Source organism: Phoenix dactylifera, chromosome 2 (genome assembly GCF_051530095.1).
Source record: "Phoenix dactylifera cultivar Ajwa chromosome 2, Ajwa_hap1_PhDact_Kaust_v1.1, whole genome shotgun sequence".
Taxonomy (NCBI): Eukaryota; Viridiplantae; Streptophyta; class Magnoliopsida; order Arecales; family Arecaceae; genus Phoenix; species Phoenix dactylifera.
The window spans coordinates 41,305,263-41,577,374 of NC_143191.1; the positions used below are offsets into that span (position 1 = coordinate 41,305,263).

General features: G+C 39.9%; 12 protein-coding genes, 1 long non-coding RNA gene and 2 pseudogenes across 44 annotated transcripts; 8 read left to right on the top strand and 7 right to left on the bottom strand.

The window, feature by feature from the left end:
* Positions 1-3,070: 3,070 nt before the first annotated feature.
* On the bottom strand, positions 3,071-5,537 carry LOC148699585 (uncharacterized). 6 transcript variants are annotated; one of them, XR_015974432.2, is made up of 6 exons: positions 5,270-5,533; positions 4,722-4,822; positions 4,447-4,567; positions 3,774-3,923; positions 3,351-3,632; positions 3,071-3,248 (listed from the first exon to the last, which is right to left on the bottom strand). XR_015974432.2 is itself a non-coding variant. In XM_088713635.2 (6 exons), exons 3-6 carry the CDS (start codon positions 4,594-4,596, stop codon positions 3,192-3,194), a joined length of 492 nt encoding a protein of 163 aa, XP_088569761.2. In that variant the 5' UTR covers positions 4,597-4,623; positions 4,722-4,804; positions 5,270-5,537; the 3' UTR covers positions 3,071-3,191. The 6 variants fall into 6 exon arrangements, 4 of the variants coding, with proteins under 4 accessions (XP_088569761.2, XP_088569760.2, XP_088569758.2 ...); XM_088713635.2 differs by having other exon boundaries at positions 3,498-3,632; positions 4,447-4,623; positions 4,722-4,804; positions 5,270-5,537; XM_088713634.2 differs by having other exon boundaries at positions 3,498-3,632; positions 4,447-4,623; positions 5,270-5,537.
* Positions 5,538-19,478: 13,941 nt separating this feature from the next.
* Positions 19,479-36,684, top strand: LOC103722485 (long chain acyl-CoA synthetase 8-like). Of its 6 annotated transcripts, none has more exons than XM_088716457.2 (12): positions 19,479-19,559; positions 20,241-20,831; positions 20,928-21,008; positions 21,826-22,095; positions 24,634-24,765; positions 24,859-25,032; positions 25,124-25,353; positions 25,525-25,642; positions 35,297-35,428; positions 35,502-35,636; positions 35,716-35,939; positions 36,211-36,684. In XM_088716457.2, the coding sequence occupies exons 2-12, from the start codon at positions 20,286-20,288 to the stop codon at positions 36,299-36,301; spliced, it is 2,133 nt and encodes a 710-aa protein (XP_088572583.2). In that variant the 5' UTR covers positions 19,479-19,559; positions 20,241-20,285; the 3' UTR covers positions 36,302-36,684. The 6 variants fall into 6 exon arrangements, with proteins under 6 accessions (XP_088572583.2, XP_038972896.3, XP_038972894.3 ...); XM_039116968.3 differs by having other exon boundaries at positions 35,716-35,922; XM_039116966.3 differs by having other exon boundaries at positions 19,495-19,578; positions 35,716-35,922.
* A 24,017-nt stretch (positions 36,685-60,701) lies between these two features.
* LOC103722473 (indole-3-glycerol phosphate synthase, chloroplastic-like) lies at positions 60,702-69,380 on the top strand. The gene is made up of 10 exons (XM_088716458.2): positions 60,702-61,130; positions 62,280-62,516; positions 62,607-62,783; positions 64,435-64,509; positions 64,633-64,677; positions 64,791-64,955; positions 65,443-65,521; positions 66,616-66,698; positions 68,951-69,019; positions 69,201-69,380. Exons 1-10 carry the CDS (start codon positions 60,966-60,968, stop codon positions 69,282-69,284), a joined length of 1,179 nt encoding a protein of 392 aa, XP_088572584.2. The 5' UTR covers positions 60,702-60,965; the 3' UTR covers positions 69,285-69,380.
* Positions 69,381-91,499: 22,119 nt separating this feature from the next.
* Positions 91,500-104,091, top strand: LOC120111150 (SAWADEE protein). 4 transcript variants are annotated; one of them, XM_039127711.3, is made up of 7 exons: positions 91,500-92,106; positions 96,271-96,672; positions 97,029-97,077; positions 97,156-97,456; positions 100,194-100,254; positions 101,951-102,173; positions 102,916-104,088. In XM_039127711.3, the coding sequence occupies exons 1-6, from the start codon at positions 91,756-91,758 to the stop codon at positions 102,134-102,136; spliced, it is 1,350 nt and encodes a 449-aa protein (XP_038983639.2). In that variant the 5' UTR covers positions 91,500-91,755; the 3' UTR covers positions 102,137-102,173; positions 102,916-104,088. The 4 variants fall into 4 exon arrangements, with proteins under 4 accessions (XP_038983639.2, XP_038983642.2, XP_088572586.2 ...); XM_039127714.3 differs by lacking the exon at positions 96,271-96,672 and having other exon boundaries at positions 102,916-104,091; XM_088716460.2 differs by lacking the exon at positions 102,916-104,088 and having other exon boundaries at positions 101,951-102,304.
* Positions 104,092-106,840: 2,749 nt separating this feature from the next.
* Positions 106,841-109,068, top strand: LOC120111148 (lycopene beta cyclase, chloroplastic). Its single transcript, XM_039127705.3, has one exon. The coding sequence runs from the start codon at positions 107,453-107,455 to the stop codon at positions 108,965-108,967; it is 1,515 nt and encodes a 504-aa protein (XP_038983633.1). The 5' UTR covers positions 106,841-107,452; the 3' UTR covers positions 108,968-109,068.
* A 7,202-nt stretch (positions 109,069-116,270) lies between these two features.
* Positions 116,271-118,863, top strand: LOC103722486 (putative UDP-rhamnose:rhamnosyltransferase 1 pseudogene; annotated as a pseudogene).
* Positions 118,864-122,034: 3,171 nt separating this feature from the next.
* Positions 122,035-123,097, top strand: LOC103722479 (putative mediator of RNA polymerase II transcription subunit 26c). Its single transcript, XM_089928213.1, has 4 exons — positions 122,035-122,448; positions 122,551-122,619; positions 122,716-122,788; positions 122,892-123,097. Exons 1-4 carry the CDS (start codon positions 122,035-122,037, stop codon positions 123,095-123,097), a joined length of 762 nt encoding a protein of 253 aa, XP_089784339.1.
* Positions 122,806-138,898, top strand: LOC149768328 (cellulose synthase-like protein E6; annotated as a pseudogene). The gene is made up of 12 exons (XR_016398899.1): positions 122,806-123,964; positions 126,539-126,860; positions 126,972-127,112; positions 127,310-127,441; positions 127,942-128,154; positions 128,438-128,656; positions 128,775-129,122; positions 129,196-129,765; positions 134,248-134,457; positions 137,740-137,926; positions 138,005-138,112; positions 138,554-138,898. The product of XR_016398899.1 is annotated as a cellulose synthase-like protein E6 (transcript).
* Positions 138,899-139,762: 864 nt separating this feature from the next.
* Positions 139,763-145,916, bottom strand: LOC120103984 (protein NOI4-like). 2 transcript variants are annotated; one of them, XM_039127703.3, is made up of 3 exons: positions 145,806-145,916; positions 140,294-140,494; positions 139,763-140,127 (listed from the first exon to the last, which is right to left on the bottom strand). In XM_039127703.3, exons 1-3 carry the CDS (start codon positions 145,809-145,811, stop codon positions 140,083-140,085), a joined length of 252 nt encoding a protein of 83 aa, XP_038983631.2. In that variant the 5' UTR covers positions 145,812-145,916; the 3' UTR covers positions 139,763-140,082. The 2 variants fall into 2 exon arrangements, with proteins under 2 accessions (XP_038983631.2, XP_088572594.2); XM_088716468.2 differs by having other exon boundaries at positions 140,294-140,491; positions 145,806-145,914.
* On the bottom strand, positions 140,294-155,269 carry LOC120111144 (PPR superfamily protein). 8 transcript variants are annotated; one of them, XM_088716466.2, is made up of 8 exons: positions 154,978-155,269; positions 150,981-154,328; positions 150,590-150,723; positions 148,990-150,503; positions 148,668-148,824; positions 145,806-148,573; positions 143,458-143,578; positions 140,294-140,494 (listed from the first exon to the last, which is right to left on the bottom strand). In XM_088716466.2, the coding sequence occupies exons 1-2, from the start codon at positions 155,141-155,143 to the stop codon at positions 151,078-151,080; spliced, it is 3,417 nt and encodes a 1,138-aa protein (XP_088572592.2). In that variant the 5' UTR covers positions 155,144-155,269; the 3' UTR covers positions 140,294-140,494; positions 143,458-143,578; positions 145,806-148,573; positions 148,668-148,824; positions 148,990-150,503; positions 150,590-150,723; positions 150,981-151,077. The 8 variants fall into 8 exon arrangements, with proteins under 8 accessions (XP_088572592.2, XP_038983616.2, XP_088572590.2 ...); XM_039127688.3 differs by lacking the exon at positions 148,668-148,824 and having other exon boundaries at positions 150,443-150,503; XM_088716464.2 differs by having other exon boundaries at positions 145,806-148,824.
* A 2,060-nt stretch (positions 155,270-157,329) lies between these two features.
* Positions 157,330-188,264, bottom strand: LOC103722483 (E3 ubiquitin-protein ligase UPL1-like). 3 transcript variants are annotated; one of them, XM_026810550.4, is made up of 16 exons: positions 187,883-188,264; positions 181,950-182,045; positions 181,645-181,851; positions 173,382-181,406; positions 173,004-173,306; positions 169,600-169,798; positions 169,202-169,491; positions 168,845-169,116; positions 161,260-162,364; positions 161,011-161,157; positions 160,857-160,937; positions 160,419-160,644; positions 160,195-160,334; positions 158,512-158,618; positions 158,258-158,422; positions 157,330-157,710 (listed from the first exon to the last, which is right to left on the bottom strand). In XM_026810550.4, exons 1-15 carry the CDS (start codon positions 187,913-187,915, stop codon positions 158,320-158,322), a joined length of 11,334 nt encoding a protein of 3,777 aa, XP_026666351.3. In that variant the 5' UTR covers positions 187,916-188,264; the 3' UTR covers positions 157,330-157,710; positions 158,258-158,319. The 3 variants fall into 3 exon arrangements, with proteins under 3 accessions (XP_026666351.3, XP_026666352.3, XP_038983602.2); XM_026810551.4 differs by having other exon boundaries at positions 157,330-157,724; XM_039127674.3 differs by having other exon boundaries at positions 173,382-181,403; positions 187,883-188,251.
* A 7,717-nt stretch (positions 188,265-195,981) lies between these two features.
* Positions 195,982-198,285, bottom strand: LOC149768329 (uncharacterized). Of its 2 annotated transcripts, none has more exons than XR_016399412.1 (3): positions 197,909-198,285; positions 197,697-197,780; positions 195,982-196,424 (listed from the first exon to the last, which is right to left on the bottom strand). It is a non-coding gene; the product is annotated as an uncharacterized LOC149768329 (long non-coding RNA). The 2 variants fall into 2 exon arrangements; XR_016399411.1 differs by having other exon boundaries at positions 197,697-197,813.
* A 10,082-nt stretch (positions 198,286-208,367) lies between these two features.
* LOC103722484 (acetyl-CoA acetyltransferase 2-like) lies at positions 208,368-219,782 on the bottom strand. 2 transcript variants are annotated; one of them, XM_008813054.6, is made up of 15 exons: positions 219,671-219,782; positions 218,903-218,965; positions 217,019-217,117; positions 216,751-216,924; positions 216,556-216,661; positions 215,735-215,873; positions 214,970-215,047; positions 214,810-214,875; positions 213,459-213,544; positions 211,116-211,215; positions 210,820-210,930; positions 210,689-210,730; positions 209,779-209,865; positions 209,314-209,417; positions 208,368-208,514 (listed from the first exon to the last, which is right to left on the bottom strand). In XM_008813054.6, exons 2-14 carry the CDS (start codon positions 218,928-218,930, stop codon positions 209,328-209,330), a joined length of 1,206 nt encoding a protein of 401 aa, XP_008811276.3. In that variant the 5' UTR covers positions 218,931-218,965; positions 219,671-219,782; the 3' UTR covers positions 208,368-208,514; positions 209,314-209,327. The 2 variants fall into 2 exon arrangements, with proteins under 2 accessions (XP_008811276.3, XP_088572595.2); XM_088716469.2 differs by having other exon boundaries at positions 218,903-218,968; positions 219,671-219,708.
* Positions 219,783-244,878: 25,096 nt separating this feature from the next.
* Positions 244,879-249,477, top strand: LOC113461427 (uncharacterized). Of its 2 annotated transcripts, none has more exons than XM_026801476.4 (3): positions 244,879-245,156; positions 247,717-247,784; positions 247,922-249,477. In XM_026801476.4, exons 1-3 carry the CDS (start codon positions 245,057-245,059, stop codon positions 249,446-249,448), a joined length of 1,695 nt encoding a protein of 564 aa, XP_026657277.2. In that variant the 5' UTR covers positions 244,879-245,056; the 3' UTR covers positions 249,449-249,477. The 2 variants fall into 2 exon arrangements, with proteins under 2 accessions (XP_026657277.2, XP_026657278.2); XM_026801477.4 differs by having other exon boundaries at positions 245,077-245,156; positions 247,717-247,794.
* A 4,379-nt stretch (positions 249,478-253,856) lies between these two features.
* On the bottom strand, positions 253,857-258,700 carry LOC103698074 (protein C2-DOMAIN ABA-RELATED 11-like). 5 transcript variants are annotated; one of them, XM_017840804.5, is made up of 4 exons: positions 258,319-258,700; positions 257,622-257,779; positions 255,972-256,067; positions 253,857-254,648 (listed from the first exon to the last, which is right to left on the bottom strand). In XM_017840804.5, exons 1-4 carry the CDS (start codon positions 258,494-258,496, stop codon positions 254,340-254,342), a joined length of 741 nt encoding a protein of 246 aa, XP_017696293.1. In that variant the 5' UTR covers positions 258,497-258,700; the 3' UTR covers positions 253,857-254,339. The 5 variants fall into 5 exon arrangements, with proteins under 5 accessions (XP_017696293.1, XP_008778260.1, XP_008778262.1 ...); XM_008780038.6 differs by having other exon boundaries at positions 257,622-257,742; positions 258,414-258,698; XM_008780040.6 differs by having other exon boundaries at positions 257,622-257,742; positions 258,401-258,698.
* Positions 258,701-272,112: the final 13,412 nt, after the last annotated feature.

Consider the following 272,112-nt stretch of genomic DNA (forward strand, 5'->3'; position numbering starts at 1 on the left):
TGGATTTACACTTATAAATTTTTTAAGGTTGATACATACTGGTGTGTTATTGAAAGATGATCCATTTGTTTTTTCATCTCAAGCTCGACAAGTATTTTTGTGCAAGACTCAAAAGATAAAAATTGGTTTCTTGTTATTAAGACGAAACCTAAGAACTTGTATGATATGGGAAAAAGGTTGGAAGAGGAGGACGATGATACTTATACTCAATGTATGCCTTATAATATTGTGCCAACTGATGAAGTAAATGCGCCAACGAGTTTGATTAGGGTAGATGTTGAATGAAAATGTAGTTTCATAATGGTAAGTAAAATTTATCAAGTATACGTTGAATGAGTTATTATATTCTCTTTTATTAGCACTTTATTTAGTATAAATTTATCATTTAACCGAATATTGATTCTTTTTTGTGTATACCAGGTAACAATATGCCCCGAGGGAGACGATTTAGAGATGTGGAGTTCCAGCATTCTCAGGTGAGATCTACCTCTGATCAGTCCCTGCAGTCCCAGCAGCCATGTGAGCACCAGCAGCACGAGTCAGGATCTCAGTGCGAGCCTCCTGCTGATTGCCCGGAGGATGAGCTCCGGATCCAGGATAATTTGATTTAAAGTTCATATTTTATGTTCATATTTGTCTTCAACTTTTTAAGACATATTTTATTTAATTTTAATTAATGGACAAGGGACGGTGAGGACGAGACGGGGACCCACTCAAGCAAAGGATGTGTGGAAGCTTCCTCCGGGTGAGAAGATTATCATCCGATGCAACGAATTGGGGCAGCCCATCAATAGAGCTGGAAGTCTTCTATCAAGCTTTTTAGGATCGGTTGCACGCAAGGGTCAACTGTGTCCGCTCAATCATACGAAGTGGAATGACATGCTTCCTTCGTATAAGGTTGAGCTTCTTAGACTCATACAGGTAATGAATTGAATTTGTTCTTTTTAATTTGACACCTCCTTTATGTTAATTTGCTTACTACCATAATTTTACTTTTGAGGTTTAATATTATTATAACATTCTGTATCTTATTATAGGGTAAGTTTGTACTCCCTTCAGAGAGCCATGATTGGGTGCTAAAGTTCCTCAACCACAAATGAAAAGAATATAAAGCAAAATTGAAGACAGACTTTAAGCGCGAGGGTATGACAGAGGAGGAGGTTGCTCGTGTGACTCCTCCTGATGTATACCCTCAGCAGTGGAGGGAGCTTGTTCACTACTGGTTTTCTGAAAGAGAACAGGTCACGTATATTGTTTCAATATTTTATATTATCTTTATTATTAATATAGATTGCAAATATATACATTGAATCATATAATACTGTGTGCTTTTATTTTGGCAGACATATTCTAATATTGATAGAGCTGCACGAGCATCTCAAGCAGTTCCTCACACTTCAAGCTCGAAGAGTTATACAAGACGTAGAAATAAATTCGTAAGTTCTTTTGAAACTATTTGAAATTCTACTAACATATAGTACGTATCATGATACATAGTTTGCCAATATACTTTCCGTATGTATAGATAGTAGAGCATGGAAGGGAGCCTGGTGAGGTAGAGTTTTATAAGATGACCCACACTCATCGAGATGGCAGCTTTGTCCGGGATGAGTCGAGAGATATAGTTGTATGTATTCATTTTTTATTTGTTCACAATTTTTTATTAATTTTACTTCTTTTAAAAATATTAATGTGACTATTTTTTTTTGAGAGTGATATAGGAAAGAGCTACAACTCTTATTTCAGAGCGCGTCGGCGAGTCATCATCATCCGACGCGACCAGTCGCGTCAAGGCTCAGGTCTTTGCCAAATTGATGGGCTCAGAACGTTATGGTCGCGTGAGGGGTTACGGTGTCGGAGTTACCCCCACTCAACTGTCTACAGTGAGCCGATATACCCAAGATGCCAGACAAAGTACTAGCACTTCAGAGGTTTGTAGTTTGAGGGCAGAGATGGCACAGATAAAGCAGTCATATGAGACAAGGATCGATGAGATGAAGCAGAGTCATATGATGATATGGCGGAGTTGAAGCAGAGCCAAGAGTTGAAGATATAATCTTTGCATGATCAGCTTGACCATATTTTATCTTTTTTGCAGAGATTTGCTCCTCCGGTACATAAATAAATCTATATAAATATTTTACATAATTATAATGTATTCTTGTATGAGTGTGATGACTTTCATATTCTTAGTTTCGAAAGTATTTTTTTTTCTTGTAGGTTGTTGATACTTCATCTAATCATAGAGATGATGATGTCGTCGACCCTTGATACATCGTATATTGTTTACTTAGAAATTTGAGATGTATGTTTTTAGTATGTTTTTGAAGTACAATGTAATCAAATATGATAATATGAATATTTTGAATGAAAAGTTCTTGTTTGTGACGTGTATTTTGTTATCTATGTGATTTAGTGTATTTCTTTTATTGGAATTTAATGTATACAGTATTAAAAATTGCTTTTACGAAAAAAATTTAAAAAAAAAATTTCTATTGCCGACAATTTTAAGCGTCGGCAATAGCAAGTGGCACGGAATCTGGCACGCCTTTAACGATGCTTTCACTACAAGAAATCTCATCTTTCCCGACGCTTTTTATAATCTTTACCGACGCTTATAAGCGTCGGCTAAAGTTTCCGCAACGCAAACAGAAGCGTCGTAAAAGCGTTGGCGATACCGGAGTGGCAAATATTTTTGCCAACGCCAATAGAAAGCGTCGGCAAAAACAGGGCTTTTCCGACGCTAATGAAAGCGTCGGCAAATTGAGATTCGCCGACGCTTTAAAGCGTCAGGAAAGTCCAAAGAAAGCCTAGGTTTTCGCCGACGCTTTAAAGCGTCGGTAAAACCATGCTATAACGACGCTTATATAGCGTCGCCTAAAGATATTTTTACCGACGCTTTTTAAGCGTCGGCGATGGCGTGCCAGCCCGTGCCAAAGATGGTTTTTAACGACGCTTTAAAGCGTCGGGAGTAGATTTTTTTTTAAAAAAAAAGAAACAAAAGCATATTAAAAAACATATTATAGCAATATGAACCTGCATTACATTTACATCAAGACAAACATACAGATCATTCGAAACATTCATATTGTCATATAAGATTAAATTTACATAAGTTTAGAATTACAATGTATTTTGAAAAATATAAGAAAGATACATATAAAACTCATTAAATAACAGTCTAAAAAATATCAGGGACCGCATTCAGCCCCATCATCATCTCTGCGAGCTGTTGAAGTATCAGGAACCTAAAAAAAAAAAAAGAAACTTTAGAAGTTAGGAATATGAAAATCATTAACTCATGCAAAATAATAATTATGTATAGTCATCAAATACATATAGTTATTTACCTGAGGAGGGAGAAATCGCTGAATATATTTAAACCCTCAATATGGAAAATGATTGAAGAAAACTATTTCCCTTTCCCACTTGATCTACACTTTTTTTGGGGGAAAACCCTTCTCACTCTTCTAACATACCTAATAAAGGTTTTATACCTTCATAGACCTCATTTCTTCTAGTGCTGCAAGTATGTCCATATCTCTCTTTGAATCCACTGCTCTGTTTTCCAGTGACTTCATCGCATCCCCCATCTCTTCAGCAGCTCTCTTCTTCTTCTCTTTTTCTACTGCCTGGTGAAAGCACAACATAAGATATTGGAATTGAAACCACAATTCTATTGCGAAAATATCAAATATCAAGAATACCCCAGAACATGTACTAGTCAAACCCAGCAATATAACATGCTACGGAGCATTATGTAAATCACTCACTTCGTCCTCTTCCCGCCAAGGCTCAAAATTTCGGGATGCTCCCGATTCAACAACATAGTCCGAATTCTGAGGATCTATTTTGAATGCAATTTCAGCCGAGCATCTGGTGCATTTGAAGTAGAACCGAAAAATCTGAATTCCCAGATAAGTCTGCAGGATGCCAATCAAAATTCCAAACATCAATCTCAGTTCCTCATCAAATGCGCAATAAAATTGAACTTTTCAACCAAACATTAACCAAATAAAGAATTCCTGAAATTTAACACCATCGATAATGTTAATCTGAAGATAATTTATATTTCAGGTTACCTTGTTCCTCAAAATCTATGAAATTACAGTATCAGAGTATAGGCATTTCGACCCAGCTAAGATAAATCTATGCCCTCTTTCTTGCTTATCAGTGAAACTAAAATGCTCACTTTCTGGAAATTAATTTCCGACCCTAAGTTGTAGCAGGAAGAGGAGAATAAATGTAAAGAAAGCATGCTGTATAGATCCCAACTTTCCAAACCACTGATCTACATTACCATGAAATAAAAGATTCTCCAACCCTCTCAAAGATGGTCAGCGCAGCAACTAAGATCCTAGAAAAATGAATAAGAATTCAAAACTCTCTTTTTAGTCACAAGTAACTACTAGAAGCAAGATAGAATTGAAAAATGAAATCCTTTACCCGACAAGTAGCAAGAACGTACCAATACTGACACCAGAATCTCAGCTGCTCAATCTCCGGCTTGTTCAACTCCACAGTTTTGAAGCATTCATACGCCGGATAAGCATAGCCAAGAACCAACCTATAGACAGAAACGCTCTGAGTTCTCATCTAAATTCACTTTCTTGAAAAGGATTTCTGAAGACAAGAAACATAACAGATAAAACGAAGATCTACTGTCCGGATGTAATGTTACAGCCAGAAAACTAAAACTAATTCAAGACAGGATTACTTACGCCAAGGATCTTGTAACAAAATTTGCCATCATTTTGATCCGACAAACATGTACAAAGTTAGGACCACTCTCTCAGCCAGCCCCCTGTAGCAACCCCAAAGACTAGAAATCAAGGAAAAAGAAAACTGACATCATAATTATATCAACAGATGCAGATCAACGTTCTGCGTTCCTCAGATCATTTGAAGTATATACATACCAGAAAATCGAACAAAAAGTTTATAGGAAAACAAGAAAACAGAGTGCAACAAAATCAGACCAACAAAACCCCAGAAAACAAGGAAGATCCGTACAGAAAAACCTAGATTTAAAGATCCGACTGAAATCAACACCAGATACTTCCACATTACATAATCCGAGCCGAAAGCCACCTATTTCCATCGGCAAAGAGAAAGAAAACCCTTAAAACTGATCAAGAAAATGGGAAATCCAAAATCAGCATAACAACCAGAAAAGAACCCTTATTTGGTTCGAAAATCCGAGAAGAAACGCAAGATTACGCCGATTTAATTCCAAGAAGACCAAAGGAATGGGGGTAAAGATCCATACCTTTCCGAGATCACCCGCTCGCTCGAGGGGAAGAGGAAGACAAAATCCTTCTAATGAAGCGACAACGATAAAAGAAGCCCGAGCTTTCAAGGGTACGAAATAGAGCCAGCGAGAGCTTTTTTTACCGTCCGCCTTCTCTTCTTTAAAAGCCAGAGAACGGCGAGCCAGCGAGAGAGCGAGAGAGAGAGAGAGAGAGAGCTCGTTGCCTCGCCCCCACCCGGCCGTCTCGATATGACCAAGCTGGGACTGGCTGGTGCTTGGTTCCTTATTAGTTGGGATCTATACAGCATGCTAAGAATTTCCGACGCTAAATGAAAGCGTCAGCAAATATATGAGCGGTGAAATTTTTCCCGACGCTTCCTCCTAGCGTCGGTAAAAATGCGTCGGGAAAGGCCCATTTTTCTGTAGTGTTTGTAGCGTCGGGCAAGAACCCATAAGCCGATGCTTCTAAGCGTCGGCCTAGTCCAACAGAAACCCACCGTTTGAAGTGTCGGTGCAAGTTACCCGACGCTTTTAAGCGTCGGTTACCTCGAAGATGAACGACGCTTAAAAGCGTTAGCATACATGGCCGACGCTTTCTTCAAGCGTCGGTGTAAACTGAGCCCACGCCCACCTGCCCGACGTCTTACCTACGTTTTGAGGGGCGTTGGCAGGAAATCTATCGACGCTTAAAAGCGTCGGTAAAGACCAAATAAAGCGCCGGGACATATCCTTTTTTTTGTAGTGTGTCTCTCCCCTGGATTTCAGGGATCCTCCCTCCATCGGGGGAGATGAAGTACTTTTCATCTTCTTTTGATGTAATAAGTGTGGTGGTAGTTACTTGTGAAATTCTCCCCCTTAATGTAAATTAAGCTTGCAAGTGGAATTTATTAAACCGTGTACCTAACTACTTAATAGTTTTTTCTGTTGTAACTGATGCTGGAACTAATGATGCATGCAGTATTTAACCTTGTTTCTGTAAGATATTATTGCATGAAAATAATATGGTTATTAATTGTTCGCTATTACTGGCTAATCGCATTCGGAATAATTGGCACGTTCTCTCGGGAGGGTCCGGGCGCGACCCCACCGATCTCCTCGGATGCACACAGATGGAGAGTGTGCAGGACGGCAATCGGTAAATCCGTCCATTGTTGGCGGGCAAATTCACCATGGTGATGTGACGCTTTGTACTGGCTGAAGCTCGGGCGCTCCCCACCTCCCCCCAGCCCATGTGCACTGTCGAGTCCCGAGCCCCCCCGTTAGGTAATGTTCCGCCAGTTTTAACTTGTTTGCCCCGTGGCTTGGAGAGGAGGAGAGAGAGAGAGACAGCGAGCGAGAGATTTCCCGAGCCCTGTCCTCATCTCACAACAACTAATGGTCCTCTAAGCACCGTTTCACTTAGTTAGCCCACTAGCATAATTTACAACAAATCAATATTATTATATTATGCTAATTTTTTATGCCAGCATCATAAGTATATGACCATTGATGGAGAAAATATGGGACACCTTGATTTTAGTTCAGACCAACTCCCCTAACCTCGGACATGAACAGTAGTAAATGACTTTAGTTCCAACCAAGAAGTCGCCAGCCGAAAAGAACCATCAGCACGTGTCAAGCAGGGCTGATAACCCTAAGAACCAGCAGTCCTGGTAGTTCGCAGTCATGGCAGCCCCACATCCCACGTTAGACCTACGTCGCACTCTGCCCATGCGTATGGCCGTACCAACGCCGCTGTCTGAGATCATTGTATGTCATATCGGCCCAGGTAACGACAAGGTTGGCTCCTCTATATAAAGAAGGCAACCCGAGAAACTTGAGGTTCGTGCAAAATAAGCACTTACTATCACTCACAAAGACTACTCTCTGCTGAGATCTCTCCCTTCCATGCTATTGTCTCGTTATTCTAACTTAGGCATCGGAGGATCCCTGCCGGAAACTCTCCAACAAGTGGACTTTTTGCAAGCCACCCTGCGAAGGAGACTAGTGTTCGACGCCTTAATTAAATATGTGTTGATCTTCTATCATAGCAGATTGATTAACATTCTCTTCATCGCCAAATCATCAGATCGGATTTTAGCGGCACAATATATATTCAGTGATCAGATGACTTATTTTTTAATTAAAATAAATATGATTTTTATTAATGGTGTTAAAAAAACTATTATATTAGAGGCATTTGTGTAAAAACAGTATTCTATAAGGATATAGAAATAAATATAAATTTTAAGAGGATATTCACGTAAATTTAAATTTTTAGAAGGTATTCATAAAAAAAACTTTTTTTTTTAGCATGCGTGGGGTGGGTGGGGAAGGGCGGGTCGAGGCGCAGTGTTGGAATTTCTGTATGGTACGGTGAAGGATGGGGACCAGAAATTAAAGCAATACTTGCCCCCTGGACTGACAATTTAGACCCCATTTGGGGTGTAGAACTTTTGAAAGCAGAGCTTTCTTAAGTAGAGTTTTTATAGAAAGCTATTTACTGTTTGGTAACTACATTTCTAAAGTGCCGTGGTATTTTAATATGTGTTTGATAAATAAACTAAAAAAGTATATTTGGTATAACAAAATGAACATAAAGGACATTGCATAGTATTATACAATAGAGCATAATAAAATATAATATGTATTAATATATAAATATATAATACAGTATAATATTACCGTAATATAATATAATATTATTATAATATATTAATATAATATTGTATACTATAGCATAATAATTTAATATAATATTAAATTATTTAACATAGCATATCAATATATTATGATATAATGCAATATAATATTATATCTATAGTATAATACAATAACAAAGATATAAAATATTATAATTATTAGCGTAAATTAATTTTTTATAATATAACATAATATTAAATTGTTTAACATAACATATTACTGTATTATGATATAATGTAATATAATATTATATTTATAGTATAACACAATAATAAAGGTATAAAATATTATAATTATAAGTATAAATTAATTTTTTACCCTTCTGATGACTATTTATCTCTGTAACAAATTTTCTATTAGATTTTTAGGATTATAAAGGGATATTTTGTGTAATTGTTATATTTTATCACAGATATTTTGGTCAAAAAAATAGCTTTCCGACCAGGCCTAAACGTGCTTTTCCGAAAAGCTCCAAAATGGAGTTTCTTCCAAAAAGTTACTTTTAGTTTTATGGAAAAGCTAAAATAGCTTTCCGAAATTTTTACTAAACACCTCTATTTCATCTAAAAGTGCTTTTAGAGGGCCATAAAATAATTTTTGGCCCTTCAAAAGCTCCCTCAAACGGAGCTTAATAGCTGGTGACTTTTCATCAGAGCAGAGTATACAGAGAGACCGGCGATTACATTGCTGAAAAATACAAGGACCCTCCAACAAGATTTATTGCCATGTCTGCTCTCTCTTTGGTCTTTATTTTTGTAACGTTATTCATATGTACTCAGTGCTCTGATTGTTGGGTTTTGACCCACATGACCACAACGTGGTCAGTTACAGAATGAATACCGTAACTGACTCCTAAAAAAGTGAAAACTCCCTTATCCTTGATGGAAGGATAAAGCTTATGGGTCTCACCCTCTGCCGATTGATCGACACAGAACCAGCCATCGTGGGTGTCATTAACGTAGGGCCAAGAGGGAGAAACAAACGAAGCTTGATCATTCATCAGATTACTCATGGATCCAGGTATGCTTCCCTTTTCATGATTGGTTCTATTATGATCCTATTTATAGATGGTTTTAACATATGGTATCAGAGCCTGGTTCATCCTAGAACCAGATCACAGTAAAGGGTAGAACCAGATCATGGTAAAAGGCCTATTTTGACAGTCCCATGGACAGTCCTCCACGGCCGCAGGGACGGATCATCCCAATGTTGGATCTAGCCGGCCATGGCACCGAGAGCCGACACGAGATCCAGCGTCGACTCTCGGCCATGGCTTCCATCCCATCCCAATGCCGGATCGGGCCGGCATATGGCGCCGAGAGCCATCAAAGGATCCGGCGCAACCGCCGGCCATGGCCTCCATTACACACCTTTAAAAAAAAAGGGATGACAAACTTACCGGATGATCACTGTCGGGCGGCGGATTCCTGCGGGCGACTCGATCGCTCGGGTAGTCGCCGTCGGGCGGCGTTGCATCCGGCGGCAGGCGGCATGAATGCCGATCGCCGCTCCTCGCCGCTCCTAAGGGCCGACGAGTTGGGTTCGGCGGAACCGCAACCCGTCGGCGTGCCCCTGCTGGCGTGCGACCGATGGTGGGCTCGCCATCGGGCGGCGAGTCCACCGGAGGCAGGCGGTGCGCTCGTCCCCCAGCGACCGGAGTCAGGCGGGCTGGGTTCGACGGAACCCTAGCCCGCCACTAAAAGAGGAGGAAGACGGGTCGGGACCCGTCTTCAGTTCTTTTAAAAAAAACATTATTTTATGCAATAACGGGTGTCGGGTTTGGGTTTCGACCCGAACCCGGAATTGGTAACCCGTCTGCATTTAAAAGGGCATAACGGGCATAACAGGCATAACGGGTTTGGGTTTTTGGGTTTTGATCCGAAATCCAAATCCGTTTGGCCAATAAAAGAGGAATTTTCAGTTAAGCCCCTATGAAACATTTTATTTATGCATACAGCCCTTCCGGGATGTTAAAAAGATGTAATTGTTTCTGTTAAGCCCCTGTAAAATATTTTATTTATGCTGACATCCTTCCAGGGCTATAAGAAACGAAATATTTTGATGTAGTCCCTGTAAAGCATATCATTTATGCAGAGGTCCTCAAAATATGTTAATTTAGTCTCTGTAAAACATATTATTTATGCAAAGGTCCTTGTAGGGTAATGTGATAAAATTTTTTGTCATTTATTTTACATTTTAGTATACTTGATAGCATGATATGACATATGTACTGATTGTGTAGATTAGTAAAATATTAAATACATGTTTTATTTTAATTTGTCATATTATGAATTGTCAATTATGTGCGATGTCATTATTTTAATTTGATGTCTATATTATGAAATAGTTTGGTAGTTGCCAAAGTAACCCAACTAGAATGTTTAATAGACATCAAGTCATCAAATACTCTAATCCTAGGTATTAAGATAATGACTTTGCAAATTATGACTTACAGTTTTTCAATCATGAGATATTATGGATTGGCCCAAAGGTGCACCACTTTCAAATGATTGATTTGCTGAGTTAGGATAATTAATGAGTATCCTTGATTTAATAGGTATTGGATGCTCAAAGGCAACAGCCCTATTTGAATTTTGGACCTATATCATTAATTATTCCTAGGTAAATTGGGAATCACCATAATAGTAATTTAGTGTTTCATAATTACTACCCAAAGGTGTATTATGGTAATATTGTTTATGTTATTCATCATTATTGCTAACTCAAAGTGTTAATGTTGTAAGCATTTTCTTATTGTTAATTTTCTTATTGCAGTATCTATTCCTGTTTCCCTTCATTCGCAAGCTTCATCTATTACGATCTTTAATGGAACTAATTTCTCGGAGTGGAATGAACAAGTCCAGTTTCACCTAGGTATTCTGGATCTTGATTTAGCACTCCGATCTGAGAAACCGGCTGACATTACTGATTTGAGCAGCTCGGAAGAAAGGTCTTTTTATAAGACTTGGAAAAGATCGAACAGATTGAGCATTATGTTTATGCGGATGAGTATAGCAAACAATATCAAGTCAACGCTTCCTGAATGTGACCGTGCTCAAGCATTATTGAAAACTGTGGAAGAACATTTCCGATCTGATGATAAGTCTCTGGCTGGGACATTAATGGCTAAACTTACCACCATGAAATTTGATGGTACTTGTGGGATGCATGAGCATATCCTTGAAATGACAAATATAGCTGCTAAGCTGAAGGCTCTTGGGATGGATGTGAATGAATCCTTTTTAGTTCAATTTATTTTGAACTCCTTGCCTCCTCAATTTGGATCATTTCAAATTCACTATAACACTATTAAGGATAAGTGGAATGTGAATGAATTGACCAGTATGCTTGTTCAAGAGGAGACAAGACTTAAGCAACAAGGATATCATTCTGTCAATCTTGTAAGTCATGGAGCCAAGAGAAATGGAAGAAGCCAAGAAAGGGCATGAAGAGTGGACCATCCAAGGGTAAAGAGCCTCATCATGATACCGAGGTTCATAAGAAGAAACAAAACAAAGATAGATGCCATTTTTGCAAGAAATTGGGACACTATCAGAAGGACTGCCATAAACGCAAGGCATGGCTTGAAAAGAAAGGTGAGCCTTTGGCTTATGTATGTTTTGAATCAAACCTTACTGAAGTTCCTTCTAATACTTGGTGGTTTGACTCAGGTTCTAATGTTCATGTTTCAAATACGATGCAGGGATTCCTTACAACCCAGATGCAAGATCCAAATGAGAGTTTTATCATTTTGGGGAATGGGGTTAGAGTTCCTGTAACAGTTGTTGGAACCTATCGTTTGTTTTTAAATACTGGTTGTCATTTAGATTTGCTTCAGACTCTTTATGTTCCTTCTATTTCTAGAAATTTAATTTCTGTTTCTAAACTTGATGTTGAAGGATATTTCTTTAAAATTAGGAATGGTAGTTTGCGTCTTTTCAAAGACAATGTCTTCCTTGGTTCTGGTGTTTTGTGTGATGGCTTATATAAAGTAAATCTTGATAATCATTTTGCTGAAACTCTTATGACCTTGCATCATAATATTGGAATTAAACGAAACCCGATAAATGAAAGATCTTCCAACTTGTGGCATAAAAGATTGGGTCATATATCCAATGAAAGATTTGAGAGATTAGTAAAGGATGGGATTTTGTCAAACATCGACTTTACTGATCTCGGTATGTGTCTAGACTGCATTAAGGGAAAGCAAACCAAACACACAAAGAAAGTTGCCACAAGAAGTGAAGAACTTCTTGAAATTATCCATACAGACATTTGTGGGTCTTTTGACTCCCCATCATTTGGTGGAGAGAAGTATTTTATCATCTTTATTGATGATTTTTCACGTTATGGTTATGTCTATTTGTTGCATGAAAAATCTCAGGCAATGGATGTCCTAGAGGTATACATTACTGAGGTTGAAAGACAATTAGATAGAAAGATAAAAATTGTCAGGTCTGATAGAGGTGGTGAATATTATGGTAGGTATGATGAAACAGGACAACACCCTGGCCCATTTGCTAAACTCTTAGAAAAGCATGGCATACGTGCTCAATACACTATGCTGGGAATGCCACAGCAGAATGGAGTAGCTGAAAGGTGTAATCGTACACTTATGGATATGGTTAGGAGTATGTTAACTAATTTTCCGTTACCTATATCGTTGTCGATAGAAGCCCTTAAGACCGCTGTATACATATTAAACCGGGTTCCTAGTAAGGCAGTTCCAAAAACTCCTTTTGAGTTATGGACAGGAAGGAAACCGAGTTTAAGACACCTGCATGTTTGGAGTTGTCCAGCGGAGGCCAGAATTTATAATCCACATGAAAAGAAATTGGATTTTAGAACAATTAGTGGATACTTCATAGGTTATCCCGAAAAATCCAAAGAGTATAGGATTTACTGTCCTAACCATAGTACAAGAATTATATAGACAGATAATGTCAAATTCATTGAGAATAGTGAAACCAGTGGGAGTAATAAACCACAAAATGTGAAAATTCAAGAAGTTAGGGTGCAAGTCCCTTTACCCATGACTTCTAAGAAAATTGTTGTTCCTACAGTTGTCACACAGTTTAATAACAATAAACAACAAATTAATGATCAAACACTCCATAATGAAGTTATCACCACTGAACAAGTTGTAGAAGAACCACAAGGGATGACATTACGGAGATCTCAAAGAGAAAGAAGATCTGCCATTCCAAATGATTATATGGTTTATCTACAAGAATTTGATTTTGATATAGGGACAAGAAAAGATCCGGTTTCTTTTAAACAAGCCATAGAAAGTATTGATTCTATTAAATGGATTGATGCCATGAAAAATGAGTTGAAATCAATGGATCAGAATGAAGTCTGGGATGTCGTTGATTTGCCCGAAGGTTGTAAGACAGTTGGGTGTAAGTGGGTCTTTAAGACCAAGCTCGACTCAAAGGGTAATGTTGAACGACATAAAGCCAGACTGGTGGCCAAAGGTTTCACTCAGAAAGGAGGCATTGATTATAAAGAGACCTTTTCTCCTGTATCTAAAAAGGACTCATTTAGAATCATTATGGCTTTGGTTGTACATTATGATTTAGAGTTGCACCAAAGGTTTAGATGAAGAAGTCTATATGGACCAGCCCGAAGGTTTCCCATTAAAGGGAAAAGAACACATGGTTTGCAAATTAAAGAAGTCAATATATGGTCTTAAACAAGCTTTCCGACAATGGTATCGCAAGTTCAATGATACCATCACTTCCTTCGGTTTTAAGGAAAACACTATTGATCGGTGTATATACCTGAAGGTCAGTGGGAGTAAGTTTATCTTTGTAGTCCTATATGTTGATGATATATTGCTTGCCAGTAGTGATCTTGGCTTATTGTATGAAACTAAGGTTTTTCTCTCAAGGAACTTTGAAATGAAAGATATGAATGAAGCAACCTACGTGATAGGCATTGAAATATTTCGTGATCGATCACGTGGATTGTTAGGGTTGTCTCAAAAGGCATATATAGACAGAATTCTAGAGAGATTTGGTATGGAGAACTGTTCAACCAGTGTTGTTCCAATTCAGAAAGGGGATAAATTTAGTCTCATGCAATGCCCACAGAATGAATTGGAACATAAGCAGATGAAAAAATATACCTTATGCTTCTGCAGTTGGTAGCTTGATGTACGCTCAGACCTGTACCAGACCGGACATCAGTTTTATAGTTGGAATGCTAGGAAGATACCAAAGTAATCCAGGGATGGATCACTGGAAAGCTGCAAAGAAGGTGATGAGATACTTGCAAGGAACAAAGAATTACATGCTTACATATAGAAAGTCAGATAGCCTTGAGGTGATTGGCTATTCGGATTCAGACTTTGCTGGATGTGTGGATAGTAGAAAGTCAACGTTTGGTTTTTTGTTCCTATTAGCTGGAGGAGCAATCTCATGGAAAAGTGCCAAACAGATAAGCACTGCTTCGTCCACCATGGAAGCAGAATTTGTGGCATGCTTTGAGGCCACGGTTCATAGTTTGTGGCTGCGTAACTTCATCTCGGGACTTGGGATTTTTGACTCTATTGCCAGGCCGCTGAGAATCTTTTGTGACAATACTACAGCCGTCCATTTCTCCAAAAACGACAAATATTCTAATGGTGCCAAGCACATTGAACTTAAATATTTTGTTGTCAAGGAGGAAGTTCAGAAACAAAATGTGTATATAGAAAATATGAGGACAGAGCTCATGATTGCCGATCCTTTTGACAAAAGGTTTACAACCAAAGACTTTTAAAGAGCATGTTGAAAGAATGGGTCTTAGTTGTAATCCATGATATTAAGTGAGGATTGTATTATGTTTATTTCTTTGATATTTAGATATAATTGATTATGTTTCTGATTTTTCTGTTCTTCAAATATATGTACATGTATGGCTTTGAATGTATGATTACAGGAATTGTCTCTGACAAAGACATAATGTTTGACCATTAAAGATACTTCTCATTTATGGACTGTGGTTAAATAATTTGCTAGTGTTGTAGTACTTGGAAGGAACTATGTCATTATGTTGATGTGGAACCGCCTTGACTCGCATTAGTAAGTTGTTTAATTATGGTATTATGATGACCCAACTGACTGTAGATTAGAATGATGCGCGCCTAATGTTTATATCATTCTAACCAAAGCATGGTCATATGGGCCAAGTGGGAGAATGTTGGGTTTTGACCCACATGACCACAACGTGGTCAGTTACAGAATGAATACCGTAACTGACTCCTAAAGAAGTGAAAACTCTTTTATCCTTGATGGAAGGATAAAACTTATGTGTCTCACCCTCTGCCGATTGATCGACACAGAACCAGCCATCGTGGTTGTCATTAACGTAGGGCTAAGAGGGAGAAACAAACGAAGCTTGATCATTCATCAGATTACTCATGGATCCAGGTATGCTTCCTTTTTCATGATTGGTTCTATTATGATCCTATTTACAGATGGTTTTAACACTGATGCCTTATATTGCCATGTATGCTTGCTTGCATACTATCTGTCCCCCTTCATATGCTATCTGTCCCAACCAGCTAATATGTGCGTCTCTGGCCCTTCATCTATTATTTTCCCAGCTAGAGCTAATAGCATCTCTAACCTTCTTACAGCATAGGCGCGATGGATGGGGGATGATGGGAGCCAAAATGGATCGTCCTATCTTTGGCATGAAGTCACCTAATTTTGGCCGAACAGACCTCAGAAGGACGACCTCAGAAGGCCGACCCCAGAAGGTCGAGCCGATCTTAGAAGGCCGATCTCGTCGTCCACATACTGCGGTCATGTCCTGCAATTGCCTCACCGTACCATGCTTTGCTTGTTGGCTATGCTACGATGTATTAATCAAGGACCATGCCCTACTGCCCCAGCCATGCCCTGCCACAGTTACTAACGCTTTACCGTTCATAAGAACGGCCTACGCCGTGTGCCTCAAGTAAGCTCTAGCTGCGCGCCATCTAGCTAAAAGCTATCTTCTCCCATAATGAGGATGGATCATACCTCCGCCACCTGGGCGCCTCTACGGGGACTATAAATAGCCCCATCAGGTAACGCCTAAGAAATTTTTTGGATCAACTAAGATCTACTCTAACTTGAGCATCGGAGGGCCCTCACTGGAACCACCGGTGAGGTTTTGTGCAGGTACGCTGGCGCGCGAAAGGTAGCTCTTCTTTCTTCGCTCTGGCCGGCAGCTTCCTCGACTCCTCTAGCGTGGTTATCCTCGGGCCAAATTTGAACCACAATAGGGGATATGGTGCACCTTTTTCCTCCGAGGAGGCCAAAGGAAAGGAGAAGGTAGAGACCATGGAAGCGAGCAAAACAATCAGAAAATCTCTTTCTTCATCCTTGGGGATGATTTCAAGACGAAAAATGATATTTACCCAAAAGAAAATATGCAAAATGGAGGCAATGAAGGCGACGGCTCAATCAGAAGAGTTGCTCTCATGTTTTTTGATACTCTCGGTCTAGGAAGGAACAGCTCCAAAAAGAGAGAGAGAGAGAGAGAGAGAGAGAGAGAGAGAGAGAGAGAGAGAAAAACGGTAGGTGTGCCATAGAGCGTACTTGTCGTATCCTCATCTTGCACAAAGCTGAACGGCACCGCTGCTGGCAGCCAGGAACAGCGTCTGATATTATTCTGAATAAATCGTGGATGTAATCGATCCGATTCGAGTTGCATCTTTCGCATGACAGAATGATCGATCATTTTTCATCCGTTGGATTGTATATTGCACAGATTTCAAAGCACTCCAAGCACTTTAGGGTCACCCACTACCCGTTTGGACACTCAAAACGGCTATTATGCAATCCAATGGCTGACGTCGCTGCTACTTATAGCTTTTTCATTGTAACTGATGCCGGAACTAATGGCTTCAGCATTCAACTTTGTTTCTCTAAGATATTATTGATTGCAAATGGTATTTGTTTGCTCTCACTGGCCAAATGCATTCGCAATAACTCGCACGTTCTCAAGGGAGGATCCGGGTGCGAACCCACCGATCTCTTCGGACGCATCCAAAAGAGGACTGTGCAAGGACGGCACTCGTTTAATCCATTTACTCTCGGAATTTGTACTTATCAGGTACGAACCTACCTGCTCTAGCACAAAAAAAAAAAAAAAAAAACACGCTTTGTACTGGCTGAAGCGCAGGTGAGCCGTGCCGGGCCACCCCTGCCCGGGCCCAGCCTAGATTTTTTTTAAAATTTTTTTATAAATAATTAGAATGTTTTCTTATTTTGCTCTGTACAATTGTAATTGCTTGCGAATATTTTTGCTGTTTGATGATATGCTATTAAAATTTTCTGAACAGAGCAGAGAATGTCTCTTTTTTTTTTCAACACAAGTTATTGGTATAGAATTAGACATCTAATGCGACCTAAACAATGGAATTTAACCTTAATATTAATTAAAGGGATTCTAAATTGAGTTCAATCACACTAGGCGGATCAAGTTAGAAAATTTGTAAACTGATTTTATACTTGGTTAGCGCATGGTTTGGATTAGGATGGTAAAATTAGCAAAATTTATGACTCGAATCTAGTTCAATTCTCCAAACAAGTCATATTTTGGATCTCGATCCATCGGTCTAAATAATTGGGTCAAGCCAAACCTAATCAAATCACATCATCGATTAACCCAGTAGCCTCCCATCGAAACTACGCCAATCTAATAATTATAATAATCATTATTTATCTAAAAAAATACTTTTAATTTTTTTATTTAATACACTAATATATTTCTTGTAATCATGTGATCAAATGAAGGGAAGTAAATTTTTAAAATAAATATTATTTTATTAAAGAAGAAAGTAGAAGTAAAATTAATGGTCCTTGTTGCAGCAGTCCATTAACGGAAAATAATGGGATATAATGGAAAATAATTGTTATTATATTTTTTATATTATATAATTTAATAGTGTAATTGGAGAGTGGTTATAACGCCGTTATAAGACCGTGGATGAGATCGGGCTCACCTCGTCACCGTCTAGTTCTGGCCGACGAGGAGATGAGGATACGTCATGTGGACGGTCCTGATCGTCTGACCTCGAACGGTGTGCCGCCGCTTGGGGGCGTTGGGCGTATTATTCCTGCGCCTCTTTCTTTTTGCTCAGCCGTTGGGCCCACCGGATCCCCACCTTGAACCGGTGAGCCCATAAAAACTTCTTAACAAAATACCCTTGTCTTTCCAATTGAATAACGATCGCTCCCACAAATTTTAGGAAGTGAGATGAATATGTATAATCTATATAAACTAAAATATAGGAGAAAATAAGAGCTTAAGAGGTAATAGAAAGAGCTCTTTTCTCTCTCACTGCCCACCATCGTCCACCACTTACCATCTAATTGCCGCCTCCAATTGTTGATGATCCTCACGTCATCCATATTTGTTGGCGCTCCCCAATTTGTCCACTACTATTATTGATATCCACCACTGCTTGACATCATTCTAATCTTCATCACAGCTCATTATTATTGAGGATCTTTATTACTATGCATCGTGGTTAGCAATTATTGACGATCTCTTATCATCCTTCATCATTAATAATCTCCACTATCATCCAACGTCATCGATGATCTCTAGCGATAGCTACTACTACTACTACTAATGATGTCCACTATTGCTCACCATCGATGATACACTATGCCACCATTAGCCATGATGATAATTGTTACTATGACCCACCACTATCAACTTCTTCAACATCACCTATCATCGACAATAATCTCCACCACCCTCCACGACCATTGTCAAACTCCACGATCTATAACAATGATGACAATGGGATGGCAGGTGGTGGTGGGTGGCCAAAGAGATGGGAAACGTCGTGCAGGGTCTCATTTCTTCATATATTTTGAGATGACATGATGAAAGGCATCTTGGTCATGGAAAAGTAAAAATGGTCATTCCTCCCATACCAAAAATAAAATATGCTTGGTGGCCATTTTTTCAAATTGCTACCGGCACTACAAATCTTTCGGATTATTTATATTAATGTAACGTAATTTAAATCAATACATCCATATTTTAGTTTGTTCTTTAGATCTAGACAAGTATATTGGCATGTGTGATGCATTTATGGGAGAGCAAATTCCTTCACAAAAATAGAATAAGAAATTACAAAAAGAAATACTTCTGTATGCAAGAACATATTTTATTATTTTAATTAAAAAAACAGAGATTTCATATGCACCCTGTCCCTAGTTCTTTTTCCCATTATGTATGATAGACAAAAATGTAACAAGATTTATCAAGAGGTAGCTCAAGATCGTTGCCGATATATTAGTAAAGATATAGCGTTACCGCGTACCCAAAAAAAAAAAAAAAACGATGCCATATCCTGTGCGCCACCGCTGAGAGAGTTTAATTAGGCCGTTGGATTTGGGTTTAAGAATTTTTAAATCAAGTTTCCAACGGTCGGATGAAAAAGACGGAAAAGAAGAAAAAAAAAGCGGGGTATTTATGATGACCTGCGGGGTATTTACGCAATAATCGACTGAAGGAGGGCTAATATACCGAGCCTTTTTCTTTAAAGAGCTCACTTTACGTATTCCCCGCCCTACCCTCCACCGCCTCTAACATTGTTCGTGGGACGCTGCTCTGCTTCTGTAGCAAGAGGGTAAAAGAAGCTCCTTTTGGTACTTTCTTCAGAGTTCTGAAGCTGAAAATTCCAATCATGTCTCTTTTTTTCCCCTTCTTTGAAATATATGAGTTTTTCTTTCATATATTTATATATATGTTGTAAATTTCGTTCTTCATGGATCAAGAACAGCAAGAATTTCTTGTATTTCTTCTTTTCCTTCTTTATACGTTAGGATTTCGATTTTCTCTTCAAGTGGTGTACTGTGATCAATTTTGAGCTAATTTTTTAAATTAGTTTCTCACTCGAGCATCCTCTTGTTCTGTTCTCCTTTTACGAGTTAGGGGTATTATAGAAATTGTGAGCCGATTTGGGATGAATTTTCTTTCGTTTAAGCAGGATGTTGTGTCAAAAAGATTTCCAGCTTCGTTACTCTTTCTTGATGCTTATCTTTGTTGAATAATTGGTGCCTTGTTTAATTGTGGATTACCTGTTGTTTCTTTATTCGGATATACGCTTGTTGTCGCTCACTATGTATTATTTTGAATCGTATCACCACACACACACACACACAACAAGAGAACAAAAAAATAAATTTGTGAAAAATAATTCTTGTGATGATTTATCAATGAACGCATTGCATAATTTAGCTTGATTGTTTAACTCTATTTTGTTTAAAGAAATTAATGCTAAGCTACTCTGTTCTGATTTTATCTACAGAACCTGTGAAAGGAAACGCTGATTGGAAATTTATAAGCAAGAGTTATGGGAGATACAGATAGAGGCCATTTACACTTTGCTTTTCTAGAAAGTATTTCTAGAAGCTATATATCGGTTGTAAACAAATATAGGTTGCATGGCATTGTGGGTGCAGCTATCCTTGGGCTTATTCTGCCTTTAGTAGTTTCATCGCTATATGTGCTCAAGAAGAAGAATAAGCAAAGAGCAGTGCAAATAAATGTGGGTGGTGAGCCAGGTATTACAATGCGACATATTAAGTTCTCCTCTTTAGTTGAAGTTCCTTGGGAAGGGGCCACAACAGTGGCAGCTCTTTTTGAGCAATCTTGCAAGAAGCATACTCAACGTCGGTTTCTTGGAGCGCGGAAGCTAATCTCCAGAGAAGTAGTAGACTCTGCTGATGGGAGGAAGTTCGAAAAGTTTCATCTTGGGGAATACTTGTGGCAAACTTATGGGGTAATATTTGATCGTGCTTGTAATTTTGCCTCTGATCTTATCAAAATGGGCCACAGTGCAGAGAGTCGTGCCGCAATTTTCTCTGATACTAGGGCAGAGTGGTTCATTGCCTTGCAGGTAGACATGTAGTTGTTTATATCAGATATATGCATATCATTTTCCTCTACATGCATAATAAGTATGCGTAATAACAGTTGCTCTTATTTTAATCAGGGATGCTTTCGCCAAAATATAACAGTCGCAACAATATATGCATCTCTTGGTGTGGATGCGCTTATCCACTCACTTAATGAGGTGAGAATAGCCTGCCATGGATTATGTGTTACATGCTTCGGCTACTATAGTTTTTAGACAAACTGGACTGCATCCTTTCTTTCCCTTTTTTCTTTTGAGTAGAAGTATATTTTTGTTTTGTTCGTGTATCCTAGCGGACATTTTAGGACCGATCTATGCTATTTCTGTACCTGTTCTTAATTTTCTATTGAGTGAGGCTGCAACCATTCACTCGTTTATTCAGCTGAGAAACAATAATTCCATGATTGCTGCATTGGTGCTGTGAGCTACTATAATTTTTGATGGAGACAGTTTCATCTTTATTTCTTTTTCTTTCTCTTATATTGATAGCAAATTTTAATTTGTTTACTATCTTAGCAGACATTTCTTGACTTGTCTAAGGCTGTGACTATATTTTTTTTTTCTATGGTATTCTATGTAAAATTTTCAATTTATATGTCATTGATATTATGATACACTAGTAACAGTGATTCCATATTCTGATGCTTCAAAATTTTTTCTCCTCATCCCGCAACTACTTCTTGCTTCTTTTTTTCTTTTGTTTTCGGCGGCGGCGCCCCGGGGGCGGGGGGGGTTCTTTGTGCAAAAAGATTAATTAGTAGCTTTTCTTGCGTCTTAGTAATAAATGCTACAAAGTATCATGGTATGACTATTTCTGCTGTGTATCACAGAGTGTCGCAAATGCCATAAATTTGATAGTTGATTGCATGTAAAATGTTGGCAATTCATTTAAGTACCACGCCTGTGCTTGTTTTTTGAACAGAATTTATCCAAGTTGTTTCAGAAGCCATAGTTATGTTCTTTTTTGTTGTTACAGACGCAAGCATCAACCCTGATCTGCGATTCAAAGCAACTGAAGAAGTTACCTGCAATAAGCTCAAGGTTATTAAGTATTAAGTATGTTGTTTACTTTGAAGATGAAGGAGCAGATTGCTCTGATTTTTCAGATTATGTCAACCATTGGACAGTGTTATCTTTTAATGAAGTTGAGAGGCTTGGGAAAGAGAACCCTGCTCATCCAAGATTACCTTCAAATATTGATGTTGCAGTCATTATGTACACAAGTGGAAGTACTGGCCTGCCTAAGGTTAGTTCCTCTTTCCATGTATATGGCCAGAGAAATACGATTTAAGGAAGGATAGGAACAAAGGGGATTTGACCATCGTTATCAAATGAAATTTGCATGAGGCTACACAAAGGCAAGTCAGGAGTAAGACCTTTTGTTACATGCATCATGAATAATTAGAAATAAAAGACATTTTTGGTTATTCTTTTCAAAATCGCCAATTAAGGAATGCATGAAATTCAACTTTTTAGGTTGTTTTTTTCCAAAACTTATTATTTTCTAGGAAAAAGCTTTTGAAGACCTAACCACTGAAGGATTAAACACACGCCCCATCCCCAGTGGTTTACCCATAAGACTGCCATGTATACATTGAAAAAAATCTAGGCTTCAATAAAGCACAATTATATTTAGTATATTTTTATTTAGGTTTTTTGCATGAATACCCTTCTAAAAATTTAAATTTGCATGAATACCTTCTTAAAATTTATATTTATTTTTGTACCCTCATAAAACACTGTTTTTGCACAAATGCCCCTAATATAACGGTTCTTCTAACATCGTTAATAAAAACCATATTTATTTTAATTAAAAGTAAATTAAAATTTTGAAATTACTTTTTTATCTCCTACTGCGATCGCCTTATAAATGTTTCTTTTTGCGTATCTACCTATTAAGAGTATTTAAGTCATTTTAATTTGAAATCGTTAGTTTTTTAACAGTGTTAGATGGCGTGGGTACATATGCAAAAACAAGGATCAAAAAGGGTAGAATAGCAAAACAAGTGTTTTACGAGGGTATACATGCAAATATCAATATTTAGATTGATATTTATGAGGGTATTCATGCAAAAAAAAACCATTTTTTTTTAATGTATGCATTTAAAAATGCATATGAAATTAATGAATAGAAATATGATTTCCTAGTTATCTGTTCTGAATGATATAACTGGGTTGCCTAAATTAATGTCTGCACTTTTTATTTCTTTCTAGCATTGCTATATATTTAGATGTTTGGATTGATTATTCTGTACTTTATTAAGATGACTCTCGTTGTGTTGGTCTTTAACTGGTTCTCTTAATTATTGCTTTTGTTTTCAGACTCCTCATGTTGTTTTTCATTTTTATTTGGGACATTCATATAAATTGACCTGGACTATTTCCCTTAAAACAAATAACATACCTTTGAACCAATCTACAGAAATTTAGGATCATAATTCATAACTTCCTAGACATTGATGCTCATTGTTGCTTAACATGTGCATTCCTAATTGCAATTAATCTGCTACACAAACTAATGTCATACAACTATGTTTATGCGCAACACAATTAAACCCACTTTTTGGGTAAAAGCTACAGGTTTCCACAGTAGCAACAAACTGTATTTTCATACAAATAAGCTCATAAAGTGATGTACTATAGAAGCTTATATATCATGGATAATATTAGTTTATAACCTTTGATCTGATTCTTTGTCTAATCCATCTATTAGGCCTTTATATTTTTTAAAATTTAAAACAAAAAAAAGAAGATCGTAATTTTGTCCCGGGCAGAAATGGGGTTGTCATGTATTAGTCTGCAAAAATGTGTCACAATTTGGTTCCCTCCAGCATTAGTAATATGGCCTGGCACATATAGCACAGAGGTCTGCAATTCATACTATGTTAATAACCTGTAGATATGGTATATGCACTGTAAGTATAATACAGTATAGATGCACAGTGTTATGCATGTCCATGCTTCTGTTTTATGTAAACATATAGTGTGATTTTTCTTATGGCTTGAGTGTATTTGGCTTTATTCCTTCATGAGAATCACATACCTCTTCAACACTTGCTCCATAAGTAGTGACACAACCATAAAGAAAGTTCTTCATTAACTTATTGAAGTTTAGGATTTTCCATTGAAAAAAAATGCAGTGCCATTTAAAAATTCTCATATTAGTCATACACTCCATTGAAGCATGATAACTTGAGGATTTAACAAGGACAAGTTGAGGTCATTCTAGAAGGATTACATGCAGTATGTTGACTGTTAAGCATTTTGAAAAGTGAGAAAGACTAGAAATTGACCATTCATAAAACTTGTTGAATGATGATCATTGCAGAGGTCGTGAATGTGTTTTTAAGGCCACTCTAGGCTGCTGCAACTTGGGGCGGAGAGCAAAGTGCATATTTATGGGAGGATTTGTTATTACATGTATTTGTAATATATTCAGGGGTCTGTTATTTACCTTCATAATTTGCATGGCCTTTGCTGTTATAGTTTACTTGAGAAACTTGTCAGCATTGCAACTTTTTTTAGGATGGTGAGAACATTGTCCTCATTATGACCAGTTTGTGAAGAAAACTTCTGGTAGTACTGTCCACCTTCCTTCAAACAGGAAAAGAAGAAAAAGTTTTGCAGATGTGATGCTATATAGATATATTGTAGATGGATATATGTGGTAGCAGAACTCATTATATTCTTCATTTTTAAGCAATGTGAATTGAATAGGTTAACTTTTCCTCCTTATTTTTGCTTTATCTTACCCTCTTATCTGATATTTTCTTTTGCAATGTAGGGAGTTATGATTAGTCATGGGAATATTGTGGCCACCGCAGCAGCTGTTAAGACTTTCTTTCCCAAAATAGACAATAGTGATATTTACTTGGGATACCTGCCCCTTGCTCATGTTTTTGAACTAGTAGCTGAGGTCTCCATATCTGAGCACATCTTCTTTTCTCTGTAAAACTCTGTACAATATGCATGGAAAATAACTATCAAAAATTTTGGTTTTCTGGTCCAGGTTGTGATGTTATCGGTAGGTTGTGCAATAGGTTATGGTTCAGCTTTGACCTTAACTGATACATCAAATAAGGTTAAAAGAGGGACCAGGGGAGATGCTTCTATGTTAAAGCCCACTCTCTTGGCTGCAGTCCCTGCAATTCTAGATCGTGTTCGAGATGGAGTGCTGAAAAAGGTCTGAATGTTAAATCTATAAACAGGCAAAGATCATATTCAAGAACCAGCATTAATTTTCTTTTTGAAAATATTTATATATTGTTTACCAGGTTGCGGAGAAGGGTGGCAAATCCAAGAAAATTTTTGTTATTGGATATAAACGGAGATGTACAGCAGTAGAAGGAAGCTGGCTTGGAGCATGGGGACTAGAAAAGCTTTTGTGGGATGCTTTCATTTTTAAACCAATACGTATTATTCTTGGGGGACGTATACGTTTTGTACTTTGCGGTGGAGCTCCTTTGTCCAGTGATACACAAAGATTCATCAATATATGCCTGGGGTAATTGTTTTTGTTGATATCAGCTTACGATTCCATTTTTGGTTTGTTGAATCTTAATTTGTTTCATTTTTTGGGTGCTGAATACATTCTGAACTGAGTATGGCCATGAATTCCATTTTGTTTCCATTTGCTTTTTTGCAATTTTATGACATTTGTTTTAACATTCTACAGAGTTCCAGTAGGTCAAGGGTATGGGTTAACTGAGACATGTGCAGGGGGGACTTTTTCTGAATGGGATGACTCAAGTGTAGGCCGTGTTGGTCCACCTCTTCCTTGTTGCTACATTAAGGTACGTTGTCTTTTTGCCTCAAAGTCATGTAAATGTTTGTTTTGAATTAAATTTTAAGGAGAATAACAAACATTTTTTGAGCTGCACCAAGTAACAATAAGGCTTTCAGGTGAGCTTATCTTGTTCATCTATGCAATGAAAATATGTCAAAAAATTAACTTTGTTTCCAATTTTTATTGGCTCGAGGAAATCATACACTTGCAAGAGCAGATGAACTGAAAATCTGAATAGCTCCTGTTCATGTGTACTTTCCTCCTGGGTCGAATGCAGTTAAGAACAAGGGTTCTGATTGAATACTTTAACTTATTGAAGATGAAGTGTTCTACGTACATTAATGGGTGATTCAATATATATAGATGGCTACGTCTGGATTTTGCATTATGGGTATCAAATATTTGGATTTTATTGGTTTGGATCTTCAGGACTAACCTAACTTGGGTCAGGACGGGACTATAATTTTGATATTGCTGGAAGGCTTGAATTAATGTTTCAGTTCATATTCTGAATGATTGATGGCTCTGGTTTGATATATTTGACCCATCAACAACTTATACATAGCTTGTGATTCTACATACACTAAATATCAAGTATATGTGCTATAAATCCTTCCAGATATGAATTTGTGTGATTTAGGAAGCATCATCGGTGGAAGTGACCTATTATAAAAAATTTTAAATTATAAAGAAAAGCATATGTTACATAAGGATTTTATTTCGAAACTACCTAATAGTAATTATATAAATATGTAGTGCTACACTTTGTAGTGCAGCACGGTTACAAGTCAATATCAGTATCATAGTATAATGTGAGCCAATATTAATATGCATGGATGCATGATTGTTTCTGATATGCAGTAAGATATTTTCTTAAGTTCTCAGTGATGCTTAGTTGAATATGAATTATTCTATCAATATCGTGTGTTATGATATTAAGCTATTCATGCATGACATTATGTCTATCATAACCATTCATGCATGACATTATGTCTTATTTAGACACAAGTCTATTATTTTTCTTTTGGACTCTGGAATTATGTTTAACACCTTTTTTAAATTTGGAAAGATTAAAGGACTATTTCTTTTTAACCATGGATATCTGTAATTTGAATTCTACTGTATTTTCTATTTGTATATATTGTTTGTTAGACATGGTTACTGTAAATTCCTTTTATTGGTACGGTGTAAACTCTCTAATCAACATGTTTCCACAAATCTGTAATAATTATATGCCCTCCTGATGCAACTTTGTTCCTGCTTGATGATCATGTGATTGGAGTGGAAAACCTGTGGTTATGCAGAAATGAGATGGCTTGGAGAAAAAAAGTTGTAATAATTATAGATGTAGTGCATTGGATGTCAGCAAAAATTAGAGTTAAGAGTCTTCCATAAGGTTTAATTCAGAACATGAGTTGTTTCCCTTTTTCTATTTCCACTCCAAAAAATTTTAGCTAAGGGGAAGTGAGATATCTGAAGTTCAAAACAAAAAAAAAAAGGGTTACTGAAATATCAGGTCTGGGTTCCTATAGTTTCTGTAGTTATAATTGTTTTGGTTGTGTAGTGAAAAAATATTTAATTATGCCAAAATGTTGCAGTAACTGAAGGATAGAGAATTTTGAGTATTCCTTTGTTTGTTGGAGTACTTTAAAATCTTTGACAATTGTATAGTCCAATAAATAAAACAAGTTTGAAAGGTTCTGACGTGTCCCTAGTCCATCAGATCCATTATCCACTGTAGAATTGCAAAGGTAAAAGGCAATTGTTATATTTATTAATTTAATGTGCTTTATATTCTGATATAAATTTCCAAAAATGTATGTAAAGTGGGCCTTTTATCAGCTGTATCTTTTTTCTTGTTGGTTTTCTCTGTGCAGCAGTTCCCTGGTCTTGTAATAATGCAATAATAAGAGTGCCTTTAGGTCATTTTCTCTAGGACATAGTATCAATTAAGCTGATAAATCTATATATAACCAAATTTATTTTTTATACCTTTTCATATCATAAACTTGATGCGCCACTCGTCACCACTCCTACCTAACGCAACTAAAGAGATTACAGAATCAAGAGGAACTGCCAGCGGTATGTTTATTTCATGGTTAAAGAATGAAGCTGAAAAGGTTGAGAAGAAGGAGTTGAAATGGAAGAAAGCTATGTTTGAAGTGGAAAGTTAGTTGGAAGATGAAAAACGAGGGTGGAAAGTTCATAATGCTTGTAGTTTATAATTGATGAAGAGGACAAGGTTACAACCAAGCTTTGTTGAGTGTGAGGTGAGTAGGAGTTAAAGAGGCTGTGAATTTTGTTAACCTGTAGAGTAATTGGTGTTAGATGCAAAACATGGAAAGCGATGCCCTACAAATATTCGGGATTTCAGAGTTCGTAAAAACATAATATGAAATAATGCAATAAGAAGGAATACTTAGTAGGCTGATAAAAGAGTTCAATGTTTACGGAGGAAGCTAAAATCAACATGTGCCAGTTTTCTTATGTTGCTTTTGTTAATTAGGATATTATGACCATTGTTGTTTCAAAATCTCTGTGCTTTTGAGATCTTTACTAATGCATCAAGGTTTTAAAACCTGGTTTCAGTTTCAGTCCCTTGGGTAGAGCTTTGGTTTTGGCTTGCTCCAAGTTCTGGAGATTTGACCAAGAAAAACAAGGAAAATCAAAAGTTATTTGTCATCATTTGATTATGTTTTAAGTTATCTAGGTTTGTAACTTATATAGTTTGGGTAGTTTCCTGCTGAAGTTAAACTATAGGCAAGTCATTTCTCATCATTTGATTGTGTTTTAGGTTATTTAGGATCATAATTTATATAACTTGGATAGTTTTAATCTGAAATTAAACTATGTTGAACTTGCATTAAATATATTACATGAATGTACCAATCTCCTAAGTAAAATACCAAACATCAATCAATTAAACATAAATAAACAAGACAAATAGACTGCATAAAAAATAAAGTTGGTGTAACTATACAATCCACATACTACTTTTAGGTGAGTCGTGCAAATAATAGTTGTCATCTTATCGCTGTATGGGTGGGAATATTGATAGAGATGTGGATAAACATTAGATGCCTTCTCTCGAATCCAGTAAGTTATGAAATATTCTATTTTTTGTATATAAAGGTACTACTTTTGTAAAATATATTGTATTTAGTTGTCTCGAATAATCTTGTAAAGTACTAACATAAGGGTCGTTAGAATCCTAGGCTATCAAGAATTATATTTATTACGATCACTTTATCAATCATGAATCGAGACATGTTAAAACATGTGTAGATTGAAAATCAATAGATTTGATGCTTAGATCACGACAAAACATGGTCTCATATCATCAAAATTGCTCGTTTTTGCACTCAATGCATAGCTTAGAGACCTGCAAAATATGTAATTTTGGTTTCTAGGCTTTTTTATTGGTGCAAAGCATCATCAATAGTGTGGATCTCCAATTTGGATGCTCCTTATGAATTGTTAAATCTTTTACCAAAGATCTAGCATTTAAGAGTGGGAAAAAACTGACAAACTTAAATCTCTCTATTCCATTTCCATCACTTGGTAGACTTCATATGACAAAGACTAACTCATCAAGCCAACCCCATATAGTTCTGGCCAGACTTGTAGACTAGACCGAACCTTTTCTATTTTGTACTTGTTGGGATTTATGTTTACAAGAAATATGAATTCATGTCTACTCATTTTAGTTCCATGTATCCAACATTAAACTCCAATTAAGATATCATCACCATGCTTATATGTTTGTAAACAGTTTTTGTTGCTACAGTTTTTTTTTTTAAAAAAAAAAATATCTTTGCACCTGTCGTTTTTTTCGTCTGATTTTGTATATGGATCTGTATTTTCACTGTTTTTGCATCTAATCCAATCCCTTAGTGGGAAAGTGGTGCGGTGAGCGTGGGAGAGAAGAGTCTTGTTATCCTGCGGCTGAATTAACAACCAAAACAGAGGGAAAAACAGGGGGTTTTGGGCTCCAAAACAGAGCTTTCAGAGTTTTTTTTTTTTTATTCATGGGAAACCAACTAAGGAAGGAGGACGGCGGCTCCTTTCCCCTCTTTTATATGACTCACGACACACCCTAAATCCCTAATCAAATCCTAATCAAAATAGACTCAAAGAAAGCTAAACCCAAACCAACAAGACTCCTAATCCCAACTTAATCCAAACCCAAAACAAACTTAATTAAGCAATACACAAAGACTCCACACTTGATTCAACCAAATCATAATTCTAAAACAAAAAGAACTCCTAATCATGGCTCCACGGCTGGGTTTCATTATGGTCCTGCATCAGTCCCCTCCACTTGAACACAACTCGTCCTCGAGTTCGCATCTGGATATAACCGCTCTTCCGGGTTATGGTATTCATAGATATCAGCGACATTAAAAGTCTTTGAAATTTTCATATCATCTGGCAGGTCCACAACGTAAGCATTGTTATTGATCTTTTTCAAGATTCTGTATGGGCCATACTTTCTTGGCTTCCATTTGCTGTAAGTTCCCACGGGAAACCGTTCTTTGCGTAGGAAAACCATCACCATGTCACCTTCTTGAAATTCTTTGTGCCTTCGATGTCTATCTGCTGTTGACTTGTACTTAGCATTTGTGTCCTCTAGGCGCTTCTTCACCTCCAACTGTATAGTTTGAACCTCCTCTGCCAAATGTTCCGCTGCCACGCTCTTCCCAAAGGTTTTCGGTAGGCGTGCCAGATCCACTGCATGCTTAGGTGCCTTTGAATAAACAACGGAGAAAGGTGATCTTCCGGTTCCGCTATGGACAGCATTGTTGTAAGCAAACTCTGCTTGAGCTAAGGCATAATCCCAATGTTTCGGGGTGCTCCCACAAATACAACGGATCAAATTACCCAGTGTCCTGTTAACCACTTCCGTCTGTCCATCAGTCTGAGGATGCGCAGTGCTGCTGAAATTTAATGAAGTATCAAACATCCTCCATAGAGTAAGCCAGAAGTGACTCAAAAATTTGGAATCCCGATCTGACGTTATAGATTGTGGTACCCCATGCAAACGAACAATCTCCCGAAAGAACAGCCTTGCAATGTGGGATGCATCTGATGTCTTCTTGCAAGGAATGAAATGTGCCATCTTGGAGAACCTATCTACCACCACGAAGACTGAGTCGGCTCCTCTTTGTGTTCGGGGAAGTCCCAACACAAAATCCATCGATAGATCCTCCCAAATAGCATTTGGCACAGGTAGAGGCATATATAGTCCAGTGTTTTGCGACTGCCCCTTCGCTGTTTGGCAAGTATAGCACCTTTGAATAAATTTCCCAACATCTCTTCTCAGCTGCGGCCAATGATACCTCTCCGTGAGACTGGCAATGGTCTTGTCCCGACCCATATGTCCACAAAGACCGCCACTATGAAGGTCTCTAATCAGCTTCTCTCGCAATGAGGATCTGGGTATACATAAGGAATTGCCCCGAAATAGATAGCCATCTTGAATGTTGAAGTCTCCAGTTGCTTGATGACTTGTACACTTTGCCCATACATCCTTGAAATCCTCATCCTCTGCATACAACTCTTTCAAATACTCAAACCCCACAACCTCAGCCTGCATGGTAGTCAGTAAAGCACTGCGTCGACTCAGAGCATCTGCCACCCGATTCTGTTGCCCGGACCGATGCTTCAACACAAAGAAAAATTTCTGCAAGAAGCTTACCCACCGAATATGCATTCGATTCAAATTGTTCGGATTATTGATGTACTTCAAGGCTTGATGGTCGCGGTAAAGAACAAATTCTTTTTGAATAAGGTAATGCTCCCAATGCTTCAACGCCCGGATGATGGCATAGAACTCTAGCTCGTAGGTTGTCCATTTTTGCCGTGCTTCACTAAGTTTTTCACTAAAGTACTCCACGGGCCGTCCTTCTTGGGTCAAAACGGCCCCTATGCCGACCACAGAAGCATCACACTCCACTTCAAATAACTTCTCAAAACTCGGCAATGCTAGTACTGGTGCAGAAGTTAGCTTTTTTTTTATCAATTCAAAACTTGCTTGTTGCTGCTCCCTCCATTGAAATTGGCCCTTCTTCATGCATTCGGTGATGGGGCGACGATGGTACTGAAGTTCCGGATGAAACGCCGATAGAACGTCGCTAACCCATGAAAGCTGCGGACTTGGCTAACATTTGTAGGAATCGGCCACTCCCGTATTGCCTTTACCTTCTCTTCATCAACATGTATGCCATCAGCCCCAACTACAAATCCCAGGAACACCAAATGTTTTGTAACAAAATGACACTTCTTAAGATTAACAAACAACTGATTCTCCCGCAAGGCAAGCAAAACTGCTCTCAAGTGCTCCTTATGCTCAATTTCATTGCGACTATAGATCAAAATATCATCAAAGTAGACGACGACGAACTTTCCAATAAATGATTTTAGTACCTGATTCATTATTCTCATGAAGGTGCTCGGTGCATTGGATAGGCCAAAAGGCATGACCATCCACTCATATAACCCATCCTTCGTCTTGAATGTCGTCTTCCACTCATCACCAGGGCGAATCCGGATTTGATGGTGGCCGCTTCGTAAGTCAATTTTGGAGAAGACCTTGGCTCTTTCTAACATGTCGAGCATATCATTCAAACGGGGTATGGGAAACCGGTATTTTACCGTTATCCTGTTGATTGCACGGCTGTCCACACACATACGCCAACTCCCATCCTTCTTCGGCGTCAAAAGTGCAGGCACCGCACACGGACTCATGCTTTCCCGGATCAGCCCCTTCTTGATCAAGTCTTCAACTTGTTGCTGCAGAATTTTGCTCTCCTTGGGACTCATGCGGTAATGAGGCAGATTGGGGAGACTTGCACCGGGCACCAAATCAATATGATGCTGAATATCTCGCATGGGAGGCAGTCCATTTGGTAATTCTGCAGGAGTGATGTCTTTGAACTCTGTCAACAATTCTTTGAACTCCTTGGGCACCTGCTGCAGGATAGGCATCTCCGTCCCCTTAACAATCAACACCATAACCTCTTCAGCCCCCTTGAGTTCCGCCATGAACTGCGCACCAGAAACTGCAAGGAAAGACTTCCCCTCCACTTGAGAAGTTTTGGGGGTAAGCTTCTCTTTCATAGGCACCAACAAAATTTTCCTACCCTGCCATCGGAACAAGTATGTGTTGTCTCGGCCCCTGAATGTGACATCTGTGTCATGCTGCCATGGACGCCCGAGTAGAACATGACATGCATCCATATCCACCACATCGCACACCACTTCATCCTTGTAGTACCTTCCGATGGACAATGGCACTCGGCATACATCCTCTACTCTCGTTTCAGCTCCCTTTTTAATCCATCCAATCTTATAAGGAGACGGGTGCTTTTCTGTCTTCAATCCCATCGCACGAACCAACGCGGAGGAAACAATGTTTTTGCTGCTGCCGCTGTCAATAATCACGTTGCACACAGTTTTGTTGATAGTGCAGTAAGTTTTGAAGATGCTGTGGCGTTGTGATTCTTCTTCATTCTTCGGGGCAAATAAAATTTGCTGAACTACAAAGGAGGCCGGAACTCCCTGATCCGGCGCCGTCACCTCGACGTCTTCATCGTCGGTCTGCCCCTCTTCATGATCCTCCTCCTCATGCGGCATTTCTTCTTCATCCTCAGCTTCGACTACATGGACTGGCCGTCGCCTCGGACACTCGTTAGACCGATGCCCAACCTCCTGACATCTGTAACATTTTATAGGCATGGGTCTCTCGTAGGGGTTGCCACTACCTTTTGGGGCCGCCTGCTGCCTGCTGAAATTTCCGGCTCCTCTCGATGTGGATATCGGTGGTGGTTGACTCGAGGTGGCCGCCCCTTCAACAGTCTTCTGCTTTGCTATGGTGGAGCGCGAGGATGATGCTCTATTCATGGGCTGAAATTGGTGTGCCTTTCGTGTCGCCTGCGCCTCTAGTTTTAAGGCCAAACTTGTAGCTTCCGACAGGCTCCACACCGGATATAAATCCACCTGATCTCGGATGGCCGGCTTCAACCCACCAATGTACCTTGCCACTTGCTGATTTTCTGTTTCTGACAAGTTGTTGCGGGCATTGAGGCGGTTGAATTCATCAGTGTATTCGGTCACCGTCCGGGGGCCCTGTCGGCAGTTCTGGTACTGATGGTAGAGCGCCTGCTCGTAGTCAGGCGGGAGAAAACGGCCACGCAAATGTTGCTTCATCTTGCGCCAGGTGGTGATCTGCATCTTTCCTTGCCGTAGACGGTTATGTTGCAGTTGATCCCACCATGCAGATGCTCCTCCCTTCAATTTATACGCGACCAGCTTCACCTTCTTCTGATCTGGGATCTCCATATAATCGAAAAATTTTTCTACCTCGGCCAACCAATCCAAAAATCCCTCAATGTGAAGATTACCGTTAAATGCAGGGAGATCCACCTTTAATCTGAAATCAGGGGAGCCCCTATCACGAACGCCCCAAGGGAGCCTGTTCCTCACGGGTTCCGCATTCCTACCTCCTGCAGGGACCCTGTTCACCCGTGGACGCGGCTCCTGTGCTTCGTCGAATACTCCATCGTCATCAGGGGGCCAGCCGTCAAGAGCCATATCCCCAGGGGGTCTTCGGTCGAGTCCACGGAGCCTGTGGCCCGCACGGTCTTGATTCCTCCATGGACGCCGCCCACCAAGCTCTTCCTCAGGCGGCCCTTCATCCGGAAAGCGGTGGTAGAAGGGCCTTCGGTCCTGTTCGCCCCCAATGAAGTCGTACTCACCTGGGTGCAGATGCGGTCCACCGACCGTCCCATAGACCGCGGCTCCCTCCTCTTCATCGGAAGACTCCGGAGGAACTCGCTGGCGCCGCTGATGGGGTGGATCTCGCACCGGTGCCGGTGGACCGTGAGGGAGATCCTTGCGAGTCTGCACACGCTCCCGGTTGGGATCCACAGTATTTTCGATCCGCATGGCTTGGAGATTTTGCTGGATTTCACGCACGGCTCCCTCCAACCCGCGGATCGCTGCCCAGAGGGCTCGTTCCCCGTGATCGCCGTCGACGGGGTGGACACCTACGCCGTTGTCATCCGCCATCGAAGCAGGAGACGCCTGCTCTGATACCAAATGGTGCGGTGAGCGTGGGAGAGAAGAGTCCTGTTATCCTGCGGCTGAATTAACAACCAAAACAGAGGGAAAAACAGGGGGTTTTGGGCTCCAAAACAGAGCTTTCAGAGTTTTTTTTTTTTTATTCATGGGAAACCAACTAAGGAAGGAGGACGGCGGCTCCTTTCCCCTCTTTTATATGACTCACGACACACCCTAAATCCCTAATCAAATCCTAATCAAAATAGACTCAAAGAAAGCTAAACCCAAACCAACAAGACTCCTAATCCCAACTTAATCCAAACCCAAAACAAACTTAATTAAGCAATACACAAAGACTCCACACTTGATTCAACCAAATCATAATTCTAAAACAAAAAGAACTCCTAATCATGGCTCCACGGCTGGGTTTCATTATGGTCCTGCATCAGAAAGAACCGCAACTGTGGATTCATAGAGCTGGCTACAGATAGTTGTCCCAATGTTTATGGAATCTTTGGGTTTGTTGTGTTTATGTTTTCTAAATTGTTGTTCTTGCATCTCTCATTTATATCCATATTAAATGGTTTGCCAATCCACACAGCTCGTGTCTTGGGAAGAAGGTGGCTATACAACTTCCGACATCCCAATGCCCCGAGGAGAGGTGGTAATTGGTGGATTTTGTGTGACTAAAGGTTACTTCAGTAATGAGGAAAAAACTAAGGAGGTCTATAAAGTAAGGTTCTCTGCTTCACCATTCCATTTGATCATTTGACAAGCTGACACTCAAGTTACTGCAAATGCTGCAGCTGGATGACAGGGGAACACTATGGTTTTATACAGGCGATATAGGACAATTTCATCCTGATGGTTGCCTCGAAATCATTGATAGGAAAAAGGATATTGTTAAACTACAACATGGAGAGTATGTATCTCTTGGAAAGGTATCTGAATCTTTCTTACTTGACCCTTGATGCAATATGATTGGTTTGTAGATCATCTGTCCATCGAGTCTATTAACAGGTTGAGGCAGCGCTGGCAGCAAGCAGTTATGTGGACAACATTATGGTGGATGCCGATCCATTCCACAACTACTGTGTCGCCTTGGTTGTACCCTCTCATCAGAGTGTAGAAAAATGGGCTCAGACTGCTGGCATTCAATACAAAAACTTTTGCGAGCTGTGCCAGAACAATCAAGTTATCCATGAAGTCCAGCAATCTCTTTTGAAGGTTAGAATGCGATTAAGGTTAAGCTTCCTGTTACTTCGATTCTTATAATTTTCTGAGTGCATTATCACTACTAGAATATAGGACCCAAGAGATGGATTAAGCCTTTCAATGGATGGAAAAAAGAGGCTAGAACTTCATCTCGAACTTGAAATTAAAAACAAAATTATGCTATCGATATCATGATATTATATGTACATACCTACGGTTGTTGCTACATGTATTGAAATTAAATTTCATACTTAAATGTGCGAAACCTCAAGTGATTGTTGTTTCCATTCGAATGTGCAGGCAGCAAAAGCTGCAAACCTCGACAATTTTGAAGTCCCTGCGAAGACCGCTCTGCTGCCTGATCCATGGACTCCAGAATCAGGACTGGTGACAGCTGCTTTAAAGTTGAAGAGGGAGCAACTGAAGAACAAATTCAGAGACGAGATCCAAAAGCTTTATGAATGAGCCAAGTCTTTTCCCACGTGTTTTCCAACATTGCATCGGTTTTATGCTAGAGTTCTACATGTTGCAAGCTTGGAGCATCTTCTTCCCCATCCATGCGGTAGTACTTGGAGGCATCTGATCCATGCATTACTAGGACAGCAGTATCTTGTTTATCAGTGCAATCTTTTCTTCATCCAACGCGCTATTAGGATACTGTTTTCTTTTCCATCGCCGCATGCTGGTTCCACTTCTGGAAGCCTAATATTGTATCCATCCACGCACCAGTGAGGGAGGATATAAAAATGAAATGAAATGAAATGAGAACAAAAATCCTGTAGGCACTAAAAACTCCACTTATCCATTGACTATGTCCAACAGATCAACGATATTATTCTTGTTTTAAAACGATTTGTTGGCTCACCAAAAATAAATATAAGAATATTTAAATAAGAAACTGTGTGAAGAAGATATGAAAAGCATCTAGGAGACATGGATGACGTCTTCTCACCAATATTTAGCTTATAAGAAAGTTGTATTTTCATGGGAATATGATTCTCACCAATATTTAAATAAGAAAGTCTTTCTCATGAAAAATATGCCAGAAATACTTTTTTAGGCATCATCTTTCTAGAAATTTGTTTTTCAGGAATCATATTCTTCGGAGGGAAAATGCTTCCCGCAAACCAAACGAGCCTTAGTATACTAGGCAACTTTCTTTTTCCGATCTACAGATTATCCTCAAAATGGTCAGCCACATGCGAGGCCACCTAATCCGCAGCTCTATTGCTTCTTTGTAAACATGCCTATCCGAAAATTCAACATCACCTCTCATCATGACTTGGATATCTCGGAGTAGGGGGTGACACCCATCCGCGCTACTAGATTTCTCTGGATTCAGCTGATCACTATGGCCGAGTCGCCATTCAGAAAGGCTCGCAGCACATGCCATGTATACCCTAGGCTAGCCTACGCTGCTCTTAGCTCCACCTCTAGAGCAAAGGTGTCAACGATTTGACACTTGCCAGCAGCAATCATCATGGAATCTGGCCCCTGATGACGAAGCTTGCACTACCTCTCCTACCACCTTCAAGCACGCATCCATTAAATTGATCTTGAGAAAATTCAGAGGTGGGGGCTCTAGGTAAAAATACCATTTCAGGCGCTAACAAGAGTAGAAGTAGAGACCTAGGTGGCCTGAGCTATCAAAGGCCTAACTAATGGACTAGTACGTATGACCTCAGCCGCTTGAACCCAGACATGCTCTACGACAAGCTTGGGTGAAGGACTACTCTCTCCAAATATTCAAGCATTCCTGGCCAGTCAGATGTAGTAGGCCATATAAACCGCCACAACGGCTACCTATTGAGTATGAGAGGTGATGGCCCACCGTCTAAGCACCTATAGGAACGAGCCTGAATGGCTCCGCACATCCGACGGAATGTTAACGAGTCCCCATACCCTCCTGGCATGCACACATTGGAATAAGGTGCGGTCCACTGTCTCCTCCAATTGGCACTCTGGACATTGAGGATGAATGCCCAGTCCCCGCCTACACAACGCCACCTTCCAGAGAAATAGGGCCGCCCGTAGGTGGAGCTTGTGTTAGATGTATGCCCTAGAAGCCAATCTGGCTGACACATTATTAATTCTAGGGACATAATTTTGTACTTGACTATTTATTATTAAATAAATAAAAGGCATCTTTTCATTCATATTGTTTATGTGTCTATGAATCGTCCAAGAAATTAATAAGATGATGATACATATTCTCAAGAGTTGAGAATTTGAGCCATGTATCATTGGTGATTAGTTTCTAAATGCTTCTGATCAATGGATCATCACGAGGACGGTGATCGATCTGATCAGTGCACAGATCACTTTCCTTCTGGATGGACGAGACTTGAGTCCACAGTGTAGGGACACTGAAGTGATAGTGCAGGTGCTTGTTAGAGAACAAGGGTACTGAGCGTGACCAAGACAAAGTCACTTGGATGTCTATCCACTCGTCAGTGACTTGCTTGATGTTGCAGTAGTGTGACTGGTCCTTTGACCTGCGGTGCTTCGGCTACTCACAGTGAGGTTATTGTAGTTTGACTGCACACATACATGGTCTCTAGCCATATGGGTCCATGCAGTGTAGATTGGCTGCAGTAAGTTCACTGTAGGAGTAGGGTATGCACCTATATGGAATCTATCGACCTTGATAGATAAGGAGAGATCCTATGTGATTTATAAGACTGAGTTCGTAAGACCTCGGCCGGGGCAGTATGCACAGTGGAGAAAGAGTTTTCCACTCTCGAACTTAAGTCGAATAAATTTTGACATATGACAGACGAAGGGGTTTGACGAGTTATCCATGACCTCCGTCTTGTAGGGATCCACGATAGAAGGACTGTAACACATGACAACTGCACCTAGAGATTCATCATTCTATTCTGCTGGGTAGCCACTACATGCTGCTAGGTGTCACTGGTGGATGGTGGGACTCATAGGGATTATCTTGATGATCGATAAACCCTAATGAGTTGAGTTGTAATCGTTCCAACCCATTGAAAGGAGTTTTCAATGATACTGAGATGGAGATCTCAATATGTCTCATTACCAGTCAGATTAGAACCTATGAGGTCACACACATTAGAGGTTCTGATTATTAGAATTGTCGATTTGTGATTTGGAATCACAATGTCAATTGTCAATAAGATTGATGTACAAAATAACCCACTAAGAGTTAGTGAGTTAAATGGAAGAATTAAATAATTATAATTAGATTATAATTAAGTTTTTTATTGCTGATTAATTAAGTCAAATTATGATGGGTCTGATCCAAAAGAAATTTGACTCAAATCCTAGTCAAGAGTTGGCTAGATCGAGTCCCAAAAATCCTACCTAAATTTAGCCTTTTTCTTTATATGGAGCCTCCCTTTTAATGCCCTATTTTGAGGAGTCAAGGGGCAGCCAAGAGGGCAAGAAGGAGCGTGGACCCCTCTCCTTCTTTGCTGGGAGCCAGCGCCCCTTGATTCAAGGAATCAAGGGGCCCGCCAATGCCAAAAAAAAGAGGAGGCGCCAAGGAATCCTAGTGGGACTAGGACCCTTGGCGCCTAGGGTTTTGAACCCTATAAATGGGAGCCCCACGTCCCATGCTTTGATGAGAAGAGCTTCTCCCAGCCGTGGGGCAGCAAGAAGGATTTTTGGGGATTTTTAAATCAGCAAATAGGGAGAGAAAAGAATAAAAAAGGTGAAGGGTTTTCTTCTTCCTTTTGAAGGCTGCACAAGGTGGGATCCTTGTGATTTCTTCTTCTTTCTTCTTCGACATCCAAGAGAGGCTTTTGCAAGGAGCTAGCACCCCGGTGAAGCCCCATCTCTGATCTTCAGCAACCTCGTGTGGATACTTGTAGAGGCCGGACGTTTGTGCGGCTACAAGGAACCAAACCACGATCATCGGTTGCGGTGTTCTTCTACCCGCACAAAGGTGAAGATGAGATCTTCATTTGAAATTTTATATTTCTGATTTTCTAGTAGTTTAACAATTCATAATTAATTATTAGATCTTAGTTTAGTCCCCATCTTAATTCAAAAGGGTTCTGAATCGTTTTGATTCAGAAAAATTTTGAAATCTACCCGATCCTGTTCCGGCGTATGCGATGCACCGGGCCCGGCATGCGGATTCCGCCGCGAACGTCGCGCCGCTGTGGGGCAATCCAACAGTGGTATCAGAGCCATGGTTTTGGGGATCCAATTAAGATAATAGTTAATTAATTATGAATTAGTTCTGATTTTTTAATTATTATGCATGCTGAAAAATTCTGCGTGCTGAAATTTCGTGTTGCTGAAAATTTTCAGCATGCTGATTTTGTTAGATCGATCATGCGATGTTAGTTTTAAAATTATGATATGATTATGATGTTTAAAATTAAGGTATTGCATGATCTGGATCTCAGATGGTTGCATAATAAAATTAAAATCAGATTAGATAAAATCATGCATGAGATGCATGTGGTGATGATCATAGGATTCAAACCCTTTTGGTATCGAATGTAATGACCTGCGATGTGATCTGTAATGTCATGTAATTTTGCAGATGCTTGCATGCATCTTATTTAATATTTTAAGAGGCCTGCATGCCTCCTAAAAGGGAGATGTAATTTATTTTTATTTTTATTTTATATCTGGTTGTATTTCTGTGATGTGATGTACGTCAACGATCAAATCAAAGATGATGCATGAGATGAGCAGGGGTCTAAGCGGCTGATGGCGATTGGATCAAGAGTTGGTCAAGGATCGAATCAAGGAGGCTTGGAACCAATTCAAGAGTTGAAGACAAGTTGATCGATTGACGTGCATGTGCTTGTAATACGACCTAACTAGAATCCATGATCATCACCTATTTAAATTTTAGCTTTAATTATTGCTGCGATCATAACTGCCTGCAATGTGCCGTTTGCATGTGATGTGAATGAGAGTCGGGTAGATAGGTTTACATGTGATGTAGCAAATCCAATTGAGACCTAAATTAAAACCTCCTCAATCAAGTCGAAAGTGAACCGACATGAGCAAGTCATATTAGATTAATTGATCTAATTGGTGTCTAGGAAAGCATTAAAGGTGGTTACTTAATTAGGACCTTACTCTCTGAGTAAGGGGAGCCTCCCACCTGCTTACCTGACCAATTGTTCGATTACCTCTTATGAAGAGCTCAAGTTGGAAACACTAAGACCTGATTAACCAATATTAAGTCAATAGGTCTTCCACTGCAGTAGAGCTGCTAAGGCCTTTCTGATGTTGATTTGTCTCGGCTGGACACAGTGGTCAAGTTGCATCGGGGGGCTGGACCTCTCTATAGACATGAGATGTTGTAGGGTAAAGGTGGGGTTGGGCACCAATAACTGTTAGGTGAGGACCCAATGACGACTTTATTCCTACGGTTATACGGTGGGTCTGACTTAACTAAGAAATGGGACCAATAACTGTTAGGTGAGGTTTTCATAGCTTAGAGACCAAGTTACACTGCAACATGCTTCAGAAGCATTGTACAAGAGTTGTACATTCATCAATCTATGTGTCACCAATAACTGTTAGGTGAGGTGGCATGTAAATTGATGGGACCGCAGTACCCACTAGAAACCCTAGTCGTGTGGGATTTCCGTTTCCCTACCAGGGGAGTGTGAGGGATTCAAGAAAATAGTGGGAGTTACATTTGTTCTAAAAGACCTTAGAACAGATTAGGATCAAGTACAAAAGTCTAACTAGAATCTTTACTCTCTGCAGATACAATGTCAGCTTCAAACCCTTTGACCCGTATTCTTTGTTGGCGTCCGACCGCAACGGAACCCACTCACACCGGCACTGCCCACCAACGTCGGAAAACAAAGAGAGAATAACTCTCTCGCTCCCTCGACACCGGACTCAAGGATCACCGCTTCGCTTATCCCAACGAAGGGCAAAAGATTACCCCGTGGTATTAATAGGGTAAAACACTTGAGCACCGCAGCGGATTATCAAACCAAAGGAAGAAGAAATAGGAAGAAGATAGCAAAGCAAACACAAAGATGTAACGAGGTTCGGCTACAAATAGCCTACGTCCTCCACCGCTCCAAATCTCAACTAGGATGAATAGATTACAGAGATGGCACACACCCGAACGATCACACGAGATCGCTCTACAAGAGATTCACACAGAATTCCCTTTGCACAAGAAGTAGGATCCCAATCCTCTTCTTCTCTAGAACCCTAGCCTCACAAACAAGAGTCTCTCTCAAATATACGGCCAATCGCTATACCCTAGGGCTCTCATGAGTCCTATATATAGTCTCAAGACCTTCAGATGATCATAGCCGTCGAAACGCCAACAAAACACCAAAAGAAAACTCATCCGTATGATTTCCGCGAGCTCGAGTTGACTCGGCTTTAGTTCGAGTCGACTCGGGCACGTCTGGACAACTTCCAGTATGACTGGCACGATCTCGAGTCGACTCGACTGTGGCTCGAGTCGACTCAACGATGCTTCGAGTCGACTCGACTGTAGCTCGAGTCGACTCTGACAGTCCAGACAGAAACATGGTTTTTCGGCCTTTCTTCTCCCGGGTCGACTCGATGGACCTCGAGTCGACTCGACTGTTCCCGAGTCGACTCGACTGAAGCTCGAGTCGACTCCGACAGTCCGCCAGACAGAAAACTATGCAGAATTGATTTTTCTTCAATTCTCTTCATTACCAAAGGTCTCCACATACCCCAACAATCTCCCACTTGGAGACCTTGGGTATATCCTCTTGTTACTTGGCTCTCCTCTGTGCTCCCACTGAAACTGAATCATCCTAGTGAAATAGGTACGATGCCTCCTCAACGTCTTCAAGCATGAAGACCAGCAGAAGCTGAACAACTCCTCAGCTTCTCCACCGTGACGACCTTCGTCAGCATATCTGCAGGATTCTGACTTGTATGAATCTTCTCCAACTTGACGAGTCCCTGCTCGAGCAATGACCTCACGAAGTGGTACCATATGTCAATATGCTTCGTCCTCGAATGGAAAGCTGAATTCTTCGCCAGATGAATTGCACTTTGACTATCTGAATATAACATGCAATCCTTCTGCTCCTTCCCAAGCTCCTTCATCAAGCCTTGAAGCCATATTAGTTCCTTGCACGCCTCTGTGGCTGCCACATACTCCGCCTCCGTAGTCGACAATGCAACAACTGGTTGCAACCTGGAAATCCAACTGACGGCTCCACTGCCCAAGGTGAACAAGTACCCTGTCGTGCTTCTCCTGCCGTCCAAGTCCCCTGCCATGTCTGAGTCCACAAAGCCCTGTAACTGGATCTCAGAACCTCCATAGCACAATGACATGTGCTCCGTGCCCTTCAGATACCTCAGTATCCATTTGACCGCGCGCCAATGCTCCAAGCCTGGGCAGCTCATAAAGCGACTCACAACTCCCACTGCTTGAGCAATGTCTGGTCTTGTACACACCATAGCGTACATCAAGCTCCCCACCACCGATGCATACGGGATTTTTGACATATTGAGCTCCTCCACCCGCGTCTTCGGACTTTGCCCTTTGGAAAGCTTTAAGTGGGCACCCAGCGGTGTGCCAACAGGTTTGGCACCCTCCATGCAGAATCTCCTGAGTACTCGGCTGATGTACTCCGCCTGAGATAGTCTGAGGATATGTTTAGACCTATCTCTGCTGATCCGCATTCCAACGATCTGTTTCGCTGCTCCTAGATCCTTCATTGCAAATTTTCTTGACAGCTTCAGCTTCAATTTTGCAATCTCATGCATGCTAGCTCCTGCAACTAACATGTCATCAACATACAATAGCAAGATAATGTAAGATGTACCGAAGTCCCGGAAGTAGCAACAGTGATCCTCCTGACATCTCCTGTATCCTATCTTAAGCATGTAGCTATCGAACTTGAGATACCATTGCCTGGGCGCTTGTTTCAAACCATAGAGGCTTTTCTTTAATTTGCAAACCAAGTCACCCGTGCCAGCTGCAATGTATCCCTCCGGCTGCTGCATATATATCTCCTCATCGAGATCTCCGTGGAGAAAAGCCGTCTTCACATCAAGCTGCTCTAAGTGAAGATCCTCTTCTGCCACCATGCTCAGCACCGCCCGAATAGAACTCATCTTGACTACAGGAGAAAAGATCTCCGTGAAGTCGATACCTGCTCTCTGCTGAAACCCTTCTACAACCAGCCTGGCCTTGTATCGCTTCTTCCCATTCTGCTCTTCCTTCAGCCTGTAAACCCATTTGTTTGACAGTGCTTTCTTCCCCTTGGGCAGATCCACCAAATCCCACGTTTGATTCTGCTCCAATGACTTCATCTCATCATCCATGGCCAACTCCCACTCCTTCCTGGTATCAACCTCCAATGCCTCCGTGAAGCATTCAGGTTCGCCATTATCTGTGAGCAGCAAATAACTAAGAGTCCCATCATACCTTTGAGGAGGCTTCCCATGAGTACTACGAGTGGACCTTCTTAGTTGTGGAGGGGGTGCCAATACTTCAGGTTCTTGCTCTGACTGAGTCTTCTGACCAGAATTTGTAGACTCCTCTTCAGGATCCACAAAACACGGCTCAACAGGTTTTGTTTCTGATTCAGTGCTCTGCTGCATTTTCTCATTGAATACCACATCATTACTACGAATGATCTTCCTGTGTTCGGGATCCCAAAACCGATACCCAAACTGTTGACCTCCGTATCCAACGAAAATGCACTTCTTTGATTTGGCGTCTAGTTTGCTTCTTTGACTGGAATCAACATGGACATAACTGGTACAACCGAATACTCGTAAGTGCGCCAAATCAATCTTCTTTGCTGTCCATGCTTCCTCAGGAATCCCAAATTCAAGTTTCTTTGATGGCCCTCTGTTGATCAAATAGGCAGCAGTGTTAACTGCTTCCGCCCAAAACTGCTGTGGCAATCCAGCATGTATCCTCATACTCCTGGCACGCTCATTAATTGTTCTGTTCATCCTTTCAGCAACTCTATTTTGTTGTGGTGTCCCTGGAACTGTCCTCTGCCTGACGATCCCAGCCTCTGCACAGTAGTCCTCAAACTCCCTGCTACAATACTCACCACCGTTATCTGATCTCAGGCATTTTAACCTCCTTCCTGTCTCGAGTTCTACCATTGTCTGCCATCTCCTGAAGACCCCAAATACCTCTGACTTGTGCTTCAAGAAGAACACCCAAAGCTTCCTGGTAGCATCATCAATAAAAGTAACATAGTACTGAGATCCACCAATGGAAGAAACCAGTGCAGGCCCCCACACGTCCGTGTGCACGAGATCTAGCTTTTCTTGCTTCCGAGGTTTACCTTCTTTGTTGAATGAAACACGCTTCTGCTTTCCGAGAATACAATCCTCACAGAAGTCCATCTCAACACTCCTGAGATCCTGCAGCTTTTCCAACTGGTGCATCACCTCCAGTCCCTGATAACTCATGTGCCCAAGTCTGCAATGCCATAACTTGGCGTCCACATCTGCTGCAGCAACTCCAATAGAGTTTTCTGTGCCATTGGCGACATAAAGTGTCCCAATCTTCTTGCCACTAGCCACCGTCAACGAACCTCTGGATACCTTCCACTGATCAGCTGTGAAAGTAGTCTTGTACCCTTTGCTCACCAACTGTCCAACAGAGATCAGATTCCTCTGCAGTTGAGGCACGTGCCGTACGTCCTCAAGCTCAAGTGAAGATCCAGAAATCAACTTCACTTCCGCGCTTCCCCTTCCTTGTATAGTGCAAGGCTCTCCATCCCCTAGGTAGACTTTGCCGAAGTCTCCCTTCTCATATCCTCCAAGAAGCTTCCGTTGGGATGTAGCATGGAAGGACGCGCCCGAGTCTATCACCCAAGACTCGTCACCGGTAGATAAAGATAGAACGAGGGCATCCATGTCACCGTCTTCAGCAAGATTTGCCAGATCCTTGCTGACTCCTTCGGTGTGGTCGCCTTGCTTCCCTTTAGGAGATTTGCAGTCCCTCCTAAAGTGCCCCATCTTCCCGCAGTTCCAGCACTTCGCTCCCTTGTTCTGAGGTGCTCGAGACCTGCTGGATCTCGACTTCGAGTCGCTTCGAAATCGACCGTCCTTCTTTTGTCTTCCCCGGTCAGAGGTGTTTAGTGCACTTCCAGACGACTCCGCAGCTCCAGAAGATTTTCTTTTTGCTTCTTCACTCAGAAGCACTCCCACAACGTCATCAAAGATCAACTTCCCCGTTGCCGAAGAGTTGCTCACCGCCATCACCAGGCCCTCCCAGTTATCAGGTAATCCGGAGAGAATTAGCAATGCCCGAATCTCATCGTCAAAACTAATCTCCACTGATTCCAACTGGGCCGTGAGTCCATTGAACTCGTTGAGGTATTCTGCTACGCTGCCGCCATTTTTCATACGAAGATTAAACAACCTCTTCATGAGAAATACCTTGTTTGATGCTGAGGGTTTCTCGTACATCCGCGACAATGTTGCCATCAACTCCATCGTCGTCTTCTCGTTTTTGATGTTGAATGCCACTTGGGATGCAAGTGACAATCTTATGGTGCCGAGCGTCTTCCGATCGAGGACCTCCCAGTCTTCATCGGACATCTTCTCTGGTTTCTTCGCTCTACCTCCAAGAGGTAAATAGAGATCCTTCTGGTAAAGGTAATCCTCTATTTGCATCTTCCAAAACCCGAAGTTCGTTCCATTGAACTTCTCAATTCGCAACTTTCCTTCATCCGCCATTGCAGAAAACCAATAGCTCTGATACCAATTGTTGGCGTCCGACCGCACCGGAACCCACTCACACCGGCACTGCCCACCAACGTCGGAAAACAAAGAGAGAATAACTCTCTCGCTCCCTCGACACCGGACTCAAGGATCACCGCTTCGCTTATCCCAACGAAGGGCAAAAGATTACCCCGTGGTATTAATAGGGTAAAACACTTGAGCACCGCAGCGGATTATCAAACCAAAGGAAGAAGAAATAGGAAGAAGATAGCAAAGCAAACACAAAGATGTAACGAGGTTCGGCTACAAATAGCCTACGTCCTCCACCGCTCCAAATCTCAATTAGGATGAATAGATTACAGAGATGGCACACACCCGAACGATCACACGAGATCGCTCTACAAGAGATTCACACAGAATTCCCTTTGCACAAGAAGTAGGATCCCAATCCTCTTCTTCTCTAGAACCCTAGCCTCACAAACAAGAGTCTCTCTCAAATATACGGCCAATCGCTATACCCTAGGGCTCTCATGAGTCCTATATATAGTCTCAAGACCTTCAGATGATCATAGACGTCGAAACGCCAACAAAACACCAAAAGAAAACTCATCCGTATGATTTCCGCGAGCTCGAGTCGACTCGGCTTTAGTTCGAGTCGACTCGGGCACGTCTGGACAACTTCCAGTATGACTGGCACGATCTCGAGTCGACTCGACTGTGGCTCGAGTCGACTCGACGATGCTTCGAGTCGACTCGACTGTAGCTCGAGTCGACTCTGACAGTCCAGACAGAAACATGGTTTTTCGGCCTTTCTTCTCCCGGGTCGACTCGATGGACCTCGAGTCGACTCGACTGTTCCCGAGTCGACTCGACTGAAGCTCGAGTCGACTCCGACAGTCCGCCAGACAGAAAACTATGCAGAATTGATTTTTCTTCAATTCTCTTCATCACCAAAGGTCTCCACATACCCCAACATTCTTGAGACCAACCGACTGACCGGAACCAATTACAAAGACTGGCTTAGAAATCTCAAAATTGTTTTGGACTGTGAGAAAATAGGCTACATACTCGATTCAGATATCCCCACACTACCAACACGTCCTACTGATGTTCAGCGTGAGATGCATAAAAAGTGGTTGGATGATGACATTAGAGTAAAATGCTATATGATGGCATCCATGTCAAATGAACTCCAATGCCAGCATGAAAATATGAAGACTGCTAGGGACATACTGACACACCTGCAAGAGTTGTATGGTGAGCAGAGTCGCACAGCTCGTTTTGAAGTGTCCAAGAGGCTTTTCAAAGCGAAGATGCGCGAGGGGCAGTCTGTCCATGATCACGGTCTGACTATGATCAAGGACCTAGAGGAGCTTGAGAAGCTCGGAATGAACATGCACAAGGAATTGCAAGTGGATTTGATCCTACAGTCACTTCCTGATTCATTTGGTCAGTTTATAGTAAACTACCGCATGAATAAGATTGAATGCACTAAGACTGAACTGATAAATATGTTGGTAACTGCTGAGGGAGCCTTGAAAGGTTCAAGAGGCAATGTTCTTGCTGCTGAGTTGACTTCTGGTTCCAAGAGAAAGTCTACTTGGAAGAAAAAGAAGCCTGCTAAGAAGCAGAAGAAAGACAAGAAGCCAAAGAAGGAAGTTCAAAAGAAAAAGGCTAATGACAAAGGAAAATGTTTCCACTGCAATGTCGACGGCCACTGGAAAAGGAACTGTCCTTCATACCTCGAGAGCCTGAAGAACAAGAAGGCTGACACACCTTCAGAAGGTATAGACTTGCTCATAATTGAAACTAATCTAACGGTTTCTTCTACTTCCAGTTGGGTTATAGATTCTGGTTCTAGTGCTCATTTGTGCACTACCATGCAGGGTCTAAAGGAAAGTAGAAGGCTGGCGGAAGTTGCGGTAACCCTTCGGGTTGGCAACGGGGCAAAAGTTGCTGCTGTGGCTGTGGGCACCTACCATCTGCGACTACCGTCTGGTTTTAGTTTATTGCTTAGAGACTGCTATTATGTACCTGTTGCTAGCAGAAATTTGATTTCTGTTTCATGTCTAGCACAGGAAGGTCATGTTTTTACTTTTGACAAAGACTGCTGTTCTATTTATTTCAGAAATAAAATAGTTGCACGTGGTTTTATGATTGACAGTCTCTATCATTTACATATGGATGTATCTATAAATGTGTCAGAGCAAGAAGTGAGTGCCAAAGGATCCAAGAGATCCAGGGATGAGATAAACCAAAGATATTTGTGGCACCTCAGGCTTGGCCATATTGGAGAGGACAGAATGAACAAAATGGATAAAGATGGGCTTCTCGGCTCATTGACTTCCGAGTCATATCCAGTTTACGAATTCTGTCTTCAAGGAAAAATGGCTAGATTACCCTTTGTAGGACAAGGGGAGAGGACCACTGAAATACTTACCCTAGTACATACAGATGTATGTGGCCCATTCGATGTGCTAGCCAGGGGACGTTATTCATACTTCATTACCTTTACCGATGATTATTCACGGTATGGGTATGTGTATCTTATGAGACATAAGTCTGAATCTTTTGAAAAGTTCAAAGAGTTCAAGAATGAAGTAGAAAAACAAACTGGAAAACCTCTTAAGGCTCTTCGATCAGATCGAGGAGGAGAATACCTTAGTGGGGAATTCCGGGACTATCTCAAGGAAAACGGCATAGTCTCACAATGGACACCTCCGGGTACACCTCAACTCAACGGGGTGTCAGAGAGGAGGAATCGGACCCTATTGGATATGGTCAGGTCCATGATGAGCTTCACTGATTTACCTATGTTTCTTTGGGGAGATGCCTTACTTACCGCAGTATATCTACTGAATAGAGTTCCCTCTAAATCCGTTCCTACCACACCATATGAGATATGGCATGGTAAGAAACCAAGTCTTGGTCATCTCAAGATTTGGGGATGTCCGGCCCACGTCAAAAGACTACAGGCGGATAAGCTAGAGGCTAGGACCATAAGTGCTCGTTTTATAGGATATCCTAAAGAGTCATTAGGATACAATTTTTACGTCTCAGAGGATCACAATGTGATTGTGAGCCGTCATGCCATCTTCTTGGAAAACCAGTTTATCCTTGATAGAGGCAGTGGGAGGAAAATTGAGCTTGAAGAGAAAGTCTCTGAAAAGCAACGAGTCATGAATCCTATTGAACCCATTCATACAGAGCCAGTACACGATGTCCCTTGACCACCTCGTAGATCTAGTAGGGTCTCCCATCCTCCCGATAGATACTTAGGTATACTAGAAGAGGATACCGAGAAAATGTTCCTAGTGGGAGATAGGGATCACATACAGGATCCCAAAACCTACAACGAGGCGATATCTGATGTCGATTCTGAGAAATGGTTGGAAGCTATGAAGTCAGAGTTAGACTCCATGCATTCCAACCAAGTCTGGACCTTAGTAGACCCACCAGAAGGTATTGTACCTATTGGATGCAAATGGATCTACAAAAGGAAGATAGGTTCGGATGGAGAGGTAGAGACCTATAAGGCAAGGCTTGTGGCGAAAGGGTATAGTCAGCGCGAAGGCATTGACTATCAGGAGACCTTTTCACCTGTAGCCATGTTGAAATCCATCCGAACATTGCTTGCCATTGCAGCATTTCATGATTATGAAATCTGGCAGATGGATGTGAAAACTGCTTTCCTGAATGGATATCTTGATGAAGATATCTATATGGAACAGCCTTTGGGTTTCACTTCCAGTGATGGAGATCACAAGGTCTGCAAGCTGCAAAGGTCCATCTATGGACTAAAGCAAGCATCTCGGAGTTGGAACACTCGTTTCGATGACGCAATCAAAACGTTTGATTTCATCAAAAATGAAGAGAAACCGTGTGTTTACAAAAAGGTTAGTGGAAGCGCTGTCGTATTTCTCGTACTGTACGTGGACGACATCCTACTGATAGGAAATGATATTTCCATGCTAACCTCGGTCAAGGTCTGGTTGTCAAAAGAATTCTCCATAAAAGACCTTGGGGAAGCATCCTATATTTTAGGAATAAAGGTCTATAGAGATAGATCTAAAAGGATGCTTGGCCTTTCACAGAAGATGTACATTGAGGAGGTGCTGAAGAGGTTCAGCATGGAAAACTCCAAGAGGGGTCTCTTACCCCTAAGGCATGGAATTCATCTCTCCAAGAAGATGTGCCCCAACACATCTGAAGAGATTCAACGCATGAGCAAGATACCCTATGCATCGGTAATAGGGAGCCTCATGTATGCCATGCTATGTACACGACCTGATATAGCCCTTGCTGTGAGTGTCACAAGCAGATATCAGTCGAATTCAGGTGAAGAACACTGGACAGCTGTAAAGAATATTCTTAAGTACTTGAGAAGAACTAAAGATTTATTCTTGGTTTTTGGAGGATCAACTGAGTTAAAGGTAGAAGGGTACACAGATTCAGACTTCATGACTGATGTCGATGATAGGAAGTCAACATCTGGATATGTGTTCTTGTGCAATGGTGGTACGGTTAATTGGAAGAGTTCTAAACAACCGATCATTGCTGACTCTACTATGGAAGCTGAATACATCGCCGCCTCTGAAACTGCTAAGGAAGGCTTCTGGTTCAAGAAATTCATTGCAGAATTAGATGTAATGACATCAGATGCCATAACACTCTACTGCGATAATAATGGCGCCATAGCTCTTGCTAAGGAACCAAGGTCTCATCAGAAGTCCAAGCATATAGAGCGGCGCTTCCATCTCATACGTGACTATGTTGAGAAGAAGTATGTCGAGGTGCAGAGAGTAGACTCCGCGGATAACGTGGCAGACCCGTTCACTAAGCAGCTAAGTCAGCAAAAGACTGAAGCCCACCTTGAGAAAATGGGGCTTAGATATATGACTGATTGGCTTTAGTGCAAGTGGGAGATTGTTAGATGTATGCCCTAGAAGCCAATCTGGCTGACACATTATTAATTCTAGGGACATAATTTTGTACTTGACTATTTATTATTAAATAAATAAAAGGTATCTTTTCATTCATATTGTTTATGTGTCTATGAATCGTCCAAGAAATTAATAAGATGATGATACATATTCTCAAGAGTTGAGAATTTGAGCCATGTATCATTGGTGATCAGTTTCTAAATGCTTCTGATCAATGGATCATCACGAGGACGGTGATCGATCCGATCAGTGCACAGATCACTTTTCTTCTGGATGGACGAGACTTGAGTCCACAGTGTAGGGACACTGAAGTGATAGTGCAGGTGCTTGTTAGAGAACAAGGGTACTGAGCGTGACCAAGACAAAAAGTCACTTGGATGTCTATCCACTCGTCAGTGACTTGCTTGATGTTGCAGTAGTGTGACTGGTCCTTTGACCTGCGGTGCTTCGGCTACTCACAGTGAGGTTATTGTAGTTTGACTGCACACATACATGGTCTCTAGCCATATGGGTCCATGCAGTGTAGATTGGCTCCAGTAAGTTCACTGTAGGAGTAGGGTATGCACCTATATGGAATCTATCGACCTTGATAGATAAGGAGAGATCCTATGTGATTTATAAGACTGAGTTCGTAAGACCTCGGCCGGGGCAGTATGCACAGTGGAGAAAGAGTTTTCCACTCTCGAACTTAAGTCGAATAAATTTTGACATATGACAGACGAAGGGGTTTGACGAGTTATCCATGACCTCCGTCTTGTAGGGATCCACGATAGAAGGACTGTAACACATGACAACTGCACCTAGAGATTCATCATTCTATTCTGCTGGGTAGCCACTACATGCTGCTAGGTGTCACTGGTGGATGGTGGGACTCATAGGGATTATCTTGATGATCGATAAACCCTAATGAGTTGAGTTGGAATCGTTCCAACCCATTGAAAGGAGTTTTCAATGATACTGAGATGGAGATCTCAATATGTCTCATTACCAGTCAGATTAGAACCTATGAGGTCACACACATTAGAGGTTCTGATTATTAGAATTGTCGATTTGTGATTTGGAATCACAATGTCAATTGTCAATAAGATTGATGTACAAAATAACCCACTAAGAGTTAGTGAGTTAAATGGAAGAATTAAATAATTATAATTAGATTATAATTAAGTTTTTTATTGCTGATTAATTAAGTCAAATTATGATGGGTCTGATCCAAAAGAAATTTGACTCAAATCCTAGTCAAGAGTTGGCTAGATCGAGTCCCAAAAATCCTACCTAAATTTAGCCTTTTTCTTTATATGGAGCCTCCCTTTTAATGCCCTATTTTGAGGAGTCAAGGGGCAGCCAAGAGGGCAAGAAGGAGCGTGGACCCCTCTCCTTCTTTGCTGGGAGCCAGCGCCCCTTGATTCTGATGGTGTGCATGCAGAGGGCTAAGCATGAATTTCAGAAAATTTTTATGCGGAAAGAACGGGTTAAACATTTTAACCCAAAACATGCTTGATATTTTAGATATTTTAACTCTGGTACCAGTCGAAGACAGTCTTCAACTGCACATCGCATGTGGCGCGGGCTCAGTCCCAATACATAGGGTGACACCCGCGCGTGCCTATCAAAGCACTCATCATATGAGCCCCCGGGTGGAGAGCCACGCTTCGTCACACGATCACGCGTGATAGTTCCCGGGAATCGGATAGTCTTCACTAATCCTTTGCTTTGACACCAAATATCACAAAGCCCTCAGATCCCGAGGATTGTGTGATTCAAATAAATATGCATAAATCACAACTTCTTGTGATTTGAAGATTGAGATCATATCTCAACCATAAAAGAGATCAGATCTCTTACCTTTAGAAGGGGGTTCCTTCAAGGATGCTTCGCAGCCGCACAAGCGTCCGGCCTCGATGACTCATCCACGCGAAGCTCCGGAATGATCAGCTTCCCGGGGAGTGCTAGCTCGCAGGGAGGCAGAAGGTTGGCTGAAAGGGAGAAGGAAGAAGATGGACCTTCACAGCTCAAGAACTCCTTCTTGGGCTTTCACCTTCAGAACTACTCTCTCCTCTCACTCTCTTTCTCTGGTGCTCTCCATGTGTTAGGAAGAAGGAAGAGGGGTGGCCTATTTATAGGCCAAGAAGAAGGTGAGGTGTCCCTATGAGGTGTCCTGTGAGGTGTCCTGCCAGGACACATGTCACACATGCAAGGAAGAGAGATGTCCTGCTCAGCCACGTGTCACGCATGCAAAGGGGTGAGGTGGCCTGGAGGGCGATGTCATGGATGACCTCATGAGGCAGATGAGGTCATGGATGACATCAGGAGGAGTGTGAGGTGTCCAGGCCCGCCACATGTCACACATGCAAGCAAAAGAGGTGTCCTGCTCCACCACGTGTCACGCATGCAAGCAAAAGAGGTGTCCTGCTCCGCCACGTGTCACGCATGCAAAGGGGTGAGGTGGCCGGGATGTGGGTCCCACATACAGTATGTGGGTCCCACCTAAGCAGGACATGGGTCCCACATACAGTATGTGGGTCCCACCTAGGCAGGACGTGGGTCCCACATACAGTATGTGGGTCCCACATAGGGAAGGAAGTCCTAGTCATACTAGGATCATAATTGATTTTAATCCAAATTGACTCAAGCCAAATCTGATTTGGTTGGGGCAAATTAGACATTTTCACCAAACCAATTTTGGTGTCAATTACGGTTTTACCAACTTCAAATCATATTTGAATTTGGTCAAGCCCAATCTCTATTACTCAATCAAATTGAGTCTAATCAGTGATCTAATCACCAATTAACTTCTCCAAGCAACAATTGCTTAGGGCAATCAGTCAATCACATTGACTATTTTACCTCTAGACGATTCTCAATCGTCAATCAGCCATTTGATCAATCCAGAAACTTCTAAGCGTGTGACCTCACAGGTTCGAACCTAAGCCGGTAGTACAAGAACACTTTCTGCACTAATCGAAGTAACCATCTAGCAATGGGACCCGACGACCGGATAGGCCGAATAGATGCAAAGCAACATTCTAGAACCTATGGACTATGGTTACTGCATAATTCATCCTCTTGACCAGAAAATGCCCAGGATGGGTTTAGAGTCTGTCTACCCTGAAACGATCCATCCGGAAATATGTTTCAATTCAATAAGTCAAGTGATAGTGATTTGACTTTCCCTGGCCAGGGTACTACTTAATTGAAAACACAAGGCATTCACCCTTATTTCTAAGGGAGGTCAATCCCATCTTGATCTGCAACTGACTACCACAAGTACTTGACTGGACCCAGAAACCTTTCGTCGCTGGATTAGAAATTCAGGTAGTCCGGCACCAAAGTACAGTGAGTTGCTTGCAAGCCACCGGTTGCAATCTCAGGTCTAAAGGATACATATACCCATATCCACTCGGAACAACTCTTGACAAGAGAGAGTCCGTCAATTGGTCACGTTCAGTGAACGTACACTACCATTCACCTGTATACCATACTAGTATCTCTATACTCTTTGGTTTGGAAGACAACCAACAAATATGATACACAATGACCTACGCCCGATAATACTATCGTCCTATTAATAGTATATCATACGGTCATGAACATTTAAGGACCTGTGTGACAAAATCATATTTCATTACACAAAGCAGTCCTAAGGACTTCATCACATCGGAGTTTGTGAAGATGTTCTGGTGATGAATAAATACCATGTTATTTATAATTGATTCAAATACATTTACAATCAACAATTGATTGGATTTAGGACATAATTTCCAACAGATTCAAGGAATCAAGGGGCCCGCCAATGCCAAAAAAAAGAGGAGGCGCCAAGGAATCCTAGTGGGACTAGGACCCTTGGCGCCTAGGGTTTTGAACCCTATAAATGGGAGCCCCACGTCCCATGCTTTGATGAGAAGAGCTTCTCCCAGCCGTGGGGCAGCAAGAAGGATTTTTGGGGATTTTTAAATCAGCAAATAGGGAGAGAAAAGAATAAAAAAGGTGAAGGGTTTTCTTCTTCCTTTTGAAGGCTGCACAAGGTGGGATCCTTGTGATTTCTTCTTCTTTCTTCTTCGACATCCAAGAGAGGCTTTTGCAAGGAGCTAGCACCCCGGTGAAGCCCCATCTCTGATCTTCAGCAACCTCGTGTGGATACTTGTAGAGGCCGGACGTTTGTGCGGCTACAAGGAACCAAACCACGATCATCGGTTGCGGTGTTCTTCTACCCGCACAAAGGTGAAGATGAGATCTTCATTTGAAATTTTATATTTCTGATTTTCTAGTAGTTTAACAATTCATAATTAATTATTAGATCTTAGTTTAGTCCCCATCTTAATTCAAAAGGGTTCTGAATCGTTTTGATTCAGAAAAATTTTGAAATCTACCTGATCCTGTTCCGGCGTATGCGATGCACCGGGCCCGGCATGCGGATTCCGCCGCGAACGTCGCGCCGCTGTGGGGCAATCCAACAGCTTGAACCTCCAGATCCAACTGCAATACTGCCTCATGTGTTGCACACTCTGAAGGGTGTGGTAGATGTCTCTCACACGGACTCTAGGATTGCTGGAAGAACTCCACACCCTCACATCTAGGCATGTACTTTTTGGAACTGGCAGCGACCTGACTCTCTCTGTGAGGTGCTCCCCATACAAGTCGCCAATTTGTCCGGGATCCCACCCTGCCCCCTTTGGGCAGAGAAGGTTGCAAAGGAGACGCATGCCCGCAGCCTCAACATGACTATGGTCGGCTAGAGTCTCACCGGAAGAGCGTCCGCCCAAGGGTCCTCCAACACGTCAACACTGCACCCATCGCCGATTAGCCACCTAGTGTTAACCAAGATAGTGGGCACATGGCTACAGATCTCCCGCCAGAGGAAGGAGCACCTCCGGCCTCTTTGAGTTGTCCCACCCGCCCCAACCGGATCGTAGCGGACTGTCATCAACTGACTCTAGAAACACTGCGGCTCAAGCACCAGACTTGTCGCGTCTCCTCAGCAAAAGTGATTGGACCCCAACCCTCTCTCGCGGGTCAGCTAGCAGACCATCTCCCAAGCTAGCAAGTGCACTCCATGGTCGTCGTCGTGTGAACCCCAAAGAAAGTCCTGGAGGAGCCTCTTTATCTTTATCAGCACTGTCTTTGGAATTACTGTGTTGGACATGAGATAAACCGACAATGAACTCAGCACCGACCCGACCACCGTCAGCCTAACCATCATGAAAAGTGAGGCCGCCCTCCAACCCTCCAATCGATCCTGGACACGTTGTACCTGCAGCACTTCTCCGTGATCGGGACGTCCAAATAGCTCCACGGCCCCTCCTGCTCCTTTATGCCCAGGAGCCCCCTGATCCCCTGCCGCACCCAAATCTCAGTCTTCAGGTTGAAGCAAATGGTTGACTTGTGAATGTTCACCCTCTACCCTGATGCCCCACAGTAGTCCTCCAGGACCCATCTGAGGGCCAGTGCATCTTTCATCCTTGCCCTAGCCAGGAGAAGACAGTCATCTGCAAACAAAAGATGGGAGATCGGTCGAGCACCGGGGGTTGGCTCGTGAGCATCCAACTCCCGCTCCCAACATATGACCCACAGGGCGCGAGATAGCATATCAACATAAATGATAAATAAGTAAGGAGACAGGGGGAAATCTTGGTGAAGCCCAATGGTTGCCATTGATTAGGATTGAAAAGGATGGCCTTCGAATACATCCGAGCACCCAGGTTATCCAGGTCTCAAGGAAACCAAAACTCTCTAACGCCAACCTAAGAAAGCCCCAGCGGACCTTGTCGTAGGCCCTCTCTATATCCAGCTTCATAGCCAAGTTCACAAGTTACAAATATTTTCTCTTTACAAAAAGTTTGATGATTCGGTTGAAATGTGAACTTGTTAGGTTGTTAGGTTGATACTACTAATACCGAATTTCAAATTACTAAAAGCCTCACCCAAGTGATTTTTCATGCCACTTGATTGCAAACATGATGTGCACAAGTTCAATGTTCATCAAGTGTAACAATAATCTCAACTAAATATGGAAAGAGAGAAAACGCCGCAGAAATTTTAAAATGCATTAACATATCATTTTCAGAATGATATCTATAAACCATGACATTTTTTTGACGGCCTTTATGAAAGCTTAATGCGTGATCCAAGATTAACTCCCTCAAGAGTTAAGCTGAGGCAAGGTGGCAGGGGAAAGAAATAGGAAAATCAGGGAGGTCAATAAACTTCTCAACCTCAAGACTTTAGACACCAAAATCAAGCTATACATGCGGATTTTGGTATCCTAAAAGATATTGGAGGGTGACCCCAAACCTGGCAACTTGTCCTCTGGCCCCATTTCTCTTCGCCACATATCAAGAATCCATGATTTTAGAAATTTTGATATAGGGTTGAGATGAAGATATTGGCAACACTGCCAACTTGTCCCATGACCCACCATGTCTCCTCGCCCGAGTCTTCTCTGGAAGCCTAACGACAAGGTATCAGAAGAGGAATTGCATCATTTAGTTGGTTCAACCCTATGAAGGAAAATACGAAGTTTTTCTTTTTGCTAATTCTAACAAATTGTAATCAACCACCTTCTAGTTGCCCTAAATAGACCAGTTGAGTTTTGCATAATTTTGGTGGTACTAATCATTAGTGAATGACTTCCTACATGATTCTATATGAATTCTCTCCATCTGGTTGTGAACCAAATAAATAGTTGTCATGTTAGATCATCATGTATGCATGTATATATGAATGCATGTATATGCATGTGCGTGTATTCTATATGTATACCCATCAGTAATATCAGAACAACAATAAATCATAAAACCAGAAAAGTAGAAAACTCCATGAAATTGTAGCAGAAGTAAAGCCATGATATATGCATCAAGAAATTTGAAAAAAATCTTCTTCAACAAGCACAAAAAAAAAGGATGCAAGGAAGGATATCAACCCTGAAGGTGAAAACATCATGAGAATTACGTAAACCAACACCCGTTAGTATGCAACTGAAAGATGCTAATTAACCGAAGAAGATTGGTACAGCATAAAACTAGAAAAGGAATGCATGATGGGATCAGAATTTTCATTTAGCTCTTGATCTATAATATCTCCTTGTCTAGTTTAGGGGTTGCAATTAATTCGGTCGGCTGAGCCTAAATTTGTGACTAATGATGTTAGTACAGGACTCCCAGCCAAAAACAAAATGTGAGGTGCTAGCAGCAAAGTTAGCATGCAGAAGTAATCAGAGAATAGAGAAATTAGCAGCAAAAGTTGATGACATAATAACAAGAAAATGCGAGCTGCTACCCATTCATTCTTTGTTGCTGCGGAGGTTGATATTTCGAACAATATCATATATATGACCATAATAAGTTTTTCCTCCATCCTTTATTGTAGTTTTTCTTTAAAACAAGTCAAGTTATCTGCTTTTCTAACAGGATATAATGGGTTAGAACCTATTTCCGATGTGCAAGGACTAGTTCTAACCGAGCAAATTTTTCAGCATGTGGCCTTTTTTACAAATAAAATGTTAAAATGATAATATAAAAGTGGTTGCTCATCATTGATGAGGCTGGAGTTAGATGTCACTTACAATAGATCAAATAATATTAGAGAGAATATGCTATCTTGTCATAATAGATACAACCTTGGCTTGACCTAGACTAGAGTAGTATAGACCGAATTAGTAAAAACATGTGATTAAGAGATCACATCTAACATTTTTTTAGACAATATCGATCACTGAAATAACTATCAAAATCATGGAAGATTGCTATATTAAGACCAAGGTTTTAAACTAACGTATCTCAATTTCTCTATGGAACAGGATATACCATTATCCCATCTCATTCTGGTAGCAGTTTCAGTTGAAAGCCTTATAGGTAAGGGTGTAAATGGGTAGGATTAACTTGTGACCTGATCCGACCCAACCTGCTTAGACCCGACCTGACTCGTTTTAGAGGATCCGTAGGGCTGGGTCGGGTCCTAACATTGGACCTGTTCCATTTTCTAGATAGGGTCTGGGTTTACTAAATTCAGATCCGACCTGATCTATTTAAAATTTGGATAATTTTGGGTTTTCAATTCTACAATTTGATTCGACCCGAATCTGTAAAATTATTTGGGCCCGAAGGTTGTAGCCTACGGAGGTGCAAACAAGTTTTGAAGCCATGGATGGGTTGACCCAAACCAGACCTGAATTTTTGGATTGGGTTCGAGTTATACATAGATCTGATCTGACCCAAATGATCTGTTGAGTCAAAAATTGTAGCGGTGGACCCGACTCGACCCGACTCGATCTTCTATTGGGTTGGATTTGGATCCAAAATTAGGATCCGAATAAAAAATCGAATTGGGTCGGAGTCACTCACGACCCGACCTTACCTATAGGTATCCTTCGTCTCTCTCCTCTTCTCCTTTCTTTTCCTTCTTTCTTTCTTTTTTTCCTTTCTTTCCTCCTTTTTTTTCCTTGCCTTTATTTCTTTCCTTTTATTCTTCCTTTTTTTTTTTTTATCCCTTGTTTTGCTTCTTTCTTTCCTTTCTTCTGAGGGCGAATCGAGTCTCAAATGGGCATCTGATACATGGGGGGGTTCCACCACTCTTCCTTCTAGGTAACTGACAAATGTTCCCTCATTCGACTCACCATCTCTTTCATCTTTGGTCTTCTTTTTTCCTTATCCCATCATTTGCTTCTTTCTTTTCTTTCCCTTTCTTCTTCTTTTTTTTTTTTTTATTTCTCTTTTTTCTTATCTCTTCATCTGCTTCTTTCTTTCCTTCCCCTCCCTTCTTCTTTCTTTTTTTTCTTCTTTTTTTGCCTTATCCATTCATTTGTTTCTTTTTCTTCTTCTTTCCCTTTTATTTCTTTCTTTTTTTCCTTCTTATCCTTTACTCTCTTTTTTTTCTCATTTTCTTCATTTTCTCTTTCACTTATCTGTTTTTTCATCCTTCTTTCGTTCCTTTTTTTTTTTATTTTTTTGCTAAAACGGATATTTCATACATCACAGATACGAATATATCCGATAGAATCGGAATACACTTTTTTTCTTCTTTCCCCATATCGATAAGTTTTTGAGTTCCGACCCTATTTCATTCGGCTTTCTCATAAAAATGAAATGGAATAGCTGAGATCTGTGCAGTGGGTGATCCAACGGTGGATTGAAGGTGAATCCTTTTCTTTGCGCGAGATGCAGCCCGTAGCCAATACAAGCGATTCCTTGCCCGCCTTCCAAATTTACATCCGACCACTCAAGCAGAATCATTAGCAAATAATTAGCAGTGAAAAACCTTATTAGGCAGCGTTAGCGGCACCACCCGGTCGCGAACTCGGGAGTAACACCATCGCCTCCCCCTCCGTCCCGCGGACATTAGGAGCAGACGGCACCGTTATACCGGACCGAGGCTTTTAAAAACCCCGAGAGGAGGCGGCGAGCGAGCGAGAGTGCGGCTTTCTTCATCGTCGCTATCTTTACTGCTACTTTTGCATCGTCGGAAGAAGTAATGGAGGGGATCTTTGCCGGAGCTTCGGCTAAGGTCGGGATTCCGGTTCCGAGCTTCTCAGTGATGAGATGCCGGGGGGATTTCCCGTCGATGGATAGGCTTCCGAGGATTCTTGTGGGCGGGGCGCGGAAATCAACTCGTCTTCGTTGCATGAAAGCTGACAAGGTCTGTAATCTCTCTCAGGGTTCTTCGAATCTGGGTTTGTTCTATTTTAAAAATTTCCTGAGGGAATCTGTTTTAGATTTTGCTGTGGTCCCTTTTTTTTTTATGATAAATCTTCATTAAAAAGTTGGGATCTTTATAGTTATGTTGTATTGTTGCTACAGTAGTATGCAGAGGTTTAAAAAATCTGGTTCTTGGTAGGAAATTGTTGTAATGTTTTTGGAATCGAGATTTTGATTTCTCGGCTTAGTAGTATTTGGTGAAAAATTGGGTGATTGAAGAGACTGTAAGATGTTTATTAGAATGTTTCAACAAAACAGTGTAAACGTAAACTGGAATGGAAGCTATTTATTTTTGCTTTTATATCTTTATTCACTGTCGAGATCATTGCTTCTGGGAAGAAGTGACGTTAGGTTAAGTCTCGAAGAAGTGATTTGGAACTGTGGAAAATAATATACTTATAGATCAGCAAAGCTATGGGTCTCATTCTAAGTCGCAAAATTCTAATGTATTCGTGTAATAAATTGAATTTCCATAGCATAATCTTCCAGAAAAACAAGTATCGCTTGGTTGGGAAAAAAATTGGATATGGTTACATGGTAGACTCATGAATAACTGTCATGATTAGAGGTTTTCAAGATGGGACATGCAATATTGCAGCATATGCATTCATGGCTGTTTATTGAGCAATTAGAGTTACATTCTCTTTTATCCTTCTATTTCTTTATTTTTAAGTGAAAAATGCAGTAAAATGTGAATGCTTCTCTTTCTCCCAAATGGACCAGGCGAGTTTGTATCAATTTGGGTATGTATCGCTCTAATACTTGTTGGTGGATATAATTTGAGTGTTTTGGGTCCATATTGTCACACCGTTTCCTCTGCCACTCCAGACATCCCATATGTGATAAGCACGTTGTAGTGAGCCTACAGAACAATAAGCAATTAAGTTGTGCATGTGTTAGCATGCATTCCTAATCTCATCACAAGCATTACTTTTTCACTAGCTTAGCTTTGAACTCTTCACCAAATTAGGCACAGATGCTTAGATTCTGATGTACAGAAAAGTTTCACCATTATCTTGAAAAATCTATATTCATTATAATAAGGGATTCTGTTTAATCATCTCTAAATTTTTTGCGTTGGTTCTTGCAGGAGATTAAGGATGGAGATGTTATGATAACTTTTAAACATGATGATCTTGTAAACTCTGTTGAAGTAAGAGAATGGGAGAGTGGAAAGTCATTAAATGAGATAGCTGCAAAGCAGGGCATTAGAATTAGAAGAAGATATCGAACTGGACACCCCTCTGAGAGCTCGCAGGACGATGAAGAACCTCCCCGTAATATTCTGGAAAAAATAATATGGGACAAGGAAGTGGAAGTTTCTCAGGTACTCACAAATTCCTTCCTAGTTAATCATTGAAAACTTTTTTTCCTTGAATGAAGGGATCAATAATATACCATTTTCTTTCTTTTCTAGTGGAAATGGAGAATACCTTGTGATGCGTTGAAGGAAGCTATTGACAGTGCTCCTCCAGTGAGAGATTTTGTTGGGGCTCTGAAAGCATCGTATCAGCGAACTGGTCTTCCTGCTCTGATAGCCGAGGTGAAAAAGGCTTCACCTAGCCGAGGTGTACTACGTGAAGATTTTGATCCTGTAAGTTTTGCTACTTCTTTTATATATATGTTCCATTTTTTTTCAAGGTAGAGTCAATTTTTTTTAATGTGGAGTCGATGATGAACCGCCAAAGAAAACTGAATCTAGAGATACTTTTAATAACCTTAAGTTAAAAATGTGAAGTGATTATCTCCATTCCAGTATTAACATGCATATGTTAGCCTGGAAGTAAGTATTCTGGAGATTTCAGTAGCTCTATATATTGGTTTTGTTTGCTTTGACAAACTAGGAACATATTGCTGCTTAATTAGAACATTGGTGCTACATGAAAAGTGGCGGAAGCTTGTAAAGTCTAGTTAGCTGCAGGTGTTGTCAATTTTTCTGATAATCTGAGCAACACATTCAATTTAATTTGCATTTTAGATTTTTAGTACAAGACAGCACCTGTCGGTAGGGAGTAGCATTAATCCCTTTCTTTGAAATGCTAAGTAACAGACGACAACCAGTTGGTGCATGCTTTGTAGTATCAAAATAGAAAATTGTGCTTTATAGATTCATGTTGTAATTGTAGATTTTTGGAGATGTTCTTTGCACTATGTTATGGGCAGCACAAAATCATACATACTTCCTTGACTTCTCTGCATCTTTTTATTTTATATAACCTAGCACTTCTTCCAGTAATAATGTACGGCCTGTAGCTTACATAGTTAAATGAGTATATGTCACATCGACACCAAGCACTTCTTCTACTAATAAAATTGCAAACATGTGCTATGCTTTTGAATCTGTAATTCTTTTTTTCTCCCAAAAGATTTAATCTGCTAAGATTCATAAACATCTTCTTAAATTACAGCACTTGAGTTGTAGCATGTTCAAGATCCTGCGAAGGAATAGATATTTTTATTTTAAGACTATGCAAATATCTTTCCCCAAAGATAATTGACAAACTTCTGATCTACATTTCAAATGCATTTCCTAGGCTACAACTTTGGTGATTGGGATGGCGAAACATTTCTTATCATAAGTCCCTGTCTCAAATAATTCTCTTTTAATTCTTTAGAAAAGTAGCTCTCTTATAAAATTTTCTGGAATTTTAATTCTTATCAGTGTGGTATGTCCTCCTCCTGCTCAAACCAGATCTACTAGCATATACTGCAGAATCTTTGTCATTTAGCTTAGGAAATTCCGGCAATTTCTGAATGACTCGGTGTTCTTCATTATTTCTCTCTTCACTGTCAAAGCAACGGTTTTAGCAAACTCCAGCAGCATAGCTTCCACAGCCATTTGCTTTCACTTAACTTTTTTTGCTTTAATCCCATTCTCAAATTGTTGTCATGTCTTAAATTCTTTGTTGTCACTGCATAATGCTGCTGCCGAGAAATTTAAATCTTTTGACCTTCCTCAACATAGAAGGTTGGACAAAATTTTATTTTTAACTGCTTTGTATGTGGAACTTATGGAAAGGCATGTGCTAATGAACGTTGATGGACTTTCAGACAGAGCTTTTTCATGCAAGAAGATTCAACTGCAAATTGATATTTAAGAATTATACCAGCTGTTCTTTCTTGCCAAGTTTCCTGAGAAAAACTTGGCTCCAGAATCTGATGTGCTGATGAACAAATTCCATGTTTTCATGCCCCTCCTCCTACGATGCAGAACTAAGTTTGACTACGAATTTGGTTTATAACAGGTTCAAATAGCTAAAGCTTATGAGGAAAATGGAGCAGCATGCTTAAGCATATTGACTGACGAAAAGTATTTTCAGGTGAACATTCTCTAAGTGAGCTACTGTGATTTTATCAGACTTGTGTGTTGAAAAATTTAATCAGAAATTGAATATTAAGCATATAGACTTAATTGACTGCTACTGTCATTGTTAATATTTTAGGGAGGCTTTGAAAATCTAGAGGCTGTACGCAGAGCTGGAGTCATGGTTTGTATCAATACACACATTGTCAATTTAATTCGTAGCTTTACCATTACCATTCAATTCATTTATATAACTCAATTATCTTTGGACTTCTAAAATGCTTTGCAAAATTGCAGTGTCCTCTTCTCTGTAAAGAGTTTGTTATTGATTCCTGGCAAATTTACTATGCTCGTTCAAAAGGTGCGGATGCAATTCTTTTAATTGCTGCGGTGTTGCCTGATCTTGACATCAAATGCATGATTAAACTTTGCAAGGAGCTTGGCTTAGCAGCACTGGTTGAGGTGGGTGAGCAGGTTTTTTTTTTTAGATTATGCATCAAATGTTTTATGGTGTATTTTAACTCATCAAATGGAACCCGTTTATCAATATTGCAGAACTGATACGGACTACTAAAATTAAAAAAAAAATCTTATGACAAATTGCTTTGGAGCTGCATTTGCAGAGTTTCTACAGAGACTAATAAATCAAACAATAAATCTCCACAGACCTAGTCTAACAGTCTTGCTAACAATGCTTTCTCTGTTGGCAATGTGATCTCTAAGTATCTGGTTCTCCTAAATGTACCTTTTCCTATTTGCAAACATATAATCAACCTTCTATTGAAGAAAATGTCATGTTCAGTTTCAAAATAGTTGCTGTGTTTGGTCTTGGTACCATTTTTAAGTCCTTTGTTTTTCTTTGTTATAATTTAAGTCTATCTGGCATTGTGATTGCTTCGACCGATATTTAGGTGCATTATTAAAGAAAGGTTTTTTTTTTGATATTTAGGTGCACGATGAAAGGGAACTGGATCGGGTTTTGAGTATAGATGGGATTCAGCTCATTGGTATCAATAATCGTAACCTTGGTATGCTGATATAACTTCAATGCTGCAAGGAACTTTTGTGTAGACATTAATATCTCCTTTTCTGGAAAATTACTAATCACAAGTTATCTTTATTTTGTATTTGCCTGAACTCCATATTTTTCCAAAATTTTAGTTTCTTATTGTTGAGTATCCCTAATATGGCTAGTGATTTGCTGATTTTGTAAGATTGGATTTTCTTTTTAGATTTACAAGAACCTGTATTGTGGAAATTAAAATTCTAACAAGCTAGCCATGATATCTGGAAAGTTGCCTCTGAGAGAAATTTTATCCTGATCAGTGTGTGTCTCATGTTTTAGTATCTCTTTTGAACATGACCCTGGTTTTTTAGTTGGACATGTTTTATTTCCACCAGTATAAAGAGGAAATTGCTATATTATCCTTTGTAAAACCAAATGCTGGACTTTGTTGAGCCTAAATAACAGAAAGAGTTTGCCTAATGAAGTTTATTTTATCGATATAACGAATTTATGTCGCAAAGTTGGGGGAAGCAAAGTTGCAAATATATACAGGCATGGAGGCCTTTGGAGACTGATAGAGACATGAACTATATAAATAATCATCACAACAGATACAGAGATGGACTTCAGAATGATAAGGTCAAAAGTTTCAAGTGTAGGTAATTGGTCAAAACCAATGCATAAAAGTTCCACAAATGCTTTTGAAAATAAATGTCATATTATTGTGTCTATTTTGAGGAAAAATATTGATTCATAAAACTAATGTTAAATGGCTGGGAGTCTTTTCCTGTTAGTTTCATCTGATAGTCCTCAATAGAAAATCAATAATTTACTTATATTTCCCTAAATTTATGAACCAATATGTTACTGTGAATATTTCTGCAGTATCACCTGTTTTCTAGTATAAGCAAACCATGCACTATTTAACCTTTTCATGAAGAATGGTACTTATGAATTTCATGTTCTCTATAATATTACTGCAAGGCAAGTTTTGCAATACCTATGTCAATCTTTTTACCTTTTGCTAATGAGTATGCCCATCTTGAAAGTTTTGGCATGGACTAGTTGCTTTTCTATGGATCTTGCTTTGTGCACTAAAACTTATATTCATTTCAGGGACATTTGAAGTTGATATTTCAAACACAAAAAGGCTTTTGGAAGGGGAGCGCGGGGAGATCATCCGCCAAAGAGGCATAACTGTAAGTAGAATTTTTCCATCTTTCTTTGATGAAGCCTTTTAAGCTGATGTCCTGGAATTAGCATTTGTAGTTGAGGTCGTTGACCATACCTCTTCATTTAGTTCACATTGATTTGGCATCATCTTGCTTTTTCCTTTTACTGATCTCTCTCTGTCAATACAAAGTCTGGTAGGAGTTTTATTGCACTATGTCATCTCAAATGATGAGAAACAGAAAATGTGGATATGTTCTGAGGTAGCTCCAATTTATTTGTAAAGAGTGCACATTAAATTGGGTAGGGTTTTTAGTATGGAATGCCAGGGAAACCATCCATTTTATCTTCAAGTAACCTGATAAATTTGATACATGGTATCATAATTGTTGTCATCAGTAAAGAGCCCAGAGTAAGTGCCCAAGATCTAAATAAATGCCTAGGTTGGTGCCTGTTTATTTGCATCAATGCCCCGAGCTGCCCAATCTGATGGGTACACATGGTTGTGGGTGCTTTTGCCTCACCTTTACTTGTTATTAGATTTGTATTGTATATTAATGTCTATAGTTACAGGAATATTTGTAGCATTTTTTGCTTATGTATTATTTTTGTGTTGTGATATTCTTTTGAAATTCCCATGTTAATATTAGCATTCGTCAATTGGTTAGTTGAGTTTGTTCATAAATTAGGTATCCTTGCAATCGTCTAAGCACTATTATTGGCTATCAAGATAACCATCAATTAGAATAGCTTGATAAACAATATAGTTATAATAACAATAATTATAATTGCTTATTGTCCATAATAATTCTTGAATTATGGAAATATAATCCGGACATTTCAAGTGAGAGAAACAAGAGAAGCCAAATTTGTGGAAGTGTGCAATACTAATTAAGATATGGTTCAAGGTAAATATAAAAGTATGAGGAATATGGTCACCATCATGGTGTATGTGTGTGTGTGTGTTTATATATCTATTTATATAGTACATATTAAGGTTCGCCGAACCGGTACCGGACCGAACCGGTAGGGCAGTGGCAGGTGGCCCATACCCAACCCGGTTTAAAACTGGATTGACTTGATGCAAACTGGCCAGTTCGCACCGAGTCGGCACCAAATCGGCCGGTTTCAGCCAGTTCCGGACGGTAAAGAACCGGTTCTGGCTGGTTGGGACCAGAACCAAATATGAATGACGAACCAACCCAATTTCGCACCGGGTTGATTTGGTATTGCCAGAACTGGGCAGTTTGGTTTGGTTCGGTAAACTTTGGTACATAGACTAGTTATGTACACTCTAAAACCCCCATCAAATTCACGGTGAATCATACATTAAGAGTTTGTGAAGAAAGGAAAATCTCTGCATAGTATGGTACTTTGTGAAGAAGTTGGTAGTTTGCTGTGAGAGGAGATATATGGTAAAGAGAGTGTTCGAGCAATTTAATGATGTCGAGTGAAATGACAGTCAATCTCAATATGCTTGGTACGCTCGTGAAACATCAGATTGCTAGGTGCTGAACAACACTCTGGTTGTCACAATAATCAGGGGTTAGTGTGTCAGAATAACTGTTATGTTAGCAAGCAAGCTTCACAGCCAAACAACCTCTGCATGGTATCAACCATAGCCTGATACTTTGTCTTAGTGCCTGTGCGAGTGACTATATCCTATTCTTAAATTTCTAAGATATAAGAGTCTACAAGGAAGGCAAAAATAGCTAGTGATGGAGCGACAATCAATAGCATTACCAACCCAATCAGCATCAGAATATGCTCGAAGTTGAAGAAAAAAAGAAAAGGGAAGAAATAAGCTCTAAGTAATGGTGCCATGCGAATAGAGAATAATGCAAAGTTCTGCAGAATAGCAAGTTGTCCATGGAGTAGCCATAAATTGACTGAGCATATGAACAATATAGGCAATATCTGGTCATGAAATAGTTAGACCAAATTTCCGACAGACAAATGGGAGTGAGTAGGATCAAGCAAGGGCTTACCATCATCTAGACGAAGCTTCAGATGAAGCTTAATAGGGCAGGAGAGGTTCGAGTGTCTCTATCAAGTGAGCACGACCAATAATATCTTCAATTTGCTTTCTCTGAGAGAGCAAAAAACTTTGAGGAGTTTATACAACATATATAGACTACATATGTGGACTCTAACCCATTCAGGTTCAGCTTTTGTTAAATTTAAGCAGTTTTATATATTAAATATATTCTTTTAAATGTTATCCCATACCTGTGATTGTTATTGTGTTTAAAGCCTTGAGTGCACTTGTCTGACATTTCAGATGGTGGGAGAATCTGGGTTGTTTACTCCTGAAGATATTTCATATGTACAAGATTCTGGAGTTAGAGCGGTAAGTCCTACTAAATTTCATATTCATGCGTGCCTACACTCCTCTTTGCTTGAAGGTCATGCAAGCAACCAATTGCTTCAAACCTAGAATTTAATAAGTGGAATTCCTGGATCTTATTTTTATGATTTGAATCACTTGAATATGATTGCATGGTGGGGTTCCTTACTATATTTTATTTCAGGTTTTGGTTGGGGAGTCTCTCATCAAACAGAGTGATCCTGGGAAGGCAATAGCAGGACTTTTTGGTAGAGATGTATCAATATGAGTCCATATGTGAAATTAAACTTCCAGCTGCTTTTCATGTATGAGACAGTGTACTCATTCATATAATGTGCAATAAGAGCTCCGGAATTCGCAATCATCATGATGTTATTTGCCCTAACAATATCTTCAGTGCAGTATTCTGTTTTTTTTTTTTTTCCTGGAAAGCCTGGGTTACATGTTTTTACCAAAGCTGAATGACATAATAACCTCCATCGATGCGGAAATCTTGACCATTGATCCGAGGCAGGTGGATTTTTTAGGGTCTCAAATGGTATTGCTCATGTAGTTTGAGATGGTCAAGGGGCCTGATTTGATTCATTAAGTCCGCGAAATAGTTAAGGAATACTACAAATTACGAACCCAAACCACAAGGTTCAAAACTGACAAACTGGACTTCAGTTTGGATAGCCAAAGCTTTTTCTCACGTAGACCGAGACGTGCTCCCTATTTACCTCTATAACTACGTAAGAACGTAAACATGAGCCACGTTGCAGAACCTTAGCACGGAAAGCGCCCTCGGTCACCGTGTAAAAAAAACGCTGGCTCTTATCTATGATCAGGATTTTATGGCCTTCTTGTCTTTGCTCTTTGTGCTTTTTCCCGTTGTAGGTTTTGTAGGGAGTGGTGCATGGTGCAAGATTTGTAGGGAGTGATGTATGCTGTAGGTTTTGTAGGGAGTTTATGGCCATGTTTCCAATAGCTTGTTCGGTTGTTCCTCGTCATAACAGATGTTGCAATGATGAAAAGGATAAGCTGCTACACTTTGGCCATGGCAACTCTTCTCCCAAGGTAGCCTGCAAGCAGTGCCGGCCCGAGCGTTAGGCGACCGAGGCGGTCGCCTAAGGCCTCAGGCCAATGGAGGGCCTCCGGGAGGCGTGACCAAAAGGAAGCAAAGGCTCCATGTGAAAACAGGAACAGGAGCTTCCCCCTTGATGGAAGGCTACGAGTCTTCCCCCTTGACGGAAGGGAGGTGGAGAGTTTCCTGGCCTGCAGAGAGGCAATTTGGGAAGTTGGGGATAGTAGTTTTGTTTTGGGTGGAGAGAGAGAGAGGAGGAGGAGGGATTTGGTTGGCTTGATACACGCCTGAAGCCACTCTTATCTATCATCCCTTCTCTTTTTTGGTTTTAGTCTTGGTTTTCCTTCCCTCACATTACTCCTGATCCAGCTGGGCCATCGGGAAGAAAGATAGAGGGATTGGAGATGGACTTCTTGAGTTCTTGGAGGGTGGAGATTCTTTTAATTTTCTCCTCTGGGTTTCTTCTCCCCTCTTGGGTGGTAGAGAGAGAAAAGGAGGGAGGGGGTTGAATGGCTGTTGTGCTGTGATGTTGCAGTTGCTGCTTGGGTACTCACTTGAAGGGGAGATGGTGGGACGGGACTTTTATTAATTAGATGGAGTGAATTTCCCATAATGCCCCTACTTTCTCTTATAGAGAGGCTTCTTTCCAGACAAATTCTTTTTTTTACCTTGACCATGAAGTGCCACGGGATGACCTTTTCTTATCCTGCTCTTGCTTGACATGGTAAACAGTATTGCCCAGCATTATCTCAATTATTTAATCAGTTTTATGGCCCGGCAATTACATTTCTGTGTTTCCATTCAAAAATTATATTAAACTGAAAAAACTTTTTGTCTACTTTTGTTAGATTCATGTATCTTTGTTGAAATAGTGTACTTGATAGCTATCTATTTTCATATTATTTTTTAAATATATTATATTTATTAAAAAAATTTATTATTAAAAAAAAAGGCCTCATTCATTGGATTCGCCTTAGGCCCCCAAATGTATCGGGCCGCCCCTGCCTGCAAGTTGGTTGTCAGGCACACAAGACACGCAAATAGACTGCTGCAATTTAGACCACTGTCATGCTTAGTTAGTTATTATAGGTGTTCTAAGACAATTTCTAAGATAAATGAGAGAGTCAGATGAGGTCCCAATTTGACCAAGGTTGGCTGACCAGTGCATTTTTCTATTCAATTCCTTGAAGGTGGTTGCGCTCAATTTTCCCTCTAGACCGGCTAGATTTAAGCCATTAGAGTAAGCTCGAGTCTTCAATGAAACTCTTGATCAGGAGCCGGTTTCTAGTTAACAACTTAACCACTTCAAATTGCAGTTTAGAAGAGGATTATATATGAAGGTAACAAAATAGCATTGTTGTGAGGATTTGTACGGGCGTGTGTTTAATCCTATATTGATTATTTGTTGGAAATATTTTAGGTACTCGTATTGGATCACGGAACTCAAAAAATACCTTCTAACTAGTCTTTTGGGTGAGGTCTCAAATTGTGACAAATGATATCAAAGTTGACGTGGCCTATGGCTTATATGGACTCAAGGACATTGCCGCTTGGGCTCGTTGAAACTGATCACAAACCGATCATGGTGTTCGTTCTTCATATTGTACATAGCTGCTATGTTCGGGTATATGTTTCATGCACATAAAATCTTCTAAAGGCATGGTGTTCCAATGCGTACCAAAGGTGCTCCCCGTCATGTGGGATGGGGTTTGGTGGGATACGCTGGGGTTATGGTTCGACAAAGAGGTGCATGGCCTGCTTTACGTGGACTTGAGGAGCGTTTTGTGTGCAAATAAGTGCGATGAAATGTTTTCCATTTGCAATTACATGTCTTTAGCTTATCTCAAATTGGGTGTCCAATTACTTTCACATGTTAAAAGGACTTCATCTATAACGCCCTCATATTTTCCTTCAGGATCTGGACCCCAGGGCAGGCAATCAGTCCTTGTTGAGCTGCATATGTGTTTGATCCTTCTCGCTATAGGCTTTTAGAAAGTATATAACAAGAGGATTTAAGCAAAAAGATAAATCCAGCAAACATACATATATACATATCTACATACATACATACACACACGCACATATAACAACTGATCATTATTTCTTTTAAATGTTCGGAAGATTAATAATTTTGGACATGTGGTTTGTTATCGATGTCTTTGGCTTGCTTGGTCGGACAAGTTTTTCCCCTATAATTTATATCTAGGTAAATCATTTCATATTTCAATTGATCTTGTAATAAATTCAAGAATTCTTTGATATTAAGATTTTAGATATGGTGACTAAACACCTAGACAGAGACTAGCAAATCTAACAACTTAATCAGCCCTCTTTCCTATATGCGAGCTGTAGTCAAAATTAATAGTTTATTTTTTAAATATTGTTGGGGAGAAAAATGGACCACCCCACAAATACAATTAAAGCACCCAAATCCGACAGCAAGGCCGAGCTCCGAAAGGTGCCGAGCTCATGCAGGCTGCCGAGCTCAGAAAGCTGCCGAGCTCATGCAGGCTGCCGAGCTCAGAAGGCCGAGACCAGAAGGCCGAGCACAGAAGGCTGCCGAGCTCATTCAGGCCGAGCTCATGCAGGCTGCCGAGCTCAGAAGGCTGCCGAACTCAGAAGGCCGAGCACCGCAGGCCGAGCCCAGAAGGCCGAGCACAGCAGGCCGAGAACAGAAGGCCGAGCTCGTCGTCCACATGTTGCGGCCATGCCCTGCAGTAGCCTCACCGCACCATGCTTTACTTGCCGGCCACGCCACGACATATCAACCATGGACCATACCCTGTTACGACTGTCAACGCCTCACCATTCCCAAGAATGGACTACACTGCGCGCCACAAGCAAGCTCTGGCTGCACGCCATCTCCTCCCATGATGGGAACGGGCCATCCACAGCAACTCATTACTTCACACGCCCACGTCCAATCATGTCGGTAACCCATTAATTCGCCCAGTCACATCACAGGTAACCCTGCCACTCTCCATATAAAAGGGGAGCTTCTCTCTCTAAAAAAGGGCTTCTTCCTCCCAAGGGAAGCTTCGGACTTCTACATACAGTCCCTCTTCTTCTCCAAAATTAAGTCCCCCTCTGACTTAAGCATCGGAGGGCCGGCGTCGGAAACCCCGGCCACCGGCATTTTGCAGGTCTCCTGGAGGACGCCGCCCGCCGATGGACCGCCACCCGCCATTCTCGCGCCGGAGCTCCTCCTCCTCAGCCGACGGCCGCCTCCGGGTCTAATTTCCAGCAACAGTTGGCGCTAGAGGAAGGGCCCGAGTTGCGGCCATGAAACTAAGGAGCAGAGGAGTCTTTAACGCCTTTCGGCATCATGCTCCAAGTCCCGAACGCTCAGTCCAGAATTCACCACCAAGATCTCTGGTAGATCAAGTTCCACAAGTCCAACCCGAGCACTTCGACGCCCTAGTGCAGCAAGTCCAAGCGCTAGCCATTGCAGCCCAAAGCCTGCAACAAGTGGAGGCCCCTCCTGTGCCGCCTCCACGGGTTCATGTTAAGCAGAGGAAGAAACTTTATCCCGAGCCATCTCGAATCAGGCATGGCTCCCGCTGCAACGACATATGTGGGGGCAACCAGTGAGAAGTAGTAGTCCAAATCTCACGTCAACGAGTTGGAGGGAAAGAGAAATAAAAGCTGAGGTCTGGAGAAGGAGAGTTATGGAGCTTTAAAATGGGATTGTAAGCCTCTGTGGCAAAGGGTACAGCCCCATTAAATCCCATTGTCCTTCCAAATCTTCTGTCTTCCGGCAGCAAGTAAGAAACCAGCATGTACTCCCTCCTCACGGGCGTAAGTCCTCAGGACGGCGCTCGCGACGTTGCTCTCCTTCAGAGCGTCGCCATCACAGAAGCCCCCGCCGAGCTCATGCAGGCCGAGCCGAGCTCAGAAGGCCGAGCTCATGCAGGCCGAGCCGAGCTCAGAAGGCTGAGCTCGTCATCCACATGCTGCAGCCACGACCTGCAGCAGTCTCATGCAGGCCGAGCTCATGCAGGCCGAGTCGAGCTCAGAAGGCCGAGCTCATACAGGCCGAGCTCATGCAGATCGAGCTCAGAAGACCGAGCTCATGCAGGCTGCTGAGCTCAGAAGGCTGCCGAGCTCATCCAGGCCGAGCTCATGCAGGCTGCCGAGCTCAAAAGGCTGCCGAGGTCAGAATGCCGAGCTCCGCAGGCTGCCGAGCTCAGAAGGCCGAGCTCCGCAGGCTGCCGATTTTAGAAGGCCGAGCTCCGCAGGCTACCGAGCTCAGAAGCCCGAGCGCAGAACACCTCCCAGAAAATCGAGCCAAAAAAAGCCGGTGCTGAGCCAAGTCGTGAGGGACTTCGAAGCTCGAGAGCCATCAAAATATCTCCAAAAGGTACAGGACACCACTTTTGGCTTCAAATAATTTCAATATTTTATCTATTTCCAAGTCGAAGAATCCAAAAAATGACCTACAGATATCTACATCTCCAACATCGCCCCGATCTGAGTGGGGGCGCACGGTCGCCAACGGACAAGGTTCGTCATCTCCGGATATGTCTACATCTCCAGTTAAGCCTGAAGCACCTCGTTGCGCTGATATCGAGCTCGGTCTCGATCTTCCTCAAACACCTCAACAAAGGTCGGGATGCCCCGTGAGTCGACAGTAGAGTCCCAAACTTCCTCGACTTCGGAAAGCGTCGCAGGTCGATAGTGCGTTCCCAGACCCCTCGACCTTGCGCACGATCCCTCGACTAAGGTCGAGATGCCCCGCTGAGTCGACAATGAGCCCAAGCTCCCTCGGCCTCGGGAAGATGGGGTAGTACCTTCGCGGCCCTCCGTGGCGCTCGACATCGACAACGGGGTAGTACCTTCGCGGCCCCCCGTAGCACCTCCTCGACTAAGGTCGAGATGCTCCGTGTGTCGACAGTGCGTTCTCAGACCCCTCGACCTCGAGAAGCGTCGCAGGTCGACAGTGCGTTCCCAGACCTCTCGACCTTGCGCACGATTCCTTGACTAAGGTCGAGATGCCCTGATAAGTCGATAGCGAGCCCAGGCTCCCTCGATCTCGGGAAGACGGGGTAGTACCTTCGCGGCCCTCTGTGGCGCTCGACATCGATAACGGGATAGTACCTTCGCGGCCCCCCGTAGCGCCTCCTCGACTAAGGTCGTGATGCCTCGATAAGTCGACAGCGAGCCCAAGCTCCCTCGACCTCGGAAAGACGGGATAGTACCTTCGCGGCCCTCAGTGGCGCCCAACAACGACAACGGGGTAGTACCTACGCGGACCTCCGAGGCATTCAACGACATTCGATGACATTTCGACGACATTCAACGCCATTCGACGCCTCCTACGACAACACGCCCCGATCTGAGTAGGGGCACCCTGCTGAGTCGACCACAAGCCAAAGAAGGCTACTGAGTCGACCTGAAGCACTTAAACTCCAACTGCATGAGAGGTACACCCTACTTGGCACGCACATCTCCATATATATTTGGCTATATTACAGGATGATCGACGACTGGACTACTTCCTTCGCCCGAGCCAAAAAGCGGCTCGAACTCGGAAGTCGAGGGTAGTGTTGGGGAGAAAAATGGACCACCCCACAAATACAATTAAAGCACCCAAATCCGACAGCAAGGCCGAGCTCATCCAGGCCGAGCTCATGCAGGCTGCCGAGCTCAGAAAGGCTGCCGAGCTCAGAAAGCTGCCAAACTCATGCAGGCTGCCGAGCTCAGCAGGCCGGCCCAGAAGGCCGAGCTCGTCGTCCACATGCTGTGGCTATGCCCTGCAGTAGCCTCACCGCACCATGCTTTACTTGCCGGCCATACCACGACATATCAACCAGGGACCATACCCTGCTACGACTGTCAACGCCTCACCATTCCCAAGAATGGACTACATTGCGCGCCACAAGCAAGCTCTAGCTGCACGCCATCTCCTTCCATGATGGGAACGGGCCATCCACGGCAACTCATTACTTCACACGCCCACGTCCAATCATGACGGTAACCCATTAATTCGCCCAGTCACATCACAGGTAACCCTACCACTCTTCCTATAAAAGGGGAGCTTCTCCCTTTAAAAAAGGGCTTCTTCCTCCCAAGGGAGGCTTCGGACTTCTACATACAGTCCCTCTCCTTCTCCAAAATTAAGGCCCCTCTGACTTAAGCATTGGAGGGCCGGCGCCGGAAACCCCTGCCACCGGCATTTTGCAGGTCTTCCGGAGGACGCCGCCCGCCGACGGACCGCCACCCGCCATTCCCGCGACGGAGCTCCTCCTCCTCAGCCGACGGCCGCCCCCGGATCTAATTTCCAGCAACAAATATATTGACCTCAACTTAAACACATCAAGTGCATGCACACATGTTGGACAAAATGTATGAATATAACCAAATATAAAAGAATCATTTGTAGTTACTATAGACTTCGCTAATGTTGTAGATCATCATGGGGGTGGGGTGTGGAGAGGGTTTGATATCAAATGCACAAATCTACAGGATATAAATGCATGGATACAGAAAATAATAGCAAGAAACCATTCATAAGCATCTTGGGATTAGCTTGTGAAATTTTTGGTCATGATATGCAACGTTTGATTGTGGTAAAGCCGGGGGAAGATAGCAGAGTGTGTACATACATACATACATACATGTGTATATATATGTATATATGTATGTAGGACCAAATACATGAATATAATAAAAATGGAAGTTAGTTTTACTATATCACTGTTAAGCTTAGATGGTTTTGTGAGGGATTTAGCCATTGCTTTCATCCTAATATATATTAACATGTTTTTAACATACTAGTGACTGAAACACCAATAAAGGGATGAAAATATTTTTGGATTCTAAACCTGATAACAGAAAAGAGTACCTTAAAATCTCATGAGCCACACAAATTCACTCTGCAAATGACATGCTAGTGGTGAAAGGGCTTTCCATAGTATTGGATTTGGTCCTCCTAGCACTCAAAACAAAAATTTTATTGTTCTTGCATCAATAAATTTTCATCCTTTCTCGAGACTCCAAATATACAGGCTTCCAATATCAAATATGCATACATGTGTCAGTTTCAATGCATGAACATAATATATTTAACAGAGAATATAATGGCCATGACCTTGGACCGGTTTGGCTAGATAAGTTTGTTGACCATAATCAACATTGAGCTGGCTATCAGAAGAGTTAATTCGGGTGATATCATCTTGGTTCAAAGTGGACAAGTAGACACAATAAGCCCAAGCAACTTAAACAATTTTTCATAAGACCGAACTAAACACATTACACACATAATATGCAATATTTGAACCAAATAATTTTGTGATCATTAAAACATTATAACACACATGCATAGTCTTATTTTTCTCAATATGCACGGCCTTAGACACTTCTTAAAATTGAATGTTTTCTAGGTAAATAATGAATTCCATTTCAATTTTTTTAAAATCTATATTTTAGAGAGATTTTAAGTGCTTTGAATTGAATGATTTGACTGCTATTTTTAAGCTGAATTTTTATGATGGTTAACACATTCTCATGCAAATTTAAAATTTCAACACTCTCCATTATATTTTGAAGCCTATAAACTTAAATAGAATTGAGAAGGATAGTTTAAACCTCTATCAATTAAAACCAAATTTACTACCTTTTTAAAATTTTACACATCAAAAACAAGCAAATTAACCTTTAAAACTATGTATTAATTACCATTAACAGAAATAATAGCTAAGGTCAAACACCTACATCTCCTTTCATAAGGGATTCAGATTAAAATCTCTTGAAAACTATGCCAAGAAACTCATACAAAGACGCCTACATATTTTGCACCGGTTTTGCACGATTTGGTACAATACACCCTAAATTGGACAATTTAGGAGGGTCTGGGGAATCTTGCTCCTAGCCATTCCTTTAAAAAGCAGACTTTTTTCTTGTTCTAAGTACCGAAGTTTTTATAGGTTCTAAAAGTTGGCAGCCAATTGTCCAACAAAAAGGGGCAAAAAAATATTGTGATCACCAAAAAAAATCAAAGAGTTCGGAGAACAGAAGAAGCAACAATTAAATTAAATAACAGCTATTGACCGCTCATCTATGATATTTGGGCAAGAAAAGAAGTTAGGGAATATTCTATGATGTTGGTAAATTTGTTCCCCACAACTGCAACAGCACTGCACTGAACATGATTGCAAACAAATTCTATGACTAGAGAATGGCATGATATGATGCACAACATGCACCATCTTAATATACTTGGGTTTTGTGTCTGTCTTGCAGTCATACAAACAAGGTATGCGCCCATTTGCCTGCAACGATGCACCAATCTCAAATCATTATCAGCAAATATTTCATAGAAGCTCCAAATATTCTCCTCTGCTTTCTATCAGAACTTTCAACCAATATTCATGTTTCTTGCACACCAGGTACAAGAGAAATTCATCCTTCTCTACCTAAGCTTGTCCACATTTCAAAGACATTATGTACTTATGCTAAATATGTGAGACGTCTCCAATTTAAACACATTCTGGAAGAACTATGTAAGCCTGACCAGTGACCACTATAAAAAGCCTGTTCATTTGGTAAGTTTGATACAAGACTAGGTGAACGTGCCAAAATCCACTGTATTCTTTATTTTTTGTAGAAGCAATGCTAAAGAGGCTTGCTATGTGTGCTCAGGCATAACATGTCATGCAAATAAACAATTTCATCGATACAATAATAAAAACAAAATTACCCATTCTATCGGTTCTCCAATTGTTCATGTAAACAAAAAGATCACAAATTTGGACGGAGACTTCTAGCAGTCATTTTCTATTTTTGATCCTCTTCAGGCTCATTTGTAAAGGTTTCCTGCTAATCTATTGAGTTCCTTAATTATACATCCATGCTGCAAATTTTCCTTGGATTTTCATCCTTTTTTGGATTCTTGTCCTTGAACTCTAGAATTTAGACCAATTAAATCAATTGTACATCTGAAATAAGATTTATTTGATGAGGCATACTTATTCCAACATCTTTTTTTAATTTTCCTTGAATCATGACTTGTAGAAGTGTCAATATCTATTGTAAATATATGAAGAACGATGCATAACCGAAAACCTTGAAGAAGCCCCAAGTTACTGTACATTAAAGCTATCTAAGGAACAAGAATAGAGCCATAATTTTTTAATAAAGTGCTACAAATATATCCCTTCAACAACCAAGGTTATCTTTTCCACCTCAGAGTAACAGGAGTATGAGTTCGGTTTTGGCAAGAACCTAACTATGTTAGATTACAATGTTATATGAATAAGGAAAATAGAATGTATGCATTTGGTCAGAGCACAGAAATAGATAACAGAACAAATATAGGCACATTTTAAAGGAATATATCATCTTGTTTCTTGTTAGTCAGCCTCAAAATACTCTTTCACTAACTGCTAATTTCTCTCTATCGGTGCCTCTATTTTTTTTTCTTTTTTTGACAAACCTTGATAAGAGGGAAAGAAAAATGAAGCCCTAATTTGATCAGATGGTTTTGCCGCATGACTGCAGATGGCATTAATTGAAATGGACAACATAAAACATTTTTAGGTCTTTTGATATGTCTGGAGAACGTAGATACAACCACCAACGAGAATCATAAAACCTAAGATGAATCCCTACCACCCTAATTCTCATAATCTCATGAGGAGAATTGGTAATGCCTCACCATTTCTAGTCTCAGCTTTAGGAGCAGGTCGACCCTTCCAGATGAACAAGTAGGGCATCGGCCTCTGATACAACCTATCCTTGCACCAAAGGCTGGGGGCCAACCACCATAGCAGCATGTTGCACTAAACTTATATGCTGGAGGGAAACATCCTCAGTATATGTTGCCGCCTCCACCTCAACAACTGGTGGAAAAAAAATTTCTATGCCAGAGGGCAACCCCAATACGATCAAGATGCCTTCCATTTACATAATAATCTTATTTACCAACCAGTACTGAGACCAGGTTTTTCCTCTCAGCCTACTAAGTAAGGAGTTAAGAGAGGAAACTTTGTAAATATAGTTCAATTGATCAAAATGGCACCAGATTAGCCGGGATGCATGTATCGAAATGACTTAAGGCAAGTGTATTAGAAGCCGAATCTTGATTGGTATGATCAAGTGTATGAATTCCCACAAGGCTATAAAGTTCTAGAATTCTTAAAGTTTTTGAGGGATGATAATTTATCTACTGTGGAGCGCATTGGCTGATTTTTGGTGCCCTGCAATGAAGCTAGTGGCAATGTCTTCCACATCCTTCATCTGTTCACCAATTCCTTGACAGGAACAACCTTCACTTGGTAGGTTAATTTGCCTCTAGATTCTATTCAAACATGGAAAGATCTAGAGTCTCAATTCTATGTATAGTTCTACTAAACCAAGCTTGAAGTTTTGGTAGCTAACCATACTGTATAAACCGGCAAGGTACTAGTACAATACCCAGTACTGAGATTATGGACATTGAGGGCGACCAGTACTCGGTACCGAGATTATGAACATTGAGGGCGACTTTCTAAAATCATCTGCAATATTAGAATCACTAGTACTGAATTTCTTCTGGAAGCTTGACGACACTTCTTGTTTATGATCCATCACTTTCACTTGTGAAGATAAGATTTTCGGCTTTGACTGCTTTACGAAATTTTGTACAATTTTTAAGGCTACATGTAGATTTCTTCTGTTCCAATGCAGATATTTGACAAATTACACTACATGGATTCTGTCTTATGAATTCCTTAGAGTGAAAATGTAGATTAAAGATTGATTTACGTTGAGTTTTTGCAGAGAAGATATTCGTATCAGACTATCAGTGATGATGCCAGCAGTTTGGTCCCCCAGAATACTTGGTACATCAGTCTGCCTGCTTGTTCTTTGACTACCCTTTGCATTTCTCTTGTGCTCGGCAACTATGATTCCATGACAATAAGAACCTAAGGAACCAACACCCAGCGAATTACTTCCCTGTAGAATAGAAGAGGAGAAATCCATAGCTGGTCCCTCCTCCAATTCATCTCGCCTTCTCTTCAATGTAAATTCTATTGAATACTGAAACATTTCAAACAAATAATGAGGAGAACAGTGTTCCGTTTTGATGTCTTAAACAATATCTTGGTGATCTTGGAAGCAATGAATCTACTGTAATGGAATATGATCGAAAACAGAAACAAATATAGAACAGATGATAATAAAAAATCTTGAATTTTTTTCCTTTCGTTATTCACATCTACATCTAGCATTCAAATCATTTTCATGGAGCATAACATTGTGATAAATGTTCTGAGGGATGCCAGAGGGAAAAGATATGATAGAGGCACAACTAATGGAGTATTTGCATGCAGCAAATAATGCTCTCTTGGCTCCAAAAACTGCACCTACTTTCTCTAAATACATCAATTGAAAATGACTTCAAATCTCAGAAACACAAAGCTGATGTCTTTACTGTAAGCATGTCACAACATATTAAACCACTAAATGCTGAGATTCCCATTCTTATTACAACATTGATGGCAGCAGAACAGCCAACCATTATGCCCACCCTTATATTTGGTCGTAGACATTTTATAAATCGATGTTATCAAAAAGCATTTATGAACAGCCACAGTTCATCATGCTGAACTATAAGCAGGCAACATAGACTCTTATCTCCAATATGTGCAAATCCAAAAGAAACACTGCATTCCAATTCAAAAGTCACACTTTTAGTTGATTCTCTCTCTAAAGAAAGACAGGTAGGATCTACTCAAGAAACTTGCTTTATGATATATATGATCACATCAAGATGGATATGGGTACCAATGGAATCCAGCAGTCCCAACTTCTTCATAAAATCAATCGCTCCAATGAGAACAGCGAGGGGCGATCAAGAGCACCAATTCAGAAGTCGGCAAGATAATAAGGGAACAATGCCGAGAACCCGACACGCCACGCCAAGACTGGCACGCTCATTCAGAAGTCGGCAAAAGGGTAAGAGAAAAAAGCCGAGAAACCGGCAAGGCAGGCCAAGAACGACGCGACCTGTTTCATAAGTGCAACGGTCTTTGTTTACGTAATTTCCTGAGTTTCCAACTCGTATTCAGATTAGTTACTTCTTGCCCTGATTTCTTGAAATTTTTCTGCGTTAGCTGATGGATCTCTTTTCTTGATCAGCACTGTACGAGCCTGCTGAGCATGGTGGTCCATGGTACTTCTTCATGCAAGTGACTCCAATCAGCTCTAGCAAGAAGAGGTTGAAAACGTTCCAATGAAATAGGACAGTGGAAGATGAGCCGAAGCCAAGTCATAAAGAATAAAAAAAAGAAGAAGATTGGTGTCAAGACCATGCTCAACTACTATGAGTTTCATGGAAAAAATAAGAAGAAGACCGGCTGGATGCTGTATGAATACAGAATCGAGGGATACGAAAAAGCAATCCGAGTTGGTGACTGGGCTTTATGCAAAATATATTTGCACCATTACAATAAGAAGCCCAATGATGCTGATCGTATAATAGCTCCCACGGAACAACAACCCCCAATGGTATGTATTTGAGCACATGAAGAACTAATCTATGTTTCTTATTTTTCAGGACATTAATATCTTCCTTAGTATTCAGATAGATCAATAAGGTCAGCTGTTGCTATTTTTTTCATACTTTTGCTTAGTTCTCCTCGTATTGTAGGCAATGAGCAGTTTTTCAAGTGGTTTCGCAGCACTTCCACCATATAAGATAGGAGGAGGACATGAAGTGCAGCAAGGGAGTGTTGGGTTAAGCACTCTTGATTCTGACCGTGACGTGTGTTGAAGATTGGCACCGGTATGTAATGTTCGACACGTGTAATTTATTCGAATTAATTCCTGGATTGATAGATCGAGTAGTTCTGTTAATATGTATATGTTCTATTTGCAGCCATCTTGTTTTGCTCCAAGCTTCTCCTTTCCATCTATACTCGAAACAGGAACAAAAGCTCATACTCGAGAGGTTGGTGCTGTTGGAGGAGAACAATGTAGTGGTTCAAGTACTCAGCTACTAGACCTCCAAGTAGAAGATGTAGCTGGACCACTATGCCATGAGGATGACTATAATCTTAGCATCACTTTGGATTAACTGGAGGAATTTCTCAGGGAAGATAACCAGTAATAGTTGTTATGTATTTTCTCTATATATTTTTCTTTTTCTTTCTTGGGTTGGGAGGGGGAGGGGAGGAGAGATGGTTTGGCTTCCATTTATACTCATGGAATGGTTGCCAGGAAAATTTTGGAAGCAAAATCAAGAACGGCTGTATTCCATTTTTCAAATTAATTGATATTTCACCAATGTAATGCGATACTTCTGTTTTATTTCTCCAGGGCCATGCTACTAAAGCTTGAAAATGGTGCATATTATATGATTGGAGGAAATTATACTTCAGCACTTCACTAAAGATGATTGCAAGCAATTTGTTGATAGATTGGCTATCTAGTCCATTTCGCAACTATGTCATGCTTGTTGTATGTTCCCATTTGTTTGAGGAGATCAAAAGGAAGCAGTTAGTGTAAAACTGGTATAGAATGAATAAGTGAAAATCAAGCCTCATTTCTAATGCGTTTATGTTAAGAAATAAGCATCATTTTAACATTTTCGGGAAAGATCTCATTTAGAAAAACCACAAACAACTATTTTTCTAGCTCATATTTTTTTCAATCTTTTCAAAAGAAAACAAAAAAGGATGACCCATTCTATAGGTTCTCCAAATGTTCATGTAAACAAAAAGATCACAAATTTGGAAAGAGACTCCTATCATTCATTTCCTGCTTTTGATCCCCTTCAGGCTCATTTGGAAATCATAAAGACTTCGTGCTAACCTATTGGGCTTGCCTAAAGTATATACATCAATGCTGCAATTTGCCTTGGATTTCATCTCTTTCTGGATTGTTGTCCTTGAACTCTAGAAGTTAGACCAATTAAATCAATTGTACATGTGAAATAAGATTTATTTGATGAGGCATACTAATTCGAGCATCTATTTCTCTATTTTCCTTGAGTCATGACTTGTAGGAGTGTCAACTTCTACTGTAAATATAAGTATACAATCCAATCTGAAGAACGATTCTGCCATGCCTCGAGCCCGAAGCGTGATAGATGCTGCATGCCCGTACGGTGGACTATATAGGAATGCAAGGGAACAAATCATATCAAAGTAATGACAAATCCTTAAAAATTATTTAAGCATTAATTTATTCAAATGGTTTTTACAAAAGTTTCAAAGAACATATGCAAATATAAATCTAATAATCTAGCTAATTTAACTAAAATGTCAATAACTGAAGAAATCATCAAAAAATCTAGCGCACTCTCAAAGCCCTAAGCGATCATGCGCTTGTGCATTTAAATATGAAAAATAGAGAATACAGAATGATGAGCTACACTAGCCTAGTAAACAACATAATACCCCAGAATGGGGTCAAAACATGCCATATATTCAATTAAAACATAAAATAATGACTGAAAAATAAATCATCAACAAACGTATTTTTCTTTTAAAATTTATTATCATTTTCACAATAACTCTGATACCAAAATTCAAATATCAATAGGCTATGGCCACATAACCTAGTGGCATGAGTCGCACAAAGTGCCAAATACTACTATTCTAATCACCGATAGTACAGTGTCAAAATCAGTTCCTCACAGATTTCAAGTCGATAGGGCCAACGAATAATCTCTATTAGTAGGGCAAGATCATAATCATCCTGAGAATACATACATATATGCAAAATAGATTTTTTATAATTTGCCCAGTCACATTTTCTAGATTTTATAGCATATAACATAATTTTAACATGATTATTAACATGCCCGACCCGTTTAACTACGTACAAAATATATATCAAAATTTAATAAACTAATAATTACCTTTATCAAATAATTTGGAAAACACACTTTGAAGCATTAGATTACTTACCTCTTTTCGCTTTAAATTCCACTTCATGCCAACATGTCAGATACACATGTTTAATATCATTAAAATATTATTAATTTTAATATAATTACAGAAGTCAAAATTAAATACTATGGTCTCATGCCTCCAAATTAGTTTAGTCTGACCAAGGAGGATTCAATGAGTTAGGGGTGAATATCAAAAGTGGCAGAATTTAGCTAGGGCTGAAGTAATGGCCGGTCTATTGGGGCAGTTCAGGGTGTCTAAACTGGATCAATATAAATTCGAGCAACAAGAAGAACAAGGCTTATACTAGGATCCCCGAGCATGTCTAGAGAGAGAAAAGAGAGAGAGAGAATCTCAGCTCGAGTCTGGATTTGGTCTGATCCTAGTCTTGGGCTTGGTCCTAATGGTTCGGATCGATCATCAGAAAAAAGATTTTAATCTAGTTAAAACATGGGCTTGCTTAGAGAGAGAAAGAGATACACAATCAGAGGCTTGGCCTATTCAGTTCGATTTGAGCAAATTTGGAAAAGAGATATTTGGCCTGGGTTGACCTAGATCAATCAATGTATCTGGTCCATAATGAATGGACTCGGCCCATATTGGATGAACAGGGCCCAAAAGGGATGAACAAGGCCCAACATGGGTACAGCCCAAAAGGGATGAACAAGGCCCAACAAGGCCAAAAGGATTATGGCCAATAATGGACATGGCCCAATAGAGTGAACAGGGCCTGAGCTCGGCCCACAATAATGGACACTACCTGACAGGGTGAACAGAGCCCAAACTTGGCCCATAATGAGTACGATCCAACAGAGCCGAAAATGACTAAATTGGGCCCAAATTTGGCCCACAATGGGCACGACCCAACAGGGGGCCAAATTTGGCCCACAATGGGTACGGCCCAACAGGGCCCAAAATGATTAAACTAGGCCCAAATTGATGAACACGGCCTAACACGGCCCAAATGGATGAAGTCGGCCTAAGCAGATGAACACGGCCCAAAAAGATGAAGTTGGCCCAAGTACATGAACAAGGCCCAACATATATTTCTTCATCTCGTGAACAGAGAAACAGGGAGGGAAAAGGAAAGAGAAAGAAGAGAGGAAGGAGAGGGAAGAGAGGAGAGGAGAGGATCTGGCAGCGGCCAGCCTAGGTGGTCGATAGGCAACCATCGACGATAGTAGCGGCTAGTGGCTGCTGCGGCAGCCGGCTAGAAGAGGAAAACCGAGGGAGACCTCGATTTGGATCCAGAACTAAGAGAAGGGTGGCTCACTGACATGTTGACGGAGGGGAGGATCTCCGCCGGGGGTGGCTCGGTCCAGCGGTCAAGCAACGGCGGTGGCGGCGATTCCGGCGGCTGTTCAAGCGGCCGCGAAGCTACCGCGGAGTTGCTGGCCATAACTCCTCAAGGAAGATGAAGAGAGGATCGCAATCACAATCCTTTGTTCTAGGTTTTTCTTCATTGGGGCCATAGGCTGAAGTTGACTGGGCCTGCCGTCTTCAGCCCATTCAGGGCCTATTTCACATTCTCCTCCTCTTAAAAAAAATTCGTCCTCTAAATTTAAGAGATCTAGGCCTTCCAAATTTATAAATGCTCAGCCCATTAAGTAACATAAGTCCAAGATTTCATTTTTCTTGATCAAAATTAGTATGATAGATAAATTTGGATCAATTATTAAAAAAATTATATAAAAAAGCAAGATTAGCACTAGATAAGTGACTAACTAAATTCTAAGATGGAAATTATCGTCTTGATGCAAGTTCACTCCAGATCGGATTGGGATCAATTCACAACAAGATGGATTAAAATTAATTATATTTGGGATAGAACTTGAAATAAAATGGATTCGATAGACTTATCATGGTAGGGTGCTGATCCACAAAAGAGAATGACTAATCTTAATTAGAGTCAAATTATCATATTGCTAGGAATGTGATTTACCAATTGAACATGTAATGATGATCATTAGGCAACAACGATCTACCTCAAAAATGATTGGCATCAAATCACAAGAGCAAGTCCGAGAAAGAGAAATATTGATTCCGTGATTCGATATGTCACAAAGCTTAAAATTTAGTGTAAACTTATAGATCATAAAGAGGAAACAATTACAAACTACTTATTTGAATACTTACAAATTTTATATCATGATCTACTCACCTTAGTCATGTAATGCTCAAAAATTTCTTTAGCATACCAATAACAGAAGAATCTATCAGAGAGATAACAAAGTCTTAACATGATCAACCTGAGAATCAACAATATTCACCTTTCCTTATTAACAAGGCCTTCTTTATTGAAAAATCTAATCTTTCATCATAACATGTTAACAAAACACAGTCAATATTTTTTACCAATTTAAAATAACTTAATCCACCACATTTTCACTGTGCAATTCTGATCAATATTCTCCAAAATTTCTTAATGATCCCAAATCATCATCATTCATTTTTTTTATAATATCCAAGCAAAATTTTTATCCTTACTTCCCATGCATACTAGATCAAGATTAACCCTCGAGATAATTGTCATATTTGTAACATTGTATGATCAAGTAATCATATTCTAGATCCAATTTGAACTGAGCCAACTCTAGATTCTTTTGACAATACAATTTACTATTGACCTTTCTTTTAAGAATATCAATTCTATGCTCCGATGAATTAAAAGATTCCAGATTAGCTAACTCATGAGCATATTCAACCACCTCGAATCTTTTCTTTTAAACTTATTTAGGCCTCTCATGGACTTCCACTGGCATTTCTCCTATGGTGATACAAAATCCATAATCAACTCATGGCTTTAATTTATAAATATTTAACTCATAAAAATATAATAATATGGTTCAAAGATTTACAAAAATTTTCACCAAGCTATAACCTCTATGATTTTACATTGAGATCCATTTCACTAATAAGGAAAATATTTGTATTTGCAATATTGCAAATGTACATGATCTCTTAAATCTACTAGACTATCTAAAATAAAGAGACTAGTTTACCTTAACTTAGAGGATCTACTCAAAGCATCATCAATTTATTAACTATTTTATCCTTTTATCAATGGTTTCCCTTTTTCTCATTTATCTATCTTCTTTATTAACTAATTCTAAATCACATCCATAATTTGCAACATGATTTTTTTTTTTTGTCAAAACATCAACTAATGTTGATCTATCACAAGATCATAAACTACTCCAATTTATCCATAGTAGAACATTTGAGCGTAAAATATTCTTCAAGATTGATAATTATTTATGAATTCTTTCAAAAGCATAAGCTACAAATCTAAGAGAAAAGATTTATACTAAAAACATTCTAAATCCAAGATCAGCTAATGCAGAAACTAACATTCTATTAATCTGAGACTTGAGATGCTAGATTTTTTTTTTTTTTTTTTTTTTGCACAGTAGATAGAAGAGCCTACTAATAATACAATGATATCATCTCAAACCAAGATACAATGTTTGCATCACATTCAAATTTGATGTGTCCAGCCTTATTGCATCCATAACAAACAATTTTTTGTTTGTTTTGATCACCTTTTTGAGAGTGATAGTTATACCTTTTGTTTGAGTTCTTGTCTCCATACTTTTTGATGAAGATTCTTCTTAACTTTCGAGTGAGTAGTACTATCTCCTCATCCGCATCCTCTTCATCATTTGATGTGTATTCTTCTTGTGATTTCAGGGCAATCAAAAGATTGTATATATTTAGTCATGCTATTCTTCTAATAACCATAGTTAGAACCATTGAAGAAAGGAGACTTATTAATAGATAAACTACAACTAGCCATTGTAATAGGATCTTTACTCTAAGCAATTAAGCACACAATATAGACCAAGCTCTGATACCAGTTGAAATCAACACATAAAAGAGGGGGGATGAATTAGGTGTCTATAAAAACAATGGAAAATTCAAACAAATACTAAACAATCACAATAATAGTAAATCTCCGCAATTAAGACAACCAAATAAGATATATAAACACAACTAAAGAGAGAGAGGGATAGAGAGATGAAGCCAATATTATAAGGTGGTTCGGCCAAATCCTTGCCTACACCCATCTTTTTCCAAAGACAATCCCATCTTGAGGTTTCACTAGTTGTAATACTCCTTACAGCATCCAAGTGGACCACTAACTTGCAACAACACCACAACTTGAAAACCACCAAGTTGCACTCTCCAATCTAGTACTCTACTAGATTGAATACAAAATCCACAAGCTTGATACCTCACAAACTTGTTCTCACAATTACAAACTTTGATTCTCACAAATCTAATACACAAATAAACTCACTACACAAATCTCTCATAATAGTAAAATAAGAGCACAATAGGAGTAATATGAGAGTACTATGAGAGGATATGAGAACTCGGTTGAGAGAGGGATGCTGTGGTCGAGTGGTGTGCTTTGAAACTTCACCAAAGATTTCTATTTATAGGCTTGAGAGGGCAAGAAACGTTAGAGGGCATTTAATGCTTGATTTCCATCAATCTTCAACCATATGACATGATTGGCTTGATTTCTTCAATCAACATAAGCTTAAATTAATCTTGTTTCCCATAAGTTGACATGATTTAAATTTTACACATGTCTGAGTGTGGTTGACATGCTTCAGTATGTGGCTTGGGTGTCCCCTTCTTGTGGCAAGATGACTTTTCAACATAACTAGGATGACACATGGCATCATCTAGACCATTCAAGCTTGATTTAGTTGATTTGCTTGTATTATTCATGCTCTTGATAGAATGGACGAAATTTTTTTCTTTTCAACCATTTAGAAAGGTTTGACAAATAAAATAAAAATCACTTAGATTTTGTACATATGGCAAAATCGGGTGTAACTAGTGGACCATTTGGAATATTAATCCCAAATTACCTTTAGGTGGGGCCGTAAATGGGAGATCACATACACCCTTGACAAATAAACATTAGTTAACACAATTTATAATAATATGATGACATAAAAATGAGATATGATAGCACAATTTCAAAATTTACAAAAATCAAATTTAAAACTGGCAGTATACAGATATCATATTATTTTATATTTGATTTTTATTCAAACTCTATCAGTATTAGTACCATTGAAAAGCTTATTTCAAGAGCTTTCCAATGATATAATATTTGTAATTTTTTGAAATCATTTGATCGGTCAAATATCTAAAATACAAAGAGTAGTCTTTAAGAAACTTACCAAAAATAGAATTGTACATGTGTCTCATATATGCTCAAGTGTGTGCATGATTTGTTGCAATATTTCATGTTGGATGAAAATTATTAGAGACAATCCTAATTTAATCACAATCATTGATCTTTTGATTAATCTCTTGAATCTAAGAGCATATATTAGATCAAATATAAGTACACTTTTTAGCAAACACATTATAACATAGTGGCATAGCATATTGGAGCATACTTACCTTAATGGGCTGGCCGAATCTCATTAGTGGGCAGATTGACTAACACTATGGATTATGCCCTGTTTGGGGGAGCTATTGGCAGTAGAGCTTTTGGAAGTAGAGCTTTCTGAAGTAGAGCTTTTATAAAAAACTGCTTGTTGTTCGGTAATTACATTCTTAAAGTGTTGTGGCACTTTAACATATGTTTGGTAAACAAACTGGGAAAGTACTTTTATATGACAAAATTACCATAAAAGACATAGCATAGTATTAGACAATAGAGCATAATAAAATATAACATATATTAATACATAAATATATGATATAGGATAATATTACTGTAATGTAATATAATATTATTATAATATAGTAATATAACATTGTATAATATAGCATAATAATTTAATATAATATTAAATTATTTAACATAACATATCAATGTATTATGATATAATATTATATTATATTATATTTATAGTATAATATAATAATAAAAGTACAAAATATTATAATTATTAGCGTACATTAATTTTTCATAATATAACATAATATTAAATTATTTAACATAACATATTAAAGTATTATGATATAATGTAATATAATATTATATTTATAGTATAATACAATAATAAAGGTATAAATATTATAATTATTAGCATAAATTATTTTTTCATAATATAACATAATATTAAATTATTTAATCCATGACTAGGGTTCTTCGTTAGGGCTCCAGCAGATTTTTAGGTTTATAAAGGGACAAAGTATGTAATTGGTATATTTTATTATGTATATTTTGGTAAAAAAAATAGTTTTCTGACAAATCTCAAAATAACTTTTTCGGAAAGCTCCAAAATGGAGCTTCTCCCAAAAAGCTATTTTTAGCTTTGTAGAAAACTAAAACAACTTCCCAAAATTTTTACTAAACACTCTTTTTCATCCAAAAGTACTTTTGGAGGGGAAGAAAGCTCCAAAATGGAGCTTCTCCCAAAAAGCTGTTTTTAGCTTCCTGAAAAAGCTAAAACAATTTTCCGAAATTTTTATCAAACATCCTTTTTTATCTAAAAGTGTTTTTGGAGGGCTAGAAAGTACTTTTTGGCCGTCCAAAAACTTCCAGAGAAAGTGCTCTTCAACTCCTTTGAGTCATTTATTGGTTAAACCCAATGTCCAAGTCCGGTCCAGGGTTGGGTTTGGTCCCTGCATCCACAACTCGAACCGGTCCAGTGAGACCGGACCCAAGTCCAAGTGAACCCGACATAATTGGGTATTATAACAAACAAAAGGCAAGGGGCAACATTGTAATTTAGTTCCGTAAGGACCGATCACATCACAACGTCGCATCGTGTCATTGCCTGCGGCACCAACCGTCGCCAGGAATCACCACGAGAGGGAGAGGTATGGCTCCGAAATGGGCGGCAGCGCCGCCGGCGCTCGGCGAGGATCCGGAGACGCAATGCCTGGACTTCCGCGCCCCCTTGGACGACGCCTGGTATGCGGTGCGGCTTCGCGTGGAGCAGGGGGCCCTCCGCGTCATGTACTGCAATTTCTCGGACGACTATGACGAGCTCTACCGGGCGGATGGGTTTCGGACGGCGGAGGAGCTGGAGGAGTTTCGAGGACGGTTTCGGCCGACGACTATCCAGCTTCAGGACGACGAGTGCCGGAAGGTGATCGAGGGCATGGAGGTTTGCGCCTCCTACGCCTTCGGGGATAACGACATCCGGTTCTACGACGCCGTAATTGACGCGGTGAGTGGTTCTTTCTAGATTTTGGGTACGATTAAGGGTTTCTTGGTGATTTGTTTTCGTTTTTTTTTTTTGTGGGGGGAGATGTGGGACTTTTACGTGAATCTTGAGGCGGGTTCTCTGTTATCGGATGAGTTTAGAGTTTTGGCCTCTGAGATTGGTTCTTGAATTTTAAAATTATCTAGTTTTCCATAGAACCTCTGTTCTGTTCTTTAAGCGTTATGGTTCTTGAATCTCAAAATTATCTAGTTTTCCATAAAACCTCTGTTCTGTTCTTTAAGCGTTATTAATTGTTTTATTAACTTGGCATGATTTGTTCTGGAGTGGGGATTTTTGATGTTCGTTGACGCATTTTTCTTTTTAGTGTAAAGATGGTAAATTATTATGATTACGCTTGTTTTCGTTGTTATTAGGTTTGTTGTTTTTGTTAAATGGATGGTAGGGTCCCACTTCGATGATCCAAGCCTGGCCTACTACATCTAAATTATCTAAAGATCCGATTTACACATCCTTAGCCTTTGAATCAAATGGTTAAAAATTAGACAGTTTAAATAATATGAGATGATATATTTTTTTGACCACTTGATGCATATGCTAGGGATCTCATGTCGCATAATTTTTGGTGTGCATGTAGTTTCAAGATAGTAGATGATATTATCCAATTCAAAAAAGATGTAACAAGTGTAACTTGAAAACATGCATGCATATATACATACATATATACATATGGATTTTACTTCTCTCGACATGAGAGCAGGTATCTATTCCTCTCGAGTCTAAATTTAATAATACGCCAACTTAATTAAAGATCTATACCATTAGTCATGATCTATACTGCTAAAAATACTTGAAACTAAAAATCATGTGGTGGTCTCTAATCTATGTATCGAATTGTTGCAAAAAAATAAATGAATGGTTAAAATGATTTGATACCATATTTTACTATAATCTAAGCATTAAAATCTGTTGCTTTTTAACCTATATATATATATATATATTACAATATGTAAATTATGATCTATAAGATGAATTCTCAATTTAAATACTGTATCATGTATTTTAGTACACTAGAATAATGAAAACCATCCATTTTTATGTCCACATAATGTATAGGTTAGAGACCACTAAAATATATGATTCTTGGTTTCTAGATATTTTCGGTCATAATTAACTGCATGGGTTCTTTAATTTCAATGTCCCGTTGCATCTTATATATCCATATGCATGCATAGATTTTGTTTTTCTAATCTTATTTTCTTGGAAAAGTTGATATGTTGTATCTACATTTATTTAATTATTTTTTTCTTGATTGGGATTGAAACTTTGTGGGATTTTTGTTTTTTTAATCTGGTTTTTGGTTTTCATGTCTGGATTCTTTTTTAAATCTATAAAAATTTGGGTCAGAGCATTCTTTTTCTTGCATGGTATCAAAGTTTTGGGTTTTAAGATCACTGTTTGCCTCTCGAAGTTTACTGTGCAATTTTTTAGCAAGAGTTATATTTTTAAGAGTTATTTTTTTATTTTTTTTAAGTTGTTGTGCATGCGTGTCTTGTTTTGGAGTGGAAATTTTATGTTGGTCGATATTTCAAATTCCATGTTTTCTGGTCCTTTTATGATATTCTATGTTTAGATTTTGTGTCTCTAGCTCTCTTAGTGAAAATTTCTTTTATTCTGTAGTTTGTTATCCTGAGGTTTTTATTTGCATTTTCTTTTCTTTTTTGGAAGTTTTTTTTCTTAACATGTTTGAGGCATGTGAGAGGATGGATGGTTTTGGGCCTATACTCCTATTAACTTTGAGCTTAACCATATTTATATATACAATTGTATTTCTGCTTCATGCAATTCTCGTCTCTCTTAAAGGGATAGAACCCAGTGAGGTGTTTTTTCCAAAAAGAACAAAATATGTATGATAGGGATCATGGACAACTTGCCTTTTGATTGCTCAAGAAGTTTATGCTATAATGGCAGTGCTTTAATAAACAATATTAATGTTTTCCATGTATAATATCTTTTAGTGGTGCTCTGTTCTTCGGAATTCATTTGTTGTGAAAATGGATCATTTACTTCTATTTCTTACTGAAATTTTAACTGTTTGGTATGTTATTGTCTGGAATTGGAATTCATATTGTTGATTGACTTCGTTCTATGTCCAAATATATTGAATTGTTGTTTTACATGTGCTGTTACATGCTCAATATTTTAAGCTTTATCTCTGGTCTGTGATATCAACTGAACAATTGGTTACTTTATGGATCTTCCTGGTGTTATTTTGTTTTCTATCAGGAAATTATGCTTTCATTTAATTAAATTCTGACAAATATTCAATGTTAAATGTGTTGGTTTTATCTTCTAACTAGTTCCTTCTGTTGGTTTCTTTCAGTTTTTTGTTTCTTTAGTCACATTTAAGCAGTTCTTTTTCCCCACAAAGTCAGCTAGCAGCAGATGTAACATATCAATTGTTGGCGCTATTTGCTTTTATGTCAATGCTGGATTCTGATTTTTTTTTTGAATTTTAGTTTTGTTTTTTTGCCTTTTCTGTTATCTACTTTGATGGGGTTTCTATCCTTGGGTGGCACTCTGTTTTGGTAGTTAATCCTTGAATTTTGCTCTCTTTTTTTTTATTTATTTTTTATGTGTAGAGTGTAAAGTACATTGGAAAATGCTTTGGGGCCAAAACCTGGTAAAAGGAAAAAGCTTCAGGGCAAAATGTCATAAGGAGATTGATGCTTTATACTAGGGATCCACTGTGCGTTGTGCTGACATCCCGAATGCCAATCCTTTTTGGTCATATGGTATCCCGGTTGTGGAGGCCTTTTTCTTGGTATTGGGTTTGGGTCCGATAGCAGTACGCATGTACATTTAGATAGCGTTTGGTATGGGTTGATCATCCCAAGATCAAAGATAATGTGGATGGAGGTGATGAGATCACCATGTTTGGTTGCATTACAGTGATCTTACATGGCAGTGATCCCAAATCGCCCCCACGTCTCAAATCACCGTCCAACTCAATGGTGGGATACCTATCCTTGAGGTCGGATATCCAAGATCACCCTTGGGCAGTGATCTTGGGCTGAAATTTGAGAACAAAAATGCCCCTCAATCTAGCTAAAAAAATTGGTATATCAATATACCATTAATATATTATATTTTATTATATTATAATTGATATTATATATTGCATTTATGATATATATTATATTATAATATATTATTGTCATATTATTATTCAATGATAATTTTAAGTTATAGTAGAAATATATTATTATACTTTTTATTTATATGATAAAATTATTTAATATATTACTTCTATTTGTCTTGTTTTTCTTATCAAAATAAACATTACTATTAAAAATAATATATTATAATTATAAATAAAAATACTAATTCTATAATAACAATTAATATATATTTATAGGATTAATAAACTATAGGACTAATAACTATATTTTTATGAAATACAAAAATAATTAATAAATTAATAAATATATTAATATTTTATTATAATATATTTTATATGATTAATAAATATATTCTTATGGAATATATTAAGGGTAGTTTTGGTATTATATGGTAAGTGATCTTGGATTCATATGGAATACCAAACAGGTTACTCCTAGATATCCGGAAATCTTTGATCACTAGAACATAGCATACCAAATACAGTGATTTTAGATCATCAGGGATCATATTATCTCAGGATAAGGATCACCGGTGATCTAAGATTATCTTGGTGATCCCATTTGGGTCACCAAATGCCACCTTAATATGCTAATTTTGTATCAAAATCTCCAATCCTACAAAGTAAAAAGTTGCTATGCAACACTTTAATTATGATAATGAATTTCGACATCGTGCTTATCGAATATCTATGCATGCATGAACATATGTTAATGTACTTTAATATGTAGGTGCCTATGTATATATATATGTATGCATGTATATATATGTATATTTATCTATGTGTGTGTACGTAGATACGTATGTATGTACGTGCATACGTATGTATGTACTATATCATGCAGGCTTGCATGAAGATGCAGACAAGTAATGGGAGGTGACTAGAACTGTTATAATGTCTGTTAAGACCCATCTTAAAACTCTGATCTATATCGAGTCATCACATTGATCTATTTTTCTGGATATTGAACTGTGGTGTTCAAATGGTAGGCATCCTTTTCCAAACACAAATTCTGTGAAGGAGAATCTATATGCACCTGCACTTTTAGTGTTCTTTGGCAACATGGTCCTATGGCAGGGGAGAGATCAATAACTGGTGTAGAAAATATATGCCTTCTTCAGTCTAAAAATGTAGAAGACCAAACATTAAACCATTTTCTGGATATTGCAAGGAGGAAACTGAAAGAAACAAGCATGCAAGTGGACCCAGCAATTATCCCTTTCCGAGCAACACCTAGGCCTCTGCGACCTGCACCAAGCCATGAAACTGAATCAGTTGGATTTGGATATGAGTTTTCTAATATAACAGTTGTTGCACGCCCTGGTGGGATGCATAGGTCAACAGTTGACCGCCGTTCAGAGAAGCCACAAAAATCTTTTCTCCACTGCAAGGTATGAGTGTGCATGTGGGTATGTATGGTTATCATACACCTGATATAAACTGAGAATTTTTGTCTTTATCAATTAGAGGGATTGTTTACCTTTTTCGGCACTTATGCTTAATTTTTGATAATTTGCCATATAGTAAGAAGGGAAAAATAATGTTTCCGCTGGTATCTAGTTTTGCACCCATTTTTCAAATCAGGTTACATAAGATAATTACATAGTTGTAGTATAACACTACAACTCATGTATAAATGGTATATGAAAAAAATTGTAGAGATCAAGTCAAAATTTTCTGTAACCCTCTTCATATGTTGGAAGAATCATATTCTTGAGTTTTCTGATGAATCTTCTGGTTGTTGTAGGAAATAAGGATTCCTGATTCAAGTAATGTTTTGGAGCAGACATCTAGAGGTAGACCTCATTGCTCTTATTAAATGATAGATAGCATGCAGGTGAAAACATGATTCATGTCTGACCTTTTATTGGCAGGGAAGAGTTGCATAAAAAGTAATTCCAAACTAGATGAAGATTTATCGCAAATTAATATTTTCCATGAAGAAAGCTATCACCTTTTCCATATTGAGAATTTGGACAAAGATTTGTCATCGGTCACCATCATGGATTTCATACATGAACAAACTTCCATATATTGTCAAGCAGCTGTCTTTCCTTGTTATTGGTCAACATCATATCATACGGGAACCATCTTTGTGAAGTTCAAGGAACATGCTGATAAGTTACTCAAATTTTTATGTGATCCTTCACACATCATCGTGTCTTCAAGTGGGAGGTGAAGTGGCCATTTTTGTTTGTCTTGAATTTTCATTGCTGAATAAAAATTCCTTTTCATTGAAATACATGCAATGCCAAGTTGAAGAATTAAAAATCATATGCTGGTTTTAAGAATAAAAAAAAATGTGTAGTAAGTCTCTTGGTTGTATGTGGTGTCTGCTGCTAGTATGGTAGCATTGATCTCATATCTATTTTCTTGGAATTAAAAAAATTACAATAAGATTACCTAGTGTAGTTGCATCCTCTACAATTTAGTGTCAGGTAGGCTTCAAGATATGGTGATAAATGAAGAATGCTGCAGTTTTTTTAGCCAAAGGTTCTAAGGTTCAATGTTTTGAATGGAAGTTGGGGCATACTATTGTTGCTTAATGAAGATAGCTAAAGGTGTCCCTCTTCAGCAGAGGCTTTGTAGCGAAAAGCCAAAGTGGTGACTTTCTTGATTTGTAAAAGTGTTAGTAAGCAGCCATCAAGATTCGTCGTCTCGGCACCGAATTTCGTACCAGTGCCACACTAGCGCAGTGTCGGTACGGTACGGTACGGAATTTATTTGGCGTACCGAATGTTGGTACGCCATCCGTACTGGATACCGGTACCGAACTGGTACGGTATGGTATACTCTGTACCGCACGGTTCGGGCTAGTATGGCATACCATGGCAGATAGATATATGTATTTTTGGCTGCCACCTAGTTGCAGCAATCTCAGGGTGCAGTAAATCAAAATATTCAGGAAAAGTTCATATGCGTCCCTCTCTTATGGTTATTCAAAATCCTCCCACTTGCTTAGTGCATATTGGGTTGCCTCCATGTCAGCCTCATCCAAAAATATTTCCTTGCTAATGATTAGTTCTTTTTTTGCTAATAAATAATGATTATCCCGGTCCTGTCTGATGCATAATCTGTTAGTTTATAATTCCTTTCATTACTTAGCAGCCCTCAATTTCTATAGGGTTATTTGGGTCCATCCAGATCTTCATACATGATGGGTTTATTTCAGTTGAAGTCATCTCAAATTCCCAAAAATACTTATAACCTCACACATTGCCATCTATGTGTGCTCTGTTCCTATTAACAAGTCATAAGGCTTTTTTCCTTTATTAGTTGTGTTTACTACCATGAGATCCATTTTGATTCAAGATGAATTTTGATTGATGTACAACTCCAACCTATTATGCCTTAGTTTCTGGACATGGCTAATCAACTGGAAAAACTCTGAGAAACTCAATGACCATTACTCGCATAGTGGCTTATCTGAATCCACGTTAATGCTTCCATATATTTGATATCATTATCTTGTAACTTTTCTGTGCCAGTCTGAATCTTGGTTGCCATCAACCTTGCAGCCATTGAATGTATGTATGAATGTTCACCGTATAAGTCAAACCCACTTTATGTGGTCGACCTTATTTTTTCCTAAATAAAAAGAAGGTAGTCGACTTTATTGCGAGTCTACTTTTTTTTTGTTGCAAGTTGACCTTCTTTATTAGTTTATCTCATTGTGGGTTTTCGTTGCTACTGATTTAACCTTGGCATAATGCATTCTTGGGGTATGAACTATGAATCCCACAAAGCTATGGTGCCCGAAGGACAAACATGTGGAAGCAGTATATATAATCACATTAAGACCACTACATTTCTACTTAAATAACAGAGCAAGGGATCCAAAAGATTTTGAATTCTTTAATTTAAGGCAAGGAAGGGGAATCATACTAAAATGAATCTAAACTAAGGCCAGAAAAAATGCATAGGTTTGAAAAACAATTGCACAATATAACCTTGTCTTCCTTTAGATCTTGCCCCCAAACTTTCATCTTGAATGATGTTAGAAACATAGAATTGGGGTGAAATCAACATCATAAAATAATAAGCACTCAGAAAAGACTTCAAATTACCAATACTCCATTCAATTATGATGTAAAGGTATATGGAAGTAAATAGTGATTAAGGCCTAAGCTAATCTGACACATTATGTGACAAAACTACTGAAAGAATCTAGGAGGTCTATGAAAATCTGCCAATAAATCAATTTGATTATGAAACTAGTAGGAAGATACTGAGTAAAATGTTGAATATATTCTACCGTTACTACAGTATGCTTCAGATTCAATTGCTTCACTGATTTCTATGGCCGGATTCTTGACTCCACTGACATGGATCTCACAATATGACTGAACAGATTGTGTTAGCCCAATCACATGCCTGTAGTGTAATGCATCTTAGAAATACTCTCTTAAATAGCTGACACTAGTCAATACATACCACAATGGTCATTTGTTGATGTATACTCTATATTACACCAGTGATCATGCTACTCTTTATTTATCATTTGGTATAATTTGATATGGACCAACATATAGATATTTGCTTTAGATTGAAAGTGCTATCTTAGCCTGATTGCGCACTTTGTTTTATCACGTCACCGTCGTACAAGGTAAGAAAATATTGTTTTTCTTTTTCATACATGATTAACCATAAGATTGAGTTCAAAATTTTCAATTTATTTCTTTACAAAAACATTCCAGGTATAAATTTTTTTAACGAGCCATTTAACTTTTAGGCTTGTAGTGTAAAGTTAGCGGTCATTTTTTTTCTTTTCATTATTATCACTAGCGGCAGAATGTCACTTTCATTTACTTATTGTTTGTTGATTATCATATATTACATGTATTATCATTTGAAGAAGCTCATTTCATACGTTCAGTATTCTTTGTTTTGTTTCCTTTCTTATTCTTTTCAGGCCTTGGGTGACAAGTGAAAAATGGTGTGGAGTAAATAAAGGTGTGATGCCAAAATTTGAGGTTAGTTATATACCCTTTTTGGTAGTTTGTCGAGGCAAAACAGTATCTTGCTGGATATAAACACCGATAATTGAACTAGTGTCTACTGTGCCAAGCTCTGCAAGAAATTTTAAGAGCCATAGAATCTTCTCTCCCTGAATTCTTATCCTATATAGTTCTATAAACACATTAGACTTGCAGTACCTTGGTCTTATACCACATATACGGACCATCATGTGAAACCTAAGATCTATTTGTTTCAAAACACCCTCAAGTTTACATAAACTATTTTATAGCGCTGTTCTAAACAATAGCAGCTCCCAGGACATTGGAACAGCTCTCCACCTCTCTCACTCACAGGCTGATGATACAATCTGCTGAGACACAGAGGGTGTATACCTTTTAATTAGGTTATGTCATCTTTCATAAGGACATTAAGGAGCGGTTTGGATGCATGGACCAGCTATCCACGTGTTACTTCCCCAAGAACCATATCTGTAAGAGAGAAAGCATCAGCGGCAATAAAGAAATTTAAAAGAATCAGAGACCTTACCGATTGTATAATCCCAAAAATTAAGGTTATCAGATTCTTCCCAGGAGGTGGTTTTCCGTATCCATCTTCGTTAGGCACTCTGTGGATGAAAGTTTCCATAATCACAACTCCTTTTCTCTTCCATGTTAGATCCAGTGCCAGCATATGCCCAATCACCACCATAGATAAGTCTATGTTGTTGTATGAACATAACTGCAGTTATCGGCCACTCATTTTTGGGTTTCACCTTCTAAACAAAGCTAAGTTTCTGCATAAACGAGTAGATATATGACTATTTTGGGAAGATGTTTGCTTGTGCGTTATGTGCTATTTTGTAATAATTGTGATAAAGGTTGTGTTCATTTTCCTACATGAAAATTTGCAAACCTTGGATGCTATCTTGCTGAAACAATTGAATGTCTATATGATTAAGGTTTATCCTCATGTGAAAAATCAATCATTGATAACTGAAAACATGCAAAAAAAGGTGCATATAGGACACGGTGCCTTGAGAATAGTAGATAGCATTAATAGATCTGGAAGTGGCATTCAACTTTGCATCATATACTACAATAATCTGCTATCATGTCCAATAAGTGGAACTACTATTACACCAAAGGTCAACTTCCATTCACTAAACAAAATGGTTTATCCCATATAGCATTTTGGGCTTAAAACATGGACTTGGAATTAGTTCTTAAATTTACTTGTGGCCATGGAGGAGCCTTATGAATCTGAAGTTTTGTGTCTGGTTTTGGAATGCCGATGGGAACAGTGATGTTATTATCGGCCAATTGTCTAAGAGTTCCTTGCCAGATGATATTGTTATTTTAACCTCAGTAAAGGAGTGGTGCACTAGGATTTGTAACATCACTCCAAGATATGTTGAACAAGAATCGTTGGTTATGGTTAATCTGATCTCAATATTTTGGATTTGAAATGGGTACATGAATAAAATAAAAATGCTACCTCTCATATCATGAAGCTGTCTCTTTCCGTGCATTTTTATAGACAATGGGATGATCCAGAATCAAATTACTCTGTTTTCTCTATGAACTCATTGCCTAGGTATATACATTGTAGGATTTGATGGAACACTGGCTCAATTTGGAACTAAGGCTGTTTACATGATTAAAATTGTTTATTTATGACTATACACGACTCAGGCTTGCCTTGTAAATGCAGGGGCAGCTGAAATTAAAGGAAAAGCAGTCAAGAGAACTAAAGTTAGTTCACCGCAGAACTAAGGAATATGACAAGGCCAAAAAATTGCAAAGTTTGCATCTGGACTTCCATGACCATGTGCAAAATTTACATCGAAGACTGACATGGGAGGAGAGGAAGATCATGATGCATGGTGATTGTAAATGAGGATCGAGTTGAATCCTGAATTCTAACCAGCACATGGGTAATAAATGGTTGTTCAGAAAATGCTCCTCTTATTTTCTGTCAGTAGTATTAACTGTCACTTGACTGGCATGAGATACAAGTTATCATTATGTTAATAACAAAATGCTTTTATTTAAGCATCTCCATTTATTCTTGACTTTTTACTCCCTGATTTTTACTGATTATTCTGCTTTTCTGAAATTCTAGTAACTTTTTGAATAGTTTGTATCAAGGTTCACTATTTTGGTACCGGATCCCGTACTGGTGCCACACTAGCATAGTGTCGGTATAATATGGTACGCAATTTTTTTGGCGTACCAAGTGTCGCTATACCACCTGTACCGAATACCGGTACCGAACCGATACGGTACGGCAAGCCCCGCCCCATCCGGTACGGCAAGCTCCGCCCCATCCGGTACGGCATATCATGGTTTGTATTCTTTTGCTGATATTTAACATATTGATAGGTACTCTATTTTTGATAATTTCTAATTCTTCTATTAACTTTTTAAATGGCATTCTCTTTTTTTGTTTTATTTTTGGGTAAGAAGGTTCCATACCGTTTGTTTGTTACTATGATTGTCATCAACTGTAGGCCAAACTGAATACCCTTGTCCTGCAATTAATTGTTTAATCACTCTTTTGATCACTCTCATTCCTATATAGAGCTCATTCTAGATCACTTCTTAGTTTCAGCAAGACGGAGGTTAAATTCCATGCCACCGCTTGTGAGTTTTAGAAATTGTTAATTGTGTTGGCAGGTTAACTTGGATGCAACATCTGCTGATTGTGGGAGCTGAACCTACTTAGTGTTCTATTAGTGGCGAAGATGCTGCCTTCCGTCTAAAAGTCTACCTTTTTTTAGCTAACGTATTTTGTGCACTGGATACTCATTGTGGACTCTGGACATTTTAATCTTCTCTAATCTCTGCTGGCTGTTGTATTTCTATCCTTGTTACTGTTTTGCAGGGCAATTTTTTGGGTTTTTTGTTTTCTTTTTTTTTTTTGCATGCGCTATCGCTCTTGTATTCTAGCTAATTGCAGAGGAGGTGGTAGGTAATGCAAAATGCTAGTGGATGATTTAAGGATGAAGCTTTTAAAGTTAGGCTGATATGAAATTATATATGTGGAAGCAGGGTTCTGATCTGTTTTTTGTTCTGGTCATCTTGCAATTTAGCCTTTGTACTGTTTAGCTGTGGCTCCACTGCGGATCCATTTCTATATTTTTACAAATAGCCACCCAAATCTTCTTGTTGCGATCTCAGTTACATAGGCCTATTATGTTTCTGGACCCAGAACGGAAAACGCCCATTGCCAGCAAATGAGTCCGTGATACTTGTTCAGCTTAGGATGGGATCTGAAACTACAGGCATCCAACTTTGATGAGGAAATGAAATAAGGAAGGAGAAACATGGGAAGTGTTAGGATGTAAATGGGTTATCTATTTGCTCTTGTTTCTTTTCAAATTTCCTGCATAAATTAGATTAGTGGTTTTCGGCTTATGAGCAAAAACTTTTAGTGGTAGAGATACCACCTCCGGATCATCTAAGGAAAAAGATGACTCAACCCTAGCGATAAATGACATCCAAGATATGCACAAGAACGTAAAATTAAGTGACAGCGAAAGAGGTGTACATAATAATTTATATGTTTCATCCACCTCAGGACTAATGTTCGGAGGCATGGAGACTGAAATTGAAGGATTATCATGGATTTGGATACACCATCATTACAGTGGACACATCTTTACATGCTCCTCTCTCAAGGCTAGCATGCCCAAAGATGAAAATCCACCAGCATCCAAGTACTTTGAACACACTTCCAATATTTGGAACCTCATATAAACAAGTGTTTGAGCCAGAGAGAATGATAGAGCACACCTCCAAAACCTTTTCTCTTTAGGCTCGTTTGGCTCGTGAAAAAAAAAAAAGATGAAAATGTGGTCAACGGAATAGTAATGAGATGCCTCTTATTTGATTAGAGTTTTCAAAAAAGAAAGATAGGAAAGTTGTATTCCTATGGAAATATGATTTCCACGTTTCATGGAAAAAAAATTCATGAAAAACATAGAATAGTTAATTTTCCGTAAGCCGAGAATTACTCCATTTTTATTTTTTTCCAAAAAAGTTCTTCAGCATTAAAAATATATTAAATATCTAATTTTTTATTAAGAGTATAATAGGAATTATACATAACTTTTTCAGAATAGTTGATGGTCAATCAAACATAAGCACTTTAGAAATCTGTCATGTTTTCATGGTCAACCAAACATGCCAAAAGTATTTTTCCAGATATTTTTTTTCTAGAAATTTATTTTTCAGAAATTATATTCCTATGAGGAAAAATGCTTTCCGTAAACCAAACGAGCCCTTCATGCCAGGAGGAGGAAGAAGAAGAAGTAGGGAAAAAAAAAAAAAAGGGCCTTTCTTCTTGCTGGGAATCTTGGGGTGAATTATAAAATATTTTATGAAGTCCTCTCTTACGAAGTTTTGTCCTTACAATATCATTCAACTCAGAAGCCACCCAAACCAGCATGGTTCGTGGAAATGGGTGATTATGGTATCGCCCAACCCAACTTTGGCTCTTCATGTTTCTTAGACATGTCTCCTAAAAGTTTTTTATGACTCTTTAACGATGGAGAACGAGATTTCCTGCCCAGTTTCTTGATCGCGCATAACATTTTCTGAGTCGAACTTATGACCAAGTTCCGTACCATGATGGTGGCCTTCTTACGTGGTCGCGGAGTTTTTGAGATAATCTTGAAAGGGGTGCAAGATTTTGTATCATGCCTCAAATGTGCTTTCGGGCATTTGCTGCTGCTTCTTCTTCTTCTTTTAAGACAGATGGTTCATATAATTATAGTATAGATATTTTCAAAAAGATTAAAAAATAACAAATCTCAAAGTGTTCTAGGCATCTCTCTCTCTCTTTGACCTACAGTGCACCTCTAAAGTGATTTGCCACGTAAAATGCTATCTAGTTTGCGGCCCTATTGACCTTTCTGTAAACGTGCTTAGCTTCAAACTTCATGTCATTACAAATCAGGATCCTAATATCTCGAAAGTGCCTCGCTAGATTCAGCTGATAATCGTAGAACTCTTAAATATGATTGTTGTAGCTCGTAATATATGTCGAGCATGGCCAATCTAGCCCATCACGGTCCGAAAGCCGCTTTGGCCGGTAACAATACTCATTGAAATTTAAGGGAATGACAAAATATAGGAATTCTCTTGGGCTAAAGTAGGGGGAGGTCAGTGGGAACTTTTTGCGTGCGGGCAGCAGCAGTATCTTTTTATATTCTCGAGGTCAGTGGGTTGGTGGCCCACCCCCCACTTCGCCCATCCAGTCGGTCAGTTCTTTGAATGGGAAAAAGCCACACAGTGCCCGCAAAGGCGGTGCGTGCATGCACCGGAGACAGTATTTGAGAAAAAAAGGGCCGAGATATATTTGTTCCTAGATTGAGATGGTCCTCTTTTCTACGTAACGTGACATTGCAATATCTGATCCAAAAAATAATGCTGGCGAGACATGTCTCTGATCGTAACGCAGCTCTTTATAAAATTTAATGGCCAGCGACAATATTCTTGTACAGACCATAAGACATATCCATGGCACCAAGCCTTGGGTGCTCCTGTTACTTCGGAATTTACAACGCGGGGGATAACCCGAGCGTTAAACTAGCAGTCGTACCCATACACTTATATGCGGAGGGTCTAGGTGGGATGATTCTCTACTATGCTCCGAATGAAGGAAAAAAAAATTAAGGAAGGGAAAAAGAGGGGACACCAAAGAACAAGCCGCCATAATGTTTACGATAGATGATATATATGCAGAAAAATAACGATGCTTTCTTACCATTCTAGTAACGGACAGCCATTAATGGTTGTTTACTGCATAATATATATTCTAGATCCATTCATTTGTGCATACTCTTTTGAACAAACTAGGTTCCTAAGAATTGCATAGCATTAGGAAATGAAAACGATGACTGTCAGCAACAATTGATTGCATTTCGACAAACCACCAACTGTACTCTTTTTTTTTTTTTCTGGGCAGAACTTGGTTGCCTCTTCTTCCCTAACTAATGACTTTTCCTATAAAATCTAGAAAATGACGTGATCTTTTGCTTTCTTCTATTTTGAAAAAAAAAGTATGAATATTTCAAAATAAAGATAAAAAAATAAAAAAATAAAATAAATATTTTATGAAAATATACATGCAAAATATTTCAAAAAAAAAAGCGTTCTAAAATCTCACTGTTATTATCCCAATCATGTTACTTCCCAATAACACCTACAAACTACAAGCTTTAGAGAAGCACTCTAATGCTGAGCTTAGCGTAGTAGTTATTGATAATTCAGGAAAAAAAAAGAAAAATTAGAAAAGCAAATGGAAGGGGCTTTACAAAGCAAAATGTTTTGTGCATCTCAATTTTTATGAACCATTATTTAGGATAAAATTGCAATGAAGTCTTTCATCTCATTTCGGGTATGCTACTTTTATGCCAAGCAGTACTCTTATACAAGGATAATGATGTCTGCTCTCCACTGTTACAGTGCAACCATTGAATACTCCTCCTTATCATTATCCTTGAAAAATAAAAGAAATGCACCATAGAAGTCAAAAGTACATTAATTAATTAATTAATTTTTTAAAATGGAAGTGCGACCGACCACCTCTTGCGGATGACACGCGCCAAACTGCACGATTGCAAAACTCCACGGGAAGGGGTGGTATCTTACGGGCCTCAATTCCGAAGGGGGCTTCCAACCTCTCAAATTTGTCGAGTTCCGAATCCTCAAACCGCGATGGCTCCCGTCCTCCTCCTCCTCCTCCTCCTCCGCTCTCTCTTCCTGGTAAGAGCTCCATGCCCATCTTTCCTCGTTTACAAATAGCAGCTGCCTTGAGTTCCGGTCCTCCCTTGAATGAATCTTATCGGTTGGCGCACTCGATTCCTTCGATTATTCCTTCGGAACCTCGTCCAATCCCCTCGAAGAACCAAGTTTCACTTGGGTTCCGGGGAATTCACGCAAACCCATCTAGATTTTGTGGTCTTTGTTTCTTAATTATCTCTCGATTCAGGGAATTACTGAGAGCATCTCAGAACCGGTGGGAAATTCATCTAAAACTGTTGTCTTCTCTTACTCCTCTCATCTTCTCCTGCAAAGTTGTCTCTTTGGAATCCCTCGACATCCGCTTCAAGCTCTGAGATACCTAAGTGTAATACCAAATTGAGCTCTCTGTAGTGCCAATTTGATTTGAGAAATAGGTTTCCTTGGAGACCGGACCCTAGGTTTCATGGATGCCCTCCTCAGAATCCACAGCAGGCTTGAATTGCTGCACCCGGTTCACGGCCTTGCGGAAAGGCAGGGCCTTTCTCACTCCGGAAAGCTTCAGCGGCAGGACCGCAGAGCTTCCTGTAGGAGATCCCACCGGAAATGGGCTGAGAAAGGGTTGGCTCGAGCTGGCAGCAATGCCCTTCTGGAACTCGTGCCCGAAACCAAGAAAGAGAACCTTGAATTTGATCTCCCCTTGTACGACCCCTCGAAAGGTCTCACCCTGGACCTTGCAGTTGTCGGCGGCGGCCCTGCAGGGCTCGCCGTGGCCCAGCAGGTCTCCGAGGCAGGCCTCTCAGTCTGCTCCATCGACCCATCCCCCAAACTTATCTGGCCTAATAACTATGGTGTCTGGGTTGATGAATTTGAAGCCTTGGACCTTCTTGATTGCCTTGATGCCACCTGGCCTGGTGCAGTGGTTTATGTGGATGACCTCAAGAAGAAGCTTCTCGGTCGGCCTTATGCTCGGGTCGATCGCAAGCAGCTCAAATCGAAGATGATGCAGAAATGTGTATCCAATGGTGTCCGGTTCCATCCAGCAAAGGTTGTCAAGGTGATTCATGAGGAGTCGAAATCATTGCTAATTTGTAATGATGGTGTCACAATTCAGGCCACCGTGGTTCTTGATGCCACTGGATTTTCAAGGTGTCTTGTGCAGTATGATAAGCTTTACAATCCTGGGTACCAGGTGGCTTATGGAATTTTGGCAGAAGTGGAAGAACACCCATTCGATTTGGACAAGATGGTCTTCATGGATTGGAGAGATTCACATCTCACAGATGGGACAGCTTTGAAAGAGAGAAACTGCAGAGTTCCAACTTTTTTGTATGCGATGCCATTTTCTTCAACAGGGATATTTCTGGAAGAGACTTCCTTGGTTGCTCGTCCTGGTTTGCGAATGGAGGATATACAGGAAAGGATGGTGGCTAGATTGAGGCACTTAGGTATCAAAGTTAAGAGCATTGAAGAAGATGAGAGATGTGTGATTCCTATGGGAGGCCCTCTTCCGGTGCTTCCACAAAGGGTTGTTGGAATAGGGGGGACTGCAGGCATGGTTCACCCATCAACAGGTTACATGGTAGCAAGGACGCTAGCCGCGGCTCCGATTGTTGCAAACTCAATTGTTCGGTTCCTTGGTTCTGATCATGATCTTTCAGGTAATGAACTGTCCGCAGAGGTTTGGAAGAATCTGTGGCCCATTGAAAGGAGAAGGCAAAGGGAGTTTTTCTGCTTCGGTATGGATATCCTGCTTAAACTTGACTTGCAAGGAACAAGGAGGTTTTTTGATGCTTTTTTTAATTTAGAGCCTCACTACTGGCATGGTTTTCTGTCATCAAGATTGTTTCTTCCTGAGCTTGTATTTTTTGGGCTTTCTCTGTTCTCACATGCTTCAAATACTTCTAGGTTAGAAATCATGGCCAAGGGTACGCCTCCTTTAGTTAATATGATTAAGAACTTGTTGCGGGAGAAAAATTAGTTGACAAGAGGAGCCGGTTTTCTTGTAACTGCAATATTGTATCTATGACCTGTATCTAAATCTCTTTCCCATCAATTTATATCTAATACTGCTTTCAGTTAGTTATAATATCCTTTTATGAGCTGAATTTTGTGACTTGAAATGTTCAAGATAGAAGAGAACCTTAAATGCTCTTTCTTTTGGAATATCTGTTGACTTCCAGAATTTTTTCTTCAGAATCTTGATAATAACTATCTGGAAAAGAGATAAATTTGCACTTATTGGTTACCCACAGCATGCTATTCCACATAAAGCCTATAGTTGTATTGCTAGTTTAAATTAACATGAAGAGTATACCAGATTGGTTGGTTTGATTCTGTAATTGAAACCTAAAATAATGTTTTTTTTCTTCCACCTGAAAGCTTATGTAGTTGTAATGTTTTTTGTTCTTTTTCACCTGGTAAGTGCCTACTAATTGTGCTTATCATATATATCAAATCACAAGAGGCACATGATCCAGAGTGTCAAACTCTGAATTTGTTTATGTGCCACATAACTTGCATTTCTTAAGATCTTCATGTCTGTTTCTGACATTAAAAAAAAAAATGATATGTCAGGCTTCATCTCCACATGCTACAGTTGTGCATCCAAGATATTTTATTTTTGCAGAATTTTGCAGACAATATAATAAGTAAATTAGGAACATCTTTTTGAAGGGTCATAGGTGAGTCAGGGGTCCTTAGTGTTTGTTGTTGAGTTGGATTCATTTTTACAAGGCCATATTTTGGACGCAGGTTCGATTTTAGAAAAAATCATTGTCAGGCTTTGTTAATGGTTTTATGACAAGGCTATAAACTTTCCTAACCAAAACATTTGTTGAAACAATAACACATCGTGTTCATTGGAACGAAGACAGAAACAAAACCTAGGGAAGTGAGTAAACCTGCTAAATGGTTTGGGTGTCAGTAAAGGGTTATTTTCTGATGCTATATAGGTAACTTATGTCCCGATCACACTAGTATATTGTAATCAGCTACAACATTGAGTCTGAATATGTTTTTTCTGGAGTGAAGGCAGCTGGTGATACAAGGTTAAGGTGGAAGTGGTGTGGTATCTTTTATTGGGTTTTCTTTTTATTGCTGCTGTTGGCACTAATGTTTATGACATCATGCCACTGCTGTGACTATTATTCATAGTTTCATTAACTCAGTAGTCACTTTTTTTCATTTGATTGGTGTGGTAGTGCTGGCTTAGCATAGGGATTTTGGTCTATGTTAAGGTGCTTATCATCTTGTAACTTGTAACAACTATGGGATGGTGCGGCTGATTCTTTTTGGTATTCTGCTAGGCTCACTTACATAGAGTGCCATTTGGTTATGGCCGATGCTGTTACTTCACCTCCAGTTTCTTTTAACATGTCTTTTTATCTGGAGGGAGCTGTTACTTATTGGAACTTTTGTGCTGAACAGTGTGCTCATGGTGTATTTATGTAGGAAGTGTTCGAAGATGGAGGAGGTCCATGTCATTCTTGAAACTTTTGAGTGTTTTGGGGTTGTCATGAAGTTTTATTGGGGATCTTCCTTTTAGTTCTGGGTTAACTGACTGTATCTGACTTGATCTATTTCTGGCTTGCTGTTTATATAGGTTCAGTTGCCAATCTTGGTGGTAGGCTAACTTTAGCGAGGGATTAAGTGCAATGTTCTGGTGCCGACTGCTGTGCTGGAGTAGCATTGGCATGATATGTATCACACCATGCTCAGCACATATTGACATATATTGGCTGGCACTTTGGAAAATTATTAGCTCATTTGTCCCACTTCTCTCCTTTGTCGTTTTTCATGCATATATTCTCATTCTTGTTTGTCTTTTAACTCTCCCAACTTCCTTTCATCCTTCCATTTCTCTCTCCAAAAAGCTTAGTGCCTACTTAAATATTCCTTCTTTCCTCCATTTATCCAGGTGCCTTTCTGTTAACTTGTGCATGAATTCATTAAAACCTTTGTCTTTGCCCTTGTCAGCTGCTTCTTAGATTCAGATAACATTGATGTAGTATTAGATCATGTTTTGATCACCTACGAAGAAATTGATTTTCAGAATAAAAGGATTGACACTACAAGGTGGTCATGAAGATCCACTGCTTGTGCAAAGTGTTCTAGAATCACAGCACTGAGCGATAAATTCTGTAGTTAGCTTTAAGAATGTCAGATTGAAAATTGAAGCGGAAACTTGAAGCACTTGAAAAATGAAAGTTGAAGGAAGATTCACTCTTCCCCTTTTGGAAAAGGAAATGCTAAATGCTCCATTAATATATATATTTATGTATATATATTAATTTGTACATTATCAGTAACAGAGGGAAGATTAAATCTTTCAGAGAACATTACTGATTTAAGGGCTAGTTCTGCAGCTTGGTATTTTCTCGGTTTCAAGTGGTATTGCCTTATTTTATGGATGGTGTTCTCGGTATCGTTCTAACATACTCCCTTTCTCACGAAGCAAAAACAGATTCTTTGGTGGCAGTGGCACTTCCAGAAACCGGATTCCCATCCTTTTGAAAATTGTTATTGGATATCTATTTCGTAAATTCTTTTAGTATGATATTTCTGGAGTGATTTACTATCTTTAATCTAGTTTAAATATGATACAAGTTTCCCAGTACTAGAAAGCATTGAGACATACAAAACTAAGAGATACTATACGAGAAGGTTCGAGAGCAAGCTGGAAGTGCTGGAGTACATTCTCTATATTTAACATCAATGATAGGATTTGAAGAGGAACCTGCTTGAAGTGTTAGTGTTTTTTCCTCCAAAGCAATCTCGTCGTAAGGGGTTCGAATGTCATCTTAAAAATTTTTAGCATTGCAGCTGACTAGCTTCCTGAAGTGGTTATTTTGTTGTACAAAAGCATATAAGAAAATCTGAAAGTTGTTCTCTTATTCATGGTGTAACACTTGTACTTTATTCAGTTTTAAATATTTCTGAGTGCTATATGAATGTTCCCAAATTAAACAAAAGAGTAAAATGTCAGGTCTCCTGTGCTAAATTGGGTGTTGAAGAAGCCAATAGCAATGTTAAGTAGGAGCAAATATTTGTTATGCGGAAGGCAGACTAGGCAAAAATGAGTTTGATTACTTGTCTGACTTACGATGTATTTTTCTGTCCACTTGATGAATCTTCTGAAGAGATTTTTCTGCATGAGAACCTCTAATCCTTCAACTATTCACCCTATCCTGGGAAATACTTCTCCAAAATGTGCTTCAATTTGACTGCTGGGAACTTTGTGACAGAGTTCTAGCAGGATGGTTTTTCTGCTGTATGCTGATGAGACATTGCTTTTTGATGTAGCAATATGTCTTGGCAGATGGTTAATCTGCAATACTATGATGGATGTTTTCGATGGATCATGTCGGCAAGCTGAGTTCTTCTCGGGAAAATTGCTGGGAAGTCCCTACTCTTTCTTTCTTTTTTTTTCTTTTTTTGCTAAGGAAAAAGGGAAAAGGGGAAGGAAGGGACAAGCCCACCCCCGCATAGCAGTCCTCATTGAGCCTTTCCCCGCCAGAAGAATGTTCGATGCAGGCAGAAATGACCGTATATTGGGCACCCCGGCCAGTTTTACTCATACCCTTCCCACCCATGGGCCTGGCTCGATTATCTCTAGGCTCCGGCACGAATTCTTCGTATGAGTACGTCACATCCGGTACCACCGAGGCTACCAGCAAACCAATATGTCCTTTCAGACCCTGTGTCCGAGCAGGAAGCATCTGGTCTCTACAATTTAATCGACGCCTGCGCGTTTCGAACTCGGAACCACTTGGTTAGAAGTAAGGCTATGGTACCACTGAGCTACCACCTTAGTGGCTTCCTACTCTTTCTTTGCCCACATTCTGTCTACACTGCTTTTACCCTCCGAAGATAGGTTGCTATAGAAAACTCCATGCCACTAGCTATGTACAATCTACAGTTATTTCCTTTCATTTTTTTTTCTAATAAAAAAAAATCTTTTCTTTTCTAGTCTACACTCTGCAGTCTGTTCATGACCGTCAGCTTGCTTTTCTTTAGTTAGCATATATCCTGGATCACATTGTCTAACATTAGCTGAGAGTCCAAATTGAATTCTGGAGGATTGGGACAATATTTTGATTTTCTAACAGCTGGAATAAGAATCACTCATTTCCATGCTCACTTCAAAGATTAGCTTCCTCAAGCTAAATATACTTTAAGAATGGGGGCAATATTTTGATTTCCTAGGGATATGGAATGAAAATGAAACTCTCTCCAATCAAATAATTGGAATGAGAGCCATTCATTTCCATTCTCATTCCAGAATCCGGCTTCCGCGAACTAAACATACCCTAAGGATTGGGGCAATATTTTGATTTCCTGCAGAATTGGAATAGAAATGAAACTCTCTCCAACCAAACAATTGGAATGAGAGCCACTCATTTTCATTTTCATTCTAGAATCTAGCTTCCTCAAACTAAAGATGCCCCAAGGATAGCCTTGTTGCCTCGACGGTGAGATGATGGACAGGGCACCAGGAGACGGATTTTGGGAGGACCCAACCAAGCCCAAAATAAGAGGTCCGCTGCCAAGAGGCCCATCCATCCTAGCCCACCGCCCCTCCACAATATCTGATTCGAACAAAGTCAAACATATCCACGCAAGAACTGAGCCAGCGTGCGGCTTGAAGGCTCTCTCTCTCTCTCTCTCTCTCTCTCTCTCTCTCTCTCTCTCTCTGCCTCTCCTTGTCCCTCTCGAAATCAATAAAGAAAGAAAAGAGGTCCAAAACTGTACTTCTAGACCCGGTCTTTGAACTTGGCTCGGATGCAGATGAATGGAAGCAGCGATCTACGGCAGCTTTCTAACATTCATGACGACTGTTTTTGTACTTATAGATATATATTAAAACGAAATAAAATAAATAGCATGAGAGCCGGGCGGCGCATATGGAGCTTGGACGATCAGAAATGTTTTTATCTTATATGCTTTAATCAAAAACTTAATTATATAAATTAATTAAAAAAAGGTGGTAAGAGGAGTACTGGTGCAGTTGATTACCCGATCAGAATGGAGTTACATGAACTCGGTAGGTTTTTTCGGGTACCCCGATGCATTATTCATTAAAAAAATAGACATATCATCCTAGTGTAAATATAGCTGCAGGCAGCAGTATAAATGATATCCTGGAATTCCAGAGGGATCGCAAAAATGAAGTTCTGCACCACATAGCTGGCACGAAAGAAAAATTTACCTTCCTTCCTACAAATCCATATTGGAGCATCGAGCATACAGATGTTGTTGTGGTTCAAATCTGGCCCGAGGGTGACCACACCGATGGAGCCGAAGGAGCCGCCGGTGCTGGAAAGAGGAAGACAGGAGCCACCTCCAGCGCGACGACCGCGGACCTGCACAAAGCCTCACCGGTGTTTCCGGTGAAGGCCCTCCGACGATTAAGTTAGAGTGGGTAAATTTGGTCCAGCCAAAAAGTCCCTTAGAAATTACCTGACTGAGCTATTTATAGTCTCGGTTGAGTAGCCCAGGTGATGGAGGTACTGTCAGTCCCCATCATAACGGGGCATGGCTCTGAGCCGGATGGCGTGCAGCTCAGGTAGGCCGGTGACGTGCAGTACATCCCATTCTTAAGAACGGTAGGGCATTGACAGTCACAGCAGGATATGGCCGGAGTAGTCAAGGTGTCGTCTGACTGCTGTTGGCTGGTTATGGAGACATAACACGGCAGTGTAGTGGAGCACGGCCACGTAGGTGGGCCTAGACCCGTACATGGATGTGGTCGTTGACGAGGCCGAGCTCGTTAAGTAGCCACGTTATGCATTTGACGAGGTCGGCTTGGCGGAGACTGGGAGTAGCTCGGTTTTTCGGATTTCGAGGTGTATTCGAGGGAGCGCCCCAAGCTCGAGGGTTGGAGCGTATGCAGTGTATCACTGGGGTTGGTGCCCCGAACTTAGCCGGGGCAGATTATCGATTGTCTGGAGTTGGTGGGACTTTCGGCGGAGTTCTAAAGACGAACTGGCCTCTTGGCCAAGGTGAAGATTCATCTGATCGTCGTTAATGTTTACTGGGCTAAAACTGGACGGCTTTTTAGTTGTGGACTGGACGGTCCATTTTTCCCCCTATCAGATGTCAAAATGCTTTGAACTTACATAAATTAGATAACTAATCCAGCAATTCATGTCAATAATGTAAATTTACTCTATCACATTTGGAAGATTACATTTGCTCGTCTCTTTTGAGACAACCTATATGTATAGAGAGTTGAATAGTGTGAGGAAAATGTCATTGGTATTTCCACTGAGCTACGAGATATTTTTATTTTCTAATTTTAATAGATATGTTGATATTAGAGTTGTTAATATATATATATATATATATATATATGATTCACAAAAAAAAATAGAGGGCAAAAACCTGCAAGAAATTAAAATAGTAGGGTCATGGCTCTAGATCTATGTGGGATTTCCATTCCTTTTCATTTAAAAAAAATTAAAATTTTATTTATCTTCTTCCAATTTAATTATTTGATATTATTTTTGCCGATCTTAAAATTTTGCTAATTGCATTCAATTGAAATTAGGCGGTCAAATTTTTTTTTATAGGCTAGGTGGAAGAGAAAGGACTACTACATTTCACTCAGCGAGAGAACTTCATTCATCAGCGTCTTGTTGGCTAACATCCAATATGTATAACCATAATGTTTTTTGGATTATGTGGTTCTATATGATCAAAACACTTAACCACCCATTTTAATATTTAGCTTTCATTAGTGCTATAGGCACGTGGAATTATTGTCTAATTAGAGAAGAAATGGCAGGAAAAATTGACAAATTCGCCTGCATTTTCTAAGTGGCTCAAAAAATCAGCTTCTTTTTTTTGTCTTATATGCAGAAATATTAGACAATCATGCAAGATAAATCAAAAGCCAAACTCGAGAAACCAGCACTGTTGAAAATTCTCAAAATATGCCAAAAAAAAAAATCTCAGAGTAATAACAGTCGGAAGAGGTGGCCCATAGACTGTCCCATGAGTCATGATGTCATCATAACCAAGATATTTTAGTGTTACATATGATTTTATTATGGGAGTGACAACCGTAATAAGCTTTTAATTTCATTCCTTATGATCTCCAAGATATCAAATAAATTCATCTACATATAGACTGCAAATTATAGACTGAATAGTGTTGTATAGATGGATTTCTACACCTACCTATGATATTACTTGGAAAAAAAGTAGTAGAAGAAGAAAAAACTCTTTTCATTTTAATATTAAAGAGTTTTTCATAAATAACGCTTCAGGGTGCTCATTGTAGTCAGAAAATCCACCAGACCCACAATGACTAACTTGAGAACTCTACAATTAACTGTCTTCAAAGCTTTCAAACTTTCAAGAGATAATGGAAGCCAAAGCAACGAACAGTAGAAGTTTCCGTTTTGCACTCTCTTTTCCGTCCTTCATAGATCCAATTCTCTTAGACTGACCCATAAGAATCAACCGCTCTAATGCTCTATATATATCCTCCCCTCCCACACGGCCTACTCTGCATCCTTGAACCCAACAGCATCATTTCCATTGTCTCTCTATTCTTCCTTGGAGCTCAGGCATCCCATGGGTGAAGGCCCTCTCCACATTGTTCTCTTCCCATGGTTGGCCTTTGGCCACTTGATACCATTCCTCGAGCTCTCCAAGTCCCTGGCAAAAAGAGGTCACCACATCTTCTTCATTTCCACCCCAAGAAACATCCATAGGCTCCCAAACATCCCTCTCCCTCTACTCCCTCTCATAGATTTCATCTCCATCCCCTTGCCGCCATCCGATGACCTACCTGATCATGATGCTGAGGCCACCGCCGATCTCCCCCCGCATAAAGTTCCACACCTGAAGAAGGCATTCGATAAGCTCGACCAACCAGTTGCCGAGTTTCTCGAGCAAGCATCTCCAAAACCCGACTGGATCATCTGCGACTTTGCTCCGTACTGGCTGCCGCCGATCGCCTCGAAGCTGAACACCCCATGCGCCTACTTCAACACGTTCCCATCTTTCTCCAGTGCCTTTTCCGCCGCATGGCAGAGGTCGCCAGAGCAACTCACCGCGACACCCGAATGGATCCCCTTCCCGACGAAGGTGGCCTATCGTCTCCACGAGGCCCGCTCCTTCGCTAAGTTGGTGCACGACAACGCCTCAGGGGTGTCGGATGAGTATCGCTTCAACTCGGTCGTCAGATGTTGCGACCTGATGGCCGTGCGAGGTTGCATGGAGTTTGATGGTGAATGGCTGAACGTCCTTCCGGAGCTTTACGAGAAACCGATCGTTCCGCTCGGCCTCCTTCCTCCGTCGGCTGATGACAGACCTGATGGCGAAAACACAAACGGAATGGCAAACACCGGCCATGGGAACGTCGTTAAGTGGCTGAACAAGCAGACTCCCGAGTCCGTCGTGTACGTTTCCTTAGGGAGTGAGGCGACGCTAAGCAACGAGCTCGTGCACGAGCTGGCCTTTGGGCTGGAACTCTCCGGCCTGCCCTTCCTCTGGGCTCTCAGGAGGAAGCGAGAAGAGGTAGAGTTGCTGCCGAAGGGATTCGAGGACCGGATCGCAGGCCGCGGGGTCATTGCCATGGGTTGGATGCCTCAGCTGGAGATCCTGGCATGTTCGTCGGTCGGGGGTTTCTTCACACACTGCGGCTGGAGCTCCGTCGTCGAAGGCCTTGCGTTCGGGCATCCACTCATCCTCCTGCCCATTTTCGGCGATCAGGGGATCAACGCTCGGGTGATGGTGGAGAAGAAGCTTGGGTTGGAGGTGGAGAGGGATGAGGAAACTGGTTCCTTTACGAGGGAAGCAGTGGCTAACGTGGTGAGGTCAGTGATGGTGGAAGACGAGGGAAAGAAGCTCAGAGAAACAGCTAAACGAATGAGGGAGGTCTTCAGCAACAATGACATCCATGGCCGGTACGTGGATGCTTTTGTTCATTACCTGAGAGATCATGTGCGATGCAGATCATTGACAGTGTAATCAATGGGTCCATCCTTCGCCATAGCCGTCTAAGGATGTCCAGGCCTTTCCTCCGAGTTTCTGTGTAAGACTAGTAGTACTGGATGCATGTAATAAATAAAGGTTTCATCAAAAGTTCCAGGTTATTATTATGTTGGTCACTAGAAAAAGTATTCTTGGTACTCCTATTAGTGCAATTTACTCAGAAACTTCATGTTCCTATGCAGATATTCATTTCTCTAGTTTTACTATTCTACAAAGTCGAGCTATATGTGATAAAACAAAGAGAATGAACATCAAGTGCCTCTTAAATTAGATCCCACATCATAGCCTGAATATTAAGTGATACATGATAGTGTTTGCTGCCTGAAGGCAGGTTTAACATACAAAAACAGGATTACCCTTTCTTTTATATATAAACAAAACATTACATGGAATGAATAAATAATATATATGTGTTTCCCTCAAAAAAAAAAAAAAAAAGAGTACCCAGAATTGGCACAAGTTGGGTTCCTCGATGAATTATCATAGCATTTTGGCCTCGAAAACACGCCAACCAACCCTTCACAAATCGTGCTAGAGAAATCCGTTCTGTAGGTGCGTTATGGATAGGGAGAGAGCAGTGTTCTTATCCCATTTTCGAGGGCGGTGTTTATTTTGTCCAGATCCTGAACGGGCAGAGGATCCGTGCTCTTCCTTCAAATCCCAAAGAAGTAGTCCATTCGTGCGGCTTCGTCCTTGTTTTATATGTTTGTCTTGATCTTAGTCCCTTCAAACTTCAGCTACGTCTCCCTTCGTCCTTTTCTGACGGAGATGGCGATTCAACTTCCCACCGAAAAAAAAAACAGAAGCTTTGAACTGACGGATTGGGTGGCGACCCAATATATCCCCTGGCTATATCCCAACGAACAAAAAACGTATTGGGGCGGGCACCATGATAGATTATATAGGGCGGGATTTTTTTTTTGCCATATTTTTTTTATCATATTTTTTTATGCCCATCTTTTAAGCAGAAATTTAAGAGTCAGATAAAAATAAAATTTACACGCCGCACCCTCTTTCTTCCTCGTCAAGTGATATGCTTTCTGATACATATTGTAAACCTTTCTAATACACATCCAGCAACAACCTAATACATATTTTCAGATAAATCTATACATAGTTTCCATATTACAGGACTCATCAGTACAATAGTATATGGCTAGTTGATGCACACCTAGTAATATAGTCATCTAACATCCCAATTAAAGCTGATCATGGGCCGGGCTTGGACATAGGAATTGTCAAATTTTACATAGACCCAGCTCGAAGCCTGACTAAAAATAAACAGTGTTTAGGCCCGAGGCCCAGCCCATGATCAACTCTAATTCTAATACGCAACTCTAGATAATCGATATACAGTTTTTATAATACACACTCATCTTCTTTCTATTATATATTGTAAGTTTTTCTAATGCACACCAGCAACAACCTAACACATACCTTTAGGTAAATTCATATATAGTTTTCAGAACATGGTATTCACTAGTACACACTGCACAGTCAAATTATATATACCTAGTAAAATAGTTATCCAACATTCCAATACATGCATTTATATAAATCGATACATAGTTTCCAAAAGGATGAGAGAAAGGGACTCAGAAGGAGAAAGAAAACCTCAACGGTTGGAGACACAATTTGAAGAGGAAGAGGATTGAAGGAGAGGCTTGACGAGGAAGAAAGAGGATACAGATGGTCTTTTTTCGTGGATAGTCTCTCTTAGCACATGCATTTTTTTTTTCTTTTTCTGTAAGTTACAGGACTTATGGACTCCATTAGTAGAAATTCTCTTATTCCTATTTAACTTCTGGGTTTTTCTTTAAGATAGGTGAAAAAGATACTTTTTTGTTTCAGACCTCAAAATGATGGAATTTGGGCTCAATTGCTAGAGAGCTATCCCCTAAAGAGTGTGGTATCACGTCGTAAATCTTGAAAGACTATCTGATTTAAAAAATATATATATCTCAATTGGATGTTGTATGACCAAGTTATGACATCCAAAAATTTGGCCTATAATTTGGCTTTCCGATGTGAAGGATTTTGCTTCTAAACTCTATCCAGTTCTACTCGTAGTGGCTAAAGTAGTTCGCATTCATTTGGAGATCCTTCTAGATCATTGTTGGGCCATTTTTCAATTTGTGCATGTCATCCTTAAGAACGCCATGCTTGTCTTCTTTGTGTCGTTCCACTTTTCTCGGGTGGCTGATGTTCTTGATAATAACACTGCTGTTCATGTTGATAATAACATCGTTGCTAATGTTCTTTTAAGTTCTAGTTCTTTCCCAACTGTTTCTGAAGTCGCATCATCCGTGACTGGGTTTTGGATTCTTCTGTCAAACAAAATTATAAGTGTTTGACTCCCCAGGTTCTTTAATGATATATTATATTATCTAAGGCTAGCTAGTTCGTCCAGAGGTCCTTGTCTCCTCTCCCCCCCAGCACCGACTGGTTCCCACTTTGTCTCAAGACTTCTCAAAAAAGAGGAAGACAGCACCCGGTTGTATACAAAATGATGGAAGAATACGTATAGGAGATGGTAAGCACTGAGTGTTATTATACCCCTTCCTTTTTCTATCTATGTTAATGTATGACAGGATAAAGAATAATTTTCAGTTTCTCCAAGTTTTTTTAGCAGTGAAGTTTCTGTTTAAGTATGCTATCTTTTTGGTCGTGGCTAGATAAAAACCCAGTTGAATAATCTTCCAAATCACAGTGATTTAATGGCTTAGTTTAATTCTATAAACATTTCCTCCAAGTTAATATCAGCTTTTTAAGTAATAATCATTGTCCATATAATGGCTTTATCTCACTCACAATGTATTATATTGGATATTCTTATTATAACACTAATTATTTGTTATGGGGCAAACTTATTTTATCATACATACAACATAGTTGTGATTAATAAATAATAGGTAATGGTGCTATATTGCTGTCGACATGGTCTAAAATTGCTGTTATAACATATGAATATCATCATGAATTAGTGATTTGAAAACTTATGGCTTCTTGGTTATGACCCTATTATAATAGGGTTAAGTACCGCTCTTGGACCCAACCTCTAATTAATTACACATCAAAGAAGGTTTTGACCCTCTCTAATTAATGACACATCAAGGAAGGTTTTGACCCTGTTTTGGTTAGACAGGGTCACAATTCTTGTTTGATGTGTAATTAGCAGTAGGGTCCAAGAGTGGTACTTAACCAATGCAATATTGATGGTCCAGCCAACTTCATCGATGTAGAATTAAAATAAAGAAAGTAAACGTGTGTTGCCTTCGCTGTAACAACCTACGGGTCCTCGCATATTCTTTCTGTTCAAGACCTAACATCCTAATCAAGCTAAGGGTTAAAATTTAATTACAAGCACCATGATAAGCCTATAGTTAGCCTCTATTAACCAGTGTTGCAGTGTCTCCTAATCCACATAGGTAATAGATCGAGTTCACTCTGATATCATTTGTCATAACATAGAATCTCACCCAAAATGACTAGCTGAAAGGTATTTTTTGGGTTCTTTAGTCCTGTATAAGTACCCAAAATCTCTTCGGCGAATAATTAATGTGGGACTAAACACACCCCGTATAGATCCTCACTTACGCTTTCACCCACCCGTCCCCACCACCGGTGCCTACCGATCCACCACCAGATGGTAGCACTCCACCATCGAGATAGAGCACCACCAATCCAGAACAGAAAATTGCAAAATATTACTTTTTTTAAAAAAAAATAAAAAATAATGAGGCTGGTAATATGTGGGTAACGGTGCTGGCAGGGCCGGCCCAACGGCCGCCTAGGCCCGGCCCGAAGACGAGGAATAGCTGGGTGCTTTTGTCGCCGGAGCATCTGCAGGAGGAATGTCAGTTTTTGTTCGATTTTGCGTGAAAGATCTGGTTTTTGTTCCTTTTCGGTCGAGTCCAGATCGAATGGGACGATGATGCCCAGTCGATGGATTTTGTGGTTTTGAATGATAGATAGGATGGGAGTAATGAAAGCGTGTTAGGGATTTCAGGTCCGGCGAGGAAGGGAGGAGGGGCGAGGGCGATGGATGCGGGAGATTTGAGAAGAGTGATGAGGAGCATGGGCGTAGATCTGTGGACGCTGATCGAGACCGCGCTCGACGTCGCCGCCGCGGACTATGGCAAGGAGCTCCGGGCGCGGCGAGACGGGATCGTGGAGCGGCTCTACGCGGCGGGGCCAGGGGCGGCGGATGGGTGCCGGAACTGCGCTCCCGGCGCCGCGGCGGAGCGGGCGGCGGCCGTCGGCCTGTCGACAGGGGGAATGGAGGGGAAGGGGAGTAGTAGCCCCGCGGCCGGGAAGGGGGCGGCGACGGCGTCGCCTCTGTCGATGAACGGAGATGAGAAAGGAGAAGAGCGAGAAGAAGAAGACGATGACCATCCGATCGACGACAAGACCAAAATCTTGGCCATTAAAGAGTTCCTGGAAGACCCCGATCAGGTCCATTGCCTTCCTTTCTTCTCTGCATTTTTTTTCTTTTTATTTCCTTTAATAATAAAAAAGGTTATTTTTTGGAATGAATTTTTGTGTTGGTTCGCACAGAAGGAGGATTCTTTGGTAAGCCTGCTGCAAAATCTTGCAGACATGGAGATTACATTCAAGAATCTCAAGGTAAAGTCAATTCTAATTTTTCTTTTTAAAAATTCTTGTTTTATGTCTTATACTTTTATTAAAATTTAGTTTTTATTTCTTCTTCTCTGGATTCAGGAAACAAATATAGGAAGGCATGTGAACGGCTTTCGCAAGCATCCGTCGCCAGAAGTACGGCAATTGGTTTCAGGTTTGAAGTCGATTCTGTCATTCTCTCCCAAGAAGTCCAAATTCTCATACATCTTTTCGAAGTTTAGAATGGTTGTCATCTGAGAGTATCTGTAACATCTCAGAAGAAATAATTGACCAATGCCCTCACCTTCCTATCGAGTTGAAGGCCACCCAGCTGGCTAAACCTTTTCTGCATCATGATGACTTCAAGTCTCTCCACTATGAAGTCTATCATCAGGTGGACAAAGGAGTCATAGTTGCTGGATGTAGCCACACCATATTGGGCGCTTCCAAGTTCCAAGAAGCAATCTTTGCCTGCAATTTTTGAGTTTCTTCAGAGGTTGGACTTTTTTTAATCAAAGATTTAGGTTTTTGGGTTTTGTTGCACTTATTAAATTTTTTTTATCATTTAAAAAAAAAAAATTTAGCGAGTCCGCCTTGGCCCCAAATGCATTGGCCGCCTCTGCGTGCTGGCGGCTTGTTAACAACAAAATACTCCGAATACAGCTCAGATATCTTCTAATTTTGTATAAAGATAATATAGAGGAGTCCAAGACCAATCTTATTTTATTAGATCAGAGATTGTGATTGTATCTTTCGTGCAACGGAAGGATTCACCTTTCCTCCTGCGAATCCACCATTGGATCACCCACTGGTCACTTTGAGATCTGTGCCGGTAGTGAGTGATGGAGCCCGGAGCGCTTTGATGTCCGTGCGGTGGGTGATCCAACGGTTGATTCGTTCGAAAGACACAACCCGGATCCACGTCGGCCGTTTGCCGCTATTTTTTTTGGCCCAACATTAGGATAACAAGAAACAACGACGACCGAGAGAGAGAGAGAGCGAAAGCGCCGTGAACCACATTATAAACACACGTATGCCCAGAGAGGGGGGGCGCGCGCGAGGGAGGGAGAGAGAGAGAGATGGGAGGAGAAGATGAGAGTCCTCTGTTTGAGACGAAGGGAGAAAAGGGAAGGATTTGGTATAAACTTTATGCTTTCTCTGTGTTCGTTGGGTTGTGTTTAATCTGGGTGTACAGAGCTAGCCACATCCCAAAGCTTGGAGAAGAAGGGAGGTGGATTTGGTTGGGGCTCTTTGGAGCTGAGCTCTGGTTCGGTTTCTACTGGGTTCTCAACCAATCCGTGCGCTGGAATCCAGTATATCGTCGCACCTTCAAAGAAAGGCTCTCCAAGAGGTAAGAGAAACGCTCTCTCTCTCTCTCTCTCTCTCTCTCTCTCTCTCGCTCTCGCTCTTACACACACAGACAAAGCTAGTAGAGACAACTGCACACGATTAGGTTCGAGCACATGGGTGGACGGTGGTGAAGGTTGGAAGATAAAAATATTGGCATGAAAACAACTTCACCGATTTCCACGCCTCGTTTTGTCTTTTTGTCAAAGGGTGCAGTAAACTATGACCGCCGTTTCCAACCTCCGCAAAGAGAAAAATGAGAGAGAGAGAGAGAGAGATTGATTCAAAGTAAAAACGACAAGAATTAAAAATAAACATTCAGCAAAGAAAAGATCGATGAAGCAGGCCCACCAGTCCAGCAAACTTCAATCATTGTATTTGAGAGTCAACTCTCAAACAGTCATTAACATTGAACCTGATATTTTCAAAGGTATCAGAATGGCCATTCTAACCTTATAAAATCCGTTTTTGCTTTTATCTGAAATTATTTTTCTGTATATATATATTTTTAAGAATAATGGTGGTTTTTTTAGCCAGACACCTCCTATTTAGCCGTGGACAACAAAGATTTAGGGTTGTTTACTATTTTTTTTGATTTTTGATTTTTTTTATTTATCTCTATATCACTGAAATAATATATGAAGATTGATATTGAAGATAACATTTGCATAAAACTTTTGCTATCTTTTTTTTTTTAAATCAATTGATTTATACTGCCAAAACTTTAAAAGTTGTGCAAAAAATTGTAAAAAATAAACGGGGTTTTACGGTACATATTGTTCACTCTAGTTCATTTTTTTTCTTGGATTTTGAAAACAAAAATAGAAGACGGAAGTAATACCAAAAGGGACCCTAGAGAATTAGTGATTTTAAAAACATGACCTATATATGTTCTCTTCTTTTAGATTACGGAAAACACAATTCTCAGGAGCTGGCAAATATCTTTTTCTTAAATTCACTATTGTAAGGATTCTTTGTTGGTCCAATACAATACTAGGTAAAAGATTTTGATTTTTTCTGGTGTTGGAGTTTTCCGAAGATTACCTACTAATCAAGATTTGATTCCACTAAAGTTAGAATCTTATAAGTGTTAGTCGCTGTAAAGATTCCACCTGATTTTATTTTGAGGGATTTTTTTTTTTAGGAGGGGGATTCCATCTAATTTTCAGCACCTAGAAACACCATATAGAGAAGAATTAGATGACTGAACCTCTTCAAGATGTTGCATAACCTATCTATTTCCTCCCTTTAGATGAATTTGGAACTGTTTGAAATCCTAAATTGGTAACTGTGCGCAAGGGACTAGTTCAGACATAAAAGCTTCTTTCTTAACTGCCATCCCAAATGGTACTGGAATTTCTTAATACACTAGCAGTTTTGAAAATTGGAAGTTGTTCCAATTAAGGTCCGCCGTACCGGTACCGGTTGGCGTACCGGTGGTGGCCCGGACCGGTACGAAACCGGTCCCGTATCGGTCCGAACTGGTGGCGTACCGGTCCCAACCGGTTCCGTACCGGTTCTTCAACAATAAACTACCGTCTTGTATGGTGCATCCCAACTTTTTGGACTTAAAGTTATAATATTAAGTCTCTCTCTCTCAAAAATCCTTGTAGCAGTTTCTAGCTACCAAAAATCTTCAAGTCTTCGGGTGGTGCATCTTCAAGATCCACAAAATTCTAGTGCAAGTGGATCGCTCTATGGAGCACAAAGCTCAAAGTCTGCTGCTATTAATATATGTGATTTTAGTTTAGCATGTCTACACATGTCTATGAAAAATTAAAAGAAACCATCTAGCTTTTGGCACCCTAAATTTCAAGAGACATGCATCTTTCTTAATTTGCACCCGAGCCTGCCATTCTCTCTTGACAGTCTTTCACCATCAACATTTCTTGCCCACAATATATCAAAGGTCCAAAGTCCCGTGCTCCGTAGGTTAATTGTAGATATGGGAGGCAGTCGGGTCGGGTTGGACAAGATATGGGTCAAATTGGATGCATAATTTTTGTCAATTCGAATCATTAAATAGGTCAAAAATTCAGATCCAAAACTCGGCCATTTATTAAACAGATAATTTAACCCGATCTATAACAAGTTGAAATAAATTAAACGGATTAACCAGTTAACTATTCCCACACTTGTTCATACACCAAATTCTCCGGCCCATGACCTGTCACCTTTTTTGCAACCCTGCAGTAACCCAACAAGCTCATCTCCGGTCATTTATCTTGCGATTACGGCGGGCATCGAAGTAATAAGGGTTCTTGCTTCCAAGTTCTCATCATCCATATATAGTTTGAGTTATATGGCTCTCCCACATGTAGTGATTTGTTCATTCTTAGATGCAAATTAATCGAGCCCATTTTGTGAGCTTCCAATCTGCACCTGTAACTCTAGATGATTGAATTCCCATCTAAACTGCAAACTCCACTCAGATACGAGGAGCTAGGCCTTTATTCCAAACATTCGTTTTGTTCTTAAAAGGGCCAAAATGAACATCCTTAATGAGTTCATGCAAACATATTTAACAGTACGTATATTGTTTGATCGAAAAAAGACAATGTGAACTTTCATGGAATAGATACCAAGCCAAGTTGCCCAATGTCGATGTTTTCGTGTGCACGGCAGACCCAATGATAGAACCACCAGCTATGGTGATCAGCACTGTTCTTTCAGTCATGGCATACGAGTACCCGCCGGAGAAGCTTAGTGTCTACCTCTCTGATGATGCTGGGTCTGAGCTCACATTCTATGCTCTCCTAGAGGCGTCTCGCTTTGCAAAGTCTTGGATACCCTTTTGCAAGAAGTTCAAGGTGGAGCCTAGATCTCCAGATGCTTATTTTAAAGGAGAATGTATGTGCCCAAAAGATGGCCTACAAGCTGTTGAATGGGGAAAAATAAAGGTAACATGTCATACTAGAGTCATGTTTCAATTATTTGACTGCATATTATTAAGACTGCTTGATATGTATATCCAGTAATTTCTGTCCACTTGAACTCCTATGTTGTCATAGAGCCTGTACACAGAGATGGAGAACCGAATCAATGATGCCGTAAAATTTGGGAAGGTTTCAGAAAATATTCGCAAACAGCATAGAGGATTTCTTGAGTGGAACAGGGCTACAACTTCTTGAGATCACCAAGCTATTCTCCATGTAAGTTGGTTTGCTTGTGCTTATTGGTGGAGGATATGACCATAATTCACCCATAAATGTAGAGCTTATGTCTTATATATAATGTAGAAAAGCCATCTTGTGCTAAGGTTTTTGAGTGAGCCAACTTGTACTAAGTTAAAATGTATACCTACATTCTTCAATGAATGCATTGTGATTTCTGATCTATATTTGTTTAGATTTTAATTGATGGGAGAGATACGAATGCTATTGATGATGAAGGCTTTACACTGCCCACATTGGTTTACATGGCTCGTGAGAAGAGACCCTATCGCCACCATAATTTCAAAGCTGGAGCTATGAATTCTCTGGTAAAAACTCCATTTGGATGCATACCTATATTTATTTTAATGCTCCTATAAAATCTATACTATATTATCAAATGAGAGAGAAATATATCATTTTGGATTCAGTCTATCAAATTTGTTCTCTTTTCACAAATGTCTATAAACAATACAAATATGATGTAAGATATGTAATGCATGCATACTAATATTTATTTTTTTAGTCTCTATTTCTCATCTATAAATTTTTTCCTAAATATTTCAAATCAATTGGACTTGCTCTAGTATTTAATAGTCATAATAATAATAATAATAAACTATCTATCTCTTATGCATATCCCCAGCGAATTGGATTCTTTTCAAAATTTAAAAACAAACAAAAGTATTGATATTCATATCTAACCAACATGTTTTTTCTCTCTATTATTCCTCCATTTTTATTTTCTTTTAATGTTCATTGCATTTGTTCATTTGCTAGTAAATACTCAAATCACCCTCCATTCTCACCAATTTTTTGCATTCTTCAGGTAAGGGTTTCATCAGAGATTAGTAGTGGAGCAGTCATGCTCAATGTTGACTGCGATATGTATTCGAGCAATTCAGAAACTGTAAAAGATGCATTATGTTTCCTTATGGATGAAGAGAAGGGCCATGAGATCGCATATGTGCAACTTCCACAGCTCTTCAATAACATAACCAAGAATGACATTTATGGCAGTTCACCAATGTGGGCTTGGAAGGTGGGTGGCATCAACAATATAAGCTCCACGCCAAAATCTTATAAAATTTCATCTACAAATTATCAGTAAATTTAGCAACACAAATCTCTGACAAGCAACATTACTGACTTCAACTATATATATGGTGTAAAATCGGTCCACCGCTCGCGCGCGCGAGAGAGAGAGGAGGCATGATAGTTGTGATGCTGTAATTTGGCATTCTTGATACAAGATTGTTTAAATTTCTAAATCATAATAGAGATTTCAAACTCTTACCTCACACTTTTTTCGGTATATGAAGCAGGACTTTCATGGTTTGGATGGATATGGCGGGCCTCTGTACGTGGGATCTGGTTGTTTCCACAGAAGAGAGAGTCTCTGTGGGAAACACTTCAATGAAACTTGCAAAGCAGCACTTCGAGCGAATGAGAGGAACATGGAAGCTAGTGCATCCACTTTGGAGGAGAGAGCAAAAAGTCTTATTACCTGCACCTATGAGGATAACACTGAATGGGGAAAAGAGGTCTCTCTGCCATTCCATCTTAGATTAATATATGTCGACATGTCTATTAGAACTTATTTCTTTCTTTATGCATATCCATCTCTCATTTCTTACGACCTCAGTGAACTTGGATTTGTAGATGGGTTTGAAGTATGGATGCCCGGTGGAGGATGTGATCACTGGCTTGGCAATCAAATGCAGGGGATGGAAATCCATCTACTTCAATCCTTCGAGAGCGGGTTTCTTAGGTGTTGCCCCTGTGACATTGGCGCAGACGCTAGTGCAGCACAAGAGATGGTCTGAGGGGGATTTCCAGATATTCTTATCCAAGTATTGCCCCTTCCTCTATGGGAAGGGGAAACTAAAGCTGGGCCTTCAAATGGGATACAGTATATATTGCCTATGGGCTCCTTGCTCCTTTCCAACACTGTACTACGTTATCATCCCCCCCTTCACCCTTCTGCATGGCATTTCCTTGTTTCCAAAAGTAAGAATCGTCTTCCTCTCTATCTCTATCTCCCTCTCTCTCATGCAGATTGTGTTACATTTCTAATGAACAGGCATCTGGCATATGGTTCGTGCCATTCTCATATGTGATCGCTGCTACAACTATGTTTAGTTTATGGGAGGCATTTTTGTTTGGATGTACCATGAAAAGGTGGTGGAACGAGCAGCGGATGTATTTGTTCAAGAGATTGGCTTCTTACCCCTTCGCGTTCGTTGACACAATTTTTCGGCATCTGGGTCTTAACAAGTCTACATTCATCATCACTGCGAAGGTGGCTGACGAAGAGGTCTCAAAGAGATACAAGCAAGAGATGATGGAGTTCGGCTCGCCTTCTCCCATGTTCACAATCCTAGCGACGCTTGCGATGCTCAACCTCGTCTGCCTCATCGGTGGAGCCAAGAGGTTGGTGTTGGGTGAAGGAATTGGTCTACTTGGCTCCATGCTGCTGCAGTTTGTTCTCTGTGCGTCCGTCGTTCTCATCAACATGCCCGTCTACCAAGCAATGTTCTTCCGTAATGATGGGGGACGCATGCCAACCTCCGTCACATTGACTTCGGTTGCTCTGGCCATGTTATTAGCTTACATGGTTCCTGAGCAGTATTTCAGGCTTCCAAGAGTTTATGAATGAGAGAAAAGAAAGGAACAGGAGGTTCTTTTTGATTCAAGAAGTCATGGCGCATAAGATGGAAATCGGCTGCAGCAGAGGCAAGTTATTGTATTATGAGATCTCCATGCTCTTCTAGCTAGCCTAAATATTGAAGCATCATCATCAAGGGCTTAACATGTTGAATTGCTTCATGCAAAGGCAACTTAATAGTTGAAAACATCTCTTTGTTATATCAAACTAATGATATGTGATTCATCATCTACCTATATAATTACTGATTCTCATCAAAGCATGCATTCCATCTCATCAATGGAGGAAGTCATCATGTGGTGAGCAAGCTACTTATATGCGCTTTGTCGAACTTTCATGCTCTGCATCGGTTTCGCACGAACAAGTTTATATTAGAAAGAAATAAAATTGCACCATGGATAGCTTAGGAGGCACATTATACTGAGTTCGACATTTACATAGTAAAATTCCTGCACTATCTCCAGCGCCACCTTCAACACATTACCTGAATGCCAAGCATATATTATGCAGTGAATAATAGATCCGTCAATAGAGAATCAGAAATGCAAATATCATTTATAAAAACTGAAATTTTATAGAAAACTTAGGAAACATAAAAATGAAAGATCCCGGATCAAGTTGCCTTTGGCGCAGAGAGGTAAAGAAATTTTCACGTACAGGCTACTGGAGAAAACAAACTTAAGCTATGAGGCAGTGAGGATGCAGTCTACATGATTTTTAAAAACCTATTCCCACATTCATAAATCTTAAAGCTCATCATTAAGTAATCAATTTTTCCAAGCACTTAAACCGGCAGAAAAAGGGTCGGAAAACTTGTGATCTGATAGTAAATTAGCTAACTAATTTATCTCTAAAGCTTAGACTGATATGGAATAGATCGGTAACACTTACACAAGTCAATTGTATTAGCAGGTGAATTAATTGAAACGAATGTAAGACCAAATTGTTGCCCAATTGCATGGGGTTCAGCATGAAATGAACCGATCTGCAACATTGCTAAAATCAACAATTCCACAGGTTGCTTAGCCCATTACATTACCTTACCTTCTTTCTCCCCTACATCTTCTCACTAGTTTTATTTGTTGCATCTTGTTACATGTGAACCGTGCTGCCAGAAGACGTACTGGACTTGAACTCATTAAAAAAAAAAAAAAAAAACTTTACATGAATACTCTTTTTTTTTTTTTTTTTTTTGGTAAAAATGGCAGTTCATATTACTCTAACTTGAGTACATCCAGCCATATCAAAAGAAAGTAAAGATAACAACGGAGTGGGACTATCAGCTGCTGAAGTCCAAAGAAACTCTCCGGAATGCCTAGCTACGTAAGATGCGACCCAGTCAGCAGCTCTGTTCGCCTCCCGATACACATGTGTAACATGAAAATCACCCATCTCCTGAGCCAACCTCCTAGTCTCACGAATGAGTGGATGACCATCACCGAACCTATCCACACCCTGGATCCAATCGATCACCACCGAAGAATCACCCTCTAGATGCACCCGGGCGGCGCCGAGGATCCTCCTCGCATAAGATAAGCCCTCCCAAGCAGCTCTCAGCTCTGCTCCAACAATAGTAAGCCCTGGGATGCGACGACCACCGGCGGCTATCAGTCTGCCCCTCTTGTCTCTGATCACAAAACCCACACCTCCAGAGACACCATCCACCGAGCAACTACCATCAAAATTCACCTTGAAATGACCAAGGGGTGGGGGTACCCAAGAAACAAGAGCGAACCTGGGCGCTGTAGCAGCGGGAAGGATACCCCAGATGTCCCTAGCCATTCCAGAAGTGAACCACGCAGTAGTCGCAACCATCTCCCCTGCATGTAGCATAGCTCGATCCACCACCATCCTCGCAGACCACCTCCTGCCCTCAAATAGACCAGCGTTCCTATCCAACCATATATGATAAGTCAAGTGTGCCATCATAATACCCGCCTCAACAGAACAAGGCCTCCGCATAGAGGCTCTCAACACATGCATCAGGTCCTGGGCCGACTCCACTGAAAGGGGTAACATAACAGGAGACCTACTCCATATCTCTCTAGCCCTGGGGCACTGCAGCAAAACATGGTCAATGGTCTCCTCGATACCTGAACACCGCTCACAGCACTGAGAAATCTGCATGCCCCGTCCGGCTAGCATACCCCTGGTCGGTAAGCATCCCCATGCCACCTTCCAGAAGAAGAGCGCTACCTGCGGGTGACATCCTAGCCGCCATATCCATCTGCCCTCAATCTGCCTGTCTGACACCCTGCTCATCAAAGTGTGGAGATCCCTGGCTCGCACCTGCGCTCGACCCGTCGGCCACCAGACTAATCTATCTGGCATCTCCTGCAAAGGAATCGGAAGGTCCATGATCGTCACTGCCAACTCCTCCCCAAACACCTCCCGAATCAATCCCTCCCTCCAGCAGCCCCCCTCTCGGTAAATCAAATCACTAACCCTAAATCCAGCGATCCTCGCCGAATCCACCAAGGTCGGAATACGGCTGATCGGCTGCTCAGTCACCCACCTGTCCTCCAAAACATCTATAGACCGCCCATCACCAATGGCCCATCTCATCTCCGGAAGCACCAGCGCGGCCCTAGCACACATCTCCCTCCACACCGGCGAATGTAATCGGCCTCCGCGCACTCCAGGTATCAGAGCTCCATATTTGGCCCTCATCAACGAGGACCACATGCTATCAGGCTCTAGCACAAACCTCGCTGCATGTCGAGCCGCTAAAGCCTCTCTCCTATCCATCAAAGACAACACCCCCAACCCACCGAACCTGAATACTCTTTCAAAAATTCAAATTTACATAGATACCTTCTTAATATTTATATTTACTTCTGTACCTCATAAAACACTGTTTTTGCACGGATGCCTCTAACATAACGGTTCTTCGAACACCGTAAATAAAAACCATAATTATTTTAATTAAAAATCAAATAAAATTTTAAAATTATTTTTTTTTGTTTGTCATCGTGACTGTCTCATAAATGTTTCTTTGTATATATCTACGTATTAAGGATATTTTAGTTATTTTAATTTAAAACCGTTAATTTTTTAACGGTGTTAGATGGTGTGGGTATGCAAAAATAAAAATTAAAAAAAAATAGAATAGCAAAATAAGTATTTTATGAGGGTGTACATGTAAATATTAATTTTATAAGAATATTTATGTAAAATTGAATATTCAGAGGCAAAAATTTTATTAAAAAGAATATTCTTTAATCATCCATTTAATACCCCCTTTTAATTAATTAGTCAACCGGATCACCGAACTTAAACGGTACCTGACGGCGGGCCCCGCGTGTCGGCGAACTCTTTCGGAATTGGGGTGGAAGGATGTATCCACTAATTTAATAAAAGCTTTTGATCCATTAAACTAGATTTTTTTTATTGAAAACTTAAAAGCGAATTTAATATTTATTTCTTTAATTATTATGTCCCCAAAGCTTCTCCCCTTCTCCCCACCCTTGCTTTGAAAAATAAAAGGAGTGGAAAAAGAAAAGAAAAGAGCCGTTTGGGGAAGAAATAACTCGGCTTTTCCTCCCTCCCATTTAGAAGAGCAGATCGAAAGGTATTCACCATTTTCTTTCGAGCATTCTTTGCGCTTGTTTCTGATTTATTTTTTTCTTTATATCAGAAGAATGGACCCTAATTTTCGCTAATGCTGGATCTAGGAGTCGGGTTTTTTCTTTTTTTATCTGGTGGGGATCAAGAATTGGTATTTTGTTTTATGTGTTCCGGTTGTTGGTCGTGGATCGGGAAATTTTAGAGCGTGTAGATCCGATGGATTTATAATTAATGAATTCTTTTAGCTGTTCTAGGATTCTTTTAGGGTTTATGAGAAATGAAAGCGCTCTGATGGCGTACAGAAGAGGTAACTATGGCTCCGTTCGATGGAAGTTCTTGATTTAGTAAATTCGTATTTTTGGATTTTTTTAAGCTTAGATTTTCTTCTTTTTTTTTTGAAAAAAATCTGCTGAATCTTGAAATTTGGTATGACGTGGTACAGAAAAATGAGTTCCGTAGACCTATGATCATTACAATTCCAGGATTGAAAATGGTTTTTTTCTGGAATGAGATTAACTCAAGCAAGTTTCTTGTTTGTTCAAGTCCTTATTGCCGAGATCTTTAGTATCAAATTTCTATTTCCCCCCCCCATTTTTTTTTGTTTCTTGCTGGTGCAGTCTTTTCTTGATTTGTCGGAACTTCTAAAAAATCTTCTTTTTTGACAAAATGAGTTAGACATTGAATTAATAAATGCAAAGCGTTGATTTTAAGTTTATATTGATTTGAACAATTTTTTTGCTAAACAACAGCTTGCAAGCAGGTCCCCGGCACCGATTTCTAGCTTGTCTTTCTTTTTTGTGATGTATTTCATGGGGGCTTCACTTGATAACTGCTGCTATATCTTTGGCTCCAGCAAAATGTGTTTGTTGTCTCTTCTGATTTGAATGCGGTCATGTGCAGATGGAAACATGCTCTTTCAGCTCTCTACTTTTTGTATTCTTGAGCCTTCTGTTGAGTGTGTGGTCAGCTGCTGGAATTAGGTTTGTGATAGACAGGGAAGAATGTTTCTCTCATTCAGTTCCCTACGAAGGAGATACAGTTCTTGTGTCGTTCGTTGTGATCAAAGCTGAAAGGTCGTGGCATTATGGTGATGAGGGTGTTGATTTTGTGGTATGTCTTTGGCATTCCTGGAGAATTGGAATTGATACTCTAATTGATTTTAAATTTTAAGTCTATCGAACATTCTTCCTTGTCAACATCATTTGGGCATTATATTTGACTGACTCAAAAAAAGTCCAATCTAACATAAGATTCATGATCAATCTGGCTTTTTCTTTGATAAATACCCACTCGATTTGTGTGGAGCATCACCCAGTTGTTTAATGGTCTTTTTTTTTGAAAAAATTTCTGAAAAAAAATACATGACTTGTTTTATGTATCTATGCTTTTAAGAATGACTTTTCCAGCTAATAGATTATTCTTCAGGCTTCCTCTCTCAAATGAAAACTGAGAATCATTTAAATGTTCTTTGTTGAATTTTGGGGGAAATTATATTGTTAGCAGGATCCCTAACGAGAGTAGCGTTGCTTCTCCTTTTTTTTTTTTTGCTAAAGCAAAAAGGGGTAGGGGGAGGAAGGGACAAGCCCACCCCCGCGTAGCAGCCCCACTGGGCCCCCGCCCCGCCAGGAGAATGTTCGATGCGGGCAGAAATGGCCGTGTGTTGGGCACCCCGACCGGTTTTACTCATACCCTCCCCACCCGTAGGCCCGGCTCAGCTACTCCTCTGAGCTCTGGCTCGAGTCCCACGTGTAAGTACGTCACACCCGGCACCACCCCGGCTACTAGCGGTTCAAGAGCGGTCCTACACCACAAGTCCAAGCAGTGGCCAAAGTAGTGAGCTCCGGTCCACAATTTAATCGTCGCCGCAGCGATTCGAACTTGGGACCTTGTGGTTAGAATTGCTGCCCAGTACCACTAGGCTACCACCTTGGTGGCGTTGCTTCTCCTTTCTGGCGAGGCCTGTTAGAGTTACAATATGTGTTTTCTGACCGCATAGGGTTATTGGCAAAAATGAATCAACAATTTTTGGCTGGATTTGGGCAAACAAGCTTTGAGCATCCAGTTTCTGAAGCTCTTCGGGTTAGCAGATATTGAGAACAGTTTGGTGACTGATGAGGAGTTTCTACAGATGGTTTTAAGTATAGAACAAGATTCAGATATATAATTGCTGAGGAGGAAGAGTAAGAGATGGAATCTTCAGAGGAGCTTCTGCATTTTTGCCTGTCAGAGGAGGAAGATAAAATTTTGTGGAAGTGGGGAAGAAATGGAGAGTTCTTGTTAAGCTATTTGTCTAATTTTTTTGCACAAAGGAGATAGTCTAGTACTCTATGCTTCTGCTTTGTGGAAATGCAAAGTACTGGAGAAGCTCAAGGTTTCCACTTGGCTGGTTTTAAACAATTGTCTTTATGGTAGGCAATCAGAAAATAGAACATTGGTCGACTCTACAAGGATGTTCACTGTGCGGCAGGCACGATGAGACGGTGAACCACCTGTTCCTGAAGTGTGGTTATGTTCAAGCTATTTGGAACCTTTTGGACAAGTTTGCTTAAGGAAATTCCCTCAAAACCAACAGGTCACCATGGGTTGCACATATTGATAAAACTCAACTATAGGCCCATAGGATAGTGTTGACTGTGGGGTTGACCAAGAGCTATGGTTTGAGTGATGAGGAAGGGTGCATAGTTAACATTAAGGAGAAGAAGAAAACATACTGAAAATAAAAGTGTAGCAAACAGCATGTTCACGAGTGATCATGTTTTTTCTCATTTTTCTTTTCTCTCACGCTTTTGGCACCCACTTTAGATCTCATTTTTTTGGCTTTATTTTGTGTTCATTTCTTAAGATATATAACAGATAAGTGAAGCTTGGTCCATCTAAAATAAATAATGTAGATATACCTTCATATTACCTAACCACCAAAGCAAAGAGCATTCATCTTCATATCTGTGCCCCACAAGCAGTTGTCAAGGAGGTTTTTGATATCCCACTTCACCATAAGTTTACTCTGGCCATTTTCAAAGAAGAGTAACATCACATACACATTCTTGCAACTCCAACAATGGACCCATCAAATCAAATATGGAAGATATGGTTGGTATAAATCTATCCACTTGATCTTTTTTTTTTTCTTTTTTCATAAAACTAAATGATGGATGGACCTAATATAGTCTAGAGTGTTAAGTGATCATTTCAGATATATCCTGTCCATGCAGTGATACTCCCCACCTATCTCCATCTTGTCTGGCCTCTGGCCTTACCCAACCTTCTCAATCAGTTTCGTCATAGAACATAGCATGGGTTGATGAACTGTTTTTTCTGCAACTTATGTCATTTAGAAGGAGCAAAGATAAATAAAAGGGAATATGATCAATATGTCTACTACATAGTTTTATAGCCTAGAACTCTGGGAAATGCATTCATTGAAGATTTACGGGGAAGCATCTAGGTGAATATCTACATCTATGCTTTGACCAGGTCAAAATTTTTTCTTGTAATGACACATTGCGGTTCCACTCCTAATGCTTCAGTAGTCAATGGGGAATGTAGTTTTATCATTAATACTAATTTATGACAATTGAAAAGAGAATATCTGGAGAACTTCTAGGCTGAAAGGATTTTCCTACAATTTTGACTTGTCGGATTTTAGTAAAATCCACTCACTTTATGAAGGTAATTTATATTTGAGAGCTAGTTTTAGTGTCAGTCTATTACCTATTCTTGGGTTTGTTTGGGGCTTGGTGTATTTAATCAATTGCGCAAGACCAAACATTTTCCAATCAAGATGATGCTTTTAAATTTTAATTCTTAACTTAACGAACTCAGCTAACCTTATTGAATGCCTATTCCTTGTGTGATTTTTTTTTGTGGGAGCCATGAACCAGAATACACTAAAGTCATTGAATTCTTTTGGAATTGCATGGCAATGTTGTTTGTTTGCATGATTTAACACACTCTACTCATTGATTAGTACACTTTCATTTATATCCGTCTTCTGTTAATCATTGACACTATCCAAAAAGAAAGGGGCCCACATAATTATTTGATTATGTACTGCTTTTAGTAAGTCCTTAAATGAAAACATATGGCAACCGAATTCTTTTGGAATTGCATGGCAATGTTGTTTGTTTGCATGATTTAGTGCACTCCCCTCATTGATTAGTGCACTTTCCTTTATATCTGTCTTCTGTTAATCATTGACATCATCTGAAAGCAACGGGCGCATGTAATTATCTGATTATCTACTGCTTTCAGTAAGTCCTTAAATAAAAACATATGACAACCTGCAGTTCTAGCTTGCAAATAGTTGGAGAATGGCTTATTTTTTATAGTTGTGGTCCACTGTCCATTTTCTTATATTATCACTGACCTCACGAGTATCTGATGTTTTATCAGGTGAAGGGCCCTCATGGTGATCAAATCCACGATGCTCGTGACAAGACAAGTGAAAAGTTTGAATTCATAGTCCAGCAAAAAGGTCTTCACCGTTTCTGTTTCACCAACAGGTCCCCTTACCATGAAACCATTGACTTTGATATACATGTGGGCCATTTCACACATTTTGATCAGCATGCAAAAGATGGTAAGCCTGCTTATTCTCACTTTCAATGTTTATCAGTCAAAGCATATCTTTTTGTTAACATCTTCGGATTATTTGCAGAGCATTTTGCCCCTTTGTTGGAACAAATTTCTAAGTTAGAAGAAGCTCTTTACAATATACAGTTTGAGCAACACTGGCTGGAGGCACAGACTGACCGCCAAGCACTTGGTATACTCCTCCATCCTTTTTAATATTCGCATAATTTAATTTGCTGCTGACATAAACTTGTGAGGAGACAGCCTAGTCATTTTTCTCTGCCTGAGTTATTTATCGAGTACTTTGTTCCTCCATCCTTCCTTTGCTGGCTTGTTATGATATTGTTAATAATAATCCAAAGAAATTGTATTTTTTGACACATTTCTAAATTCTCCAACAACTGCATGGCTATATGGAAGTTCTTACTTTGGCATGCTCATCTAGAAGAGTGGTCCCAATTTAATTTTAAAAAGTATTTATCTAGATGATTTCCGTGGCTGACAGTATATTTTTGCGACAAATCTAGCTCAAATCCTTTTAACTATAATCAAGTCTTTATCTTTTCTACGGCGTTAGCACAGAAGTGTAGCTATAAATAAATATGAGACTAACCTAGTTGTAATGCAATTGCAGTGAACGAAGGGATGAGCAGGAGGGCAATGCACAAGGCACTTCTTGAATCAGCAGCACTCATTGGAGTTAGTATGCTCCAAATTTTCCTCCTCCGTCGCCTTTTTGAGCGGAAGCTTGGCATGTCAAGGGTTTAGGCCTCTCATCACTGCAGAGTATTGCTAACCTCTCAAAGAACAGATACTTGAACTTTTGAGGACCTTCACCATATTTGTACTTCCATTCTTTAAATTTTGTATTGTGTTTTTTAAAGTTGCGATGAAAACCTTTCTTGATGGAAAATTTTTAAACTATTATGGCTTTTTGTGTATTAAGTAGTTTATATATAGCAGATCACATCCAAAACCAATATGGGATCCCCAATGTTTAATTTAGATCTAATTGAATTTGAGCGAAGATGTATTCTAATGTACCCAAGTTAATCTCTAAATATGAGTATGCTAGTATCCAATTGGTATTCTAATTTACTGTCGGTGAGAAAAAGTTACACCATGCTTTTAATCTAGACCAGCCTCCCATCCCTCTGGCAGTCATATTGGAAAGCCCCCAAGGATATTGCCTTCTCCAGCTAACTCTAAAAAATCCATCTCTCCAGACAGCCACCACAACCCTGTCGCTTCTATGCTATTCCTCCCCACCTTCTCTCCCATTTGTCACCAGTCCTAACATTCTTCCCCACTCTCTCCCATTTGTCACCAAACCTAACATTCTTTGGCATACCATTACCCCTAAACTAGCGAAAATCAAAAATAATTCAAGCAATTTGATAGCAATTTTGGTTTCGCACACGAGCACGAATCTAGCATTAGAATAAAATACTAAAATCTAGTAAGAAATTCAAGTTCACAAAAATGTCTTCGCTCTAAATTAGCATAGAATATATTAGACACTTTGAGCTTAGACTCTGCATTGAAGGATGTAATATTTCTTCAACAAAAAAAAGGATATAAAATTTGTCTGCACGAGTAATCAACCATGGGTGAGGCAAACATAGAAACAATAGAAGGCATCATCGGTCATTAGCATTTTTAAAATAGTTCAACGGCACTTGTTTATAAAATATTACATTGTTACAGCTTGCTTTCCTGACATACCAAGTGTCATCCATGGATGTGTAAACAGCGATTTTGCTGGCTATCAGAGCTGCCTCACCATTTTGCACGCATAACAACAGAAAAAAAAAATCAACGTTTCTCATCCAGCAGGAACAAGTGCAGCAGAAACATCACTCAAGCTTATTTGTATTGATGATTTCCAACATAATTGATAACAGCAGAAACACCAGTAAAATGATCAAATAACAAGAATAGGGAAACTCAGATTCTGATTATATCTCCAGTATACATTCATATAACTACATACACAACAAGGCGATTCCTTGCTCTCCCATCCTCCTCAGCCTGTGTCACTACTCTCACACCACCTCACCTTGACCAAACTACTCCAAAGAAAAATCAAACAGAACCTGCTTCCTGAGCTAAGGCTTTGATCCTTCAGAAAATATTGCAAAACCAACACATAGCCTTGAACAATCAAGACTCTGCTGAACTAGCTTGAATGCAGCAAAACCATTTTTTCTGCAGAATCAGAGGAGCTGATGAAAATAACAGATGACTAGGATGACACAAAATAGAAAAGCTTGGATGTTGCATCCGATCTTACGATTGTCAGTATTCACAGACAATCAAAGATCAAATGGCTTAAAACTGAATGCATCATCTAGAATACAAAAAAAGAACTTACAGCATTCACATTTGGCTTGGTAGCATAAGGTCCATGTTTAAAGGCTGTCTCCTCCTTTCCAGGAGAGTCTGGCCCTCGTGTGCTGCCACCAGTCTTCCTCTCATCTCTGGCCTTATTGAAGATCACAGTGAATCCCTCTGCAGAAGCAGGGTCATTAACATCCCACTCACCAAACTTTGGTAACGGCCGGCCCTTGTCCTGCTGGAATCCAAAACACTATTATCAGCAACAATGGAGATGTTTTTAGAGGTGTGACAAGTGAAAAAATTATTTACATTCAGTTTCTTTTCCATCAATAGATAGCAGTATCAAGATAGAAGAACCTAAATACTAAAACAGGTAGATTTAGTACCCATAGACAGAGTGATGTTCTCTTCTAATAATGCAGCATGCAGCCAATTTCTTTAAAACAGAATACTAGGCATTGTAGATTCTGTTATAAGCAGTTGCATGAAGGCCTTGAATCTTCTGTATATGTTTTTAAGATTGGATGGACCATCTTAGTCCCTATTTGTGATTCTTCCCAAATCCCCTAGCTATTCAGCGGCAAAACTTGTTTCCCTGATTGTTTCTATCCTCTTGTTACATGAATAACTGTCATTCTATTTACTTTTGAGACCTGTATTGAAATTTCTTTGAATTGATTCTTCCCTCTATATACAAAATGTGAATAAGAAAAGAGACATAACAATCTTGATTCCTTTTAGGTCTATTATCTAGAGACCCATGATGATGTTAAGAACTGCTTTTGAAGCACCATCTGCCTTTAGTCACTTGTTGGCTTTGCCCCGGGTATTTCCCATGCTTCCAGCCCCTTCGTTTTTTTATTATGAATTTACTGAGGCACCTATGATTGATAGAGTAACATCCAAGGATGAAGGACCTGGTCCATTCTGACGGTACTAGACCAGATAGAGATTAGGCCCAGGACTCTCCAGACCAGAATTGTTGTATCCTGACACTTGCAAAGGTTTAGCATCCTGGAACACTATTTTTCACAATTTATTTTTGTTTTTTTTATTTTTTCTCTTTGTTCTTGTGTTTAATGGTCACTATAATCGGTCCTGGAACTGTGCTGATCTGCTACCGGCATCAAAACCCTTAGTAACATCCTTATAAGAAAACCACCATTTGATCCACTTCTCATTCTCCAGATTTTTCAACTGAGTGTATCATCCAAACATGGCATATACGGCCTGAACTGTCAGAGTCTTCAATTTCAAAAACCAAAAGATAGTACTTCCAAATAATATAGTCTTCTGAAGTTATAATCATATAAGTACCCAGAAGACTGCTGTTTGACTGCATAACATTAGAAAAAAGAAATCAATTTATATGACCAAGGTTATCAAACAGCCTACTATCTTCATACATCTAGGAAACTTATGTGGCTAGTCAGACATAAATTTATTTGAAAATTTACCATATGTAGGAAATACTAAACATAATAGATGATAACTATGAACCACAATACCTTTGGCCTTTTCATTTTCTAATCATATAATATAATTTTATTAGTCTCTCTAAAGGATAGATGGAGAATATAGATTAGATCAGGAAGGGAAGTACATTGAGAGGGCCCAGGTTTTGTGGTCTCTTCTAAACAGCTAGAGTGTTATTCTAAGATCTTGACAATGGCTGTCTATATGACTCATCAAGTGAGGGGAAAAATAATCAAGTGTCCATCTAACATTTGTGCTATCAAAGTTGTGACGTTGTGCGTATGGATGGCCATGACAGAGAGTATTTTGCCTACAGTTTAGCATCATCTGAAACCATCCAGGCGACTCAATAATAGACTTATCATATAACCCTGACATTACATAATAACCCAGGTAGCTAGGCAACTTGGAACAAAGTCAACCAACCATCCTTTCCATCTTATATAATCAGATTGGATATTGTACTGTATTTAATCCACTAATGTTTTATTATGCTTTAAATCATAGGCAATGAACATTCCTTTTTACATGCTACGCAACAGCACAGAATACTTTCAAGATATAATGTAATTTGAAAAATCTATGCTTAACTCATAAATAAAACATAACAGAAGTGATGACATATACATTACTGTTTTAGGTCAAATGTTAAACAATACTTGGCTTGTTTGGTCATCCAACTTGCTAGAGGTTTGAGCCTCCAATTTTCAACACAACTATGGGGGAACACAGAGTGAGATAGATTAAATTGCAGCACAAAGGCAAAAGAGATTGTGAAGTGACAAACACACACAGATATATGTACATCAGAGTATATGTCATCTTATATGATCTACAGCATCCAAGATGCCTACGAACCAAAAATCAAATGATTCGAAGAAACATGTAAGTCAATGCAGAGACTACCAGTAAAGTTTGGCTGCCTAGATGCCACCCACCCGGAGCTCAGCACCCAAAAATAAGAGGTAATATGGTAAAAGAAAAGCATGGATACTGGGAGAAAGGCAAAAACCCAGGAGATAGATGGCTATGGTGCTACAAAGAAAAAGTATTTGTTTTGACATCCTATGCGAATATAACAGCAGAGGTCGCCCTAAAAGCAACACTTTGTGGATAAGGATTCACAAAACTGACTCCAAATAGTTGGAACAAGGCCTCATGATTACAGTAACATCTTAAACCATAAAGATACATTCAGCCCATATATCCACATATACACCTAAAAATCTTGCCTATAGCCAATTGTTTCTCCTACCAAATAAAAGTATCTTGTTAAATCAGAATGCTTACATAAGATGCATATAAAGTTAGGCAGGAACTCTTAAAGAATATACATTAACCAAAAATAACAAAAAAATAAAATGAGAGAACCATATTAGCTTCAAAAAAGTAAAGCAAACACTGCATAACTAGATTTGCAATAGGATCAGTTGCAAATGATGCAAATCCACTCATATGTGACACAATGAAGCAGACAGCTGCTTAGGTACATAAACGGTAACAAATGCTCAAGCAAAAACTACTTAACTGGTCCAACACCAGGCAGCTATTAAGTGGCCACTTGAGAATTTATATGGCCATTGTTAAGAGTACTCGTATGACACCTTGTGTCTAACCATATCAGCTTATATTATTTAACACTTGAATGAATAAGAGTCAACATAAAATACTAGTTTTTTCCTAACAAGATACTCAGAAAAAAAGACTGCGATGGCAGCTTACATCTCTAGCTAATGTAAGCAGGACACTCCAATTTTAGGGTATCCAAGAGGGTCATGTTTGTATCCAAGTGCCCAGGAAGTGCCGACACTCCAAATTTCCTCGAAACTGAAGTGTTCAAGTGCTGTTGAGCAACATGGTAGATATAAGATTGTAAAGAACTTTGACAAATAGTTAATATCTGCAGGAGATGGTTTACCAACATAAATCAAGCTAATGATTTGTAAGTAATTTGGATAAATAGCAATCCTGTGTTATCCTCAAAACAAAATCAGAAAATGACAAACACTTTAAAAAAAAGTCACAGATAGAAAAGACTTACCTACATACACTTCCAATAAAAAAGAAGAAAGGTTTAGTCTGGTTTCCAAAATTAGCATAGACAGAAGAATATCCTAATTGGAAGTTAAAATATCTGGCATAAACATTCTCTTATTTGCATCCCAGGTCTTGAGCTAGAACCAAGATTGATAACTTAAGGGTCAACTTCCTCAAATTGTGCCTTGATCTATTTGCAATATAATCAAAACTCCATATAGGATAATTCTGCATGCCATCATAACCAAAAGGTAAATTTGTGAAAATGGCACAATTTTTTAGGCTCAAACACAATCATGGACTTAAGTCAGCCAAATTCAAATGGTAATACATGTAAGTCAATTAAATTAGAAACCTTTACAATGTTCATGCTCTAGAACTAGGATAATTTATAACTTCTAGTCACAAATAATGTTAGACTTGTTAATCTCCTTCCAATTTGTCTCCTCCTCATATAAACAGCAGCACAAAGATAAAAGAACCGTCAGCCCCATCATAAATCCCCTGGTACAAAATCCTAGTCCACCACATCCAATTAATATTAAAAAATAAAAAGGTTTCAGCAGAACATATTATAAAAACTTCTGGAACCTAGGCCCCAAGATCTACTACTAGAACTCTTTGATCAAGTTAAGATACACAATCTCTCCTCCGGATGGGACTAAAAGAACTGGTTATGGCTGTCAACTTCAACCCTTTCAAAGTATATCCAATTTAAAAAATAAATAAATAAATAAACAAAAAGGTTTCAGTAGAACATATTATAAAAACTTCTGGAGCCCAAACCCCAAGATATACCACTATAACTCTTTGATCAAGTTAATATGCATGATCATTCTTCAGATGGAACTAAAAGAACTTGTTATGGCTGTCAACTTCAACCCCATCAAGGATAACAATACACACACACACACATATATATATATATATATATATATATATATATATATATATATATATATATATATATATATATATATATATATATATATATATATATATATATATCTGTGTGTGTGTATGTGATGCCTAACCTAGATTGACTGATGTCACTTCATCAGTAAGAGCCCAGACATCTTCTTGGAAACCTAGTCCCTCTTTGCTAATGATAAATGTTTACCCAGTAATTTCTCAAAAACAAAAGAATTCTCGAAGACAACCATTGGAAATTGAAAATTTAATACGTTTTCATATAATTAAGCATTTCTGTTGACAGATCTAAGGCACCTGTTCAGTTACTTTCAACCATCTCAAGCAGTATTTGCAAATTTACAAAAATGTTCATGGTAGGTCACAAAGATTATCATGTTTCAGACAAACCCCAGCCAAAACACAAAAGAATCTTTCAAACAAAAAACAACTGATAACGAAATATCAATTGACAATAAAAATCCATAGAGCAAATCAATGCTACGTACCACGTAATTAGAACATAATTGTTGTGAAAGTTCTAGAACAAATGTGACTTATATATCAATTTGGTTCCAAGACACATGGTATACAAAAGCACAATACGAACCTAGAATGACGTTTCAGAAAGCTCCCAATAAAGATACTATGCAAAAAGAAATATTTCTATAGCATCTAAACTAATTAACAGAACAAATCCTCAAAGGAAGCCCATACGAAAGAAACAGTAAACCCTAACTACTTTACCACCAAACATCCACCAATATCCAATCGACTAAAGAAACTGAAAACGATTAATCAAGGAAACAAAATCGTCACTTCCCAAATAGTATAAAATGAAGCCCTAGCAGACCAACCCATCATCGAAATCAACCCCCGAAACGAAAGAAAACAGGGGAAAAGCACGACACCGCATCGATTTTACATCGTATAATAAATCCAGAACCATCAACAGCACAGAAAGCTCACGCATCGATTCCCAAAACCCTACGGGATCAGTTCAACCAAACGAGGGGTCAAAGCCCTCCCAAGCAACCGGATCACCCGACAATAGCAAAGAGACCACGAGGAATTCAAAATTTTCACCAAAATAGCAAGAAAAAGGGGGAGACGTCGGCCCTTACCGACATGAATTCTTCCAAGAAACCGCGAGGAAAGGAAGAGCGAGAAAGGGGACTGGGCCGAGCGCAGAAAACAAAATGTGAAAGAGAAAGGAGGCGAGCAAGAGTGGGCGATTTGTTATTTACTATTTTAAGCGGTATTTTTATATTTTAAAAATTCGGATCGGCGTACACTATACGTGCGTGCGTGTGAGCTGCGAGGCGGGCGGGCACCGCTGTCGCCGTCATACGTAACGGCGCCGGAGGTGGGGATTCCGTTAGGGTGGGTGGACTGAGATGAGCAGGGCTGGGATGCGGCTGACGGAACGGAACGGGACGCCTCGCTAGCGCGCTGGGGACGGCACTTGACGGCGGGGACGATTCCGTGATTTGATGGATTGGGCTGTTAACGTCGGTCGACCTATTTCTACCAATACATAACAAAAATAGTTTGATCAAAAAAATCTGGGCTTTCAAATAGGAATGAAAATAAATGACTTCTACTCTATCTATTTGATTAGAAGAAGCCCATTTTCTATTCCAGAAAGAAATAGGAATATATGCCCTAATTCTTCCAAAACTCAATCTCAACTTTTCCCCCAACATTTGAATCCCATTTTGCTATAATTTTATTTTAAAAAATAATTTTTCAAAAATATCTCTCTAGTTAATTGATTTCTAAAAATTTAACTAGCATCCGAATCTCAGTTATGAACTAAATATTTTGAGAAATATAGCCATTCTGATTTTCATTCCAATTCTAATTTCAATTTCGATTCTAGTCACGAAGCAAATAAATCCTTAAAATTGGACACAAAAAAAACTCTTAAGAAATAAAACCTTTAAATACTATATTAATAAAATGATATTTTTGTTTTGTAAAAGAAGATTCCATGTAGTTTATCTTTTAGGATGGTGTTATAGAGAGCGCGCGCAGCCATTTTTACAATCTTTGGCAAGACACATATATTGCACATGTCCAGTACTAATTTTTTATTAATATACAGATATAATTGGGAAAAAAAACTGATCGAAAAAAAAGGTAACTCTTTTTTCATTCAGAACTTATAGATTGCGATCATCTTTGGGATCAAAGAAAGCAATTAAATATTGTTTTCACAAAATTTATTTTTTTATATATTGTCAAAAAGATTAAGAATTCAGATGCTAAAGGGTGCCTGTATGAGTCACAAAAAATCCCTCCGTTCCCATGGCAAGAGGGAATCCTGTGAAGCGGATGGAGAGCAGGTAGAATTTTGAGGTGCCACACCAGCTGCTGAAGGATCCAAGGAACTTTATATGCGACCAATGGCTTCTCAAAGCACGTTTAATCCCAATACAAACCTTTGGATGGATTTTTGATATTACAAAAACCTTAGAAACTGGAAGAGCAACACAGCCTTTGGTACATTCCCTTCATACCAGTGTAAATATGTCTCACAAGAGTTAGCAAGAAGCCAAACAGGTCTTGGAGACTGGTAATTGGTAAGTAGTGAGGAATGATGTCAAATTGCACGGTGCGATAAAAGAGAAGTAGGATAAAATATGAGTCAGCTAGAAGAGGGGGAAAAAAATAATTATTGGTTGGATCAAGTTCCCAGTTTAGCGGTGGACCAGTCCAACCACAAACGAGCATGCACAAACACGGAGAAAAAAAGAAAGAGAAGGAAAAATTGGAGCAATAGAGACATGCTTGTGCATCTTAGTTTGTTGTTAGACAAATCGATCATACATTTAGTGAATTATAAAAGTTCAAAACATAGATTGATCATACATTTACATGGACCTATGTTCTACCAAATGTGTAGAGTTGTGACATCGTTATTTTAAGCCTTTTTTGAGAGTATGTTTAGAGCTATATTTCATTCATTTGATTGCTCACAAGGAGCAGAACCTGTCCCATTGCCCCATATCATCTTTTTGTAGTTCTGTCTCCTAAAGAGATCCCATCAATCAAAAAAGTAGAAAGAAGCATCTTATCAGCTTGAAAGCTCTATCCCACTTACCCACAATATCACCTCACTTTTATTTATCATTTCAAACATCGAATTTACAAATATCTAAAGCTGATTATCCCCCTGCACTCTCTTCTTCAGTTGATGCATCCCTCCTGATTCTATCTAACGGGAAAGAAATTGAATCAACCAAAAATATTAACATATTTATCAATCTACAGTTTAAAAAAAAAAATCGAATTCCAAATAAATCATCAGTCAATGAATTGATATAGCGATGCATTAATATTCATTTCCATGTGAATTAGGTACTTGAAATTTCAATACAACATGATCTCAGGGAAACAGTAAACAAACAACCACCAAACTGAAAACATTTTTATGAAAACCAAATCTCAAACTTATATCATAAATTAGTAGTATTGATGATAACTTATTTCAGAAGAAGCTGTAAGGTTGTAATGATCTAGCCTTTCCAAGTATGCAATTAGAAATTGAACTTAGTCTTGAAGGCATATCGACAGCAGGTCCCTAACTAGCTCCATGTCCAGATTCCCTAACAAAATATCCTTCGGAGGTTGCCAGCATATGGAAGACTTCTAGGTCCCTTCAACAAACAAATGTTGCTTCACCATCACCGTGTCAATGTCCTGAACTCACTTAGCTCTGCTCACCTAATGAGATACAAAGATCTCCCACTGAAGTCAGACTCACATGACTATGCATGCCCTGTGGTCTCATCTAAAATTCTCAATAAAAATGACCCCCTTGCAGCAGCTCTCAAAATTCACAAGATTGGTGTCTGCAGTGAAATGCATGGCAAAAGCAAACCACCACCTGGTATGACAGATGCATCAAATCAAAGAACTTGAAAGAAATATAGTAGGTGTCAATTTCAAATAATCTGGTTCATATAATTGTTGCATGCAACCTGCTTTAACAGAGAAGTTAGACATGAAGCTGATATCACCGATACCATCCAAATCAATCTCTCATAATGTAGACTTCGTATATGGTCTGTGGGAATTGGGTGACAGGTGTTCATACCACAAAATTCACAAGCTACCAACATCTGCAGGAAGCAGGCACTAGAGGAACAATTACAACTGGTAAGCACCTGCTTGCCACCTGTTTAACATTCAGCATAATGGAGCATGTATTGCTCTAGAAAATTGATAGAGGATTCCTATATTCCAATAATATGTGTTCTTGGTCAATCCACATAAGGTAGGACACAGAGAACATGATCTCACCATTTATAGATGGTTGTAGAGAATGGTTTTTTGGTAGCTCAAGTTTGGAAATGTATCAGTGCTGTTTTAAGAAATGAAGACTGGATGGCTGTTGCAGTGGCCACTTCTCAGATTGATCTTACTCCTGATGAATTTTGTGCTTCAATTCATTCTATTTTTCACTATTATGATTATTTGATAAAAGATAAAACAACGATGTAAAGAACAAAACTAAGACGGCATGTCCTAAGATAGAACTGCATTTAATAATCTGGCAGAGTTCAAGTGTATTGGAAAAGGCTTAACCCAGTTACTAAAAAATAAACTACTATATTAGAGTCTAACATGCATTGACTGCCATCAAGTAGTGCAGGAAATGAAACTCAAGGTCATGGAATTTAATTCCAGGATGCTGGTTTTCATTCCGAGATAAAAAAATCTCAGGAACTTAGAGTTTCCTATTCTCCATTGGCGATCAATTTTGAGATTAACTTACTTATCTAATAAATATTTCATTAAGAGAATTTCTGGCAGCATTCTGAACAACTACATATTTTGCTGCCCATTTCCACAACTTACATGCACAAAAAGCTAAAACTTGTGGAAGTGAATAAAAAGCCCAAAGACGGCTTTCCTGCATAAACATCATCCACCTTCTAGTCCGCTTTGCAGCCTTGCCTACCTTTTCACATACTCCAGTCTCCAGTGAATGGTTGGATGTCCCTTCTAAGGGCTAATAATCAACTTCATTCCCTAAACTTATAATTTTTTCCTGCATGAACTACGAAGTACATCAGGCGGCTTGTTCTTGAGAGGTTTTTTGCTCATTTTGCTTTGTAGTGACATGACTGCCATGAGAGAAACAAGACAGCCATGAATGGCCAAAAGAAAAACGCTTGTGTCATCTACAACAGCATGAAAGTACTTGCATGTTTGGTTTTTCTAACTTCTCATAGTTGTGTTCGCTCTAATTACTTCAAAGATGTGTATACAGTTTTATATCCTATCATCAAATGCAGTTTTCCACTTTAAGTAAAAATTCCAGATATAAGCAGGCTTAGTAATTCAATTTACAAGTAAACAGAAAAGTTTGAAAAGAGTATAAACACAAGGAAAGAATACTTAATATTGTATAAAGGAACAGTAAACCTCATAAAGAATGGAACAGTTATAAGTATGCTAGATCATTATTAATACCCCTATGAGAATAAGAGATGTGGTGGCATATCCCAACAGCTGTTAGCTTAGCTGATGGACACCTTTCTCTCCTTAGGAGAGGTTCCAGGTCCAATCCTGCGGGGTGGCAAATCAACCCCAGTATTTCTCAAAAAGATGAGTTGTGGGGGCATACCTCATGTCATCAATAAGTCAAGAGTCGAAAGCATCATGTAGTGGGTCCTCATTGGTGAAGGAACACAAAATAATCAATTTGCAATTTCGCACTAGCCAAAACAATATCAAGAAACTGACTTACAGTGCAAGCGTGATGTGCAGGCAATCCTTATGCTCAGACGAAAATTGTCTTCTTCTATGGGCTGTGATTGGCAAACTTAAATAAGCTTAGCAAAATTATACTAGCAAATAAAATTGAAGTAAGAAAGGCTAAGAAAAAATTAATTACCAATAAAAAAAGTATATGCAAGAATGACCAGCTTATTCTGCAGTTTGTAGATATTGCTTCTTAAGAACCCAGGCAATCATCAGCAGTGACAAAGAGTATTAGTTCAGATTTTTGTGTCTTCTCTTCACTTTAGTCTGGAAGCGAAAAAGGGCTTTAGTTCACATGCTTCAACATAAAGGAGAAACTAAAGCACTAAATGCATTCAATAGTGGAGATAGTGTTTGCTAAAGTTTCTTCAATTTTCCTATAAAGAAAGATGAAGAAAGATGCATTCCATATGATAAAGACATGGAAAAAACAAAAAGTAGGCTGACCAAAAGAAGAAGAATAAGAATGATATGATGATAGGGGAAAAACAAAGACCAAGCTCTAAGGGTTACAGATCACAAACCTTGAGTTTAACATCTCTGAATATTCCTGGCCTTTATAGAATTGCAACATGTAAGAAACAAACAACTGCAATGATGCAATAAATGTTGCTCCCCACCTTATTTCATTGTATTAATTCTTTTCCGACAATGCCTTAAATTATTCAATCTTCTCATTGCATTTGCCAAACCCTCATGCAAATTACTGATATTTTTTTGGGAAGATATTAAGCCTCGGTCTAGTATATCCTTCAAAAGTGTTTCTCCCTCAGTAAGTTTATTTTCCTTATAAACAGAATCGATGAGCACAGTGTAAGTTGTGATATTAGGCCAAAGGCCCTTATCCTTCATCTCCATGTACAATTTCCAGGCATCAGCAAGATGACCATTGGTGCATAATCCCGTGATAAGAACATTGTAGGTAACAACATCTAGCTTCAGACCACATTGTTCCATCACATCCTTTAAAAACAAAGCATCAGCAAGCATAGATTCTTTGCTAAGCCCATGCATAAGAGTAGTGAAAGTAGCAATTGTTGGCATCACACCTGTCCGAAGCATGCCATCAAATACCAGCATTGCTTCTTCAAGCTTTCCACACTTACACAAGCCTCTAACAATTGTGCTCTCAGCAACTTCACTGGGCACTAACTCCAACTCTTCCATCTCATCTTTCAGTCTGAATGCCCCCCATATATCACCAACCCTGCATTTCCCGTTAATCAATGTAATATAATGTGTATGTTTTGGAGAAATCCCTTTTTCCATCATTTCATGCAACACGACATATGATTGTTGCAGAAAACCTTTTCTATTTAATCCACTTATAATAGCATCATAGGTGGCCCTGCTGGGTGACATTTGCAAACGTTTCATAGAATTAACAAGTTTGAAAGCATTGGTCATCTGACTTTTCTCACTGTACTTAGTAATAAGCATATTGAAGGTCAAGTCATCAGGAATAACACCCCTTGACATCATCTTCTCCAAAAATTTCACCCCAATATCCATCATATCAGACTTGCAAAGTCCAAGAATTAAGGAATGGTATGTGCGATTATCAGGCAAAAAACCCATCCTTAACATTGTCTTGTACAGGTTAAATGATCTTAGTAGATGGCATTTTCTGACATATCCATGCATTAGAATGTTATAAGTAGCTAGATTTGGATTCAGACCTTTTTCCTGCATCACTGTAACCAACTCATCCACTTTTTGTATCATTCCTGCTCTTGAGTACCCATCAATCATAGCATTAAAAGCAGCAGTGTCAGGGTATAGTCTTTCTTTATTCATCATCTCTTCAAACAGGTACGCAGAAGCATTTAGTTGGCCTTCTCTTGCTAAACCATGGATCAAAGAAGTATAAGCGACATGATTAGGAAACAATGCTTTCTCCCACATCTTTTGAGAGAGAAGAACTGCCGGAATAATCTTCCCTTTCCTGCAAAAGCCACTGAGAAGAATTGTGTAAGTGTAATTATCAGGTATCATGTTGTTATCAATCATTTTATCACATAAACTCAGAGCATCCCCTAAGTTTCCAGACTTGCAAATCTCTACAAGCAGTGTGTTATAGGTAAGATTATCAACAGCAAAAGGAATATCATGAAGTTGAGTCAAAAACTTCTTTGCCTCACTCAAGTTTCCTCCCCTACATAACCCTTTAAGTAAACTTCCATATGTAATATTATTTGGAAGATGACCCCGTCTAATCATTTCATCATAAATGAAAAATGCTCCTAGTGCATCACCTCGACAGCCATAACCATTTATTATACAATTGAAGCTGATGGAATCAGGAGAAACCTTCATCCTGGTCATATGTTCCATGAACTGCTCTGCTTCTCTCAACTGTCCCCTCCTACAAAGAGCATAAATCAATTTGTGACAGGTGATCCGATCAGCGTATTGACCCACACGACACATCTCAGCATACAAGTTCATTGCTTCCATGACATCTCCATCCTTGCAACAATGACAAATTAATGTTGCATATAATATGTTATTAGGTAGAACTCCAGTTTTGTGCATGTTCGCTAGAATCTTCTTTGTTTGGCTTAACTCACCCATTTTGCTCAAACCATTTATAAGTACAGAATATGTGACAACGTCAAGGCTAACCCCAGCCTCAAGCATACCATAAAGAAATTGTAAAGCCCTATTAAGCTGTCCCTCTTTGCAAAACCCATGTATTAAGATTGTGTACATTATACAGTTGACATCAAGACCCTCCGACCTCACCTTTTCGAGAAGATCTATCGCAGCATCCAGCTCTGAAGCCTTGCAATAACCATTCAATAAAGTCCCATAAGTAATCTCATTAGGCATTACCCCTGCAGCAACCATTTCAGATAAAATCCTCAAGGCTTCATCAGTATTTCCATTTTGACAGTGCCCATTGATCAATGTATTGTAAGTAATACAACTTGGAGAAAGACTAAGATTTAGCATGTCATCGAAAATACGAGTAGCGACATTAATCTTCCCTTCTTTACAGAAGCCACTAATGAGAGTATTGTATGTGCTTTCAGTGGGAGATACTTTATTCTCTTCCATCCTTTTTAATAATAAATAAGCTCTGGCACTCCTATTTATTTTACATAAGTTGTCGATAAGTATGTTATATGTGTAGACATCTGCCTTGATGCCTTTTCTCTCCATGCAGTCCAACACCTTAAGAGCAGCCTTAAACCTTCCCTTCTTGCAATGCCAATCAAGCAGTGTATTATATGTTACAATATTCGGTGAATAGCCAGCCTTTTCCATCTTTTTAAAAAGACAATTAGCTTTCCCAAGCTTTCCGCCAACACAAAGAGAATTCAGTACTATATTGAAAGTGCTGACATCGGGACAGATCTTCCTTGTTAGCATCTCCTTGAAGAACAACCAAACTGAAGGCATTCCCTCCTCCCTTGCAAGAGTTGCAAGAATGGCGTTGCAAGAATAAACTGAAGCCCCAAATCCTTGGGACCCCATCAACCGATATGTCTTCATAGCATCCTTGAGCAGCCCTTCTTTAATGTAAACCTTAATCAAAAGATCAAAAACTGAAGGATTGGAATTGCAACGGCGGTAAGTATGCATAAGCGAATGAAAAAGGGAACAACATGGAATACCCATCTGAGAAAGATGTTTCAATATGGACTTTGCAGGCTCAAACATCCGAGCCCGAACAAGTATATGGACTGTGATACCATATATGTGAGTAATCTGATCAAAGCCCTGGTGCCGGATGATCCAATTTAGAAATTTCAAAGCTAGTTTTCCATGAACCTTTCTAAGTTTAGCCAATTTGTAGTCCATGTGATTCAGTGACTCCCATCGATGAATGGTAAGCATCATGTAAATGCTACTCTCAATCTCTTGAGCTGTTGCAACAAAATTTAGAAATTTAAGGATAAGCATGGCATCAAAAACTTTAAAGAAAAAGGAAACAAATCTAAGAACAAAAATTACAAACAGTTTGCGTGCACACAGTCACAAGGTTAGCAAAACAGAATGCTTTAACAAATATCATCTATTTGAAGAAATAATATCAGTAGACTTCGTTAAAAACAGAGAAGAACGCATCAAAGAGTATAGAAAAATTCATACCAATTCATTCACCCTTGATGAGGGAAAACAAAATCAGAAGACAGACTAGTTAAAATTGAACGAAATTCCCATAATGAATCATGTTGTTGTAACAACAAATACGAAGGAACCAAAGACGAATTATTATATCATAGAAAGGCACAGGGAAAAAAAGAAATTGAACAAAAAAATTGAACATTAGTGACAATATAAAAGATGAAACCAATGACACAACCATAGAAGGATAAAAAATAAAAGACGTAGATAGATAATTGGACCAAAGAAAGAATAATAAGAGAATAGAGCAATCTTCCGATCACCACAATGAAGAACTTAAATAGATAATTGACACCAATTCAAAGAAATAAACGAAAGAAAACTCCTTTTTAAGGAAAACATGATTTTGTCGAAGTGAGGCGGAAAAGGAGGGAAATTAGAGCGTACAAGAGCTGGGTTTGCTCCCCCTTTCGGGGTTCCTGCCATCTCCCCGCCTTGCTCTCGGAATGCCCGTGAAACCTTGTCGGGGAATCGAGCCAGGATTCGAGATTTTGCGGTTAAACGAGGGGAATCGGGTTGGTGTTCGGAAGCTTGGTCGTGAAAGTTGTTGCATCTTGTGAACCGTCTCGATTTAGCGAAAAGATCGCTGAGGGTATTGCTCCGGCGGGCGACCCTTATAGAACGGCCATAGAGAGTAGCCCAGTTGGTTGCCACGCAAGCATTCTTTTTGAATCACGACCATCTGTGTCCAAAGAGGGTGGCCAAAAGACTACACGAGGGTCGGGTCCGGGCTGCTAGAATATTCCTGTAGAGTTAGTGTAAGGACAGGGGCGTGTGTTTAGTCGCATATTGATTATTCGCTGGATATATTTTAAGTATTTATATAGGATCAAATAACCTAAATAATACCTTCTGGCTAGCTATTTTGGGTGAGATCCCACATTGATTTTTTGCTGGATAGATCTTGGGTACTTATATAGGATCTAGGAACCCAAATAATACATTCCGGCTAGCAAATTTGAGTGAGGTCCTAAGTTGTTACAAATGGTATCAGAGCCGACCCAACCTATAACCTATGTGGACTAGGGGACACTCCAGCACAGATTTAATGGAGCTAACCACGAGCCGATCGTGATGTTTGAGATTAAATTTGAATTGATTTGAAACCTTAGCCTGACGATAACGTCAAGGCCTGAATAGGGAAAGTATGTAAGGACCGTGCGAGTGTATATTTAGTCCCACATTGGTTATTTGCTAGGTAGATTTTAAGTACTTATATAGGATCAAGGAACTCAAATAATACCTTTCAGCTAGTCATTTTGGGTAAAGTCCTGGGTTATTACAGTTAGATTGAAAATTCTATAAAATTTATGAATTAGGCCGTCCATTTAGATATGATTGTATATCAACCATAAAAAAAAATTACATAGATCTTTTTTTTTCCATACAATCTAAGATTAGAATCTGAGTTTAATTTGGATAAGCTATTAAAAAATACAAGCTAGATGGGTCAATCATTACACGATTTTTAGCTCAATTCTAGAGAAATATCCAAACAGAACTTTAGGCCACTAACTAAATCAGCATCAACTCAAAACTTGGGAGTTTGCATTTAGGAGATAAAGTTCAGTTAACTATTGAGTTTCATAGCAATGCAAAGTGAGATTCAAAATCTTATCAGATCGAGCTTCGACATAGACTATTATGACACCGGTAGATACATGTGTGTGTCTATTTATAATATATTCTTTTTTGCAGGGAATTCTTGATAGTTTTTATTATTAATGTATCTCAATTAAGAAACTAGTCCTATCCTGTTTTCCTCGCCTCTCTCAACTGTTGTAAGGCTCCTTTCTCTTATGATGAAGGTGGCAACCGGATGCCGGTGAGCAGCTGGTGCAATGCTTAAAATGATGGCAGCTGAATGTAACCTTCCCCTTCCCATGATAAGCCCTCCACCCTTGCCTCTGCACCTTATGTCATAATCAAAACCCAACATATGCTTCATAACAATCCAAAACACGACCAAACTTCACACCTTATAATGTACAGCGTCAGTAAACAGGATTCAGGTTTGGATTTGGTGCATATAATCTAAGTTTGCACATAGGTTGGATATATCCTATGCAAATTCAACCCTTCTCCTGAGCTTCGTGGACATAGGCAGAAGCTAGCTATCCATGAGCTTGGTGGGTCCCACCTGGTTCGGATGGTAAAATTACTGGCAGTACATGCTCAAATAGATAATCTGAGCATCCAAAACCCCTTATTAGTGGAACTTGACCCTACCTGGCAAGAAGCGAATGCCTTGATGGCATGGTAAAGATGAATGTAGACAAGCCCTCAAATTTACTCGAATTCTTTCCCCAACTTGGGACATCGCAATCGCCCTAAGAGTCGAAAATATAAGACCCAGATCAATAGTATCATGCTAGCTTACCATTTCTACCCTTTAAAGATATATGGATCCAGCTCATTGTTTCTTCTTTTCCTCCATTTACAGTGGTTGGGCTCGTACAGACTTCATTTTTAATTGCATTGTGATCCGTTCATGTTCTGAGACAAAAAAGAAAAAGACCAGAGTGATTGAGTTTGGGTCTTGACTGATGGTATCTTTCAAAATTTTGCCCCAAAAAAACAGACTGCCAGACACAAAATTTACTCAGGAAAATATTTTCATTGCCTCTCACCTTTCAAGGAAGGCACATGGTGCTTATTTCAAGAATTGTAGGGATAAATCAACAATAAGTTCTGACATATAGTTCAAGTCATTTAAGCTAAAAAATTAGAGAAAAAAAATATACGCCAACCAAATTATTCATTTGAATAGCTGCTACCCTTCACAATCTGAGGGGCAGAGTAAAAGGATGTCTAATATAAAAAGGAAAAAAAAAATATACATTAGAGGCAGGATACTGTTTTTCAAGCATTCAAGCATATACACTTCTCCAAATTAACTATGGAGCCTATAACCAGAAACAAAAAGGACTCCAAGCCCTTGCTATTGCTGTCAGAATGCAATATATCTACCTACCCTGACTATCTTGGTGGCTTGATGTCCGAGGTTAGGACTGACACCTTTTCAAATTTGATTAGTTTTTGCTTCTCCAAAAATTTCTATGCCAGCCATTTCAGAGAGAGAAGCTTTGCACACCACCTTCATCTGGTTGCTTCTGAAATCTGCAAAACCATCACTGATGATTACATAAACAATGAATTGCAAAATCTGCTCGAACTAAGACAATGCATTTTTCTTTTTGCTAATCAATTAGCACATGAATGACCTCCAGTGTATGATGAAGAAAAATACATTGGTTTTCTTTTTGGTAACAAAATAAATTGACTCTTAATAACTACTTAAATCCTTTGATCTTATCAGTACTTTTTGTTAAACCCCCTCCCAAGCACTCAGGATCTAGCATTGATTGCACATGCATTTTCTAGTAGAACTACATGGATACTCTAAGCACTATTGAAAGAACAATACGTAGGTGTTCTTGAGTCAATTTATATGTTACTTCAACAGCAAACTCTGAACTCGTCAACACCTATTAGAAGCACAAGCAACTTGAGCAGCGAGCAGAAAACACACCCTATTCCTTTTTCTAAAACAAAATCATTACCTACATCGAAGCCATATTTTTTTAGTTCAAAACCAAATCAAACACGGTTGAAAGATTGAGATAAGCAAACACTATACGCTGGTTGAAACAGAATAAAAGCCAACCTGTACGTGGCAATCAGAAAAGAACACTGGCTCCAAGAGGAGAGGCTGAGGAGTATAATATATCAACCAAAGCCAAAACCTTCATTAGCTTCATGGATGGCAAGCAGCAAGCGTTCTTCTAACTGCTCCTTGGACGGATACTCCGGCAGGTCCAGCTGGTTGAAACTGCAATGTAATGCCAATCTTTTAAAAATGCAATGTCCGACTTGTTACATAAGATTGCAATAGTGAAATGCATTCTTAGCAAGTCTAACCATGTATGGGCAGACGGTAGCCTCTCAGGAGCACCATATGCCTTGTGGATCTGAAACCGTTGAGGGCCAGAAATACCCTGCAATGCTTTAAATCCCTCTAAGGGAACCTGATATACCCAAAAACAGTTCGTTTAGAGAGGGAGGGGCAGAGAGAGAGAGAATAATAGCAGTAGGGGGTATCAGCCAGGACTGCAGATCTTAATTAAACATTGGAACAAACATTTTGTTTTTTCTTTTCATCAGAAATATGTTAATTTCCACACAAGCATCGAAATAAAATATGATCAACTTTAAGAGGCCATGTAAATTCGACCTCAACCATTCAGTGAAGGACAATCACCAAAAAAATCAAGAAACATATCAAATCCAAAGAAAGTCAAAATGAAGTTACTAGAATATCAAACTCCAGTACACCATCCTCATCCAGAATTTACCTTACCGTGATTCAGCCTAGATGGTAATGGTGTGTGCAAAAGAGATAATAATGAAATTGATGAAAATCATGAGAAAGCATTTGAAGAGGAATAAGAGAGTAAAATAACTCATAAAAAGCATGATTAGCTCTAGATAATATTTAGCTTCAGAAGTTAACCTGAATTGACCCCTTCTTTTTTTTTTTTACTTTCCGAGCCACAAGTTCCAGGAGTGGTAAATCATTTCATATTTACAAATACCATGTTAAGTTACTAGTGAAAGACCCCAAATAGATGTATGCATTTCTTAAGTTAAGTTTTAATCTCCTTAACATTTTTATATCATTCTTTTTTAGTTATTTTATAAATTTTACTTATTTTTAAATTTTAAACCATAATTCACTTAAGTGTTTGCGTAAGCACTAACCTTCAACTTCACAACTTTAAAACATTACATATAGCTTACTTTTTATTGCTTGCCAAATCTAAATGGTAGCTTTCTGCATTGAAAATCATCCATGATAGCGATAAAGCATTTTAGAAATTATTTATGGATCCAGGACAATGTCTAAGAATTCAAATTGTAAGCATGATTAATTTCTTACAGAAAGTAAATAAAAGTATCCTACAAAGGAAAAAAGATTTACATGATAATACTTTTCATGTTGCGTGCTAGCAACCAAACAGTAGCACACATGGATACAAGGTATAATATTCATCTGCGTTTAACTCTGGGTTCCATCTCTGTTTTTGGAATCTACCTGATCCAGTCATATTCACGAAAACAAGGGACAAGCTGGCTCCTTCTCTTTGATGAGTTATGGATCCAACCTTACTCCTTACAAGTATATGTGTCATTTGCAGATAGGAAAACAAATTAAAAATGCACTAGCCAATTTAAGTTCAAAGAAAAACAATCCTATAGCTGATTGATTATCAATCGACATATTAATGATGACTTTTCATGTTTTATTGGGTCAAACTCATGTTTCTTTAGTTCCATGTTAAGAATTCATTTCAAATTTGATCTTCTTCCCTATAGAACCCAATAATCAATCAAAAAATTTCACGCATGAAGACTTCAACAGAAAAAGAATAAGGAAATAGATCATACATCGCATGAAAGCTATTCACAAGCTTCATCTTATTAAGCATTTTTTTTTTTTTTGCAGCAACTAGTCTGACTACTCGAATGAAAAAGTGACCGCAAAATCTATCGCATAATAACCTTCCTTATGAATGTAACATTATTGTCACACATCATAATTACCTTTGATGTTCCAGTTACAAATTGCAGCAGTCTTGCCATGTCCTCCTTGCTGAATGCTTTAACGACCTCCCAGAACCATTGAATAGCAGGAGATGCACCTGTATAGCCAGTATACTCTGTATTGGCTTTCAAATCATCGACTGCAGACACCAGGATGAATCATGAAAATTGAAAAGGTAAATGGATAAAATTGTTAATAACAGCAAAAAGCCAAAAGCACTCACAATCAATTTCTGGAAGTCCACTAATTAGCAGCTCAAGCTCCTTGCCGTTGAATATTGAAATAAGTTCCCGTGGAACTAATTCGCTGAAACCTTCTAAAAAGGAATTTATCTGAGGACGAATAGCTGTACTCAATATGTGTTCAGCCACAAGGTCCACATACTCGTGCTTTGTTTCTTCTGTAACTCTAATATTCCTTCCTCCAGGTATAAGCTCATAGTCAGTAACCTGCATTACACAAAGGGAAAGAACAAATTAGTTGGAATAAGCATGCATAAAAATCAAAATCAAATTACAAAGACAAATGGACGGAACTTGAAAACCTTATAATCCGCTTTTGATTTGTCTTCAAATAATCTTTAACAATGAAGAGGAAACTTGCCAATTTTAAGTCCTACAGAATTAAGACCATGTAGCATATTCAGATAATGTTGTCTTACCTGATTTTTCTCATAAAGGATGTGCTTTTCCTCATCAGCATCCATGCTAAATGTCAGATCAGGGATATCACTTACATCATTCTGTTTAAAGTTCAGTACATATCAGTTTCATTGTTAGAATAACCTATCACAAGACCAAAACATGTAACACTACCTCAAGCATCCACTTCAAGTTCTTGTAATAATCAGGATCAACAGCTTCTATGTCATGATAAGTCACTTTCACCCCAAGAATGTGCTTGTAAAATGAGCGAGTGAAGTAAACATCCAAAAGTTGACCATCAAACAGTGCTTTTGCAACCTGAAGAATTCGTTGAAATATAAAATGACGAAGAATCTAAAATGAACAACCACAATTAGAATGATCCCAGTCAATACAGAAATCACGAACATATTATATTACCACGCGGCCCACAAACTTGAAATAGGAAAGATGCTCCGTTTGGTAGACAGAATTAGGATTAGGCTGGAATGTTGCATTATTCCCAACAGTAGTGAAAAGCAAGGCTCCTTTGTCAAAAATGACCCTTGAGAGCAATTGGTACCATTCCCTTGTCAACCCACCAGCATCAATCCCTTCTTCTCCTTGAAACTGTACAGTCAACCGACCCTTCAAGTCTTGACTGGGACGCAATCGCAATTGATTGTATGAATCCTCCAAGACATATGCCCGGCGAACGCTTATCCGCAGAGGAGCAGAAGGGTGCTGGTCATGTTGTTGTCTAATCCGTGACCGGAAATATGCCCTCTTGTTGTCAAAATCAATCAGCTTTGGTACTTTTAACATCATAGACAGTGACTTTTCCAGCAAACTTGGATTCTGCCTTATAAAAACATTAAGAAGGCGCCGATGCTTCTCTGCAACCCTTGCAAATGTCATAGTGCCAGTACCACTGTACTTAAGAGATGGTGATGATGAAGTACTAGCAAATTCTTTGACCTCTCTTGCAGTCACATTGTTATCTGGCAGCACAATTGTTTGGTTTGTCTGTAGCTTCTCACACAGAACAAAAAAGGCTTCTATGAATGGCAATAGTCGCTGCGTGCCCGGAGGAAGAGGTGGAGAAAGAGAGGAAGAACCACCAATATCGCCAGCATCTGGCAATGGCACAGGAGAAGAGAAAGTTGAACTCTGCCCTAGCTTTGCCTCAGTAGTGCTAATGCAGTTACTTAGTTCTTGCCATAGTGGCTCGAGAGCTACATTTAGATTCCACAATATAGATCGTTCCTCATGTTCCTCATTAACATCTTCACCCTTGTTCCCATCAACTGAAGTGAGCGCACTGAGTGCTTGTAGCACACGCAAGATTGCAGCTCCAGCCATTGAACCAGCACTAAGTCCCAACATCTGTGTATTCCTCAAACTTTCGAGCTCCGACACAGCGGCAGAACTCAAATTATGAGCCAAACCAGCTAGCTGAGTTGCAAAGAATTTTCGATGGGGAGGAGCAACAGATGCCATTCTTTTTACTATTTCAGCAGCAAGTGAATATACTTTATCTGAAAGTCTGCTTAATACATAAATCACATTAGTCACAAGGCCTAATACAAAAGACATGGGGGGACTCAAAACTAAGCCATCACATGAAATAAAAATGTTTCAATATGCAAATACACCTAAGACCGGGACTAATATGAGGACTCCAAACTAGTCATCACAGGAAACAGGAAAATTTCAATACTCAATGACAGCTTTCTGAGAGATGAACTGATATAAATAAAATTGAATAAATATTCAAAGCATTAGTAAGAAAAATACGGACATTAAAAGGAACAGTGCAGGTCAATCAAGTGAACTGAGCCAACTCATATAACTCAAAAATGACTTGAGTTAATTTCAACTTTTTAAGTACCTGAAAGAAATAAGATAGACTGGAAAAAATAATGCTTGAATAGATCAAAGAATTAGTAATATGTGATTTCACCACTTTGATTACATAAATATTATTGATTTTCTACAAGAAGACAGATTAGATCAGTTTCTTGGATTTTGATAACTATTTACTTTTAGGGATTGTAATCTAATACTCACAACATTGCTGATAGAGCTCCGTTCACTTGGCGAGTAATTGATATGCAATAGATATACCTTTGAGATCAACCACAATTCTGAGAGGAAAAATAGTAATCTAGTAATATGTTTAAGTGTTTTTCCTCTTCTGGGCTCAGAACTAGCCCTCTTTATCATTTCAATATCCATGCAAAGATGGATAACCTTGGAGAGAAGTCTGTCAAGCATTGCCCTTTGTCAGCTAGCCAGTTTATACCTTCTAATTACTCATGAGAATCAAGATTTATTGCATTCTAGTTTAAATTAGGCTTAAAATGTTTAATAAGTATTGTAGATGTAAGAAATTACTGATTACAGAAGTGTTCTATTAACAATTTATCTAAAGCAAATTAGCTAATGGATATGTAATTATGGGGGTGTGCTATTAGAGATAATAGTTCAAAAGTAATGAGTATAATATTGTTGTCTTGACTAAACAGCCAGGAAAAATACAAGGGAAAAGAGGATTGACGCTTAAATTTGCATCCAAGGTTCAACAAACAGAAGCATGAACTGCTGAGCTCTCTAGTTGATCTTGATCTGGCTCGACCAAGGTTCTTATAACAACCCTCTCCATCTCCTCTCTTCTGATCCTCTTCCCTCTGTCCCCCCCTCCCGATCCTCCATGAATTCTCATTCATGACAAGATTGATGATGATGACTCTCACACCGACAGTTAGGGTTCCATGAAGATGATTCCATGGCTAGGGTTAGGGTTCCATCGCCATCGCTGCCGCCAATGAAGGGAGGTACACCTATCCCTCCCTTTCCTCTCTCTCTCCCCTCTCTCTTCCTTTCCCTCTCTCTCTCCATCTCTTCCCTCTTCCCCTTCTCCCTCTCCATCTCCCTCCGCCTAGTCCTAGCACACCTCAGGTCAATATAGTGTGTACTAGTACCATAGAATGCCGTACCGGCCGGTACGGGCCGGTACGTACCAGTCCGGTCCTAGACCGGTACCGGAACCACAAGAAATCCGGTATCTCCCGGTTCTTTTAGCGAACCGGCCGGTACGGAGCCCGTACCGGTCGGTCCGGTTCGCACCGTTACGATTTTTTTTTTTAATGAACCACAGCACAAGGCGCCGCCGCGCGTGGTTTCCCAAAGAAGTGGCCACGGGCACTTCTTTTTTTCTTTTTTGTTGTTTTTTTTTTAAAAAAAAGAAGTGGCCGAGAGGCCACTTCTTTCTTTTCACAACACAAAAACCGAAGTGGCCTTTCGGCCGAGAGGCCTATCACCCTGTCTGCACCTCGCCTTCCTTCTCACTCGTTCGGTTATAAAAACCGAACAAGAGGCTCTGTCCAGAGTAACTCAAATTCAGAAGTGTTTCAGAGAGATTGGCTTGTCCAGAGTAACTCAAATTCAGTGAGCCTCTGAAGAGTCATCAGAGACGAAAAGATTTAAGAGATAGCCCACAAATTGAGGAGGAGGTCCTGCCCAAAAAATCCAGCGGAGACTATTTAAGGTGCGGTTTTTTTGTCCTATGTTATTTCATTAATTTTGTTAATAAGTAACTTAAAAAAAATAGTTTATAAATTACTTAAAAAATAAGATAATGCGAAAATTTACTTTATTAGCTTAATTTTTTGATAAGTTGTACATTTATGATAGAAATGGAGCCATCAAGAAAAACGAACCCTACAAAGCGTGATATTGGCTGGTCTTATGGGCAAAGACTTGGAGGAGAGGGGCAACGACACCAGTTTCAATGTAACTTTTGCAATAAGATTTTCAAGGGAGGGGTAACCAGATTGAAGCAACACTTAGCCAAAAATTCCAGTAAGGTTGCTACGTGCCCGAATTGTCCTAGCGAGATTCGTGTGCTGATGAAACAGAATCTCGCTGAAGTCAAAGAAGCGAAGGAGATGGCTTCCAAGAAGAGGGCGGAGGTCGATCGCCGAGCGGCAGAACCACCTTCCTATCACTCTAGGGAGCCAGAGGAGGTTGAGGATCTAGATGAGGAGGAGCCAGATATTCAGGCGGCCATGCATGCAAGCCTGGATGATCAGTGGCAGCATGAGGAGGTGGCCAGGCATAGGGCTCGATTTGGGCTCTCTGCATATGAGTCGGGCGGCGGTTCTGGGAGCACTAGACAAGATCCAGGGTTCTTGAGGACAACTTCAGTCAGGGAGGGCGTCGGCAAAGAACGTGGCCGGATTGCATCTATGCTGAGTAGTTTTGGTAGCCGAAAGAAGTCATTTAGAGGAATTCCACAAGGAGTGACAATTCATGATGTAGATCCGCATGCTTTCCCCAGCAGAGATTCAAGGCAGCAGAGGGTAGACACAATGTGGATGAAGGATAAGAAGAAAACTATGTGGCGAGCTATTGGATCCTGATTTCACTTCAGCCATATCCCAGCGAATGTGGCAGACAATACATACTACAGGTCTGCCATTGCCGTCATACAAGCTGTCGGTCCTGATGTAGTTCCTCCAGGCCCGAAGGACATATACGGTGAGCTTCTTGACAACAATAAGGAGGAGCTGGAGAATTGGATTGACTCGTACAAGAGCAAGTGGCCCATATATAGACTAACCATCATGTGCAATGGTTGGACCGGTTCGACCAGGCGGAGCATCATCAACTTCCTGACACACTGTGATGCGAAGACCTTCTTCCACAAGTCGGTTGATGCTTCGGCTTATGTGCACAACACCACGTACATGCTGAAACTTATGGAGGATGTGATTGATCTGGTAGGAGAGGAGAATGTCGTGCAGATCGTCACTGATAATGAGCCGCAATATAAGGCTGCCGGGCAGGTCTTGATGGAGCGGCGACCACATTTTCTGGACCCCATGTGCTGCACATTGTATCGATCTCATGTTGATGGACATTGGAAAGATCCATAGGGTGCAACAAACGGTGGAGACAGCCCAACGCATTACCAGGTATATTTATAACCATAACTGGGTCCTTTCACTGATGAGAAAGTATGCAGGAGGAGAGATTCTGAGACCAGGAGTCACACGATTTGCTACCAATTTCATCGCACTTGATAGCATACTCGAGAAGAGGAGCTCTACGTCAGATGTTTGCCAGTCCCGAGTGGTATGATAGTAGATATTCTTATGCCGGCACTGAAGGGAGCAAGATAGAAGATTTGGTGACGAGGCAGCCATTCTGGCAGCGGGCTACTATAATAGTCAAGGCTATCAAACCATTATATGAAGTGCTGCGGGCCGTAGATAGCGAGATCTACCCCCAGATGAGGTTTTCATATCATATGATGGTCAAGGCAAAGAATCAGATTATGGAGGCAGATCCAGCATATGGCTGGTCATACATCAACATCATTGAGCAACGGTGGGGAGCGCAAATGGGTACGGATTTGCATCTAGCAGGTAAGCTAAGATATAATTATAGTAACAATTATAGTGATGGATGTAATTATATAATTATGCTAAGATAGTCTCGTATATGTGCAGTATACTACCTAAACCCCCGGTTTCAGTACAGCATAGATGGAATTGGTATGGATGAAACACTTATGGATGCTTTGCGCAATGTGATTTACAAGATGGAGCATGATCTAGAAAAAACGGCCCGATGTCTTGAAGAGGTAATTATGATTTAGTAATTACCAGCATGTGTAAGTATATCGGCATCTTCAATTATCAACATGGTTTTCTTATGCTTATTTTTCACAGAGCAAATTATTTAGAGAGGGCAGCTACAGTTTTGGCCAACGAGCGACTGTCGTCAGCAAACACAATATGAATCCAGGTACGTGACACATCAGGAAAACATTCTCCGGTGTTACTTAGTTACTATTATGGAACTATCATATATGTAATTTTTATAAATATTTTTGCAGCTGAATGGTAGGTGCATTTTGGCGGGTCCGCGAAAAATCTAAAGCGGATAGCTATCCGGATCCTCTTCCAAACAGTCTCCTCTAGTGGCTGTGAGCGCAATTAGTCCACCTTCGCCCTTATTCACAGCAAACAAAGAAACCGTTTGACGCAAAAGCGCCTCAACGACCTTATTTATGTGCATTACAATTTGCGGTTGAGGCTAAAGTGCATCCAGGAGGAAGCGGAGCTCAAGTATACAGATCCGATTTACGGGACCTTCACTGTTGATGACGATAATCCACTACTCGACTGGCTTGTAGGCCAACAGCAGGAGCCCGAGCTTGACGAGCCAGGATCGCCTCCACGACCAGCTAGCTTCATAGCCACCGAAGCTAGGGTCGATCCAGAGCAATAGGGTAAGCGCAATATTCCACGCACTTTCAGAGCTGATCAGCCGTAGGCACAAGGGAGCCAGTCACCACATGATTGGTACGAGACACCCTCCGAGAGAGCTGATCGAGAGATGCTCGACAGACAAGGGCGACATAGCCAGACAGAGAGGGCCAGAAAAGAAAAACAAAGGGTCCCAATGGAGAGTGTCGAGGAAGAGACTTGGACTAACAACGATGAAGGTTCTGGTGGTGATGGATCTTCTAGCCATGGAGGGAACGGAGGACAGTATGGTACTCATGAGACACAGCCGGAGGGTGGTCTTTATTTCACCGGTAAGTCCCAATTTATGGGTGCTACACAGGATACGGACCACGGTCAACCCCTTGATAGATTTCGTGAGGATATCATTGGATATAGAAGACGGGCTCCTCGAGGTCGTTCAGGAAGACAGGATACGACTGCAGATCCGACAGCATACGGATATGGATTCTATTATCCACAGCCTCAGCCTGACGAATATGGATATGGTGCATTGGATTTTGCTTCCGCCATATTTGGATGGGCCCCTACACAATTAGAGGACACCTCTCAGAGCCAGAGCATGAGCGAGAGATCCGACAGTTCTTATAACCTGGCGCGCGTTCCTTCTGATTGGGTTGATTTGCCTCCTCCTGATTATACTTATGATCCGGATATCTACGAGAGCCATCGGCACTCGTCCCGATTTTAGATATCCAAGAATGCTTTAAATGTATGTAAATGATTGAATCTTAATTTGAAGATATTTTATGTGTATCATTTTATCATTTGGAACGGGAGGAAAACATAACATGCATCATCTATGTTTCAAATTTCAACCCTAAATTTAAACATAAAAACATCAAAAAGCATGAAAAAAGCAAAAAAAAAAATCAATCTTCACTTAATTTAAGATCCAACAGAGACAACATTTAAAAAAAAAATTAAATTTTTGGCTCGCGGTACCGGCCGGTACGGTACCGGTACCAGCCGGTACGTACCGTACCGATCCGGCCGGCCATCGATATGCCAACCGGTACCGGTACGCCGGACCTTGACTAGTACTATACAAAACTGGTAGCCAGCTAGTGCAAACCCTCGGTACCGGGTCGGCGAACCTTGAACAAAAAGAAAAATCTTAAAACAAGCCAAATGACAGTAGTGACAGCTATACAAGTTTGCATCGACAGAAACTGGTAAAAGAAATGCATAGCTAAGAGGATCCATAAAACTATCTCCAAGCAAAACACCAGAGCTTGTGGTTATGTATGTTTACCAAATTGGAATGGGTAAATGCATGGGATATTCTGTTCAGGCATGTGAACAATAAAGCATAGATACATGAACACCATGGTGGTTCTCTTTCAATACTGATATAATTGAAGGCTGTCAACATGTAATCCCATTTCTACTTAACGGGCATCCTCTGTGCCTAACTGTTTGCATTGTTTAAGACTGAGATAAATCAAAAGAAATGCATTTGACAGCATGGAAGATCACTACCTAAGCTTGTTCAACTGCTAGGGCAACACATATGTCATCAATGCATTAGCTTAAGAAGCAGTATATATGGTAGATCTGGTAGTTCATTAATGCAAATTTGGTTGGAACAGGAGTCCGCTACTTTATTAACATTACGTCTCAAAGTTTCAAGCATAATCAGGAAGAACATCAGCAAACTGCTTTTAACAAAATATATTTCTAGATAAATGTTGGTTCAAAATATTTACCCTTCATGAGAAAGAATGATGCAGAGATTGTGCAGATCAGAGTCGGGAAGCTGTAAAAGAAGATCGTATTGGCCCACAGGATTTTTCCCACCTGATGATGGCACCTCAGTGCAAGGACCTTGATCCATCTCCGGACCAGAGTTCTGTTCTGAAGTGGAAGAATATTTTTGTGTGTCTTGATTCTGAGAACCATCTGCAGCTTCTCCAGAGGGAGGTAGGCAGTCAATCTTTGTGACAGCATTCTTAACTACTACTTGGAGCAAAGACATAACCTGCACAATAAAATAAATCCAGTTGCAAATGCAAGTAAAATGCAAGTAGAAATACGTCAGCAATCCATCATAAGTTTGTGAATACCTGCTCAAGATGTGCATTGCTTCGCAGAAATAATGGCATGTTCAAAAGCTTCAAAAATATAACTACAGGCATGGAACCCTTAGGTGATGTTTCCAATACACTTGATGATGTCATTGCCTCAGAGATTTTCTCTTTACCTTTCTCCCTCTTGTTTTCTGAATGAGTAGCATTTGAGGATTCTGAGGCCAAAGGATTATCAAAGTAGAAAAGAATGTTTGCAACAGATGAATGATTTGTTGCCAGGTATGTCAGAATTTCAAGAACTCGACGAGACACAAGAGGTGGAAGGCCTACACAATAACAACAGAAATGTCACAAAAACTAAGATAACGAAAACAGGGGGATCGCCCCAAAGAAAAAATAAAATAACACAAGAGAAGAGGAAGCAAAGGCAGCACCATCTGAAGGTTGAGGTCGGCCATAGACAACATTCCACTGACATCCGTAAAGCCGCTGAGGAATCATGCTTGCTGACCCACTAGGCCCATCAGCCTCAGGTCTAATCATATCAACTAAAAGGCCAACCAAAATACTACGTGTAACACTATGTGCACATAGGTTCAATAGAAGTCTTTGAAGAAGGCCTTTGCCCAGGGGCTGCCAACAACACAAATACACACACAAAAAAAAAAAGGTGATGCCACATTAGTCTAACATTGGAATTATCATAGTAAGTAGTTCTTTGTTGACTTGCTTATAACCAAGGATCGCCGAACTGGTACCAGTAGGCATACCGGTCGGCCACCGGACCGGTTTAAACCGGTACCACTAGTTCGGCCTCCAAAAATCCAAAAAAAATTGGCCTAGCTGGTACAAGCCGATACCGGCCGGTACCGTTTTTTAATGCCGAATCGGACCGGTCAGAGACTGGACTGGTTCGGTACGGGCTGAACCAGCCAGTATAGGCCGGTCCAGCATTCCTTTCTTATAACATGTCAACCACAAGTACATTTATCACAATGCATGAAAAAGTATTAATCCAAAATATACTCTTTGCAACTAGTGATTAAATGTATACAGTCAATACAATTCTTCCAGGTCATACATCATTGTCATAGTAGACAAATCTGATTTCCCATAACAAGGTGTAATGCTACCTTTAGATCCTCATTCTTCCCCATCAACTCATATTGTTTCCACTAGGAAAATATTATTTTGGTGTTTTCATTTCAATCTTGCTGGGAAATTAATTTATTCCCATACAAAATGCACATTAAATTTGAGGCCATATGTAATACTTTTGATTGTAAACTGGCTAAAAGTGTTGGTGTGCCACCATCATATTGGCAATCATAGCCACATCAGAAAGACACTTAGGGGCTGTTTGGTGTGTTGCAGGTCGATTCACACATTAGGTCCAACTGCAAGGTGGGCCAACCCGCATGTTTGGAGGCCCACAGCTACAAATCAAGCTGCAAAGGCCCTGCAGCTCAAGTGCAACTTGTGGTAGGTGGACATGCAGCCAAGTTGCAGCAGGTCATCCTGCAGGGTGAATGCTTGATATCTGAGCCCCCCCACATGCCCCCCTCTCCAAGCACCCCTCAAGTGCGCACCCCTTCCTCATCACATTCCGACTCTGGACTCTGACCCCATGCACCCCCTTGCCAGCACTGGGATCTTCCCTCAGCCCCCTCTGCCACCCCTCATGCTGTCATTGCCCCCCCCTGCTGGTCTCTGGCTCTTTTCGTTGCCCTCAGCCACACCACCCACCCCACATTGCCACCGCCTTTCGCTGCTTTCTTCGCCCCCCGCATCACTACCACACCATTTTCCCACACCTCCAGCCTTGACCCCTCTCCCCCCACCACCACTTTCTCCCACCTGGCCTTCACCTTCTGCCCCCATCCATCTCTGCCCTGATCGCCAACAACTGGGTCCCCACCTTTGGCCTCCGTGCCCCATGCTTCACTCCCTCATGCCTGGCATCACCGCTACCCTCCACTGCCCTCAGCCAACCCCATTGTTGCCACCACCCTTGTCACTAGCCCCCCCTTCTCCCCTGCCTCCAGCATCAAGCCCCCTTCCCTGCCGCCACCATCTCATGCCCCAGCGCTCCCTCCCCCCCACCCCCCCCCCTCTCTCACACCTCCACCAGACCTCTCCGTTTCTACCTCCTCCCTCCTCACGGCCACACCCCCTCTCCTCTCCATCTCTCCCATTTTGCCCCTCTTTTTTCCAAACTCTCCTCCAAATGCAAAAGTTGAGCTTCTCTGTAAGTAAATTACAGCAACTAATGTTGCAATGCAACTTGAGTTGCAGTGCAACATCAATTACAGGTCTACAAACAGCCCCTTGGTGACTGCACGCAAGTTTGTGAAGTAGGATATTTCAAGCAAGGAAGAATGCTTTTAAGCAAGCAATTCCTTACTTGAATTACTAATGGCAGTAGTATTCCCAAATATCACACCTGCCAACCTTATAGACAATATACTTACAACCATTCACAGCTTACTCATGCCAAGGCCACAATAATCACTTTCTGAAGAACTATTTTAACTCGAGAAATTGTGTTTCCTCCTATTCAGACAGACAGGGTACTGTCCTCCAAAAAATGCATGCACATATTGACATTGCAAAGTGTAAACTTTAAAGAACATGGTCTAGTATGATGATTTTGTCAGAATCCAACATTTCCTGACAGCATATAGTCACTTCTCTAAATCCAATTGTTTATGACACAAAGTGCATGATATCTTGTGATAAATTAAAAAATTGCCACAAAGAACTATATTCATGCATGGACAAATGCTTGAGTAACATAGAAAACAAGAAAAAAGTTACTAAGCTAGGATGTAACTCTCCTATTGGAGAGTGACGGCCTGAACCAAACACCATAACAACTGCCTACAAAATAACCAATAAAAGAGTTATACCAGCATTGTGCAACTTTTTGGTTTAAGATATTTTGTTTTTATGCTAGCAGTGCTCGTGTGAATGTGCAGTTTGATCAAATGCAAGGGCTATAAAAGTCTATGTTTCCAAGGATGGCCTGGATTTCTAGTTCCATGGAGATGAGAAGCAGTTCAATGCTAAGGGTGAGCTTACTGTCTCATAACCACTTGGTTATATGGCATATTGATATTAATCATGCTATAAAAGTCTATGTTTCCAAGGATGGCCTGGATTTCTAGTTCCATGGAGATGAGAAGCAGTTCAATGCTAAGGGTGAGCTTACTGTCTCATAACCACTTGGTTATATGGCATATTGATATTAATCATTACACCATCATAAGATGGTGCATCATAATAGAATATTGGATAAAGTAACAACATCATACCAGTACAGGTTATTTATAAATACTGCCAAATAGTATAGTGTTAAGTACTAACAACTTATACATGTTCTTGAAACTTCTTTTTTTTTTTTTTTTGGCCACGGCGGGGTTACAAGTTTTAATGTTCTTAAAACTATTTAATTCAGTGAATCATTCAAATCAGTCATGCAGAAGTAGAAATTCAAAGGTAGCTAAAATGCATATTTTCAGTGCCTTCTTTTGTTTTCAACCAATGTATAATTAATCTAAATATGACTTATAAGTATGCTCATAAGCAACGCATATAACTACTTTATAAACTAAGTGAAGATTTAGAATTTGAGGCAATCAACTAGATGTTCTGACAAGGCAGCTGAACAGTCACCAATTAGGTGTACCTTGGGCAACCAGACTACGATGACATAGATATCTCTCAAATCAAGTCTTAACTAAGTGCAATAAGATCTCAACCACATCAAACGTATAGAAAAACATGTACAAGAATATAATCACAAAGAAAATGTGAGTAGAATATAAAAATAAAATACCTGAGCTAATCTTAAGAGGTGAATGAGAGCTTTCAAAGCATTTGCATCCAATAGAGGAATTCCCTCAATTTCTTTGACTTTTGAGCTGTTTGCAGTGGCAGACACTGCCCTTCGACCTATAGTAACTCCCACACCTCTATCCATAGCTGTGTGCCTGTCAATTGCCAGCCTCCTGCCACCAAGCCTGTGGCCCCCTCCAAAGAGGCTGCTTCGAGGATGGTATCTGTCTCTAAGCATCTGGGCCTCAGCAAGTAAAGCTGAGGGCAGTGCTGACAAAACTGCTTCAGATGAGGTAAGGAGTACCTGCAGCAGGGAATAGTAGAATCAGGTTATGACTCTGATAAGAAAAAATAAATTAATAATTATCAAAACACATGCCTCTTCACGTAGATCTGGAGGGAAAGTAGCTATAATCGAAGCGTTATCCATGTCAACCGGTTGTCCCTCCGCCGGCTGAGAATGTATGCTTCTTTGCGCTCGTTGTTGAGCCAAAACTTCAGCCTGGATGTCTGGTGGAAGAGCAGCCAAAAATTCAGGATCTATTTCTTCTGCAGGTGGTGGAACATATGTTGCAGCTTGGGCAGATTGAGGCTGGGAAATTTGCTGGGAAGCCAGCACTTCAGCACGGAGATCCTCAGGAAGTGCCTCCAGAAATGTTGGATCAATTGCATTTGTGCTAGAAGCCTCATTGTTGGCATGGACTTGATCAGCCTGATTAGCATCTTGAGGAACTGTTGCATTTTGCCTGGCAGATAATTCAACTCCATTAGAAGAAGCAGGTACAGGGCTCTCAAATTGATCCTCAACAGTGTCTGCACCATTCATATCAACATCAGCACTTGCAAGAACTGAACCAGCATGAGCATCACTCAACTCTGGCAGGCCGGAGCCTGAAGAAATAAGGGCATGACTGCTAGAATGGCTATCCAGAACTGAAGGTCCCTCTCTACATTCATCGTGAAATTCTAAATTGTGAGGATTGGCAGGTGCTTCGGAACCATCTTGCATTGGGTGATCCAGAGTTTGTAAGTCATTAGATGATCCATTTATTTCAGGAATTGTATCTAAAGTTACAGTGGTTGGGCCAAATTCTTCCACAGGTCCTTCCCCATCGTGCATGGTCTCACTACCATTATGTGCAACATTCAGATCATCAGGAAATCTTTGCCTTATTTCTGGTATCCCTTGACTCTCCTCTGCTCCAACAATTGACTGTGCATCAATTATGCCATGAGGCAAGTTTGGAAGACCAATGCAAACTTCAACAGGTAAGCTCCCCAGCTGATGTCCTGAACCAGTCTCTAGATCTTGATGCTGACCTTCACTTGGTTGAGTGGGAAGATCACCTGCAACTGGTGCATCGCTATTGGCATTTAATAGAGGTGATTGTTGGTTAGCCTGTAAAAAAGAGTGCTCCGACTGTCTCTGAGCTGGAGGGTCATTGACAGAGATTAACCCATGCAGCTGAGACACAAATTGTTCCTCTACTGCCTGTGCAATAGTAGCAGCATGGCTACCTGCCTGAGGTAGACCATCGTCAGTCCACCGACTATCACCAGCTCTCCTTCTTCCACCAATATTTAGAGAATCAATGCCAAGTGAGAAGTCAATTAGAGGAGGGGGTGCAGCACTAACCAAACGGTCACCAAACATAGTTGCAGCAGCATGTCCAGATGGAAGTCCAGCATCTAACATATAGAAATGGGCTACATCAAAACCTCCAAATGATAAAGCTTCCAAGTCCCTAGACAAGTTCCCACTAGCAGACCACAACGAAGAAACAGGCTCCCCTGATTGTGAAGGTCTCACAAGTAATGGGTGTTGGAAAGCATTCCCATCAAGCCTTGATCGATCAAGAAATGTCCTGCTACTACTTGGACGGCGGCGTTCCATACCCAATGGAATATGAAGGCGGTATATATCATCAGCATCAACTCCCTGAAAGGTCTCCGCAGCAATATCAATGAAACCGCTTGCATCACCAGGTCCCCTTAAAACTCGCAAGTGATCCAACCCAGATAAACCATCCCTCCACCTCACCTCTATAACACGATTCTCAGGGAAATCATCATCTTCATCATCAAGCATGTCATCATTATATTCATCACCCATACCATTGTCATCATGGTCCTCCGCATCTGTATCGGCTAAAGACATCAATGCAGCTCCTTCTTCTGCTATATCCTCATCCTCATCCTCCTCATCTTCATCATCATCTTCACCATCCTCGCCTATGTCCTCCTCATCTTCATTGCCCATATCATCATCTGTCTGATGTTCAACACGAAAAGTCATTCCAATCTCATTTGAATTTCGTAGAGCACCACCTTCATCCATCTCCTCACGCATATACTCCAACTCATGTTCAGCAGGTGCATTAGTGGCAATATTTTCCTCACCATCAACTCGCATGTCCTGCTCCATAGACTGCTCAGCATTTGTGCCATGATCCCTATCATTTTGAGAAGATTCGTGAATCTGCTGTTCTGCAGGTTGTACTGCAACATTAGCTTCATGCTGATCGTTTGCATTTTGATCATGGTTTGCAGTTTCGACTTCAGCAGTAGCCTGGCCTTCAGTTCTACCATGTGTTGCAGATGATCTTTTCTTTCCAAGCCCATCCAACTTAAGCACTTGATTGCTAGCATTCGCAGCCCTTGTAAGACTTTCTAAAGCCTTGAGTATGAGATTCACAACCTTTGGAGCATCTGGGTGGTCCAAATCTATCACTTGAAGAATGCCAGAAAGTGACTGCACCATTCCTCCATCTATCATGGCTTTAGCTATATCAGGCGAGCATCCAGGACCAGGCAAGTTACTGGACGAAGAATTTCTGGACAAAATGGAATTTACCAGGTCAGCAAAAGCTAAAACCTTTTTGTCAGGTAACAAACTGCTTTTGGAGGAGTTGCCTTCTGAATCTAAAAAGGAAGAAAATGTTTTCACAATTTCAGAAATAACTCGTCTGCGCCCCTCAGTAGATCTGCCACATAACACTACCAAGAACCAAGATGCTTTCTCAGACAACTTATCCTTCCATTCATCTGAGGTTTCAGCAGCTTTCTCAGAAGACAACGGAAGTAGCTGATGCAAAATATGATGGACTACGCCGCCATTTCCAGGGCCACCTGCTAGCCCAGATCCCCGTAGCTGGCATGTCTCCATATCCCGCTTCAAGATTACACTCACTGCATGCACATACATGAGAAGTATGTCACTCATCAACTTCAGGACAAACGTCAACTTTGCCAGCAATGCGGATCTTTCAGAGAGGTTATCACCATCCATCTTTTTTGTCTCATCAACTTTTGATTTACCCTTTTCCTTTGTGGTAGGTTCATCAACTTCCATAGGAGTTGGGGAGTTAATACCATCTCCAATTTTCTTTGCCGACGGAAAGCTCATAACAATTTCCAAAAGTTGATCAATCACTTGGGAAAGATTAGCAGGAACTCTTTTATGGCTTCTAGAACATTTGCCTGGGGTATCATTAGGCCTATTCTCAGGCATCTTAACAGGCTCATTAGAAGGAACCCCACTTTCAGTGCCAGTACCTTTCAGTTTGTCCTTATCCTTTTCTTTTTCCCTGATGTTTGTCCTCCCTCCTGATGTCTCCAACTGGCAAACTGCAGCTGCAGCTCTCATAAAGATCTCAGGATCTCTAGATATGACAGGTGCCATGGATGTCAAAAATATGCGAGGTGAAAGACGGCCAGCATGTCGGCTAAGAGTGCCAGCAAGGGTCTGCCTGATCTCCAATTCCATAGCAGTTTGGAGAGTTTGAGGATCTTCAATGAGGTGCCGAATAATAGCAGATGCTAAGCTGTCAAATCCAGGGAATATACAAGTTCTTGGAAGACTAAAAAGAGCAGCTAAACCTCCAGTTTCAAGGAACTGTGTTGCTATACCATGCGTTTTTGTTAAGCGTGCACATAATTGTAGAACAGCCTGCATAGCTACTGCTGGAACATGCTGCTTTATAAGTTCACATGAGATGGCCAATGCCCTTTGACTTTCCTCAAGAGACAGATAACCAGTTGACTTCCCTAAAATCTTCTCAAACACATTGCCAGATTCTTTGTCAAGGCCATCTGACACAGACTTTTTCTCAGTGGTAAATGAAGGATTTGCTATGGAAATGTCCGCTTCAGATGAATCAGATAAGGATCTAGAAGAACCTTCAGCAGATTCCGTATTAAATTTAGGTCTTGATTGCAACATATTATCAATTATAAGCAACAAAGCACTTACAGTTCTTGTTGCTGAAGGCTCATTCCTGGACTCATTCCTCACTCTGAAGTTAGTCAGTATATCTAGTACAACAGAAACAACACCATTTTCTGCAGCAATTTCCCTTGTGCTACTGTCTTCGCTAAGAAGCAAGGCCAAAATATGTGAGATTGGACATAGTGCACCAATCTCCTTTGAAAAATCTGATGGGCAAAGCTTAAGCTGCTGAATGAGATACAAGGTCACCCGTGGACGGTCCTCCCCTTTGTTTCGATTGCACAGTGTCACTAACAGATCTGTCAATGGAAATGCCATCGAATCACTACTTTGAAACAACTTCATTGATGCACAAAGAACATCATCAATAGGGGGTGTCTCCACCCCCCTCTCCTCAGCAAATGCATTTCTTGTCTTATCATTGCTATCACCTTTGGATGTTTCTGATGAATTTCCCAACGACAAAGCAAGTGCTTGAGCAAGCTGAACATCCTCCTGCACAAATTCCTCGGGATGGCTGAACAACCAATCCGTGGCCATCTCAACACTATTAGTCCCCACACTTCTTAGAGCTTCCTCAGCTCGAGCCCTAGTAAAACCCATCTCGACTATAGTGGCAACAGTAGATTCATCAAGTGGAGGACTAGTGAGCCGTTGGCCAGTGCTTCCCGTGATTCCATTGCGACCACGCTTCAGATCTCCAACACCAGAGTATACATGAGTAATAATGGAAATAACAGAGGAGACAAACGATGGATTACAATTAGGAAACATAGGGTGATTCCATACAGGAAGGATCACATCCAAAACTTGTGATTGCAACATACGAACAAATGCCTCAGGGTCCCTTGGAACAGAGAAAAGATTAATTGATAATCCAGCCGCAACAGGTTGAACAAGAAGCTGAGATTGAGATGCCGATGTTGGAGATAAAAGCGATGAAGAATTGACATGATATTCCAGCAAACGACAATAGCTTTGCAATGTATCCAGCAGCCACGAACTGTGCTTCCTCTCATCAACAGATGGTCCTTGATCAGATCCAGAAGTTGGGATAGAGAAAGGCAGAGTCCACAGTAACTGGCTTGTAGCCTCATATGTAGTTAAAAGCTCCTTAAATGTTCCATTGACATAAAAACTATTCACCAATGCAGTATTGCATGTCTGGCGTCTGCTGTCAAAAATAAGTGCAGCCATGTCTTCTACAACCTTTCCAAGATACCGGCATTTCACAGATAGTGACATTTCGAGGCCAGAAATAGAATGCCCAGAATAACTAAGGGAATCAAGGAAAAGTTTCGCAAGAGCAGTCACAAGGCTCTTTGATGCAGGACTCAGGGAACCGGAATCACCTCTACGGCGAGCAGATAATCCTTTCACAAGAGTAGCAAGGAAGGAACGCATAGCTAAACCAAGTTTGGTCAGAAGTTCTGAAACAAGGATATCCGGACTTCTCTTTTTAGTATCCTGAATCAGGGAACTCTCCAATGTGCTAAGGGAACTTTCTGAATATGTATGTGATGCATCCATCTGCCGGCTAATCCTGCCACCACGTATCCGTGACAAAGCATGTCGACCATGACGATGCATACTTCCCGCAGAACGTACCACAGACACAAAATCCTGTTCTACAGTCCAATGCGGTGAAGACGTATTCCTTATTGATATAGGGTTCATATATCGGACTACTGGAACAATATTTCCATCATCATCACTCTCCCTTCCTGCTACATTAGATGCAGAAGATTCCCCAGTTCCAGCTTCTTGATCAGCATCCTGCTTCTCATCTATATTGGAATCACTGCATAAAGAGATCTGCCACATAATTTCCTTGTAAGCTTTACCCAGTTCCTTCAAAATATCAGCATCTGCAGATCCCAACTCTGAGACCATAGTAGTTGTTCCCTTCAAAAGAAAATTGCAAAGTGACAACAGCCCCTCTAAACTAGAGAGACATTTCAGGACTTCAGGTTGTTTTAAGCAGTCAATATCAGCAAGCTTAGTTCCACAAACTGATGACAATAATTCATTTGTCAACTTAAGATGGTCCCGAATAAAACAGCAAACAGCCTTAGACAAAGCAGCAGAATGCTGGGGTGAAAAGTTTTTAAATGCAATAGATATACTCTGACCAACTGACACGGAAATGGGCAAAAACTGCAGAGTAAATAATTTAAGAACAGCTTCAATACCCTTTTTGTCAATGAATACACGGCATGTATCTGCATTCTGAAGAATAGTTTCAAGAAGACGAGCAGCATTGCTTATACACTCGGGAAGAAATGACTCTATGGTCATAGAAGCATTATCTGAAGAAACCTCATTCATCTGTTCAGAATTTCCCATGTTAGAAGTTTCTCCTTCACCAAGTGAAATAGGCTTCCTCTCTTCTAGGTCAGTTTCCATGGGAACAGGAGTAGCCGAGCTCATTAACTCTGTTGAAGAACAAGGATCTAACCCAGATCCAATTTTTGATATTGTATTCAAAATCTCAATAAGCATATCAACTCCAGAAGCACGCAGGGAGGATGCATGACGCATTAGTTCATCCAATCCACTGGACAAGGTTCCTGGTGTTTCTCCACTGAGGACCCTTAAATATGACCTTGAAGTGAAAATTTTCACAAAACACTTTAGAGCATTGTGATCCTTCACCAGTTGAAGACCAGTGTTATTAAGACACAATGCGTCCAAGCACTGTGGGATACACATTACTGCTTCAGCAGAGCAGAGAACACCACTCGTGATGGCATCAAGAAAAGCCAGAGGCAAATCAGCTGCATCAAGGGCAGGAAAACATGTAGGATCTTTATGTATAAGATCGCTCATAACATTTGCTGCAAGTGAAAACACTCCGCCACCAAAGTCTTTCGCCCTCCTGAAAACAATGCACAAGCATGATGGCAAAACACTCTCTTCTGCACCATCAACACGAGCAGAACTACCAGGGACATAACTTGCAAGTGATATCGTCCGGAGTAATGCTTTCATTAATAATCTCCGGTGATATGAAACCAGGTCTTCAGAATAAAGGGGTTGCATTTCTAGCTCAGCTGAACTGCCCACGACTTGTTTGCCCTTGCCATAATACCGAGGCTCTTCTGCATTCTTTTTTGAGCCCTTCTCAACATGCGATACTTCAATCTTCAGACGTGCAATAGTATCATCTAGACCACCTAAATCTCTGAATAGTGCTGAAGAGGGATTATGAAAGTCTAAGAAGCCCTCAATCACATGAACTGCAGTACTAACAAGGCGGAGGTGTTGAGGATTGGTATCTTTAATAAGGGGTAAAATAGTAGGTATAAATCCTGCTTCCTGAAGAGCTAAAGAACCAGGAGTAGATGAAACCAAAATGGAGACAAGAGACAGAAGTGCTTCAGCAAAATCAATAGACCATTTTGTGGAACCGCTAGTAATAGAATCGACTGCTTTCTGCATGAGACTGGGGAGAATTCCACGATGGCCACCAGCTGTCACAGAAGATAAAACTGTCGGTTGTTGAGATCTGTCTTGACAAAGAGCAACCAATGACAGAATTCCAAGGATCCGAATTTCCTCCGGAATTTCGTCTTCATAGCTTAGTAAAGATAACAGTTCATTGATAAATTCAGGTTCATTGTTAAAAAATGCTGCCATATCATCAGCATCATTGCTTGCTTGAACAAGAACTATGAAGGCATATAGCTGGATACAGATATATTGATGTCGAGCAGCCAAAGAGTCAAAAGCCCTTGCAAACCGCAACCTTGTCAATAGTGAGAATCGTAAACTGGGTGGTATACCGTACTCCTTTACTAACTTATGAAGAAGTTCAAGATCACTCTCATTGTAACAATTGAGTTTTTGCATATGAATGACATGCAACCCCTGGTTCTCATGTTCTGCACTATTGGACTCTTTTGATGTATCAGGAACAGAATAGAACTCAAAATGAAGCGTGGAGCCAATCTCAGAAGCAACCGAATCGCAACCATTTTGTAAAGAGCAAGCAATAAGTCCAAGGCCTTCTTCCTTGCCCCCCCAACCTTGTGAAAATGCGAATAACTTTGAAGTCAAAGAAGCATCTCTTATGGAGCACTTCCCAACTGTTTTCTTCAAAAATGCAGTCAATGTATGAAGGCTTGCCTCCACAACATCTGCATCACTTGAAGCTAGAAGAGATGACAGATGCTGCTGCGTTGACAAAAGACCAGCATTATGAAAGTAAAACAAAAACATCAGATAGTAATTATGAAGAAAAAACATAGTTTTCAGTCAGAACAAGCATATATACTGAATTAAAAAATTGTGACAGTATTATTGACCATGAACCTTATAAAATCATAAAAACAATAGGAACATCATGCATAGTTTAACTAGAGCAAATACATTACAAGATAGAGAAGCAAATTTTCAGTAAGAAGATACGCACTTCAAATGAGCTGTAGAAGTGCTTGTTTGTACAATTTTCCAAAATAATTCTTGTGACTCGAAGAATTTGAAGGACTGCTTCCCTAGGGAATGGAGGGTCCCCTTCCAGAAAATTATCTTCGAGTTGCAAATCCTTCCTTGGCTTTATGAATTTCTCAAAAAAGGAGTCAAAAAGAGTAAAAAGATCGATCCAGTGATGAAAATCTCCCTGTATAGAGTGAAAACGAGATAGTCAGATATTTTTGCATGCTCACAGGTTGATATAAATAAAAAAGAGATTCTTAAAAGGGGACAGGAAAAACAAACCTTATCAAACTCCCAGACAAAATCCCTCAGTGGTATTTCTATATTCTCAAGAGCAACACTGGTGACACTGCTAATAAAGGATTTTATATTTGGAGGCTGGGGAAAAAAGATCAGTATATTAGTTATGCCCACTAAGGATGGAAAACCAAAAAACAGCAATAGATGTGGCAAGCACTTAAAAAAGGAAAATAAACCTTTATAATTGGGAAGCGCAAAAGATGCAATACAGCAAAAACAAAAGATATATGATGGACAAAAGAGGAAACAGAATTTGCAAAAAAAATGACAGACAAATGCAACTCCAGGGGGACATGGAAGATCAAGAAAGAAAATGAAGTTAAGATAAAAGTAGGGATGTGCATTATGCTGAGAAGTTACAACACTATTTAGAAAACACTCAAAAAATTCAAACTCAGATAACAAACTAAAATTCATTACACTAGAAAGAAGCATGCGCTTGTCAATGATCACATGCTAAGGAATGTGCAAACAAAACAAAAATGTGAGACCTTAACCCAATAAGAAACAACTTTAATTATGCTGAGAAATTACAAAAACACTTAGAAAACACTCAAAAAAAGCAAACTCATATAACAAACAAAAATTCATTATACTAGAAAAAAGCATGCACTCTTCAATGATCACATGCTAAGGAATGTGCAAACCAAAAAAAAAGTGAGACCTTAACCCAATAAGGAACAACTTTACCCTTATCCAGTGGTTTCAAAAAGTTGCATGCCCTTCTTACAATGTGCACAGAACAATGCTGACAGATAGTGAAAAATCAAAAAAAGGCAAGCTTGTCATGGACATAAGGAAAACATCGCTTTCAGAAAAGATTGACTAATTTCATAATTTAATAGAGATGCATTGATAGCAACTATCTAGATTGGAGAATTCTACACTGAGATATGTGGAAAGTTTCAATTAAATGGTGACAGCTATTGCGCCTCTATAATCTCGGAAGCCAAAACCCTTCCTCTTTGATTGTTGTCCTGAGGTTATTTGTCTTTATCAAATTATATCTTTTGCAATGCGCATCTCTGCTCACTAATTTTATGATTTGATCGGTTGATTGTTTTCTAAAAAATCACCAAATTGTGCAGAAGACAAGAAAGCTTGAGCACTTCACCCCAGAATCCTTTTGGTAGGAAATCTAGGAAGAGAGGAACGGAAGACTGCTTAATGAGGCTGCACTTGGATGTGGGTGAAATCAGTGCTAGAAAGGCCTGTGCGATTTCTATTTGGGTTACTTAAAAGAATTGTTTTCTAGTCGATGCCATTTCAGCAATTTTGCATAACTTTGCTTTGTCTAGACATCTGCCTATAGAAAATATGCCTCATAATTTCCTAGTTATCTTGTTTGTTTTTTTTCTGATCCTTGAAACCAACCATTTCAACTGCTTCTAACATAAAGTATCTACCTCACTCCTCCATTATAAGCCAAAACTCCAAATGTTCCATACAAGTTACGAACTCCAAATCAGCATTAATAAAATTTTCATAACCATGAAAGAATGGGAGACAATTCAATAAATGTCTCCAAGTTACAACATGCCCACATGTGGGACTTTTATAATACAAATCTATAGACAAAAACTGCAAAGGAGAATAAAATCCATGAAGAGAAAGTTATTTAAGAAGCTCATTTCTTTTTCTTACATTTAAAATCTTTACATTTTCTATAGTTACTCTTTGTGTTCTATTGATGAAAATCATCTTGCCTAAACAAGTTCATGTACTTTAGTTGCTTGTTGTGTTAGACTCTCTAATGCATATTAAGCGACCTTTTCTTGTTTTGAAAAAAAACGAGATGTGAGTATTTATTAATATATTTCCAGCCAGTTTCATCAAACAGTAGAAAAGCATAAAACTTCATTTCACATGGAACTCATCCCATATGGTACACTTACAAAAATCACAAGCCACATATAAATATACAGCAAACGTTGCACACATAAATAAAATCCAATTTTTTCATAGGACAACAAACCAAAATAGCTAAATGAAAATATGCAGTTGAATTAGAGAGAAAATTTAGGAATATGGTAGATAACAAGAATGAAGTTATAAAGACAAATATATAGAGAATATTTCATTAAGTAGGAAAATTCCAGAGAAATGTTAATCCATCAAAAATTTGCAAAAGAAATGAATCATTTGTAAGAGTCACCAAAAGTTAATAGAAGAATAATGTCCCGTTAAGTTGGTATAAACTTGGGAGGAAAGCTGACATGAAATTCTAGAATGACTGAAAATTTTGTCAATAAGCCAATGAATATTCACAAGGCAAGAAATTCTCTCAGTTCACTTTTGATTTTCTTGACATTTGAATTTACAGATATTTTTCAAAAAAATAATTTTCATGTATTGAAAGAGTAATACTACTATATGAGAGATTAAAACCACAGAAAGTGCTAATGTTAGATCTGCTTAGGCTTGAGACTTAGATTTTAAGCTTTGGTTCTATTATATTCCATACTTTAACAGAATTAGATGCATCTTTATAACATAAATAAATAAATAAGACAAAAGGAGTGAAGACCCAAAGTTTTGCAAAGTCAAACATTAGTGTTCCTATATCGGACAGGATACAAAAGCACCAAGACAAAGGACCAAATAGGTAGGAGATGTGGCATGTGCAGTACAGTGAATTAGATGGTAATTCATATAATGCAGCATTAATAAGACACCAAGGGACTTAGACATGATTTTAAGATCAAATCCATGAATCTTAATTCAGACCTGAAACATCTCAGGTTTTACTACTGTTTCAAAACTCAGGCCTGTGGCAGCCTAGACGAGCGGCCCCTCAAGCACTTGCCTAGGCATGAGAGGCATATCTAGGCAGCGAATAGCCAAGACAGACACCTAGGTAACCCAGGCAGTCAAGAAAGGCAAGCCCCAAAAACCCACCCAGTTCCCACAACAACAACAACTAAAGCTCAAAGACCTTAAGGCAAGAGAGAAGGGAGAAAGGAGAAAAGGTCCATTTCGCAGTCCTAAAACCGAACCAGATGATGTTTTCATTTTTTTTCTTTTTATTTTACATCTTGTCCATTGTCTCCCCTTTTTGTTGTCCTTATTTATAATATTTTTTCCAGAAATTATTAATAGTAATATAGCAGTAACTAATTTGGGGGTTTGGTGCCTTTAGGGGTTGTGCTTTTATGTTTTAGAATTTAGTTTCATTCAAGAGTCAAGCTTTAATATTATCAGGGTGTGGAGACCATTGGATGCATGCGATCATCTTGGTGGGAGCAATTTTCAAGTTTATCCATCATTTGATGGAAAGAAAGAAGTAACCTAACGTTTTGCTCCTCCCTACTCCCATTTTCTTTTCCCCCTTATTCCTTCTTTCTCTGATTGTTCTCTCTTCATGCTATGTTTTCCAACTTCTCTTCCAAGTATCATATCCTCTCAACTACTTATTTTTCCGAGTTAACAACTGAGCATAAATATGACATATTATAAACCATTTCAATATCCATAAAACCTGGAACCCTAATCCTAACACCAGACCAAGAAATTGTAGGAAGACCCTTTAGCATTGTTGCAGGAAGATCCTTTAGATTTATTGTACTACCTAGTCTTGCAACTAGCTTCAATCTTTCCAAATTTCTAGGGCAGGACACAAACAAAAGAAAATTCTTTATTAAAAAATGGTTTAAAAAAAGTGAATCCTTCACACATATGCAGCTGTAAACACGAGCTTCCAACAACACCAATCACCCTAACCCCGGACCTCAAGAAGTTGATCTATTCTTATATATTCAACTTTCACACCTGTGTGGAGTTCTTGAATCATGGGTTGGGGCTTGGCACAACCCTATCAAGAGAAAGTTTACAGCATCTCATGCTACATATGGTGTTGAAGGAATTCTGGAATTTTATAATTGAAGATAAAAGCCAAGAAAAGGATTTGGCACATATTTAGATAAACATGATCTTCAAAATATGTCAACGATCAGCAAAAGTAACATCATTGTATAAAGAAAATGCATATTCATATTAAGGACAATTTCTGTTGCCTTTTCCACACTTTGCTTCGAATCAGTCCATTTCTCCTAGCATCCCATCAAAATAAAGTCTATATCAATTGCACCCTTTTCTGTCTTTAAAAAATATTATGAATTTTTCAGAACTCAAAAAAGAAAATAAATAATGAAAATAAAACACTCCAGAATGAATCTTGGTTATTTTCTAACAGGCCTTATAGACAGAATGATTTTAATCTCGAAACTTTTGTAGGCACTGAAAGAGGCATTGCTTTTGTTGGTTATGCACATAACTGGCTTAAAATCAAGCATCTTGCAGGTTCAATGCAGATTCCATTTCGTTTATATATTTTCTAGGTTTACAACCAGTTTCTGCATTCATTATTTGAGCACCAACTGAACCTTGTGTATCAGAGAGGGAATAAACACAAGCATAGACATCTCAAAACTTCTAAAGTACCATTACAACAAAGCTAAATGCAGTTTCTGTTGCTTAACATATGCACATATGTTGCTTAAATGGGCATCATGAAATGCAGAAGGAGGAAGTGATCCTACCAAATATGTTCATAACTTGCTTAGAATTAAGTACCCTGAATTTTGTACAACTTCCCAGTTTTTTTTTTAATTTTCAAAAGCCATATATGTGATGTAGGTTACAATCCAAGAACAAAGTAGGCTAGTATATTAGAAATAAAGAATGAAATAACCTCTCTTAAAACCCTCATTTTTCTTTTCTTTTTGTTCCAGTAGATTCGCAGAATGCTCAAAAAATCAAGATGGTTAGCCTAAGAATGTACCAGAACTAGCAAGAAATAAAGCATGAATAACTTCCCTGATAACCTTCAATTTTCCTTTTCCTTTTTCCAGAAAATATAAAGAAAGCTCAAAAAGTTCAAGATGGTTAACCTAATAATGCATACAATATTTCATAATATTCTGTGAACAACATATCTATGATCTATCCATCCATTTTTCTCTGACCTCACACCTGAGCTAAAATGTTCAAATTTTCAAGGATTAGTACAACACTTAATCACACCAGGTACAAAGAGAAGCCAAGAACTAAAAACAGTAAAGAAAACGGAGTCAGTGAAAAGGTGATGAAGAGAACAGAAAGGATTATAATGAGACAAGAAATAAAAACAGTACAGAAGCCAGAAATTCTTGAACAAGTGATGAGGAGAACAGAGAAACACTATAATAAACACGAAGGCATTCTGCCAAGCAAGAGGGAGCTATGGAGAATCCTGGAATGCATAAACATTGTTTCCATACCTACCTAATAATCTCGAGCAACAAATAGTATGTTATTCAACATTATGGATGATAGTATACAAAAGTATTTTTGTTAGCATCGAGACTTCAATATTCTAGAAAACTTTTTTCTTCCAAAATCAAGTTAACAAAGAACAATTCTCCAAATAGAAAGTTTACATTGTCAAAGCAATTCTGCATGTTTTCTGCCTTCAACAAATAAGATCGCATAATCCTCGTTGACACTAAAAATAGGGGTCGCATCATAATACGAGATCATCTAATAAAAAATCGCCCTTTCTTGATCATGAACAACAAGTTTCAGTTTGATCAATTGAAATCTAACATATCTACAAAGGAAATACTAAAAATCTGTTGTGATACTTACTGCTGGCTAGTTCAGAAAAAAAACTTCACGAGGATTTGGACGAAAGTTAAAACGAAAAGGCAAAAGTACAACAATAAATAAAAAACAATGATCATATTACCGATCATCAAGAAACTATTTTTCCAACCACGGAAAAGAAACCCCCGGAACAAATAACATATAGTAAACATATAAAAAAAGAAAAGCGAATCTTTCCATCAGAATTCGAAATCAAGAAGAAGACACGAACAGAAACATCAGACAGAGAAACCAAGAAAAACTAATAAAGATGACGGGAGGCTGCCTCGTACCACTTCCAAAACCCTTCTCCGCTTGAACTTCATCTCGAATTTCGCATCGCCAAAACCAAGAACGGGGCGGGTAAAGCAACCGCGGCGATCCCAATGGTGGTCGACCCCGGCCAAAATCCGACGCCCGATCGCAGTAGAATCGACAGTACAGTAGGATTTCCGCTCCAAAAATCGGATCAACAAGGACAGATATATAGAGAAGGAGATTGAGATTGGGCGAAGGGGGAGGGGGAGGGGGAGGCGATTAGGATCGTTTTGGAGGGGAAATTAGGGTTAGGGTTTCCGTTGCCCCGATGAGATCAGCGGAGAGGTGGGGGGGGACGGGAGGGGAGGGAGAGAGAGAGAGAGAGAGAAAGAGAGAGAGAGAGAGAGGAGCAAATGGATTCTAAGTGAGGAAAGAAGCTGGAGAGCATATATAGAGCGTGAATTATAGGAGAAAAGAATAAGGACTTAGTGTTAGAAAAAATATGCTTGGACTAAAATGCCCTCGGAGTATGGTGTCATTTGGCTTTTTATGTGAAGCTGGAGAGTACATATTGCGTTGTTTCATAGGAGAAAAGAATAAGGAATTAGTGATAGAAAAAATATGTTTGGACTAAAATGCCCTCAAACTATGTGTCATTTGGCTTTCTATGCGAAAAGGGACCATGGTTGGTTTGCTTAGACATTAAGTTGTGGCTTTTAGCTTTCAAGAGATCTTTTTTTCCTTTTTTTTTCAGTTTTCTTTTCCATCTATTAAACCTTCCAAACTAATTTAAGCTTTCAATTAGTTTTGGAGAATTAACTATTGGAAAGTAGACCCATATTTCAACGCTAGAATAATTATTGATAATAGAAATTTGAGCACAGCAACCTCCGCGAGGTTGCGAGCCAACTTTCTCCTTCTTGAGGTTAGTCATGTATTCAGATATGTGAGGATACTTGGTGGAAATCAATCCTCATAGTTGGTAAAATTGATCCACAGTTTAGACAAGCATGAGTAAAAATATATGATTGCAATCATGTAATAGACGGGCAAGAGGCCATGAGCCCAAAAGGGTCATCAAATGCTAGGATGTCTAAATCAAATCATAAGCCAAGATGTGCTATACAATTGAATTCAATTTGAGATATAGACTTTGGATTTCGGCATGGTATATGGAAATATCAAGGTATTTAACATGTGAATATGCTTCATTTTATTCCAAAATCCAAACATCTAAACTACAAGAGGTCCATTTTCAGGATTCATTGAGCTTTTCAACTGGAAAACAACAAAATATTACCATTACAATTGACAATAATGACAAACTTCGATAAAATACTACCATTTAACAAATGTAATTGATAAATCATCTATACAGGTATTTCACATTATTTAATCGCAGCTGAGCCAACAATCCAAGATAATAACTTTCTACCTATCTATTTCAGACAAGGTCTTAGGCGATTAATACATTATCCAACCTTTATTTGTACTACTCTAAATATAATTTATCACTCTCATAATAGTTTTTTGGTTCTTGGTGGTAGACAAAAGAGGGATTACATATCTCTTTGATTGACATGGCCATTAGAATGTCATCACAAGGAGCGATCATCAATCCAAGTTGTGCCCCGCTAGGAGTGAACCCATACGTAGTGCAAGTTATCATACACTAGGCTTAGCACAAATTGCTCCTTGGAAGACAAGAAAATCTTAAAACTAGTATGTCATACGTGCTAGAATCATGCAATTAACCTTCATGTCCAACACAAATATGAGAGAAATACATGGTTGAAAGTAAGTTTAAGCTTACCATAATCATTTGTACAAAAATAGTTTATTGTGGTGGAGCTTTCCATGACTTCACCATAAACCACCTGTGGCACTAGGGTACTCACGAGAGTCTTGTTCATCTAAGAAAGATTTATAGCTGAAAGGTTGAAAACTGATCAAATAGAACTCCAAAAAAGATGATAGACCATGCAAAGGAAAGCTGAGTGATTGCTTAAATACGTACCAACTATGGCTGCACTTTAAGAGAGAATTTGGTAGCCCATGCAAGCCACCCACTGATTATTTCATGTTACCTTTAACAAAATCTTAAACTCGAGAGTAATTATGACATTGGCTTGGATTAGGCTAATTAGTCATTTAATGGATCTGGTAAATTCAATTAAAGCTCGACCATGCATGCAGGCAAGTGATTATTTCATATAGTTTATTAATTTTAAACCTATGGAAATCATCACGATTTGGTTAGAAGAGCAAATCAATTGGATGCCGGAAGGCATCATTATAATTGGATTAAAAAAGTCAAGATATTAAAATACTCAAGAGCATTATTTGAATGGATTAGAAAAGCCAATAAAAGTTCATTGCTATGGACTATAGACTATGAGATGTTTTAAATCGACCAATAACAAATTAACATACATGACCAATAAAGAATAATCATGGTTGAGATGTGTAACAAGTTGCTTAGAATTATAATTACTATCATGGCCGATGAATATTATCAACCCATGCAAAATCTATGGTCATTATGATGGTTGATAAGCATGATGGTCAGATTCAAAACTATGACCATTATGATGTTCGATAAGTATTGTTACGCCCCTGCCTCCGCGAGGCACGTGAGGCACCTAGTGCCCACGTGGGGACCCCATGAGGGGGGAACACGGGGCTCCCCTGCCAGATATTGTCCGGTTCCGGAGCTTCACGCAAGTGTCCTTCATCCTTTCCTGGTTTTGTTTTCCTCTCAAAACGTGTCTGCAGGATTTGGAGACACCTACCTCATATGCCCAGGCTCTAAAACGAGTCTTTCCGATGTGGGACTATTGGGCCTCACACCCTTTCTACCATCGGACAAGAGTCGTCCTCAGCTCTGTTACCAAATGTCACGCCCCCGCCTCCGCGAGGCACGTGAGGCACTTAGTGCCCACGTGGGGGCCATATAGGGGGGAACACGGGGCTCCCCTGCCAGATATTGTCCGATTTCGGGGCTTCACGCAAGCGTCCTTCACCCCTCCCCGATTTTATTTTCCTTCCAAAATGCGTCTGCAGGATTTGGAGACACCCGCCTCATATGCCCGGGCTCTGGAACGAGTCTTTCCAATGTGGGATTATTGGGCCTCATACCCTTCCCACCATCGGACAAGAGCCGTCCTCGGCTCTGATACCAAATGTCACGCCCCCGCCTCCGCGAGGCACGTGAGGCACCTAGTACCCACGTGGGGGCCACATGAGGGGGGAACATAGGGCTCCCCTGCCAGATATTGTCCAGTTTTGGGGCTTCACGCAAGCATCCTTCACCTCTCTCCGATTTTGTTTTCCTCCCAAAACGCGTCTGCAGGATTTGGAGACATCCGCCTTATATGCTCAGGCTCTAGAACGAGTCTTTCCGATGTGAAACTATTAGGCCTCACAAGTATGATCGACGTATTCAACAATATAATCATTATTATGATCGATAAGAATGGTTGACCAATTTAAAATTATGACCATTGTTGCGACAGATTGGTATGATCAATCTATTCAAAACTATGGTCATTATAATGATTGATAAGTATAATCTGCCTATTCAAAATCATGGTCATCATCATAATTGATAAACATGATTAGCCTATTTGAGTTTATGGCCCATATCATGGCCGATAGCATGCATATTCCTGACTGCTTTTCTAACTTTATTCACTGTCGTATTTGTGCAATCTTATTTACGCTGCTGAATCTATAAGATAACAGTAACTCATACTCTCCATACGTTTTAACTTTAATTATTTTTAAATAGACCCAATTCATCCCCCCCCCCTCTTAGGCTGCACCTCTGGACAACAAAAGGAGGGCATACTACCGCTGCCCTTTGAGATTTGGCTGGGGTCTCCTATGGTTTTCGTTACCGAGATATCTTTTCATAGAACTATGATCGGAGAGCAAGCAGGGAACCTCTCGTCAGGGACGGGTTCGGAAGTGAAATGTTTAATATTTTGAATTTTGACAGCAATATAAGTTTTCAAAATGTGGCTATCATGCAAGAGAACTAGAACATAATTAAATAAACAAGCCAGAAAAAGTAGAAACCTATCACCTGTCGTGAAGTAGTCGACCAAAATCGTGTGCTCGTGGATTGGGGCGACGATCAGTGCGCGGCGAGTCGGCTCGTCAGATGGCACAAATCTGGTCGAATCACAGCAACTTGGTGGGCCTGATATTAGCAACTTCGGAACTGATCAAGAAAATTTGGTGGGTCTGATGATAGGCCTCAGGGCCGCGGCTCGAGCCTGATGCAGAGTGTGCCGCTGCGAGGGTCGGGGAAAACGCCCCTAATGTGGGGAGGAAGGCTTCAATGTCGAAAACCCGAGTAAACGAGAGGGGAAGGGAGGGGCGATCGGGGAAGATGCGGCCGAAGGAAGGGAGAACAGGGGAGAAGAGATGGAAAAGGAGATGGCGGGAGCAGGGGTGGTGTGCTCGGGGGAAGGAGAAGGCGACACTCGGAGGAAGCAGGTGGTGCTCGGGTGGTCTGCCAGCTGCTCGGGCGGTGGCGCGGCTGGTTCGGGCAACACTATGGTTGGCCGTGGGGAGGAGGCGCCTCAATCGATGGCGTCGTGGCTCGACAACGGTGTGCAGACGCGGTCGACGCAGGAGGTGCGGCTTGGTGACAATGGGGGACGGTGGGGCGGAGCGGCGCGAGCTCGGACGGCGCAGCGGGCGGTCACGGCGGGAAGGCCACGAAAAGAAGAAAGAAGATGACAGAGGTAAGGGCTTTTTTTCTTTTTTTTTCTTTTTTTACCCTTTATGGGTTCGGGTTATCGGGTTCGGATTTTCGATCGCAACCCACTTCGATATCCATTATTGATAAGTGCTAAATAATAAATAAATTTATCTATTTTACATAGCACTTATTATTATTTTTATGCAAATATTTTAAATTTAAACATAAGAAAATATGTTTTCCTTCATCATTGCATTTTAATAAATTATTAGAGGTAATTCGAGTTTGATTTAATTATTTTGGTCGAGTCGAACTCATTTGGGATAATTCCTGAACCCAAATCGCATGCACCCCACGAATTAGATCCTCTCAGATTTTGATTCAGCCATTCATCCCAACTCCTCTGCATCACATCTCAGCCACTCACATTCAATTTCTTCACACGTTCACCAATCAAAAACAGGTCTTTCCACGTGTCCAAACTTCCCAAATTCCTTTCTCAGCATATGGCCATCCCAAGTTCACGCGTCCTCTCTCCTATTCCGAGTCCATCCTATATCCACATCATCCTTCCGCATTATCCTCTGCTGCAACCGTAATCCAACTCGTCTGCAGCCTTCCTCCCAGCTCACAAATCCGTTCGCAATCATCCTTATCTCACGGATCAGCCATTAGCCGAATCCAAACTCCCCTCATCTATGGATTCATCCTAGCGTCCGAGTTTGACCCCAGCCGTCCCTTGTGAATCTCCCAACATCCCAGCTTCTTCCGCGTGGTGAAATGGCATCAAACCATCTTCTAGATTAGATCACCTCCCGGATTTTTCCAGCGTCCAAGCCAATCTCGTCCGCTTCCTCCACTGGTTCCATGCTTCGGCCGTCCATGTTTGATCCCAGCCACATCCACTCGCATTCAGCCACGTCCATTTCTTCATCAACTTCCCTTCATCCGCATGAATCCAGCCATCCACAACCACTCCCCACATCTCGTTCGTAATCCATTCTTATCCCAGCATTTCCAGCCAATTCCCAAGCTCTTCAGCATCATCTTTAGCGCCTCAAGCATCCTGAATCAAGTCCGGATTAGCCTTGATCCTCCCAGATTCTCTAATCCGGATCAGCTCCATCCTTCCGCGTTATTCTCCTAGCGGAACAGAGTCATCCAAGCTCATCCCCTGCATCCACATCAACAAGATCTTTCTCCGCATCATTCCTTTCTTCCCCTACTTCGAAACAGAACTTCCATCATCCACAGGATAAGACCCAGGCATCTGTTCTCAGCATCCCAGCTTTCCGGATCAACTCCATCCAACAACGTCGGATTCCCCTGCTTCGGAATAGATTCATAGCAATTTTCCGTAATCCATCTTTATCTCATGGCCGGCCAAGTCCCAAGTCTCACAACCTCCTCCCACGTCTAGCTGCTCAACCGCATGCATCCCGAGCTTCACGGATCGTTCCCTCATCCACGGACGAGTTCAGTTCTTCATTTAGCAATCTTAGCCGTGCGCATCACTCCCGCGTCCATGTACTCTGCGATCCAACTCCAACCGAACTTCTTCATCCAGCCATCCGGATCAGAGCCAGTAGCATGCCCACCGCGTCCAAGGATCAAGGAGCAGAGACATCCGCCTTCCAATTGCATCCTGCTTCCCTTTCGTGTCCTTATCTTCCCACTCGCACATGAAGCAAAACAGGGGATGTCGAGCCTATATAAAGAGAAGACTTCTGATCGGCTGGGGGAATTTTTTCTCACCGAACAATCCCTTGATCATCTTATTATCTGGGAGTTCCCACAGAAGGGAGAAGGAAGAAGTTCCGACGGGAGGAAAATAGATGGAAGCCCGCTGCTACGCTGTTGCTGTCGTCTACAACTCCATGGAAGGCTAAGCTCTTCATTGGGGCTGGATGCAGCCCTAACAAAGGAACATGGGTTTTGTTTATTTAATTTCATGCTCTTGGAATTGTATAGACATTCTTGCTCTTAATAAATATTCTTTTATCTCATGCTAAAATTCTGTGATTTTAAGTATGATGTCTATATAAATGTTTTTCATGATCATTAAAGTAAAAATAAGATAGTTCATGCTTAAGAAAGATGCGGTGTGCTGCCACCTTAGATTAAAGTAGACATTTTATGCTAACTGAAGATGGACTATACCTAAATTACTTTTATAAAATTTTATTCGAATACTCATTAGGCTTGTAGCCAATTTGCATAATAATCCAAGAATGAAATAAATTTCAAATAACCCTTGTTGCCATGTTAGTGATGAATTCCTTGCCCTAGGTTCTTCTACTTATATCATTTTCAATTGCATTTCTCGTTAAATTATTTAGGTTAATATTCTCCACAAACTCATATTTATAAATTAAAAAAAATAATTATACCCCAATCCCTGTGGATCGATATCTGTAATCACTATCCTACAGGATACGTGCTATTGCGTGGTTTTAAAACTGACTATCAGTTATCTCCAGCACGTGCAGATCACATGCACTTTTTTTTTGGAGGACCCGAGTTACCGGGTTGTGGGTAACGGGTTTAGAACTTACCCGTTACCTTGACTTCTTCTTCAACCTCCCGACCGATTCAGGAGGACGTGCCGACCTCCTCGGCGGCAGCTGCGGAACGGGCGGAGGTCGTGGAGGCGGCTGCGGAGACAAACTGTGGTGGCGGCCCCAGCGATGGAGCGGCGGTGGAGAGGGGCGGCCGGTCACAGTGGGTGCGACGGTGGATCTAGGGACTCCTTCCCCGTTGAAACCGGCAACTGCTACAGGGGCAGGGGTGGCAAACAGGTCGGGTCGGATATAAACATGTCGGATCAGATACAGGTCGGGTCAGAAAATCATAAACCTGAACCCGACTTGTTTATTAAACAGGTCAGAAAATCATAACATGAATCTGACCCGTTTAATAAACAGATAATCTGACCCGACACATTTAACCTGTTTAATAAACAGGTAACCTGTTTACCAACCCGACCCGTTTAACCCGTTTAACATATTTAATCCATTTAATCTGTTTTCTAAATCGAATGGTCATCCATTAATGCTGCCATTTCATATAGACATAATGAATAAAAATCAGGTAAGCTGCCCATTCAATTACTGCTATATGACTATTTTAAAACAATTTTTGCAACAGTTTTTGGGTTTATACATGCTTCATAAAGACATCCAAACACCTAGACAAAAGGAATTTATTATCAAAGACAAAATGCAAAAGAGGCGCAACAAGGATCTGCCGTAAGGAAGGTTCCAGCCAGATTATGCCAGCAGAAAAGAATCAGTAGTAGAATAATTCCATAGCTACCAACTTCAATCGTCCACGGCGAAAGCAATATCCTGACAAGCGAATGCATGCATATGTTGGAATCACTAGATTATAAAAGCAAACACTGCAGGGGAAATTAATATGATAGACAGCAGAAAACTGAACAACTATTATTACAACCCAAGTCAGTAGGAGCTTCTATTCTAAAGTATACAGATTTCTTTTAAATACGCCATGCATCAATCATAAGAAACACATTAAGGTCACTGCACACTGTAAATGGTAGCAGAATCAAAAGCTTGCATTGGTCCTTTAAAATATTGCTCCATATCTTCTGGAAGAGCCTATATTCTTCAACAACCAACTTGCCACAACCAGAGGTTCAAATCCCAAACCACAACAGATTCAAACAAAATGAACAACCAATCCAAACATGCCCACTCCCTTCCCTAACAAATCCATCAATTCAGTCCATGAATGGGCTTAGAAGAGCTTGTAGGGTGATGAAGCATCCAAGGGGTGGATGAGATTGGTGAGGACTAAGGCCACCAGCATCAGCACGTAGGCAATTCCTTGGTCAATCGATGTCCCTGCATAGGAGCAAAGAAACAAATCATTCAACGTCATCAGTTCAAACTAAACACGATGGATATCGGTGACTCTACAACAACTAAAGATAACAAAGTGGATAGTCCAAGTCCATGATCATGATTCATTTCAAGCTTCTTGATCATGGTTGAATTTATAATGATTATAGGAAAACAAGGTACACAAGCATATTCAGAAATGTTATACAGTATAATACACCAAATAACGATGCCACGTAATAAATTAAAAATTACACCAAAAAATTGTAATATTTTCACAAAATTAGAGCTTCAATCATTTGAAATAGCACTATAATACACAAAGAAACTAGACATATATATAATCAAGAGACAGTAACATCTTAGTGTTTTTCTTAAACAAAGGTAAGACTATAAATCCTAAAATATCTATGTAAATTAAAAAAAGTACAGAGGCACGAAAGTTGATGTAACCCTAGTATAATTTCTGCTAACTGATTTTAGCTACTGCAGTGAATCTGAAATCAAGCAACCGTGAATCTGCTCCATCCAAGAACAGTGACAATAGAACCAGATAAGACAAAGAACATCAGAGACACCACCAGAAAAAACATTGGATGCATTCATGCAATCAACACTGACTTCATGAAATAAAATCTCAGAAACAAAAATCAATCAGCTCCAGAGAACAGCAGTGCATCTCGTCAAACATAAAGTACTATATTTATTAAAAGCTATTAATATTCAGAATTAATACAAGATTTTGTGTTCAAAAAAGAAAACAAAAGAGAGAACAAATAGAAGAAAAACAATCACAGAAAATTTCAAAGAAATAACTGGAAAACATAAACCACACCCTGTTTCACCAGAGAGAATACCATGGTACAGATTCAAGAAAAATGGTTGATATTTTCAAGAAGAAAGCTTTTTGTTAGAAAGCTTTTGCTGATACTTAAACTTGATATCTTCGTTTCCCAATATCAAAGAGATGATTTTTGATGGGCTGTGAAGAAGAAGAAGAAGAAGAGATCTCCTTTCCTATCCATTATTTTTTTGGGGGGTGAACCAACCCTTCTTTTAATCTATAATGGATCAGAGACACAAATCTGTTCGTCTTCTATACTACAAAAGAAAATATGAATCAACTCCAATGAGAAATGAAAACACAAGGTACATCATTAGATCCTAGATGACCGGTACATCATTAGATCCTTCCATATCTCCAGACAAAAACGGAAAAAAAATTACAAAAGCGAAGAAGAAGAAGAAAAGAGCAGAAGCAACAAAAGCACTTACAACTGCAGATCCCCTCACGGTAGATGAGATCTATTCTCCCCAATAAACTAAATGAGAATCCACCACCACCTTCCTGACAATCCCCTGGATAACCAAGTAAATGAGCGAAACTTCATGCTGGAGCAGAAGCATCCCAAATAAATGAGCTTAAGATGACAAAAAGCCAAATCTTAATCAACCATCCGAACCCTAAATAGATGGATCCTTCTTACCTCGGTAGAGCAGAGGTTCCGACCTCGCGTCGATGAGATCGAATCCGAACCTTAAGTAGCTCGCACACATGGAAGACTTCGAACAAAAAAGGGAGAGGGAAGGCGACGGGAGCCAAAGAAATCCCAGGGAGAGGGAATAGATGAGATCTTCTTCCTCTTCCTCTTCTTCTTTTCTTTTATTTTGTTATCATAGGGTAAAAGGAAACAGGGGTAGGGGGGCGTGATGTAGCCACGGTCGCCGTTGATGGGGAGGAGGAAGTAGTCAGAAGGGGGAGGACCGGAGGAGAGGGTGGAGGCGGAGGAGAGGAGAGGGGAGAAGCCGAGAGGGACACTGAGGGGAGATGGGAAGAGAGCTCGGCGGCGCTTTGGACAAACCCTAAGTCCCTAACCCTAAGCATACCTCGCGGTGAAAATTTGAAATCGGGCTGAGGGGGAGTTGGGCTTCACTTCTCAGTACGATGCGGGCCATGCGGGCATGCGGCAGAGAGTTGGGCCGGCCTAGGCCTTGTGGGTATGGTCCTTATCTTCTATCAGCCCAATAGTTAAATGGGTTATACAGGTTAAACGGGTCAGATATGTAAAACCTATATCCGATCCAATTAATAAACAGGTTAAACGGGTCAACCTGTTTACGACCCGAATCTGTTTAGGCCAAACCCAAACCTGTTTATGGCGGGTCGAATACGGGTCGGGTTGGCGGGTCGGGTCATATTTTGCCACCCCTATACAGGGGGTCTGAGACCACTGGTTGCTGTTTTCAGTGGGACTCAGGGACAGCGTCGCGAGAGGGGTGGTGATACCCCCTCTCTTTTTGGTAGTGGGAATCGCACGGGGCCCTTCAACCTGCTCCGATGTCCGCAGGGTGAGAGGTACGAAGAATTCGTGCGGCAGCCTGATATGCGGGATCGGGGGTTGCTCTACCATACACCAGGGTCCACTGCTTTGGCACAGAGGCAAAGCACGACTCTGATACCAAGCTGATGACGGACACTGTAGGATAAAGAGGAGAAGGAGGAAGAACAAGGGAGAGAGAAGGAAGAAGAGGTTATAGAGACGCAAGAAGAAGAGAAGGGGAGGAGGAAGAAGAAGAAGAACAAGAAGGAGGCTAGGATTTTTTCATTCAATCATCAATTGCCTCATATATGAGAGGGGTGGTCTTTATATAGACCTTACACATTGACCCAATTACATAAACCCAATTGACTAGTCTAATAACAAAATAATTGACCAAATTGACTTGACTAAGATAAAAGCAAATAATGCAATAAAAGAAAATGACTCGAACTCAAATGGACCTAATTCGGGTCTGACTCAATTCGGAGGCTCAGGATCATCTGAATGAAGGGCTCTAATGTCCCCATCACTATGCGTTCTCATGGGTCCCACAATGTTTGGAAGGATCCAATAAACCAGATGTTCTAAGCAGGGCCCGCCCAACCCTTACGCGACTGAGGTGGTCGCCTAAGGCCCTAGTCTAAAGAAGGCCCACCACAGAAAATGTCTCAAAGACAAACAAAAAGGAAAAAGACCTTCTTAGTGAGTTCGCCTTAGGCCGGCCCACTGTATAGAAGGCCTTAAAAACAAAACAAAAAGAAAAAAGACCCATTTTAGTGAGTTCGCCTTAGGCACCCAAATGCATTGAGCTGCTCCTCTTCTAAGTGATTTGAAGGCAGTAAGGCACTATACCGATAGCCAAAATAAAAAGAAAAAAAGAAAAAAAAAGGAAAAAAAGCCTGCTGAAATGGGAAAAAGCTACACGAAAATTTATAAACTTCATGGGTTCAAAGAATTGGAGCTACTCGAACACTTGGAAGGGTAGCTAGTTTGGGTAACTTTCGGCATAGAGATATGAGATGCTGGCATACATGCATGTAAACGCGACTTACCCTACAGCTCATTTTGGCAGCAAATGCAATTACAGCTTCTGTCCATTTAACTCCATTTAGCAGTGCCTCATTATATACTTAAAAAAAAGGGAGCAAACTCATGCAGACACATGAACATACATTTTCAAGGACATGCAGACGTGCGGGTGCACTTATAGGGATAACGATGCGATGGAGGATGTGCAAGAAAAGAAAGAAAACACATTGGTTGAACCGAGAGGAGGCAGATGTCTGGCCCAGAATGTCAGGAAATGATAGAAAGAGATACCAGGTTTGATGAAGGATGAAAAGCGGAGAAAAAAGAGAAAACATCGCCATAATAGATTCTTGAAAAATCCGTGATTTATACCTCATTGGAGCTTATCACGACCGTTCGGCATTTCAGCGAATGATCCATGATATTTGCCGACTTCATGAATAAAATACGGAATATCAACCAACTCGATTTTTTTTTTGACAAGTCGAAAAGATCATACACATCTAGTATGAATACGTCCCATAAAATCAGAAAGCAAAAAGAAATTTAGAGGAGAAGGGGTGGTCTCCTGGCTGCGCCAAAGAGTGCCACCAGAATGCTGTTCAACATAAAAAGCAACTCAATTCGCCACTCTGTTCGCCTTTCTGTAGATATGGGATGCCTGGAATGCACTACAATCCCTAGTTAACCTAAGGATGTCCTGCAGCAAGGGATGCCCGCACGACATCCTACGGTGACCTTGGATCCACTGAATCACAACAGCAGAATCACCTTCAAGCTGAATGCAATTCGCTCCCAAGGTGAGTCTGGCAAAGATGATACCCTCCCAAGCTATCCTCTGCTTCACCCCTGGAATAGAGACATCAAAAATACGGCTGCCGCCAGCCACCAACATCCTAGAGTCAGGAAGTCTGATAACAAATTTGGCTCCAACTCTGTTGCCATCATCAGATACGCTGATGTTGAAGTTGACCTAAAGAAAGCTCGGGGGTGGAGGCTTTCATCGGATGAAAATCGTCTAGATCGCTACAAGAGCTGAGTAGGAGTTCCGGGTGTCCCTCGCAATCATAGTATCTCCGACGGAAGATGACTAGAAGTACTTGGCTGCTTGAAGTGAGGCTCTGTTGACCATCAACCTCGGGTGATGTCTTCTGTTCTTGAAGACCCGAGCATTCTAGTCAAGCCAGATGTGGTAGGCTAGATAAGCAGCCTTCACCCTCGAAGGAATCGAGGCAGAGCTCCCATAGTTCCTTGCAAGTAATTCAAGAAGGCAGTGACAAGGGACATGGATTGCCAAAAACTCCAATTAGCCTCCAAATATGCCTAACCCCAAGACAATAGAATAAGGCATGTGCAAACGTCTTCTCCTCCTGACATTTGTCACAAGCTAACGGGAGACTCAGACCTCTGCCACACAGCACACCCTTGGTTGGAAGGCATCCCTATACCATCTTTTAGAGGAATAAGGCCACCCGAGGATGAACACAAAATCTCCAAATCCAGCCACCGCCCAACCTCTGCGTGGGCTCAGCCCTATAATGGTCATAGAGGTCGCTAGCCCTCACCCTTCATTTACAAGATATCCTTCAAACCCTTCTTTCAGGGGCATCCCCCAAGGGAATCAGCATAGCAAAAACTCTCTCGGTCATTGGTCCCCAAAGATGCGATGGACATTCGCTGCATTCCATCTCCTTTCCCTAAGAAGGAACATGTCGCATACCTTGAGTCCCTCAGCACTCTAAACATCAACTATGGTAGGCCAAGTACACAGTGGCTAGTTGGACAACCAGGCATCATCTATGACATCGATCGAGAGCCCATCTCCAATCGACCATCTGATGCTAGCCAGTACTAGTGGAGCATGAGCACACATGTCCCACCATATGAGGGAACTACGTCGAGTCACCTAAAAATCAATGCTCTAGAGTAGGTCTCATACTTGGCTCTCATCATGGAGCACCATAGGCCTTTTAGTTTAAGCAAGAACCTCACCACATGTCTGGCTACAAGGGCCTCTCTCCTCATCTGAAGTGACTGGATGCCTAGACCCCTACTGCGTGTCGGCTGGCATACGACATCTCAGGCAACAAGATGGACTCCACCCCTACCCTCCTACCTACCCCAAAAGAAGGTCCCGAACATCTGCTCTAGTCTCATCAGTGGGGCCTTAGGCAAGAGGGTGTTGGTCAACATGTAGACCAGTATCGAGCATAAAACTGCTTTTAACAAAGTCGCTCCACCCATCATCGAGAGTGCCTTGTCCTGCCACCCCTCTAACCTCTATCGGATGTTCTGCTCTATACTGCTACAGTCAAAATCCTTGCAGACATATGCTAGGAATAGGGACACCGAGGTATTGCTAGACCCCATCTTGCTCACCCACCCCCAGGATTGATTTATGCTGGATTTGAGTTGGGACTTGATCTTGGGGTTGAAACAAACATCAGATTTGGTAAGATTCACTCTTCTGTCCCGATGCTAGACATTAGTCCTCCAGAGTCCTCTCAATCACTAGGGCATTCTGCTTGGTGGCTCAGGCAAGCAACATGCAATCATCAGTAAATAGAAGATGCAAAATTGACTCTACAGTGGGGGCTAGCTTGTAGGCATCGAGTACCTGCATCATGGTAGTCGCTCGGCGGGCTCTAGATAGGGCATTAGCGTAGATAGTGGACTCGAAAAAGGGCGTTTGTAAGCCATTCACTAGGATAGCAAAAAATGGCACTTGTATGCAACTCATAATCCACCTGATCCACCTCTCATGGAAATCAAAACTCTCTAAGGAAAGAATCAGAAACTGCCAACTCATACGGTCATAAGCACTCTCTATTCAAGCTTGACTACCATCAAACTGCGCCAGGTTGGGGCCTGATGAAGATCCTGCATGAACTTCTAGGTGATAAGGACATTGTCAGTGATGCTCTAGCCTTCTACAAAGCCCCCCTGCTCTAGACTAATGAGACATGGGATGATACCCCGCAGTATGATGACCAGGATCTTCACAATAACTTTATATAAGGTATTGCATAAGCTAATGGGTCTGTAGTGGCCTGGCTCCGTGGTATCCCGTCTTTTCAAAATCATTGTGATGAAGGTCCTCTTCCAGGCATTGGGCATTGCCACTGTATAGAAGAATTGCTGGATGGCAACAACAATCTCAAGCCGAAGGATGGTCCAGTACCTCTTGAAGAAGGGGAGAAAGCCATCTAGGTCGGAAACCTTGTCCTCTACCAACGACCATTGATGCATTCGCAGAACTGCTCTCCCAAGTGCAGGAAAATCGCACAAGTAGTATAACTTGGGAGTCTGAGGTCGATTCCTTAGAAAGCGGTCTATGTGTTATTAGCGTAATTTCAGATGTAATTTCAGATAGTTTCTAGAAATTGAAAGTAGAGAATAATAAGTAAATAAACAAAGTTCAATAAAATAAAGATGGTTAGGGATCTAGAATCCTCCTTGACTATATTGCATCCAAAAAATAAACTCTACGGTTCTTGACTTAAAGATTCAAAAGTAGAATAGATCTAATTATGAAATATATTTCATGAACACATGAACTCAACTTCTAAGCATTCATCATGCTTATTACGTCTACGACAAATCAAATACTAAAGCAATCTATGTATCAATATACATAAACCATTTAAGAACTATCTACAAAACAAATATGCAAGAATCCAAAAAATATCAATAGATATAAATCATTTAGAATAAAAGTTCAGAGTTTACTTCAAAGAAGCAATATATCAAAGGTTCATCTATCACCCTTCACCAAAGAAATCAGTCACCCATTACACGCGTCAACCTCTCCCTTTTTTTCTTTTTTTCGGAATGAGAGGGTCCTCTGTTTCTGAGTACCCCCCCCCCCTCTATTTTCCTTCTTTCTATTCGAAATACCCCCTAGGTCAAGAGAAGAAGCTAGATATATATTGCCCCCGAGAGAGAGAGAGAGAGAGAGAGAGATCCCCCCTCCTTTGGCTTCTTGGTTTGAATTTATTTAAAATCTAAAGAAAACTTTTTAACTAGTTGCATGAGACCCCCAACTAAGCAGGATTCCTCGCTGTTATTCTGCAGAAGAGAGGAATGGATGCACGGGATGATGAAGATGGAAGGTTGGATCGTGGATCTGGAAGCTGGAATGTTGGGATGCACGGAAGAAACGGACGCGGAGGATCGTGAACTCCGAAAGGCTAGAACGGACGGATGCGGGGCCTAGGATGCGGATCCGAAAGGTGATGTAGAAGGATGGAACGAACGGATGGATCGCATGCCGAAGAACGGATGCGGGGACGCGCTGAACGCTGGAAACACTGCTGTGAACCCCACGGATCATTGGATCCTCTCGGATGGTGAATCTAAGCCCTTGGCTGCTCCCTAACCTGTGTTTCTAAGGAAGAATCCATGGGCTCTCCCTTGGATTGTTGATTTGTCCCTTGTTGTGCACTGCTGGCTGTTGACTTGTCTTCCCATTGACTGTGGCTTGGCCATGGGCTGACTGTTGTTCCATGCGGCCGAACTTAGTCCTGTTGATGCATATTTTAGCTTTGATTTATGATTACCTACACCCAACAAAAATATAATATTAATTCAGCGATATTATCATTATCTTGTTAGCAATAATACTAATTTAAGTGGTATGTAGGTCACACTTTTGTGCTCTTATCAACAACATTACCTCTTGAACCTCCGTGCCTCAATCAGAGTGGTAATAACAGTGTTCCAATGGCCAAAACCCTCTCCGTAGGTGGTACCCCCACCAAATGTCCGCTAGTCCCAATCTAAGTCATCTATCAGAATTTGAAAAACTGCAGGAATTCCCAAGTGATAGAGCCCCATCATCCTTAGTTATCTAACCACTGTTAGTCTTCAACCTTCTGATTCTGTTTCTCTGTCTTCGAATGATTGTGGATTGATGAAAGTATCTGGTGTTCCTATCACCCTCTGCAATCCACTATGCTCAGGACTTCTGCCACCAAAATTTCTCTTCCTAGCGTAAGAGAGAGTGGTGTGCCGCCAGTGTCGTTCTGAGCTCATGCAGCTCTTACGAAGAAAGCCCCCCGCACTACTCCTCCTTAGACTGGAGATGGGATATAGAGACTTCAACCTCCTCCAATCTCCTGAAGATGTTACCCACCTCCACTCTATTCTAGGTTCGGAGTCGGTGTTTGGTTAGCTCCGGCTTTTGGGTGACCCGATACATCGCATCCCCACACACAATTGTCCGCCAAACATCCCGCATAATATCCCAAGAATGTGAGTAGGAGAGCCAGATCTTCTCAAATTGAAAAGAGAGACTGATAAGAGGTGGGGGGGGGGGGGGGGTCAGTGCTAATCAACACTGGACAGTGATATGAGGCAATCCGGTGTAAGTGACTCACATGGTAGTCTGAAAATCGCTGAATCCACCCTGTCATCGCGAACACCCAATCAATCCTCTCCCAAACTCTTTTTCGGCCTTGTCGATTATTGCACCAAGTAAATCTTGGCCTAGTGAAACCCAAGTTGACGAGATCGTTAACTGCAATGAAATCCTGAAACTCTCTAACCTCAACTTTGGATGAGAAAGGCCTTCCTCCCCTCTTCTACTAAGGCCCATCAACACAATTGAAATCACCCACCATAAAGGATGGGAGACTATGCTGGATCATACTAGTCACCTCTCTCCATAGAACCCAGCGCTCTCTGTAATCGGTGCTAGCATACTTTATAAACAAAACCCTCAAGAGGGGGGTGGGGTGGGGTGGGGTGTATAATCATAGATCACCATAATAAGTTGATGATTACATTTGTGAAAAACATCAAAGTTGAAAAATCCCTGTCTCCGCGCCCCCACTAAGCCCCCTGATAGGCCTCTGGATTCAATAGCAAAGAATCCCCATGAAGGTGGGAAATGCCGCTTGGCCTGTTGGAGACTCCTACCCGACAGTCTTGTCTCCACAAGTACACACATATTTGGACTATGAAGCTGTACCAATCTTCTGAAGGAGGTTGAAAAACATGGCTTCCTTGCCCCCCTGCATTTCTAAAACAAGCACTTCATCTTGGCGAAGGAGAGGCTCCTGGTGGGCACACGACATTTGCCTCCCGGTCATCCCCTACTCAGATGGGAGTGCATGAAGCCTCCTGCAAGGGGCACTCTACCCCATCTTCCCTATCTAACACCAACTTTAACTTCTGGACCATGGCCATATAGTCCCCACCAGCAGCCTTCTGCTTAGGTGGCCATGCTAGCAGCCCCCCATCGTCCTCTTCCACAGAGAGCACCAAATTCACTCTAGGCATTGTCGAGCCCACTCCCCCCAATCGTCGGTCAGTCGAGTCTGCCTCGGTCCAGCTCCCACAACTGCCTCCTCCTCCTTATAGCCATTCTGCCCTATCGCCGATTTGCCCCATATTCGCCGGCATGCTTGAGGGGCAGTTCATGCTCGCCGCTATTGGATGTCCCCTGCTTCCCACAGTCGAGTGAAGAGGTTAGTGCCGAGGCCGCATTGCTACCACTCGCCTCCAAGAAAAGAAATATTGGTGGTGGAGAAGCTATCGCCGGGGAAGACGCCGAACCCTCCGCTTCTCCTTCTGATCCAGTCATCCGTCGCGAAACAAGAGGACTTCTGGCTCGTTTGAGCAGTCTCGAGCCGTACCCAACTTCAATCATGACCCCATCCAACCCGTGTCGCGACTTAGGGTTGGGTTCCAACCCGGTGCTGAGTTGACTTAGGGTTGGGTTCCAACCCGTGTCATGACTCTGGTCTGCGGCAAGTCATCAATGGTGTATCCTTTTTCGAGTGATCAGCGTTGTGCCATCTTGGCCGACTTCTACCAGCCTTCAAAATTCGGTGGGGACCCGATGAGCTCGGTTGATTCCAAGGAGAGTTCAGCTTCAAGTGGGATGAGCTTGGGCCAGAGGTAGACTCGGGGTTCGAACTAGACATCTTCCTCAACCTTACCCTAGCTTTAGGAGCCCTTGGTTGCTGAATCCTCGCCGTGGCAAGCTAGGGCCCAAACACCGGTCGTCGGTCCAGGGCAGGGTGCTCTGCGTCCGCTGGCTCGAGGTTTCTCAAGCGGTTTCCACCACCATCGGCATCGGGCGCTCCCTTCACAACTCACACTCCATCGACTTCGGCACCGACATGGGGTTTTGCATTCCTTGTCCCGATGGCCGATTCTCCCACAGAGAAAGCAGAAGTCGGGGATGTTTTCATAAACAAAGCTTTGCTAGAAGGTCCTAGCCCCTCCCTGAATGAAGATCCTTAGCTTCAAGGGCTCCGCGATGTCGATCTCAAGCTTGATCCAAATGTAGCGCAATTTCTGAGGTGGGTCCGTGAACTCATCTAGAGCCAATGGACACCTGGCCGCTGCCGCGATGTCGAGGATGGACTCCTTCTCATAGTATTCTAGAGGAAGGCTCGCTAGCCGAAACCACACCAGCATCTTCTTGACCAAATCGACGTCAAGGACAAAGTCCGACGCCCATGGTTCCATCGCCGGTACCTGCCCGGCAACCAGCTATGGGCTGTCGACGATCGCCGCATTCCAATCTTCCTCACCCCTGAACTGAAGAGCTAAGTTGTCATCAACCATAGGGAAGACCTCCATCTTATAGTCCAGCTTCAATCTTGCCTTGATATCCCGAGCCACCCAGTCAGCCGATACCCACCGACTGAGACTTCGAGCAATCAGTGCTGTAGACTCCCACGCCTGCCTCGACGCCTCCACCTTTTTCTCTAGGAGCCCTAAAACCCTCATAGTCCTGCTGAAGGTTGTCAAGTTCCTCCTCGGAGATCTTGTGATTGGTCCATTGATGTTATTCACCCATGTCGTGGTGGTCTCAGCCCTTCTCGAAGTCCCCACTGCCAGACGACCCTCTCGGCTAGCTAACACCCAGATCAACCATGGTTGGAATGACACAATCCTCAAAGCACCTTACCTAGCGACCACTCTTTCATCGCCAGCTCGACCATCATTACAGTTTACAACGCAGGGTTGCGGTCCAGCGGGCTGGGGAACGCTGCAGAACCTTGAAGAAACGCGAAGGAAACAGAAATATGATTTGTAGCCAAGGGGTCGGCTCCCACCGACGGACTGGTAGGGATGGGCCTCCTAGAAAGAGAGTATAATGATAAATAAAAAGTAGATCCCAGCTCCCCTTCAAAAGCACTTCGCCGCCGTGCTGATGCTTAGATTTGGTATCTTCCCCGCATTTCAAACACTCTAGATTCATTTTTCTTACCGTATTTAGTTATTGCAATCTAAAAATCATTTAGCAGACAGCGGTAAAATTTATTTACCTTTTCTTAAATAGTTATTTTTATGTTTCTATTTTTTTTAATTTTTCCGTATCTGACAGGTTTTTTCCCAGAATTTCGAAGTTTTCAAGCCTGTTTCTCTCGCCAGAGTTTTGCTTCATTTTATTTTGTTATTATTATTATTATTATAATTATTTAATAAATCGATTTAGCAGACAGAATTTTCCATCATATTTTTCCCTCTTGCCACTTGCCAGCAATATGCAGCATCCCATTCCACCAGTTTTGCTACAGCACTCATTTCTCCTATGCATAATAATAAGATTCTGATCCAAGAATAAAGCAGGTGGGGATGACTCAACAGGTTTTGATTCAATTCACTTCTCTATTGGTACTAGAACATTTTTGGCACAACAAGCATCAGGCCACACCAACAAAAATAGGAGAAAAATTAAATTCATAACAAAGACCGCTCCACTCCAGCGGTCCTGCATGATTGCCTGCACACATGGGAAAGAAAACAGAATCTTTGGTCAGCACAGGGCCATGAAATTAACGAAGGATACATCATTTCCAGAAAACTAAATGAATCCACCATTCCCCATATGTTAAAAAGCCATCATAGCAGAACACCTGATTGCTACTTGAAGCAAATGTAGCTTAGGACGACAAAATGCCTGGATATGCCCGCAATTTAGACATGCTAAAAAATAGTTCTGATGTGGAGTGGAAATATTTTGACAAAGCGCAGCCATCCATAAACTAAACAATAATGATGCAGCCGACATCATTATCCGTAACAATACACTACTATGACGGTATGGCTCAAGAAACGACTGCTGAAACTGGATCCAAGAGTGATAAGGACTGTAAATAGCTGGACAAGTCAGATTCCAACATCCGCCTGATTCGGCAAGGGTAGTAAACGGATTAAATTTAAATATTTGTTTAACAAAGTTAGGTCTCTAAATATATTGACAAGAAACAAACTTCTTTGATCCTTTTATTCTTCATTACTAAAAAGTATAAATTCGGCACATGATTTAAAATTTTCATCTAGCTTGGAATACCGAGATTACTTACACGATGAACCCCTAAGTCTTAACATATTGAGACCACACATATCAAGCATATGTTGAGACTCTTTCCCCATGTTTACTTCTTTTAATGGATGGGAAAGTGCAAGAACATTGTCAACAACCAATACAAGTTATTGCCCATGCGCATGTTTCCAAAGTTCCCCAGAGGGAAAATTTTCTTTACAGGCACTGTAAATGATAATGAGCAGTTGAAACTTACCTAATTGGAACTGCTTATATGCGTTCTAAAACAAGAGCAGAAGCTCCCCCTCCCCCATTGCAAACGCCAGCAACTCCAATTTTACCATCTCTCTGTTTGAGAACCTGTTGAACCAAAAATATATGTTTATAAATGATAGATATTTCTTCTCAATGCGGAAAAGCTGACCAGTATTTTCCTCTAAAATTACAATAAATTGTGTTAATATTTTCTCCCCCTTCCAAACCAAACATATCCCAATAGGACTCCTTGATATCAGACAAAAATTAAATGGACAGCAACCGTTATAATAATTAAGACAAATTACTAACTTAAAATGATTAGTATTTAATTTTTATCAAACTTTGGAATACAAGAAGACATGCCAATCTGATACAATGCTGATTCTAGGAGAGCATATACTGGCATGTTAATGTTAAAACTGAAATTGAGAAAAGCTAAATTGTGCTAATGTATGAAGCACACCCCTAACAAGGTCACCAAAATGCGAGCTCCACTGCAGCCTAGAGGGTGTCCTAAAGATACAGCTCCACCATGGACATTAACTTTGTCCTGAAAATAGAAGCAAAAACACAAACCACATAGAGCACAAAGTTTATGTCATAAATGACAGAGAGTAGGTGCCAAGAAAACTGCATCGTGAGTATATGTGATGGCTACGCTCCCCTCGAGAGGAGAGGGTATCTATTCTTGTCAACTCCAAAATCAATAATATGATATCGAAATCAAAGATCCATACCACTAAAAATTCCTACAAATAAAAAAAACACATATTTTAGTGGCCACTGATTTATGCTTCATGTGGACATAAAAATGAATGGTCAAAATGATACAAAACTATGTTTTGCTATGATCTAAGTATTAAAATCTATTTTCAATCTATACATGTTTTAACACATGTAAATCATAATTGAAAAGGTGAATTCTCAATTTAAATGCTTCATCATATATTTTAGCCTGATAGCACAATAAAAACCGCCTATTTTTGTGTCCATACAATGTCTAGGTTAGAAACTATCAAAATACATGATTTTTATTTATTGACATTTTTAGTGGCACAAATTATGATTACTGGTGTGGATTTTTTATTTGGATGCCCTATTATTAATTTTGAAGTAGAGAAGAGTAGATATCCTCTCCTCTTGAGAGTCCCAAAGTTCATCTCTCTCTCTCTCTCTCTCTCTCTCTCTCTCTATATATATATATATATATATATATATATGTATGTATATAATAATACATATATATATATATATATATATATATATATATATATGTATATAATAATACATATGCATACTATATATGTGTTTGTAGAAAGAGAGAGAGAGATCAAGAAAGCAAGTGCTTAATTGGCAAGAAAGTCAATACTTACAGTAGGAAGCCCAAGAAGCTTCTGATTTGCTAGGGCCACAACCTGCCAAAAAGAGCTAAATGATAAATACACATGCAAGGACAGTAATCAATTGATCTACAAATATTAGGGGTTAAACTGCCAAAACATACAGAGAAAGCTTCATTTATTTCATAATAATCAACTTGAGAAGCCTCCAAGCCAGCTTTCAAGAGAGCCTTTGGTATTGCAAGTGCTGGTGCTGTTGTAAAAAGCTCAGGAGCCTGCATAGGTAATCTCATTATAGCTTTAAGGAAGGATAGCTTACAAGAAAGAAGGAATTGTAAAAAAAAAAAAAAAACCATAATCCTTGAGTGAAACAACCGGACCCTCCAATCCATAAACTTGATTGATTATATTTACTAAATGTGGTATAAAAAAAGGCTTTCTATTTCTTCATAGACCATACCTGAGCAGCGTCAGCATATCCTCTGATCTTTGCAATCACTGGCAATCCTAATTCTAGTGCCTTCTCTCCACTCACCAAGACCAATGCAGCAGCACCATCACTATCCTCAAAATATTTTTTTTTTAAAAAAAAGGAGTCAGAAAAATATTAATTACAACTTTACAAGTGTCTACACTTGTACACAATCCAGTATATTCAGATTTTACCTGAGTTATAACCAATCACTATCAGATCATTTTCAGTGTTCAAAACAGAAAATCAGAAATACAGAGCAAAAGGTAGGAAAAGAAAAAGATCACAGCACCTCCAAAATATTCTCAAAGACTAGAGTCATGAATCACTGAATATGTTAACATGTTATAAAAATAAATGTGCAAAAGTAAACATTCTTCAGAAAAAAGTTTATTGCTGCATGAAGATTCTCTACTCTGCACCATGGTTTGAAATCCTGACCGTAGTTTGCCATCTATACCCCGTGTGACATGCCATATCAAGCTGTATCTACATGGGCAGTTGTCCAGTTCGGAGAACTGTGAGTAGATGTGGGTCATACAGTGTTGTACATACTGATACTTGAACTTATATGGGGTCAATACGTGAGATTTCAAGCCTTCCCCAGCTACAGAGGCATTCATGGTATTTATTTTCATGATCCTAAACTAATATAACAATGGCATTAAGTGCATAACTATCATCAGCATTCATAATATCAATCTAAAATGTTACCCATCACCAGGAGACCATCACCTAGAAGTTGGGGGAAAGAAAATGCACTGATAGTCCACCCAAATACTCAAACGTGAGACAACACAATGCCATATAAAAGTCACTTCCATGGAATAGAGTACAATGATAAACAAAGTAATACTGATGTCATTAACTCGGTTAGCACTAAACCATGTTTAATGATGAAGCAGAAAGGCAAGCAAGAGTACAAGAAATAAATCTTGAAAAATAAATGAAGATCTTCTAAGTAGTAAACAGTGTGTTACAACTAAGTAACCATCAGACTAAGCAATATATGGCTGAGGGACTGTGACATAAATCCAGCTGATAATGAGTAGTGCACACGATCAGGAACGGGCTCATGATATATCTATCTGAAGCTTCAGATCAAACAAAACGTAGCTGTAAGAAAGCAAAGATAGAGAAGATCCTCTTACTGCTTAAATTTTATATGCTGTTAATCCCTAGCATCAAATACTTCTTTGATCGGTAGCCAATTAAGCTTTGTTAGTGGAAAATACAAGGACATGTTTAGTTCTAAAGGATGGCTACCTTAACTGCATGCCCCACTAAATCAACACCTTCATGACATTTGAAGCATGGCCTGAAATGGCAATTCAACCAGGTTCTTAACAAGGTTTCTTCAAAAGCTAAAATATTAGGTTAGCTAAAAGCTTCCTAATGGCAATCATCTAAACCCTAAACTGCATACAATAATTATTTTCTTCGCTCCCTCCAATATAGCTTACAGTACTGGTGGTATATCACAAAGAAACGTTGCTTCCTTGCCCAAGAAACAAACCGCCTTTCCACCAAAAGGAGACTGGCAATGGAGTGAAGAATCCATGACAACCCAAAAGTAGAAAAACCAAAGAAGTTGAGCTCATCAAGCAAAACCACAGATGCAATTAAATCCATGTGAAAAATTGACTATAAATTGCAGTACATGTACCATGAGATATATCATTTAAAAACTTTGCATTGCTTGCTGGTTTCTTGGTTAGTTTTTTTTTTCACTGACATCGAGAACATGTTAAATCATCCTGGTACTGAAACTTAAAACATTGGTTTAGGGCCTGTTGGTATTGTTTTTCTTTTTGTGTTTTTGTTTCTTTATAAATTCATGAAATATTGCATGGAAAGAAAGCATTTGCACAAAAATCCTTTTATTCCTTGCTTTACTAAAAGCTCTGAATATTTTACAAACAATTTCAAAAAAAGAGTTATATTACATTTTGTTCAGTCTAGTTCATTTTTCTTTCTGGATTTTTGAAAACAAAAACAGAAAACAAAGGCAATACCAAATGGGCCCCTTACACTTGCAAACTATTCCTCATTGCTTTACACACAACCCATGATAAAGTGTTGAAACAATTGAAAAAACCTTTTGATATCGACGATGAATTTAAAATTTCCTATAATAGAAAGAAGATAATGGAACTAATGTGAAACAACGTTAAGTTGGGGAAAAAGTTATTGTGCATGATACAATATCAAATTTAACACTAGTAATTCAATAGCAAAAACTACTAATAATGATGCACCAGTTCTCCAATGCACATGAACTTTATTGTAAAAGAAATGCGAAGGGCAACAATATTAAAGATGGGAAACCACCTTATACTAGAGGCATTTCCAGCTGTAACAGTACCACCATTCTCTTTAAAACTTGGCCGGAGCTTCCTCAGTTTCACAGGATCAAACTAGCCAGACGACAAGAAAATAATTAAGTAAAAAAGAAATATTGACGGGTTTTATGCCAGTAAGTTTAGCACTAGCTGCAACTGACAAAACTTTGAACGGTAACATAAACAAAATCAAACTAATATGAAGAATTGTTTAGTCATGATATGCTGCATATATAGAGATTCGAAAAAACAAAGCAATTAGCAACAATGGGACACTACTACATCAGTAATGAGATAACGAAGAAGAATATTTCTGTTTCAATGGTGGAAGAGGTCTATATACAAGATCAATGACATCTAGCTCAATGCTAGAAAAGTGGCATATTTCTTGGCTATTGCTATGCCAGAGTCAAGAGTATGCACAAAGTAACATCGTTCTACTTTTACTTTTTCTCTAACTCTTCTTGTCCCCAACTTTTACCAGTACAACTTCACATCTACTCATAATGAAATTGTTACTATAGGTCAATCCAGCACAATCGACCCAAATGCCCAATCGAAGAAAAAAAAACCTGTTCCAGGCTCAGAATTTAGCCTGACACCCAGGCCGAAAGTTCCAGCTTGAATGAGATAAGGCTGGGCTTAAGATTAGATTATAAGAAAATTTAACTAGATCAATTCTGAGCTCAATTTGGCCCAAGAAAGAGTCTAGGTTCATGTTGAGGTTCAGCCCTGGTGCATTCCTCCCAGTTTCAAGCATGGCTCAAGCAAACCATATCCTGGGCCTAGTCTGGCTGTTGACAGTCCTATAAATATATCATATAAAGGAGTTTGGAGCTTAATCTTTAGATGCTAATTTGAAAGGAGGTGGGTGTAGAGGAGTGCCTAAATATCTACGCACCTTGAGGGATCACATTACCTGGAAATGGTTAGGTTTTTTTAAGAGCTCGACTAAGAGCTGGTGTCAACTGAAGCATACAGAATGATATGAACAAAACATGTCTCCACTGGAATTCTCAATCTTAGAATGAAGTTTTAAGATTTCTCAGAAATTAAACTCTTGGTTTGGCAAAAATATATTCAGTCAACAGAAACTGCACAATTGTAAAAACTTTACGAAACATCATTTCCAAATAATAATACCTCATATCAATTATATCATTATTTAGTTCTTTAGGGTATGACATCATAAAAAAGATGCCTGCTTTTTCCTGCTTAAAATTTTGATGAAAAAAACATGACAGTGATCTCATGATGTATTCTAATAACTACAGTGTGCAACCTGTAAATTATGGTATTGCATGAAAACTGATATTACTGAAAGATTTAGAAGACTTTACTTTTTCTAGACTTTCATCTTTATCAATTATTACCGATGGTCTTCCTCTACCAGCTGAAACCTCAACCTGCATTATCTCATCCAGAGAGAAATACATCAAACTTATTTTAAAAAAAAGGTTAAATATTTGCTCCAATGGTTTATGGAACAAGAAGTCTAACCGGAGCTATTTCCCATGCAAAGGCACCAATATCTCGAGCAGCTATTCCACGCTCATTGCTTTGAACGGCATAAGAATCCTGCAAGAACCAACAAGTGATCAATCAGCCATCTATGCGAGCTAGAATCATAAATTGCAATATATGATTTACATGGCAATGCAAAGAAACTAAGATCATGCGCAGAAAGGCAACTAAAACTCCCATTAACACCACTTGAAGCTAAAGGATGGTGGACATGAATGAAAAGTTTATACAGAGAAATTAGGAATAATATTTATAATTTGTGAGATTTATATGCATATAACAAAATCCAACCAAGCAACCTACAAACAAAGCACATGGTGCCACCATGATTCAATGCACGTAAATTCTTTATCAATTCAGTCACCATGCATCCTTATAATACTACAAAGGGTTACATCAAAAAAATAACTGAACACATGCACGTTATAATGTATAGGAACTCTTATAAGCAAGTACTATCACTAGAAGCAAATTTTCAATTCTCACTAAAATTCCTTCAAACACAACAGTAGATGGAGAATTTTATCCAATACTATAATCTTTGTAGCTCAAATATGGAATTCCAATGACATATATATGATGGAGTTGTTTAAGTTTGGCACAAGCAACAAAGCCAACATCTACATTTTCTATGTTCATATAAGACAGTGTACATGATTTTTTTTTTTTGTTTTTGGGTGGGGGATATCTCAAGGGTTCTTACATCGTTGGAGGAATAAAAGTTAATATTTAGTACATCACCTGCTCTTCTCTTGTTATTGAATGATGATCAGCACATAATTCGGCACACATTCCCATGGCAAAATCATTATACACATCCCATAGACCATCTTTAAGCATCCCATCAACAAGAGTATCATGTCCAAATCGAGATCCTTTTCTACATGAATCAATAGACAAGATCAGTAAGTACCAAAAAACATCATTACAAAACAGATTCAAGTAAACTGTGTCCAATTTTCACAATGAGGTTAATGATATCATCAAGTTATCTAACAGAAGAATTCCTACAGCTCCCAAGGCAGCAAGCAATATGCATACACATATCTATCTGTCTGTCTATCTCTCTATTTATCCACATCCATGTATGTATATTTTGTGCTATTAACAGTTCAAGATTTGTTACAAGAATAAGGAAGAATGACAAAATACTACATAGAGTATATGTGTTGTTCGCATACTAATAGACTGACCAGAAGATGAATGCACAGTCAATCTGGTTCACAAGCTCGCACTAACCTTAAAACAGAGGAATTTGTGAGTAGTATTTATAAAAAAGGATTGCGCTTCATCTAGTCTACATCATTTCTATGAACTGCTAAATATCAGATATCCCCAGAGTAAAGATACAGGATGTATACTACATTGTAACAACTGCACACTATAATTATTATGCAGAATCTAATGGCAATCCAGAGAACCAGAGAACTCAGAAAAAAAAAATGTGTGAACCCACAAAGAGAACAAAAACTTAGGTTTCATTAAACATAACTAATTGCTTATTGGGAAGGCAATACTCCATCGATTGCACAAGAAAAAGAAGAGTGTGATGACATACTAACCTTGCTTCTGCAATATACTTGGGGGCATTTGACATGCTTTCCATGCCGCCAGCCACGACAACATCATTGATACCCAGCTGGATACTTTGTGCCGCCAACATTGTAGCTGTTAATAAATAATAAACATGTTGTGCTTGAGATCTGCCTGTCAGAAACTTTATACTAGTAGTTCACTAAAAACTAGCTGCCTCATACCTTTCAGTCCAGACGCACATACTTTGTTAATGGTGGTGCAGACCACTGTGTTCGGAATTCCAGCACCTAGTGCAGCCTGTCTAGCAGGAGCCTGCCCCAAATTGGCACTTAAAACATTGCCAAAGAAGACTTCTTGTACAAGAGCTGGAGCAACATTCGCCCTTTTAAGAGCACCTGAACATATCAGATGATCAATTCATGAGGCCCAATATGTCACAACAATAAAGAAAAAAGTGTAGGAGAAACACAAAAAGTGATGATGTCTTACTTTCAATCACTATAGACCCAAGTTTGGTGGCAGACAAAGTTGACAGGGCGCCAAGAAAGCCACCCATAGGTGTACGTGCAATACCAACAATACATACATCTGTCCAGAATAAAATGAGGGAAAAACACAAAAATAAGCACTAGCTACATGGAAAAACATTTGAAATGGAATATTCCTCCCTCATGCATGCATGCATATGCAAATATATATTGCATCCAACTAAAGCTACTCCTTAACACAGACGTTATTCCAATGTCCAATATTCAATTGGGGCAATCTCAAAATCAACCAGCTTCGTAAACTTTGGAAAACCAAGCCAAAGCTCAGTCCAGTAGCATTGAAAATTTTTTCCTCTATAGTACATATTTCAAAACTCTTCAGGACGCTGTCCCTAAAAAATTCTTTCATCTTGTTGCATAATACAGCCTACTCAAAGTTAAATGGTCACCTTTTTTTCCTATTGCGCAATCTAATGGATCTAGTTATATTTAATAAACAGCTTGTGTTAAAATTATCATGAATAGTAGGAAATAATGAATCTGAGGTTTTCACTTAGAAGCAAATTCAAGTATTACCAAGGCATACCAAAATTATCATAAAAAAACTACAATTTGATAGAGTTAAAATAGCATATCAAAAGAAATAAGGTTGAAATATAACTTGCATTACAAAAATTAATTGCACTACTTCATGTTGGTAGTCTTTGAGCCACATTTGGAGTCATTGTAGAACAACAAACAGCAACTGTTGAAGACAAGAAAATTGATTATGGAATGTCACTTCACGCATTTAAGATACAAGAATGTGAGAATATTTTCATATACATATGTTATAACTTGTCATCTTCGTGATGAATGAATGACTATCAACTTATCAAGTTCAGTATGACATGGACTCACTTGTTAATGGTGCAGAGACAAAACTTGGAAAACTGAAAAAATTATCATTGTACCAGTTAGACAAAGTTGAAAGCTTGAACCAAAGTAAGCACTTTTTGCTACCATGGATGTGATATAGGCATTCCTAAGCTTAAACTTATAGATAAAAAAGAAGATGTCAATTTCTTTGTCTAATTGTTGAGTAACTCGCATAAGTTAGCTACATGCTGGCCATCAGAAACTGGCAAGTCTAGTAGATGTATCAATCAATGTGTTGCAGCTTCTAATGGTGATAAAACCAAGCAAAAGAGTTCTAATGATTAACTGACTTATACTTAGAAGAATTTATTATCAAAGTTCCAGGTCCTTATTATTTATTTTACCTACTGGGTAAATCCCATTTAAAGTACTTGATCCATTAGAATTTCTAATGATGATAAGCTGAGAGCAATAATAGGCCTAACAGACCTAAGCTGGTAAGGATCGTGATGCACTCTCCAAATAACAATTGTAACTCTTCATTACAGACCATCAGTGATAGTGTTTTATAATACACAAATAAAAAAGAAAAGAAAACAAAAACTTAATAAAGAAAATGAGAAGACGATTGAATAAAAACAATCAACAGCTTTACTCTGAAATCAATAGGAAAGCAGAGAATTATTTTTTTCCTTTCAAACAGTTACCGGTATTCAAGATTTAAGGACTTAATAACAGATAAAAAGAAATCCCTATGCACCCATTAAATTAAACAAGCATTCTGCAACAAAATACATGGATCTGAAGCACAGCTAAAAAACATAACCCAATCTAACAAGCTTTTTTCCATCTTTAAGGGATTTACTTCATAAACTCTTCATCACAAATCCATAAGCCTCGAGAAGCATTAAACAAAAGAAAGAAATCATATGAAATTTAACCCAAGAAAGAAAAAGCGAGCACTGCCTAAAGTTCAAGATTTTCAATTATCCCGATATATGATGGTTCAGAGTGGTGATTAAATTACCTCTGGGTTTGATCTGGTCTGAAGCCATTAGTGAATCCAAACGAGATTAGATAATACAGCCTCCTACTTACGATGAAGAAACAAAAACAAGAAAAATAATAGGTAAGCATGAATTCTTCAGGCAATAAAAAAAACAAAAAGAAAGAAAGAAAGAAAGAAAAACACATTGAATAGTAAATACCCAAGACCCACACTAAATCCATGCATATATTACGTAAATAATTGCTATCAGATCAGGCATTTTGAAAAGATAGATACGATCTTGATGCAAAAAAGGCTCCTTACCTCTTCCAATAATGGACTAAAATAGTGATTTAAAAGAAAAACTCGATAATCTATTCAAGAATTGACGGCATAACCATTTTTTTTTCTTTTAACCCTAAGAGCAAAATTATGCACGATAAGAAGAGAACAAAAAAGAAAATCACAGGAGAAAACTACCGATTTACAAAAAAATGCAATATATCGACCAGTAAATAAAAAGAACATTCAAGAAGACAAAGAAAACGATATTAATATGATTAGAAATTAGGGTTCAAGCAAAATCTCCACACGGGATAAGCGAGAGATTGTGCGACAGAACAGGAGAAAAGATCGAGGAGGGAAGCCGGAAACGGCTCGCAGAAGAGATTGAAACGAGAAAGGGGGGAGAGGGGGGGAGCGGGGAGGGAGGGAGGGAGAAAGAGAGATGGGTGCTCGAGAGATTAAAGAGTCGGAAGGTAGATCCCTTTCAGGGTCTTTAGGAGAAGCGAAGTAGGAGGAGCTCACCTGGGATCACGGCTCTGCTCTGGTCGAGAAGAAGGACGGAGGGAGTGAGTGAAACGCAACTTGGGGGTATAAATAGCCACCAGGGCGACGAAAGGCGAACGAGATTCTGCATATTACCCCCTATCAAATTTGATATTATAATTCCTTTTTTTATTATTTTTTTAATTAAAAACGGCACCTATATCAATCTCACGTGAGTACAGCCCGCCAAAAAAACTGCTCCTCCTGCAACCCCAAGATAAAACTCTTGTTAATGTATAAAATGCTTGCATTGAAACAAATGTTTCCCAACCTGTTAAGGGGGCCATCAAAACAGAAAAAAAAAAAAAAGAAAGAGAGAATGATATTTTATTAAAATTATATTATATTGTGTGTGTTCTCTAAAATAAATATAAATATACTTACCCTAAGATATCCAAAAAATAATAATAAATAGCATATATAAATAAAATTAAGTAAAACAAAAATAGCATATATATTTATCAAAATGATCATTATGGTCCATCATATACCCATTTTTATTCAAGAAAATATGCATATCATAATTTCCCAGAAATATACTAGTATTGGTTAGCCGACGATCGATATCCGTTTGTAATTCAAAAATTATATGGTTTTACGTGCAAAAGTGCAAAACAAATTGATCAGCTTGATTGGAGAATTCAGCCCCTGTCACGTGGGACGTGGTCGCTTATGGGTAGGTAGACGGTGAGCACGTGGACATGTTCGCTTACGGGTGGGAGCGCAAGCTTTGTCGTTTGCCTTCTTTATTAATTATATCCATCTGCCGCTCTGACATAGGATCCATACGGTCGGCCTCAGATTGCAGACCGGATCTTATCTTTAACCGCATATAGAATTGTAACAGACCTGATTAAGGGTTGGACCGGACCGGTTATCCAAAATCATCCTACCGCCCGCTTCCTTGATTTTTGTTTGTCCAGCAAAATACACGGATGAACCCGGTCCGGACCGGACAAAGATATGGCTCGAACGCCCCAACCGCACAGGGTCAGCAAGTACATCTCCCCAAATGCCAAGCGCCAACGGCCGTGACCAAATCAAAAATCTCTCTCTTTAATGCATTTTTAGTGCCATCCATCTAAAACGTGGGTGCTGCTTGTAAAATAATAATTTCATCTGACAATATGCCAAATCAGCATCAGGGCAGATGAACGATTGTGATGGATACTGATTAATGGCTTCTTAGAGGGTGAAGTATTAAATGCATGAATTGCAGGCTCATGGAGCCAGGAGTTTTTAGATTCTAATTGAAATTATGCATAATTATTAAGTGGGTCAAAAATTTAAATTTGAATCTAATTATTTTTTTAATTAAATAGGCAATGAACTACAACGGAGTGAATCAAATTAAATAGATTAAATAAGTTAAGCAAAGTCATTCGATTTTGGACCTAATCACCTATTTCGATCCATCTACCTCATACTAATTATTCTATATGAGAGTAAACTTCACATGTGATTCTCACCATTTTTCTTTTTTTTTTCTTTATTTGATATAATGGTGGCTCATACTTTACGGATGTAGATGCGGTCAACAAAATCAGAAAACAGGAGACTACACAGAAGCTCTGGCACAGATCCACTATCCACCCAGACGAAACCACCGAAATGGTGAGCCGCAAAGAAAACAATCCAGTCAACAGAACCATTTGCCTCCTTCATAAGTGAAATGATTTTAATTCCTCTCTATACTCTAAGGTAATTCAAATATCCACACATTATGATGCCCCAATTTTCTAACAATCTAAGGTTCTATACTCCTCAAGGCTCAATCCATCAAGAGCAAGCCCAACATTTCACTTTGAGCTTGGCTAGCTCTTCTTCTAATTTAGTGCATATTGCACAATCATATATTCCCTTCCTTAAAGTCCTTTTGCAGAAGGAAGGAATGAGATCCTTTGCCTTGTTCATCCTCCTCCATTGATCCTAATCAGATTAGCCTCTTCTCTAATTCCTGATTTATGCTCACATAGTGTAGATACTACACTAGTTCCTATTCTAGCTTCTATTTACATGCGCCACTTTTGATGGTTTAGATTGGGCTGGACTAATTGTAGATCTGTTTTGGATCGGAAGCAGGTCAATCCGATCCATTCTCGGATCTATCGAGTCTACTTCAGTCCTCTTTTGATGGAAAACTCGGTGTACGTGCATCCGTTTTGGGAATTTTGATCCAGATCTGAAGCCTGCTTGTAACTTATAATCAAATTGGGCCGAGACATTATTTGATAAAAATTGGGTTGATCGATGTTAATGTGAACTGACGGGTTTAATTGGCGTGCAGCGTACTCTTCTGCATGAAATCAAACATTCCACTTTATTGAAAGGACGTCCATTATTCCTTCTCTCATGTAAAATTGCTGCCTTGTTCACTCGAAGATTTAGATAATATTTTGGCTTTTGGATGTCTAATTTCGAGGTTGCTATTTGCTAAATTACAGGAGATTAACCTCCATTATGTTGCTATTCTTTTGTTTCTTTTCTTTCCTAAAAAGACCGAGTACTAGTTAGAGTGCACAAGAAATTGACGTTACTGTGTAGAACTTCATGTGCTAGAATCCTGTTGAAGTAGACTGTTAGATGTGCTTAAGATGCAACACCTGTGGCTCAAAGCTAATGTGCAACAGGTTCCATTGTTCTTGCTTACAAATTCCTAGGGCTAGCTAGGATCCTAAAGTATACTGGATGGTCTTTGGGTGGAATATCGAAGACTTCACCTCTTAAAAGCAATTGCTGGAAGATTATCTTAGCACTCCTTGTTCTAGGTATGATTTAGGTCTGCATCAAAGCGAAAAAAAAAAAAAAAGATTTTTGATAGGGGTTTCTTGGATACAGACTTCGACTTTCCTATTAGGCATCACATTGATTGGTGGCGTCAAACATATGCTTGGTGGTACATGAAAGAGAGGTGTGAATCTCAAAGTCTAGTGTGTATTATAGAGTGGCTTCATGTGAAAAATTCTAATTCCATTTTGTAGCATACTATACTGTATCCAGATAGAGATGTTTACGTGATGGATGCCATTGTAGATTTTGGGGAGCACGGCCAATCGTTCCAGAGGCGTAACAAAACATCAGCATCTTGGTGGTGACGAAGAGGTGGTCCCTGACCTGTCCCGAGCGGAGGATTTGGTGTATGGTGGCTGAAGTCTTTGGGGGACCCGCAGCACTAGAGGGAGGGTTTGCTGTGGGGATTAGGAATCCGTAGAGGGCCAAAATATGAAAACCAAAACATCAGGTGAAGGGCACTCCAACCTTGCTCCTAGATATTTGAAAGCTTTCCTCAGGTTGCATAGCTTTTGTTGCTGAGCATGTTAATAGGGAAGTCAATTGTGTTATTGGCTGGGTTGCTGCTTGTGTGGTAGACCATACTAGAGCTATCCGATAGGGGGCCTTATCAATAATTTCTGAGAGCTAATATTTGAGGATTTGTGTAGTGTATGTTTAGTTCCATATCGACTATACATTGGATAGAATTTAGATGCTTATATAGGGTCAAGTAATCCAAACAACGCCTTCTGTTTAGTTTTTTTGGATGCGGTTCTCGATTATTGCAAATATATCAGAGTGGGGCACATGACCCATACGAATTGTGGTAGCATTTGGTGACCCAAATGGGATTACTATGGTGATCTTAGATCATTAGTGATCCTCATCGAAGTTATCTGATCACTGTATTTAGTATGTTATGTTTTAGTGATTAAAGATCCTCAGCTATTTTTGAATGACTACTACAAAAAAAAAGAAGTAAAGTCGATGCTAAGGAAAAGCGTCGGCAAATTTGGCTCCCGCACCAAATTTTGCCGACGCTTCTAATGAGCGTCGGCAATTTGAAAAAACCGATGATGCTTAAAAGTGTTGTCATAGTTCTTAAGCGATAAGTGTTGCTGGGAAGCGTGGAAACTAGACCTAGGACGACGCTTTTAAGCATTATTGTTGTTCTCGACCTAAAACGACACTTATAAGCGTCGAGTTAACACGACGCGTAAACACTTATAAGCGTCGTCGAAGGCTAGGACCCCTCCAAACCCAGCGCCCGACCCCGATCGAGCCCTCATTCTGCCCTAGCTACTCCCCTATTTCTCCTTTCTGGCACTGCCCTAGCTTCCGTCTTCCTCCTCTCCGACGCTGCCCTAGCCTCCCATCTTTCTCCTCTCCGACGCCAACCGTCCGACTCCAACCTCCTCTCTCCTCTCCGGCGCTGCCCTAGCCCTCCGTCTTCCTCCTGTCCGGTGCCAACTGTTCGACTCCAACCTCCTTTCCGGCACCAACCGACCGAACTCAACCCCCTCCGCCCGAGGTATTTTTGTCCTCCTCCTTTGGCTCCCTCCTTTTCGCTTGTTCTTCTCCTTCTTCGCCTCCTCTTGTTCGTGTGTTCATGGGTGTTTTTTTTTTTTACTGATTCTCTAGCTTTGCCTCCACCCAAGGATCTCCTTCCTCTCCGGCGCCGTCCGAGCAGCTCTCAAGTCTCAATCGAGCGGCATCCCTCCTATCCGAAGACTGGCGTCGACCGACCGGCCTGAAGCAATGAGGTAATGCATTATGCTCTTATACTGTTCTTATTATCTGATTTCAGGTGTTCAATTGTGCATTTCTTCTAATATTTATCAATCTGTTTCTCTGCATACAATTGTTGAAGTCATATCTTTTACAGTTTTAAAGTTCAAGCAATTGTTTTCCATCTGATCTTGAGAATGCATGAATTGTAACCTGCTCCATCTGATCTTGCTTCGGCTTCAAGAATAATTTATTTTCAGGTTACTTTTCTTAGACAAACCAAAGCTTCTCCAAGTAATTTAAGTAGTCCGGAAAAAATAGAGGTCTCCCATATGTCAAACCGTTCATCCAGTCTCCCGTGTGTCAAACCATTCATCCATGGTCCAAAAAGAACATTAAAGACTAATCAGTAGGATTTCTGCTCCAAAAAGAAACATTATAGGATCTCATTAGTACCTTCCCTCTTTAAGCACAACAAATAAAAATTCAAAAATAGGAAGCAGTTAAAAAGGAAGGTATTGGTTGCTTAACTCTGTGAAAATCATGCAAGAAAATATTGAGATTCGACCCACTCTATGTCAAGCAGTGCCTGTTATCAATCTCTCCTGCTGATCCAGCCTTTTGACCTTGAGAATACCAAAGAGAACTTGCATTCCAAAAAAAGCACATAGAATGGTGATGGGCATATAAAAGATTGGTGCATTATAAAAGCAATTATTCTCTTGATAGATTTGCTTACTCGAATTGAATTAACCTAATAAAAGTTGCAACCTCAATGACATGATCCAAGCCAAAAAAATTTCATACAGCTGTTGCTCACGAGAGAAAGTGAGGTAAAAGTAGACTGTTTTAGAGAAAATCCTTGGCCGGACTGCTGGAAAACAAGTAGAAAATGAAAAGCTAAAACATTAGTAGATTGTGGTTTCATGTTCTGACTATATTGAAGGTGAAAAATCTTCCATCGATTACGCCTCTGGTTACAAATCTTTCAAGTTTAAGCAAAACACCTTCTCAAAAAATTTATCTTTCTATGTTTCTAAGCCATATATAATCCAGCATGAAACACTTCAAAAAAAAAACAAAACAAAAAAAGAAAACCATGGGCAATGTATATCTTGTTCTGTGCTTCTATAACATTGGTCCTTGTCAAAGGAAATATCTTCGGCGAGGACAAGATTTATGCAATCAACCATGGCCACAAGAAATATTTTCCTGAAGCGCCGCATGTCAAGGCATGAGTTGGCAAAGGCATGTCTTCTAAACCAACAAAGTAGCAAACACCCAACCCCAGATCTGCTTCTTTTATAGGTCTGCTAAGAAAAATAAAAAGAAAAAAAAACTTGCAACACAATTCATCCAACCCAATCTCCTTCTCGCTGCCTTTTCATTGGGTGGAAAGCAAAGCTCTTCCTACACTAGAGCCACGAGACTAGTGACATTTTGTCTCTTCAATCTGCTTTCAAGGGCCAACAGTTTGATAGCTTGCACAAGGCCATTGTTGAGTAATATTCCTTGTGGTTCACCCACTCACTCAAAGGGCTCCACTTGATAATTCCATTGAGATTCTTTCATGTCCAGATTTATAGCGGTCGGAGAGACTGCCAATCCTTTATCCATTTTTATTTAACACTTTGAACCGATTACTCTACATATGTAGGCCATCCTTCTTCATGCCCTAATTTTGTTTATCCTTTTTATATAAACTGCAGTTCAATCGGTATTCTAATAGAATGGACAAAAGTTGGATAAATAAGTTGAGATCCAGTGCCGAATATTTGGATGGAGTTTAGAATTTCATTAAGTTTGCTTTTGAGAAATCTAATATGAACGAAAAGATTGTCCATGTCAAAAATATATAAACGGTTATGCTCTTGATCCAAAAATTGTTAAAGAACATTTGGTGTAGAATAGTTTTCTAAAGGGTTATATTGAATGGGTACTTCATGGAAAGTTCATATTGCTATCTTAATGTAACCAACCCTCCTATCTAGAATACACCCTCAATTTTAGAACCAGTGACACAGAACGAAATTCTGTAGGAGAAGATGATATAAAGGGCTTACTCAAAGATGCTCTTGGATATAGTATTAGAAATTTAACAGATTTCAATGGAGGACAAAAGGCAGTCGTAATAGGTGATGAGCGTACAGTTATTGATCAGTCCATGCATGTTCAGGAACCTATACATTCTAATGATAACTTGGTGAAAGATTGTGATCCAGAACTTTATCCGAATTGTAAGAATTTTATGAATATTTCTTTTCTTCTGCATTTATTACATTTGAAATATTTGAATGGGTGGTCCAGCAAGTCTTTTACTATGCTTCTTCAATTATTAAAAGATGCATTTCCAAAAGATGTTACTTTGCCATCGTCTTCATATGAAGCCAACAAACTAATAAAAGAGTTGGATCTTGGATACGGGAAGATACACAGTTGTCCGAATGATCGCATTTTATATCGCGGTAAAAATATCAACCAAGAGTCATGCCGAATAAGTGGAACTTCACGATAGGGAAAACATAAAGAAGACGAGAATAATTCGTTGACTGAAGTGGATGCTGCACCTACTAAGAAAAAATGGGCTAAAATTTTGAGGTATTTTTCTCTAATACCTGGATTGAAAAGGATGTTTGCATCACCAGATGTCATCATGAAGGCCGTACTAAGGATGGAATGTTAAGACACCCAGTGGATAGTCTCGCATGGAAAGCATTTGATGATAGGCATCCCAAATTTGCTTCTGATGTTCGCAGTGTTAGGCTAGGTTTAGCTACTGATGGGTTTATTCTATTTTGAATGATGAGTTCTACATGCAACACTTGGCCGGTTGTCTTGATTGCATATAATTTGCCACCATGGATGTGTATGAAGCAGTCTTCACTAATTCTATCAATGGTTATTCCAGGTGACAAGGGCCCAGGTAATGATATTGATGTTTTTCTACATCCTTTAATAGAGGAATTGAAAAAGTTATGGGAGGGTATTGATGCATTTGATACTTTCATTGGCCGAAGATTCAAATTGCGTGCAGCTCTTATTTGGACCATCAATGATTTTTTTGCATATGCTAATTTATCTGGTTGGAGCACTAAGGGGCGTATTGCATGTCCCTCTTGTGGAGATTCAACCCATTCGTATTGGTTAAAGCATGGAAGAAAGTTCTATTATATAGGCCATCGTTGATGGTTAGAAACAAACCATCTATTTCGATTTCAGAATGACTTGTCCGATGATACCACAGAGTTGCGATCTACCCCTATTCCACCAACTGGAACTAAAGTCTTTAGACAAATGCATGGCACCCATTATATACTGGCTAAGGTCTTTAAATGTTCAAAGAAGAGGGGAAGGGAGCATGTTGGCACCACAATGAATGAAAGATTAATAGCAGTGGTTGCTGACAATTTTTTTGAGAATGAAGACAACGTATATGGTCAGAAAAATGATGATGATTCAATGGTAGCATCTACACAGAAACAACTATGGAAAAAAGAAGCATTTTCTTTGATTTACTTTATTGGAAGTATAATATTCTTTGACATAACCTTGATGTGATGCATATAGAGAAGAATGTTTGTGATAACTTGATTGGAATATTGTTAAATCTTGATGGAAAGACCAAAGATAACTTGAAAGTGTGTCTTGATTTGAAAGATATGGGCATAAGACAAGAGTTTCATCCGAAAGAGTTTGCCAATGATAAATATTTTATACCTCCTGCATGTTACACAATGTATACTCAAGAGAAAGATCTATTTCTAATGGTTCTGAAAAATATGAAGGTTCCTGATAGATACTCATCGAATATTTCACGATGCGTAAATCTCAAAAAGTAAAAACTTTCAAATATTAAAAGTCACGATTATCACATTTTGATGCAAGATGTCTTTCTATTGGCTTTAAGATCGTCAATGCTGAAACAAGCTTTCGCAATTGTTTCTCAGTTGTCATCATTCTTTGAGGTATTATGTTCCAAAGTTCTTGATTCTAAGGAGCTTGATCAATTGGAGTCTAATGTTGCACTTACACTATGCCATATAGAAAAGATCTTTCCTTCTGGGTTTTTAACTATTATAGTTCATCTACTCATTCACTTAGCGGGGAAACTAAACATTTAGTATAAATGTCCGTCTTTCCTCCTGACTTTATTGAAAGATGATCCACTTGTTTTTTCATCTCAAGCTCGACAAGTGTTTTTTGTGCAAGAATCAAAAGATAAAAATTGGTCTCTTATTATTAAGACGAAACCTATGATATGGAAAAAGGGTTGGAAGAGGAGAACGATGATACTTATGCTCAGTATATGCCTTATAATGTTGTGCCAACTGATGAAGTATATGCGCCAACGACTTTGATTAGGATGGATGTTGAATGAGAATGTAGTTTCATAATGGTAAGTAAAATTTATGATGTATACGTTGAATGAGTTATTGTGTTCTCTTTTATTAGTAATTCATTTAGTATAAATTTATCATTTAACTAATACTGATTCTTTTTTGTGCATACCAGGTAACAATATGCCCTGAGGGAGACGATTTAGAGATGCGGAGTTCCAGCATTCTTAGGTGGTATCTACTTCTAATCTGTCCCAGCAGCCAGTGAGCACCAGCAGCACGAGTCAGTATCTCAGCATGAGCCTCCTGCTGATTGCCCAGAGGATGAGCTCCGGATCAAGAGTAATTCGATTTAAAGTTTATATTTTATATTCATATTTGTCCTCAACTTTTTAAGACATATTTTATTTAATTTTAATAGATGGACAAGGGACGGTGAGGACAAGATGGGGACCCACTCAAGCAAAGGATGTGTGGCAGCTTCATGAGGGTGAGAAGATCATCATCCGATGCAACGAATTGGGGTAGCCCATCAATAGAACTGGAAGTCTTCTATCAAGCTTTTTAGGATTGGTTGCACGCAAGGGTCAGCTGTGGCTGTGTCCGCTCAACTACACGAAGTGGAATGAAATGCTTCCTTCGTATAAGGTTGAGCTTCTTAGACTTTACAGGTAATAAATTGAATTTGTTCTTTTTAATTTGACACCTCCTGTATGTTAATTTGCTTACTACCAAAATTTTAATTTTGAGGTTTTATATTATTATAACATTCTGTATCTTGTTGTAGGATAAATTTGTACTCTCTCTAGAGAGCCATGATTGGGTGCTAAAGTTCCTCAACTGCAAATGGAAAGAATATAAAGCAAAATTGAAGACGGATTTCAAGCGCGAGGGTATGATAGAGGAGGAGGTTGCTCGTGTTTGTCCTCCTGATGTATACCCTCAGCAGTGGAGGGAGCTTGTTCACTAATGATTTTCTGAAAGAGGACAAATCACGTATATTATTTTAATATCTTATATTATCTTTATTATTAATATGGATTGCAAATATATACATTGAATTATATTATACTATGTACTTTTATTTTGACAGACATATTCTAATATTAGTAGAGCTGCACGATCATTTTAAGCAGTTCCTCACATTTCTGGCTCAAAGAGTTAAATGAGACGTAGAAATAAATTCATAAGTTCTTTTAAAACTATTTGAAACTCTACTAACATATAGCATGTATCATGATATATAGTTTGCCAATATACTTTCCGTGTGTGTAGATAGAAGAGCATGGAAGGGAGCCTGGTGATGTAGAGTTTTATAAGATGACTAATACTTACCGAGATGGCAGCTTTATCCAGGACGAGTCGAGAGATATAGTTGTATGTATTCATTTTTGATTTGTTCAAATTTTTTTATATTAATTTTACTTTTTTTAAATATTAATGTGATTGTTTTTTTTGAGAGAGAGCTACAACTCTTATTTCAGAATGCGTCCGAGGAGTCATCATCATCCGACGCGACCAGTCGCGTCGAAGCTTAGGTCTATGCCGAATTGATGGGCCCAGAATGTTATGGTCGAGTGAGAGATTATGGCGTTGGAGTTACCCCCACTCAGTTGTCTGCAGTGAGCCGATATAGCACGATGCCAGACAAGGTAGTAGCACTGCAGAGGTTTGTAGTCTGAAGACAGAGATGGCACAGATAAAATAGTCATATGAGACAAGAATAGAGGAGATGAGGCAGAGTCATATGACTGATATGGCGGAGTTGAAGCAGAGCCAAGAGTTGAAGATACAATCTTTGTAGGATCAGCTTGACCATATTTCATCTTTTTTGCAGAGATTTGCCCCTCTAGTAAATAACTAAATCTATATGAATATTTTACGTAATTATAATGTATTCTTGTACGAGCGTGATGACTTTCGTATTCTTAGTTTCTAAAGTATCTTTTTTTTCTTGTAGGTTGTTGATACTTCATCTACTCATAGAGATGATGATGCCGTCGATCCTTAATACATCGTAGATTGTTTATCTAGAAATTTGATATGTATATTTTTAATATTTTTGAAGTACAATGTAATCAAATATGATAATATGAACATTTTGAATGAAAAGTTCTTATTTGTGGCGTGCATTTTGTTATCTATGTGATTTAGTGTATTTGTTTTGTTGGAATCTAATATATACAATATTAAAAATTGCTTTTATAATTTTTTTTTAAAAAAATCACTATTGCGGACGCTTTTAAGCGTCGGCAATGGCAAATGGCATGGAAAACTGGCACGCCTTTACCGACACTTTAAAGCGTCGGGCAAAAATGAAGATAGGCGGACACTTTTAAGCGTCGACCTAGTCCAAAACTAACACATAGTTTTAAGCATAGGTCCATATTGGCCGACGCTTTTAAGCGTCAGTTAACTCCAAGTAAAACGACACTTAAAAGCGTCGGCATAGATTCCATTTTTAGCCGATGCTTTTTGGAAGCATTGGCACAAACTATGTCCACCCCTGCCCGCCTGATGCTTTACCCACGCTTTTGGGAGCGTCGGCAGGTCCTGACGCTTAAGGACTCAACAAAGCACAAGGATATATCCTTTCTTTTGAAGTGAACCTAATTAGTATAACATCAAAAAATGGAAACTAAGTTCACTGACCATACAATACCAAAATTACCCCTAATATATTCAATATATTTTGAAACTACTAAACAAAATTATGAAATAAATCATAAGAAAACATACATAAATGGTTAGCAACAGGTTCATGCAATTTATATGTAGGATTGTTTGGACAGGCTACTGTTGGGAACCCGCCTATGCCGCTGATATTTCAAAAACAAAATCAGATTGCAGCGGAATTGGCATAAGCGGGATCGGCGTTCATCGCATGAACGCCGTTTCTAGACCGTTCGTAGTTAGATAAGGATTAATAAATTTAAAACCTTTAGGGAGATCAAATCTTCACCTTGCGCGGGTAGATGATCACCGCAAATCTGAGTTCGTGGTTTAGGAAGAGGGTTCGCTTGAAGCCGTTCAAACGTCCGGCCTCTACGGGTATCCACACGAAGCAGAGATCCGATCAAAGCTCTCTAGTCTTCCCGGGGTGCTAGCTCCCTTGCAAAGACTTCTTTTGATGGCTGATTTCCTCTCTTTCAATCAACCCTTGATTGTGCTTGAGAGGAGGAAGAAGAAGGAGGGATCTTGAAGAAGAACCAAAGCCCTCACTGCAGCCTTTCTTTTCCCTGCGTTGGATGAAGGAAGGGAGGAAGAGGATGCCGCCAAGACACCTCTTGGCTTTTCCTTTTGCTTGCGGCTGAAACAAGAGGAGATAGAGAGGGGGTGGCCACGGCTTGAAGAGGAGGAAAAGGTCTTCTAGGGCGCCGGCCCTAGTCCTTCTTTTATAAGGATGAAGGGCTCCTACAAGTTAGGAGCCCTTGACTACTTTCCAAGAGGGGGCGCCGGCCCCCTCTCTCTTCATGTCGCACCAACTAAGTGAAGAGGGGCTGATGCCCCTCTTACTTGGTTAACCCAATCCTCTTCCAAGGAGGATTAGGTGCCCTTCTCATGGTTTAGTCCTAATCTAATTAGGATTAACCAAATCATGAATCAATCGGGTTCAATCTATGCTAGTCCTAATCCAATTAGAACTTGAATGAACCATGACTCAATTGAACTCTTCAATCCTAATCCAATTAGGAGTCATATTGATTTATTAGATTAATAATTAATTAGGACTTAAGAAATCCTAATCCAAATTAGGACATATTTGATTTTAGTCCTAATCCAATTAGGACTCTATTTGAATCCGAAGTCCTAATCCAATTAGGATTTCTAGGAATCCTATTCTAAGTAGGAATCCAAAGATGAATTCAAAATCCTAATCTAATTAGGATTGTAGGAATCCTATTCCAAGTAGGAATCCCAGTCCTACTCCAACTAGGATTTCCAGTCCTAATCCAATTAGGACTCTAGAAATCCTACTTGAAGTAAGACTCTTGTTTCAAGTCCAATTAATTAATTTCCTTTGTTCCTTCTTCAACTGAATATCAATCGAATTGATTACTTGTGATTCCTAATCACTTTTTCAACCATCGGATCGGTCAATACTTCTAGTGTGTGTGACCCCATAGGTTCTATTCTGACTGGTAGTGAGATATATTGCGATCTCCATCACAATATCATTGAAAACTCCTTTCAATGGGTTGGAACGATTCCAACTCAACTCATTAGGGTTTATCGATCATCGAGACAATCCCTATGAGTCCTACCATCCACCAGTGACACCTAGCAGCATGTAGTGGCTACCCAGCAGAATAGAATGGTGAACCTCTAGGTGCAGTTATCGTGTGATACAGTCCTACTATCATGGATCCCTACAGGACGGAGGTCATGGACAACTCGTCAAACCCCATCGTCTGTCATATGTGAAGATTTATTCGACTTAAGTTCGAGAGTGGAAAACTCTTTCTCCACTGTGCATACTGCCCCGGCCGAGGTCTTACGAACTCAGTCTTATAAATCACATAGGATCTCTCCTTTTCTATCAAGGTCGATAGATTCCTTATAGGTGCATACCCTACTCCTACAGTAAACTTACTGCAGCCAATCTACACTGCATGGACCCATATGGCTAGAGACCATGTATGTGTGCAGTCAAACTACAATAACCTTACTGTGAGTAGCCGAAGCACCGCAGGTCAAAGGACCAGTCACACTACTGCAACATCAAGCAAGTCACTGACGAGTGGATAGACATCCAAGTGACTTCTTGTCTTGGCCACGCTCAGTACCCTTGTTCTCTAACAAGCACCTGCACTATCACTTCAGTGTCCCTACACTGTGAACTCAAGTCTCGTCCATCCAGAAGGAAAGTGATCTGTGCACTGATCGGATCGATCACCGTCCTCGTGATGATCCATTGATCAGGAGCATTTAGAAATTAATCACCAATGATACATGGCTCAAATTCTCAACTCTTGAGAATATGTATCATCATCTTATTAATTTCTTGGACGATTCATAGACACATAAATAATATGAATGAAAAGATGCCTTTTATTTATTCAATAATAAATAGTCAAGTACAAAATTATGTCCCTAGAATTAACAATGTGTCAGCCAGATTGGCTTCTAGGGCATACATCTAACAATCTCCCACTTGCACTAAAGCCAATCAGTCATATATCTAAGCCCCATCTTCTCAAGGTGGGCTTCAGTCTTTTGCTGACTTAGCTGCTTAGTGAACGGGTTTGCCACGTTATCCGCGGAGTCTACTCTCTGCACCTCTACATATTTCTTCTCAACATAGTTGCGTATGAGATGGAAGCGCCGCTCTATATGCTTGGACTTCTGATGAGACCTTGGCTCCTTAGCAAGAGCTATGGGGCCATTATTATCGCAGTAGAGTGTTATGGCATCTGATGTCATTACATCCAGTTCTGCAATAAATTTCTTGAACCAGAAGCCTTCCTTAGCAGCTTCAGAGGCGGCGATGTATTCAGCTTCCATAGTAGAATCAGCAATGATCGGTTGTTTGGAACTCTTCCAATTTACCGTACCAACATTGCACAAGAACACATATCCAGATGTTGACTTTCTATCATCGACATCAGTCATGAAGTCTGAATCTGTGTATCCTTCTACCTTCATCTCTGATGATCCTCCAAAAATCAAGAATAAATCTTTAGTCTTCTCAAGTACTTAAGAATATTCTTCACAGCTGTCCAGTGTTCTTCACCTGGATTTGACTAATATCTGCTTGTGACACTCACAGCAAGAGCTATATCAGGTCGTGTACATAGCATGGCATACATGAGGCTCCCTATTGCCGATGTATAGGGAATCTTGCTCATGCGTTGAATCTCTTCAGATGTGTTGGGGCACATCTTCTTGAAGAGATGAATTCCATGCCTAAGGGGTAAAAGACCCCTTTTGGAGTTTTTCATGCTGAACCTTTTCAGCACTTCCTCTATATACATTTTCTGTGGTAGGCCAAGCATCCTTTTAGATCTATCTCTATAGACCTTTACTCCCAAAATATAGGATGCTTCCCCAAGGTCTTTCATGGAGAACTCTTTTGACAACCAGACCTTGACCGAGGTTAGCATGGGAATATCATTCCCTATCAGGAGGATGTCGTCCACGTACAGTACGAGAAATACGACAGCGCTCCCACTAATCTTTTTGTAAACACACGGTTCCTCTTCGTTTTTGATGAAATCAAACGTTTTGATTGCGTCATCAAAACGAGTGTTCCAACTCCGAGATGCTTGCTTTAGTCCATAGATGGACCTTTGCAGCTTGCAGACCTTGTGATCTCCATCACTGGAAGTGAAACCCAGAGGCTGTTCCATATAGATATCTTCATCAAGATATCCATTCAGGAAAGCAGTTTTCACATCCATCTGCCAGATTTCATAATCATGAAATGCTGCAATGGCAAGCAATGTTCGGATGGATTTTAGCATGGCTACAGGTGAAAAGGTCTCCTGATAGTCAATGCCTTCGCGCTGACTATACCCTTTCGCCACAAGCCTTGCCTTATAGGTCTCTACCTCTCCATCCGAACCTATTTTCCTTTTGTAGATCCATTTACATCCAATAGGTACAATACCTTCTGGTGGGTCTACTAAGGTCCAGACTTGGTTGGAATGCATGGAGTCTAACTCTGACTTCATGGCTTCCAGCCATTTCTCAGAATCGATATCAGATATCGCCTCGTTGTAGGTTTTGGGATCTTGTGTATGATCCCTATCTCCCACTAGGAACATTTTCTCGGTATCCTCTTCTAGTATACCTAAGTATCTATCGGGAGGATGGGAGACCCTACTAGATCTACGAGGTGGTCGAGGGATATCGTGTACTGGCTCTGTATGAATGGGTTCGATAGGATCCATGACTCGTTGCTTTTCAGAGACTTTCTCTTCAAGTTCAATATTCCTCTCACTGCCTCTATCAAGGATAAACTGATTTTCCAAGAAGATGGCATGACGGCTCACAAACACATTGTGATCCTCTGAGATGTAAAAATTGTATCCTAATGATTCTTTAGGATATCCTATAAAACGAGCACTTATGGTCCTTGCCTCTAGCTTGTCCGCCTGCAGTCTTTTGACGTGGGCCGGACATCCCCAAATCTTGAGATGACCAAGACTTGGTTTCTTGCCATACCATATCTCATACGGTGTGGTAGGAATGGATTTAAAGGGAACTCTATTCAGTAGATATACTGCAGTAAGTAAGGCATCTCCCCAAAGAAACATCGGTAGATCAGTGAAGCTCATCATGGACCTGACCATATCCAATAGGGTCCGATTTCTTCTCTCGGACACCCCGTTGAGTTGAGGTGTACCCGGAGGAGTCCATTGTGAGACTATGCCATTGTCCTTGAGATAGTCCCGGAATTCTCCACTAAGGTATTCTCCTCCTCGATCTGATCGAAGAGCCTTAAGAGGTTTTCCAGTTTGTTTTTCTACTTCATTTCTGAACTCTTTGAACTTTTCGAAAGATTCAGATTTGTGTCTCATAAGATACACATACCCATACCGTGAATAATCATCGGTAAAGGTAATGAAGTATGAATAACGTCCCCTGGCTTGCACATCAAATGGGCCATACACATCTGTGTGTATCAGGGTAAGTATTTCAGTGGTCCTCTCCCCATGTCCTACAAAGGGTAATCTGGCCATTTTTCCTTGAAGACAGGACTCGCAAACTGGATATGACTCGGAAGTCAATGAGCCGAGAAGCCCATCTTTATCCATTTTGTTCATCCTATCCTCTCCAATATGGCCAAGCCTGAGGTGCCACAAATACTTTTGGTTTATCTCATCCTTGGATCTTTAGGATCCTTTGGCATTCACTACTTGCTCAGACACATTTACAGATACATCCATATGCAAATGATAGAGACTGTTAATCATAAAACCACGTGCAACTATTTTATTTCTTAAATAAATAGAACAGCAGTCTTTGTCAAATGTAAAAACATGACCTTTCTGTGCTAGACATGAAACAGAAATCAAATTTCTGCTAGCAGCAGGTACATAATAGCAGTCTCCAAGTAATAAACTAAAACCAGACGGTAGTCGCAGATGGTAGGTGCCGACAGCCACAGCAGCAACTTTTGCCCCGTTGCCAACCCGAAGGGTTACCGCACCTTCCGCCAGCCTTCTACTTTCCTTTAGACCCTGCATGGTAGTGCACAGATGAGCACTAGAACCAGAATCTATAACCCAACTAGAAGTAGAAGAAACCGTTAGATTAGTTTCAATTATGAGCAAATCTATACCTTCTGAAGGTTTGTCACCTTTCATGTTCTTCAGGCTCTCGAGGTATGAAGGACAGTTCCTCTTCCAGTGGCCGTCGACATTGCAGTGGAAACATTTTCCTTTGTCATTAGCCTTTTTCTTTTGAACTTCCTTCTTTGGCTTCTTGTCTTTCTTCTGCTTCTTTTTCTTCCAAGTAGACTTTCTCTTGGAACCAGAAGTCAACTCAGCAGCAAGGACATTGCCCCTTGAACCTTTCAAGGCTCCCTCAGCAGTTACCAACATGTTGATCAGTTCAGTCTTAGTGCATTCAATCTTATTCATGTGGTAGTTTACTATAAACTGACCAAATGAATCAGGAAGTGACTGTAGGATCAAATCCACTTGCAATTCCTTGTGCATGTTCATTCCGAGCTTCTCAAGCTCCTCTAGGTCCTTGATCATAGTCAGACCATGATCATGGACAGACTTTCCTTCGCGCATCTTTGTCTTGAAGAGCCTCTTGGACACTTCAAAACGAGCTGTGCGACTCTGCTCACCATACAACTCTTGTAGGTGTGCTAGTATGTCCCTAGCAGTCTTGATATTCTCATGTTGGCATTGGAGTTCATTAGACATGGATGCCATCATATAGCATTTGATTCTAATATCATCATCCAGCCATTTTTGTTGCATCTGTCGCTGAACATCAGTAGGACGTGCTGGTAGTGTGGGGATATCTGAATCGAGTATGTAGCCTATTTTCTCACAGCTCAAAATAATTTTGAGATTTCTAAGCCAGTCCTTGTAATTGGTTCCGGTCAGTCGGTTGGTCTCAAGAATACGGGTCAAAGGGTTTGAAGCTGACATTGTATCTGCAGAGAGTAAAGATTCTAGTTAGACTTTTGTACTTGATCCTAATCTGTTCTAAGGTCTTTTAGAACAAATGTAGCTCCCACTATTTTCTCGAATCCCTCACACTCCCCTGGTAGGGAAACGGAAATCCCACACAACTAGGGTTTCTAGTAGGTACTGCGGTCCCACCAATTTACATGCCACCTCACCTAACAGTTATTGGTGACACATAGATTGATGAATGTACAACTCTTGTACAATGCTTCTCAAGCATGTTGCAGTGTAACTTAGTCTCTAAGCCATGAAAACCTCACCTAACAGTTATTGGTCCCATTTCTTAGTTAAGTCAGACCCACCGTATAACCGTAGGAATAAAGTCGTCATTGGGTCCTCACCTAACAGTTATTGGTGCCCAACCCCACCTTTAGCCTACAACATCTCATGTCTATAGAGAGGTCCAGCCCCCCGATGCAACTTGCCCACTGTGTCCAGCCGAGACAAATCAACATCAGAAAGACCTTAGCAGCTCTACTACAGTGGAAGACCTATTGACTTAATATTGGTTAATCAGGTCTTAGTGTTTGCAACTTGAGCTCTTCATAAGAGGTAATCGAACAATTGGCCAGGTAAGCAGGTGGGAGGCTCCCCTTACTCAGAGAGTAAGGTCCTAATTAAGTAACCACCTTTCATGCTTTCCTAGACACCAATTAGATCAATTAATCTAATATGACTTGCTCATGTCGGTTCACTCTCGACTTGATTGAGGAGGTTTTGATTTAGGTCTCAATTGGGTTTGCTACATCACATGTAAACCTATCTACCCGACTCTCATTCACATCACATGCAAACGGCGCATTGCAGGCATTTATAATCGCAGCAATAATTAAAGCTAAACTTTAAATAGGTGATGATCATGGATTCTAGTTAGGTCGTATTACAAGCACATGCACGTCAATCGATCAACTGGTCTTCAACTCTTGAATAGGTTCCAAGCCTCCTTGACTCGATCCTTGACCAACTCTTGATCCAATCGCCATCAACCGCTTAGAGCCCTGTTCATCTCATGCATCATCTTCGACTTGATCGTTGACGTACATCGCATCACAGAAAATACAACCAGATGTAAAATAAAAATAAAAATAAATTACATCCTCTTTTAGGAGGCTCGCAGGCCTCTCAAAACATTAAATAAGATGCATGCAAGCATATGTAAAATTACATGACATTGCAGATCACATCGCAGGTCTTTACATTTAATACCAAAAGGGTTTGAATCCTATGATCATCACCATATGCAACAATTATAATTTTCAGATCTGATAATTAATTGATTATCTCATGACATAGGTTGCTGATCATGCTAATCATGATTCTAAACTTTGTAATCACATTAACAATGCTATTAGAATCATCCTTTTATCATATAAAAATCAGCATGTAAAAATCAGCACCCTAGAAAAATTCTGCATGCAGAAAATTTTCAGCATGCATGATCATTCAATTTTCAGATCTAATAAGCCTACTTATAATTAATTCTTACCTTAAACTACGAAGCCTAGGCTCTGATACCACTGTTGGGAATCCGCCTATGCCGCTGATATTTCAAAAACAAAATCAGATTGCAGCGGAATTGGCATAAGCGGGATCGGCGTTCATCGCATGAACGCCGTTTCTAGACCGTTCGTAGTTAGATAAGGATTAATAAATTTAAAACCTTTAGGGAGATCAAATCTTCACCTTGTGCGGGTAGATGATCACCGCAAATCTGAGTTCGTGGTTTAGGAAGAGGGTTCGCTTGAAGCCGTTCAAACGTCCGGCCTCTACGGGTATCCACACGAAGCAGAGATCCGATCAAAGCTCTCTAGTCTTCCCGGGGTGCTAGCTCCCTTGCAAAGACTTCTTTTGATGGCTGATTTCCTCTCTTTCAATCAACCCTTGATTGTGTTTGAGAGGAGGAAGAAGAAGGAGGGATCTTGAAGAAGAACCAAAGCCCTCACTGCAGCCTTTCTTTTCCCTGCGTTGGATGAAGGAAGGGAGGAAGAGGATGCCGCCAAGACACCTCTTGGCTTTTCCTTTTGCTTGCGGCTGAAACAAGAGGAGATAGAGAGGGGGTGGCCACGGCTTGAAGAGGAGGAAAAGGTCTTCTAGGGCGCCGGCCCTAGTCCTTCTTTTATAAGGATGAAGGGCTCCTACAAGTTAGGAGCCCTTGACTACTTTCCAAGAGGGGGCGCCGGCCCCCTCTCTCTTCATGTCGCACCAACTAAGTGAAGAGGGGCTGATGCCCCTCTTACTTGGTTAACCCAATCCTCTTCCAAGGAGGATTAGGTGCCCTTCTCATGGTTTAGTCCTAATCTAATTAGGATTAACCAAATCATGAATCAATCGGGTTCAATCTATGCTAGTCCTAATCCAATTAGAACTTGAATGAACCATGACTCAATTGAACTCTTCAATCCTAATCCAATTAGGAGTCATATTGATTTATTAGATTAATAATTAATTAGGACTTAAGAAATCCTAATCCAAATTAGGACATATTTGATTTTAGTCCTAATCCAATTAGGACTCTATTTGAATCCGAAGTCCTAATCCAATTAGGATTTCTAGGAATCCTATTCTAAGTAGGAATCCAAAGATGAATTCAAAATCCTAATCTAATTAGGATTGTAGGAATCCTATTCCAAGTAGGAATCCCAGTCCTACTCCAACTAGGATTTTCAGTCCTAATCCAATTAGGACTCTAAAAATCCTACTTGAAGTAGGACTCTTGTTTCAAGTCCAATTAATTAATTTTCTTTGTTCCTTCTTCAACTGAATTTCAATCGAATTGATTACTTGTGATTCCTAATCACTTTTTCAACCATCGGATCGGTCAATACTTCTAGTGTGTGTGACCCCATAGGTTCTATTCTGACTGGTAGTGAGATATATTGCGATCTCCATCACAATATCATTGAAAACTCCTTTCAATGGGTTGGAACGATTCCAACTCAACTCATTAGGGTTTATCGATCATCGAGACAATCCCTATGAGTCCCACCATCCACCAGTGACACCTAGCAGCATGTAGTGGCTACCCAGCAGAATAGAATGGTGAACCTCTAGGTGCAGTTATCGTGTGATACAGTCCTACTATCGTGGATCCCTACAGGATGGAGGTCATGGACAACTCGTCAAACCCCATCGTCTGTCATATATGAAGATTTATTCGACTTAAGTTCGAGAGTGGAAAACTCTTTCTCCACTGTGCATACTGCCCCGGCCGAGGTCTTACGAACTCAGTCTTATAAATCACATAGGATCTCTCCTTTTCTATCAAGGTCGATAGATTCCTTATAGGTGCATACCCTACTCCTACAGTAAACTTACTGCAGCCAATCTATACTGCATGGACCCATATGGCTAGAGACCATGTATGTGTGCAGTCAAACTACAATAACCTTACTGTGAGTAGCCGAAGCACCGCAGGTCAAAGGACCAGTCACACTACTGCAACATCAAGCAAGTCACTGACGAGTGGATAGACATCCAAGTGACTTCTTGTCTTGGTCACGCTCAGTACCCTTGTTCTCTAACAAGCACCTGCACTATCACTTCAGTGTCCCTACACTGTGGACTCAAGTCTCGTCCATCCAGAAGGAAAGTGATCTGTGCACTGATCGGATCGATCACCGTCCTCGTGATGATCTATTGATCAGGAGCATTTAGAAATTAATCACCAATGATACATGGCTCAAATTCTCAACTCTTGAGAATATGTATCATCATCTTATTAATTTCTTGGACGATTCATAGACACATAAATAATATGAATGAAAAGATGCCTTTTATTTATTCAATAATAAATAGTCAAGTACAAAATTATGTCCCTAGAATTAACAATGTGTCAGCCAGATTGGCTTCTAGGGCATACATCTAACAGCTACTTATAGTTTTGACAGCAAAATTATTAATTCTATAAAATAGATTAATTACTATTATAAAATTAATATTTATTTTGATTAAAAATAAGCCAAATAGAAATAATATATTAAATAATTTCATAATGTAAACTTAAAGTACAATAATATATTTATATTATAATTAATAAATACTATTGATCTTCAAGTTGGTGCTCACCCTCGAGTGGATTCCTATCCTTGAGTTGGTGCTTACCACCGAGCGGATTTCGATCCTCGAGCTGGTACTTACCCTCGAGCTGATTTCTATCGTCAGACTGGTGCCTACCCTCGAGTTCATTTCTACCCTCGAGCTGGTTTTTGCCCTCAAGCTGGTTTTTCTTACTCTCCAATGTCCCCCCTTGAGCCGGCCTCAAGGTGCCCTACAATACCGAATGAAGAGCCACGAGCTCATTCGACTACAGGTAGTTTATTCTCCAAGACCGCCCTAAAAATCGACCACAAGCCGAAAAAGCTCTTCCGTCCTCGGTCTCGGAAAAAGTCTGAGAGCGATCCGACTTTGGTTCGGATGCCCGTGTTAGAATCTACAGAAACCTATGGAGCCGAAAAGCGTTGAAGCTTGTGACGGCCTTCTATCTCAAAGACGCCCTAGCAACCTACAGTTTGAAAGCTGAAACGGGGCTCCAAGCACTAGAGAACAAGCTCGAAAGCAGTGGGCTTTTCGATCTAACAAGCTTCTCTAAGCTGGAAATGAAGGCCAAGCAAAATGTTACCCGGCAACGTAAAGGTTAAGCTAACACCTTAGTTCGGATTCTATTGATCGAGCAATACAAGGCAAGATAAGTTTGAAATTCCTTATCAGACTTCAACAATACAAATTACCAAGGTATATTCTATTCAAAGACCAAAGGCCGAATACAAAAGAAACCAACCTCGAAGTCGGCATGAATGCAAAAAGTAAAAAGAGGCCTAAGTGGCCGACTTTACAAGAAAAAAAGAAAAATAGGCAGGAGAAAGCTTAGCGGGCTTGGGCCACCTCTGGTTCAACCTCAAAGGCGGCCTCCACTTTGACTTCGGCAATGTCCTCCACCTCGGCCTCAGCTCCGACCTCCGCCTCGGTGGCCCCAGTCAGACATGGCTGAAGGCTGCCGAAATCGACTCCAGAGCAAAGTCTCTGGGCCTGATCCTGGCAATCCTCAAAGTCTTGGATCATGGCATCAGTCGCCCCTTCCGCCAGCTCGTCCAAGTATTGCTCGGACTTGTGGAAGTTTTGGATGGCCACCAGGACTTGCTCCTTGGCAAGCCGCTCGAGTTCCTCGGCTTTCAGCCTTAAAGCCTCGGCTTCGTGCCTCTAGCCGGCCAGTGCGGCTTTAGCTCCGAAATGCAACCTTCGGCGGTCGAACGAGCTTGGAGGAGCTCCTCCGAGCAACCGAGAATAATGAAGACGCCTACCTAGAGTTTCACCGGAGAAGAAAATGAAGGAAAAGAGAAGAGTCGCCAGAAACTGAGAACAGAGCCCGCCAAGAAACTTCAAAATACTCTGGAAGCCTTTCGGAAAGCTCAAGGGCGACAACGGCAGCCGGAAGGAAGAAGGAAAGTAGAAGATCAATTAAGAGCCCCAGAGGCCTCTCAGAAGCTTTATATAGCCTACCTCAATGACTCTGATCGACTTTTCCGAGTAGCCAAGCAGCCAGATCTCACCACGTGGCAAGCCCTAGAGCCATTTCAGCAAATCCCTTCAAATTGCATCATTAAAAGCTGATCATTATAGCGAACGCTTCTGAAAGACGAGGCACTAATGATTGGCCCCTCGCGTTCTACCCAGTGACGCCTCGAAAAGAAGCGTGCACGAAATATATTAAAGAGCTCCCATGGCTGCTCTCGCTTCGATTGGTGTGGCAGCCTCATCCACTCAAGCTCGGCTTGCGGAGCTCAGCCAGAAGTAATCGACCCCCAATAAGGCGAAGTATACCCAGCCTGATGTGTGCATCTTCATAAGCACTTGGCTAAAACGCAGGACGACGAATAGTCCAGCTACTTTCTTTGCTCGAGCCAAAGAGCGACTCGACCTCAAAAGTCGGGGGTCAAAGATGGGGGACAAAATGGACCGTCTTGCTCACAGCAATAGGACCACCCAATTTCAGCCAAATAGACCCCAACACCGATTGAGCCGGACCTCAGTCTCGCTAAAAGACAGTCCAACCTCGGACTCCGCTGAAGGCTCAACTATCTCGGCCGGATCTCTTCGCCGCCACGACCTACGGCAACCTCTCTGATATTTATAATGACGTCCCGAGCCTAAGCTTGGAATGCCCTACTGTACCAGCCGTAAGCCACTGAGCTCCTTCGACCATGGGACTATTCGCCGACACGCCCTGACCGAGCTCAGGGCACCCTTGATATTCGCCGACACGTCTCGACCGAGCTCGGGGTGCCCTTGATATTCGCCGACACGCCCCAATCGAGCTCGAGGCGCTCTGGATATTCGCCGACATGCTCCAACCGAGCTTAGGGCACCCTTATATTCGCCGACGTGCCCCGACCGAGCTCGAGGTGCCTTTTATAATCGCCGCTATACACTGACCCGAGCTCGGGGCGCCCTTAATATTCGACAACGCACCCCGACCCCTGAGCTCGGGGCGCCCTACCGAGCAAATCTTGGAATTGAGGAAGCTAGGCCAACCTCAACACCCGCCAAGCCGACCACGCCGAATACATGATGCGACCCCTCATCGAGCTCCGCTTTGCCCACGACTGCATCCACGTGCGTGCCCACGCCCGCCTACGTGGACGTACATTATGACGTCACCGCACCATGCTTTGTTTGTCGACCAACAACAGTCAAGGACAATGCCATGTTGCTCCAGTTATATCCCGTTACACCTATCGACGCCTTACCATTCACAGGAACGGCCTACGCCGTGCACCTCAAGCAAGCTCTAGCTGCACACCATCTAACTAAAAGCCATCTCCTTCCATAATGGGGACGGGCCATACTTCCGCCACCTGGGCACCTCTATGGGAACTATAAATAGCCCCAATAGGTAATGTCTCGGGGACTTTTTTAGGCTAACTAAGCTCCACTCTAACTTGAGCGTCGAAGGGCCCTCATCGGAACGACTGGTAAGGCTTTGTGTAAGTACATCGTCGTGCAGGAGGTGGCTCTCATTTTTCCTTTCCAGATGGCAGCTCTCTCGACTCCTCCAGCATATCACCCTCAGGCCGAATTTGAACCACAACAAAGATAAAAGTAATATATATATATATATATATATATATATATATATATATATATAGAGAGAGAGAGAGAGAGAGAGAGAGAGAGAGAGAGAGAGAGAGAGAGAGAGGTTAGATCGAACCTCTAGGGTTGCAGTCTGAACCACTTCTCTAAGTGGAGGTATCAGATCTCTCACTCGCCCTCTATTTTATTTATTTATTTATTTTTAACAGATCCACCATAAAAATCTTACTCAAACCAAACTCGAGGCCGATTCTCCGGTCCAAGCAAACGGCCAAAGCTTATGAACGCCAATGGGGCACTCCGATGCGACGCCCGTTTTTGTCGATACAAACCTGGGCACGCATTTGGCTCTCCCTGTCCCCTTGGACATCACAGCGGCTGATCTCAAACGTAAGAATCTCTGCCCGTTTCCTTCTGCCTGTTTGTTCAAATGCTTCAATGAATAATATCGGCGCCGGTGCCTGTAACGGGCGTCTCCTATTTTGCTCCATTAGCTATTTGCGGCAGAGATTATGGCCTTTGAAAGTGCGTTAACATGTTCTCTTTGTTGGTAATGGACACGCATACCATATGCAGTGCTACAATCATTTGAAGTGCTTTAAATTTGATTTTGTCAACAAACAAGTTAGTTCTTCATGGAGTAGGTCACCTGTTGAAAATAGTTGATCTTGATAATTTGATAAGAAACATATCATGCTTGTTGAATTCTATTCATGTTGAAGTTCGATATTATGTTTTCGTGATGAAATTCTGGTCCTAGACGTGTAGAGTGTGCTGATATCGAATGTGTGATGTTTTTATGAATTATATTGATCTAGTTAATGAGATGATGCTTTTGCTTTATCATTTGTAGTTTTCTCTTTTTGTCTTGTTTGTCTATACGTCGAATTCATTCGATTTTTTCTTGGTAAATGATATGAACTGGGTTTGCCCCAATGGGCACAGCACTCTGCTTAGCTACCAAATGTTCTTCGTTCAATTCTTAGGCCGTGCATTCCCAAGAACTATGGACCTAGAGAATTATAGTGCAGGTGGTTCTCTTTCCCTTTATCGTAAACAAGGGAAAAGAATGCAAGGTTATGACTGGTAACTAAAAACATCATTTCATGTAGTTCGTCTTGGAGGACTCAGTATGTTGTGCTAGATTGCATCTAGGCTGCTATATAGGAAATGCTGGCCCATGTCTTGGCAAGATTTAGTAGTTCAGGATGTATGTGTTTATGTCTAATGTCTTACATAGCTTTGCATTCTTGAGAGATTTAACAAACCATAGGTTTATATGCTAGATCATATTGATTTTAAGCATGCAATATGGACAACTAACCAACATTTTATAGTGTATGTTCTGTTTGTACAATGAATAAGTGAGAACTTCCGGTCACTTTTCTTCATGACACATGATTAGTCAGTTTCAGAGCTGAACTGACTAGCCTGGTTGCACCTCCTTGACTCTCAGTTCTTCATGACACATGATTAGTCAGTTTCAGAACTGAACTGACTAGCCTGGTTGCACCTCCTTGACTCTCAGTTATCTCCCTATTCACTACTGAAAATGCTGCTTATAAAAATCAAAACTTCTTTAGCCCTTTTTGTTCTTTGTTTCTTTCTTATTCTTCTTCTCTCTCTCTCTCTCTTTCTTGTTTGGGGGGGGGGGGGGGGGGTGTGGAGGTGGGGGGAGGGACTCTAATGGTCTCTTTTGACATACTCAGTCCATTTCAATAATTTTATGTATGCTAGATCTTGGTGGAAATTTTTTTTGCAATATGCAATGATATGGCCATAGATATAATTTGTTTATCGATTTAATACTTGCTCAACCATCTTATTTTGCTATACATTTTTTTTATTTGGATGATTTTTTGTCAATATGAAGCAAATTCCATTTCTCTGAAATATTTATATGACTCAACTTCATCAAGTGTTGCCAGTAAAATGTGTGCTTGGGAAGTTAATGTGATTTAGTTCGTCTAACATTCTAATATAAATCTAATGGTTAGTTGCGTAAACCGGGAGTACAAGTACAAGGGGCAGATCTCTCTCTCTCTCTCTCTCTCTGCGCGTGCGCGTCTATCTCCTTTCGATTAGGAGGGGCTTATCCCCACCATTTCTACACAATACCCACCCCATCCATTGGGGGCTGACGCCAATCGGAATCAAACCCCCACCTGCTTGCCTAAGTGGCAAGAGGTGATACTACCAAGCAAGTGTCTAATCTGGAAATGTCTCCCCCCTAAAAGAGGAGAAAGAATAAGCAGACACTTAATAGTAGAAGTCTTGCACAATCAAGATCTAATGTCTAATTTGCAATAAGGATCTATTTTACCTGGGAACAATCTTTTTGGATTTATTACAAGGACAGCTAATCAGACCGTGGTCATGTCAATGGGGAAGTGTTGGCTGGGTTTGGAAGTGTTTGAGCTGAAGCCATTGAATTATGCTCATCAAAGAAGCAGCAGAGTTCTCTCTTTCAAATTTCACGCAATTTCTAAATATTTTTCATGCTTTATTTTAAGACTCCTATGTCAATTTGTGAGGAGAATTTTTTTTAATGAGATTGTTGCATTTTTTTTCTTTATCAAATCATATGGCCGAAACTCGAAAGTACATGTTGCTTCTTAATATATTGCAACTCCTCTCCTTAGGCATCTTCTGGGTTGAATAACTTAACTCTTCATGTTATAATCATTTAGGTTTTTGTTCCTTCTGCTTTTCCCAAATTCAGAATCTAGTAGAGTTTACAAAATGGTATCTTCAATTTGCAGGAAAAACATCAAAATCTTCCTGCTTAAATTTTGGTTCTTGTATCTTTATGTAGTGGTTCGAATGCCTTAAGAGTATCCAATACCATAATGCCTGAGTTTAGCCATTTCTTTTGACCTTCTGTATGTGTATGTCCTACAAGTTTTTATGCTTCTGGTAGAATAAATTGCATGTTCTTTTTATCCTGCAGGTCAACTTGAGAGGGAACACTTTTCTTGTTTTCCATATATTGGAGAAATTAAGGCCCAAGCTTTGATGGTAAGTTACTGTAAGTTCCACTCCAGTATCTTCCTTCATGTCTATCCTCAGCTGCTTTATTTACATCTCAGTCTTCTGATGCTCTTGTAGACATTTCAATGTTCCTCAAATTTTTTTAACTTTCTTCATTGTTGTAGGTAAAGAGGAAAACCCACTTTTATCATCTTCCAGATTCGATGCCTATCAAGAAATGTTATCAGGGGTTGGCAGGAACTTGGTTCCTTCACATGAATGCTTCACGGTCTGTAGACATGCTGAGGCAAGAAGCTAGTGTACCTTCAGGATTAAATCATTCCACAAGACAAGACTTCTCTAATCGGAGGGAAACTGTCAGGCCAAACTATAAAGTTTCACCGGCTTTGGAAAATTTAACAGCATCAAATAATTCAGATTGGTGGGAATGCAGAAACAGAGTAGTTATGGCTATTCAAGGCATCACAAGTCCAGATACCAAAGATTTCATGCCTACTGTCAGCAATATCACAGATTTTTCAAAATCAGAGAAGGTTGCTGGTTTCAAAGATACAAATATGGAGAGCCAAGCTAGCAAAAATGGAAGACATCATTCCATATTCAGTGAAGGCCAACTTGATGAGCTTTCCTTACCTATTTGTGGCAAAGAAAGAAGGAAAAAGAGGAAGACATGGGAACAGGGAAATTCATCAAATGTTGGTAGTGGATATGTAAAGGACATCGCAGAGGGAAAACTTGCCAGAACTCGAAGAATGCACGCACGTGAATTAATCTCTGGTTTAAATCCTGACAAAGGGAAGGAAACAAAAGATAATAACATTACTGATGAATCCCAAGGCACGGATCAAGAGGATGAGAACTTGTCCTCAGAGCCTCCACTACTGAGTAGACCCCATATCAGTTCTTCAACAGTGAGACAAACTCCCAGCATTAGTTTGTCTGCAAACATCTCTCTAACTGGTCTTATTTCAAGGTACTTCTCTGACAATGATGAGGTGGATTCATGCAGGAGTCCATCTAAAAATATGCTAAACACTAAAAAATTGACTCAGCAATTCAATGATGCGCCGAAGGCTGAAAAAATTCAACAAAATGAGATCACTGGCTATGCAAATAGCACTGCAGAATTTTCAGTCAACCAGAAAAGTTCAAAGAGAAGTGCATTGGATTCTGATACAATTTGTTCCTTCAATGGTAGTTCTGATGGTGCGAAGTGGTTGGAAGATTATCCTGCGAACATCAGTAACAGCGAACTTGATAAAAATGAAATAGGTACTTTTCCTGGTGAGAGACGAACAAAGAGTATATCTGGGCGGAAGATGAAAGATAATAGTGTGGCGTGTGCTGATGAGTATAGCTCCTGCCAAGCTGACCATAAGAAGACATTTCGAAACAAATTTAGCAGAAGCAAACAACCAGTCAATGAGAAAAAGGTCTGTGTTACACCTCATTGTTCATCGATGAATTCTCCATTGTCGTTTAACAAGCATATGGGGCCTTCAAGGAGCAAGTTTGGTAGAAAAGAAGTTGGCAAACGCCTTGTTCAAGCAGCAAACAACATCTGGTTTTCTGTTAGTGGGAAAAAATCTCTGCAGTCCATGTACCTCTCTAGGTCTGGAAATCCATCATTGCCTGAATCAGTTGTACCTGTTAAGAAACTTCCTTTTGAAATAGATGATTATGATGACTGAGAGATGAGAACTCTCATTATTTTGGTTTCTTTCTTAGCCTTCCAGCAGCTTATTCTTTTGATTATGTTGACAGCAGTCTTCCAGTGAATACTACTAACTCAGAAATCTCTCTTAGAAAAATCACTCTATAGCTGAGGCTGTTTCCTGCGGTATGATTTTTGAGTTCAACCACTCATGACACAAGTTAGTGTTAGGGGCTCTCGCATGATCCATTGTTTTTTTTTTTTTTTTTTTGATGAACTTGGCAATAGTCCAAATGGATCCATGATGTTGTTATTATGTCTTTTCAGGGAAAGGCACCTTAAATTTGTTGTTAGTTGTCAGACGTCTCGGCTTCCTAATCCAACCATTCATCAATACAAGATTAAAGATCCCACTTGCAAAAAAAGAAAAAAAATGATGTCATTGACCACAACCATCCTCCGGGTCTCTTTCAATGGAGTCTATGTGGGTGGGCTCATTTAATGAAAAAAAAAAGGAAAAGAGAAGAAAAACGGTTAGGTTCACGCATTGCCAAAATAAATTCATGGCTAAGTTAGAGTTGATAAATAAGCCCTTGGATATGTTTGAAAAATTCAGCAGAATTGGGCTTAATTTTTTTTATAAAAATTGATACCAACTCCTATACTTCTAAAGATCCATCCTAATTTTAGCCTAAATTCTATCAGCTTGTTGGTCGGAAAAAAAAAATCTCCACGCTTTTTTCTTCTTTTTTTTTTCGCCCTGCAGGATTTGGGTTGGGAGGGTATTAGACCGCTCACTCCATGAATCTAACGGAAATCCAACCCAATCCTGTTGGGTTTCCCAAATATGTAGTTAATGTTACTGATAAATTGGATTAACCTGGGAGTTACTATGATCCATAAATTAATTCTAAATATGGTTCTTTTTTTAATGCCCATTTCAACTGCACTATTGTCTCTTATTCCAAGAACTGAAGCACAGAAATTGAACAGGGATTCGTTGTGGTGGATAATCAATTGTGGCTCCGTTTTTATATTTAAATATTTACAGAACGCATTGGGTGGATTTGCGCTCATGATAGGTGAGTCGACACCTCATGATGATGTCCGATACATGTAACCAAAGCTAGCAAATTAAGCTTCTTTTTTTTGTGATAAAAATAGAATTTATCATACCGATCTATTATAAATACAAATGTAGAAATTAGAAAATAAAATAATTAATAAATTAGGAGGAATATCTGATGTAGCAGTCCACAATGAAGTTTCCATGTGATTAGCTATATATATTGCCATCTAGTCTGCAGCATTATTAGCTTCTTCATAGACATGTGTCACCTTATAAGCCAGTAAATTAGCTGCCATTCTCCAGCAATCTTATCTTAGAGGATGAGGACTAGTCTCTAAAAACGATAAATCAGTTAGCAACCTAACAACCGTCAAATAGTGACCCTTAAGTACAATATAAGAAGCTTTCAGAATGTTTACTGCATATTTCAAAGTTTCCTATGCAACACGCAATTCTGCCATAATAACTATAGTATTGAATAGACAAACATCTCCACTACAATAAGCACACCACTAGCACTTTTAATAACCAAGCCTGTTTCATCTGACTCTCCTCTATTTTGAACACTGCCATTAAAATTGACCTTGGGAAAACTAGGGATGGTGGTTCCCACAAAAAATTAATCATATGTGGTAATACAGAGTGTGTTGAATAGGAATCATAGATTTTTCTAGCTATCAAAGATCCTTTTGATGCAACCACTTGGATATATACTCATGGGCTTGGACCAAGGCTCTCAGGAGTATCAATCTAGGATTCCAAGTATTATTCTGAAAAATACGATCATTTTTGGTCAGCTAAATATGATAAGCAACATCAAAATAGCCTCAGTATGTCTATTACCTATCGAGCATTTCTCTTTAACATTCTGAAGAAAAGTATCTAGAGAAATCGTTGCATCAAAGAGGGGAGCTTGTCACCAAACCAGATTTGCCAACCTGCAGTTTAAAATAACATGAGAACCGATTCTTCAAATTTTGGGTATAAGTCATAATGGTCAGGAATATGCAGACCGTGTTAATATAAAATGCTACAATAAAGGAGCCAGTTCCATGCTAATTTCCACATAAATAAACTAATTTTTGGATGAACACCAATTCCTAGCCCAATCAATACTCTGGGTGGATGAGGCTTTTGGCTTAAAAAGTTTATGAAAGTCTTAAACTCTTATTGACAAACCAGATGATAGATTTCATCCCAACCTATCTACATGATCTCCACCAGGTATAATAATAGCAAGAATTTTTTCTGCCTACTCCTCTGCAAACGCTTGAGAGTTCACGGTCAAATCCCATTTGTTTTCACTTTCCACTATGAGGTCCTTAACTGTAAGATTTTGTAATAAATTAATATCAACAAGAATGGGCCACCTTGCAGTAGGAATAGATGAAATCCATGGATCCATAATCATATTAATTGATGCTCCATCACCCATATATTATGTAAGACTAGAGCAAATTAATGGAGCAAAAGAGCAAATCTTTTTCCAAACAGGGGAGCTATTTTGTGCACATACTGGGGAAGATAAAAAGGACCATGCTGCATACTTAGCCTTCATGAAAGAAACCTACAAACTATCTTAGAATCAACATAAATCTCACAGCATCCTTGACCACAAGAGCCCCGCTCCTAGCAATCAAAGAAGAAATCATTAAACCATCCCTTTGAATAGGCCGGCAAACATGATCCCATGATAGTAGATGTACTCTCTTGGAAGTATCTGAGGTAGCTATAAAAAATTCCTGATTATTCCTTCCAACTTCAATAACACACCTTTAAGAATTATGCAATTAGACATCAAATATATGGGAAGAGACAAGAGAACAGGTCTAATTAGGACAACTCGTCCCTTAATAGACAATACTTTCCATTTCTAACCCTCTAATTTATTCAAGAACTGCCGAATCAACTTTTTATAGTTTCCAAAGACAATCTATTACCTATGATTGGAACTCCCAAGTAATTCCATATCTTATAAGATCCTTGAATCTGCAAATAATTGCTTATTTGTTGTCTTGATAGAGTATTTACCTTTGGACTAAATCTGATTACTAATTTCTCCAAGTTGACTCTCTGTCCTGAAGCCCTGCAATACTCCTGAATGATACTAGATAGATTTATTGCATTTGCCATTACGGCTCGAGCAATCAAGACACAATCATATACAAAATGGAGAAATACAACGATAAGAAGTTTGTAGAAACTGCATCATTGAGCATTCTAGATAAAGCATCGGAACAAATAATGAACAAATATAGTGATAAAGGATAGCCTTATCTTAATCCCATAAATTAAGGATATCTTCATCTCGGCAAGAGTCGACAAATTCCATGATTCCCAGCCACAATTTATGTCCTTGGGCCACCAACATGCTTCTTTCGTATCAAACCTAACCCCATATGATGGCTTGTTTGCTTTGGTGTGTATTTGATGACCAAGCAAAAAAAGCTGCCTATATTTGAGTTCAACCACTCATGATGCAAGTTAGATGCGTTCAGTGGCAGTAGCGCTCTCATAATCTATTGGGTTACTAAATATTTTCTGAGAACCCCAGCGATAGCCTAAATGGATCCATGATGTTATTATCATGACACGAGTTTCGTAACAAAGTTAGCATTAGAGTTTAGCACGTCAGCCTAGGTATGGGTCGGTCATGTACACGTCTGACTATACGACGCTAATTTGACCCAGTCATCTGGAAATGTTCTTGATTCCGTAAGTCCCTGAATCACCAGCGACAGCCAACATGGATCCATTAGGTTATTATTAGGACAAAGATTTCGTAGCAAAGTTAGATTAGTAGGTCAACCTAGGAATGGGTCAGCTTTGCTCATACGAATTTGAAACCAGTCGTTTGAAAAATTTCCTGACTACGTGAATCCTGAATTGGCGAGGTGAAAAGGTCTTGTTACAGCACGGAATTCTTGTTTAAGCCTGGTGGCATCAATTGCCGGGTCAAAGCCGTAAGGATGAAAGGATTCAAATTTGGTTCATTTTTGTTTTAAGGAGAAATTCTTAGATGAACCATATCTGCCATGAATCTAGAATGAAATGAATCTAGCGTGAAATTATTAAATGGATTCATTCATTTCAATTTCATGCTAGATTCATTTCAACCTAGATCTAATAATTTTTCTATTTCGAGGGATGATTTCGATCTTCCCTCATGCTTCTACCGTTCAAAAAACAAAAAAGAACCCAATTAACCATCCAAAAAGCTTCTCTCAAGTTGAGATGCCTGAGAAAATCTTAATATGGAAATTTCCAAACATACAAACGTATTTGCCCAGACTCAGGGAACAATTTATCCCAACCACCATTGTAGACATGTAGCGCGACCAACCTGGCCAGATCACAAGCAAGAAAAGATCGATGATTTTTCGTACTTAAGAAAAATGCGACAATCTTATAAATACCAGTAAGTACACACAATACAGGACATTTGTGATTTCTCATCCATTACACAGGTGGGGCTTGGTTGACAGGCTCTGAAATCCTTCTTTATATTCTACAAACCTTTACAGAATTGCAGTCCTGACAGAAAAGCAAACTGATAGCTGGAGTATATGTTACTAAACCATGACCATATTTAGGTCGCTTCAAACCGAACTTCTACAACAATCTAAACTAGAAGTCTCGAAGAGCAGTTCTATCATCCTGAGCAGTGCAGCCAGATGTGGCGTGTTAGTTTGAATCCAATCATTCAGGCTTTGGTGAAACTCCTCAAAGGGGGATGGGTTGGCTAAAGTTACAGAACTTGGAAAGGGAAATCTGACATGAATAATCAAACTGCATCATAACTTCAACAGAAGCCTGCCATTTTAATGCCAAGCCAACTTAAAGATTAAATATCTTAAATTTATCCAGCCTTTCCCCCAGAAGTGGTAGTTAGGTGATTGATCCACTTGACTGTCACGTATAATTCGCCAGATTCAACATCACGAAGCTTCAAATGAACATCAAGCACAATCTCGCCGTTCATGTGTGTCACGAAGCTGTCAGCCAATAGGCAATTCTCGCTGTTAGGTGCCACTTTCCTCAACGTGGTCTCACCCGTAGTTAGCTTCAGTGCTCGCTTCAACTTTGAAGCTGACACTAGCGGTTGAAGGTCAAGGAAGGCATGACCCATCCTGTCATCCGATTTGAACCGGTCTCTGTCAAACACTTCCTGTGAGAAAAAAAATGAAGTTTCTAACTTGAGTTCGTTTCTTAAAAAACAGGCTCAAAACAACTAAGCAAAATAATATGGAGGGAACTATGACATATTTCATGACATGTATCTAAGCTAACCATTGTTTATCAAATGTATAGTGATATCCAAGATTATACCAACACTCCTGCTCTAATGTAGTTTCTTAGACTTGCTCACATTTAGTAAAGGCAACATGTATTTTGAAGGAACTCCTGCTTTAAAGTAGTTTCTTAGACTTGCTCACATCCAGTAAAGGCAATCAAAAAGTAAATTCAGCTGTTCCATACATTGAAGGTTTTGTCATGATTATCAATGCTCCTCATGTATTTAAACATAGGCAATTTAAGTGCCGTCGGACTCCAAAGAGAGAGAAAAAGGAAAAATCAAATTCTCCAACAAGTTGCGTGATAGCCAAGGGGATCTTTTAGGTCTTTTCAGTGGAAAAGAGATATGTACAACAATCAATGGAGTCAAAACATGTGCAATCCAGGAAAACTGTTCCGTTGTTACGTATATAAGTTTATGCTTTTAAAATAATGTTATATTTATCAAAGGAAATCACGGAGGTATATAATACTCCAATATGGTACCATGAGATCCAAAGTGGACCCAGTTGACACATGATAGTGAGCAAAATTATTATTTATCTTAACAAAGACAGCAATAGAATAGCTGCCACATATTGAATTTTTCTTCAATATATAGCGATACTAGCAAGGCAAGGACAAAATTCTCACATGTCCGTTTTGTTATTACAACCTTCTTTTTTTATGTCTAAGACAAAAAGCTACGCGCAAATTCTAATTGGATCTCGATTGTTCTTAACAGCGATGGCTATTCATTTAAGTCTTCGGGTGGCACCACCAGATCTTCAACAAGGTGGATGCCGTTTGAGTGAATCAAGACAAGTACTCCTAAGACTAGAGTATAGCAGGGTTTACTGACTTCGCGGATGATTTTCAAGCTTTTTGAAAAGAGTTTGAGCTCAGCCAAAGACTCTTGAAACATCTGTTGGAAGCTTTGGCTTACCCTTTACATAAACAATCTTATGAAACATTGCTTTTTGTAGATTAAGCTATTGTTAAAGTATTTGTTTCTCATCTATACAAGTTCAAACATAGGTCACTATCAAATTCCCATAACATACAAATAACAGTCATTATCTACATAAAATAGCATGGCAACAGTCATTGAAACAATCAAACTTTTAAAAATATTAAACACCATACGAAGTTCAACTTGTCGCACGCTGAATAGCACTTGACTGACCACAGAAAGATTGTAGAATAAAGAACATACCAGTTTTAAGACACCAAGAGGTTCTTTCATGGAGAATGTTAGCTCTTCATTCCAAACAGGATTTAGGCAACTGTTGATGACTTTTGTTTTTGCAGTCTGATCAATAAAAGGAAAGAGTAAGCATAGAAAGAGTGCTGAAGAAACACCTTGGAAAAGTTTTTCCAAGCAAAGCACCAGCTCAAAATAAGAGGGCCTTCCAACGTCAAATTCCATACGGAAAAGCACTAGGTCAAGAAAAGAGGGTTTTCCAATGTCAAATTCAGTATGCAGTCCATCAACACAGATGGCAGAGTAGGCTGGACAGCGGAGCAGTCAAAGCCAAACTGCTGCATAGATATGATTATATCAAAAGTCAGAAAGTCCATACTGGGTTCATCTAATTAAGCCCATGCTGAGTTGAAGTTAGATGACAGGCTGCAGCATAATTCCAAAAGGAAAAATGCTTTGCGGCACCTGTTAAGTGCACATAAAAAGTTCAACAGGTCCACTACTTGCAGCTTGGCAACTCAGTAACCAACCACATCCCTGTTTATTGCGTCGAATCTCCGAGCAAGACCAACCCCGCTTTTTGGCATGGCAGAAGAAACTTTTCATGTGCACATAATTGGTGCTACATAGCGTACTCATTCCAAATGCATCATTGTGAATGCTTCCTGAATTGAAGATGACAGGTGGTCACCAATGTAGAATATGAGATCTGCATCTCACACAGAAGTGGACATGCATGACTTAGAATAGCACGCACAACAATGTTTCTACAAAGGTTGAGTCATATCTTGTGTCTTTTCATCATCATCTTTGTTTTGATCACCAAACATCTTTCTCATGGAGCACAAACACCATTGAAGGATCAAGCAAAGTTTGAAGACCAACTATTAACCTATTACTGACCTTTAAGAACCGGCCCAGAAATTCCAGCCACAGTAACTTAGGCACAAGAGGGTCATGCAATGAAACCAAGAAGGCCAGCTGGAGGTTGGCAAGAGATAGCTCATGCATCTAGGAGCTGGTGTTATCTATAAATCATGCACTTTTATAATCAATGGAAAAAAATATATTAATTAAAATCTCTACAACCTTTACTTTTTGAGTAAAGAAAAAATCTTATTTAAACACCCTAACTTAATCCATGGATGCACAGATTTTATTCCAAAGCAAAGAAGTGCAATGTTAAGAATAAGAAGCCATGCCCACTTCAATTCATTTCATTGAGGAAAGCTCACGCTTAACATAAAATTGAGGTGAAGAAATCCAGGATAAGCATTCTAGTCATAATAATAGCGGGCCGTGATTTACTTGAAACAAGAACATCTTAGCTAGATGCTCCATCATATTATCTTCATTTGCCTGAGATGGTCATTTTCATGATCCATCCAATTTTAGAGGTTCTCAACACATTCATACCAAGATATGTCCTTGACTCAACTTGATCAGGATGATGTCTGATGGGAGTTTCTGCTGCCTAAAGGCAGCATTAAACTCGACGATCTTCCAAAAAAAAAAAAAAAAAACTCCATGATCATATGGAAGCCCACCAACGTTTTAGGCATTGTAATGGTGCTTAACTGAACCAGGGCAACTTGTCTAGGTGACGAGCAAATCCAAAGGCAAAACATTGCTTTTCATAAAATACAGCTGCAAATAGCTCACCTGATTTCCGACCCCGACCACAACATAAGGATCGCTGCTCAGAAAATCCCGAATAGCCAGATTCCTCCCTTGCACGATGATCACCTTAAGAAGTCCGACATTCTCCTCCATGTTCCCTCTCCTGCCCAAAGATTCAACCTTTGCTAAGATCTCTCCTACTGACCACGAACCAAGGTTGTTAAAAATCACAGCAACCAATACTTTCCTAAACGAACTACTACTTGAAGCATGAATTACACTACTAGTTCTTTCTAGCTTGAAATTTTGAACGAGAACCATCAAATCTAGTTCAAGATTCATAATTTCCAAAAAAATTCATTTCTTCATAAGAGATTTGAACACCCCCCCCCCCCCCTCCCCTTCAAAAAAAAAAAAAAAACAAAAAATCTTTACTCTTTTAAGAAAAACCATCAGGGATTTCTAAGTAAACTAAAAAGATTCTTCTTTTCCCAATTTTTCTCTTGAAATTTTTTAAGTAATAGAGCAAAAACCCTTGATTCCGATACCATACGAGAATTAAATTAATCCAGAAAGAAAAAAATACTTATTAATTTTTCTCTTGATTCCGATACCACTTCAGCTTTCTATCTTTATTCCACAACATACGGATTTTAAAAGTAAAAACTGCAACAGAAAATTTTTCCTCCAAGAGAGAAAGAAACAAGTGGGCAAAAAATCACCATCGAAAACCACTTACCGGCCAAGCCACCTTCGGCAATGGACTTCAAACAGAACCAGGAAAGGTGGGAAAAAAAAGGGGAAAGAAAACAGAAAACCACCTCGGAAGACCACCTGACGGAGAAACCTTCACGGGAGGTGGATTTCTGGCAGCTCCGCGACTTCCTTTGCCACATGCGGCGCCGAAAAGAGGTCATATAAAGAAGGCGAGGGAGAGAGAGAGAGGGAGGTGGGTGGCGGCTTTAACGCAGCGCCGCGGGGACCGGTGATTGCCGGTGACAGAGCGAGGGAAGTGCCCCATCTGGAACCGCCACGTGGTCGGTCGCCGATGAGTAGATGCGGAGACCGGAGACTTTCCAATTCCCACTTCCCCACCGCGTTGTTCAGGAAACAGAGTACACACCGCGTGCGGCCCCTCGCACAGAATTTGAGGCATGTTGGCCCGTGGCACGTGATACTCATGTGAGAGGAAGCAGGTGTGTGTGTTATATTTATTTATTTAAACACGAAATCATATTACTTGTTGTTGCTGCTGCTATGCAAAGAAAATGTATTTGAATTTTTCTAGTATTATATGATTAGTCTGACATCTTCAAAGGAAAAGAAAAGAAAAATTAGATCAATAGAATAATATAATGTGGAAAAAAAACTAGTTTCCACATTCCAAGGACAGTATCGTCAATTCAGTATGCTAAGAATAACTAAAACTTTTGTGTTTAAGGATAATCCGAGTTGTCAGGAAACTAATATCCATTGTGTGAAGCACTGTTTTTTGACACCTAAATCTGATTCACCATGTTTGACAGTTCACACTTGCGCAGAAGCATATATATTTCTAGCAATCTAAAATCGCTCGCTAGGTCTATAGGAAGCCAAATAGAATCAGGAATCATTTCCTTATTGAATGCTTGAGCTGATGATCTTAACCTACGGAATGCATTAAATGATGGCTACAAAATTATCACTACTTGTGTCTTATCATCATTGGGCAGAGTCATATAGATAACCCAAGTATAGGCACATCCACAAACATATATATAAATACTGATATCGATATCGAAGGTGTCGGTTTTGGTATGATAACTGTAATGCTTGTGTTGTGGGAAACATAATAAGAGAATGAAACCAATCAGACTGAGGCATAGAAATCTCACTCTTTTTAAGGAGATTCAGGCCCTCTGTGATTGGCAAAGCCTAGAAGCCGGTGCAACAGAAAATACTATGACTTGTCTTCTTCAAGATACAACAGCCCGATGATCGTCATGCGGCAAGGACCAACTCTGCATAAGTAGTCAAGGCCAAAGCTCTACCAAAGAAATACCCTTCTTTGTCAAGAACTCTCTCAAAGTATTTTTGTGAGTAAAATAAAGTAATATTGTATAAATTTGGAATGAAGGGGGAGAAGGGTTTCATAGAGAGTTTGGATCTTTGAATTTATGAAAGTAATTCCCATTCACCTCTCCAAATACATGAACCCTCCATTTCCCCAAATACACAAACCTTTCATCTCCCCAAATACATGAACCATTAAATATGTGAACCTCATAAATAATATAAATATTAAACTTTAATATTAAAATGCACTAACATTCCTCCACTCATTTTAATATTAAAACCAAGGTTTAGAGAGATTACTAGGCAAAGAGAGATCATTATGCATCATAAAGGTGTGCTCTGCATTGAACCTCCACTTAATGAAACAACAATCTCTACTCCATAGCCAGTAGTGGTCTTAGACTTGAACTATGACTGCTTGGGGATAAAAATAATTACTGCTCACACATAATAATCCAGGTGTTGGCATGAGCTTATTAGCCAGCACATTACGACCTTGCCCAATTGTATGAGCATTTTTGAGAATAAGCCCAATTCTCATAGGAAGCAACCCCACTTCCATGCTCATATAGATGAAATCTGTCAAGGGTGCTCCTATAATACTGACACCCACTCATACGAGCTATAGATTTTTGTTAAGAGTCTTGAAAAACTCAATCTCCACAACATTACAAGATAAATGCACCTACATCATAGGGATGGAAAAAATAAATTGTGCATTTCTTTCGACCACCGTATGATTTGTTTTTCTCATTGAACCTAATTCTCAGGATCTTTGGTCCTCAAGTTGGGTATCCTTACATGTGGTTCTTGATTGTATAGGCTTCAGTCCTATCCCTCTCGATGTATTTCAGACCCTTTCTCTTGACAATGCCTTAGTTAGTGGATCTACAAGATTATCACAAGACTTAATATAATCCACATTAATTATGCAGCTGCACAAATAAAATCTTACAATACTGTGTTTTCTTTTGATAGGCCTGGATTTACCGTTATAATAATGGTTTCTTGCTCTACCAATTGTGCAGCAGTTTTATCACAATGAATTATCACAGGTGAAACTGGTTTCTCCCAAAGAGGGATTTCATGCAACAAATCTCTCAACCAGTTTGCTTCCTCACTAGCTGAAGCTAAAGCTATAAATTCAGCTTCCATAGTAGAGTTAGCAATAATAGTTTGCTTTTTAGATTTCCAATATATAACACCACCACTCAATGTAAAAATATAACCAATGGTAGAGAGAGAATCACCTTACAATGTATTCCAATCTGCATCACTAAAACCTTCAAGTACAGCAGGATACTTTTTATAAAACAATCCATAGTTTTTGGCACCGGATAGATATTTCATAACTCTCTTAATGGCATGCCAATGTTCTCTACCTAGCTTGCTAGTAAACCTGCTAAATACTCCCACTACATATGTAATGTCAGGCCTAGTACAATTAGTTGCATAATGCAAGCTCCTAATAATACTAGCACACTTCTTTTAGTTAATCACATCAATCTTATTTTCCACAGGAAATAAATGAATATTAGCATCAAAAGGAGTAGCAACATGCTTGCAATCAAAATATTTATACTTTCTCAAAATTCTTTCAATACAATGCGACTGATTAGGAAAAATTATATCACAAGTTTTTGAGAATTTTATTCCCAAAATAAAATTGGCCTCACCAAGATCTTTCATTTGAACATGGCTACAAAATATATTTTTTTGTTTCATTTACAACATGCCAACTTGAGCCAAAAATCAATAAATCATCCACATAGAGGCTAACAATAACATGTGCATTTTTTCAAGATTTATAATACATGCACTTATGACATTCATTTGGTTTATAGCCATTCTCAATCATGCAGGAATCAAATTTTTCATGCTACTACTTAGGAGCTTATTTTAAGCTATACAGGGATTTGTTAAGCTTACACACTTTACTTTCTTGACCATGCTCCACAAAATCTTCACGTTGATCTATGTAAATTTTCTCATCCAAGTTGCCATTTAAAAAATCTATTTTTACATCCATTTGATGAATACTCAGATTATAAATTGCAACCACTGCAATTAATAATCTAATGGATGTAACTCTAGTGACCGGAGAAAATGTATCAGAAAATCAAGGTCAATTTTTTGTTTAAAACCTTTTGCTACAAGCTTGACTTTGAATTTATCAATAGAACCATCAAGTTTTAATTTTTTTCGGAGGACCAATTTACAATTAATAGTTTTACATTCCTGTGGTAATTCCACTAATTTCTAAGTTTGATTAGAAATTAGAGAATCCATCTCATCAGTAACAACCTTTTTCCAAAAAACAGCATCAGGTGAATTTAAAGCTTTTTGTAAAGTCAAAGGAGTTTCCTCCGTATTAAAAATATAATAGTCAGGGCTAAAATCTTTTTCAACTTTAACTCGTTTACTCCTTCTCAGCTCAACTTCAAGATTTTCATGGTTTTGTAAAGAAGCAGAAAAACTAGGCTCACATAAAATATTTTCTCTAAAATATTGACCCTCATTATTTTTAGTTTTGAAATATTTTTTTTCTTTATGAAAAATAGCATCACCTAACTCAAAAAATACATTATTTTCAATATCCAAAAAACTATAGGTTGTACTGTTTGTTGCATATCTAAGAAAAACACAAGTGGTAGCTCTAATACCCAGTTTTGGTCTTTTAGGATTTGTTAGTCTTACAAAAGCTAAATAACCCCATGTAATGTCTGGGCCCACAACCTACTAGGCCCAATAAGAAATAGGCCCAGTAAGGGGTTTGGACCCAAATTTTTACTGTGGGCAGTGCTACCAGAGTGGCAACCGGGAAGAGGTTGCCACCTCATGCTGAGAAGAGAAAGGATAAGGCCACAACTGGCCGACAAGGGAGGGCCACCTCACGCCCCACGTGGCAAGGCCAGACGCAACGGCAGAGCAAGAGGGGGCAGCTGGAAGCTCCCGAAGCTAAGAGGGCAGGGGGGATGGGACCTCACTGAGGGACCCCCAGCCATGCAAAACCTGGAGCCGCCACCTCAACCCCCTTACTGGCAGCCGATTCCGGCGCGCCTGAGACCGGGGGGGGCAGCTGTCAGTCCCGGAGCAAGGAGGAAAGGAGAGGATGGGACCTCTCAGAGGAAGCCTCATCCCTTAAACAAATTATATAAGCCTCTGCCGGTAACCTAAAATCACAGACCCCCTAGAACACAGAGAGCTAAAGCCCTGGAGCCGAAGGCGAAGGAGCCCTGAAGCTCCAAGAGGAAGGAGGGACTACCAGGGGGAAGAACTGCCCAACGGTAACCGGCAAAAATCCAAGTAAGTGGCCCCTTTTAATAAAATTTTAGGGAGTGGAGAAACCCTCTGTGGGGTATTCTCCCCTCTGTTTCAACTATGGGACAGAGAGGAGGAGACCGGCAGAAGGGAGAAGGGTCACGGGCCGGACCCATAGACCCCGGACCGGCCTGAGAACGGCCGCGGCCCAAGGCCAGGCCCGATGACCACTCGGGCCGAGCCGCCTGTAGGGCCCCGCAGCCTCGGCTGCGGCTACTCTAGGGCTCGGGGGGCAGCCTCGGGCCGCCGGTCAGGTCGAGCCGGCAACCGGCGTGGCCACAAGGTCGCCAGCCCCGGCCGGACCACTGCCTCCTCTCCGGCAAGAGGCGGTGGTGCCGGAGGGAAGGACCAAAGAAAAGAAAAGGAAGAAGGGAAGAAGAAAGAAAGAAAAAAAAAGGAAAATGAACTCACCGGACCTTGAGGCTTCATCCCCTCCGGCCATGCCTTGCCGTGGACGGAGCGGGTGGAGGCTCTCGGGTATAGCCGGATCCCGACCCATCTCCGAGCCCTTCCCCTCTCCGGCATCACTTCGGAGGGAGGAAGGGCTGGCCTTCCCTTCCGCCGGTGCACCGGGGGGGGGGGGGGGAACCCCCGCCTCGGTTGGAGGATCGGGGGGAGCCTCGTCTCCCCGGTTGCCTGCGGGAGAAGAAGGGGAGGAGACAGTGGGTTTCGGAGGGGGACAAAGGGGTCGGAGACTAGGCTTTTCGGCGGAAACAAAGAAGAAAGAAAGATAGAGGGAGAAAGAGAGGGAAAAGGGGAAGAAGGACCGGAGGAGGAGGAAGCCGAGGGTCCCGGCCGGAGGCGAGGGTTACAATAGAGATGAAGGAGAGAAGAGAGAGGGCTTGGGAGCGAGAGAGGATATGGGAGGTTGAGAAGGGAGATTGAAGAAGAAGAAGAGGAGAGGAGAAGAGGAATGGGAGATCAGGATGAAAGAGAGGAGGAGAGGAAGCTTCGGGAAGGAGAAGAAAAGAAAAAGGAGAAGAGAAGAAAAGGAAAGAAAAAGGGAAAGAAAAAGAAAAAGAAAAAGAAGGAAAAGAGAAGAAAAAAAAAAAGAAAAGAAAAGAAAAAAAAATGAATGAAATGGGTTTAGCCAAATTTGACTAACCCAAGCCCAATTAAACTGGGCTAAGTCTAAATCTGAGCTCAATCAGATTGGGCTAAGTCTGGACGAGCCCAAACTATAAATTGGGTAAAATCCGAGCTAATTTAAGTTCAATAGAAATGGGTCCGAACCCAATTAAGCTGAGTTGGTCTCAGCAGACCTAATTGATTGTGAATCAGGCCCAATTCAAGCCCAATTCAACTGACAGAAGATCGAATTGATCTTGGGCTAACCCTGACTCAGGCCCAAATGAGCCACATTGACCAAATCAGAGGACCCAATTGGCTAGAAAAGGTTGGACCCAATTATAAACGAGGCCCCATCCTTTAATTAAAAACCCAATCAACCCATGTGGACCCAATCTGGTTTTAAATCGAACCCCAAAGGCTTCAAATTGGACTTGGGGTAAATCCTTGGATGGGATCCAAGCAAGTAAGTTCATAGTATGATGAACTAAGAGATTTTATAATAAATAAATGGGGAATAATGTAAACCCTATGATGTTGTTTTAGGTGATTAAGGATTTGTCACCTGGACTTGAGCAATTTGGAAAGCGAATTGATGTAAGTAATCTGTTTTAATCTTATCGTAGATCTTGTATTACGTTTTATAAGATAAACCAGTGTTTTTCATACAATTTGAATTGTATACATGATTTGTGAAGAAAGTAAGTAATCTATTTTAATCTTATTGTGGATCATGTTACTATGTTTGTTAAGTTTTTAAAGTGTTATTCATGCATGATATGTTATGATGGATAAGTAACTTGCATGATCTCATAAACTATGGCCATGTATGCACCATGATTATGCTGATATTTTAATCATGCATGCAAGTTGGTATAATGAAATACTATCTAGCCAAGAGGCACTATAATGGGCTCAAAGATGCTACTGATCGAATGCAACTGAGCTGGCCTTGCTAGTGGCCGAGAATGACTAAGCTGGCCTTGCTAGTGGCCGAGAATGACTAGCTGGCCCCGCCAGTGGCCGAATGGACTTCGCAGTAGCATTCGAGAGAATGGACCACGGCATGCCGGGGGCACGGTTTCATATGCATACTTTATGAAAATGATATTTGAAGCATGATCATGAGGCTCATTTCAGAGCCTGGGTACATGAGGCGGGTATTTCCAAATCCTGCAGATGCGTTTTGGGGAGAAGCAAAGTCGGTGAGGGGTGAAGGACGCTTGCGTGAAGCCCCGGAACCGGCCAACATCTGGCAGGGGAACCCCGTGTTTTCCCCTCATGTGGGCCCGATAGTCACGTGCCCTGCGCAGGCGGGCCGTGACATTTATGAACGTGCCTGGCCAAAGCATACATTGTTTTACAACGGATTTTTGAATATATCCTTATGAAATGTTGTATTTTGCTAAAACCGCTATCTCCTTTAAATGATGCTAATCGCATGAATTCTTATGTTTTATGAAAATTCTGTTTGACTGAAAATACTGCTTTGTTTTCCAAGCATACATATTTTGCCATGATAAATTGTGAGATAATACGCATGTCAGCTTCTCAAACCCTGCATAAACATGGTTACCATTATGTTCGATCCGGTAAGATTATGTATGATTACTTACTGAGCCGTGTAGCTCATATCCGTTCATTTACTTTTTCTTTCAGATCCTCACCACTGATAGCTGCCAGAGACACGTTAATTTGGTATCAGGGCTTCTTTCTTTTGGGGTAAAGCAAGTATACTTTTGTGTACATAAACTACATAGAAGCTCTGTATTTGGGTACTGACCAGCATGTTGTACTAAGAATGCTTTCATATGAAAAGATTTGGTTGGTTTGACTACCCTGTTACCCAGGTATGAGGCTGCGTGCTATTGTGGACGGTAGTCGACAATAGCACGGCCGTGTCACGGATCCGGGTCCGGGGCGTGACACCCCAGACCCTCAAATATCCCAAAATTGGCTTATACCCTTAACACAACTCAAAAGGAGTGAGTTTCATTTTCTTATCAAGCACCCTATTCATTATATGACATGTAGTCAAAATTGCCTTACCCCAAAGATTTAAGAGAGCATTTGAGTCAATCAATATGGCATTTGTCAAATCAATCAAAATTCTATTTTTTCTCTTAGCTACACCGTTAGATGCAGGAGAGTATGGAGGAGTAGTTTCATGGACAATTTTCAAAGATTGCACAAAAGTGTTAAAACCCATAAGTTCATACTCACGGCCTCTATCATTTCAAATTTTTTTAATTTTTTGACCAAATTGATTTTCAAGTTCTTAGAGGAAATCTTTGAATCTTTCAAAAGCATCACTTTTATTTTTCAATAAGTAAACATAAGTATATTTTGCAAAATCATCAATAAAAGCGATAAAATATCTATTTCCTCCACGGGTTAAAATTTCTTCAAATTCATAAAGATCAGTATGAACCAGTTCTAACAATTCAGTTTTTCTTTCAACACTTTTATGAGGCCTCTTTGTGATTTTTGCTTGACTGCAAATTTTACATTTTTCAAAATCTTTTGTCAGTCTCGAAATTAGTCCCAAACTACTCATGATTCCCATGTATCTACTGTTTATTTGACATAAACGAGAATGCCAAAAATTCACAGAAGAAAGCATATAAACAGAATTAGATGATGCTTTATTATTCTCAATATTCAACTTAAACATCCCATCACAAGCATATCCTTTGCCCACAAATATTCCATTTTTGGTAATTATATATTGATCAGATTTCATAGTTTGTTTGAAGCCAGCTTTATTGAATAGAAAACTCGACATCAAATTCCTCCTCATAGATGGAGCATGAAGCACATCTTTCAAGAGTAGCACACGTCCGGAGATAAATTTCAGCTCAACCTCACCATTCCCAAGGACCTTTGTTTGGCTAGAATCACCAAGCGTAATGGTCTTCTCATCCTTGAAGGGAGTGTAGTTCTTGAACCAATTTCTATCATAGTAAACATGCCTATTGGCATCAGAGTCTGCCTACCATCCTTCAACACACTGAACCATATAGATGTTTGTAATCATTGCTACAAGAGGCTCCTCGGTTACATTTGCTTGAGGAACAAGCCGTTGTTTCCAAAATTTGCAAGTTCGAGCAATATGCCCACTTTTGCCATAGACAAAACATGTACCGAAAAAATAGTTTTGTGAGGGGGGGGGGGGGGGGGGAGGGGGATATTTGGTTCTTATTTTTCTGACTCGAGTTTCTCCTACCATGAGGTTTGCCATGAAATTTCATATTTTTTCTCTTTGGCTTCAAGTGACTATTTTTAGGAAAATGATCACTAGGACAAGCATTATTTGAAGCAATTAAATTTACCTTGGTGGTGGAATGTTCATTACCCTCTTGTTAATTAGTGCATCTTGGCCTCGAACTTCCTCCTCCACTCGGATGCGAGTGATCGAGGTATCTAGGGACGTCTCCTACTTGTGGTGCATAGATTTTTGAAATTTCCTCCATGATGGTGGTAGCTTGTCAATAATACCAGCCATAATCAGGTTGTCCCCAATTTTGATGCGTTTAGATCTAATCTCTGCAACGTTCATTTGAAAATGTTGTCCGTGCTCATCAACAGATTTTCCATCCACCATTTAAAAGCAAAAAAATTGGCTTGCTGCATATTTCTTTGTGCTAGCTTCTTCAGTATTGTACTTATTCTGTAAAGCTTTTCAAATGCTCTTTGTAGAAGAGTAAGTAGTATTGTAATAATCATAGAAATTATTGGTAAGGCAATTTAAGAGATAACATCGACAATTATACTCATCTCTGGTATATTTGTCTACTTTCTCTTGATGAGCTTGATACTCTTCATCCATCATCTCATTGGTTGAGATCTTAGTTGGATTTTTCTCGGTGAGAATGTAGAAAACATTGAGAAGACTCAAAGAGAACAACACCTTGCTTTTCCATCTCTTGAAGTGGGCTCCCTTGAAATGGAAGGGCTTGTTAAGATCTCTAACGTTACCATTGTGCTTCTTAGGGATTGGCTCCATTTCTCTGAATCTCCTTAAAATTGTTGGGGGAAATACAATAAGAGGACGAAACTAATCGGATTGAGGCACGGAAATCTCACTCTCTTTAAGGAGATTCAAGCCCTATGCAGTTGGCAAAGCCTAAAACCCGGTGCAATAGAAAATACGATGACTTGTCTCCTCCATAATACAACAACCTAACGATTGTCATATGGCAAAGACCAACTCTACACAAGTAATCAAGTCCAAAGCTCCACCAAAGAAACACCTTTCTTTGCCAAGAACTCTCTCAAAAATATTTTTGTGAGTAAAATGAAGGGATATTGTATATATTTGGAATGAAGGGGGAGAAGGGTTTTTATAGAGAGTTTGGATCTTTAAATTTATGAGAGTAATTCCCATTCATCTCCCCAAATACATCAACCTTATCTCCCCAAATACATGAACCATTAAATATGCGAACCTCATAAATGATATAAATATTGAAATACGAGCATTCATTATGATCCATCTTGAATAGCACAAATGTGGTACATGATCCCATATATTTAGTTCAACAGGAATTTACTTTTTTCAGTAGCTTCATTCTAGAAGAATGCATTAAAGATTATAGGGAGATGCATGTTGACAGAATCATGAGGGGCATCAGAAATAGATTATTTATAACGCACCCTTCGATTATTAACAACTTAAAGTAACTTCATTTAGATGGAAATACTTGAATTTTCAGGAAAAATAACAGCAATATATATGGACTGCATTGTCTTTATACTTACATCACAATTTGGTTTGACAAAATCATTGGTTATCAAGAATTCAGCTCTCTCTCCATTTATGAGTCACTCAAAGTAGTTGGAAGTAAATAAACTTGATTAGACATTACCATATAATGAAATGTGTTTGATTTCTAAAAGAATGTGCTGAGCTAATACGAGAGCAGCATAAAAGAGAAAAATGCAGCCTTAGCAATCAAAAGCAGCTACACCATATATCAGGAAATATGCACAAATAAATATGATCACATTAAGATGATTATTAGCATCCTATCTGATTAGATTTTCAAACTGCCTAAAGTAGCACATATGTGACACCTTGATGATAACATAACTGCAAATTATTCACTATACTAATGATAGGGTTAAACAGCATCACAGGAACCAGTTTCATTTCAATGTTTAGATAGCTTATTCACCAGCAGTCTCTTAAACCTATCAGGTATTGCCAAGCACTGTAAAAACAGAATAGCACATTAGCTTGCAAACCAGATAAGAACTACGATTACAAGATCTACTAGGACAGACAAATATCTGCAAATGTTAAGACTCTTAGCTCAAAAGGGACTCCTGTTGCTTGGTTTTGTAATGCTTGGACCATCTAGGGACGAGACTTTTGTTTACCAGAAAGAGGAAAAATAAAGCACCATATTTGTGTTGCCCTCTGCTGCCCACTACCGCTGCCTCACCGGAACACCATGGCCAACCACCAGTCCACCCTCCGGCTTCTCCCTATTTATCGAGAAAGAAGAAAAGGAGGAGAAGAACGAGGAGGAGAGAGAGAACCATCCCTCTTTTTCTCTCTCTTAATTTCTCTCTCTTCTCTCTCCACTTTCTCTCTAATTTCTCACTCTAGAAGATCTATGCAACCTAGTATCGGTTCCCGTCGACCTGATCTACGAATCCGAGTTCCAAGTTGACCTCCATAAAGGGCCCTGTTCTGCCCTAGTGCCCGAGCTGCCTACTGGACTGATCACCCTAGCCTTGTTGAATGTCTTTGAAACCTTCATTGACGAATTATGTTGATTAACCTTGGCTCTGATCGAGTCTATGCCCTATGATTTATTGATCGAATCGTTTAGGCCTGACTCACCAAGAACTGCCGAACACTGTCATCCGACCAACCGTCTTTTTTTTTATTTATTTTAATTTGAATAGAAATTGATCTTGCTTTGATGTTTTTAATAGAGTTAACTGAATCACCTAGTAAAGTTTGACAGCTTAAGACGAAAGAAGTAACTAAGTCTTATACTATTTTCTAATTTTCAAATTTCTACTTATTTTATGGTATTATGAAAAATAAGAAAATAGTGTTAAATACCGATGATATCATGTTTTCTTAAAATTAAGGATCAAACATACGATATTATGAAACTCATGACTTATTGCGAATTAATGGATCCATGGTTGTTTTACTGTGAACTCCATGTTTATGAAATTATATTTTTGTTATGAAAAGAAGAATTTCATGATTATTCTACTGTTAAATGCTTATTTATGGGCTATGAACTCTATAAAGTCATTTAATATTTTATTCATGTATGATTCAAAAAAGCATGATTCAAGAAATATAACTTTAAAAAAAATTATCTTAATGACTATGACAAAAAGGCTCTCAGATAGCTATGCATGGCCTTTGAAAATGGGGTAGATAGACATTCAGTTTTATACGACCATAGCAGCAAAGGTAATAGTAGTTGGCATACGACCATGCCAGCGAGTAATAGTAGTTGGCATATAGCCATGCCAGCAGATAATAGTAATTGGCATATGACTCTACTAGTGGATAATAATGGTTAGCATATGATACTGCCAACGGGTAATAGTAGTTGGCATACGACCCTACCAGCAGGTAATAGTAGTTGGCATACGATCCTACCAGCGGATAATAGTAGTTGGCATACGATCCTGCTAGCGGGTAATAGTAGTTGGCATACGATCCTGCTAGCGGGTAATAGTAGTTGGCATACAATCCTACCAACAGATAATAGTAGTTAGCATATGACCCTGCCAGCGGGTAATAGTAGTTGGCATACGACTCGGATAATAGTAGTTGGGGTTTGTCAATTACGTCTCTGTCACGAGTATGATAGTGATCTTAGCATTTAGTCTGAGAGTAGAAATTTGATCGATGATATGGTTAATGGTAAATGATTTATGATCACAATTATGCTATACACCAGGAACCATGTTTATGAACTATCAATGATTTATGCATGCATGATTGGTTTTATGACTTGTTTTAATATACTGTACTATAAAATGCTTTATTTTATAATATCTATTATTTTTTTTAAATGATACATTGACATGCAAAAACTTATGCTTGATCTGATAAGATAGTGGAAGATTTATTTACTGAGCTGTGTCGCTCATATCTTAATTTTTTTTCCTCTCTCCAGACAAATAGGATCGATAGGAACCAAGGATGGTTCAAGCTTGAAGTTCGCGCTAGCAAGCTTGTTGATCTATATAGCAGAGCAAACTAATTTTTCAGTTGATTATGAAATTATAGTTAGTGATTGTTTAAAAAATAAGGATTATGGGTTTGGTATTTATATTTGAATTTAGACGCTCTAAACCAATTTTGGTTTTATTTAATGGATGATGAAATTGGACTTTTAATTATTATATGGTGTTTGTGATGGCGCGTTCTCGTGGGCTATGTCGCTCGGTAGCACGACCATGTCATATTTTGGATCTGAAGCTTGAGAGTACCAGACTTCATACATGTGTGACACGATCAACTCCAGTCAGTTTAGTCATACCATACAATTGCTTCCAAAAATATGACCAGGAAATGAACTTAATTGAATGATGTTACGCTACTTGACTCACGTATCATCTGATCACCAACCCAACAATGCATTCACCAAAGTAAGTCATGCACGGTTGCTTCAATTCATCAAGCATAAAAAGCTATAAAAGACTTCAAGTCGTTATAACCAAGTAACCTCAATCAATTTTGACTTCATACAATTGGCTGGATATTGCACTCTCATTGCAGTCAGAAACAATCTCCTGAACGGTCGGTCATCGGAGTAGTTGAACTAAAAGTGAGGCATGGCTTTTTCCTAGGCACGGACATGGGCTCTGCCACAGAGTTGGCTGGATTGGCAGGTGGAACACGGCGGTGCCAGAGCTGGACGACGATGGGTTGTCGGTGTCTCGGTTGAGGCCGATGGCGCCGTTTCTGAGATAGGAGTCACCGAGGAGGGTGAAGTTACTTAGGGAGGAGGAAGGGAAATCAAACCTTATGTTCTTGGAGGAGGCTGGGGTTGGGAGGAGTAAGAGTGCCAGGAGAAGGGAGAGGGAGAGGAAGAGGAAGGCT

Excerpts from the sequence above, each read along its gene's own strand:
- LOC120111144 (XM_039127688.3), bottom strand. The coding sequence starts at position 155,143 with ATGCAACAACTTTCACGACCAAGCTTCCGAACACCAACCCGATTCCCC. Across the intron at positions 154,329-154,977 it reads GGGGAGCAAACCCAGCTCTT|CTCAAGAGATTGAGAGTAGC; the intron begins GTACGCTCTAAT and ends TTGTTGCAACAG.
- LOC103722483 (XM_026810550.4), bottom strand. The coding sequence starts at position 187,915 with ATGAAGTTCAAGCGGAGAAGGGTTTTGGAAGTG. Across the intron at positions 181,407-181,644 it reads ACTTCTACAGCTCATTTGAA|CAGCATCTGTCATCTCTTCT; the intron begins GTGCGTATCTTC and ends TTGTCAACGCAG. Across the intron at positions 158,423-158,511 it reads CTACCGTCTGCCCATACATG|TTTCAACCAGCTGGACCTGC; the intron begins GTTAGACTTGCT and ends ATTACATTGCAG.
- LOC120111148 (XM_039127705.3), top strand. The coding sequence starts at position 107,453 with ATGGATGCCCTCCTCAGAATCCACAGCAGGCTTGAATTGCTGCACCCG.
- LOC103722485 (XM_039116968.3), top strand. The coding sequence starts at position 20,286 with ATGGGAGATACAGATAGAGGCCATTTACACTTTGCTTTTCTAGAAAGT. Across the intron at positions 22,096-24,633 it reads GAAGTACTGGCCTGCCTAAG|GGAGTTATGATTAGTCATGG; the intron begins GTTAGTTCCTCT and ends TTTGCAATGTAG. Across the intron at positions 35,429-35,501 it reads AAACTAAGGAGGTCTATAAA|CTGGATGACAGGGGAACACT; the intron begins GTAAGGTTCTCT and ends CAAATGCTGCAG.
- LOC120103984 (XM_039127703.3), bottom strand. Across the intron at positions 140,128-140,293 it reads CCAAGCCAAATGTGAATGCT|AAAAAATGGTTTTGCTGCAT; the intron begins GTAAGTTCTTTT and ends CTGATTCTGCAG.
- LOC103722479 (XM_089928213.1), top strand. The coding sequence starts at position 122,035 with ATGGATGCGGGAGATTTGAGAAGAGTGATGAGGAGCATGGGCGTAGAT. Across the intron at positions 122,449-122,550 it reads TCCTGGAAGACCCCGATCAG|AAGGAGGATTCTTTGGTAAG; the intron begins GTCCATTGCCTT and ends TGGTTCGCACAG. Across the intron at positions 122,789-122,891 it reads AGTACGGCAATTGGTTTCAG|AAGAAATAATTGACCAATGC; the intron begins GTTTGAAGTCGA and ends GTAACATCTCAG.
- LOC148699585 (XM_088713632.2), bottom strand. The coding sequence starts at position 4,753 with ATGATGGCAAATTTTGTTACAAGATCCTTGGC. Across the intron at positions 3,924-4,446 it reads ACGTTCTTGCTACTTGTCGG|ACTTATCTGGGAATTCAGAT; the intron begins GTAAAGGATTTC and ends GGCATCCTGCAG. Across the intron at positions 3,249-3,497 it reads AAGAAATGAGGTCTATGAAG|GTTCCTGATACTTCAACAGC; the intron begins GTATAAAACCTT and ends TTTTTTTTTTAG.
- LOC120111150 (XM_039127711.3), top strand. The coding sequence starts at position 91,756 with ATGGCTCCGAAATGGGCGGCAGCGCCGCCGGCGCTCGGCGAGGATCCG. Across the intron at positions 97,078-97,155 it reads TTTGGAGCAGACATCTAGAG|GGAAGAGTTGCATAAAAAGT; the intron begins GTAGACCTCATT and ends TTTTATTGGCAG. Across the intron at positions 100,255-101,950 it reads GTGTGATGCCAAAATTTGAG|GGGCAGCTGAAATTAAAGGA; the intron begins GTTAGTTATATA and ends TTGTAAATGCAG.
- LOC113461427 (XM_026801476.4), top strand. The coding sequence starts at position 245,057 with ATGGGGCACTCCGATGCGACGCCCGTTTTTGTCGATACAAACCTGGGC. Across the intron at positions 245,157-247,716 it reads CACAGCGGCTGATCTCAAAC|GTCAACTTGAGAGGGAACAC; the intron begins GTAAGAATCTCT and ends TTTATCCTGCAG. Across the intron at positions 247,785-247,921 it reads TTAAGGCCCAAGCTTTGATG|GTAAAGAGGAAAACCCACTT; the intron begins GTAAGTTACTGT and ends TCATTGTTGTAG.
- LOC103698074 (XM_017840804.5), bottom strand. The coding sequence starts at position 258,496 with ATGACCTCTTTTCGGCGCCGCATGTGGCAAAGGAAGTCGCGGAGCTGC. Across the intron at positions 257,780-258,318 it reads TGCCGAAGGTGGCTTGGCCG|TAGGAGAGATCTTAGCAAAG; the intron begins GTAAGTGGTTTT and ends GTTCGTGGTCAG. Across the intron at positions 254,649-255,971 it reads CTCTTGGTGTCTTAAAACTG|GAAGTGTTTGACAGAGACCG; the intron begins GTATGTTCTTTA and ends TTTTTCTCACAG.
- LOC103722473 (XM_088716458.2), top strand. The coding sequence starts at position 60,966 with ATGGAGGGGATCTTTGCCGGAGCTTCGGCTAAGGTCGGGATTCCGGTT. Across the intron at positions 66,699-68,950 it reads TCCGCCAAAGAGGCATAACT|ATGGTGGGAGAATCTGGGTT; the intron begins GTAAGTAGAATT and ends CTGACATTTCAG. Across the intron at positions 69,020-69,200 it reads AAGATTCTGGAGTTAGAGCG|GTTTTGGTTGGGGAGTCTCT; the intron begins GTAAGTCCTACT and ends ATTTTATTTCAG.
- LOC103722484 (XM_008813054.6), bottom strand. The coding sequence starts at position 218,930 with ATGGCTTCAGACCAGATCAAACCCAGAG. Across the intron at positions 213,545-214,809 it reads AAGATGAAAGTCTAGAAAAA|TTTGATCCTGTGAAACTGAG; the intron begins GTAAAGTCTTCT and ends TCGTCTGGCTAG. Across the intron at positions 211,216-213,458 it reads GGAAATGCCTCTAGTATAAG|TGATGGTGCTGCTGCATTGG; the intron begins GTGGTTTCCCAT and ends TTTTGAGGATAG.